This window comes from Leucoraja erinacea, chromosome 1 (assembly GCF_028641065.1).
Source record: "Leucoraja erinacea ecotype New England chromosome 1, Leri_hhj_1, whole genome shotgun sequence".
Lineage (NCBI taxonomy): Eukaryota > Metazoa > Chordata > Chondrichthyes > Rajiformes > Rajidae > Leucoraja > Leucoraja erinaceus.
Window position 1 is genome coordinate 244800 of NC_073377.1, and position 273265 is coordinate 518064.

At 45.8% G+C, this 273265-nt stretch overlaps 1 protein-coding gene and 1 pseudogene across 2 annotated transcripts; one reads left to right on the top strand and one right to left on the bottom strand.

Annotated features, from left to right (window-relative positions):
- Window positions 1-18350: 18350 nt before the first annotated feature.
- On the top strand, window positions 18351-18529 carry LOC129704732 (U2 spliceosomal RNA; annotated as a pseudogene).
- A 25321-nt stretch (window positions 18530-43850) lies between these two features.
- On the bottom strand, window positions 43851-240089 carry slc4a11 (solute carrier family 4 member 11). 2 transcript variants are annotated; one of them, XM_055642506.1, is made up of 21 exons: window positions 239969-240089; window positions 239827-239886; window positions 146023-146067; window positions 136160-136309; window positions 131060-131103; window positions 123767-124004; window positions 113717-113798; window positions 104229-104352; window positions 96367-96573; window positions 80513-80597; window positions 77300-77425; window positions 75781-75894; window positions 68430-68562; window positions 66359-66432; window positions 63407-63587; window positions 61989-62095; window positions 60776-60944; window positions 56692-56865; window positions 51107-51302; window positions 47865-48034; window positions 43851-45281 (listed from the first exon to the last, which is right to left on the bottom strand). In XM_055642506.1, the coding sequence occupies exons 2-21, from the start codon at window positions 239882-239884 to the stop codon at window positions 45218-45220; spliced, it is 2541 nt and encodes an 846-aa protein (XP_055498481.1). In that variant the 5' UTR covers window positions 239885-239886; window positions 239969-240089; the 3' UTR covers window positions 43851-45217. The 2 variants fall into 2 exon arrangements, with proteins under 2 accessions (XP_055498481.1, XP_055498557.1); XM_055642582.1 differs by lacking the exons at window positions 239827-239886; window positions 239969-240089 and adding an exon at window positions 178585-178759.
- Between the last annotated feature and the right edge of the window lie 33176 nt (window positions 240090-273265).

The window sequence follows — 273265 nt, forward strand, 5'->3', positions numbered from 1 at the left end:
TCACCCATTCCTTCGCTCCCGAGATGCTGCCTGTCCCGCCTACTTTACTCCAGCTTTTTGTGTCTAACCAGCATCTGCAGTTCCTTCTCACACATTCCATCTCTGGGCATCTTTCCCCGGGACCAGCACATTTATGCGATTACTCACAAAACTCACTAATGCCTCAATTTCCAAAGACGTTCGATGAGGTTCGGCATGTTGCCGAATACTCTAGCGAACTTCTGCATGTGTACAAGTCAAGTCAAGTCAAGTCAAGTTTATTTGTTACATGCACATACGAGATGTGCAGTGAAATGAAAGTGGCAATGCTCACGGACTTTTGTGCAAAAGACAAACAACAAAACAACCAAACAAATTATAAACCTCCTGTTGTATAGTTCCTGCAGGGGGGTGAGTGAAGTTCCCATAGTGCGTTCGGCCGAACGCACTACTCTCTGCAGAGCCTTCTTGTCCTTGGCAGAGCAATTCCCAAACCAGATGGTAATGTTCCCGGACAAGATGCTTTCCACCGCCGCTGTGTAGAAGCACTGGAGGATCCTCGGAGACACTGAATTTCCTCAATTGCCTGAGGTGGTAAAGACGCTGCCTTGCCTTACTCACGAGTGCTGAGGCGTGTGATGCCCATGTCATATCCTCAGAGATGTGGACTCCCAGATATTTAAAACAGTTCACCCTATCCACAGGATCCCCATTTATAGGGATAGGTACAGTATAGGGTGCCACGGTGGTGCAGCAGTAGAGTTGCTGCCTTACAGCGCAAGAGACCCAGGTTCCATCCTGACTACAGGTGCTGCCTCTACGGAGTTTGTACGTTCTACCTGTGACCTGCGTGGGTTTCCTACGGGATCGACGGTTTCGTCCCACACCCCAAAGACGTACAGGTTTGTAGGTGGATCGGCTTCTGCAAATTGTAAATTGACCCTAGTGTGTAGGATGTTGCTAATGATAGTGTACGGGATGATCGCTGGTCGGCATGGGCTGAAGGGCCTGTTCCCACTCTGCATGTCCAAAGTAAAAATCTAAAGCATACTGACTAGTTTGGTAATTCCAACACCTAAGGGGCTGAAGAAAGTGGTGGACATTGCCCGATCCATCATGGGTATTGATCTCCATACCATGTAGGGATCTACAGTAAGCTCTGACTCAAGAAGGTGGATAACATCACCGAAGACCCACACCTCCCTATCCAGGCTCCCATCTCACTGCTACCATCGGGAAGGATGGTGAAGCACATTGAGAACCCTTGCCCTCCAGGCTCAACAACCGTTTCTTCCCATCAACGATCAATCTCTTGAACCACACTGCACAACCCTACCAACTTAAGCAATTTGCAATTTGGCAGGAGAATGGAGTTGATAGGGAAAGATAGATCAGCCATAATATGGCGATACTGACATATGATGAAAGAATGGGGTGGGCTGGGCTTATATTTGCTGGAATTTAGAGGGATGGGAGGCGATCTTATAGAAACATAAAATTCTTCAAGGACAGGCCAGGCTCGATGCAGGACACATGTTCCCCATGTTGGTGGAGTACAGAACCTGGGGTCACAATTTAAGAATAAGGGGTAGAGTTGTGAATCTGTGGAATTCTCTGCCAATTCACTGGATGTTTTCAAGAGAGAGTTAGATTGAGCTCTTATGGCTAACGGAATTGAGGGATATGGGGAGAAAGCAGGAATGGGGGTACTGATTTTGAATGATCAGCTATGACCATATTGAATGGCGGTGCTGGCTCAAAAGGCTGAATGGCCTACTCCTGCACCTATTTTCTATTTTTCTATGTTTCTAATTGAGTGGCGGAGTAGACTAGATGGGCCGAATGGCCTAATTCTGCTCCTAGAACATATAAACACTCTGCAGCTGAAATCCTCTATTCTGGAGTAACTCAGTGGTACAGGCAGTTTCTCTAGAGAAATGGAATAGGTGACATTTCGAGTTGAGATCCTTTAGTTTAGTTTAGTTTAGTTTGGAGATAGTGCGGAAACGGACCCTTTAGCCCACTGAGTCTGCACCAACCTGAGATCCCCGCACACTAACACTATCCTACACACACTGGGGACAGTTTACATTTATACCAAGCTATAAACCTGTACTTTGGAGTGTGGGAGGAAACCAAAGATCTCAGAGAAAACCCACGCAGGTCACAAGGAGAATGTAAAAATTCCGTACAGACAGCACCTGTAGTTAGGATCTGGAGACTTTGCGCCCCACCCAAGGTTTCCGTGCGGTTCCCGGAGGTTGCAGGTGGTTTCCGAAGGTTGCAGGTAAGTGGAAGCAGGTAGGGAGACGGACAAAAACCTCCGGGAACCGCTCGGAAACCTTGGGTGGGGCGCAAAGTCTCCAGAGGATTCCGTTCAGGTTTCCTAAGTGGGACAAGGGCAGCAACTCCACCATTGCACCACCATGCCACCCAATTTTATCCCCATGGACTCTTGATGTGAGCATTTTGGTAAACCTCCTCTACACCCGTATGGAATACTTTACCTTCTATCTTAATAGACTTCTAATAGGAATCTGAGGGGTAACTTTTTCACACAGAGGGTGGTGGGTGTATGGAACGAGCTGCCAGAGGAGGTGGTTGAGGCAGGGCGATCCCAATATATAAGAAGCAGTTAGACAGGTACATGGATTGGAGGGATATGGACCAAACGCAGGCAGATGGGACTGGTGGTGGTGGGACATGTGGTGCTGGCTCCAACATAATTTCAATGTTGGCCGGTGTGAGCAAGTTGGCCCAAAGGGCCTGTTTCCACGCATTATCACTCCAAAACACTATGACTCTTAAGCTTAAGCTTTGTTCAACGCATCCACAGTGCTGGAAGCATTGACCTGAAAATCTTTGACCTCTCATTATCCGTTGGATAACGAGTACAAAACAAAAAGCCAGCTCTCTCAAAAGTCAAACTATACGACTGGAAAAACACAGGAGAATAATAATTTGTTGCTAGAAGTTCATCCAGAACATTTTATACCTGGAGGAAATGTTATGATTTTAAAAAAACATAGTTCACATAGAAAATAGGAGCAGGAGTAGGCCAATCGGCGCTTTGATACAGCACCCCTGTACTTGGTTCTTGGTTCTTTGTCCTCCAAAAATATTCCAAATGGAATTTAAACTTCAATATGATCGTGGCTGATCATCCTAAATCAACACCCCGTTCCTGCTTTCTCCCCATATCCCTTTATTCTGTTAGCCCTAAGAGCTAAATCTAAACTCTCTCCTGAAAACATCCACTGCCTTCAGTGGCAGATAATTCCACAGATTCACAACTCAAATGCCTTTCTTCCTTGGTTTTTTTCTCTGACTGGTGACTCAGATTAATCTGCATAAAAAACAGTCTGTACACAGCTTTGCATTCTTCCCGATGGTTTCCTCTGTTGTTCAAGTGTATTATGCAAAGTGTCAGCTGTCACCTAATGGCAAAAACCAAATCTGCTCGACTCGGCATTTAAACAGACCTCCGTCCTCCGGAAATTATGATTCACTGCCCTTCACAAGATGAAAGTAAAAGTTTCAATGGAAGTGGCGCAGCGGCAAAGTCATAGAAACATAGAAAATAGGTGCAGGAGTAGGCCATTCGGCCCTTTGAGCCTGCACCGCCATACAATATGATCATGGCTGATCATCCAACTCAGTATCCTGTACCTGCCTTCTCTCCATACCCCCTGATCCCTTTAGCCACAAGGGCCACATCTAACTCCCTCTTAAATATAGCCAATGAACTGGCCTCAACTACCTTCTGTGGCAGAGAATTCCAGAGATTCACCACTCTCTGTGTGAAAAATGTTTTGCTCATCTCGGTCCTAAAAGATTTCCCCCTTATCCTTAAACTGTGACCCCTTGTTCTGGACTTCCCCAACATCGGGAACAATCTTCCTGCATCTAGCCTGTCCATACCCTTAAGAATTTTGTAAGTTTCTATAAGATCCCCCCTCAATCTTCTAAATTCTAGCGAGTACAAGCCGAGTCTATCCAGTCTTTCTTCATTTGAAAGTCCTGCCATCCCAGGAATCAGTCTGGTGAACCTTCTCTGTACTCCCTCTATGGCAAGAATTTCCTTCCTCAGATTAGGTCGCTGCCTTGCAGTCATCGTCATTAAATACGGGCGGGGTGCTGGAAGACTGGAGGGTGGCAAATGTTGTGCGTCTATTCAAGAAGGGCTGCAGGGAAAAATGCTGGGAAGTGCAGGGCGGCACGGTGGCGCAGCGGTAGAGTTGCTGCCTTAAAGTGCTCGCAGCGCCGGATATCCAGGTTCGATCCCGACTATACAACCACCATTAAACCATTGAACCACAATGCCACTAATATTGCGCCAGTTACAGGCCTCCTACACTCACATCAAAGCCAATAATGTACACCACAAACAGTACCATTCCTTATGGTACACCAGTGAGATGCACGGGTGTGCAGAGGTAGAGCTACTGCTTTACAGCACCAGAAACCCGGGTTCGATCTTGACTACGGGTGCTTTCTGTGTGGAGTTTGTAAGTTCTCCCCGTTACTATAATGTTGCCTGGGTTTCAGCAACTAAGTTACAGAGAAAGGTTGAACAAACCATATAACAATTACAGCACGGAAACAGGCCATCTCGGCCCTACAAGTCCGTGCCGAACAAATTTTTTTTTCCCCTTAGTCCCACCTGCACTCATACCATAACCCTCCATTCCCTTCTCATCCATATGTTAATCCAATTTATTTTTAAATGATACCAATGAACCTGCCTCCACCACTTCCACTGGAAGTTCATTCCACACCGCTACCACTCTCTGAGTAAAGAAGTTCCCCCTCATATTACCCATAAACGTCTGTCCCTTAATTCTGAAGTCATTCAGATTCAGATTCAGATTCAATTTTAATTGTCATTGTCAGTGTACAGTACAGAGACAATGAAATGCATTTAGCATCTCCCTTGAAGAGCGACGTAGCAAACGATTTGAATAAAAAAAATAATAAGTGTCCGGGGGGGGTGGTGATTGGCAGGCACCGAGGTACGTTGTTGAGTCATGTCCTCTTTAGGTCTTTATTCTTTGGTGCGCAAAAGGTTAAGGGGTGACTTGATAGAGGTCTTTAAAATGATGAGAGGGATAGACAGAGTTGACGTGGATAAGCTTTCTCCACTGAGAGTAGGGAAAATTCAAACAAGAGGACAGAATTTGAGAATTAAGGGACAGAAGTTTAGCGGTAACATGAGGGGGAACTTCTTTAATCAGAGAGTGGTAGCTGTGTGGAATGAGCTTCCAGTGGAAGTGGTGGAGGCAGGTTCGATTTTATAATTTAAAAATAAATTGGATAGGTATATGGACGGGAAAGGAATGGAGAGTTATGGTCTGAGTGCAGGTAGATGGGACTAGGGGAGAATATGTGTTCGGCACGGACTTGAAGGGCCAAGATGGCCTGTTTCCATGCTGTAATTGTTATATGGTTATATGATTATAAGGACCATGTGGGTTTTCCCTGGGATCTGCGTTTTCTTCCCACACTCCAAAATAGTACAAGTTTGTAGGTTAATTGGCTTGGTAAATGTAAAAATTGTTCTTAGTGTGTGTAGGATAGTGTCAATGTGCGGGATCGCTGGTCGGAGCTGACCCAGTGGGCCGAAAGGCCTACTTTCACGCTGTATCTCTAAAACTCTCAGTCAGTGAATTTAACATCTGTGGCTGGAAAATTGCTAGTGAGTATTCTGGGGGATAAGATATACAAGCATTTGGACGGGCAAGGACTGATTAGGGATAGTCAGCACGGTTTAGTATGTGGGACGGCATGTCTCACTAATCTGATTGAGTTTTGTGAAGATGGAACCAAAAATGTTGATGAGGACAGAGCTGTAGATATTGTACATTCGGATTTCAGTAAAGCATTCGACAAGGTTCCGCATGGTAGGCTGCTCTGGAAGATTAGATTGCATGGGATCCAAGGATAGCTGAATAGATAGAAAATTGGCTTCATGGAAGCAGAGGGTGATGGTGGAAGGTTGCTTCTCAGACTGGAGGCTTGTGATTAGCGGTCAGTGCTAGGCCCGTTACTGTTTGTTATCTATATCAATGATTTGGATGAGAAAATACATGGCAAGATTAGCGAATTTGCAGAAGTTACAAAATTGGTTGGATTGTAAATAGTGAAAATTGCAGCAGGATTTTGAGGTTGGCCAGGTGGGCTGAGCAATGGTTGATGGAATTTAATACTTTGTAACTTTGTCAATAGACAATAGACAATAGGTGCAGGAGTAGGCCATTTGGCCCATCAAGTCAGCACCGCTATTCAATGTGATTATGGCACAATCAGTACCCCGTTCCTGCCTTCTCCCCATATCCCCTGACTCCGCTTTCATTAAGAGCCCTATCTAGCTCTCTCTTGAAAGTATCCAGAGAATCGGCCTCCACTGCCCTCTGAGGCAGAGAATTCCACGATCACAACACTGTGTGAAAAAGTGTTTCCTCGTCTCCGTTCTACGTGGTCAGTACCCTCTACGTGGGCATGCAAGCAAGGAATTTCACTGTGACAATAAAGTATTCATTCATTCATTTATCCATTCATTCATACAGAGAAATGTGAGGTGTTGCATTTTAGGTAGTCTAACATGGGCAAGACCTGCACAGTGAAAGGTTGGGCTCTGGGGAGTGTTGTAGAGCAGAGGGGCCTAGGCGCGCAGGAACGCAGTTCTTTGAAAGTGGCGTCATAGATTAAAAAGGTTTTTGACACATCAGTCAGAGTATTGAGTATAGAAGTTGGAAGGTCATGCTGCAGTTATATATGATGTTAATGAGGCCACATTGAGAGTATTATGCTCAGTTCTGGACTCCATGTTATAGGAAAGATGTTGTCTGGAAAGGGTGCGGAATAGATTTACACAGGAATCGAGGGTCTGAGCTATAGGAAGAGGTTGAGCAGGCTAGGACTTATTCCTTGAAGTGCAGGAGGATGAGTGGTGATCTTGAACACGTGTGCAAAATCATGAGATGAATAGATCGGGTAGGCGCACAGTTGCCCAGAGATGGGGAATCAGAACCAGGGGACATAGTTTTAAAGTGAGGGGGGAAATAATTCATTGGAACCTGAGGAGCAACCTTTAGACTCTAAGAGTGGTGGATGTAAGGAATGAGCTGCCAGAGGAGGTGGATGAGGCATTATAACAACATTTAAGACATTTACAGCGCTTGCAGAGCCAGAGACCCGGGTTCGATCCCGACTATGGGTGTTGTCTGTACGGAGTTTGTACGCTCTCCCCGTTCTTTTCCGGATGCTCCGGATTTCTCCCACACTCCAAAGACATACATGTATGTAGTTTAATTGGCTTGGTCTATATGTAGATTGTCTCTAGTGTGTGTAGGATAGGGTTAATTTGCGGGGATCGCTGGTCGGCATGGACTCGGTGGGCCAATGGGCCTGTTTCCGTGCTGTATCTCGAAACTAACCTGAACTAAACATTTAGGGCAGGTACATGGATAGGGTAAGTTTAGAGGAATTGGGCCAAATGCGGGCAGGTGGGACTGATGTAGATGGGGCAACTTGGTCAGCATGGGTAAGTTGAGCTGAAAGGTCAGCTTTTGTGTGGTATGACTCTATGACTAACTTCAGGAGACAAGAAATGATCTTATTTTATTTTCATATATACTAAAAACGAACAATGAAATGAGTTGCAGCAGCACCCCAGTTCATAGATCCTACAGCGTGGAAACAGATCCTTCAGCCCAACTTGCTCACACTGGCCAACATGTCCCATCTACATTAGTCCCACCTGCTAGCATTTGGCCCATATCCCTCTAAACCTGTCCTGTCCATGTAGCTGGCCAATTGTTTCTTAAACATTGCGATACCCCCTGCCTCAACTACCTCCTCCAGCAGCTCGTTCCATACTGTTTTGGCACATTGGCCTTCATGTCAGAGTTTTGCATATAGAAGTTGGGAGGTCATGTTACAGTTGTATAAGATGTTGGTGAGGCTGCAATTAGAGTATGACCCAGCAGGGGCGCTGTGACAGCTGAGGCCGGAGTCCGTGCGAGTTAGAGGTTGGAGATTGGAGGTTAGTAGGTTAATTGGCTTTGTAAAATTTCAAAGTGTTAATGTGCAGCGTTCGTTGGTCGGCGTGGACATGATGGGCTGAAAGGCCCGTTTCTGCGCTGTATCTCTAAATTAAACGAAGCTAAACTAAATACTCGACACAGGCTTCCTTCGAACACTGCCTCCTATCAACAAGCCAATTTTGATCCAATTATTAGCCTTGGCTCCCAAGTGGCTTTATCTTCTGAACCAGCCCAACATGTGGGACTTTAACAAAACCCTCTGATCTATCCAGTTACTTTCTCAAACTGTCTGTCTCCATCCAGCCAAATAATTGTTTTTCATACTTGAACTCTCCTATGCCTTTCGCTCCTTTTACTTCCACCCCTCAGGGTGCAAGATATCTACAGCTTAAATATATAGAAAGACTCAGCAAGTCTTGGGGCCTCAACGGGCCTTGGCACGGCAATGAAGCCTCACTGTTCGACCCGCGGTCGGCGGGTCGATTGGATTTACAAGCATGATCACAGGACTGATTGTGTTAAAATATGTTGAGCGTTTGAAGGCAAGTCTATGGATATTTGGAGGCCAAGTCAATGGATATTTTTGAGGCGGAGATTGATAGATTCTTGATTAGTACGGGCGCCAGCATTATGGGGAGGCAGGAGAATGGGGTTAGGAGGGAGAGATAGATCAGTCATGATTGAATGGCAGGGTAGACTTGATGGGGTGAATGGCCTAATTCTACTCCTATCACTTTTGGACTTTATGATGTGCGGGGAATCCACTGTGAGGGGGGGGGGGGGGGGGGGGGGGGGGGGGGTAATAATGGTGGATCTGGCAGTGGTATTTTGCAACATTGTCAGCACCCTTTATGGTGACTATTGCATACTATACCCTGGCTATGCAGGCAACGAATTTCACTGTACCTCGTCACAGGTGACAATATAGCAATCCTTTCCATACCAAGACAGTTTTAGAACACGGTGGCGCAGCAGTAGAGTTGCTGCCTTACAATGTTTAACGCGTCAAAGGTTCAATCCTGACTGTGGGTGCAGCCTGTACGGAGTTTGTACATTCTCCCCATGACCTGCGTGGGTTTTCTCCAGATCACCGGTTTCCTCCCACACTCCAAAGACGTACAGGTTTGTAGGTTAATTGGCTTGGTATAAAAGTATAATAAAAATTGTCCCTAGTGTGCAGGATAGTGTTAGTGTGTGGGAATCGTTGATCGGCGCGGACTCGGTGGGCCGAAGGGCCTGTTTCCGTGTTGTTTTTCTAAACTAAACTAAACTAAAGTCAAGAGAGAGAACTCCAGCGTTTTGTGTCTATCTTCAGGATTGTAGGTTAATTGGCCTCTGTAAATCGCCCTGAAGCTGGGCAGAGAGAAGCATAACATAGAACCAGAACTAGTGTGAATGAGTGATTGATGGTGGGTGTGGAATTGGTGGCCTGAAGAGTCTGTTTCCATGCTGTATCTCTAAACTAAACTAAACTAAATTAAAACAAATGCAGATGACGGAAATAAAAATAAAACTATAATGTAAGTGTCAATTGTGTTTAATTGTTATTTGTACTGACTACAGGTGCTCTCTGTATGGAGTTTGCACGTTCTCCCTGTGACTGCGTGGGTTTTCCCCTGGTTGCTCCGGTTTCCCCCCACAATCCAAAGACGTACAGGTTTATAGGTGAATTGGCTTTGTTAAAAATGGTAAATTGTCCCTAGTGTGTGGCATAGTGTTAGTGTGCGGGGTGGTCGCTGGTCAGCGCGGACTCGATGGGCCGAAGGGTCTGTTTCTAAACTATACCTCTGAAGTCTAAAGTCTAAAGGTCACACCTTGGGATGACAAACATTTACGATGCTTTCTCCCAGAGTAAACATATCAAATGACTGGAAGACAGTTATAAGGTCAGAGGGGGGACGTTTAAAGGAGATGTGCAGTTTTATATATGGAGGGTGGTGGGTGCCTGGAAGGTAGCTGAGGAATGATGTGCTGGTGCTGGAGAGAGTCCAGAGGAGGTTTATGAAAATGATCCCAGGAATGAGAGGGTTAACAAATGATGAGCGTTTGACGGCACTGGGTCTCAACTCTCTGGAGTATAGAAGGATGAGGGGAAAACCTCATTAAAAACTTACCGAATAGTGAAAGGCCTGGATAGAGTGGATGTGGAGAGGATGTTTTCACTAGTGGGAGAGTCCAGGACCAGAGGCCAGCACCTCAGAATTAAAGGACGTTCTTTTAGGAAGGAGATGAGGAGGAATTTCTTTAGTCAGAGTGTGGTGAGTCTGTGGAATTCATTGCCACAGAAGGTTGTGAAGACCAAGTCAAAGGTTATTATTAAGGCAGAGATAGATAAATTCTGGAGTAGTACGGGTGTCAGGGGTTATGGAGAGAAGGCAGGAGAATGGGGTTGAGAGGGAAAGATAGATCAGCCATTATTGAATGGTGGAATAGGCTTGATGGGCCGAATGTCCTAATTCTCCTGCTAGAATTCATGAACGTCTGGCCAAAGTTGATAATTGAAGCGGATATGATAGTTGTGTTCATGAGGCATTTAGATAGGCACATGGATTTGTGGGAATAGAGGGATATGGAGCATATGGATTTTGTAGGAATGAAGGGATATGGAGCACATGGATTTGTGGGAATGGAGGGATATGGAGCATATGCGGGTATTAGTCCATCTTAATTCAATTTTGGTATGAACATTGAATTCTCTAAATTTTAGGTAACTAATCTACAAACAACCCCCTCCCCCCCACCCACACCGACTTCCCCCAAATGGCCTAAATCTGTTCTGAATATAATCTGCTCTTGAACTTATGAATTTGGGGGAAATCATAGGACCTCTGACTTTTCCCTTTAAATGGACAGGTACATGGTCAGGACAGGTTTGGAGGGTATGGGCCAAATGCTGGCAGGTGGGACTAGTATATATGGGGCATGTTGGTCGGTGTGGGCGGTGTGGGCCGAAGGGCCTCTTTCCACGCTGCATGACTCAATATCTCTATGATATCAACACCGGACAACTTTGCAAACTATTAGGAATGGTGAAAGTGGAACATTTTTGATGGGTTCAGAATCAATGTGAACCTGTGGCCAGTGAAATATGATTAACACTCCAGGTTAATAACGTGTCTGCCGCTTTGAGGATGAGTAATGTGAAAGTGACTAAGTGATCTATTGTTGCAATACGTACGCCAATGCTGCAACTTGTCATTTGTGGCTCATTTGTGACATTCATCTACTCTCATAGTAGCGCAGCGGGTAGAGCAGCTGCCTCACAGCACCAGGGACCTGGGTGCGATCTTGACCTTAGCTGTCATCTGTGTGGTGTTTGCACGTTCTCCCTGTGACCGCGTGGGTGTGTAGGGAGTGAATGCGAAAGTGGGATAGCATATATCTAGTGGGAACTGGTGCCTGATGGTGGTTGGTGCAGACTCATAAGATCATAAGTAATGGAAGCAGGATTAGGCCATTCGCTCCTTCAAGTCTACTCTGCCAATCCGTCAATCATGGCTGATCTATCTTTCCCTCTCAACCCCATTCTCCTGCCTTCTCCTCACAACCCCTGGCCCCTATACTAACCAAGAATCTGTCAATCACAGCCTTAAAAATATCCTCCACAGCCGTCTGTGGCAATGAATTCTACAGATTCACAACCTTCCGACTAAAGAAATTCCCCCTTGTCTTCTTTCTAAAGGAGATGTGCAGTTTTATACATAGGTGGGTGCCTGGAACGTTTATTATGAGGCCATGGCATGATTGACAGAGAAGACTCGATGGGCCGAATGGCCTCATTCTGCTCGTATGACATGCGATTATGAAACTGTCGGGAGAGCTAGCAGTCAGAGTGTACAAATGCGGCATGGTGGCACAGCAGTAGTATTGCTGCATTACAGCGCTTGCAGCGCCAGACATCCGGGTTCGATCCTGACTACGGGTGCAGTCTATACGGAATTTGTACGTTGTCCCTGTGACCGTGTGGGTTTTCTCCGAGATCTCTGGTTACTTCCCACGCTCCAAAGACGTACGGGTTTGTACGTTAATTGGCTTGGTTGTAATGTAAAAATAGTCGACAGTGCAGGATCGTGTTAGTGTGCGGGGATCGCTGGTCGGTGCGGACTCGTCGGGCCGAAGGGCCTGTTTCTGTGCTGTATCTCTAAAACCAAACTAAACTAAACTAATGGGAAATAAAAGCAGGGGAATGGAGAGAATACCTAATGCAGCAAATTGTTTTGATCTTGAATACATTGGACCTCAGGCAATAAAGTATTTATATGGACACGAGGAGCTGAACAACCTCCTCCTTGTGCTGCAGGTTTCTGTGATCCATCTGGACCTTTTAGAGGTTCAATTAGAAGTGACCCTTTGTCACAGCGAGTTTGACAATGCTACTGCAATTGACCTTGGGACATGAAAGTTGTTGTATAATACAAAGCATCTCGGACCTGATCATTTCCAGCTTTTTATGTTTTTATTTCAATTTCCAGCAGCCGCTGTTTTTTTGATTTTCACTTATGTCCATAAGTCCATGCGATAGGAGCTGAATCAGGCCATTCGGCCCATCAAGTCTACTCCCTCATTCAATCATGGATGATCTATCTTCTCTCCAAACCCCATTCTCCTGCCTTCTCCCCATAACGTATGACACAATATGATCATATTGCAGGCTCGAAGGGCCAACTGGCCTTCTCCTGCACTTATTTTCTATGTTTCTATGGGACCCAGTCTGAAGAAGGTTCCTGACCCAAACCATCATCCTTACTTTCTCTCCAGAGATGCTGCCTGACCTCAGGAATTGCTCCAGCACAGTGTCTATCTTTAATATTTGAATCACCTTTGTGTCATAGTGGACATTGGACATGGTATATCCATGTGCCTATATGAAAAGCCTATTAAACACCACAAATGCATGTGCCTTCACCACTACCCCTGGTAGCATGTTCCACACACCCACCACCCTCTTTGTAAAATAAATTGCCTCGCTCGTCTCCTTCAGACTGTGCTCCTTTCACTTCAACATTATGCCCCCTAGTGTAGTTCAGTCTAGAGATACAGTGGGGAAACAGGCCCTTTGGCCCACCAAATCCACACTCACCAGCAATCCTAGCACATTAACACTACCCTACACAAACTAGGGACAATTTTACATTTTACACCAAGCCAATTAGCCTACAAACCTGCACATCTTTGGAGTGTGGGAGGAACCGGATTTGATAAAGGAACTTGAGGTTAAGTAAGTAAGTTTATTGGCCAAGTATTCACATACAAGGAATTTGCCTTGGTGCTCCCCCCACAAGTAACAACATGACATACAGTGACAGTTAGGTATGACTCAGAAAACACTAAACATTAATAATAATAAAACATTAATGATAAAACACCATTGATCAAGCATGTGAACCAACAAAATACCAGATCAAAGGGAGGCTACAGATTTTTGGCTGTTGAGTAGAGCAACTACTCGTGGATAAAAACTGTTTTTATGTCTGGCTGTGGCAGCTTTGACAATCCGGAGTCGCCTTCCAGAGGGAAGTGATTCAAAGAGTTTGTGCCCAGGGTGAGAGGGGTCAGGGATGATCTTGCCGGCTCACTTCCTGGCCCTTGCAGTGTACAGTTCATCAATGGAGGGAAGGCTGCAGCCAATAACCTTCTCTGCTGATCGGACGATTCGCTGCAGCCTCCAGGTGTCGTGCTTGGTGGCTGAGCCAAACCAGACCATGATGGAGAAGGTGAGAACAGACTCTACGATGGCCATGTAGAATTGGACCATCATTGCCTGTGGTAGATTGTGCTTCCTCAGCTGCCACAGGAAGTACATCCTCTGTTGTGCCTTTTTGACTGTGGAGTCGATGGTGGCCCCCCACTTAATGTCCTTGGAGATGATGGTTCCCAGAAACTTAAAAGACTCCCCAGATGTGACTGTGGTGTTATTGTTGCTGAGTGGGGTGGGGGGAGGGGGGGCTCTCCTAAAGTCTACAATCAATTCCACTGTCTTAAGAGCATTGAGCTCCAGGTTGTTGCTACGGCACCAGGACGCCAGCTGTGACACTTCCTGTCTGTAGGCAGATTCCTCCCCATCCTGGGTCAGTCAATCAGGGTTGTATCGTGCGCAAACTTGAGAAGCTTGACAGAGGTGTCTGTGGAGGTGCAGTCGTTGATGTAGAGAGAGTAGAGGAGAGGGGAGAGTACGCATCTTGTGCTGCTCCTATGCTGAGTGTTTGCGGGTCCGAGATGTACTTTCCCAGCCTCACATGCTGCTTCCTGTCTGTCAGGAAGTTGGTGATCCACTGACAGAGGGGTTCAGGCACAGTCAACTCAGAAAGTTTGGAGTGTAGTAGCTCTGGCACAATGGTGTTGAATGCAGAGCTAAAATCAACAAACAGGATCCTTGCATAGGTCCCCTGGCGGTCTAGGTGCTGTAGGATGAAGTGCAGGCCCAGGTTGACTGCATCATCCACAGATCTATTGGCCCGATATGCAAACTGCAGAGGGTCCAGCAGGGAGTTTGTGATATTTTTCAGCTTGGCCAGCACAAGCCTTTCGAGTGTCTTCATGACTACAGTGGTCAGCGCGACAGGCATGCAGTCATTAAGACAAGTAATCCTTGCCTTAAGGAGCCATTAGGAGGCAGTGACCTCCTAATTAATTAATCTACTATTGTATTAATCTACAATTGGAGAGGGAGAATGGTAGATCGGAGGTGTCAGTGTTACATTTGAATAAAGGGGGCAATGGCGCCATGAGGGAGGAGCTGGCCAAAGTAGACTGGCAAAATACCATAGCAGGGATGACAGTGGAACAACAATGGCAGGTATTTCTAGGACTAATACAGAAGGTGCAGGATCAGTTCATTCCAAATAGAAAGAAGAAAGATTCCAAGAGGATTAAGAGGTGACCGTGGCTGACAAAGGATGTCAGGGACAGTATAAAAATAAAAGAGAAGAAATACAACGTAGCAAAGATGAGCGGGAAGCAAGATGATTGGATAATGTTTCAAGAACAACAGAAGATAACTAAAAATGCAATACGGGGAGAAAAGATGAGGTACGAAGGTAAGCTAGCCAAGAATATAAAGGAAGATGGTAAAAGCTTCTTTAGGTATGTGAACAGGAAAAAATTAGTTAAGACCAAAATTGGACCCTTGAAGACAGACAAGGGTGAATTTATTATGGGGAACAAGGAAATGGCAGATGAGTTGAACAGGTACTTTGGATCTGTCTTCACTAAGGAGGACACAAACAATCTTCCTGATATAGTGGTGGCCAGAGGATCTGGGATGACGGAGGAAACTGAAGGAAATCCTTCAGACATTAGGCAGGAAATGGTGTTGGATAGACTGATGGGACTGAAGGCGGATAAATCCCCAGGGCCTGATGGTCTGCATCCCAGGGTACTTAAGGAAGTGGCTCTAGAAATCGTGGATGCATTGGTGATAATTTTCCAATGTTCTATGGTTTCAGGATTAGTTCCTGTGGATTGGAGGGTAGCTAATGTTATCCCACTTTTTAAGAAAGGCGGGTGAGAGAAAACAGGGAATTTTACTTCGGAGTCACGTGAGTGGCTACGTGAAGAGCCCGCTCAGCACGCATGCGCGACATTGCGTTCACGCAGGCAACAGCGACGCAGCGGGAGTTAGGCGCTCCCGCTACAAGCCTGAAGGAAAAGGACCGTTAGGTAAGTACTTACCTTCAGTTTAAACTAGCGACTCTGCGTTTGTTTTTGCTCCAGGGGGAGCAAAGCAGCAGAGGGAAGCGGCCCCCGTTCGACTCCAGGGAAGGAGCCGACATTGGAGGGGGGAGAGGCGGCACTGGGACCGCACACGCTGCGGTCACCGACACGGGTGCTGCGCTGATGCCTCAGTCCACTAAACAGCTGTCTGACCAACAGCAGCGGACTGGAGGGAAATTTAAAAACCGGCCGGCACCCCTGCACTCCCGACAAGGAAACTCGCCGCCCGAGAACCGCTGAAATGCCGCCTGAAAACGGCAGACAGCCTCTAACAGCAAGGTCAGGACCAACCTCAGGCTGGCGACAGACACGGAAGATGGGATCAGCACTTCAAACAAGAAACAAGAGTGTCTGTTTCTCCAAGCCAGAGGAAGGTCATGGAGCTAAAAACTCCAGCGAGACTGCCTCAGGAGCAGGGGCAAGTCCGACAAGGGAGCTAACACTCCCACTACAGTGCCTAACAGCACTGGCCATCTCCCTTGTCGAGGGATTGATGGGAACCAGACGGGACCACACCTGGAGTATTGCATACAGTTTGGTCTCCAAATCTGAGGAAGGACATTATTGCCATAGAGGGAGTGCAGAGGCGGTTCACCAGACTGCTTCCTGGGATGTCAGGACTGTCTTATGAAGAAAGACTGGATAGACTTGGTTTATACTCTCTAGAATTTAGGAGATTGAGAGGGGATCTTATAGAAACTTACCAAAATTCTTAAGGGGTTGGACAGGCTAGATGCAGGAAGATTGCTCCCGATGTTGGGGAAGTCCAGGACAAGGGGTCACAGCTTAAGGATAAGGGGGAAATCCTTTAAAACCGAGATGAGGAGAACTTTTTCCACACAGAGAGTGGTGAATCTCTGGAACTCTCTGCCACAGAGGGTAGTCGAGGCCAGTTCATTGGCTATATTTAAGAGGGAGTTAGATGTGGCCCTTGTGGCTAAGTGGATCAGAGGGTATGGAGAGAAGGCAGGTATGGGATACTGAGTTGGATGATCAGCCATGATCATATTGAATGGCGGTGCAGGCTCGAAAGGCCGAATGGCCTACTCCTGCACCTAATTTCTATGTTTCTATGGACTGGTCAAGAAGAGGGGATCACTGGCTGAAGTTTATCGGGAGTATGCTTGAGGTACAGGATCAGGAAGAGCTGCTGGGTGTGGCCGCTATGTGGCTCCACCACTAGCGAGATGGCTTTTCAGTCTCAACTGATGGCCAGCTTACTACCTGTTCTTTTCAAAAAACCTCTCCAAGCCAGGTAGTCATGAGGTGTTGGATTCATCACACCTCCCCTAAATTGCATTTACTCAAAGTGCCCACCGTTATTGGGGGGTACATTGAGCATAGCTTTAAAACCCAAATATCTTTAAATGCGTTTGATATCCCTGACGTCGGTTATCATTTCGCATGCTCATTTCAGAGGGACAGGGTAGTATGGCAAAACACCTGACCCTACTGCTTGCAGTGCTCCGCAACTTCTTAGGAAGTTATAAAACCTGCCCTCAACTTAAAAAATTACAGGACTGTGAGAATGCCGACCTCTCAACCACAGATCCTGCTAGCTGGCTAAGTTATCAAACCAAGCCTAAAAAACTGGAGAAGTATCCAACATTCGACATCTAGAGGGCAGGGTCTGGAATGAGCACCACACGAAACCAGCAGCAGTGCCTCTACGCATCCACCAGTAGGCGTCCACCTAATAGTACTGGTGTAAGCTCGGGGCCCGCATGCCAAATCCCAGTTAGCCCTATTTTTTCAGGCCAGGGTCCAGAGCGGGCCCCCCGGAAAAATGTGCCAACAACACCATCCCTACGGACAAGGAACCGGAAACCGAAGAGATGAACACACCACGGAACAACAGTGAAATAAGATAAGTAATGGTTCCTGCCATCACACAAATGATGAAGGGTTTGTACTAACAAAGTATTCAAGGATAAAATTAAATTAGATCCCATCCTGCTCGGCCTTTTGGCTAAGATTAGTAGTAACTGCCTTATCAGTTTATATCTGATATGTCCCTTCCCAGGGACCATACAATACCAGTACAGCATGCACCCTAGGGGTCTACCCTCCCACTAATAAGAACATGAGAGACTAGCAACTGGGGGGGTAATAATTACACAGGGGTCATATAGAAGTCTATATGAACCTTTGGTACCAACTAACCAAGATGGTAATGTTGCCATCATTGATATCAAGGGGTCATAATAAACCCAGTATGAACTTTGGCTCTAAAAATCCCAACATGGTATATGTCGCACCGTCATTGACTTGCCACTTGAGCATCACGTCAGGCCATGCTTGGAATATTGAAACTGCCAACCTTTCATTCCAAGCATACTTAATGGTAGACATCAACTTAAAAGATGCATACTATTCAGTACCCATTCAAAAAACGTGGAGATAAATTGGCAGTATTAATTATCGACTATGGCTATTACAGCCAAACTGGTTCCAGATATTCTAACCAGCCCTGGCTATATTAAGGAACTATCGTCATGGCATGTTCCAATGATATTAACGATGACTAATCCATGGGTATAGCTATCACAGCTTTAGCTATTATTCTTTTAACCGAGCTTGTCATGCAATCCAGATAGATCTACGATTGAAACCATTGCTCTCAGCCTTGACTAAGATCAAGCGGAGTATCTGTTGTTGTTAGTTCTATTTTGACTCGTCCCTTATCAAGGGACCATATATCAATTGATTTGGAACAGGGAGATGGGGAGGGGCTTGCTCCGTCCACTCCACGCATCAACCAGTATTGCAGTACCTTGAAATATAAATCCTCTACTGATGACTATTTGGTATTCAACACTCTACCCACTTATCTTTAACTTGGCATAGGAGAGTCAGTATGACACAACCTGTAACAATTAATGGTATCTACCTACCATTCAACAGTGGCAAGAGTATTGGGATTTAGTAGCAGCTGTTCCAGCTACTTAACTGGAACCTTCCATTAAGGCTAGATGCTAATGTTTAAACTACCCTCACCCAAAACATGGTGGCATATGGACTAATCTGGAGTCGTCATCACTATAGACGCTAGGCGTAAAACCTAGTTTGGGAATTTTGAGTACGCTCTATTGGCAAAGCATATTATCCTGCAGTGCACCATTTTGCATGTTCGTTTATAATTAACAACATCACAGTAGTGACATACACAAACCACTTGGGCAGAATAAATCGATATCATGTGACATTTATTTAACAATTGGAAACTACAGGCTGTCAAACATATTTGACCATCAGCAAACTTACCTACTAGGCGAGCTAAATACTGTAAACAGACATATTAAACCCAAGTATTGCTGGAATTACAAAGCAATATGGAACACCCGATATCGATTTTACTGTATTCAATTGAATTCTCCACGTGCTGATGTATGTCGCAAGAAACCAAATTTGAGGCAGGGGCAATGAATTCATTCCCACTGAATTAGGAAGCGTGAGGGGGGAATCGAATCTATGTTTTTTCCCCTTTTTTCCTACCTCATCAGGTACTACGGCCTCATCAGTCGGGTACTACGCACATGCCACGATAAATTAAACTACTGGATTGCAGATTTGAAAAGACCATCACTGGGCCTGGATTGCAGAATTGGGAAGACCTCTGCTGGGCCTGGATTGTCAATAGCGCTATCAACACAAGGATAGCATCCCATCGCATATCCACTAGGGAACATACTTGGCAAACATCAAGAAGTGGGAAGATACCATTCAAATACAGGAACTACATATTCAACTACAACAAACCTGTACTGAAGTTCTGGCAGGTCTTCACCACAATGAAGGATTCAGCCAGAAGTGCTCTGCCAGCCTACTTAACTCGGGCACCAGGACCACAGGCCATAGGGCACCTCCCGCTGGTGATCAAATTTAGGAGAGGTTAATTCCCCAGACCCAGGTACACCCAAATCTGGGACGTCAGTGTGGTCCTGACGTACCTTAGGGGATGGTCACCAGCCAGGTCCCTCACGCTGGAACAGCCCACCCTGAAGACGGTCATGCTGATGGCACTTATCTCAGCACAAAGAGTCCAGTCCCTCCATCTACTATGATTGGACAATATGGTTATAACACTAGACCGTGTTACATTTACCATTCAGGGGCTGGTCAAACAGAGCAGACCAGGAACATAAGGTCTAGTCATGGAATTCCGGGCATACCCACCTGAACCACAGTTATGTGTCATGACCCACTTATTGAACTACATCGACACAATAAGTAATCCTCCAGGGAGAGAAAAGGCCTTATGGGTCAGCCACAAGAAACGTTATGGTCAGGTGACGAGCCAAACTATCTCAAGTGGCTCAAGCAGGTACTGGGAGTTGCTGGAGTACATACTAACGTGTATAAATCTTACTCCACCAGGACAGCATCCACATCAGTGACTAAGAGGATGGACGAGCCTATGGACCACATCCTGGCTACAGCGGGGTGGTCTAGGGAGTATACGTTCCAAACTTTTATAACAAACCACTGACAGAACCTGTATCATTTGCAGAAAAAGAATCTGCAAAAAATATATAATTTAAGCCCGGGGGAGCATTTGGTTTTGTTGTTGTTAATAACACCATTATTGTTTTTACAAACAGATTCATGGTTGATTACGATAACATACATCCTCCCTCGAAAGACTTCGGCAGCGAGTGAAGTATGAACTGTTACACGGTTTGAAATCACAGAGCTTTAAAATCATCGTGACTCCAAAGTAAAATAGTAAGATTAAACGAGAACTTACCAGTTTGAAGTTTGATCTGTATTTTATGAGGAGTTACGATGAGGGATTACGTGCCCTCCGCTCCCACCCTCAATAATATGGGTCAAACTGATAAACTGATGTCTCCTTTTCTTTACTATGTTTATTTCAATAACTGTGTCTGTCTGTGATTCCACACCGCTGCTTTGAAGTATGTCGCGCATGCGTGCTGAGCGGGCTCTTCACGTAATCCCTCATCGTAACTCCTCATAAAATACAGATCAAACTTCAAATTGGTAAGTTCTCATTTAATCTTACTGTTACAGACCAGTTAGCCTGACATCGGTGGTGGGGAGGATGATGGAGTCAATTATAAAAGATGAAATAGCGGCAAATTTGGATAGCAGTAACAGGATCGGTCTGAGTCAGCATGGATTTTCGAAGGGGATGTAACTAGGACAATGGACAAGGGAGAGCCAGTGGATGTAGTGTACCTGGACTTTCAAAAAGCATTTGATGAGGAACCACATTGGAGATTAGTGGGCACAATTAGGGCGCATGGTATTGGGCGTAGAGTGCTGACATGGATAGAAAATTGGTTGGCAGGCAGGAAACAAAGAGTAGGGATTAACGGGTCCCTTTCAGAATGGCAGGCAGTGACGAGTGGCGTGCCGCAAGGCTCGGTGCTGGAACCGCAGCCATTTACAATATACATCAATGATTTGGATGAAGAGATTTTAAGTAGCATTAGCAAATTTGCAGATGACACAAAGCTAGGTGGCTGTGTGAACTGTGAGGAGGATGCTATGAGAATGCAGGGTGACTTGGACAAGTTGGGGGAGTGGGCAGATGCATGGCAGATGAAGTTTAATGTGGATAAATGTGAGCTTCTTGCCCAGAGTAGGGGAGTCGAGGACCAGAGGACATAGGTTCAAGGTGAAGAGGAAAAGATTTAATAGGAATCCGAGGGGTAACGTTTTCACACAAAGGGTGGTGGGTGAGAAGCTGCTAGAGAAGGTAGTTGAGGCTGGCACTCTCCCATCATTTAAGAAACAGTTAGACAGGTACATTGGTAGGACAGGTTTGGAGGGATAAAGACCAAGCGCGGGCAAGTGGGACGTGTGGAGCTGGGACATGTTGGCCAGTGTGGGCAAGTTGGGCCGATGGGCCTGTTCCCACACTCTATGACTCTAATATCTAGCAGTCAGCTCAGGAATCCTAGAGCATTTCTTCCTGAACTATTGCTTTTAAAATGTAACAGATACTGAACCAATCAATCTCAAATATCAATCTCCGAGTACATCAGTCACCGAAAGTAAGCATGCAGGTACAGCAGGCAGTAAAGAAAGCGAATGTTGGCCTTTATAACAAGAGGAGCCGAGTATAGGAGCAAAGACGTCCTTCTGCAGTTGTACAGGCCCACACCTGGAGTATTGTGTACAGTTTTGGTCCCCTAATTTGAGGAAGGACATTCCTGCTATTGAGGGAGTGCAGCGTACAGTTTACAAGATTAATTCCCGGGATGGTGGGACTGTCATATGCTGAGAGAATGGAGCAGCTGGGCTTGTACACTCTGGAGTTTAGAAGGTTCAGAGAGGATCTAATTGAAACATATAAGATTGTTAAAGGTTTGGACACGTTAGAGGCAGGAAACTTGTTCCCAATGTTGGGGGAGTCCAGAACCAGGGGCCACAGTTTAAGAATAAGGGGTAACCCATTTAGAACGGAGACGAGGAAATACTATTTCTCACAGAGAGTTGTGAGTCTGGGGAATTCTCTGCCTCAGAGGGCGGTGGAGGCCAGTTCTCTGGATACTTTCAAGAGTGAGCTAGATAGGGCTCTTAAAAATAGCGGAGTCAGGGGATATGGGGAGAAGGCAGGAACGGGGTACTGATTGTGGATGATCATCCATGATCACATTGAATGGCGGTGCTGGCTCAAAGGGCCGAATGGCCTCCTCCTTCACCTATTGTCTATTGAAACAGAAGATCTCGGAGAAACATAGAAACATAGAAAATAGGGGAAGGAGAGGCGATTTGTCCTTTCGAGCCAGCACCGCCATTCATTGTGATCATGGCTGATTTCTCTCTATATTCTTTGATTCCACTGGCCCCTGTGGCCCCTGGTTCTGGACTCCCCCAACATTGGGAACATTTTTCCTGCATCTAGCTTGCCCAGTCCTTTTATAGTTTTATATATTTTTTTATAAGATAACCTCTCATCCTAAATTCCAGTGAATATTAGCCCAGTCTTTCCAATCTTTCCTCATATGACAGTCCCGCCACCCCGGGGATTAACCTCGTGAACCTACGCTGTACTACCTCAATAGCAAGGGTGTCCTTCCTCAAATTAATAGTAATAATAATAATAATAATAATTTTATTTATAGAGCACTTTAAAAACAAACATAGCTGCAACAAAGTGCTGTACATCACTAATCATTGACAAAAAAGTTAATACACACCAAAAATAACAATCAAAAGAAATAGTAGGAAAAGACATGTAAAATAAAGAAACATCAAAAACACCAAAAACAGAAGCAAAGTCTCAGGCATGGTCAAAAGCCAGGGAGTACAAATGTGTTTTAACACTGGATTTGAAGATGGACAGTGAGGGAGCCTGTCTGATGTGCAACGGCAGGGTGTTCCAGAGGGCCGGAGCAGCAACAGAGAAGGCTCTATCCCCTCTAAATTAAGAGAGACAAACCTGCACACAATACTCCAGATGTGGTCTCAACAGGGCCCTGTACAATTGCAGAAAGACCTCTTTACTCAACTCCTCTCATTATGAAGGCCAACATGCCATTAGCTTTCTTCATTACAATCCAAAGAGTCCAACCTCTCCCTGGAACTCCCTCCAGGCATTATTCTAGTAAACCTCCTCTGCAAGCTCTCTTATTAGTTTTAATTTAGATTAGTTTTGTTTAATGTCCCGTGTCTTTTTTGTGAGGTACAGTGAAAGCTTTTTTTGCGTGCCCACCAGTCAGCAGAAAGACAACACATGAATACAATCGAACCATTTACAATGTATGGGTACAGGACAAAGGGAATAATTTTTAGTGCAAGATAAAGTCCAATAAAGTTTGATTAAAGATAGTTTGAGAGTCTCTAATGAGGCAGATGGTAGCTTAGGAATGCTCTCTAGTTGGTGATAGGACAATAGACAATAGACAAGTAGGCCATTCGGCCCTTCGAGCCAGCACCGCCATTCAATGTGATCATGGCTGATCATCCCCAATCAGTACCGCGTTCCTGCCTTCCCCCCAGATCCACTGACTCCGCTCTTTAAGAGCCCCATCTAGCTCTCTCTTGAAAGCAGCCAGAGAACCTGCCTCCACCGCCCTCTGAGGCAGAGAATTCCACACTCCCCACTCTCTGTGAGAAAAAGTGTTTCCTCGTCTCCGTTCCAAATGGCCTACTCCTTATTCTCAAACTGTGGCCCCTGGTTCTGGACTCCCCCAACATCGGGAACTTGTTTCCTGCCTCTAGTGTGCCCAAGGACGGTTCAGTTGCCTAACAACAGCTGAGAAGAAACTGTCCCTGAATCTGGAGGTGTGCGTTTTCACACTTCTGTACCTCTTTTCTGATGGGAGAGGGGAGAAGAGGGAGTGACCAGGGTGAGACTGGTCCTTGATTATGCTGCTGGCCTTGCTGAGGCAGCGTGAAGTGTAGATGGAGTCAATGGTGGGACGTCAGGTCCTTGTGATGGTCTGGGCAGCGTCCACAATTCTCTGCAATTTCTTGCTGGCTTGGATGGAGCTGTGTGTGCAGGAGGGAACTAGCATATGGGCTGACCCTTAGTCGGCATGGACAGGTCTAAAGGGCCTGTTTCCATGCTGTATCTCAAAGCTAAAGAAAGTGCAGCAGTCACCAAATTGAATAGGCACAAAATGCTGGACAAGCAGCATCTCTGGAGAGAAGGAATGGGTGACGTTTCGGTCGAGACCCTTCTTCAGACTGAAACATCACCCATTCCTTCTCTCCAGAGATGCCACCTGTCCCGCTGAGTTACTCCAGCATTTTGTGTCTACCTTCGATTTAAACCAGCATCTACAGTCCTTTCCTAACAAATTGAATACATTGGTGCGACCGCGTTTAGAATATTGTGTTCAGTTCTAGGCACCATGTTATAGGAAAGATATTGTCAAGCATGAAAGGGTTCAGAAACGATTTACGAGGATGTTGCCAGGACTAGAAGGTGTGAGCTATAGGGAGAGGTTGAGTAGGCTGGGTCTCTATTCCTTGGAATGCAGGAAGATGAGGGATGATCTTATAGAGGTGTACAAAATCATGAGAGAAATAGATCGGGTTGATGCACAGAGTCTTTTGCCCACAGTAGGGGATCGAGGACCGGAGGACATAGGTTCAAGGTGAAGAGGAAAAGATTTAATAGGAATCCGAGGGGTAACTTTTTCACACAAAGGGTGGTGGGTATATGGAACAAGCTGCCGGAGAAGGTAGTTGAGGCTGGGACTATCACATCATTTAAGAAACAGTTAGACAGGTACATGGATAGGACAGGTTTGGAGGGATATAGACCAAGCGCGGGTAAGTGGGACGTGTGGAGCTGGGATATGTTGGCCGGTGTGGGTATGTTGGGCCGAAGGGCCATTTTCCACACTGTATCACTCTATGACTCGAATATGCAGCAGTCAGCTCAGGAATCCTAGTGCATTTCTTCTTCCTGAACTATTGCATTTAAAAAGTAACAGATACTGAAGCAATCATTCTCAAATAAAACTATTTCATATTTAGCTGGGGCAGCTTAAAGCCCATTGATATGAAAATTGATTCTCTAACTTTAAGTAACCCTTGCAACCCCTCTCTCTCCGTCTCTCCCCATCCAAGTCGTTGTACCAGCTTCAAAGTCATCTGGCTGAGTCTCATTGTCTGTAACTCAGTTTCACCTAGGCCACAGCTAACAATGGCCTGTTTCTTTTATCATTGAACCTCATTGAAACATACAGAATAGTGAAAGGCCTGGATAGAGTGGATGTGGAGAGGATGTTTACACTAGCGTGAGAGTCCAGGACTAGAGGTCATAGCCTCAGAATTAAAGGACGGCGATGAGGAGGAATTTCTTTATTCAGGGGGTGGTGAATCTGTGGAATTCATTGCCATAGAAGGCTGTGGAGGCTGTTAGTGGATATTTTGAAGGCAGAGATAGATAGATTCTTGATTAGTTCAGGTGTCAGAGGTTATGGGGAGAAGGTAGAATGGGGTTAGGAGGGAGTGATAGAGAGGGAGAGCCACGATTGAATGGCAGAGTAGGCTTGATGGCATAATTCTGCTCCTATCACTCATAGAAACATAGAAAATAGGTGCAGGAGTAGGCCATTCGGCCCTTCGAGCCTGCACCACCATTCAATATGATCATGGCTGATCATCCAACTCAGTATCCTGTACCTACCTTCTCTCCATAACCCCTGATCCCTTTAGCCACAAGGGCCACATCTAACTCCCTCTTAAATATAGCCAATGAACTGGCCTCAACTACCTTCTCCGGGAGAGAATTCCAGAGATTCACCACTCTCTGTGTGAAAAAAGTTTTCCTCATCTCGGTCCTAAAAGATTTCCCTCTTATCCTTAAACAATGAAACCTTGTTCTGGACTTCCCCAACATCGGGAACAATCTTCCTGCATCTAGCCTGTCCAACCCCTTAAGAATTTTGTAAGTTTCTATAAGATCCCCCCTCAATCTTCTAAATTCTAGCGAGTACAAACCGAGTCTATCCAGTCTTTCTTCATATGAAAGTCCTGACATCCCAGGAATCAGTCTGGTGAACCTTTTCTGTACTCCCTCTATGGCAAGAATGTCTTTCCTCAGATTAGGAGACCAAAACTGTATGCAATACTCCAGGTGTGGTCTCACCAAGACCCTGTACAACTGCAGTAGAACCTCCCTGCTCCTATACTCAAATCCTTTTGCTATGAATGCTAACATACCATTCGCCTTCTTCACTGCCTGCTGCACCTGCACCTGCATGATCTTATGAACATGATCATCGTTAGTTTTTTTGCATATCTGCCATTTGTTCTATATCTCCCTACGTCAGTGTCTATATCTCTCGTATCCCTCACCGCTGAAGAAGGGTCTCGAAACAGGCGTCACCTATTCCTTTTCTACAGAGATGCTGTCTGACCCGTTGAGTAACTCAAGCCTTTTATGTCTATCAACAAAATAATTCCTCCCACAGCCTGCCAAAATATATCTTTGAAATCGAGTGCCTTTGTTGACTGAAGTGTCCCAGGGGTGGCTGCACAACAGGAAACAAATCCCATTTTCAAACATTATATATCCATTATGTTAAAGGCAGAGAGCTGAATGCTGAATCGTCTACTCCTCCCTAGTGACTTGCCAACTTATTGTGATCACAGATAGCAAAATATCCAATAAGCAAATAATTTGCCTGTCACAAATGCATCACCTCTCCAAGGTTAAGTATTGAAATTCTCCTGCGGCTTAATTGGTGAAGTGATTCCTACTGAATGCAATTATTTCTAACGGCACTCAGTTATTTATTTGCTGCCGCTGATGTCTTGGGTGTACTCATACAGGGATGGGGGTGGTACATTTCACAACACGGTGGCACAGAGATAGAGTTGCTGCCTTACAGCGCTCACTGCACCAGAGACCCGGGTTCGATCCTGACTGCGGGTGCTGTCTGTACTGAATTTGTACATTATCCCCGTGACCTGAGTGGGTTTTCTCTGAGAACTTCAGTTTCCTCCCACACTCCAAAGACATGGAAACATAGACACATAGAAAATAGGTGCAGGAGTAGGCCTTTCGGCACTTCGAGCCTGCACCGCCATCAATATGATCATGGCTGATCATCCAACTCAGTATCCTGTATCTGCCTTCTCTCCGTACCCCCTGATACCTTTAGCCACAAGAGCCACATCTAACTCCCTCTTAAATATAGCCAATGAACTGGCCTCAACTACCTTCTGTGGCAGAGAGTTCCAGAGATTCACCACAGGTTTGTAGGTTAATTGGCTTAATATAAATGTAAAAAGTGAAGGATAGTGTTAGTCTGCAGGCGATCACTGGTCAGTACGGACTCGGTGGGCTGAAGGGTCTGTTTCCGCGCTGTATCTCTAAACTAAACAAAACTAAAAATACAGTCAGAATTTTAACCAAATGGCATAGCTGGTCGAGCTGCTGCCTCATAGCGCCAAAGACCCAGGTTCAATCCTGACCTCCGATGCTGTCTGTGTGGGGTTTGCAATCCCACGCTATCTTAATCGGACTTTTATCTTGCTCTAAACGTTATTCCCTTTGTCATGTATCTGTAAACTTACAAAATTCTAAAGGGGTTGGGCAGGCTAGATGCAGGAAGATTGTTCCCGATGTTGGGGAAGTCCAGAACAAGGGGTCACAGTTTAAGGATAAGGAAGAAGTCTTTTAGGACCGAGATGAGAAAAACATTTTTCACACAGAGAGTGGTGAATCTGTGGAATTCTCTGCCACACAAGGTAGTTGAGGGCAGTTCATTGGCTATATTTAAGAGGGAGTTAGATGTGGCTCTTGTGGCTAAAGGTATTAGGGGGTACGGAGAGAAGGCCTACTCCTGCACCTATTTTCTATGTTTCTGTGCCTCTATGTAATCATTTTCACCCAGCCCACAACTAACAATGGCCTCTTTCCTTTATCATTGTTACTTTGGTACATATCTTTCATTCAGTTGTTCTATATCTCTCTACATCACTGCCTATATCTCTCATTCCCCTCTCACTGAAGAAGAGTCTCAACCCAAAATGTCACCTATTCCTTTTCTCCAGAAACGCTGTCTGACCCACTGAGTTACTCCACCTTTTTGTGTGTATCCGGTTTAGACTAGCATCTGCAGTTCAGTTCCTTAATACAGGTTTGTAGGTTATTTGACATGGTAAAATTGTAAGTTGTCCTGAGTGTGTGTAGGATAATGTTAGCGTGTGGTGATCGCAGGTTGGCGTGGACTCGGTGGGCTGAAGGGCCTGTTTCAACACTGTAGCACTAAACTAAATTAAACTAAAGCAGAGCATCTGGAGAAAACCCACACAGGTCACGAGGACAATGTACAAACACCGTACAGACAGCATCCTTAGTCAGGATCGAACCTGGGACTCTGGCGCTGCAAGGCAGCAATTCTGCCGCTGCATCACTGTGCAATTTACAGCAGTCAATTGACCTAATGACCTGCGCATCTTTGGGACACAGGAGGATATTTGTAATATTGGGGGCTGTTTTGGGCCCCCATATCAGAGGAAGGATGTACTGGAGAAGGTCTAGAGGTTTACGAGAACAATCCCAGGAATGATTGGGTATGATGAGCGTTTTTAAGGGACTGGGCCTGTACTCGCTGGAGTTGAGAAGAATGAGAGGGGGGACCTCATTGAAACGTACAGAATAGTGAAAGGCATGGATAGAGTGGATGTGGAGAGGATGTTTCCACTAGTGGGAGAGAGTCTTGGACCAGAGATCATAGCCTCAGAATGAAAGGGGACATACATTTAGGAGGAGAGGAGGAATTTTTTTTTTTCCCTTGCCACAGATTCATTGGCACAGATGGCTGTGGATGCTCTACTGGACTGTTAGTAAGAAAATAATCTCACTGTGCGTTTGCCCATCACACATATGAGATTAAAAGCACTATCAAAATAAACCTAAAAGGTACGGTGGCGTAGCATTAGAGTTGTTGCCTCACAGCGCCAAAGACCCGGGTTCGATCCTGACTACAGGTCCTGTCTGTTTGTACGTGCTCCCTGCAATTAAGTGGATTTTCTCCGGGTGCTCCGATTTCAAAGGATATGGGGATGGAGGAAAAGCCGTAACGGGGTAATGATCCAGGTATGATCATATTGAATGGCGGTGCTGGTGATGAAGCCGAGTTTTAGTTAAAAATATAAGAAGATATTAAATTGGTTTCTGGGCTAGCTTACAGCTTATATTTAGTGTCAAATTAGGCTTGCCTTAGGTTGCGGTGTGTGTGAGATAATAAATCCTATAACATTGTCTCCCAAATGACAGGCAGAGAAGCTAGGGAGCTAGTCAAATCTTTGAAGTGAGATGCCATAAAGCAAATGACCAATGTTTATGGGGGGAGGAGGCAATAAAGGAAGAGAGAAATAGCCAGTCACATCTTTGTAAACAAATGACCTATGTTTATGAGGGACCAAATGACAGAGGAAGCAGCGAAAAGAGCTAGGGTGGTCTATTTGGAGATAAGGCAAATGGCCAATGTTTTTAGTATATCTTGTACCATGTAAACAAAAGGTTTGATGTGATGCATTCTGTGGAAACCTTTTCCAGTACCTCTGACCATGACTAATGTCTGTGGAATGTGCTAAGGGGACAAAAAAACCCTATTTAAGGCAATGTAATTCTGTTGTTCAGAGAAGAGGACCGAGGACAGTTGAGTGTCTACATTGGTCACTTAGCTGGAATTCTAGCTCCCTTCCATCGGCCGATGTTAAGTAAAGTTTTGAACTGGTTTACCAAACAGTTTGTGTGGTGTCTGTTTATTAAGAAGCGAACCTGGTTTAGTAGTTAAGATAAGTAGCTTTTTCACTGGCACGAAGGGCCGAATGGCCTACTCCTTCACCTACTTTCTCTGTTTCTATGTTTCCTCCCGCACTCCAAAGACATACTGTTTAGGTTTGTAGGTTAATTGGCTTCGATAAACCCTAGCGTGCGTGGGATAGTGCTAGCGTAAGGGGTGATCGCTGGTCGGCACGGACTAGGTGGACCGAAGGGCCTGGTGCTGCGCTGCATCTCCAAAGCCTAAACCTAAACTAAACAATGAAACAGAAATGTTTGATCAACGTGGAAGCTTGCGGGGGCTTTGAGCATCATGAACCAATGCTAACGTCATCAGGAACGGTTGCAAAACTGGGTCCTGATATGTTTATCCTTCCTGTCTGACAAACAGTTATTTCTGATGCTTCCTGCAACCATTCATGCGTACCTCCAATGCTCAGTCTGCACATCCTCTTCCCCCCACTGAGACCATCACTTATCCACAACCATCGTTCAAGGGCAATTAGGGAGGGCTGTTAATTGCTGCCCTTGCCAGCACTGCCCACCTCCTGTGTGTGAATAACAAAGGATTCTTCATCTCACCAGTGGTCCCATTGACACATGAGACCAATTACATGCGGTATTTACGGGCGGCACGGCGGCGTCGCAGTAGAGCTGCTGCCTTACAGTGCCAGAGACCCCGGTTCGATCCCAACTACGGGTGCTGTCCGTACAGAGTTTGCCCGTTCCTCCCGCGTCCTGCGTAGGTTTTCTCCGAGATCTGCGATTTCCTCCCACCCTCCAATGATGTACAGATTTGTAGGTTAATAGTATAAGTGTAAATTGTCCCTGGTGTGTGTAGGGTAGTGTTTATGTGCGGGGATCGCTGGTCAGTGCGGACTCGATGGGCTGAAGAGCCTGTTTCCATGTTGTATTGCTAAAATGAACTAAACATTTCCCAGCATTTAGCAGTAAATACGTTCTCAGTGTGGTCACTACTGTAGTGCAGGAAACAAAACATAGAAACATAGAAAATAGGTGCAAGTGTAGGCCATTCGGCCCTTCGAGCCTGCACCGCCATTCAATATGATCATGGCTGATCATCCAACTCAGTATCCCGTACCTGCCTTCTCTCTTGGACTTGTTTTCACATGGGAACCATCCATAAAATCAATGGGCGGACAATTTAGTTGACACAGATGGTACTGTAGTCAATGCACAGGTGACCCGGATTCAACCCTGATCTTTGGAGCTATCTGTGTGGTGTATTCTTGTCACCGTGTGGGCCTTCTCCAAGTGCCCCCGGTACCATAAGTTATAGGAGCAGAATTAGGCCATTCGTCCCATCAAGTCTACTCCGCCATTCAATCATGTCTGATCTATCTTTCCCTCTCAACCCCATTCTCCTGCCTTCTCCCCATAACCCCTGACATCCGTACTAATCAAGAATCTATCAATCTCCGCCTTAAAAATATCCCTTGACTTGGCCTCCACAGCCCTATGTTGCAAAGAATTCACAGATTCACCACCATCTGACTAAAGAAATTCCTCCCCATCTCCTCTCTTTTCTGAGGCTATGACGTCTGGTCCTAGACTCTCCCACGTGGAAACATCCTCTCCACATCCACTCTATCCAGGCCTTTCACTATTCTGTACTTTTCAATGAGGTTTACCCCTCATCCTTCTAAACTCCAGCAAGTCTAGGCTCAGCGCTGTCAAACGTTCATCATATGTCGCTCACCAAACAGTTCACTTATCCTTTCTCCAGGGGATGCTGTCTGACCCGCTGAGTTACTCCAGCACTTTGTGTCTTATTTTGTACAGCAGGATGGAGGGAGGCTTAATCTTTCTTCCTCTTTGGAATTAAATGATCCTGCATCTTCTGTATTATTCCCAGAAATACCTGCCATTGTTGTTCCACTGTCATCCCTGCTAGCGTCCCATTTCAGTCAACTTTGGCCAGCTCCTCCCTCATGGCCCCATAGTCCCCTTTGTTCAACTGTAATACTGACACTTCTGATTTGACCTTCTCCATCTCAAATTGCAGATTAAAACTTATCGCAATATGGTCACTACCTCCTAATGGTTCCTTTACCTTGAGTTCCCTTATTAAAAATCCGGTTCATTACACCACACTAAATCCAGAATGGCCTCTCCCTGGTAGGCTCCAGTACAAGCTGCTCCATCTCGGAGGCACTCTACAAACTCCCTTTCTTCGGATATAATGTCACATAGAAACATAGAAACTAGGAGCAGGAGTAGGCCATTCGGCCCTTCGAGCCAGCACCGCCATTCAATATGATCATGGCTGATCGACCAAAATCAGTACCCCATTTTCCCCATATCCCTTGATTCCCTTAGCCCTAACTCCCTCTTGAAAACCACGGCAAACATGAAGAGGCCAATCTCTATCTGATCGAGCGACAACTTTATAAATAATGCATTAAGAATCAGAGGCGACAAGGAATTGTTTACCTTTAAGATTAAGGCATAGCTTTCGTTTCTTTCAGACAGAAGTCATTTAAAAGTAAATAGAGATACAGAAGCTGGATAAACATGACGGTTTCAGCAGTAGTTTAGAATAGAGAAATGGAGATCACATTTCAGGCCTTTCAGAAGGATTGGACAATGTCTTAAGTTCATAAGTGGTAGGAGCAGAATTAGGACATTTGGCCCATCGAGTCTACTCCGCCATTCACTCATGGCTGATCTATCACTCCCTCTCAACCCCATTCTCCTGCCTTCTCCCCATAACCCCTGACACCCGTACTAATCCAGAATATGTCAAAGTAGTGAGTGGGAGGGTAGAGAAGAGAACTCAGTGATTGGGGAAGTTAACAACTATTTAAGTTAAAGAGTGTAAGAGTCAAAAAAGTCACAATGCAACTTAATAGGACTTTGGTTAGATCACATGTGGAGTATCGAGTGCAGTTCTGGTCGCCCCATTACAGGAAGGATGTGGAGACTTTGGTGCAGAAGAGGTTTACTAGAATGCTGAAGATAGACACAAAATGCTGAAGTAACTCCACGGGTCAGGCAGTATTTCTGGAGAAAACGAATAGGTGAAGTTTCGTGATCACGTGCGTTTGCTCCGGTTTTCCCCAACATTCCAAAAAACAAGTAGGTTAATTGTCTTTGGTAAAATTGTAAATTGTCCCTAGTGTGTGTAGTCTAGTGCTGGTGTACGTGGACCGCTGGTTGGCGCGGACTCGGTGGATCAAAGGGCCTATTTCCACTCTGTATCTCTAAAGTCTAAAGTAGAGGATGCACGATTAATGTGGAGAAAAGGAGTAGGCGATGTTTCAGTTTGAGACCCTTGGGGTCTGAAGAAGGGTCCCGATTCGAAATGTCACCTATTCCTTCTCTCCAGAGATGCTGCCTGTCCCACTGGGTTACCCCAGCATTTTGTGTCTATCTTCGGTTTAAACCAGCATCTGCAGTTCCTTCTTAAACATGCACAATTAATATGTTCTCTCTGCTATTTGGAAAGGATGGTAATGAGGTTGCGGCTAATTGTTATTTGCAGCAGAGCGCCTGGTATGTTATCTGTCCTCAGATGCTCTGCATCCTCTGAAATGCACGGTAGGAATCAGAGCCATGAATAACGGCTTCTATTTCTAGATGAGCGAGGCTACATTACTTAAGACTGTGCGTGGAAGGCCAGGCTCAGGGGGAGTGGTTCCTGCGGTGCGGGTGTCAGACGTACCGGTGAGGGATGTCGAATCAGCAGCATCAGCGACTACGATCATTTAAGGGGCTGCTCTTTGCCTTCTGGCTGCACTTCACACACACCATCCTCATCTTTGGCCACCCTGTGCCTAGGGGAGGGGGTATGGGCCAAAGATGTCCTGGTTGGGTTGCTCCCAGACCTGACCAAGCTGGCCATCCACTCGCTACGGCACCAGGGGGGAAGAGGGCTCTGCCCGAGCCGGCTGCCTGCCCCTTTTCCAGGCTTACGTCCGCGCCCGGGACTACACGCAGTCCATGGCGGGACTACGCGCAGTCCACGGGCACCCTGGGGGATTTCCGGGACCGCTGCGCACCGCGGGAAGTGGAAAGTGTCCTTAATAAGGATGGGGAAATAATTGTTTAAGAGTATATTGTAGCGCACGCAGATATCGAACCCGGCGTTCGGAAGCCGTGGTCACGGGACCCGGGAGGGGCTGCTGGTTTTGCGCGGTTTTTCCCTTTGCGCGCATTAGTTCAGCGCTGACCACCATTGTGGGCAGACATGTCTGAAAAGCCTGTATGCTGGATATTGAACTCTCGAATAAAGATCTGTTGAAAACTCCATAGTCGTTTCTGAGATCACTAAAATATTTGATATTGAAGAATATTTGTTTGACTTATTATGGTGGTGGGTTTTGTTTTGAATGATTTCGTATTGGATATATTATTGTAAATCATCAAATAAATAATTTTTGGTTATATATAAGCTGACACATCCATTACGGATACACTTTCTGGCCTTCATCACACGGGCATCACACGGGCATCACACGCCTCAGCACTCGTGAGTAAGGCAAGGCAGCGTCTTTACCACCTCAGGCAATTGAGGAAATTCAGAGTGTCTCCGAGGATCCTCCAGTGCTTCTGCGCAGCGGCGGTGGAAAGCATCTTGGCCGGGAACATTACCATCTGGTTTGGGAATTGCTCTGCCAAGGCCAAGAAGGCTCTGCAGAGAGTAGTGCATTCGGCTGAACGCACTATGGGAACTTCACTCACCCCCCTGCAGGAACTATACAACAGGAGGTGCAACTCCAGAGCAAATAAAATCATGGGGGACCCCTTCCACCCCTGCAACGGACTGTTCCAGCTGCTACGGTCAGGCAAACGCCTCCATTGCCATGCGGTGAGAACGGAGAGGTTGAGAAGGAGTTTCTTCCCAGAGGAAATTCGGACTGTAAACGCCTATCTCACCAGGGACTAACTCTACAGAACGTTTTTCCTTCCATTATTTATTATGTAAAAGAATATGTGTGTTATGATTGTGTTTATAATTTGTTTGGTTGTTTTGTTGTTTGTCTTTTGCACAAAAGTCCGTGAGCATTGCCACTTTCATTTCACTGCACATCTCGTATGTGTATGTGACAAATAAACTTGACTTGACTTGACTTGACTTGACTTGACTCATTAGCTCCACACTACTCATTCTCTCACATCTTCATCGGTCTTTTTGCAAACACAGAAGAGGCAGCACATGCTGGAATCTGGAACAAAACAACACAGAGTCATAGAGTCAACAGCGTGGAAACCTTCGGCCCAACTTGCCCACGCCGGCCAACATTAGTCCCACTTGCCAGCATTTGGTCCATATCCCTCCACACCTGTCCTATCCATGTACCTGACTCACTGTTTTATTAAATGTTGGGATAGCCCCTGCCTCAACTATTTCCTCCTCTGCCTGATACACGGGTTCGATCCTGACTACTGGTGCTGTCTGTTTGGAGTTTGTTCGTTCTCTCCGTGACCTGCGTGGGTTTTTGCCAGGAGCTCTGGTTTCCTCCCACACTCCAAAGATGTACAGGTTTGTAATCCGATTGGCTTCGGTAAAATTGTAAATTGTCCCTAGTGTTTGTTGGATAGTGTTAATGTGCGGGGATCGCTGGCCGGCGCTGACTCAGCGGGACGAAGGGCCTGTTTCCGCGCTGTATCTCTAAACTAAACTAAATTAAACAATTGAAGTGTCCATGGTACATGGTCCATAAAGAACATGGATTGGTGACGTATCAGGTCAGGACCCTTCTCCAGACCCTGCTTTAACCACTCTCTCTGACAGTGTAAGCTGGGTACTCACCACTCTCTGGATGAGAAGAAGTCCTTTCAGATCCCATCCAGGTATTTAGAGCCACAGCATGGAGGCAGGCCCTTCGGCCCACCAAGCCCGCCCCGACCACTGGATGGCGCCGTCAGCGATGGCAGCCTCGACAACGGTCTGTCTTTCTTTTCGTCTTTTTTGTGTTATTTTTAATGTGTTTTAAAAGTTTGTGTTAATAGACAATAGGTGCAGGAGTCGGCCATTCAGCCCTTCGAACCAGCACTGCCATTCAATGTGATCATGGCTGATCATCCCCAATCAGTACCCCGTTCCTGCCTTCTCCCCTGCCTCCGCTATCTTTAAGAGCCCTATCTAGCTCTCTCTTGAAAGCATCCAGAGAACTGCCTCCACTGCCCTCTGAGGCAGAGAATTCCACAGACTCACCACTCTCTGTGAGTGTTCTCTGGTTTGTTTTATGTGGGGGGTGAGGGAGGGGGAAACTTTTTGTCAATTTCTTACCTTGCAGGAGATGCGATTGTTTTCCAGATCATATCTCCGGTTGCTCTGCAGCCTAACATCATGGAGTGGGGCGGCCTTGCTCAAGACTGACTTTGAGCCCCAACGCCAGGTTGTGGATTCGCCATCAGAACCTGCGATCCCTGGCCTGGGATCGACGCTCCAGCCTGTGGTTTTCACCATCGAGGAGCTCGCAGTCTAGGGTAGAGGCTGATGTCAGGAAGCTCCAGTCGCAGAAGGTTTTGACCAGCCCCAACCCAGGGTAGATCACCCTGTGCGGGGGAGCTGAGATTCCCCCCGCCCCCCGTCCCCGCCACCCGTGATGCAGGAGCTTGATCGCCCTGACATGGAGGGCCTGCCGCCGGCTACGGGAGGCAAGATCGCCTCGTCAACGGAAAGCCCGAGGCCCCCCCGACAGCGGAAGAACAAACAAGGGAGAGATTGAAATTTTGTTTTGCCTTCCATCACAGTGAGGAATGTGGAGGGGTCACTGTGATGGATGTTTATGTTAAAATGTATTTTGTGTGTTTTGTTGCTTTTTATGGTATGGCTGTATGGCAAATCAAATTCCTCGTACGTTGCAAAACCTACTTGGCTAATAAAGTAATTCTGATTAATATGATCACCTGTGCACCTGTCCTACACACTAGGCACAATTTACAGCAGCTAATTATACTTACAAACCCGCACATCTTTTGAATGTGGGAGGAAGCTGGAACACCCGGAGTGTGAAATCCACACAGTCACAGGGTGAACGTACAAGTTGCCACAGAAGGCTGTGGAGACCAAGTCAATGGATATTTTTAAGGCGGAGATTAACAGATTCTTGATTAGTACGTGTGTCTGGGGTTATGGGGAGAAGGCAGGAGAATGGGGTTGAGTGGGAAAGATAGGTCAGCCATGAATGAATGGCGGGGTAGACTTGATGGGTCGAATGGCCTAATACTGCTCTGACAACTTATGAACTCCACAGAGCCAGCACATCCTTCCACAGACATTCCAAGTTTGCTCTCAGTACTCCAAATGTGGCCTGACCAGTGCCTTGTAGAGCTTTGTGCATTGTGATCCAACAGACCCGTTCTATCCTAACTATGGAGTGAATGGACAGGCAACGTTTTGGGTTGGGACCCTTCTTCAGATTGGGACACTTCCAGCTTTCCAACCATTCTCCCCCCCCCCCCCCCCCCCCCCCCCCCCCCCCCCGACTAGAATCAGTCTGAAGAAGGGTCCTGACCCAAAACGTTATGTATCCATTCCTTCCACAGATGCTGCCTGACCTGCTGAGTCACTCCAGCACTTTATGTTTTGCTCCAGAAAATTTGATTCTGAAACCTGTTCAAATGTTTGTTTAAATCTTATGACATTTATAGAGGTGTCAGGTTATGGGAAGAAGGTCATAAAGTCATAAAGTGATAGAAGCAGAATTAGGAAATCCGGCCCATCAAGTCTACTCCGCCATTCAATCATGGCTGATCTATCTCTCCATCCTCTCCTGCCCTTCCCCCATAACCCCGGACACCCGTTCTAATCAAAAATCTATCTATCTCAGCATTAAATATATCCACTGACTTGGCCTCCAGCTTTCTTTTGAAAAGAATTCCACAGATTTACCACTCTCTGACGAAAGAAATTCCTCCTCATCTCCTTCCTAAAAGAACGTCCTTTAATTCGGAGGCTACGACCTCTAGTCCTAGACTCTCCCACTAGTGGAAACTTCCTCTCCACATCCACTCTATCCAAGCCTGTCACTATTCTGCATGTTTCAATAGACAATAGACAATAGGTGCAGGAGTAGACCATTCGGCCCTTCAAGCCAGCACCAACCAACATTCAATGTGATCATGGCTGATCATCCACAATCTGTACCCCGTACTTGCCTTCTCCCGATATCCCTTGACTCCGCTATCTTTAAGAGCTCTATCTAACTCTCTCTTAAAAGCATCCAGAGAATTGGCCTCAACTGCCTTGAGGCAGAGAATTCCACAGATTCACAACTCTCTGGGTGAAAACGCTTTTCCTCATCTCTGTTCTACAGGGCACAATAGCAAAAGACAACTGCATCTAAATGCCCTGTCCCTTATTCTTAAACTGTTGCCCCTGGTTCTGGACTCCCCCAACAGTGGGAACATGTTTCCTGTCTCTAGCGTGTCCAAACCCTTAATAATCTTACATGTTTCAATAAGATTCCCTCTTATCTAAATTTCAGTGTATACAAGTCGCTCCATTCTATCAACATATGACAGGCCTATGATCCCGGGAATTAACGTTGTGAACCAACGCTGCACCCCCTCAATAGCAAGAATGTCCTTCCTAAAATTTGGAACCAGAACCAGGGGCCACAGTTTACGAATAAGGAGTACGCCATTTAGAACGGAGGCGAGGAAACATTTTTTCTCACAGAGTGTGGAATTCTCTGCCTCAGAGGGCGGTGGAGGCAGGTTCTCTGGATGCTTTCAAGAGAGAGCTAGATAGGGCTCTTAAAAATAGCAGAGTCAGGGGATATGGGGAGAAGGCAGGAACGGGGTACTGATTGGGGATGATCAGCCATGATCGCATTGAATGGTGGTGCTGGATCGAAGGGCAGGTTGGCTTACTCCTGCACCTATTGTCTATTTGAGACCAAAACTGCACACAATACTCCAAGTGTGGTCTCACTAGGGCCCTGTACAACTGCAGAAGGAGCTGTTTGCTCCTCTTGTTATGAAGACCACCTCCTCTTGTTATGAAGGCCAACATGCCATTTGCTTTCTTTACCGCCTGCTGTACCTGCATGCTTACGTTCAGTAACTGATGAACAAGGACCCCCCAGATCTCGTTGTACTTCCCCTTTTCCCCAAACTTGACACCATTCAGATAATAATCTGCCTTCCTGTGTTTGCCACCAAAGTGGATAACCTCACATTTATCCACGTTAAACTACATCTGCCATGCATCTGCCCACTCACCCAACCTGTTTAAGTCACCCTGCATCAATGAGGTCCTGTTTCAATGAGGTCCCCCCCTCATTCTTCTAAACACCAGCAAGTAGAGGTTCGGTGCCATCAAACGCTCATCATATATTAACCCACTCATTCCTGGGATCATTCTTGTAAACCTCCTCTCAATCCCTCTCCAGAGCCAGCACATCCTTCCTCAGATATGGTGCCCAAAATTGCTCACAATACTCCAAATGCTGCCTGACCAGCGCCTCAGCATAACATACCTGTTTTTGTGTTCCTGCCCCCTTGAAATAAATATAATTTCCATATATTCAGAAGGTAGGAGAATGGGGTTGAGAGGGATAGATAGAACAACCATGATGGGATGGCGGAGTAGACTCGATGGGCCTAATGGCCTAATTCTGTTCCTAGAACTTCTGAACTTATGGAACTAGTCTTAAAGTGGAAGCAGTACCACTGGTTGCCAGATGATGGCGATGCTGAGAAGGCCACAGGGCACAATACCAAAAGACAAACTACTGGAGGATTTGTGGCAGATTCCAGCATCTGCAGTCTTTTGTGTCTTCAGTATCTAACAGCTCATGAGCGACACTCTCAGGGCATTTGTTGAAAAGTACCTTGTGTCCATTCTAGAAAGATGCAGAGAAGTTGTTGCCAAGACTTGAGGGCCTGAGCTATCGGGAGGTTGAGCAGGATAGACCTTTATTCCTTGGAGCGTAGGAGGATGAAGGGTGATCTCACTTCCTTATCTCTGTGTCTCCACCTCCCCTCCCTCTCAGTCTGAAAAAGGGTCTCAACCCGAAACGTCACCCATTCCTTCTCTCCGGAGATACTGCCTGTCCCGCTGAGGTACTCCAGCATTCTGTGTCTATATGGTCATATAGACCATATAATATAACCATATAACAATTACAGCATGGAAACAGGCCATCTCGGCCCTTCTAGTCCGTGCCGAACACGTATTTTCCCCTAGTCCCATCTACCTGCACTCATACCAAAACCCTCCATTCTTTTCCCGTCCATATACCTATCTAATTTATTTTGAAATGATAAAATTCGAACCTGCCTCCACTTCCACTGGAAGCTCATTCCACACAGCTACCACTCTCTGAGTAAAGAAGTTCCCCCTCATGTTACCCCTAAACTTCAGTCCCTTAATTCTCAAATCATGTCCTCTTGTTTGAATGTTCCCTACTCTCAATGGGAAAAGCTTATCCACGTCAACTCTGTCTATCCCTCTCATCATTTTAAAGACCTCTATCAAGTTCCCCCCTTAACCTTCTGCGCTCCAAAGAATAAAGACCTAACTTGTTCAACCTTTCTCTGTAACTTAGTTGCTGAAACCCAGGCAACATTCTAGTAAATCACCTCTGTACTCTCTCTATTTTGTTGACATCCTTCCTATAATTGGGCGACCAAAATTGTACACCATACTCCAGAATTGGCCTCACCAATGCCTTGTACAATTTTAACATTACATCCCAACTTCTATACTCAGTTTCTATACTCAGTTCTATACTCTTCGGTTTAAACCAGCATCTGTCGTTCCTTTTTACACACCTCTTTTAAACTTTGCCCCTCTCACCTTAAAGCCATGCTTTCTAGAATTTGATTTTTCAATCCAAGTTGGAAGACTGTAAACATTCTTATTAAATCTTTTCACTCACATCTTAAACTTATGTCCCCTGGTTCTTGATTCCCCTCCCTGGGAAAATAACAGAAAAAAGGAACTGCAGATGTTGGTTTGCCAAGGAAAGACACAAAATGCTGGAGTAACACAGCGGGTCAGGCAGCGTCCCTGGTGAAGGTGGACAGGTGATCTTTTGGGTCGGGGTACTGCTTCAGGCCGATTGCAGTGGTCACAATCAATCTGAAGAATTGTCTTCAAATCCAGTGTTAAAACACATTTGTACTCCCTGGCTTTTGACCGTGCCTGAGAATTTGCTTCTGTTTTTGGTGTTTTTGATGTTTCTTTACTTTACATGTCTTTTCCTACTATTTCTTTTGATTGTTATTTTTGGTGTGTATTAACTTTTTTTTGTCAATGATTAGTGATGTACAGCACTTTGTTGCAACTATGTTTGTTTTTAAAGTGCTCTATAAATAAAATTATTATTATTATTATTATTTATTATAAAAAGGTCACGGGGCTTCCTCTCTTGCATCATAGATGAGGCCCTCACACATGTCTCCTCGGTACCCCACAGCTCCACCCGTTTTCCCATAACCCTGAGACCTTACCATTCATCCCATCAGTCATCGCATACAGCACATAATCCTCCAACATTTTCGCCTCCTCCAACAGGGTTAGTGCATGTGACTATAAATGTAACTTGAACACTAGTTACATCTTCCCATCTCCACCCCTTTCCTCTTTCCGCAGAGACTGTTCCCTCCGCAACTCCCTGGTTTCCCTCCGCAACTCCCTGGTTAACACATCCCTCCCACGAAAACCACCCCCTCCCCAGGTACATTTCCCTGCAACCGCAGAAGACGCAACACATGTCCCTATACCTCCTCCCGCGACTGTCCAGGGACCTCGACAGTCCTTTCAGGTGAGGCAGAGGCTCACTAGCACCTCCTACAGCTCATACATCGGCGAGACCAAACGTAGACTGGTCGATCATTTCGTGGAACACCTTCGCTCAGTCCACCTGAACCAACCAGATCTCCCGGTCGCTAAACACTTTAATTCTCCTTCCCATTCCCACACAGACCTTTCTGTCCTAGGCCTCCTCCAATGCCAGAGTGAGGCTAAACACAAATTGGAGGAACAGCAACTCATATTTTGCATGGGCAGCTTACAGCCCAGTGGTATGAATATAGATTTTTTTTAACTTCAACATTCAGCATTCCCTCTCTCTCTCCATTCCTCCCCCACCCAAGCCGCACCAGCTTTCGTTCTCGCCCAACAAACAGCTACCAATGGCCTGTTTCCTTTATCATTGTTACTTTTTTGCATATCTTTCATTCATTGTTCTTTATCTCTCCAAATCATCATTTATATCTCGTTTCCCTTTCCCGTGAGTTTCAGTCTGAAGAAGGGTCTCGACCCGAAAAGTCACCCATTCCTTCCTTCCAGAGATGCTGCCTGACCCGCTGAGTTACTCCAGCTTCTTGTGTCTTTCAATGTTCATACAACTGGGTTGTAAGCTTTTTGTATCTACCTTTCCATATTCCACTGAGTTACTAAGCCTTTTGGATCTTTTCGGGGGAAAAGCTCTGTGCATTCACCTATAGTTTATAAGTTTTTGGAGCAGAATTAGGCTCATCAAGTCTACTCCGCCATTCAATCACGGTTGATCTATATTTCCCCCTTAACACCATTCCCCTGCCTTCTCCCCATAACCCATGACACCCGCACTAATCAAGAATCTATCAATCTCTGGCTAAAGAAATTCCTTTTCAAAGGTATAAGAACTGCAGTTGTTGGAAACATCAGAGGTAGACAAAAATGCTGGAGAAGCCTTTTTGCCTACCTTTTCAAAAGTTCTGAGGCTATGGCCTTTGACTAAAGAAATTCCTTTCTTCTGCAGTTGTATAAGGTTCTGGTAAGACCACATCTGGAGTATTGTGTAAAGTTTTGGTCTCCTAATTTGAGGAAGGACATGCTTGGGATTGAGGCAGTGCAGCGTAGGTTCACGAGATTGATTCCAGGGATGGCGAGACTGTCATATGAGGAAGGATTGAAAATATTAGGCTTGTATTCACTGGAGTTTAGAAGGATAAGGGGGATTATAGAAACATATAAAATTATAAAAGGACTAGACAAGCTAGATGCGGGAAAAATGTTCCCAATGTTGGACGAGTCCAGAACCAGGGGCCACAGTCTTAGAATAAAGGGGAGGTCATTTAGGACTGAGGTGAGATAAAAACGTTTCTACCCAGAGAGTTGTGAATTTGTGGAATTCCCTGCCACAGAGGGCAGTGGAGGCCAAGTCACTGGATGGATTTAAGGGAGAGTTATGCCCCTGTCCCACTTGGGAAACCTGAACGGAAACTTCTGGAGACTTTGTGCCCCACCCAAGGTTTCCGTGCGGTTCCTGGAGGTTGCAGGTGGTTGCCAGAGGTTGCAGGTAGTGGAAGCAGGTAGGGAGACTGACAAAAACCTCGGAGAACCGCACGGAAATGTTGGGTGGGGCGCAAAGTCTCCAGAGGTTTCCGTTCAGGTTTCCTAAGTGGGACAGGTCATTAGATAGAGCTCTAGGGGCCAGTGGAATAAAGGGATATGGGGAGAAGGCAGGCACGGGTTATTGATTTGGGACGATCAGCCATGATCACAATGAATGACGGTGCTGGCACGAAGGGCCGAATGGCCTCCTCCTGCATCTATTTTCTATGTTTCTAAAGGTATGTACTTTTATTCTGAGGCTATGTTCTCTGGTCCTGGACTCTCCCACAAGTGGAAATATCCTTTCCACTCATGATTTGATACTCCTCTGTAAGATCAGCCCTCAGCCTCCTGCGCTCCAAGGAATAAAGTCCTGGACTGGTCAACCTCCCCCTAGAGCTCATGCCCTGGGGTCCAAGCACCATCCTCGTTAATGTTCTCTGCACGCCTTCCGTCTTAATGACATCCTTCCTATAGCCGGGTGACCAAAACTGAACACAGTACACCAAATAAACTCTTCAACACAAACTCCCCTTGTGTTACCCCATTCCAATTGGAGGGAATAAAAAAAAACCAAAATGAATACTTTAGAAAACACATCCAGGATTTTAATTTCTCCGTTTCACCAATGCCAATATCAATCAGACATTAAACAAGAAACCAATGATCAATATAATTGCGATATATTACAGTTATCAGATTGGCTTTGGATTCTGGCACTGTGGTAGAAATAAACTGTTGACATTTACAGACGCAAGGAACTGCAGATGCTGGTTAATCCAAAGAAGACACAAAGTGCTGGAGTAACTCAGCAGGTCAGGCCGCGTCTCTGGAGAACGTGGATAGGTGACGTTTTGGATGCTGTATGTTCTGAATGTCTCATGTTCACTAGAGTTGCTGCCTGACCCACGGAGTTACTCCAGCAGTTAGATGCCTTTCTTCATTTACAACCTGTTTACAACTTGATTGTAATGGAGGACGTGTATACAGTATAAATGTGCTGGTGCGACGGGCAGTGGAGAGTGGGGTCAGCATCTTCATGGTCTGGTTTGCATCTTCCATCAGAACCTGGGCAAGGAAGCTTCCTCGTCGATGCCTTCATCTGGGATGAATCAATAGACCTGGCTACCGTCTTGGCTACCAAGTACTCCCCGAAAAACCATCACAACCAATGCATTCAGCGTCACAATTCATTCACAACCATGGAAGTGAAGGCCCGCACATTGGCTGCCCTCATTGGGCAGTGAGGTGCCAGTAGAGGTAACAAAGTCTGCAGAGGGGCAAAATCTCAGATAGACACAACAAGCTGGAGTAACTCAGTGCATCTGACAGCATCTCTGGGGAGAAGGAATAGGTGGCGTTTCAGGTCGAGACCCTTGCCCGTTAAGTCGCTGGTGGTGAAGTTGAGGAGAGACCAATGCCACTATAAGGGACCTGAGTAGCGTACGTATCCATTACTCTGCCGATAGGGGGGTGGGGACACTCGTTATACACCATCTCAGAAACCCCCCTCCCTGTCTGAAGGTTACAAATGGAATCAAAGCAAATCAAATCAATCAGTCCTATATCTCCTGTGGACGGGTGCGAAGGGATGGTAAGGTGGAAGTGGGGGAGTGAAGGGGAGGGGTTTAATCAGGAAAACTTTGGCAAAGTGCTCAACGGTACTTCCGCAAACAATCAGCCCCCTTCTCTCCGTTGTGCCACCTCCTCGGAAGAGATGCATAAAATAAAATGCAGCGCGCAAATAATGAAAAGTGAAGGACTTAGGGGTGTGAGCTTTCCTTCAGTAACAGGTGGGTGGCAATCCAGGGCCAGTCACTTTCTTCATTCAATGCCCAAACACTTCAAGCTGGTCGTTCAACATAAGCAGCAAACATACAAAGACACTTCCTCCAGGCACATCCCATTATCCCAAGCACCCGGGCACAGCGCCCCGACCACCGCTGTCCTTTAATGCTCTGCGTCCATCGCGTCCAAATACTTGGCTTCGATGATCCTGGGTAGAAGGAGGCACCTGTGCAGAGGGAGAGGGCGGAAAGGTGAGGCTTCCCTGCACAGTTACGCTTAGTCAACCTTCTATTGAGGACCCCCAAGTGTACAGAGTATTGGGTTCAGCTCACAATGGGGAGCGTGGATGAGGACAGGAAGCTGGATAGAGTGTAATGGGAGTGGACGGGTCTACTAGTGGGAGAGTCTAGGACCAAAGGCCACAGCCTCAGAATGAAAGGATGCACCTTTAGAAAGGTGATGAAGAGAAATTTCTTGAGTCAAAGGGTGGTGAATCTGTGGAATTCATTGCAACAGAAGGATGTGGAGGCCAAGTCATTTTAGGTATGTTACAAAACCTTCAGCGATGCTGCAGTTTTTTCTCGGGCTGCTAGCTAATGCTGAAGAATTGTTCGGACTGCCGTTCTGTGAATTTTTTTTTTAATCGCTGGACAATTTCAGCGCTGGAGTAAAATAAAAATCCGCTTCTAATCCCGTCTACGCCGATAACCGGGACGGATTTAACGTACGGGACAGCTAAAGGTAAGCCGTTTATTTTACATATAAAAGTGCTTCTTAGGATTACCTTAATCCAAAATTTCACGTTGCAAAAAGGTGATTTAGACCCCATACGAACCTGCAGTGTTTTTCCTGCCGATATGGGGTTTAAATTCACCGCAACCGCAACGTTCGAATCGATCGTGTTCCACAAAATCCCACTCGCAAGATGATTAAAATGGCCATTAATTTACGGGAATTAAACACTAAATCCCTTCCATTTGGCCTATAAATTCATGACAATCAGATTTAAAAATCATGTTATATTGTGAATTCTTGTGTGAATGTTATTTGGACGCTATTTAAAAATGTTAATTTTTTCTTAAGAAATGGATAGATGTTTAGATCTAGTAATTGAATTTTGTAATTAAAAATACTTTCAGTTCTCTTAATTTTTAACAAAGTTATGGTTTTTTGACTGTCCTCGAGCACAGTTTTTGTGTTAAGTCAATGGAAAATCAATAGGGAACAAGATGCTAATTTCCAAGTATGAAAATGGCCACAACTTTTGTAATACTGAAGATATGAAAGTGAATTAGGTGTCAAATTAAACCTCTTTTTATGCTTTATCTGATGGGATAAATTGCAGGCTTTATTTTTAAAATCTCAAAAATTTTGTAACATTCCTAGTCATTTGATATTTTTAAGGTGGAGATTGCTGGATTCTTGATTTGTAAGGGTGTCAGGGGTTATGGGGAGAAGGCAGGAGAATGGGGTTGAAAGGGATAGATAGATCACCCATGATTGAACAGTGTAGTGGACTTGATGGACCGAATGGCCTCATTCTGCTCCTATGACTTATGAATTTATGAAACTGTGAAACAATAGAACTGCAGATGCTGGTTTATACCATAGACATGAAGTGTTGGAATAACTCAGCAGGTCAGGCAGCATCTCAGGATAAAAATGACGTTTCAGGTCGGGACGCTTCATCAGACTGAAAGTAGGGGGTGAGGGAGGTGAAGAGCTGGAGGCGAAAAAAGACCTGGACTAATCAGGGCCAGCCACAAATGACCTCAGGCTGTACTTGGTAGGTCCATTGTTGGCTCGGGAAGGTGTGATCTCAAGAGAAACAATGTGGGGAACTGTAGAACTAGTAAAACGATTCAGGAGGAGGAAGGGGGCAAGGAGGGTGGAAGGGAGGAGAGCATGAGATGAAGTTACTTAAAATTAGAGAATCCAATATTCATACAATGGATGATCAGCCATGATCATATTGAATGGCAGTGCAGGCTCGAAGGGCCGAATGGCCTACTCCTGCACCTAATTTCTATTTCTATGTTTCATACCACTGGGGTGTAAATTTCCCAAGCGAAATAGGAGGTTCTTTTCCTCCAATTTGCGCTGGGTCTCTGGTTCTGGACTCTCCCAACATCGGGAACATATATCCTGCCTCTAGCGTGTCCAAGCCCTTAACAATCTTATATTTCAATGAGATGCCCTCTCATCCTTCTAAACTCCAGAGTGTACAAGTCCAGCTGCTCTATTCTCTCAGCATATGACAGTCCCGCCATCCCGGGATTTAACCTTGTAAACCTACGCTGCACTCCCTCAATAGCAAGAATGTCCTTCCTCAAATTAGGGGACCAAAACTGCACACAATACGCCGTGTGGTCTCACTAGGGCTCCGTACAACTGCAGAATGACCTCTATGCTCATATATTTCATTCCTCTTGTTATAAAGGCCAACATGCCATTCGCTTTCTTCACTGACTGCTGTACCTGCATGCTTACTTTCATAGACAGATGAACAAGGACCCCAAGATCCCGTTGTACTTCCACTTTTCCAAACTTGATGTTATTTTGATAGTAATCTGCCTTCCTGTTTTTGCTACCAAAGTGGATAATCTCACATTTATCCGCATTAAACTTCATCTGCCAAGCATCTGCCCACTCCCCCAACCTGTCCAAGTCACCCTGCATTCTCATAGCCCTGTCTCTGAGTCCCTGCCTCAATTACCTCCTCTGGCAGCTCGTTTCATACATTCACCACAAGTTTGTCCCCTCAGGTTCACATTAAACCTTTTCCCCTGCATCTTATGAAAACACTAACCTGATGGGGACCATCGCCAGCATTATGGGTGGGAAGACCATCTTAAAGTACGGAAGTGGGGCCATTCCAAAGCCGCAGAGGATGGCGACCTCGACCAACTGGAGTCCAGTGAAGTAATGGATCTTCCTCTGTGGGACCCTCCTGATGTAGTGCGTGGGAGGATAGGAGGTCTAGACCAGAATGCAAACAAATAAAACAATCAGACCACCATTCAGAAATTGAAGACCAGTAGTTACGCAGGATCTCTAAACTAAACTAAAGGGCGGCACGGTGACGCAGTGGTAGAGTTGCTGCCTTGCAGCACCGGAGATCCGGGTTCGATCCCGACTACAGACGCTGTCTGTACACCATTTGCATGTTCTCCCCATGACCTGCGTAGGTTTTCTCCGGGATTTTCAGTTTCCTCCAACACTCCAAAGACGTTTGTACGATAATTAGTTTGGTATAAAGATAAATTGTCCCTGGTGTGTGTAGCATAGTGTTAGTGTGTGGGAATCGCTGGTCGGTGCGGACTCGGTGGGATGAAGGGCCTGCTTCCGTGCTGTGTCTTTAAACTAAACTAAACTAAAATAGACAAAATGCTGGAGAAACGCAGCAGGTCAGGCAAAGTGTGTGGTGGAAATGGAAAGACAACGTTTTGGGACGACGATTCAAGCTGATTAAATGTCTTCACCATAAAACATTGAGGCTTTCTCCCTCCATGGATGCTGCCTGACCTGATGAATAACCCCCAGAATTTGTGCCTCTCATTTCACATTTCAGCATTCAGTAGAGTCATCGGGTCAGAGTGATGCAGTGTGGAAACAGGCCCTTCGGCCCAACTTGCCCACACCAGTCAACAAGTCCCAGCTACACTGGTCCCACCTGCCCGCCTTTGGTCCATATCCCTCCAAACCTGTCCAATCCATGTACCTGTCTAACTGTTTCTTAAACGTTGGGATAGTCCCAGCCTCAACTACCTCCTCTGGCAGCTCGTTCCATACACCCACCACCCTTTCTGTGAAAACGTTATCCTTCAGATTCCTGATAAATCTTTTCCCCTTCACTTTAAACCTATGTCCTCTGGTCCTCGATTTCCCTACTCTGGGCAAGAGACTGTGCATCTACCCGATCTATTCCACTCATCATTTTTTACACCTCTATAAAATGACCCCTGGCTGCAAGAAATAGTGACCCAGTCTACTCAACCTGTCCCTATAGCTCAGACCCTATAGTCCTGGCAACATGCTGGTAAATCTTATCTGTACCCTTTCCAGCTTGCGCACTTTTTGCTTTTTGATGAGTGAACTGAATTGGTTTTAACAACAATCCAATAGCATCTTGATTGCTAAGTATTGATCCTAGCTTTTTATTCCAGATTCACTCAATTAACTGAGTTTAAAATGACTCTGCTGGGAATTGAATACAGGATAATTTGTCAAGGATGTTTCGTGTAGTTCAGTTTAGAGATACAGCGAGGAAATAGGCCCTGTGGCCCACCAGTGCCGCCGACCAGCGATCCCCGTACACTAGCGCTATCCTACACACTAGGGACAATTTACGATTATTTTTTTTTTTTAAACCAAAGCCAATTAACCTGCAAACCTGTACATATTTTGAGTGTGGGAGAAAACCGGAGCACCCGGGGAAAACTACGCGGTCACGGGGAGAATGTACAAACAGCGTACAGCCAGCACACATAGTCAAGATTAGTCGTTAGTTAATTGTCACGTGTATCGAGGTACTATGAAAACCTTTTTTTGCACGCTAATCAGTCAACGAAAAGACAAAACATGATTACAATCAAGACTTCCGCAGTGTGCAGATACATGATAAAGGGATTGACATGACATTTTTATGCTGTTGGAGTAGAGAATAAAAAGAGTGGAGCGATTACGATGCGTAATTGTCGATCCACTTCTGTGACGCCTGGGTTGGGCGCCATCTTGGATCCGATCATCAAACCAGGGTCTGTGGCATTGAAAGGCAGCAACATTACTGCTGCACCACCATGTTATGATGACTATTGCTGCTACGTAACCACGATGTTGCCAGGCGCATTAATGTTGAGAGCCATTTGCACCAGGACCTGCTTCAAACCTTCATAGTGGACAACAAACTGCAGATGCTGATACTGCGACCAAAAAATAAAAAGCTGCAGGAACTCTGCAGGTCAGGCCGCATCTGTGGTGCAGCGGTAGAGTTGCTACCTTACAGTGCCAGAGACCCGGGTTCGATCCTGGCAACGGGTGCTGTCTGTAATGAGTTTGTTCGTTCTCCCCGTGACCGTATGGGTTTTCTCCGGGTGCTCAGGTTTCCTCCCACACAAGACGTACGGGTTTGTAGATGAATTGGCTTCTTCAGTAATTGCCCCTAGTGTGTAGGATAATGCTAGTGTGCAGGGATCTGTGAGGAGGGAGCTATTTTATGTGGGGGGGTGGAGAGCTTTTTCTAACCTCTTACCTCGACGGAGATGCGATTTTTTTTCCGTATCGTATCTCCGTTTGCACTGCAGCCTAACATCGAGGAGTTGGCGGCCTTTGCTGGAGACCGATTTTGAGAGCTCCACCATGGGTGCTTGCGGACTTAACATCACGGAGCTCGCGGTCTCTGGTCAGAGACCGACTTCGGGAACTCCAAGCTGCGTGAGTTTTAATTGCCCCGACGCGGGGGCTTCGACCACCGGCTGTGGGAGCTTCGATCGCCCTAACGGATGGACTTTTTTGCCTTCCATCACAGTGAGGAACATGGGGAATCAGCTGTGGTGGATGTTTATGTTAACCTTTATGTAGTTGTGTGCCTTGTTGCTTTTTTTCCCTTATGGCTGTTTTGTAATTCGCATATCAATGTATCTTAATTGGTACATGTGACAATAAAAGACCTTTGAAACCTTGGGTGGGAGAGAGGGAAAAAAAGTTGCCTTCTCCCCATAACCCCTGACACCCGTACTAAACAAGAATCCATCAATCTCTGCCTTAAAAATATACTTGGCCTCCACAGCCATCTGTGGCAATGAACTGCACAGATTCACCACTGTCTGAGTAAAGAAATTCCTCCATATCTTTCTAAGGGTACGTCCTTTTATACTGAGGCTGTGGCCTCTGGTCCTAGATTCTCACCCATGAGTGAACACACCCACTCCATATCCACCCTATCCATGCCCCCATCCTGAGCTTCGGATCAGCATGAAGGGGACATCAATAACCAGGGAAGAGGGAGTGGCTGGGGTGAGACCGGCCCTTGATCACGCCGAGGGCCTTTACCTGTTCTGTGAAGAGAAGAGCCAGTCTTTCAAAGAACTGGCACCCATCGATGGATGTGACGGAGACGTAGAGGAAGAGGCCGTACAAGACGGGTTTTGGAATCCACTGAAGGGGGACGGGTAGCATGAGAAGCGAGATGCCCACCAGTATGTGGGCCACGAGGGCCGACACCCGCGTCTCCCTCACTCGCACTATCCTGAGTTGCAAAAGGAGGAAAGCACACAAGAGGTTAACAAGCACCTTTCAATTCATGAGATCGAAAAAGATAGGAGCGGAATTAGGCCATTCGGCCCATCACGTCTACTCCGACCATTCAATCATGGCTGATCTACCTCTCCCTCCTAAAGGGCCTGTCCCACTTTCATGACCTTTTTTACTCATGGACATTTTCCATCATGTTGAAAAAAACTCCCTGACCTACTCGATGCCACGAGTACCTACGACTAGCATCACGACCTACCTATGATCTCCTACGACCTCGTGACGACCATGCTGCGAGTACGAATCAAGGGCAAACTCGGCAAAGGTCGTGAATTAGGTTGTGAAAATGGGACAGGCCCTTAACCCTATTCTCCTGCCCCCGCCCCATAACCCTCCCCCCACCCCATAAACCATTCAGAGAAAGTCAAATGATTTTGGATAAAGAAAACTTTCTACCGTTGTTTTTATTTAGTTTAGTTCATAGTGTTAGTAGTAGTGTGTGTAGTGTAGCATTGTTTGGTGAAGGCAGCAACTCTACCTACTGCTGCGCCACCATTATTATTATTGTGACACACCACAATGTAAAGCTTTTTGGTGAGTGCTGTATAATCACCTATACATGTATAGCCGCTATATTCAAGAAGGAATTGCTACATTTAAGAGGGAGTTAGATGTGGCCCTTGTGGCTAAAGAGGTCAGGGGGCATGGAGAGAAGGCAGGCACAGGATACTGAGTTGGATGATCAGCCATAGAAACATAGAAAATAGGTGCAGGAGTAGGCCATTCAGCCCTTCGAGCCTGCACCGCCATTCAATATGATCATGGCTGATCATCCAACTCAGTATCCTGTACCTGCCTTCTCTCCATACCCCCTGATCCCTTTAGCCACAAGGGCCACATCTAACTCTCTCTTAAATATAGCCAATGAACTGGCATCAACTACCTTCTGTGGCAGAGAATTCCAGAGATTCACCACTCTCTGTGTGAAAAAATGTGTTTTTCTCATCTCGGTCCTAAAAGATTTCCCCCCTTATCCTTAAACTGTGACCCTTGTTCTGGACTTCTGTATTCTCTTCCCACTGACTGGATAGCACGCAACAAAACACTGTACCTCTGTCCATGTGACAATAAATCATGCGAAGAATCTCTTCGTAGATAAAGGGAAAGAAAAAAGGCATTTGACAAATCAATATAAGACACTGTGCTGGAGTAACTCAGTATCTCTGGGGAACATGGATAGGTGACGCTCCGGGTCGAGACCCCTACTCATAAATCATTACGGCTGCACTGGTTGTCCAAATTCCCTATCCTTCTCCTGGAATCCTACAAAGTTTCCTTCAAATGTATCGAGTTCCATTTATCAATCTCTGCTGCCACCTCCTGTTCAGGAAGTGCAATAGTCCAGACACAAACCTCTGCAAGAAATATTCACCAGGATGTTTTCCTGGGCTTATTGGCTTGAGTTTTAGTGTGGTATTGGATAGGATGGGAATTGTGTTCTTTGGCACGTAGAAGGTGTAAAGGAGTGACTGGTTGAGATGCACTCACACTCGCAGTCTTTCTCTCCAAGGTGGGAGAATTCTAAAATTATAGGGCATAGACGGCAAGGCGAGAGGGAAGTTTTAAGAGTGGCCTCAATGACAATTTTTTCACTTGGAGGGCAGTCTGTTTCTGTGAAGAGTTGCCAGAGGAGGCTGCAGAGGCAAATACAACTACGATTTTCAAAAGACATTTGGACAGATACGTGGATAGGAAGTATTTAGAGAGCTGTGGGCTAAATGCAGGCAGGTCGGACTATGTCAGAATGCCAACACGGTATGGGCAAAACTGGGATGAAGGGTCTGTTTCCGTACTGGACACCTCTCTGCCACGATCTGCGACCAGGGTTTCTGCCTCCATCCAGACTTCCACACCCCAACAAATAATTGGGTGCAAACAAACAACAGCGGAGACTCGCTGGGGTCCAGCTAAAAACTAAGCGGACACAAGTTGTGTGCTTGAGACGTGTTTTAATCGGTAAGATACAGCTCCCTACTCCTCAAATGGGCACGGGCAATGCCCGACCTTACATACCCCAAAGGGTGAACTCATGACCAGCACCTCCCACACCGAGACACCCGACTCCTCCCTCCAGAGCCGAGGGTTCGCTCTGCCAGTGGCCGACCACCAGGTGGCGCCACATTTTCATAATTTCATTTCATTTCACCAAGCTGCCCCAGCCAGACAAAATACAGCTTTTTTCCCCATGAGCAGTAGCTCTACTCAATAACCAAAAATATGTAGCCTCCTTTTCCTCTGGATATTGTTCAATTCACATGTTTAATCAATAATGTTTTATTATTAATGTTTAATGTTTTATTTGTCATTCCTAACTGTCATTGTATGTTTTGTTGGCACTTGCTGGCAGAGCACCAAGGCAAATTCCTTGTATGTGAATACTTGGCCAATAAACTCATTCATTTATAAACTTCATAAACAAGTAACCGGTGGCCGAGCGGTAGAGTTGGTGCCTTACAGCGCCAGCGATATGGGTTTGATCCATATGTGCTGTCTATATAACCATATAACAATTACAGCACGGAAACAGGCCATCTCGGCCCTTCTAGTCTGCGCCGAAGATTCTCTCACCTAGTTCCATCCACCTGCACTCAGACCATAACCCTCCATTCCTTTCCCATCCATATACCTATCCAATTTATTTTTAAATGATAAAACCGAACCTGCCTCCACCACTTCCACTGGAAGCTCATTCCACACAGCTACCACTCTCTGAGTAAAAATGTTCCCTCTCATGCTACCCCTAAACTTTTGTCCCTTAAATAACCATATAATAACCATATAACAATTACAGCATGGACACAGGCCATCTCGGCCCTACAAGTCCGTGCCGAACAACTTTTTTCCCTTAGTCCCACCTGCCTGCACTCATACCATAACCCTCCATTCTCTTCTCATCCATATGCCTATCCAATTTATTTTTAAATGATACCAATGAACCTGCCGCCACCACCTCCACTGGAAGCTCATTCCACACCGCTACCACTCTCTGAGTAAAGAAGTTCCCCCTCATGTTACCCCTAAACTTCTGTCCCTTAATTCTGAAGTCATGTCCTCTTGTTTGAATCTTCCCTACTCTCAAGTGGGAAAAGCTTGTCCACATCAACTCTGTCTATCCCTCTCATCATTTTAAAGACCTCTATCAAGACCTAACTTATTCAACCTTTCTCTGTAACTTAGTTGTTGAAACCCAGGCAACATTCTAGTAAATCTCCTCTGTACTCTCTCTATTTTGTTGACATCCTTCCTATAATTGGGCGACCAAAATTGTACACCATACTCCAGATTTGGTCTCACCAATGCATTGTACAATTTTAACATTACATCCCAGCTTCTATATTCAATTCTCAAGTCATGTCAAGTCATGTCCTCTTGTTTGAATCTTTCTTATCTCATTGGAAAAAGCTTATCCAGGTCAACTCTGTCTATCCCCCTCATAATTTTAAAGACCTCTATCAAGTCCCCCCTTAACCGTCTGCGCTCCAGAGAATAAAGACCTATCTCGTTCAACCTTTCTCTGTAACTTAGTTGCTCAAACCCAGGCCAGTGGTGTTGAAACCCAATTTGTAGTTTCTCCCCGTGACCTGCGTGGGTTTTGTCTGGAATCTCCGGATACCTCCCAAACTCCAAAGACGTACGGGTTTCTAGGATAATTGGCTTGCTATAACTGTAAAATTGTCCCTAGTGTGTGTAGGATAATGTTAGTGTGCGGGGATTGCTGGTCGGTGCGGACTCAGTGGGCCGAAGGTCCTGTCTCCGCCCTGTATCACTAAACTAAACTAGCCCAAATAACATTTATTCATGCCCCCCAGTTATTGAGCAACAAAACAAAGTGCTGGAGTAACTCGGTGGGTCAGGAAGCACCTGCGGTTACAATGGATAAGCGATGTTTCGGGTCGGGACCCTTCTTCAAAATTATCCCAGCACTTTGTATTTTGCTGCATTTGCAGTTTGGAGGTTGAGGGTTGACGATGTAGCTACATAACAAAATATGAGGCATAGATTATGGGCCATAAGCAGGCAGGTGGGGCCAGTCACAGAGTCATAGACTAGTGTAGATGGGGCATGTTGGGCGGCATGGCCAAGTTGGGCCGAAGGGCCTGTTTTTGCGCTGTATGACTCTATGACTATGCATAGATAGGATAGGATGGACAGTCAGAAACTTTTTCCCAGGGTGGAAACGTCCAACACTAGAGGACATAGCTATAAGGTGAGAGGGGGAAGGTTAATGGAGATGTGCGGAGTAATGGAGATGGGCACTTTTTTTTGTACACAGATGGTGGAGGCCTGGAACAAATTGACAGGGGTGGTGGTGGAGGCTGATACGGTAGAGGTCTTTAGGAGGCTTTTGCACAGGCACATGGAAGTGCAGGGAATAGAGTGAAATGGATCATGTGATATGGTCACAGCCTCAGAATTAAAGGACATTCCTTTAGGAAGGAGATGAGTTGGAAATACTTTAGTCAGAGGGTGGTGAATCTGTGGAATTATTTGCCAATGAAGGCTGTGGAGGCCAAGTCAGTGGATATTTTAAAGGCAGAGATAGATAGTAAGGCAGTCAGGGGTTATGGAGAGAAGGCAGGAGAATGGGATTTGGAGGGAGAGATGGACCAGCCATGATTGAATGGCAGAGTAGACGATGAGCCGAATGGCCTAATTCTGCTCCCATCATTTATGAATGTGAAGGCAGATGAGATCAGTTTAACTTGGCATCATGCTGGGCACAAACATGTGGGCCGAATAACCATATAACAATTACAGCACGGAAACAGGCCATCTCGGCCCTACAAGTCCGTGCCGAACAACTTTTTTCCCTTAGTCCCACCTGCCTGCACTCATACCATAACCCTCCATTCCCTTCTCATCCATATGCCTATCCAATTTATTTTTAAATGATACCAACGAACCTGCCTCCACCACTTCCACTGGAAGCTCATTCCACACCGCTACCACTCTCTGAGTAAAGAAGTTCCCCCTCATGTTACCCCTAAACTTCTGTCCCTTAATTCTGAAGTCATGTCCTCTTGTTTGAATCTTGCCTATTCTCAAAGGGAAAAGCTGGTCCACATCAACTCTGTCTATCCCTCTCATCATTTTAAAGACCTCTATCAAGTCCCCCCTTAACCTTCTGCGCTCCAGAGAATAAAGACCTAACTTATTCAACCTTTCTCTGTAACTTAGTTGTTTAATCCCAGGCAACATTCTATTAAAGCCCGTTCCTATGCTGTACTCTTCTATGTTCTACGTTAAGGCAGCCTTGAAAGCTAAATAATAATTTAAAAAGCAGCAACTCAGACACAGCACAAATGGATTGGTTGTCAACTTACGTCTCGTGGAGATGACCATTCTCCACCCTCTGCTCCACGAAGGCCAGGGCTCGGACGTGCAAGGGAGAATGGGGGAATGCCGAATGCACCCACGGCAGGCCAAAGATGGACAGCACGATGTTGATGAGGCCCACAAGGAAGATGTCCCAGTGATAGCCTGTGCCTTTCCTTAGTCTGCAAGGAAATCATTCGAGGAAGTGGTTAGTGGTTAGAGTGGTTAGTTGACTTCCAATTTAAAGGTAGCAAAGAGGCGTAAACTCTTTAATTCATGTCCATTAGTTCTAGGAGCAGAATTAGGTCATTCGGCCCATCAAGCCTTCTCTACAATTCAATCATGGCTGATCTATCTTTTCCTCTAAACCTCTTTCTTCTGCCTTCACCTCATAACCCCAGACACCTTTACTAAATAAGAATCTGTCAATCAGCGACTTAAAAATATCCATTGACTTGGTCTCCGCAGATGTCCGTGGCAAAGAATTCCACAGATTCACCACCCACTAATAAAGAACGTCCTCTTCATCTTTTGTTCTTTTAGGAAGGACATTAGGAGACATTTCTTTAGTCAGAGGGTGGTGAATCTGTGGAATTCATTGTCACAGGAGGCTGTGGAGGTCGTCAGTGGATATTTTTAAGGCAGAGATGGATAGATTCCTGATTAGTACGGGTTTCAGAGGTTATGGGGAGAAGGCAGGAGAATGGGGTTAGGAGGAAGAGATAGATCAGCCATGATTGAATGACGGATGGGCCGAATGGCCTAATTCTACTCCTTTCACATGATCTTATTTATGATCTTTCTAAAGGTACATCCTTTTATTCTGAGGCTATGACCTCTCGTCCTAGACTCTCCCACTAGTGGAAACATCCTCTCCACTTCCATTCTATCCATGCCTCCCTCCTCATAACCACAACTACATCTTCTCAGTATCATCTTTCTAAATCTCCTTGGTATCATCTTCAAAAGTCTTAACCCTCTTGCTGAAGTAAGCTGCTTTGTATCCAGTGGTCAAGATGGAACCAAAGATTAGTGAAATGCATGAAGGCAAAACGTTAACTAAATAAAACAAACAGATCGCCACCAAATCTTCAACCAAGAAATAGACTTGCACTAAATGATACACCCTTTATCCTGTATCTGTACACTGTGGACGGCTTGGTTGTAATCATGAACAGTATTTTCATTGTATTTTGGGACATGTAGTCTTTTGGTACATTGGCCCTCATCATTTGAGGTATTGGGTATAGAAGTTGGGAGGTAAAGCTACAGTTGTACAAGATATTGGTGAGGCCGCATCTGGAGCACTGCCTTCAGTTTTGGTCACGCTATTATAGGAAGGATGTCATTAGGAAGGATGGGTGAGTGGGCAAATGCATGGCAGATGCAGTATGATGTGGATAAATGTGAGGTTATCCACTTTGGTGGCAAAAATAGGAAAGTAGACTATTATGTGAATGGTGGCAGATTAGGAAAAGGGGAGATGCAACGAGACCTGGGTGTCATGGTACACCAGTCATTGAAAGTAGGCATGCAGGTGCAGCAGGCAGTGAATAAAGCGAATGGTATGTTAGCATTCATAGCAAAAGGATTTGAGTATAGGAGCAGGGAGGTTCTACTGCAGTTGTACAGGGTCTTGGTGAGACCACACCTGGAGTATTGGTCTCCTAATCTGAGGAAAGACATTCTTGCCATAGAGGGAGTGCAGAGAAGGTTCACCAGACTGATTCCTGAGATGTCAGGACTTTCATATGAAGAAAGACTGAATAGACTTGGCTTGTACTCGCTAGAATTTAGAGGATTGAGGGGGGATCTTATAGAAACGTACAAAATTCTTAAGGGGTTGGACAGGCTAGATGCAGGAAGATTGTTCCCGATGTTGGGGAAGTCCAGAACAAGGGGTCACAGTTTAAGGATAAGGGGGAAGTCTTTTAGGACCAAGATGAGAAAAACATTTTTCACACAGAGAGTGGTGAATCTGTGGAATTCTCTGCCACAGAAGGTAGTTGAGGTCAGTTAATTGGCTATATTTAAGAGGGAGTTAGATGTGGCCCTTGTGGCTAAAGGGATCAGGGGGTATGGAGAGAAGGCAGGTACAGGATACTGAATTGGATGATCAGCCATGATCATATTGAATGGCGGTGCAGGCTCAAAGGGCCGAATGGCCTACTACTGCACCTATTTCTATGTTTCTATGTTTCTCTTAAGCTGGGAAGAGTACAGATATTTACAAGGATGTTGCTAGGACACAAAGACCTGAACTATAGGGAGAGGTTGGGCAGGCTGGGACCTTCTGACCTAGAGCGCATGAGATTGAGGGGTGATCTTAGGTAGACACAAAATGCTGGAGTAACTCAGCGGATGAGGCAGAATCTCTGGAGAGAAGGAATGGGCAACGTTTTGGGTCGAGACCCTTCTTCAGCCTAATGTCAGAGGAAGGGGGGAGGGGGGTGAAAAACGATAGAATGTAAGTAGTGGGAGAACTGGGAAGGGGATGGAGAGAGAAAGCAAGGGCTATCTGAAGTTAGAGAAGTCAATGTTCATATCGCTGGGGCGTAAACTACCTAAGCGAAAGAGGGGTGATCTTCAAGTCAAGAGAGTTTATTGTCATGTGTCCGAGATAGGACAATTACATTCTTGTAGTGCTGCAGCACAACAGGATATAAATACAGATCAGATCAGTGTGTCCATATACCATATGATATATATATATACACACATCAGTAAACAGATAAAGTGCAATAGGTTGTTATAGTTCATAGTTTGTTTGAAGTTGTATTTAATAGCTTGATGGCTGTGGGGAAGAAGCTGTTCCTGAATCTGGATGTTGCAGATTTCAGTCTCCTATACCTTCTACCCGAAGGCAGCGGGGAGATGAGTGTGTGGCCAGGATGGTGTGGGTCCTTGATGCTGCTGGCAGCCTTGTTACAGGTACAGGAAGATACAGGTATATATAACAAGTATATGAGACTATATGAGGTATATATACAGGAGATAGATAGATAGATAGATAGATAGATAGATAGATAGATAGATAGATAGATAGATAGATAGATATACACACACACACACACACATACATACATACAGGTATATATATAAAATCATGGGGAATAGATGGGGCAAATGCTCAGAGACTTTTACCCAGGTTAGGGAGATTAATAACCTGAGGACACAGATTTAAGGTGCGAGGGGCAAGGTTTATAAAAACCCTAGGGGCAAATTGTTCACTCAGAGTGTGGTGGGCATATGGAACGAATGGCAGAGGAGGTAGTCGAGGAAGGTACTATAACGGCATTTAGACATTTGGACGGGCATATGGATAGGAACAGTTTAACTGGGTATGGGCCAAGTATTTGGCAGCATTGGGCCTGTACTCGCTGGAATTTAGGATGAGGGGAGAGCTCATTGAACATACCGAATAGTGAAAGGCCTGGATAGAGTGGATGTGGAGAGAATATTGTCATTAGTGGGAGAGTCTAGGACCAGAGGCCACAGCCTCAGAATAAAAGGACATAGTTTTAGAAAGATGAGAAGGAATTGATTTACCCAGAAGGTGGTGATCTGTGTAATTCTTTGCCACAGAAGGCTGTGGAGGCCAAGTCAATGGATATTTTTAAGGCAGAGATTGACAGATTCTTGATTAGTACGAGTGTCAGGGATTATGGGTCTAAAGCAGGAGAATGGGCTTGAGAGGGAAAGATAAATCAGCCATGATTGAATGGTGGAGTAGACTAGATGGGCTGAAAGGCCTAATTCTGCATCCAGAACCAATGAACACAGACAATAGGAATAGTGTAGATAGGGCATCTTGGTCGGCATGATGTGTGGGGCCGAAGGGCCTGTTTCCTCGCTGTATGGCTCCATGAGATCAAACCATTCATCTGCTTGCCTACACAGATTCAATTTTAAGATTCAGATTCAATTTTAATTGTCATTGTCCGTGTACAGTACAGAGACAACGAAATGCATTTAGCATCTCCCTGGAAGAGCGACATAGCAAACGAGGTCTTACGTAAGTTGTCCTTCAGGAACGAGACACAAACATCACTGCAGATTTACGATGAAGTTTGGCAATTTTTAACACCTCACCTGTGCTGAGGGGCATTTGTTAAGGACATGACAATGTTCTGTTCCAAATAGAAGAGCATGGAGAGAAGGAAGCCCAGGCCCATGCCGCCAAATATCGCCCCGATGGAGAGCACATGAAACGGAGCCAGATTGAACAGCCTCTGATTCGGATTATAACTAAATGGGGCAACTGAAAGAAAGAAATAACACCAACAGAAAGAGTTAGGAGTGGAACACAACCCAGCATCAACACAGTTAAATAAGCAACTTTGCCGTCTGCGAGCAACATGTTTGACGATTCTTTACCGTTTAAGAGTTCTGTAGATCCGCCAAGGAATACTGGGGGGGTGGGGAGTCAACAATGTGGCAGCGTAGGCGTGGAGTTAACGGGAAAGAGAATGCAGGAAAGGTCCCGGAATTCTCCAGAAATAACAGGACAGAAAGTTTATAAAGGGAGAAGAAAGTTAGGTCGGGTAAAATCGCGATGGTTGTGGAGGAGGGGTGGTCAACACCGAAGGTATTATATTTGAATGCGCATAACATAATGCCCCTGTCCCACTTAGGAAACCTGAACGGAAACCTCTGGAGACTTTGCGCCCCACCCAAGGTTTCCGTGCGGTTCCCGGAGGTCTTTGCCAGTCTCCCTACCTGCTTCCACTACCTGCAACCTCCGGCAACCACCTGCAACCTCTGGGAACCGCACGGAAACCTTGGTTGGGGCACAATGTCTCCAGAGGTTTCCGTTCAGGTTTGCTAAGTGGGACAGGGGCATACGAAACAAAGTGGATGAACTTGTAGCACAGTTGGTATGATGTTGTAGGCATTATGGAGATGTGGCTGCAAGTGGATTGGTGCTGGGAGCTGAATGTTCACGGTTATACGTCATATCGGAAAGACAGAAAGGTGGGCAGAGGGGGTGGGGTAGCTCTTTTGGTTCCACCACCCTCTGAGGCCGAGAATTCCACAGACTCACAACTCTCTGTGTGAAAAGGTGTTTCCTCATCTCCGTTCTAAATGGCTTACCACTTATTCTTAAGTACGGGTGTCAGAGGTTCTGGGGAGAAGAATGGGGTTAGGAAGGAGAGATAGATCAGCCATGATAGAATGGCGGAGTAGACTTGATGGGCCGAATGGCCTAATTCTGCCTCCTATCCACTTATGACCTTATGATAAACCCCACAGCAAAGCGAAAAACAACACAGAAAATTTGAGGAAGTAAAATGAACAAACGTACTCTTGATATCTCTAAAAAGGTATGATCCTACAAATGAAAAGAACAACACCGATATTGGCAAGGCACAATCAGACAGGGTTTCACGGACCCGGGCATGTAGAAAGGGGCTGTAAGGGAAACAAAACATTAAGAAAAGCATCTCTCAATGAAATTAAATAAACAGATATTCCTACTTTCCTAAAAAAAAAAAAAATCAAGAAATCTTCGGCACGGTGGTGCTGTGCTAGAGTTGCTGCCTTACAGCACCAGAGACCCGGGTTCGATCCTGACTACGGGCGCTGTCTGTACGGGGTTTGTACGTTCTCCCTGTGACCTGCGTGGGTTTTCTCCGAGAACTTTGGTTTCTAGCTTGTACGTCTTTGTACGTCAAAGCTTGTACGTCTTTGAATGTGGGAAGAAACCAAGGATCTTGGAGAAAACCCACGTAGGTCAGGGGAGAACAAACAAACGCCATACATTCAGCACCCGTAGTCAGGATTGCTGACGGGTCGTTGTAAGGCAGCAGCTCTACCACTGCACCACCCTGTGCAGTACTGTTCTATGGTCTATGGACAGTGTGGATGTGGAGAGGATGTTTTCATTAGCGGGTGAATCTAGGACCAGAGAGCTCAGAATAAAAGGATGTTCCTTTAGGAAGGAGATGAGGAGGAATTTCTTTAGTCAGACTGTGGCAAATCTGTGGAAATTATTGCTACAGAAGGTTGTGGAGGCTAAGGCTTGGATTATTTTAAGGCAGAGGCTGATAGGTTTTTGAATAGTACGGGTGTCAGAGGTTATGAGGAGAAGGCAGGAGAATGGGGTTGAGAGGGAGAGATAGATCAGCCATGGATGGAATGCTATTTATTGTCATTCAAACCTTGGTTTGAATGAAATTTCATTTCTACAGTTTTTTACATTACAAACAAACCCCTAGACCCACACTGAACACAGTTTACATAAACATCCATCACAGTGAATCGCCAACACCTCCTCACTGTGATGGAAGGCAAAGTCTTTTTCTTCCCTTTGTTCTTCTCCCGCGGGCCGATGGGCCTAATTTTTAGTTTAATTTTAGTTTAGAGATACAGCGCGGAAACAGGCCCTTTGGCCAACCAGGTCCGTGCCGACCAGCGATCCCTGCACATTAACACTATCCTACACCCACTGGGGACAATTTTTGCATCTACCAAGCCAGTTAACCTGTCTTTGGAGTGTGGGAGGAAACCGAAGATCTCGGAGAAAACCCAGGCAGGTCACGGGGAGAACGAACAAACTCCGTACAGACAGCACCCGCAGTCGGGATCGAACCGGGTCCCCGGCGCTGCATTCGCTGTAAGGCAGCAACTTTACCGCTGCCCCACCGTGACTGCTCCTATCACTTAGGACCCGCTGAGTTCCTCCCGCAGTTTGCAATTCGTCATTTTCCCGATAGTGTTTACCTTTTTTTGAACTGGAACAAGGTGTATCCCAGCCACAGAGTACCAAGCATCAAGACAAGGCTGAGGACAGCACTGTCGCGACCACACGGGTGAGCACCATCCTCTGTAGCATTGATTGAATGGCTGGTGTTAAACTCGCCACCCCCTGGGATTATGGGGCAGAAGTAATAATCCTGAAAAACTGAGGAACAAAAAGATAAAAACAATACCATAAGTTTCACTCTAAAGATTCAACAACTCCGCACATGCACATAGAAAATATAGACATAGAAAATAGGTGCAGGAGTAGGCCATTCGGCCCTTCGAGCCTGCACCGCCATTCAATATGATCATGGCTGATCATCCAACTCAGTATCCCATCCCTGCCTTTTCTCCATACCCTCTGATCCCTTTAGCCACAAGGGCCACATCTAACTCCCTCTTAAATATAGCCAATGAACTGGCCTCAACTACATTCTGTGGCAGAGAATTCCAGAAATTCACCACTCTCTGTGTAAAAAATGTTTTTCTCATCACGGTCCTAAAAGATTTACCCCTTTATCCTTAAGCTGTGACCCCTTGTTCTGGACTTCCCCAACATCGGGAACAATCTTCCTGCATCTGGCCTGTCCAACCCCTTAAGAATTTTGTAAGTTTCTATAAGATACCCCCTCAATCTTCTAAATTCTAGCGAGTACAAGCCGAGTCTGTCCAGTCTTTCTTCATATGAAAGTCCTGACATCCCAGGAACCAGTGCGACACGATGGCGCAGCGGTAGAGTTGCTGCCTTACAGCGTTTGCAATGGCAGGGACCCGGGTTCAATCCTGACAATGGGTGTTATCGGTACGGAGTTTATACGTTCTCCCCGTGACCTGTGTGGGTTTTCTCCGAGAAATTTGGTTTCTTCCCACACTCCAAAGACGTACAGGTTTGTAGGTTAATTGGCTTGGCATTAATGCAAATTGTCCCTAATGTGTGTAGGATAGTGTTAGTGTGCAGGGATCGCAGGTCGACGTGGACTCGGTGGGCCTGTTTCCGTGCTGTATCTCTAAACTAAACTTCAGCCCAGAGGATCACACTAACCAACCTCCCTTCCACTGACTCCATGTAAACTTCACGCTGCCTCGGCAAGGCCAGCAGCATATTCAAAGACCAGTCTCACCCTGGCCACTCCCTCTTCTCCTCTCTCCTATCGGGCACAAGGTATAGAAGTGTGAAAACGCACACCTCCAGATTCAGGGACAGTTTCTTCCCGGCCGTTATCAGGCAACTGAACCGTCCTACCACCAACGAGAGAGCAATCCTGAACTGCAGCTGAAAAGGTGATCTTAGACTCCATGTCACTGGATCCTGACCCAGATCTGTCCCAGGTGGCTGTCTGTGCACCAGTCTCCCCGCGTTAAACAAAGTCACGCACAGGCGTCCTCCATGCGAGGACCGTCATACTCGTTTCAAGTGACCGCCGATGATGATGAATTGGGAGCCGATATTAGAGAGACGCCAGTCGGGGGGGGTTTAAGCTTTAAGTGAAACAGCGAGTACCAAAGGTAGGGGGTAACAATATTCTGCAGATGTTGGTTGGCTGGCAATTCACTGCCTGGCATTAACATTACATCGGGCAGCACAGTGGAGCGGTGGAAGAATGCTGCCTCACAGTGCTAGAGACCTGGGTTCGATCCTGACTACGGGTGCTGTCTGTACGGAGTTTGTACGTCTCCCTGTGACCTGCGTGGGTTTTCTCCGATTTTCTCCCAAACTCCATAGACGTGTAGGTTTGTAGGTCAACTGGCTTCTGTAAATTACAAATTATCCCTAGTGTGCAGGATAAAGCTAATGTATGAGGTGCTCGCTGGTCGGCACAGACTTAGTGCTTAAAGGGCATGTTTCTGCACTGTATCTCTAAAGTCTAAATTAACATTATATTGGATGGCACAGTGGTGCAGCAGTAGAGTTGCTACCTTACAGCACCAGAGACCCGGGTTCAATCTTGACTATGGGGTGCTGTCTGTACGGAGTTTGTATGTTCTCCCCGTGACCCGTGGGATTTCTCCGGTTTCCTCCCTCACTCCAAAGACGTACAGGTTTGTAGATTAATTGGCTTCTGTAAATTAGAGTAATGCAGGATAGAGTGAAAGGGTGATCTCTGGTCGATGGTGCAGGGGAGGGGATTCAGGCAACTGAATCATCCTACCTCAACCAAAGAGGAGTGCTGAACTATCCTGGAGCTGCGGTTTGCGGAGCTCCCAACGCGGGCGGTGCTGATGGACAGCGCGGGGTCCTGTGACTCTGCCCGGCTCGGCCTGTGGATTCGGGAGCTGCAGACTCCGGCAGCGGGAGGCGGCTGATCAGGAGGTCCGGGCCGCTGAGGAGGAGGATGCTCACCGTCAGGGTTCGGCGTCGGCGTTCCACCAGCCCGGCGTGGGGGCCTGAACATCGGGCCACCCGGGGCGGCGACTGCGGGTGCTCAGAAGGCCCCGACCACGGATGAACACAGAGGGGAGGCTGGCTGGACTATGGTGCCTTCCTCACCTTGGTGCCATTTATGTTATGTTGTGTCGTGGACTTTCTGTGTTTGTGCTTTTTTTTAATTCACCTCAATTTTATTTTTAATATGTTTTATTATTTATTTATTTATTTTAATGATTTTTTTAATGATACTGCCTGTAAGGGAAATTAATTTTGTTGTCTCAAATTGAGACAATGACAATAAATTTGAATACAATACAACTACTGTACCTCTTTGGTGACCCTTTGGACTATCCTTGATTGGACTTTGCTAGTTTTACTTTGCACTAAATGTTATTCCCTTATCAATGGCTCGATTGTAATGGTGGATTGTCTTTCTGCTGACTGGATAGCACGCAACAAAAAAGCTTTTCACTGTACCTCAGTGCACGTGACAATAAACTAAACTGAACTGGGAAGGAAGGAAAATAAATAAGTAACACTTGCGCCACCAGTTTCACACTCACTTTTGGCCAAACCTTTACATGCGTCCACCACAAATGCGACGGATATGAAGACGGCGAGAATCTCGTCCGTTGACCTGCAGAGGGGATTGAATAACAAGTTAGTAAAAGTTGAAAGACTTGAAGCAGCCACACATACACACACACACACTAAGCATTTTCAAAGAGAAAGATCGAAGGATGATGATAAAAATTGTATTTGTACCCTCCTTAAAATAGCAATGAGGTGATGATATTACATCGATGGTATTTCAGCCAACAGACCAGGATATGGTATTAAACAACAGTTTTGCTTAGTTTCGTTTCGTTTGGAGATAGGGCATGGAAACAGGCCCTTCGGCCCACCGAGTCGATGCCAACCACTGATCACCCATTCACATTAAAGGACACAAAGTGCTTGAGTAACTCAGCGGGTCAGGCAGCATCTCTGGAGAACATGGATAGGTGACGTCTCGAGTCGGGACACTTCTTCACACTCTGAGAGTCTGAGGCTGAAGAATGGTCCCAACCCGAATCACGACCTATCCATGTTATCCAGGGATGCTGCCTGACCCGCTGAGTTACTCCAGCACTTTTTTTTGGTAAGCCAGCATCTGCAGTTCCTCATTTTGATACCCATATATACCCTAGTTGTATATTATCCCAATCCACTACCTACACATACGCGGCAATTTACAGAGGCCAATTAATCTACAAACCCGCCGCATTTGGGATGTGGGAGTAAACTGGATCACCCAGAGGACTGGATGCGCCCACGCATCACAGGGAGAACGTGCAAACTCCGCACAGATAGCCAACAAGGTCAGGATTGAGTGTGTGGGAAGAAACCGCAGATGCTGGTTTAGACCGAAGATAAGACACAAAATGCTGGAGTAACTCAGCAGGAGAGGCAGCATCTCTGGAGAGAAGGAATGGTTGACATTTCAGGTTGAGGCCCATCTTCAGACTGAGAATTCAAGGTTGTTGATCCAAAACCTCACCCATTCTTTCTCTCCAGAGATGCTGCCTGTCCCGCTGAGGTCAGGATTGAACCCATTTCTCTGACGGTGTGAGGCAGAGGCTCCACCAGCTGTGCCACTGTGATACGTAGGAAGGGTAACAGCAGATCAGAAGGGCAAACACTGCAGGTGGGCCAGTGAACTGTTTAAATAAAAGCAGAGGACAATACACTTCTGCAGTTGAACTGAGAGGCAGTAAACTAAATAAACATTTTTAATTTTTTTAAGTGAGCAAGGGTGGACAACTCCCTTTGAAGGTGGCAAGACATCAACCCGTCCCTATCCGGTTGGCATAACCGGGAGGAAGCTGGAGACATCGGGATGTGAGGAGTGAGGGCCAGTAGGATGGTGAACCGGGGTGATGCCTCCAGCTCCTTCAAGGTGGGCTACAGGAGGCGCCCCCCCGAGACACAAAGATGGCCGGGCGAGGAGAGGAGAGGAGAAGTCGGTGGGAAATGCTCAAGTACATCGAGCGCGCGGGCTGGCCGGACTTTGAATAATGGCGGCAAAACATGGCGGCGCCCGTATGTGTAACATGCGCAACAGGAATTTCACTGCAGTTACACATGTGACAAATAAAGCAACATGGAATCACTTGCCCTGGTCTACCAAGAAGCAATATATTTTATATAGTTTATTGTAAAATATAGTTTATTTTAGTTTAAGGATACAGCGTGGGAACAGGCCCTTTGGCCCACCGTATCCATGCCGACCAGCGATCCCCATGCACTAACACTATCCTACACACACTGGGGACAATTTACAATTATAACAAGCCAATCATTCTACAAACCTGCACATCTTTGGAGTGTGGGAGGAAACCAGAGATCACGGAGAAAACCCCAAGCAGGTCGTGGAGAGAACGTACAAACTCCATACAGACAGCACCCGTAGTCAGGATCGAACCTGGGTCTCTGGCGCTGTAAGGCAGCAACTCTACCACGGCGTCTCCATGCCGCACCTACCGATATCTTACCCTACCGATATCGATATTAACAAGGGGGGGGGGGGGGGGGGGGGGGGGGGGGGGGGGGATTAGATGAATAATTAATGAACACTTGCGGACTGCCACTTACCTTTTGAAAAACTTCTTCAATGAGCTTATGTTACCAACACCATAGAGGACGCAAAAGAAACTATTCCACAAGCCAACGCACCCATAAAAAGCAAAGAAATTCAGGTTGTAGTCATCACAGATGCCCTGGATCACTGGAAAGAGAAACAAAATGTCACAGAATGTTGAAAGCGAGAGAAACAATTGGAATGTCAATTCCCAGTTCAGTTCAGTTTAGTTTATTGTCACGTGTACCGAGGTACAGTGAAAAGCATTTGCTGCGCGCTATCCAGTCAGCGGAAAGACAATACATGATTACAATCGAGCCTCGAGCCGTCCACAGTGTATAGATGATAAATAATAAAGGAATAATGTTTAGTGCAATGTAAAGCCAGCAAAGTCCGATCAAAGATAGTCCGAGGGTCTCCAATGAGGTAGATAGGAGTTCAGGACTGCCCTGTGGTTGGAGGTAGGATGATTCAGTTATCTGATAATCTGAGGTTATCCCTGAAACTGAAGGTGTGCGTTTTCACACACATATTTTCCCTGATGGGAGAGGGGAGAAGAGGGAGTGCGACTGGTCCTTGATTATGCTGCTGGCCTTGCCGAGGCAGCACGAGGTGTAAATGGAGTCCATAGAAAGGAGGTTGGTTTGTGTGATGGTCTGGTCTGCGTCCACAATTAACTGAAATTTCTTGCGGTCTTGGATGGACCTATTTCCAAACCAAGCTGCGATGCATCCTGATAAAATGCTTTCTACGGCGCATCTGTAGAAGTTGGTGAGAGTTGCAGGGGACATGCCGAACTTCCTAAGCCTTCTAAGGAAGAAGAGTCATTGGTGTGCTTTCTTAGTCATTCTAGTTTGGCAGGTGACCAAGAAGATTGTTGAAGGCAGGGCGGTAGGTGTTGTTAAAATGGAAAAAAAACACAAAGTAATGGAGTAACTTTGCCGTCAGACAGCCTCTAAGGAAGACATAGATGGGTAACGTTTCGGGTCGGGACCCTTCTTCAATCTGTCCTCCAGAGATGCTGCCTGACCCATTGAGTGATTCTGTGTTGTATTTTTGTAAACTAGAAACTGCAGTTCCTCTTTTCTCGATGTGGACTTTAGTAAGGGTCCTGGCACAAGAGTCAAGAGTCAAGAGTCAAGAGTCAATTTCAAGAGAGTCAAGAGTCAATTTAATTGTCATTTGGACCCCTGGAGGTCCAAACGAAATGCCGTTTCTGCAGCCATACATTACACACAAATAGACCCCAGACACAACATAATTACATTTTACATAAACATCCATCACATAGCTGTGATGGAAGGCCAAAAAAACTTATCTCTCCACTGCACTCTCCCCCCCCCCGATGTCAGAGTCAAAGTCAAAGACCCGGCTGGCGATGGCGATTGTCCCGCGGCCATTGAAGCCACGCCGGGTGGTGCGAGGTCGCACACCGGGTCTTGGTGTTAGAGACCCCGGCGTGCGCTCGCAAAGTCCCGCGGCCATTCCAGCCGCGCGGGGCAGTGGTGTCAGGCCCCACTCCAGGAGCTCTTCAACCCCGCAACACGGGCGGGAGAATTCGCCGTTGCAGGAGCCCCGAAAAGCGGTCTCCCTCCAGGGATCCGCGGGCTCCCGGTGCCGCCGTCCGCAGACCCGCAGTAGCAGCCTTCGCATCGGCAGCAGCAGCAGCAGCAGCAGCAGCGGCAGCAGCAGCGGCAGCGCTCCTCCACTGCTCCACCCGCTCCGGTCTCGGCCAGCTCCGCGACGGCAACGGTGAGTCGGCACCAGAGTCCCCGGCTTCTTCCCGTTGGAGGCCGCTCCTCGTTGCGGCCTCAACGACACCTGAGACCCGACGAGAAAAGGTCGGGTCTCCAGTGCAGGGAGAGATTCAAAAGTTTCCCCCCCCCTCCCACCCCACCCCCATCCCCCCACACACACACCCCAACATAAAATAACAAAAACTACATAAAAAACACAGACAAAAAAATAATAAAACGCGGACAGGCTGCAGAGGCCACTGCTGACCAGAGCCGGCAAAATGTCATTGGCCCATCCCTTTCCAAGATGCTGCCTGACTTGCTGAGTTCCTCAAACAGTTTATGACTTTTCACTTGAGTAAGGCATGTGAAAAGGTCGGACATGATGGACTGGTCCAGCAGGCTAAACAGCACAGCATCCAAGGCAGGTTGGCTATTTGGATCTAAAGCAAGATTGGTGATAAGAGCCAAAATGTAGAGGTGGAACAATGCCTTGGAAGCCTGAGGCCTGTAGTGTACTGGTTCTTGGCCTGTTCCACAGTCAGAGTGAGGCCCAACACAAATTGGAAGAACAGCACCTCACATTTCACTTGGGCAGCTTACATCCCAGCAGTATGAGTTTTGATTTCTCTAACTTCAAGTAAACCTTGCTTTCGCTCTCTCTCCATCCCTCTCCAATCCTAGTTCCCCCACCAGTTCCTCCTGATTAAATATTACTGATTGTGTGCCTCGTTGTCACCTTCCCCTCAGCTAACAATGAACCATTCTACATTTCCTTGATCATCGTTCCCTTTGATCTGTGTTTTCACACCTTACCCTTCCATGTCTCTGTATCTCACTCTCCCCTGATTCTCCGTCTGAAGAAGGGTCTCGACGTCACCCACTCCTTCTCTCAGATTCAGATTCAGATTCAGATTCAAATTTAATTGTCATTGTCAGTGTACAGTACAGAGACAACGAAATGCATTTAGCATCTCCCTTGAAGAGCGACATAGCAAACGATTTGAATTTAAAAAAAAAATAATAATAAGTGTCCGTGGGGGGGGGGGGGTGGTGATTGGCAGTCACCGAGGTACGTTGTTGAGTAGAGTGACAGCCGCCGGAAAGAAGCTGTTCCTCGACCTGCTGGTTCGGCAACGGAGAGACCTGTAGCGCCTCCCGGATGGTAGGAGGGTAAACAGTCCATGGTTGGGGTGAGAGCAGTCCTTGGCGATGCTGAGCGCCCTCCGCAGACAGCGCTTGCTTTGGACAGACTCAATGGAGGGGAGCGTGGAACCGGTGATGCGTTGGGCAATTTTCACCACCCTCTGCAATGCCTTCCGGTCGGAGACAGAGCAGTTGCCATACCATACTGTGATGCAGTTGGTAAGGATGCTCTCGATGGTGCAGCGGTAGAAGTTCACCAGGATCTGAGGAGACAGATGGACCTTCTTCAGTCTCCTCAGGAAGAAGAGATGCTGATGAGCCTTCTTGATCAGAGTAGAGGTATTGTGGGTCCAAGAGAGGTCATCGGAGATGTTGACTCCCAGGAACCTGAAGCTAGAAACACGTTCCACCTCCGTCCCGTTAATGTGGATGGGGGTGTGCGTGCCGCCTCTGGACTTCCTGAAGTCTACAATGAGCTCCTTGGTCTTCTTGGAGTTAAGGGCCAGGTTGTTGTCAGCGCACCATGCTGCTAAGTGCTGGACCTCCTCCCTGTAGGCCAGCTCATTGTTGTTGCTGATGAGGCCAATCGCCGTTGTATCATCTGCATACTTGATGATGGTGTTAGTACCATGTACAGGTGTGCAGTCATAGGTGAAGAGGGAGTAGAGGAGGGGGCTCAGCACACAGCCCTGTGGAACGGTTCAGGGTGAGGGTTGAAGAGGTGTGCTTGTCTAACCTCACAGACTGGGGTCTGTTGGTTAGAAAGTCCAGTATCCAGTTGCAGAGGGAGGGGTCGATGCCCAGGTTACCGAGTTTGGTGATCAGTTTTGATGGAATAATGGTGTTGAATGCTGAGCTGTAATCGATGAACAGCATTCTTACATAAGTGTCTCTGTTGTCAAGGTGGGAGAGGGCGGAGTGAAGTGCCGTTGAGATGGCATCCTCCGTACTCCTGTTCTTGCGGTAGGCAAACTGATAGGGATCCAGTGTGGGGGGTAGGCAGCTTTTGAGGTGTGCCAGGACCAGCCTCTCGAAGCACTTGGTGATGATGGGGGTAAGTGCAACTGGGCGGAAGTCATTGAGGCTTGCCGCAATGGAGTGTTTTGGCACTGGCACGATGGAGGTGGCTTTAAGGCAAGTGGGGACAACTGCTTGGGCAAGTGACAGGTTGAAGATGTCAGTCCAGACGTCTGTCAGCTGCGCAGCACAGGCACTGAGCACGCGCCCGGGGATGCCGTCAGGGCCAGCAGCCTTACGTGCATTAGTCCTACTACTCAGTGCCACGTACACGTCGTAGGGGGTGAGTGTGAGGGGTTGGTGATCGGCAGGTAGCACAGCCTTGATGGCTGTCTCTAGATTGTCCCTGTCGAAGCGGCCATAGAAGTGATTAAGCTCCTCAAGGAAGGAGGCGTCGCTGGATGTGGGGGTGATGTTGGAGGGTCTGTAGTCCGTGATGGCCTGGATGCCTTGCCACATGCGTCGGGGGTCGGAGTTGTTGTTGAAGTGCTCCTCAATCCTGAGCTTATGGCAGTGCTTGGCCTTCCTGATGCCCCTCTTCAGGTTAGCCCTGGATGAACTGTAGGCTCGAGCATCGCCTGACCTGAAAGCGGTGTCCCGAGCTTTCAGCAGTAGCCTGACCTCGCTGTTCATCCATGGCTTCTGATTCGGGTATATGGTCACCTGTTTGAGGGAGGTGACACTATTGATGGTGGAGTTTATAAAGTCCAGAACAGAGGATGTATAGGAATCAATGTCCGTGTGAGAGTCAAGGGTGGCCTGGGCTGCAAACGCCTTCCAGTCAGTGTTTCCAAAACACTGCTGAAGTGTGAAGTCCGCTTCCTCTGACCAGACTTTAACTGTCCTTACAGTTGGTTTAACCCGTCTGATGAGTGGGTAGTACTTAGGTAGCAGGAACAATGAGACGTGATCAGACTGACCAAGGTGGGGGAGGGGGATGGCTTTGTAAGCGTCAGCCATATTGGTGTAGACTTTGTCCAGTGTCTTGTCTACTCTAGTGGGGAAGGATACATGTTGGTGGAATTTGGGCAGTACAGTCTTCAGGTTGGAGTGATTGAAGTCACCCGCAACAATGAAGGCTGCCTCGGGGTTGTGCGTCTGTTGTTTGCTAATGGCAGTATGCAGCTCTTTCATTGCAAGCTTGGCATTAGCATCAGGAGGGATATAGGCTGCAGTCACAACAGTGGAGGTGAACTCTCTGGGCAGATAGAACGGTCTGCATCTAACCAAGAGGAATTCAAGGTTAGCTGAGCAGTGACTCTCGATGATGGTGGAGTCCGTGCACCATGCTTTGTTTACATAAATGCACAGACCCCCCCCTCTGGTCTTACCAGAGTCTGATGTCCTGTCCGCTCGGAGTAAATGACGCCCGATAGCTGGATGGCGCTGTAACGAGGAGCGGCCTCCAACAGGAAGACCGGGGGCTCTGGTGCCGACGACTCACCTCACCGTCGCGGAGCTGGCCGAGTCCAGAGCGGGTGGAGCGGTGGTGGAGCGCTGCTGCGGCCCGACCTCCGGAGATTCGGAGGCTGCAACTGCGGGTCTGGCGGACGGCGACACCGGGAGCCCGCGGGTCCCTGGAGGGAGACCGCTTTTCAGGGCTTCCGCAACGGCGACTTCTCCTGCCCGAGTTGCGGGGTCGATGAGCTCCTGGAGCGGGGCCTTACAGCAATGCCCCGCGCGGCTTGGAATGGCCGCGGGACTCTGCGAGCGCACGCCGGGGGCTCTAATATCAAGAACCCGGTGTGCGACCTTGCATCACCCGGCGTGGCTTTAATGGCCGCGGGACAATCGCCATCGCCAGCCGGGGGCTTTGAGTTTGACTCTGACATCGGGGGGGGGAGTGCAGTGGAGAGATAAGTTTTTTTGGCTTTCCATCACAGCGATGTGATGGATGTTTATGTAAATTATGTTGTGTCTTGGGTCTATTTGTTTGTAATGTATGGCTGCAGAAACGTCATTTCGTTTGGACCTCAAGGGGTCCAAATGACAAATAAATTGTATCTTGTACCTCCCCAGGCTAGGGCGGCACGGTGTGGCAGCTGGTCCCAGGTACGATTCTGACCTCGGGTGTTGGCGGCGTGGAGTTTGCACGTTCTCCCTGTGACCGCGTGGGTTCCCTCTGGATGCTCCGGTTGCCTCCCACATTCCAAAGACATGCAGGTTTATGGGTTAATTGTTTTTTTTTTTTTGTTTTTTTTTTAATTTATTAGAAGTACAGTAAGTTACAGTAGTACAAGCCACATATATCTTATTACATTTATTGTACCCCTTCATTTTTTAAGCTTTAAGGAGAGATAGAAATAAAGAAAGTAAATAAAGCAAGAGAGAGTCGTGTTAGTGTGAAAGAGTGATCAAAAAGAAAAAACCCATTAAGCAAAGAATTAGGGGAAAAAAGTTAAGAAATAGGCCATAGAAAAGAAAGAAAAAAAATGAAACACAAGCTCTATTATGAAAACCATGCAAAAAGGGATATACCAACTTCGTATTTTTCATCCCCCCTTACCAGATCCTGACACCATTTCTTTTTTAAAGTACTGTTGTACCTTATACTTGTAGTAGGTCGATAAATGCAGACCACGTCTTTTGGAAGTGGTCTGGTTTGCCTGCAAGGAGGAGTCTCATATCTTCCAGGTGTAATGTTTATGGGTTAATTTTTAAATTGCCCCTAGTGTGTAGGGAAGTGGATGCAAATGTGGGGTGACACAGAGCGAGTGTGAAGGGGTGATCAATGGTTGGCGTGATCTCGCTGGGACGAAGGGCCTGTTTCCAAGCTGCATGTCTAAAACTAAAACGTGTTCCCTTGGCAGTCTCAGAGGCATTTGGACAGGACATGCAGAGGCTGCAACAAAGCCCGTCACTGTAGTCAAAGTCTGAGAAGTCTTCAGAGGGAGACATAATTAAACTTGTTTGGTTTTAGTTTTGTTTATTGTCACGTGTACCGAGGGACAATGTCAAGTTTTTATGTTGTGTGCTAACCAGTCAGCGGAAAGACTATACATGATTACAATCAAGCTGTCCACTGTGTACAGATACAGGATAAAGGGAATAAAGTTTTGTGCAAGATAAAGTCCAGTAAAGTCCGATGAAGGATGGTTCGAGGGTCTCCAATCAGGTAGATGGTGGGTCAGGACCGCTCTCTTGTTGATAGGATGGTTCAGTTGCCTGATAACAGCTGGGAAGAAACTATCCCTGAATCTGGAGGTGTACTTTTCACACTTTTGCACCTCTAGCCTGATGGGAGAGGGGAGAAGAGGGAGTGACCAGGGGTGAGACTGGTCCTTGGTTATGCTGCTGGCCTTACCGAGGAAGTGCAAAGTATAATGGAATCAACGGAAGGGAGGTTGGATTGCGCGATGGTCTGGGCTGCGAACACAACTGTCTGTAATATCTTGTGGTCTTGGAAGGAGCTGTTCGCCAACCACGCTGTGATGCAGCCTGATAAAAGTGAGAGGATACAACGTACCATGTATGTACAATGCCAGGGGGGCCGTTGTTAAAACTATACCCATCGGCTGCCCGGCAAAGACTGCGTAGGCCACTCCACCAATGCACTGGGCAAGAATGGTTTTCTGCACATCTGCAAAACAGAAAACGCTCTGGTATTTTATTTCATTCACATTTTTAAACGATAATGTTTTATTACTAATGTTTAATGTTTTATGTGTCATTCCAAACTGTCACTGTATGTCGTATTGTCACTTGTGGGCGGAGCACCAAAGCAAATTCCTTGTATGTGAATACTTGGCCAATGAACCATTCATTCAAAGTCAGTTTGTTTAACATTTATCTACAACAGTTTGTTGGTATCTGACTAATGCAAGAGGTGGAACAAGAAACTGCAGGTGCTGGAACTCCTCCCTCATCTTAGAAACATATAAACATAGAAAATAGGTGCAGGAGTAGGCCATTCAGCCCTTCGAGAATTGATACTCTCTCTCCTACATAATGTAGATTGTTGCAGCAACCATCCACAAACTCCACAACAATGCCAATGCTGTCTCTTGGATCATATGATAGAGGTGTACAGCAAGAAACAAGCCCGTCAGCTCAGCTTATCCATGCGACCAAGGTGGCATATTGGGCTAGTCCCGTTTACCTGCATTTGCTAGCCCTCTACACCAAATCATAGAAACATAGAAACATAGAAAATAGGTGCAGGAGTAGGCCATTCGACCCTTCGAGCCTGCACCGCCATTCGATATGATCATGGCTGATCATCCAACTCAGTATCCCATCCCTGCCTTCTCTCCATACCCCCTGATCCCTTTAGCCATAAGGGCCACATCTAACTCCCTCTTAAATATAGCCAATGAACTGGCCTCAACTACCTTCCGTGGCAGAGAATTCCACAGACTAATAACTCTCTGTGTGAAAAAGTTTTTCCTCATCCCAGTTCTAAATGGCTTACCCGTTATTCTTAAACTGTACCCCCTGGTACTGGACTCCCCCAGCATCGGGAACATGTTTCCTGCATTTCGCGTATCCAATCCCTTAATGATTTTATATGTTTCTATAAGATCCCCACTCATCCTTCTAAATTCCAGTGAATACAAGCCCAGTCGCTCCATTCTTTCATCATATGACAGTCCCGCCAATTAACCACATGAACCTACGCTGCACTCCCTCAATAGCAAGAATGCCCTTCCTCAAATTAGACCAAAACGACACACAATACTCCAGGTGAGGTCTCAGCGGGGCCCTGTACAACTGCAGAAGGACCTCTGTGCTTCTATACTCAACTACTCTCGATATGAAGACCAACATGTCATTAGCTTTCTTCACTGCCTGCTGTACCTGCATGCTTACTTTCAGTGACTGATGTACTCGGACACCCAGGTCTCGTTGTCATTCCCCTTTTCCTAACCTGACACCATTCAGCTAATAATCAGCCTTCCTCTTCCTGCCACCAAAATAAATAATGTAACCTCAAACTCTAACTTTAACTCTAAGCACAATTAGCAGCGGTGGGACTAAGAACTTACCGATCGACCCTCTCGTGTGCTCATCATTCAACGAACCAAAAGCTATCGTTGGCAGTAGGCAAATGCAGTAGAGGAACAAGATGGTGGTGATGTACTTCCTGATGGACTTGTTACTTCCTAATATACCTGCAGTTAAACCAGAGGGCAAAGTTCAACGCAGATCACATCCGCACAACAACGTTAAAAAGACTTAGAACAAGATAGACACAAGAGTAACTCAGCGGGACAGGCAGCATCTCTGGAGAGAAGGAATGGGTGACGTTTCTTCAGACTGAAGAAAGGTCAACCCTAAACGTCACCCATTCCTTCTCTCCAGAGATGCTGCCTGTCCTGCTGAGTTACTCCAGCTTTTTGTGTCTATCTTCGGTTCAAAAACGTGCATCTGTAGTTCCTTCCTACACAAGACTCAGAACAAGTCAGTTTAGAGTTCAATCAAAACTCCAATTGAACAGTTGGATGTTGCGAGCTGAAACCAGCAGCAGTGGAATCAGAAATATTTCACACCGTAACTAAATGCTCACATTTCACCAACTCAATTATATTTCAAAGTCTAACATGGGCAGGACCTACACAGTGAACGGTAGGGCTATGGAAAGTGTAGTCGAGCTCTGCCTGGACGTGGCCCATATCCCTCCATTTCCTGCATCCCCATGTGCCCATCTAAAAGCCACTTAAATGCAAAACGGTAGAATTTACTAGCATAGGAGACGGCTTTTTGACCCATTATACCTAGGTCAGATTTTGAGTTCCTCAATCTGCTTTATTATGAATAACATTTTTGTTGTGTCTTGTTATTTTCTCAGGGTCCTATGTAATTATGTCGATTTTTACAAGGCCCCACCTTCTCATCTTATTGCTCATCATCATTGCTAGTTAGGATGTGGTAGAGATTTTTGTTTCTTGCCTTATTCATTGATTTCTTTTTTAAAAAGCATGCGAGGAAACGCATTAGGTTTTCCTGCCTTTTTTACACAGCAGCCGTAAAAAGGCCTTATTAAAGTAGAACTATTTTCTTTTTTCTCGAGTGCCTTCTAGTGTGTAAATGTGCCAAGCAACTCCCTGGCACGATGGGTCAGTCGCTGTATTGTGTCCTGCCGTTTGCTAATGTTTGGGCAGAGAAATATGTGGCTTTGGAAAACAACTTGGTCGGTCCAGAATTGAATATAAAACTGAATTTTGCTTCTGGCAATGTTGTTCTAGCTTGTTGTTTGAGCCATTTGTTGGGCAGAAGCCCGGAATCTGGGCTGAACCTTTTAATGGAGGGGTGAGGGGATGCTGCATTTATAAGTTCTAGGACAAGAATTATGCCATACGGCCCATCAAGTCTACTCCGCCATTCAATCATGGTTGATCCATCTCTCCCTCCTAACCCCATTCTGCCTTCTCCTCATAACCTCTGACACACGTACTCATCAAGAATCCGTCAATCTCCACCTTAAAGATATCCATTGACGTGGCCTCCACAGCCGTCTGTGGCAGTGATATCCACAGATTCACCACCCTCTGACTAAAGAAATTCCTCCTTCTAAAGATGTACCTGCCTAAATGTTTCTTAAACACTGTGATAGTCCCTGCCTCAACTACCTCCTCCGCCAGCTCGTACCGTACACCTACAAGCCTTTGTGTAAAAATAAGTACAGGTGCACAACCTTTTATCCGGAGTTCCGGAAACCGAAAAACTCGGAAAACCGGCCCATTTTTCCAGGATGTCGTCTGCACACCAAAGCTCGCGTTTGGCGCCAAACTTGACCCGAAACGACCCACGGTCAACCCAGGTCTGTACTACTGTAGCGGCTGCCTCCTCCCCGGAGACCGGGGAGACACTTAAACATCTGTAAATCATTGCTTAAATGTTAGTCAGTTAGTTTGGAGGGCTTTTTAATGTGAAGGGGGGGTGAAGGGGTAAACTTTAATTCTTAGTCCCCTACCTGGTCGGAGAGGCGGGGAGCAGTCAATGCCTTACCGGGTCGCCGTGCAGTAAGCTCCGCAGCGCTGGGGCTGCGGGCGTCCGGCCGCGGGCGGCGCCAGGTTGTAGCTCCGACCCCGGCAACTCTACCCCTGGCTGCGAGGCGCTCCAAATCCCACCGCCGCCCGCGGCCGGACGCCCGCAGCCCCAGCTCCGCGAATGTTGGGAGTCGGCGGCGTCGCAGCGCTGGGATACCAGCGGGGAGTGGGCAATGCCTTACCGGGTCGCTGTTCGGTAAGCTCCGGAGCGCTGTGGCCGCCGACTCCCAACATTCGCGGAGCTGGGGCTGCGGGCGTTCCGGCCGCGGGCGGCGCTGGATTTGGAGCGCCGCGCAGCCAGGGGCAGAGTTGCCGGTGTCGGAGCTCCAACCGGCGCCGCCCGCGGCCGGACGGAGCCCCCAGCTCCGCGATGTTGGGAGTCGCCGACCAGGTAGGGGACTAAGAATCAAAGTTTCCCCCCCCCCACATAAAATCCCTCCAAACTAACTGACTAACATTTATGCAATGATTTACAATGATTCCCCGGTCTCCGGGGAGGAGGCAGCCGCTCCAGACTTTTCAAGCCGCCCGCGCTACCTTCCTAATCTACGCTAAAAATCTTCCATTCGGAAATCCGAAAATGTCTGAAATCCGACAAGTGTCTGGTCCCAAGGCTTTCAGATAAAAGGTTGTGCACCTGTAGTCATATTGTGAGTCAAAAGGCCAGTTTCTATGCTCCTCTCTGTTCAGTGTTCTCTGTTCTAACTGTGGAAAAGGGGCTGTAAAATAACCACATATCACCAGCAAAGCAAAGATTCCATCACACTCCAAAGGCGTACAGGTTTGTAGGTTAATTTGCTTCAGTAAAATTGTCCCTAGTGTATAGGATAGGGCTAGTGTACGTGACTGGTCGGCACGCAATCAGTGGGCCAAAGGGCCTGTTTCTGCACTGTATCCCTAATCGAAATGAAATTAAACTGCTCGAATGCTGCCTGGATTAGAGGGTATTAGCTATCAGGAGAGTTTGGACAGATTGGATTGTTTTCTCTGGCCCGTCGGAAGCTGAGTGGAGTCCTGATCAGAGGATTATATGGAGTAGATAACCAGAACCTTTTTTTCCCGCACCAACCCTCACCCACACCCCTCACCTCCCCCTCCGGCAGAAATAAGTGAGGATTCCTTGTGACATTTCTATTTTTTCCAGGGAAGCAGCGATTGCCACAGTCACAATGCTCGCCGGTCTATAATAAGAAGGCTCCATTTACTCACCATCAGTATAATCCGAGAGATAGAGAGGCAACCTGCGCCTTAGGTCACTCATCATCCCCCTACCGAAACGGAGGATGTTACGAGCCTGCTCAAAAAAAAGAAAACTTGTGTTTAGTTTAATTGTCTAGTTTAGAGACACAGCACCGAAACAGGCCCTTCGGCCCAATGAGCGCATGTCAACCAGCGATCCCCGTGCACTAACTCTATCCTATACACACTAGTGACAATTTAGTTTTTACCAAAGCCAATTAACCTACAAAAACCTGTAGCCTTTGGAGTGTGGGAGGAAAATGGAGCTCCTGGGAGAAAACCCATGCATGGTCATGGAGAGAACGTATAAGCTCCGTACAGACAGCACCCTTATGCCCCTGTCCCACTTAGGAAACCTGAACGGAAACATCTGGAGACGTTGCGCCCCACCCAAGGTTTCCGTGTGGTTCCCGGAGGTTTTTGTCAGTCTCCCTAACCTGCTTCCACTACCTGTAAGCTCCGGCAAACACCTGCACCCTCCGGAAACGCACGGAAAACTTGGGTGGGGCGCAACGTCTCCAGATGTTTCCGTTCAGGTTTCCTAAGTGGGACAGGGGCATAAGTCGGGTTGGAACCTGAGCCTCTGGAGCTGTAAGGCAGCAATTGCACCACCGTGCCGTGCCGCCCCTTGTTATTATAACAGCCAACTAACAAATCCATGAGCCGGATGTCAACTCTTCCAGATTTCTACTCCTGCTTGTACTCCTCATCTCAGACTGAAATCCCATTTGGGAAACAAGCAACTGCAGATACTGCTTTAGGAAAAATAAACGCATAGTACTGGAGCAACTCAGCAGGTCAGGCAGCATCTGTGGAGAACATGGATATGTGACGTTTCAGGTGGGGGCCCTTCTTTAGACTGATTAGAGCCAAAAGGGTCATATGGCATGGAAACAAGCCCTTCGGCCCAACTTTCCCATTCCGACCAACATGCCCCATCTACACTATTCCTGCCTGCCTACGTTTGGCCCATATCCCTCTACACCTATGCTATCCATGTACCTGTCTAAATGTTTTTTAAACGTTGTGATAGTACCTGTCTCAGCTACCTCCTCTGGCAGCTTGTTCCATATACCCAACACTTGGTTAGTTTAGTTTAGAGATACAACGCAGAAACCACCAAGTCCACTCCGACCAGTGACATTAAAACTACCCTACACACACTAGGGACAATTTACATTCACACCAAGCCAATTTACCTACTTACCTGTACGTCTTTGGAGTGTAGGAGGAAACTGAAGATCTCGGAGAGAACGTACAAATTCCATACAGACAAGACAGCACCCGTAGTCACGATTGAACTCAGGTCTGTAGCACTGCAAGCGCTGGAAGGCAGCAACTCTACCGCTGCACCACCATGCCACCCTAAATGGTGTGTATAAAAGTTGCCCCTCAGGTTCCAATTAAATCTTTCCTCTCAAAGGAGATGACAAGGAATTTATTTAGTCAGAGGGTGGTGAATCTGTGGAATTCATTGCCCCAGATGGCTGTGGATGCCAAGTCCATGGATATTTTTAAGGCAGAGATTGATATATTCTTGATTATTACAGGTGTCAGGGGTTATGGGGAGAAGGCAGGAGAATGGGGTTGAGAGGGAAAGATATATCAGACATGTTTGAATGGCGGAGTAGACATGATGGGCCAAATAGCCTAATTCTGCTCCTATAACTTAAGATAGACTCAAAAATCTGAAATCGGCAGTTCAGACACCATTTCTGGAGAAAAGGAACAGGTGACTTTTCGGGTCGAGATCCTTCTTCAGAATGAGTTTGAGAAAGGAAAATGAGAGATACAAATGGTGATGTAGAGAGATATAGAACAAATGAATGAAAGATATAGAAAAAAGTAACAATGATAAAGGAAACATTCCATTGTTATCTGTGTGTTAGGTGAAAACATGTTAGAGACCAGTTAGTCTAACGTCATTAGTGGGGAAACTGCTATAGTCAGTTATTAAAGATGGGATAGCAGCACATTTGGAAAGTGGTGAAATCATTGGACAAAGTCAGCATGGATTTATGAAAGGTAAATCATGTCTGACGAATCTTATAGAATTTTTCGAGGATGTAACTAGTAGAGTGGATAAGGGAGAACCAGTGGATGTGTTATATCTGGACTTTCAGAAGGCTTTTGACAAGGTCCCACATAAGAGATTAGTATACAAACTTAAAGCACACGGTATTGGGGGTTCAGTATTGATGTGGATAGAGAACTGGCTGGCAGACAGGAAGCAAAGAGTAGGAGTAAACGGGTCCTTTTCAGAATGGCAGGCAGTGACCAGTGGGGTACCGCAAGGCTCAGTGCTGGGACCCCAGCTATTTACAATATATATTAATGATTTTGACGAGGGAATTTAAGGCAATATCTCCAAGTTTGCGGATGACACGAAGCTGGGGGACAGTGTTAGCTGTGAGGAGGATGCTAGGAGGCTGCAAGGTCTTGGATAGGCTGGGTGAGTGGGCAAATGCATGGCAGATGCAGTATAATGTGGATAAATGTGAGGTTATCCACTTTGGTTACAAAAACAGGAAAGTAGACTATTATCTGAATGGTGCCCGATTAGGAAAAGGGGAGATGCAACGAGACCTGTGTGTCATGGTACACCAGTCATTGAAAGTAGGCATGCAGGTGCAGCAGGCAGTGAAGAAAGCGAATGGTATGTTAGCATTCATAGCAAAAGGATTTGAGTATAGGAGCAGGGAGGTTCTACTGCAGTTGTACAGGGTCTTGGTGAGACCACACCTGGAGTATTGCGTACAGTTTTAGTCTCCTAATCTGAGGAAAGACATTCTTGCCATAGAGGGAGTACAGAGAAGGTTCACCAGACTGATTCCTGGGATGTCAGGACTTTCATATGAAGAAAGACTGGATAGACTCGGCTTGTACTGACTAGAATTTAGAAGATTGAGGGGGGATCTTATAGAAACTTACAAAATTCTTAAGGGGTTGGACAGGCTAGATGCAGGAAGATTGTTCCTGATGTTGGGGAAGTCCAGAACAAGGGGTCACAGTTTAAGGATAAAGGGGAAATCTTTTAGGACCGAGATGAGAAAAACATTTTTCACACAGAGAGTGGTGAATCTGTGGAATTCTCTGCCACAGAGGGTAGTTGAGGCCAGTTCATTGGCTATATTTAAGAGGGAGTTAGATGTGGCCCTTGTGGCTAAAGGGATCAGGGGGTATGGAGACAAGGCAGGTACAGGATACTGAGTTGGATGATCAGCCATGATCATATTGAATGGCGGTGCAGGCTCGAAGGGCCGAATGGCCAACTCCTGCACCTATTTTATATGTTTCTATGATTCTACAATGAGACTCAACAAGACAACTTCGAAGCCAGTAGGACTTGGGAGAGGTGGAGAGAGGGGATGCAAGGGTTATTGAAGTTGGAGAAGTCAATGTTCATACCGCTGGGGTGTAAGCTGCCCAAGCGAAATACAAGACGCTGTTCCTCCAATTTGTGTGTGGCCTCACTCTGACAATGGAGGAGGCCCAGGACAGAAAGGTCAGTGTGGGAATGGGAAGGGGAATTAAAGTGTTTGGCAACCGGGAGATCAGGTAGGTCCAGGTGGACTGAGCGAAGGTGTTCAGTGAAATGATCGCTTAGTCTACGTTTGGTCAGCGTGGACTTGGTGGGCTGAAGGGCCTGTTTCCACGCTCTGTCTCTAAACTAAAATAAACTAAGCTATCAGATCATAAGGAATAGCAGAATTAGGCCATTCAGCCCATCAAGTCTACTCGCCATTCAATCACGGCTGATCTACAGTATTTCTCCTTCCTTACCCCATTCTCCTGCCTTCTCCCCATAACCTCTGACACCCGTACTAACCTAGAATCTATCCATCTCTGCCTTGAAAATATGCACTGACTTGGCCTCCGCAGCCTTCTATGGCAAAGAATTCCACAGATTAACCCCCCCTTCCCCCCCCGACGAAAGAAATTTCTCCTCATCTCTTTCCGAAAAGATGTCCTTTAATTCTGAAGTCTAAAATCGTCATAAATTCCCGAGCGGTTTTAATAAATTCATTCTTCAAAGGTAGCCTGCATCGGATTCCTGTTCACCAACACTAATCTCAAACGAGATGATTAAAATGGTGACACCTGCCACCTTCTATAGTCAAGGAGGAATAATTCATTTAGACTGTCTACTCCACTGCCAGAGGCGGTTTTCTTTCTAAGTATTTATTTTGATCTTTTGTTTTGAATCATATCATGGAATTTGTTCTATCATAGCAGAACATAAATCACTGCTGTATAATTACCAATAAAAGTTTAGTTTAGTTTAGAGACACAGTGCGGAAATCGGCCCTTCGGCCCACTGAGTCCGCACCACCTAGCGATCCCCGCACATTAACACTATCCTACACACGGTAGGGACAATTTTCTTACATTCACACCAAGCCAATTGACCTACAAACCTGTACGTCTTTGGAGTGTGGGAGGAAATGGAAGATCTCGGAGAAAACCCACGCAGGTCACGGGGAGAACATACAAACTCCGTACACACAGCGCCCGTAGTCAGGATCGATCACGGGTCTGGCATTGTAAGGCTGTAGCTCTACCTTTGCTCCACCATGCCGCCCCAAATACGTTATCTGCCTTGATCCAACCCTTTATATCTGATTCCCAGATGCACTTAAAGGTACACAAAAATGCTGGAGAAACTCAGCGGGTGCAGCAGCATCTATGGAGCGAAAGAAATAGGCGACGTTTTGGGCTGAAATCCTTCTTAAAGGTTTCTGCTTCTGTTTTTAGTTTAGTTTATTATTGTCCCGTGTACAGAGGTACAGTGAAAAGCTTTTTGTCTAGTGCTAGACAGTCAGCTAAAAGATCATACTTGATTACAATCAAGAAATTTGCTGAGAGCTTTCAAACTTCTGTGCCTTCTGAAGTAGAAGAAGGACTGACCTGGGAAGGACGTCTTTGATTATGTTGGCTGCTTTTCTGAGCCAGCCTAAATGGAGATAGAGTCAATGGGAGAGGAGACTGGTCTGTGTGATGGACTGGGACACATTCATAGCTTACTGCAATTTCTTGCAGTCTTGGGCAGAGCTATTGCCAAACCAAGCGGTGATGCAACTCGACAGTATGCTTCTCAGATTAGTTTAGTTTATTGTCACGTGTACCGAGGTACAGTGAAAGGCTTTTGTTGCGTGCTAAGCAGTCAGCAGAGAGACTATACTTGATTGCAATCGAGCCGTCCACATTGTACAGATACAGGATAACGGGAATACCGTTTAATGCAAAATAAAGTCCAGTGAAGTCTGATTAAAGATAGTCCGAGGATCTCCAATGAGGTAGATGGGAGGTCAGAACCGATCTCTAGTTGGTGATAGGATGATTCAGTTGCCTGATAACAGCAGAAGAAACTGTCCCTTAATCTGGAGCAGTTTGTTTTCATACTTCTGTACCTCTTGCCTGATGGGAGATAAGATCTTGACTGGGGATGAGACTCGTCCTTGATGATGTTGGTGGCTTTGCTTGTATGCATCTGTGCACGTTTAATACGTTCATGTTCATAAGTGATAGGAGCAGAATTAGGCCATTCTCACTGACCTCCTCTCCCCCTACCAACCCTCATGGTCCCTCAGATCCACATCAGCCGGTCTCCTCTCCTTCCACAAGTCCAACCTCCGCAGTTTTGGGGACAGAGCCTTCTCCAGGGCAGCTCCCAGGCTCTGGAACTCCCTCCCCCAACTGATCCGCAATTCCGTGTCCCTCACCATTTTCCAGTTCCACCTCAAGATCCATCTATTCACCTCTGCCTATCCTTAGCCCCACGTGCTGTCCCTTTTCATCTGTGCATTAATTGCCTCATATTGTGTTTTGTATTGAATTCTGTATTTACTTTGTGTACTAGTCAGGTCTCTACTATTTATTTCATTCCCCTTACATGTTTTTCCTCTACCTGCTAAATTTTTGTACGGTGTCCTTGAGACACTTGAAAGGCGCCCATAAATAAAATGTATTATTATTATTATTACGTCTACTCCACATTTCAACCATGGCTGATCGATCCTTCCCTCGCAACCCCATTCTCCTGCCTTCTCCACATAACCCCTGACACCTGTACCAATCAAGAATCTATTTATCGAAGATATGAGATTCATTCTAGCAGGAAAATCAGAACAATTCTTAAAGATATGGTCTCCTTTCATCGATTTATTACAAGTATAATATGGTGCAATATAACTCTGGTAATTAACCGTTTCAGAACGAGGTGTGGGGTGTGGAAAGACATGAAGTAGGTTTATCCCTTTTCTCTTCTTTTCTCGCCTTTTTTTTACCTTTATATATTTCTTTTTTTTGCTCTTCCATTCCGGGCTTCTCTTTTTTTCTACACCTCTACGGGCTCTTTCTCTCTATCTATCCATCCATAATTTACCTATTGTTAACTTTTGGAGCCTACACATCACTACTTTCCTTAATCTCTTCTTCTTTCTTCTTTTTGTGTATCTATTCGTTTTATATTGTTAAATTTAAAACAAGAAGTTGTACACAAAATGTATTAGGTTATATTCCATGGTTTATACGATTGTACATTGCTTCTAATTTTTTTTTTTAATTAAAAAAAGAAACTATTTATCTCTGCTGTAAAAATATCCACCGACTTGGCCTCCACAGCCTTCTGTAGCAATTAATTCCACAGATTCACCACCCTCTGAGTGAAGAAATTCCTCCTCATCTTCTTCCTAAAGGAACATCCTTTAGTTCTAAGACTATGACCTTGTTTGTAAGAGACATTGGAGTCATGTCAAATTTCATTCTTGATTTCTTGATTAGTACAGGTTAGTATGGGGAGAAGGCAGGAGAATGGGGTTAGGAGGGAGAGAAAGATCAGCCACGATTGAATTGTGGAGTAGACGTGACGGGCCAAATGGCCTAATTCTGCTCCTATTCCTTATGATCATATTCTCCTAAGTAGAGTCAATGGTGAGTCTTCTTGGCTGTCACTTCAGATAATGGGGCTCATTGCACCACGATCTGTAACCATGTCTGGCCAGTTCTTTTTGATCAGGTGCTGACGGGCTGTGGAAACTCGTATCCATTTGCCCTGTTCCTTGCCCATGTTATAGTTTGAGACCATGTATGCAGTAGGAGCTATTTGATGCCACTGTTCTCCCAGATGCCAATGACCTTCAAACAAACAAACTATCTGTAATGCCCATCATAACCATCCCATCACAACTAGAGAGCGAGGATTGAAACAAAATGCTGGAGTAACTCAGCGGGATTGGCAGCATCTCTGGAGCGAAGGAATGGGTGACGTTTTGGGTCAAGACCCTTCACTCCAGAGATGCTGCCTGTCCCACTGAGTTACTCCAGCATTGTGTGCCAACCTTCGGTTTAAACCAGCATCTGTAGTTCCTTCCTACACAACTAGAGCGGTCCTGACCTCCCATCCACCTCATTGGAAACCCTCGGACTATCTTTAATTGGGCTCTACTGGAGTTTATCTTGCACTAAACATTATTCCCTTCATTTTGCTTCTGTAAACTGTGGACGGCTTGATTTTCATCAAGTATAGTCTTTTGGCTGACTGGATAACACGCAACAAAAAAAGGTTTTCACTGCAACTCGGCTCATATGACAATAATAAACTAAAGGGCCTGTCCCACTATAAGAGCTAATTCAAGAGTTCTTCCAAATTTCCCCCGATTCAAACTCGACGATTTACAGTAATAGCCGCTCGTAGGTACTCGGGGCTCTCGTGGACATTTTTCAACATGTTGAAAAATCTTCACGAGTCTTCCCGAGCTTACCACGTTTCCCGAGTACCCGCCGTTAGTGTTACGAGCCTCTGAGAGACGTCCCGAGCTCCGACGTACCCGCTCCATACATTCTACGTGCTTACCACGAGTTTGATTTTATTTTTTAACTCACGATAGCTCTTGAATTAGCTCGCACAGTGGGACAGCCTCTTAAGTCTGAAGAAGGGTCTCGAACCAAAATGTCACCTATTCCTTTACTCCACAGATGCATGGGAGGTGGTCTTGGGGAGGAGGATGCTCCTCAAACTGCGGAGCATCCTAAACAATACAGCTCACCCTGTCCATGACACACTGGTCAACCTGAGGAGCACCTTCAGCACCAGACTGGTTCCACCAAGATACAGCACAGAATGGCACAGGAGATCCTTCTTCCCTGCAGCTATCAAACTGTACAATTCCTCCCCCTTCTGTTGTGGGGTAGACTCCCTTCCCCTCCCCCTTCCCCAATCTTTGCACATCCCCAATCCTTTCCACGAGTCACTTTAATTTCATGTTTCATGTATCTTGTGTTTTATGACTATTGGCAGATCAATTTCCATCCTGCTATAAATAAAGTTCTATCGTATTGTATCGTAAGTTGCCTGACCCGCTGAGTTACTCCAGCTTTATAAATCTATCTTCTGTTTAAACCAGCATCTGCAGTTCCTTCGTACACTAACCAGTTTTAAACTCCCTTATCCTGGGTAAAACACTGCAACCACTCGCTGTATGTACATCCCTCATGACTTTATAAACCTCTATAAGGTTACTCGAGCCTTGTATGCTCCAGGGAAACCAGTCCTAGTCCTTCACTCGGTACGACGTGACAATAATAAGAACCTAAAATAACCACGGAGTGTTCCAAAGAACTGTACACCTCAGAAAGTGAACTTTGAAATGTTGCTGCGGCAATGTTCAAAGCATGACGGACCATTTGTGCACGGCAAGTTCTTTCAACAATTACTTGGCTTTCTGGTAGATGCAACACCCATGCTCTTCCAAGATCCAGTTCCATCCAAGCGGGCAAGAAACTGCAGCAAATTGTGGACACAGGCAGACCATCACACAAACCAACCTCCCATCTCAACCCTAACCGTTACCCTTTCCTTCTCTTCAGAGAAGCATCCTGTCCCATTGAGTTACTCCAACATGTTGTGTCTATATCTTGTTCTGAGTATTTTTTTTTAATGTTATTGTTGTGCAGAAATGATCTGTCTTGAACTTAAACCAGCATCTGCAGTTCCCTCCAACATAGATAGAGGGTTTAGACTCTGTTGAGAGCCTCAACCAAAAGACAATGCAGCTCCCCCTCAGTTTCATCTTGGGGAGTGGGGAAGTCAAGAAGGGAGTGCAAAACCTACACATAAGCTTCACACCAAAATCTTAAAATGGACAAAACGCAAGGTCCCACATAAGAGATTAGTATACAAACTTAAAGCACACGGTATTGGGGGTTTAGTATTGATGTGGATAGAGAACTGGCTGGCAAACAGGAAGCAAAGAGTAGGAGTAAACGGGTCCTTTTCACAATGGCAGGCAGTGACTAGTGGGGTACCGCAAGGCTCAGTGCTGGGACCCCAGTTATTTACAATATATATTAATGATTTGGACGAGGGAATTGAATGCAACATCTCCAAGTTTGCAGATGACACGAAGCTGGGGGGCAGTGTTAGCTGTGAGGAGGATGTTAAGAGGCTGCAAGATGACTTGGATAGGCTGGGTGAGTGGGCAAATGCATGGCAGATGCAGTATAATGTGGATAAATGTGAGGTTATGAAGAAAGACTGGATAGACTCGGCCTGTACTCGCTAGAATTTAGGAGATTGAGGGGGGATCTTATAGAAACGTACAACATTCTTAAGGGGTTGGACAGGCTAGATGCAGGAAGATCGTTCCCGATGTTGGGGAAGTCCAGGACAAGGGGTCACAGTTTAAGGATAAAGGGGAAATCCTTTAGGACCGAGATGAGAAAAACATTTTTCACACAGAGAGTGGTGAATCTCTGGAACTCTCTGCCACAGAAGGTAGTTGAGGCCAGTTTATTGGCTATATTTAAGAGGGAGTTAGGTGTGGCCCTTGTGGTTAAAGGGATCAGGGGGTATGGAGAGAAGGCAGGTACAGGACACTGAGTTGGATGATCAGCCATGATCATATTGAATGGCAGGTGCAGGCTCGAAGGGCCGAATGACCTACTCCTGCACCTATTTTCTATGTTTCTCTGTTTCTATTCCATTTATCCTGTACCTGCACACTGTGAATGGCTCAATTGTATCATGTGTAGTCTTTCTGCTGACTGGTTAGCACGCATCAGTATACGTGACAATAAATGAAACCAAACAATGAACACTTCTACGGAAGGTTTAGACACAAAATGCTGCAGTAACTCAACGGGACAGGCAGCATCACTGGAGAGGAGGAATGGGTGACGTTTTGGGTGGAGACCCTTCTTCAGAATCGACCCAACCCGAAACGTCACCCATTCCTTCTCTCCAGAGAAGCGGCCTGTCCCGTTGAGTTACTCCAGCATTTTGTGTCCATCTTCAGTGTAAACCAGCAACTGCAGTTTCCTCCAACAAATATAGACTCTGTTGAGAGCCTGAACTCCCTCAGTTTCATCTTGGGGAGTGGGGAACTCAAGAAAGGAGTACAAAATCTACACAGAAGCTTCACAACAAAATCTTAAAATGGACAAAACGCAAGGTAAAAAATTAACACAACTTCTTGAAGAGCAGAACAGAGCACTGTTCAGTCTTTGGGCCAAAAAAAGGAAGCAATGTGGTTATAGACAAGGACTGTGTGGCCATATCCTGTACCAATCCCCACCAGCATCCCAGCGAAGCTGGCATGCAACTAGGCACATGGCACCTGCTACCGATTAACACCGGCTTACGGCCACGGGTTTTCCAAGCTGTTGGGGAACCCAATTTATTTTATGTTCTGTATGTCTCCTTTTGTCTGACTCGCACAACGCACTCCAGTTAGAAAATAAACTATGGAGCGCTCTGTTCCACTGAACAAACGTCGCTCTTTGTATTGCACTTGGCTCTCCTTGCAACATTTGTACAGCACCTTTCGCCAAAGCAATCACTTCAAGATGCACTCGCACAATGTCTGAATGCTTTGCCAGGGTTTGTTTTCTTCTCCTCTTTAATGTCAATAAGGATGCAATCATCTTCAGAAACACATCTGCGACCCAGCACAGGGAAACGAGCGGGTGGTGCAGAAAGCGGAGGGAGCATTTAGTTTTAGAGATACAGAGCCGAAACAGGCCCTTCGGCCCACCGAGTCCGTGCCGACCAGGGATCGCCGCACATTAACACTGCCCCACACACAGTAGGGACAATTTTGCATGTACACTGAGCCAATTGGCCTACAAACCTGTGCAACTTTGGAGTGTGGGAGGAAACCGAAGATCTCGGGAGAAAAACTCACGCAGGTCACGGGGGGAACGTACAAACTCCATACAGACGAGCACCCATCAATAGGATCGAACCCGGGTCTGTGGCGCTGTAAGGCAGTAGCTCTACCGTTGCACCAACAAGTATTTCTTTCTTTAATTTATCTTCTCATTTCACAAAGTTGCTGCTGCTCTACATGGATTGAAGACTCCAAGTTGGGATCCTGAGAGAGATACAGTGCAGAAACAGAGGTTTGGGCCCATCCAGTATATTTATTAGGTAGAGATTGATAGATTCTTGATTACATAGAAAATAGGTACAGGTGTAGTCCATTTAGCCCTTCGAGCCAGCACCGCCATTCAATGTGATCATGGCTGATCATCCCCAATCAGTACCCCGTTCCTGCTTTCTCCCTGTATTGCTTGATTCCTATTCTAAGAGCTATCTCTCTCTCTTGTATACATTAGTAAATGTGTCAGGGGTTATGGGGAGAAGGCAGGAGAATGGGGTTGAGAGGGAAAGATTGGACTGCCATGATCGAATGGCGGAGTAGACGATGGGCCGAATGGCGTAATTCTGCTACTAGAACTTATGAACTTAAGTCAGGATAAAGTTACAACTATCAGGTATTCAACACGAGGGTGCCATTCAGCCCTTTTACTGAGGCTAGCTCATCTGAAACTTTCCAAGGTGAAGAGCAGAGAACAATTTGTTATAGTCTATTATTCGCACGTATACCGAGGTACAGTGAAAAGCTTTTCTGTTGCATGCCATCCTGTCAGCAAAAAGACAACACATGATTACAATCAAACCATCCACAGATACAAGATAAGTGGTGTAACATTTAGTGCAAGATAAAGTCCAGCAAGTCCAATTAAAGATAGTCCATGGGTCTCCAATGAGGTAGATTGGAGCTCAGGGCTGCTCTCTAGATGTTGGTAGGATGGTTCAGTTGCCTGATAACAGCTGGGAAGAAACTGTCCCTGAATCCGGAGGTGTGCGTTTTCACATTTCTACGCCATTGGGAGAGGAGAGAAGAGGGAGTGGCCAGGGTGTGCCTCATCCTAGATTATTCTGGTGTCCTTGCTTGGGTTCATCTGTACATATTTGTCAGAGTCATTGAGGAAGTAGAGTCAATTATGTGTTTTCTTGGCTGTGACTTCAGATAATGGGGCTCATTCCTCCACAGATCTGTAACCATGTCTGGCCAGTTTTGAAACTCTTAAAGTCATAGAATGATACTCATAGAATGATACTCATAGAATGCAATATAGGTCTTGGGGCTAGTGGAGTCAAGGGATATGGGGAGACGGCATGCACGGGTTATTGATAGAGGATGATCAGCCATGATCACAATGAATAGCGGTGCTGGCTGGAAGGGCTGAATGGCCTCCTCCTGCACCTATTTTCTATGTTTCTATGTTTCTATGATACAGTGTGGAAACTTGCCCTTCGGCCCAACTGGCCAACATGTCCCAGCTACACTAGTCCCACCTGCCTGCATTTGGTCCATATCCCTCCAAAATTGTCCTATCCATGTACCTGTCTAACTGTTTCTTAAATGTTGGGATAGTCCCAGCCTCATCTACCTCCTCTGGCAGCTTGTTCCATGCACCCACCACCCTTGGTGTGAATATGTTACACCTCAGATTCCAAATAAATATTTTCCCCTTCACATTGAACCTATGTCCTCTAGTCCTCGATTCCCCTGGGCAAGAGTATCTGTGCATCGACCCGACCTATTCCTCTCATGATTTTGTACACCTCTATAAGATCACCCCTGATGCTGCTTGACCTGCTGAGCATTACCAACATTAATGGTTTTATTGTCTTGAATATTCTATTCATGTGAATGTTGCTGGCCTATTTATTCTCCATTCAGAATTCAGTTTCAATTTGAGATGCTGAACTGCTAACTACCTCATTGTTGACCCCCAAACTATCTTTGATCGGACTTTACTGGCTTTATCTTGCACTATACATTATTTCCTTATCATGTAATTGACAATAAACTAAACTGATACTTAACTGAGCTAAAGACAACCATTGGAACGAAGATAGACAGAAAAAGCTGGAGCAACTCAGCGGGACAGGCAGCGTCTCTGGCGAGAAGGAATGGGTGATGTTGAGAACCTCTTCAGTCTGAAGGAGGGTCTCAAACCGAAACATCACCCATTCCTTCTCTCCAGAGACACTGCCTGTCCCGCTGAGTTGCTCCAGCTTTTTGTGTCTATCTTCGGTTTCGACCAGTGTCTGCAGTTCCTTCCTGCACGTTGGAAGTAAGAAGGTCATTTGGAGTCAGCTGCACCACTTAGGTTTGATCTGGTCCAAGACATTCAAAGAAGTATATAAAAACCTGTTTCGTGTTAGTGACTCTTTGAAAGAGCTTCACAAGGGGAAATAAAAGGACGCAATCATGGTTTGATCAATGGGAAAATGTAGCAATGATTTTAACCACTCTACCATCAGTAATGCCGATGGAGTCATAACCTCATCCATGGGGACAACAAGTCATTCCAACTTCCCTCCACAAGAATGTTTCTTCTCCTGCCACCAGTTTGAAGAAGATTCCCAACCCGAAACATCACATATCCATGTTCTCCAGCGATGCTGCCTGACCTGCTGAGTTACTCCAGCAAAACGAGTCTTCGCTCCGCGGATGCTGCCTGACCCGCTGAGTTACTCCAGCACTTTGTGTTTATTTTCTTTTTACTGCATCTGCGGTTCTTTGTGCCTGCATTCATTCCAACTAGAGGGGAGTCTGTGGAGTTCATTGCCACAGATGGCGGTGGAGGCCAAGCCTTTGGGTATTTTTAAAGCAGAGACTGGATTAGTAAACGTGTCCAAGGTTATCAGGAGAAGGTAGGAGAACGTGGTTGAGAAAGAAAGGTTTGGCTTTGGCTAACATCCCAGTACTAACAAAAATTCATAAGTTCGTAAGTTCTAGGAACAGAATTAGGCCATTCAAGTCTATTCCACTGATCTATCTTTCCCTCTCAACCCCATCCTCCTTTCCTTCTCCACACAACCCCTGACACCCGTACTAATCAAGAAACTGTCCATCTTCTCCTTAAAAAATATCCATCGACTTGGCTGCCACAGCTTTCTGTGGCAAAGTATTCTACAAATTCGCCACTAAGGCAATTCCTCCTCATCTCCTTTTTAAACATACGTCCTTTTATTCTAAGACTATGGCCTCTGGTCCTAGACTCTCCCACAGGTAGAAACATCCTCTCCACATCCACTCTATGCAGCACTTTCACTATCCAATAGATATGACATGATTGAATGGCAGGGTGAACCCGATGGGCAGAATGTTCCAATGCCGCCTGACCCAGCCAAATTACTCCAGCAAGATTCGAGCATCTTTAGTTCTTCGTCTCCCCAGCTCTAAGGGCCGAGTGGAGTACTTCTGCTCCTCTGATTTATGTACTTAACTTAGGAGGTTATGGGGGGAATGGCAGGAGAATGTGGATGAGATGGAAGGTAGGTCAACCATGATTGAATGGCAGAGTAGATTTGATGGGCCGAATGGCCTAATTCTACTCGTATGACTCATAGCTCACAGTGGCGCAGCGGTAGAGTTGCTGCCTTACATCGAATGCAGCACCAGGACACCCGGGTTCGATCCCGACTACGGGTGCTGTCTGTACGGAGTTTGTACGTTCTCCCCGTGATCTGCACGGGTTTTCTCCGAGATCTTCGGTTTCCTCCCACACTCCAAAGACGTGCAGGTTTGTAGGTTAATTGGCTTGGTAAATGTAAAAATTGTCCCTAGTGGGTGTAGGGTAGTGTTAATGTGCGGGGATCGCTGGTCGGCGCAGACATGGTGGGCCGAAGGGCCTGTTTCCGCGCTGTATCTCCCAACTAATATCAAGATACTTCACAATGCATGCAAATTGAAGGTGGTGTCGCTGGTAGATAGGGTGGTGAAAAAACCTCAGAGTATTGCATATAGATGTTGGGAGGTCATGTTGCAGTTATATATGTTGGCAAGGCCGGATTTAGAGTATTGTATTCAGTTCTGACTACCATGTTATTGGAATGATGTTGTCATGCTGGAAAGGGTGCAGTGAAGATTTACGAGGATGTTGCCAGGCTGTGTTACTGTGCAGTCTAATGAGCCATAAGTTGTTAAGGTGCATAGAAAGAAGAGGGGGAATGGGTTTTATAGGACTACCTCCCTAGCTTGGAGCTAGCATGGATCCAATGGGCCGAATGGCCACCTCCTCTAGTAGTTTTACAGGTACTTGAGGGCCTGAGCTCTAGGGAACAGGCTGGGACTCTATCCCTTGGAACGCAGGAGATGAGGGGTGATCTTAGAGAGGTGAACAAAATCATGGGCGGAATAGATCAGTAGATGCACAGAGTCTCTTGCTCAGAATGGTTGAATCGAGGAAGAGAGGACATGGGTTTAAGGTGATGGGGAAAAGATTTAATAGAAATCTGAGGGGTAACTTTTTCCACACAAGGCATGGTGGGTGTATGAAACAAGCTGCCAGAGGAGATACTTGAGGCGTCGACTATCGCAACGTTTTGGAGACAGTTAGGCAGTTATACAGGTTTGGAGGGATATGGACCAAATGCAGGCAGGTGGGACCAGTGTAATTGGAACAGGTTGGATGGAGTGGGCAAGTTGAGCTGAAGGGCCTGTTTCCACGCTGTATTCTGGTACCTTAGAACATTTATCTTGCTCCTTTTCCTTCGACTCTTCTTTCTTGCTGGGTTCCTTGTGGATCACCGTTAGAAGGTGCCGCTGAAGAAGTAGAGTCTCTTTGAACTCCTCCTTTGTCTTGGCTTCCGAGAGCTTCTGGCGGAAGTTCATGTCGGCAAACATGGTGGCAAAGGTCCTGCCGACTTCGATGGCGGTCTTCGTGCTCTTCTGTCGTGGGGAACGGAGAGAGAAAAATCATAATCAATGAGAATGATCAATTAGAATGATCAAGAGCCATCTGAAAAAAACTGCAAGGAGGGCATTCCTAGCAGTGGAATCATTCACCTACTCAATGGAATAATAGAATTTATGAGAGGCATAGACATGGTAGACATCCTGTGTCCAGATTAAGCAAAGACTTTCACTGTGACTTGCCACATGTGACAATAAAGTATTCATTCAATCGTTCATTCATTCATTCATTCATTCAATCATTCATTCATTCATTCAAACATTCATTCATTCATTCACCCATTCATTCATTCATTCATTCATTCATTCATTCATCATTCATTCATTCATTCAGAACCTTTTTCCCCAGGAAGAAAATGTAAAAAGTTCAAAGTTTATATGTCTGCCTCGCCTATACAATACAACTTTATTCATCCCAGGAGGGAAATTATTCTGCCAACAGTCATAAAACACAACAAGATACATTAAATTAAAGTGACAAGTGGTAAGGATTGGGGATGTGCAAAGATTGGTCGGGGGGGGAAGAGAAGTCACTCCAGCCCACGACAGAAGGGGGAGGAGTTGTAGTGTTTGATAGCCACATGGAAGTAGGATCTCCTGTGACGTTGTGCGCTGCATCTCGGTGGGACCAGTCTGTTGCTGAAGGTGCTCCTCAGGCTGACCAGTGTGTCATGGAGTGGGTGAGCTGTATTGTTCAGGATGCTCCGCTGTTTGAGGAGCATCCTCCCCTCCAAGACCAACCTCCCATGCATCTCTGAACAACGATCATAGTTAAAGTGAGAAGTGTGGCTGCCGGAGTAGAGATTTGAAAGAGTGGAGCGATTGTAATGCGTGATTGCAGATCCACTTCTGTGGCCGGCACGCAGAGTCGCCAGGGTTGGGCGCCATCTTGAAGTTAACAAAAATAATAGATGACGTAGGTTTAAGGTGAGAGGGGCAGAGCTAAAAAAGAGATGTTTAGTTTAATTTAATAATACAGTGTGAAAACCAGCCCTTCGATCCGCGCCAACCAGCGATCACCCCGTAAACTAGTTATTTTCTACACACTAGGAAAAATTTACAATTTTTACCCGCTGCAGTTCACCTACCGCCACAACAGGTCCACGGATAATGCCATCGCCCTGGCCCCACACTCATCCCTAGAGCACCTGGAGACACGTACGTCAGACTCCTATTCATAGACTACAGCGCTGCCTTTAATACAATTACACCATCCAAGCTTATCACCAAACTCGCAGGACTTGGTGTGGGCACTCATCTCTGCAACTGGATCCTCGACTTCCTGACCAACAGACCCCAATCAGTGAGGATAGGGGACAAATCATCCTCTACGATAACCCTCAACATTGGTGCTCCTCAAGGCTGTGTTTTCATCCCCCTTCTTTACTCCTTGTTCACCCACGACTACGCAGCCATGTACAAATCTAATTCACTTTACACTTCTCCGAGACCACCCATATTGAAGCAATGACCAGGGAAGCACACCAAGGCAAGGCTGAGGAAGTTCGGCATGCCCCACCATACCTTTCTATGGTGCATTTCACCAACTTCTACAGATGCACCATAGAAAGCATTTTATCGGGATGTATCGCAGCTTGGTTTGGGAACAGCTGCATCCAAGTCCGCAAGAAATTGCAGGGAATTGCACAGACCATCGCACAAACCAAACTCCGGTCTATTGACTTCATTTATATGTCACGCTGCCTCGGCAATGCCAGCAGCATAATCAAGGATCAGTCGCACCCTGACCACACCCTCTTCTCTCAGCAAAAGGTATAGAAGTGTGAAAACGCACACCTCCAGATTTGGTGAGTTTCTTCCCAGCTGTTATCAGGCAACTGAATCGTAAGCAGAGAGCAGTGCTGAACGACTATCTATCTCATTGGTGACCCCTGCACTATCCTTGTTCGGAATTTGCTGGCTTTACCTTACACTAAACGTTATTCCCTTATCATGTATCTATACACTGTGAATGGATCGATTGTAATCATGTATTGTCTTTCTGCTGACTGGATAGCACGCAACAAACGCTTCTCACGGTACCTCGGTACACGTGACAATAAACTAAACTGAAACTGAGGACTGAGGATTGTCCCCCCTGACCACGTGGGTTTTCATCCCACACTCCAAAGATGTACAGGTTTGTAGGTTAACTTGGCTTCTATAATTGTAAATTGTCGCTAGTATGTAGGATAGTGTTGGCATGTGGGTGATCACTGGTTGGTGGGGACACGGTGGGCCGAAGGGCCTGTTTCCACGCGGTATCGCTAAAGTCTAAACTCAGTCAGAAAACGAATTATTGTGCGAAATCGCTGCAAGTTCACTCGCAGCAGGCAGTGAAGAAAGCGAATGGTATGTTAGCATTCATAGCAAAAGGATTTGAGTATAGGAGCAGGGAGGTTCTACTGCATTTGTACAGGGTCCTGGTGAGACCACACCTCGAGTATTGGGTGCAGTTTTGGTCTCCTAATCTGAGGAAAGACATTCTTGCCATAGAGGGAGTACAGAGAAGGTTCACCAGACTGATTCCTGGGATGTCAGGACTTTCATATGAAGAAAGACTGGATAGACTCGGCTTGTACTCGCTAGAATTTAGAAGATTGAGGGGGGGATCTTATAGAAACTTACAAAATTCTTAAGGGGTTGGACAGGCTAGATGCAGGAAGATTGTTCCCGATGTTGGGGAAGTCCAGGACAAGGGGTCACAGTTTAAGGATAAAGGGGAAATCCTTTAGGACCAAGATGAGAAAAACATTTTTCACACAGAGAGTGGTGAATCTCTGGAACTCTCTGCCACAGAAGGTAGTTGAGGCCAGTTCATTGGCTATATTTAAGAGGGAGTTAGATGTGGCCCTTGTGGCTAAAGGGATCTGGGGGTATGGAGAGAAGGCAGGTACGGGATACTGAGTTGGATGATCAGCCATGATCATATTGAATGGCGGTGCAGGCTCGAAGGGCCGAATGACCTACTCCTGCACCTATTTTCTATGTTTCTAGTTCACTCCCGTCTTAATAGAAACCTCCCATCCTTATGCAATCTGGACAAAATGCAGCAGAAATTCCACCAACATGATAGATTGTTAATGGATAGAGGCTGGAGGTGGTTAGGGAGGGGCAACAAATGCCAGCAATGTGAATACCCTGGAAGCAAATGAATGAAATGGATTGAAATAAAAAACTTAATGAGCAACTTCCTGCTATTAAAAGTAAGCTCTAGACACATTGTGCTAGTTAGCAAAACCAATGGTGAGTAATGTTGGCAGGGATTACGACTGGCAAATGAACTGGAACAGATAGTTTCGCTGCCCAATAAATAAGGTTAAAAATATTCATTTTAATGTTTGGAGGCAATGGCCAGAATTGGTAGAAATCAAGAGCAGACACTGAAGAGAGTTTGAATCAGCAGTGGAACAGCATTCATTTACTTTTCTTGTAAGGTCTCTTGTAAGACATAGGAGCAGAATTAGGCCATTCAGCCCATCGAGTCTACTCCGCCATTTCACTATGGAACCTATTTTTCCCTCTCAACCCCATTCTCCTGGCTTCTCCCCATAACCTTGGGTTTACATACAACGAGCGTTTGTCGGCACTGGGCCTGTACTCGCTGGAGTTTAAAAGGTATGAAGGGGGGCCTCAGAGAAACATGGAAAGACCTGGATACAGTAGATGTGGAGAGGATATTTCCACTTGTGGGAGAATCTAGGACCAGGGGCCATAGATTCAGAATAAAAGGACGTATCTTTAGAAAGGAGATGAGGCAGAATTTCTTTAGTCAGAAGGTGGTGAATCTGTGGAATTCATTGCCACAGAAGGCTGTGGAGGCCAAGTCAATAGATATATTTTTAAGGGGGGATTATTGGTTCTTGGTTTGTTGGTCCTCCAAAATATTCCAAATGGAATTTAAACTGGAGGTGGTGGAGGGAGGACTTAAGCCAGAGAGGGTTATTGGGAAGAAAGAGCTACTTTAAATTTAGTTGCATCTGGTTGGGTAACTATAATATTGATTGTTACGGGTATCAGGGATTTTGGATTTACTTCAACGCTCTGTGTCTTTGTCTGGTGGGATTGAACCCGTGATGCATTACACACTTTGGACAACAGAGGTGTCAAGGAAACAATAAGCAATGTGGCAGGGTGTTGATGTATCCACCCACAAAAGGGATTAGAAGGCCTTAGCTATAAGGAGAGGTTGGGTAAACTTGGATTGTATTCTGTGGAGCGTCTGAGGCTCAAGGGGAGCCCTGATAGAAATATTTTAAATTATGAGGCATAGATTGGGTAGACAGTCAGGACCTTTTATTTTTCAGGGTTTAAATGTCAAAGACTAGAGGGTATGGCTTTAAAGTGAAAGATGCAAAGTTTAAAGTAGATTTACACACAGAGTGACGAGTGCCTGAATCGCACTGCAAGTGGGCATTATAAAAACAGATATGATGGTGATGTTGAAGAGGCTTTTGATTGGTACATGAATGCTGAGGGCAGCCTGGTGGCACAGCAGTAGAGTTGCTGCCTCACATCGCCAGAGACCCGGGTTTGATCCTGATCACAGATGCAGTCTGTAGGGAGTTTGTGCAGTCTCCCCATGACCTGTGTGGGTTTTCTCCGGTTTCCTCCCACGCTCCAAAGACTAACAAGTTTGAAGCCTAGGTTACACAAAAAAGCTGGAGAAACTCAGCGGGTGCAGCAGCATCTATGGAGCGAAGGAAATAGGCAATGTTTCGGGCCGAAACCCTTCTTCAGACTGATCGGGGGCGGGGGTGGGTGGGGACAAGAAAGGGAAAAGGAGGAGTAGCCAGAAGGCTGGGGGGTGGGAGGAGACAGCAGGGGGGCTGAGGAAGGGGAGGAGACAGCAAGGACTAACAAAATTGGGAGAATTCGATGTTCATGCCCCCGGGGTGCAGACTCCCCAAACGGAATATGAGGTGCTGTTCCTCCAATTTCCGGTGCTGCTCGCTGTGGCCATGGAGGAGACCCAGGACAGAGAGGTCGGAGACGGAGTGGGAGGGGGAGTTGAAGTGCTGAGCCACCGGGAGGTCAGCTTGGTTATTGCGGACCGAGCGGAGGTGTTCGGCGAAACGATCGCCCAACCTCCGCTTGGTCTCACCGATATAGATCTGCTGACTTTGAAGCCTAATTGGCCTGGTAAAATTGTAAATGGCCCTAGTGTGTGTTGGATGGTGCTAGTGTGCGGGGATCACTGATCGCCACGTACTCGGTGAGCAGAGGGGCCTGTTTCTGCACAGTTGCTCTCAACTACACTAAACTCTGTAACGTCCCCTTTGCTCTACCTAATGCATTTGAGTTTGCCATGATTGTATTTATGTAAAATATTATGTGATCTGACTCGATATCACGCAAAACAAAGCTTTTCACTGCACCTCAGCACAGGTGACAATAATAAATAAAAACCCAATTCTAAACATGGATATTCAGGGACTGTTGAATCAATCTGAAGAAGGGTGCTGACCCAAAACATCGTTTGGCCATTTCCTCCACAGACGTGTAGGAAGGAACTGCACGTGCTGGTTTACACTGAAGATGAACATAAAATGCTAGAGTAACTCAGCGGGACAGGCAGCAGCATCTCTGGAGAACAGGAATGAATGGGTGACGTTTAGGGTCGAGACCCTTCTTCACACTCCACAAATTAATTCCTCCAGGATTTGTGTTTTGCTCAGGATTCTAGCATCTGCAGTTCCTTGCTTCCCTTCTTTAGATGATATGCTGTTATCTTATTAGAAAGAATGGAATACCCCACTATTGAACAACCCCGCATTCAAACCTTCTCTCATCAACAACACATATCAACAATGGGATAGACTGGGGATTAGGAAAGTAGGGGATATGTATGAAGTGGGCAAACTGTTATCATTTCAACAATTAAAATTTAAATTTAAATTGAAGGATAATCAATATTTTAAATATATACAGGTATGTGACTTTATGAAGAAATATACACATAGATTTCAAACTATATTTTTAGACCCTTTAGAAAAAGCAATGAATATAAAAGGCTGATTCACAAAAATTAATATCATACTTTTATAATAATATATTAAATAGAGAATCACCCTCAACAGAAGCACTAAGGGAAGATTGGGAACATGAGCTAATGATAAAGATCTCGAAGGATAGATGGGAAAAGTATTTGATGAATACACATAACTGTTCTATTAATGCAAGACATAATTTAATTCAATTCAAATTATTACATAGACTATATTATTCAAAAACGAGGTTGAATAAATTTTATCCAAACATCTCTCCCAGGTGCGATAAATGTTCGTTTCAAAATGCTAATATAACACATTCATTTGCAGGATGTACAAAGTTGAATAAATTTTGGAGTGATATTTGATATATTTACAAAGCTTTTCAAGTCAAGAATAGAACCCAAAACGGAATGGATTATATTTGGAATAATAGGAGAAGATACCAATTTAAATAAAGACCAAAATGTTTTTTTTAATTATGGGTTAATAATTGGAAAGAAATTGATACTTACATTTTGGAAAAATACAACCATACCAACTGTTAAAATGTGGATTAGGAATATGATGGACATAGCACGCCTTGAAGAAATGAGACTCCGACTAATAGATAAATATGACCAATTCTTAAGGAGTTGGTCTCCTTTCATCAACTTTTTGGAATCATGTGATGCAGCGGTACCGTAAAGATTGCTGATTTCAGTTCATGGCGTGGATAGATCTACATCTCCGAATACAGATTTGAAAAATTCTCTTTTAAGGGGCCTTCTCTTCTATTTCAACTTTCCACTTTCTCTTCCTTTTTTATTTTTTATATACACACTTTACGTTTTTCTACTCTCTACCATCTATTTTTCCACTTTTTCCTCTTTCTATTGTTTTCTTTTTCTTGTCCTGCTTACTTCCTTCTCATAACATAAAACTAAAGGTTGTACATAGAATGGATTACGGTATTACATAGTTGGCACCTAAAATTAGGTTCCACTGTACTGTTTTGTACTGTATTAACTTCTAATAAAATAAACAAAAAAACAAAAAAAAAAGAAAGAATGGAATAGTGCATTCAAACACAAGAGGGGGTAATAGCTGGAACAGGGCATTACCTGCAACCAGACACGTTAATGCTAAACACCTTTGTTCAGTCCGCCTGGACCTACCTGATATCCCGGTTGCTAAACACTTTAATTCCCCTTCCCATTCCCACACTGACCTTGCTGTTCTATGCCTCCTCCATTGTCAGAGTTAGGCTAAACGCAAATTGGACGAACAGCATCTCATATATCGCTTGGGCAGCTTACAACACAGTGGTATAAATCGTAATTTCTCCAACTTCAAGTAACCCCGGCATTCCCCCTCTCTCCATCGCTCCCCCACCCAAGTCGTGCAAGCTTCCCGTTCTCACCGAGCTACAGCTAACAATGGCCTGTATGACTTTTCCACGAGTGGGAGAGAGTCTAGGATATAAGCCATACCTCAGAATTAAAGGACGTATCTTTAGAAATGCGATGAGAAGGAATTTATGTCGTCAAGAGTGGTGAATCTGTGTGATTCATTGTTACTGAAGGCTGTGGAGGCCAAGTCAATGATTATTTTTATGGTGGAGTGTGCCAGATTCTTGATTAAGTTGTTTTAAGTTATTACCATTTTGGCCGGCACCAGGATCAGGATGACGTAGCGAACTTCACAGCAATTCTCACCCCAGTTCTGAGGCCTGTCGAGTCGACATATACACACGTGCCGTTCCTGGAGTGTTACAGTGGTGCACCTAGAGTGGGAAGTAAAACAACAACATTTTAATTGCGAAAATATATAGGTGACCGATTTTGTCAGGAACGGTTATTCATGACAAAATGGTCCAAAGATACTTCATCTTATTAAATACTCCAAAGACGTACAGGTTTGTAGGTTAACTGGCACGGTAGAAATGTAAACATTGCCCCTAGTGTGTGTAGGGTTGTTTTAGAGTGTGTCGGTCACTGGTCGGCACGGACTCGGTGGGCCGAAGGGCCTGTTCCTCTAAACTATAACAAACTAAACTAAATTGCCACTGTGCCACCCAATTGATTCCTCAACCCTGGGTAAAAGACATTGTGCACTTACCCCATCTATTCCATTAATCGTCAACTAAGGTAGCTCTTGTTAATCCCTTGTGATTAAGGCCAGCTAAGGAAGTTTGCTTACCTCTGCATAACTCAGGTTGGGGGTTTAGTTTAGTTTAGTTTAGGGATACAGCAGGGAATCACACACTGGGGACAATTTACACTTTTACCAAGCCAATTAGCCTACGGACCTGTACGTCTTTGGAGCGTGGAAGGAAACCGGAGATCCCGGAAAAAATGTATAATCTTTACCGAAGCCAATTAACCTAAAAACTGTAGGTCATTGGAGTGTGGGGGGGGGGGGGGGGGGGGGGAAACGGGAGCACCCGGAGAAAACCCATGCGGTCATGGGAAGAACATACAAACTCCGTACAGACAGCATCCGTAGTCAGGATTGAACCCGGATCTCCGACAACAACTCTACCGCTGCGCCACCGTGCCACCCTTGCTGGGACCAGTGAATGGGGCATTTTGATGCGTGTGGCCTGTTTACGTGCTGTAAAACTCAATGACTCTAACCCGAGGGGCAACTTTGTTCACACAGAGAGTGGTGGGTGTATGGAACGAGCTGCCAGAGGAGGTAGCTAAGGCAGGTACAATAACAACACTTAAATGACACTTGGACATATGCATGGAAAGGTTCAGAGGGATATGGGACTAGGATAGAGATGGGGCATCTTGGCCGGCATGGACAAGTTGGGCTGAAGGGCCTGTTTCCATGCTGTACGACTCTAAGACAAAAAAGCTAAAAACATTTCTGGTCTTATTTTGGGGAGTGGGGTTAGGAACTGTGTTTTTTTAACCAAAGCAGACTTTGAGGTTTCGTTAAGAAAAGAGAGAATATGCCAAACAGATGGTTGTGCTTAATGCCTACATTGTTCCTGAAAAACAAAATCTAAATGTAAAAAATATTTACCTAATAAGTGTATCCATATGTGAAGCAACAGCACTAGAATAGCACTGGAATAGCCACCAAAGCCTTGGGCAGATACAAGAAACTGCACCTCAGGGTACACATTACCACAGAGCTAATAATCAGAGCTGGATGAGCAAGACCAAGTTAGGAATCTTGAGTTGTCTCATGATGTTAAATGAAACACTCAATCAGCCTAAGCATATCATCTGCAAATTGCAGAGAAAAAAAGCGCAAAGTGGTAATTCAGCCAGTCAGGTAGCATCTCTTGAGGATATGTTCTCCTGAGATGCTGACTGACCCCGAGTTACTCCAGCGCTTTGGGTTTTCATTTTGCAAACTGGATTCTGCAGTTCCTCAAGTCTAGAATTTACAGGGCTGTGGATGTAGCCCAGTCCATTACATAGACCAGACTCCCGAACATCAGTTCCATCTATGTAGACTTTAGGGACACAGCGTGGAAACAGGCCTGTCAACCTGCTGAGTCCGACTGACCAGCGATCACCCCTTACACTAGCACTATGATACACACCAAAGACAATTTACAATTTCACTAAAGCCAATTAATCTACAAACCTGTATGTGTTTGGAGTATATGATAGGAGGTGCCCCTTTGGGCACTGCTAACTCCTAGGAACTAACTCCTATAGCTGATCAGTCAAAAGTGAAGATGGTTGTGAACGATTGCAGCAGGATCTGGATCGATTGGCCAGGTGGGCGGAGTAATAGTTGATGGAATTTAATACAGAGAAGTGTGAGATGTTGCATTTCGCGACGTCGAACAAGGGCAGGACCTACACAGTAAATGGTAGGCCTCTGGGTAGTGTTGTAGAGCAGAGGGATCCAGGAGTGCAGGTATTCAAAATTCAAAGTAGTCAAAGGTTTTTATTATTCACATTCACATACACCGAGGTGTAATGAAGTTAAATGCTTTTTGCCATTTTGCAGCACACAAAAAAAGAATACAGACATAACACCAATGAGAGTCTTAAACACATAGAACATCCCCCCCACAATGGCTACCACCATGAGGGAAGGCACAAAGTCCAGTCTCCAACCCCAGTTCACCCATAGTCGGGCCTATTGAGGCCTCCACAGTTGCCTCTACGGAGGCACGATGTTCCTGGCCGTTCTCGCCGGGTGGTGGTGCTCCGGCGTCGGGAGAGTCCTCACAGCGGCATGGGAACCCTGGAACAGCCGCCTCCGTACTGGAGGCCGCGGCTTCCGAAGCCGACAAGGCCGCGCTGGATGAAGTTCCACAACTGGCGATCTCGTCGCGAGATCCCAGGCTCCCGGTGTAAAGTTCAGCGCCGCCGCCCGCAGCTGGCCGCTCCACAGTCCCGCAGCTCCGCGATGTTGTTCCCGGCGGTCTCAGCTCACCGGAGCTCCAGCGCGGCGACCCGGGCAAGGCATCGCCTGCTCCACGATAGCGCTCCAGCGCTGTGCCGCCGCCGAAGCCGAGGTTCTGGGCGGTCCGCGACAGGAAACGCCGCTCCAGGCCCGCTGGTAGGCCGCGAGGACGGGTCGAAGCTGCAGCCCGGAGAAAAGCTGCCTCTCCGACCAGGTAGGGACCCTGAAAGGCAGTTTCCCCCTTTCCCCCCCCCACATAAAAAAGTCTAGACCTCCAAACAAAACACTTTAACTAACTAAAAATAAAAATAAAACGGTGAAAAGACAGACAACTGCTGGCAGGGCAGCCGTGCACAGGACAGCGCCCCCTTCATGTTTCCTTGAAGGTCAAGCCACAGGTAGATAAGGTGGTCAAAAAGGCTTTTGACACTTTGGCCTTCATCGGTCAGTGTATTGAGTATAGAAGTTGGGAGGTCATGCTGCAGTTGTATAAGACATTGGTGAGACTGCATTTAGAATATTGTGTTCAGTTCTGGGCACCACGTTATAGGAAGGATATTGTCAAGCTTGAAAGGGTTCAGAAAAGACTCACGAAGATGTTGCCAGGACTAGAGGTTGTGAACTATAGGGAGAGGTTGAGTAGGCTGGGTTAAATTCCAAGGAGCGCAGGAGGATGAGGGAAGATCTTATAGAGGTATACAAAATCATGAGAGGAATAGATCGGGTAGACACACAGAGTCTCTTGCCCAGAGTTGGGGAATCGAGGACCAGACGACATAGGTTTAAGGTGAAGGGAAAAAGATTTAATAGGAATCTAAGGGGTAACTTTTTCCACACAAAGGATGGTGAGTGTATGGAACAAGCTGCCAGAGGAGGTAGTTGAGGTGGGGACAATCGCAACATGTAAGAAACAGTTACATGGGTACATGGATCAGCCATGATCATATTGAATGGTGGTGCAAGCTCGAAGGGCCGAATGGCCTGCAATTAATTTCTATGTTTCTATGTCTATGTTTCTATAGGACAGGTTTGGAGGGATATGGGCCAAACGCAGGCAGGTGGGAAGAGTGTAGCTGGGACATGTTGGCTATTGTGGGCAAGTTGGGCTGTAGAGACAGGAAGAGACAATGCAAAGCATCTGTTGAATTGAATGAAGAATCTGCTTTGAATAATGGCCATGGACGCTGCCTATACATCCCAGGAGTATTCCGTCAACAATGAAATAAATCAGTGTCGTACCAGTACAGTTGCTGCCTTACAGCACCAGAGCCCCGGGTTCGATCCTGACTACGGGTGCTGTCTGCAAGGAGTTTGTATGTTCTCCCCGTGACTCGCGTGGGTTTTCTCCGGGATCTTCAGTTTTCTCCCACACTCCAAAAACGTGCAGGTCTGTAGGTTAACTGGCTTGGTGTAAGTGTAAATTGTATGGGATTGTGCAGGGATCTCTGGTCAGTGATACGGTGGGCCAAAGGGCCTGTTTCCGGGCCGTGTCTCTAAACTAATCTAAAACATGATAGGAAACCAGTGGTCAAACACAAGGGAGATCTGAGAGCGGGTTTTCCCCGCCTAGGTTCCAAACAACTGATGTCTCTGATTCCACTCTGATTTAATAGGTCAGAATCAATAACCTAACCTGCTCCAGATGAAGTGGTCAAACTCCACAACTCTATTGGAGCCAGCCTCTTCTTCTTCTTCTATATAGTGTTTTTTGGTGGTTGGCAAACAACTTTTTTGGTGCATTACCGCCTCCAACTGGCATGGAGTGTGGATCAAACAACAACATTACATATACTAATAACCTATATCCTTCCGAACAAATTGGTTACCCTAAGAAAAAGCAACAGGATTTGATAGCACTTATATGAACTCCCTTGCAAAATAGCTACCAAATCAAATTGTACTCTTTCTTTTCTGAACTGCTCACTCATCCGTCCTCTCTCCTCCTCATACCTCTCACAATGTACAATGACATGCTCTATTGTCTCTTCTTGCCCACAGTATTCACATCTGCCTGTATTATGCTTGCCTATTATAAAAAGTGTACTGTTCAGACCAGTGTGTCCAAATCTAATTCTTGAAATCACTGTCTCCTCTTTTCTGTTTTTTCCTGCACATCTCATTTCTCCCACTTTCCTCTGGACTCTGTAGAACCACCGTCCTTTCCGCTCTTCCTCCCATTGCTTTTGCCATCTTTCCTTCAGTCTTTGCTTAATAATGTCTTTGATTTCAGTTTTACCTATGTTAAGGTGCACAACCTTTTATCCGACGATCCAAATAACGAAAACCTCCGAATAGCGACATTTTTTCGGTCCTTGAAGAAAGGTCCTTGAAAACGTTCACCGAGGGCGGCCCGCAGAGGTGACAGCGGAACCTCCGGTCGGTCCTCGAAGAAAGGGGAACTAAATCCCCATTCATAAAAGAGAAGGTGAGGGTATATTGCGCGGGAGGGTTAATAATTGACAATCTGCTGCTACCCGAGTTAAAAAGTTCCCACGGTAGACTCACGATACACAGTGTATCGTGAGTCTTGCGTGGGAACTTTTTAACAGCGTGCAGGCAGCAGTAGATTGCCGCTCCCTTCAGTTTCACCCCACCTACACCTCTCTGCTTCCCGGCCATGTGTGTGACCCCTTCCCTCCCCTCTCCAGCTCCCCGCTCATTGCACCGGCGCGGGGGCTTTGTACTGTCTTCACGTCGCGATGCTAGCAGCACAGTGCCAGTCACCGGAGACGTCAGGACCAATGGAACACCGACCCCCAGGCCCACTGCAAGCACGGAGATCCCAGATCAGCAACTCCAGCCCAGCCCCGTTCCAACTCCAGAAGAACACGCTCCCCGTATGGGCAGAAGCTGATGGTGTGCAAGAATAACGTCTTGTTCTTGGGGTGGCGCAGCTCGGGCTGTGGGCGAATTGCCACTTGTCGCCATAGCGGCCCATCGGGGAGCGGATTCCTCTGGAGTTGGAGGGGGAGGGGGGTATTGTGCTGTTTGATCGCCCCCTGCTATCCCAGGGACAGGGAGACACAGCGGCTTTTTAGACTGATGGGCAATCACTTCCAAAGTTCTGCCCACACAGTCAGTACACCTCTCCTACACTGCATTTCATACAAACATTTATTCTGCAAGAAAAAACGACATTGAAGACTCAAACTCGCGACCTTGCGGATATGAGCCGAACACTCTACCACTGAGCCAGCCATTAAAGTCTACGCTAAAAAATTTCCATTCCCAAGACCGACAAATTCTGAAATACGAAAAGTGTCTGGTCCCAAGGCTTTCGGATAAAAGGTTGTGCACCTGTACTTAAATCAATCTTACTTCTTTTTGTTACCTCTTTTGCTACCTTATCTGCCATTTTGTTTCCTCTAATGCCAATGTGTGCTGGTACCCATAAAAATATGACTGTAAGCCCCATCATTTGAATTCTGAATAGTGTTTGTTGTATTTCAATCAAAATGTCTGGTCTACTGTCTGAATGGCTGTGCTGTAAACTCTTTATTGCTAAACTTGAATCTGAACAAATAACTGTCCTTAAAGGCCTAGTATCCTCGACCCACTGTACTGCTAACAATATTGCAATCATTTCACCTGTGTATACTGAAACCTCATTATTGATCCTCTTCCCTACTTTGATGTGAAATTCTGGTATAATAAATGCTACTCCTACTTTATCTACTGAATCTTTTGATGCATCTGTATAAATTTGGACAAAACTGTAGTATCTATCAATGTATTCCTGTATGATGACTGAATTATACATATGTTGTTTATCCTTGTTTTTCTGTTCTAATATTGTAAAGTCTACTGTTGCATCTGCAAGTATCCAAGGTGGAATTGAAGGTAATGGAACCGTTGGAACCACATTTAATTGTGCTATGCTAATTTATAATGCTCTCTGGGTCACTGTCCATCCAAAACCTTTTGTTTCCCTTCTCTCCTTTTCCCAGCATGGTTTGACAGTAACTTGTGCTGGGTGTTCTTGACTGTGGCCCTGTAGGTTAATCCAGTAATTCAATGAAAGCTGTATCCTTCTCATCTCTAGAGGCATCTCCCCCATTTCAACCTGTAATGCTGCTGTTGGAGTTGTTTTTATTGCACCTGTACATATTCTCAATGCCTGATATTGAATGTTGTCTATTTTCTTAAGAGAAGTACTTGATGCGGACCCATACACCACACAACCATAATCTAACACAGATCTAATTAACCCAGTGTATATAGCCTTCAAAGCTGTTCTATCTGCCCCCCCAACCACATCCAACTAAACATCTCATTACATTAAGTATCTTCTTACATTTGTCCACTACTTTCTGAATATGAACCATCCATGTAATCCTCTCATCAAACCATAAACCTAAAAATGTATAGTATTTTACTCTCTCCAATTCCTGGTTATATAATTTTAGTTTTACCTCACTACCAATTTTCTTCCTAGTAAAAAACATTATCTTTGTCTTTTCCACAGAAAATTTGAATCCCCATTTATATGGCCACTCTTGTACCTTTATTATAGCCCTCTGTAGTTTCTGCACAATAAACTTCACATTTCTCCCCCTTTTCCAGATTGCCCCATCATCCGCAAACAGTGAAACTCCCATTTCATTTACAATTTCTTCATATACATCATTTATCATTACTAAAAATAGTAAAGGACTTATTATGCTCCCTTGAGGTGTTCCATTTTCAATATCTAATGTTCCTGAGTATTGATTTCCAACTCGTACTTGTATTGACCTCCCAAATAAAAAATCCTTAATCCATTTAAATATATGACCTTTAATCCCCAATTTACCTAGTTTCACTAATAACCCTTCTCCCCACATCATATCTGGAGCCAGGCTCATTCAGGAAAGACATTTAAAAAGAAACATCTTTCCCAGGCTTATCACTGCCTAATGGGTAGAACATTGAACTTTACAAGGCACCGAGTCCTGCAGTAACTCATCGGGTCAGGCAGCATCTATGGAGAACATGGATAGGTGACGTTTCGGGTCGGGACCCTCCAAAGACGTACAGGTTCGCAGGTCAATTGACATCTTTAGTTTGATTTAGTTTAGTTTAGAGATACAGGGTGGAAACTGGCCCTTCAGCCCACGAGTCCATGCTGACCAGTGAGCCCCCCACATTAACATTATCCTATACACACTAGGGACAATTTACAACTTTACCAAGCCAATTAGTCTACACACCTGTAAGTCATTGGAGTGTGGGAGGAAATTGGAACACATGGAGATCTGTAAATTATAAATTGTCCCTAGTGTGTAGGATAATGTGACCAGATGGCTGGTTCTTGTCCTCGGTCCTCGAAAATATTCCAAATGGAATTTAAACTGGAGGTGGTGGAGGGAGGAACTCTCTGCCACAGAGGGTAGTCGAGGCCAGTTCATTGGCTATATTTAAGAGGGAGTTAGAGATGTGGCCCTTGTGGCTAAGGGGATCAGGGGGTATGGAGAGAAGGCAGGTACGGGATACTGAGTTGGATGATCAGCCATGATCATATTGAATGGCGGTGCAGGCTCGAAGGGCCGAATGGCCTACTCCTGCACCTAATTTCTATGTTTCTATGTTTCTATGACAAGCCAGAAAGGGTTTTTGGGAAGAAAGAGCTACCTTAAATTTAGTTGCATCTGGTTGGATAACTATAGTAGGGTGGAGACTATTATAACCATATAATATAACCATATAACAATATATAACAAATATAACCATATACAAACTATTCCATGCTTTAATTGTACGGGAGGAAAAACGAATTGCTGTACACATCTGTCTTGGTAGCTGGAATCTCAAATTGGATAGAATGCCCTCGTCTGCTCCTAATTGGTTTGGGTTTGGTGTAATTTATGTCGAGCTGACCATTTAACATTTTGTAAAAACAGGTCAAACGGTGAACTTCACGTCTGTCTTGGAGAGGGTGAATTCAGAAGTTTGGTGACACTCGCTTCTCACTCATAGGTGTTAGTAACTGGTCAGCATGGACTCAGTGAGCCGAAGGGCCTGTTTCCTTGCTGTATCTCTAAAGTCTAAAGTAAAGTCTAAAGTTACTGCCTGACCTGCTGAGTTACTCCAGCACTACATATTTGGTACATCATGCATCGGCAGTTCCTCGTGCCTGCATTGAACTTTAATCTTGATTCTCCTTCTGACCCAAGCAACCACGGTGGGCATCTGATCCCAGGGTGGCACAGCGGTAGAGTTGCTGCATGACAGCCCTTACTGAGCCAGAGACCCAGGTTCGATCCCGACCACGGGCACTGTCTGTACGCAGTTTGTACGTTCTCCCCGTGACCTGCGAGGGTTTTCACCGCGATATTTGGTTTCCTCGCACACTCTAAAGACGTACAGATCTGTGGGTTAATTGGCTTGGTGTAAATGTAAAATTGTCCCTAGTGTGCTAGTTTCAGCACTATCGTTGCGAGGATAGTGTTAATGTGCGGGGAGCGCAGGTCGGCGCGGACTCAGTGGGCCGAAGGGCCTGTTTCCACGCTGTACCTCTAAACTAAACTAAACCAAACGAAAGAAGTCAAATGACCTGCGAACCTGTACATCTTTGGAGTGTGGGAGGAAACCGAAGCACCTGGAGAAGCCAACACGGTCACAGGGAGAACGTACAAAAACTCCATACAGACAATCTGCAGGGATCGCTGGGCGGCACGGACTCGGTGGGCCGAAGGGCCTGTTTCCGTGCTGTATCTCTAAAGTAAAACTAAATTTAAAAAAAAAACAATGGTGACAACCAATGCACCAAACTCTCCAGGGACACTTACAGAAGACAGAGCCAGGATTGCTGATACTGAACGCCAGTGGTCGTAGCAGAAACTCCTTGAATAGTATTTGACAGGAGGTGCACTGGAAGGGAAAAAAAACAAAATTGAAATTATTTTCATAGCACAACACATCATAAAGCTTCACAGATCTGGCAGTTTCCCCTGCATATCCTGTTATATCATTGAGTCATATAACCTGGGAACAAACAGGCCCTTCAGCCCAACACGTCCATGCTGACCAAGATGCCCCACCTTCCTGTGTTTGGCCCACATCTCTCTAAACCTTTCCTATCCTTGGAGCTAGAGTCAGAGTCAGCATGGAGACAGGCCCTTTGGTCCAACTTGCCCATGGTGACCCAGATGCCCCATTTGCACTTGTCATACCTGCCTGGGCTTGGCCCATCTCCTTCTAAACCTTGTGTAGGAAGGAACTGCAGAAGCTGGTTTAAACCTGAAGATAGACACAAAATTCTGGAGTAACTTAGCGGGGCAGGCAGCGTCTCTGGAGAGAAGGAGTGGGTGACGTTTCGGGTAGAGACCCTTCTTCAGACTGAGTAATCTGAATCCGATCAGTCTGAAGAAGGGTCTCTCGATCCAAAAGGTCACCCATTTCTTCTCTCCAGAGATGCTGCCTGTCCCGCTGAGTCTGCCTTCTACACCTTTACTAGCTGTGTAATGTACCTATCAAAATGTTCTTTAAATGTTGCCATAGTTCCTGCCTAAACTACCTCCTTGGCAGCTCGTTCCATATACCAACTACGCTCTCAAAAAAGTTGCCCCTTGGGTTCCTATAAAATCTTTCACTCATCTTAAATCTTTTCCCCTGGTTCTTCATTCCCCTACTCTGGGTAAAAGACTGTGCATTCACCCCATCTATTCCCTTCATGATCTTGTGCACCTTTGTGATCACCCCTCAGCTTCAAGCGCTCCAATGAATAAAGTCTTAAGGGCCTGTCCCACTTGGCGACTGCCGGCATCATCGACTGACGTATCAGGTCACCGAAAAAGTCGTGGCGTGACGCAACGTGATGACGTATGACGCGCGGCACTTTTTCAAGTGTCGCAACATTTTTTTTGTTGCCGCCGGATTTTGAAATGTTCAAAATCTTTTGGCGACCCTGATATGACGCCGGCAGTGGCCAAAAAAATTGCCGTGGGACAGGCCCTTTAGCCTACCCCACTTCTCTCCATAGTTCAGCCCCTCGAGTCCTGGAAACTTTCCCATGAAACTTCTCTGCACTCTTTCCAGCTTGATGGCATCCTTGTATCTTCAGTACCGTGAACTGTTAGCACTGGCCAGATCTCACGATGTAGAATGTCGATCCCCAAAGCAGCTTGACCTCGCGCCCTTCACACCCAGTTAAAAAAATTGTCCTTTGATGTTTCGAGGAAACGAGGAAACAATCTGCAACAGAATGAACTGACAATCCAATAAAAAGCTTTTCATCAATCAACAAGTAATGTTTAGTTTAGTTCAGAGATGCTGCGTAGAAACAAGCCTTTCGGCCCCCCGGGTCCGTCGACCAGCGATCCCCGTACATTAACACTGTTCTACAGCCACTAGGGACATTTTTAACATTTACACCCAGCCAATTAACCTACAAACCCGTATGTCTGGAGTGTGGGAGAAAACCGAAGATTTCGGAGAAATCCCACGCAGGTCACGGGGAGCACGTACAAACTCCGTACAGTCAGCACCCGTAGTCGGGATCGAACCCGGGTCTCCGGCGTTGCATTCGCTGTGAGGCAGCAACTCTATCACTGCACCACCGTGACTGCCCTCCAAATGGCATTTGGAGAAGGGGAACAGCGGGCAGGAAAGAAACCGCAGATGATGGTTTAAACCGAAGATAGACACAAAAAGCTGGAGTAACTCAGCGGGACGAGCAGCATCTGTGCTAAAAAAGGAAAGGTGATGTTTCGGGTCGAGACCCTTCTTCAGACTGAGAGTCAGGGGAAAGGGAAACAAGAGATATAGATGACAATATGGTGGGAAAAGATGGGGCTGGCTGTTTCGCTTCCTAGGAGTTTAGGGCGGTCACGATGGCACAGCGCTAGAGTTGCTGCCTGACAGCGCTTGCAGCACCAGAGACCCGAGTTCGATCACGACTACTGGTGCTGTTTGTACAGAGTTTGTTCGTTCTCCCCTTGACCTCATGGGTTTTCTCCGAGATCTTCGGTTTCCTCCCACACTCCACAAAGACGTACAGGAATGTAGGTTAATTGGCTTGGTATAAGTGGAAAAGCTTTTCCCACTGAGAGTAGGGAAGATTCAAACAAGGGGACATGACATGAGAATTAAGGGACTGAAGTTTAGGGGTAACATGAGGGGGAACTTCTTTACTCAGAGAGTGGTAGCTGTGTGGAATGAGCTTCCAGTGAAGGTGGTGGAGGCAGGTTCGTTTTTATCATTTAAAAGTAAATTGGATAGTTATATGGATGGGAAGGGAATGGAGGGTTATGGTCTGAGCGCAGGTATATGGGACTAGGGGAGATTATGTGTTCGGCACGGACTAGAAGGGTCGAGATGGCCTGTTTCCATGCTGTAATTGTTATATGGTTATATGGTTATAAGTGTAAATTGTCCCTGGTGTGTGTAGCACGGTGTTGATGTGCGGGGATCGCTGGTCAGTACAGACTCGGTGGGCCGAAGGGCCTGTTTCCGCACTATATCTCTAAACTAAACTAAAAACTAAACTAAAGTTAGCGGTGCCCAAATTGACTTCCATATTTCCTAGTCCGTAGAAGAGTCTGCAGAAGGATCACGTCCTGAAACGTCACCTAGTCCTTTTACTCCAGAGATGCTGCCTGCCCCGCTGAGGTACTCCAGCACTTTGTGTCTATCTTTCATGTTTCCTACATTTGGCACTCGGGAAGTATTTCATCAGCTGAAAAATAAATAAGCAAGCTTAGAAATCACCTCACACACCTCCTGATTCAGGGACAATTCCTTACCCAGCTGTAATCAGGCAACTGAACCGTCTTCTCACTAACTGGAGAGTGGCCCTGACCTCCAATCTACCGACCACTGGAGACCTACGAACTGCCTTTAAATTGGACTTTACCTTGCACTAAACATTATTCCCTTCATCCTGTATCTGTACACTGTAGGCGGCTTGATTGAAATCACGTATTGTCTTTTCGCTAACTGGAAAACACGCCACAAAAAAGTTTTTCACTGGACCTCGGTATACATGACAATAAACTACGTGGAGCTGGCGCAAAATTAGATGCTGTTCAGCTGGAAAGAGTGTAGAGACGATTTACAAGGACGTTGCCAGGACACGAGGGCCTGAGCTATCGGGCGAGGTTAGGCAGGCTAGGACTTTATTCCTTGGAATGGCAGGAGACTGAGGGGTGATCTTATAGAGATATATACGATCATGAAGGGAATAGATCGCGTGATGCAAAGTGTCTTTTACCCAGAGTTGGGGGAATCGAGAATCAGAGGACATGGGTTTAAGATGGAAGGGGAAAGATTTAATAGGAACTCAAGAGGAATTGTGTTTCCACACCGTGGGGGGCGGGTGTTTGGAATGAGCTGCCTGAAAAAGTAGTTGAGGCCGGTACTATAACATTTGAAAGACACTTGGACAGGTACATGGACGGGAAAGATTTAGAGGGATATGGGCCAAACGTGGGCAAATAGGCCAGCATAGATGGGCCTATTGGTTGGCATAGGCAAGTTGGGCCAAAGGGCCTGTTTCCCTGCTGTATAACTCTATAACAGTAAACCCCACAGCCCTTAGGAGGCAAGGAATTCCAACTATACACAATCCTCAAAATAAATTCCTCTTCAGTTTAATCTTAAACCGGTAACCCTTGATATGAATGTATACCTCCTAGTTCTAAATTCCACATGTCAAACCCCCTTGGAATCTCAAAGAGTCATACAGTGATACAGTGTGGAAACAGGCCCTTCGGCCCAACTTGCCCAACATGTCCCAGCTACACTAGTCCCACCTGCCTGCATTTGGCCCATATCCCCCTAAACTTGTCCTATCCACCTACCTGAGGCCAGTTCATTGGCTATATTTAAGAGGGAGTTAGTTGTGGCCCTTGTGGCTAAAGGGATCAGGGGGTATGGAGAGATGGCAGGTACAGGATACTGAGTTGGATGATCAGCCATGATCATATTGAATGGCGGTGCAGGCTCGAAGGACCGAATGGCCTACTCCAGCACCTATTTTCTATGTTTCTATGTTTTACCTGTCTAAATGTTTCGTAAACATTGCAAAAGTACCTGCCTCAACTACCTCTTCTGGCAGCTCGTGGTTCCTGTTAAATCTTTCCCCCTCATCTTAAACTGAATCATCCTACCATAACCAGAGAGCAGTGCTGAACTCCTATCTACCTCTTTGATGTTCCTCGGACTATCCTTAATCGGATTTTGCTAGCTTCACCTAGCACTAAATGTTATTCCCTTATCATGTATCTATACACTGAAAATGGCTCGATTGTATCATTTAGTGTCCTTCTCCTCACTGGTTGGCACGCAACAAAAGCTTTTCACAGTACCTCGGTACTCGGGACAATAAACTAAACTAAACAGAAAACCTTTGCCCACTGGTTCTCGATTCCCCTACTCTTGGCTTAAGTAGTTCAATTTCCTTTCTTGTTCTTCTAAACTCCAAGGAGCACAGACCCAATCTTTCATCTAAAGTTACCACCATCACCACAAGTATCAACCTTGCCAATGTGCTCTTAACTGTGCCAACTCAAATATTTTGTTCCTTCAATAAGGAGACTAAAACTGCTGACTTCAGATGTAGTCTCAATGCCCTCCAGCAACATGTCCTTACTTGTACTCTGTCCAATTTGTTCATAACTTCATAAGTGATAGGAGCAGAATTAGGCCATTCGGCCCATCTAGTCTACTCTGCCATTCAATCATGGCTGATATATCTTTCCCTCTCAACCCCATTCTCCTGCCTTCTAGCCATAACCTCTTACACCCTGATACTAATCAAGAATCTATCTGCCTTAAAAATATAGAAACGTAGAAAAATAGGTGCAGGAGGAGGTCATTCGGCCCTTCGAGCCTGCACCGCCATTCAATATGATCATGGCTGATCATCTAACTCAGTATCCTGTACCTGCCTTCTCTCCATACTCCCTGATCCCTTTAGTCACAAGGGCCACATCTAACTCCCTCTTAAATATAGCCAATGAACTGATCTCAACTACCTTCTGTGGCAGAGAATTCCACAGATTCACCACTCTCTGTGTAAAAAATGTTTTTTCTCATCTCAGTCCTAAAAGATTTCCCCCTTATCCTTAAACTGTGACCCATTGTTCTGGACTTCCCCAACATTGGGAACAATCTTCCTGCATCTGGCCTGTCCAACCCCTTAAGAATTTTGTACGTTTCTATATGATCCCCCCTCAATCTTCTAAATTCTAGCGAGTACAAGCCGAGTCTGTCCATCTTTCTTTATATGAAAGTCCTGACATCCCAGGAATCAGTCTGGTGAACCTTCTCTGTACTCCCTCTATGGCAGGAATATCCACTAACTCAGCCTCCACAGCCTTTTGTGGCTATGAATTCCACAGGTTCACCAGCATCTGACTGAAGAAATTCCTCCTCATCTCCTTCCTAAAGGAACAATCTTTATTTCTCAGACTCTGGCCGCTGGTCCGAAATTAGTGGAAGCATCTTCTCCACATCCAAAGAAGACTGACGTCCCATTCTGCTTCCTCACTGCTCACTGTCCTACAGAGCGACCCATTTCATTTACAATAAGATAGACACAAAACGCTGGAGTATCTCGGCGGTACAGGCAGCAGCTCTGGAGAGAAAGAATGGGTAACGTTTCGGGTCGTGACCCTTCTTCGGACTGACCGCAAGGTCACCCATTCCTTTTCTCCAGAGATGCTACCTGTCCCACTGAGTTACCACAACTTTCTGTGTCTATCTCCGGTTTAAACCAGCATCTGCAGTCCCTTCTTACACATTTCATTCACAATAACATTCTGTCCATGAAGAAGAGGTAAGACTCATAAAGTTGCCTATCCCTGCTCTCCATCATTCAGTCCCGGACTTCCCACCATTAAATTCATCACACTTCACGCTGCCTCTGAACAGCAGCCAACATAGTGAAAGACTCAAGGGTGGCATAGTGGCGCAGCAGGTAGAGCTGCTGTCTCACAGCGCCAGAGATCAGAGTTGGATCCTGATTATGGGTGCTGTCTGTGTGGAGTTTGACCGTTCTCCCTGTGACCACGTGGGTTTTCTCTAGGTGCTCCACATTCTAAAGGCATGCACGATTTGTAGGATGATTGGTTTCTGTTAATTGTCCCTCGTGTGTAGAAGACAAAAGTGGGATGACCTCAAACTCATGCACAGGTGATCGATGGTGAAAGCAGACTCGGTGGGCCAAAGGGCCCATTTCCACACTGCATCTCTCAACGTACCACCCTGGTCATTCCTCCTTCTCCCTGTTCCCATTGGGCAAAAGTTACAGAGGCTTGAAATCGCGCACGACCAGACTCAGGAACAGATTCTTCCCCTCCGTTATCAGTCCTCCATATGCTAGGGCCTTGTCCAATTCACTTCTACCCCTTTGCAAGTATGGACTTTGTCAATGGAACTGTTTTGCTACAATGCTGATAATTCTGCACTCTTTTACCCTTGGAATGGAGGTGAGGAGAAATGCCTTTGGTCCGAATGGTGAATGTATGGAATTCATGCTATGGAGACATGGATGTGGATATTTTTAAGGTGGAGATGGACAGATTTTTGATTAGTACAGATGTCAGGGGTTATGGGGAGAAGGCAGGAGAAAGGGGTTGATTAAAAATCAATAGATCAGCCATTATTAAATGGTGAAGTAGACCCTGATGGGCCAAATGGCCTAATTCTGCTCCGAGAATTATGAGAATATTGTTCCCTGAATTGTACAGCATCAGTCGTATAGATAAAGACCAATGTCCGCAGTGGAGTAGAGATAGAAACATAGAAACATAGAAATTAGTGATAGGAGCAGAATTAGGCCATTCGGCCCATCTAGTCTACTCTGCCATTCAATCATGGCTGATATATATTTCCCTCTCAACCCCATTCTCCTGCCTTCTAGCCATAATCCCTTACACCCTGATACTAATCAAGAATCTATCTGCCTTAAAAATTTAGAAACATAGAAACATAGAAAAATAGGTGCAGGAGGAGGTCATTCGGCCCTTCGAGCCTGCACCGCCATTCAATATGATCATGTCTGATCATCCAACTCAGTATCCTGTACCTGCCTTCTCTCCATACCCCCTGATCCCTTTAGTCACAAGGGCCACATCTAACTCCCTCTTAAATATAGCCAATGAACTGGCCTCAACTACATTCTGTGGCAGAGAATTCCACTGATTCGCCACTCTCTGTGTAAAAAATGTTTTTCTCATCTCAGTCCTAAAAGATTTCCCTTTATCCTTAAACTGTGACCCCTTGTTCTGGACTTCACCAACATTGGGAACAATCTTCCTGCATCTGGCCTGTCCAACCCCTTAAGAATTTTGTAAGTTTCTATAAGATCCCCCCTCAATCTTCTAAATTCTAGCGAGTACAAGCCGAGTCTGTCCAGTCTTTCTTTATATGAAAGTCCTGACATCCCAGGAATCAGTCTGGTGAACCTTCTCTGTACTCCCTCTATGGCAGGAATATCCACTGACTCAGCCTCCACAGCCTTTTGTGGCTATGAATTCCACAGGTTCACCAGCATCTGACTGAAGAAATTCCTCCTCATCTCCTTCCTAAAGGAACAATCTTTATTTCTCAGACTCTGGCCGCTGGTCCGAAATTAGTGGAAGCATCTTCTCCACATCCAAAGAAGACTGACATCCCATTCTGCTTCCTAACTGCTCACTGTCCTACAGAGTGACCCATTTCATTTACAATAAGATAGACACAAAACGCTGGAGTATCTCGGCAGTACAGGCAGCAGCTCTGGAGAGAAAGAATGGGTGACGTTTCGGGTCGTGACCCTTCTTCGGACTGACCGCAAGGTCACCCATTCCTTTTCTCCAGAGATGCTGCCTGTCCCGCTGAGTTACCACAGCTTTTTGTGTCTATCTCCGGTTTAAACCAGCATCTGCAGTCCCTTCTTACACATTTCATTCACAATAACATTCTGTCCATGAAGAAGAGGTACGACTCATAAAGTTGCCTATCCATGCTCTCCACCATTCAGTCCCGGACTTCCCACCATTAAATTCATCACACTTCACGCTGCCTCTGAACAGCAGCCAACATAGTGAAAGACTCAAGGGTGGCATAGTGGCGCAGCAGGTAGAGCTGCTGCCTCACAGCGCCAGAGATCAGATTTGGATCCTGACTATGGGTGCTGTCTGTGTGGAGTTTGACCGTTCTCCCTGTGACCACGTGGGTTTTCTCTAGGTGCTCCAATAACCTCCCACATTCTAAAGGCATGCACGATTTGTAGGATGATTGGTTTCTGTTAATTGTCCCTCGTCCCACACATGCACTGACTACACCGCCCAACACGGACTTCCATCTGTATATATGTATATATGTATGTAGCGCCGCAGAATTTGTGCACCTATTTCCCCCCCCCCCCCCCATCTCCCATCTCCCTTCTGTTTTTTTGTTTTTTCTGTTTCTTGTTTTTTGTGCTAAATTGTATGTATGCACTGAGTACGAGCAGCTTTCAGTTTCACTGTACATGTATAGTGACAATAAATGGCATATCTATCTATATCTATGTGTGTAGAAGACAAAAGTGGGATGACCTCAAACTCTTGCACAGGTGATCGATGGTGAAAGCAGACTCGGTGGGCCAAAGGGCCCATTTCCACGCTGCGTCTCTCAACGTACCACCCTGGTCATTCCTCCTTCTCCCTGTTCCCGTTGGGCAAAAATTACAGAGGCTTGAAATCGCGCACGACCAGACTCAGGAACAGATTCTTCCCCTCCGTTATCAGTCCTCCATAAGCTAGGGCCTTGTCCAATTCACTTCTACCCCTTTGCAAGTATGGACTTTGCAAATGGAACTGTTTTGCTACAATGCTGATAATTCTGCACTCTTTTACCCTTGGAATGGAGGTGAGGAGAAATGCCTTTGGTCCGAATGGTGAATGTATGGAATTCATGCTATGGAGACATGGATGTGGATATTTTTAAGGTGGAGATGGACAGATTTTTGATTAGTACAGATGTCAGGGGTTATGGGGAGAAGGCAGGAGAAAGGGGTTGATTAAAAATCAATAGATCAGCCATTATTGAATGGTGAAGTAGACCCTGATGGGCCAAATGGCCTAATTCTGCTCCGAGAATTATGAGAATATTGTTCCCTGAATTGTACAGTATCAGTCGTATAGATAAAGACCAATGTCCGCAGTGGAGTAGAGATGAATCGGACAGTACCCTAACTAGTGGAAGAAGCATGATTAAAGAGGTGAAGGTGCTGTTTCTGTGTCTGGTGGATGTGAGCAGGGAGAAAGGGGAATGACCAAGGTTGGACAAGCCTTTAATTATGTTTGTTGCTTTTGTGGGGCATATTAGATATTCGAGCGTTCCACTCTATGATCTTTGGTGTGAACTTAGACGGAGTCACAGGTCTGAGGTCCAGTCTTTTGTGAGGAAGTGTGAAATTTAGTTTAGCTTCGACATACAGCGTGGAAAAAGGCCCTTTAGCCCACCCTGAGTGCACAGCAACCAGCGATCCCTGAACACTAACACTATCCCACACACACTAGGGACAATTTTACCAAAGCCATTTGGCCTAGAAACCTGTACGTCTTTGGAGTGCAGGAAGAAACCTACGCAACGAGAAGCAATTTACATGACCGATAAACTTGCAAACCTACAAGTGTTTGGGATGCGGACGGAAACTGGAGCACCCGGGGAAAACCCACGCGGTCACAGGGAGGAGGTGCAAACTCCACACAAGCAGCACCCGAGATCAGAATCGAACCCGGGTCTCTGGCGCTGTGAGGCATCAACTCGGCCAATGTGTCCCTGGGCCACCTTAGATAGAGTAAGGGTTGCAACAAGAGTCTTTGTTGAGAGGCAATGCTTCACACAGTGCAAGCAAGCACAATTACCATTGCCACTGCCCTCCCGAAACGTGCTGCAATCAGTGAATAAGCTGCCCATGACCTCGTCCAAGTTGGAAATGGGCTCCGTGTTCTCGGACTCCTTCGCGATGTGCTTGACCATCTCCCGCAGAACGTCATCCAGGGACAGGGCCGACACGTCCAGCAGGATTCCCGCCCCAGCCAGGAATCTGTCCAGGTCCCTGTGCGCGCGCACCTCTTCCTCAAAGTTCTTCAACTTCAGGTACTGCGAGAATAAAAACAGAACATGGACACTCAGACGAAAAGCCGTCGAAAAGCCGTAAGCCATTTAGAACGGAGATGAGGAAACACTTTCTCACCCAGAGAGTTGTGGAATTCTCTGCCTCAGAGGGCGGCAGAGGCCGGTTCTCTGGATACTTTCAAGAGAGAGCTAGATAGGGCTCTTAAAGATAGCGAGGTCAGGGGATATGGGGAGAAGGCAGGAACGGGGTACTGATTGTGGCCCTATTTACATAGAATGGCAGTGCTGGCTCGAAGGGCTGAATGGCCTACTCCAGCATCTATTGTATACCATCTATTGAATCTGCGTTAGAACATAGAATAGTATGGCGCCACAGTAGTAGAGTTGCTGCCTCACAGCGCCAGAGATCCAGGTTCGATCGCGACTACGGGTGCTGTCTGTATGGAGTTTGTACCCTGCACACTAACACTATCCTCCACACTGGGGACGATTTATAATCTTCCCCGAAGCCAATTAACCTACAAATCTGTAGGTCATTAGAGTGTGGGGGAGGGGGGGGGAAACAGGGGCACCCGGAGAAAGCCCACGCAGGTCACGGGGAGAACGTGCAAACTCCGTACACACAGCAGCCGTAGTCAGAATTGAACCCGGGTCTTTGGGGCTGTGAGGCAGCAACTCCACCGCCCATTTTCTTTACATCTTCTGATCCTTCAGTTTGCCAAATTTAGCTCCGGTTTAGTATCTTAATAATCGTTACCATAATCTCTGATGCAATCGTTATATATATCGAAGGCCACCGCAGGGCGGCACAGTGGTAGAGTTGCTGTCTTACAGCGCCAGAGACCCGAGTTCAATCCTGACTACGGCTGCTGTCTGTACAGAGTTTGTACGTTCTCCCCGTGACCTGCGTGGGCTTTCTCCGAGATCTTCGGTTTCCTCCCACACTCCAAATACGTATGTACAGGTTTGTAGGTTAATTGGCTTGGTATAAATGTAAATTGTCCCAAGTGATGAGTCGGATAGTGTTAATGTGCGGGGATCACTGGTCAGTGCGGACTCAGTGGGCCAAACGGGCCTGTTTCCACGCTATATCTCTTAAAAACACACTCCGGCAGCTGTGCGCAAGATGCTATCTTCCCCCCTGTCGCAGAGCCACCAGCAATGGTTCTGGACGTTTATCCCAGCATGGAGCAGAGGATCTGGGCTTCGAGTTCAAAAGAATGTCACACGCCTGTCCAAACCTCAAACACTAACTGTGCCAACAGCTAGGGGTTCAGGAATCAGGGGAGAGGACATTGCTTGAGGACAATTGGCAAAGAGAAGGGGATGGATGGGGGTGTTGGGGAAGAAGAAAACAGGGTGATTGCTTCCATGCAGTGTGCGAGGGTTAGTTTAGTTTACTATTGTCACTTGAACGGAAGTACAGTGAAAAGCTTTTATGTTGCACGCTATCCCGTCTGTGGAAAGACAATACATGATTACAATCAAGACATCCACAGTGTATGGACACAGTATAAAAGGTATAACATGATAAGGGGATAGCGTTTAGTGCATGATAAAGGCCAGTAAAGTCTGATCAAAGATAGTCCGAGGATCTCCAATGACATAGAAACATAGAAAATAGGTGCAGGAGTAGGCCATTTGGCCCTTCGAGCCTGCACCGCCATTCAATATGATCATGGCTGATCATCCAACTCAGTATCCTGTACCTGCCTTCTCTCCATACCCCCTGATCCCTTAAGCCACAAGGGTCATATTTAACTCCCTCTTAAATATAGCCAATTAACTGGCCTCAACTACATTCTGTGGCAGAGAATTCCAGAGATTCACCACTCTCTGTGTAAAAAATGTTTTTTCTCATCTCAGTCCTAAAAGATTTACCCTTTATCCTTAAACTGTGACCCCTTCTTCTGGACTTCCACAACATCAGGAACAATCTTCCTGCATCTAGCCTGTCCAACCCCTTAAGAATTTTGTAAGTTTCAAAAAGATCCCCCCTTAATCTTCTAAATTCTAGCGAGTACAAGCCAAGTCTATCCAGTCTTTCTTCATATGAAAGTCCTGCCATCCCAGGAATCAGTCTGGTGAACCTTCTCTGTACTTCCTCTATGGCAAGAATATCTTTCCTCAGATTAGGAGACCAAAACTGTACGCAATACTCCAGGTGTGGTCTCACCAAGACCCTGTACAACTGCAGTAGAACCTCCCTGCTCCTATACTCACATCCTTTTGCTATGAATGCTAACATACCATTCGCTTTCTTCACTGCCTGCTGCACCTGCATGCCTGCTTTTAATGACTGGTGTACCATGACACCCAGGTCTCGTTGCATCTCCCCTTTTCCTAATCGGCCACCATTCAGATAATAGTCTGCTTTCCTGTTTTTGCCACCAAAGTGGATAACCTCACATTTATCCACATTATACTGCATCTGCCATGCATTTGCCCACTCACCCAGCCTATCCAAGTCACGTTGCAGCCTCCTAGCATCCTCCTCACAGCTAACACTGCCCCCCAGCTTAGTGTCATCCGCAAACTTGGAGATGTTGCATTCAATTCCCTCGTCCAAATTATTAATATATATTGTAAATAACTGGGGTCCCAGCACTGAGCCTTGCGGTACCCCACTAGTCACTGCCTGCCATTGTGAAAAGGACCCGTTTACTCCTACTCTTTGCTTCCTGTCTGCCAGCCAGTTCTCTATCCACATCAATACTGAACCCCCAATACCGTGTGCTTTACGTTTATATACTAATCTCTTATGTGGGACCTTGTCAAAAGCCTTCTGGAAGTCCAGATACACCACATCCACTGGTTCTCCCTTATCCACTCTACTAGTTACATCCTCGAAAAATTCTATAAGATTCGTCAGACATGATTTACCTTTCATAAATCCATGCTGACTCTGTCCAATGATTTCACCACTTTCCAAATGTGCTGCTATCCCATCTATAATAACTGATTCTAGCAGTTTCCCCACTACCTAGTTAGACCAGTACTTCCCCGTTTTCTCTCCCTCTCCCTCCCTTTTTAAAAACTGGGGTTACATTAGCTACCCTCCAATCCTCAGGAACTACTCCAGAATCTAAAGAGTTTTGAAAAATTATCACTAATGCATACACTATTTTTGGGGCTACTTCCTTAAGTACTCTGGGATGCAGCCTATCCGGCCCTGGGGATGACTGCTCCCTGGTAGCGGTAGGATGGTTCAGTTGCCTGATAACAGCTGGGAAGAAGCTGGTAGTGTGTATTTCCACACTTCTATACCTTTTGCCCGATAGGAGAGGGGAGAAGAGGGAGTGGCCAGGATGCGACTCGTCATGTGGTTATGCTGGTGGCCTTACTGAGGCAGCATGAAGTATAAATGGAGTCAATGGAACGGAGATGGACACTAAGTGCTGGAGAAACTCAGCGGGACAGGCAGCATTTCTGGAGAGAAGGAATGGTGACCTTTCGGGTCGAGACCCTACTTCCTAAATGGAATGGAGGTTGGTTTGTGTGATGGTCTGGTTTGCATCCACAATTCTCTGCAATTTCTTACGGCCTTGAATGGAGCGGTTCCCAAACCATAGAGTCATAGAATGATACAGTGTGGAAACAGGCCCTTCGGCCCAACTTGCCTAAACTGCCCAACATGTGCCATCTACCTGCCTTAGGCCCACATTCGGCCCTCAGGCTCGAAGGGCCGAATGGCCTACTCCTGCACCTAATTTCTATATCCCTCCAAACCTGTCCTAACAAACATGTACCTGTCTAATTGTTTAATAAATTTTGCGATATTCCCTGCTTCACTACCTCCTCTGGCAGCATGTTCCATACACCCACCAGCCTTTGTATGAAAAAGTTACCCCTCAGATTCCCATAATATCTTTCCCCCTTCACCTTAACCCTATGCCCTTTGGTTCTCGATTTCCTCACTCTGCGCAAGAGATACTGGACGTCTACCCCTCGTGATTTTATACACCTCATCCTCCCGCGTCCAGGGAATAGAGTCTCAGTCTGCTCAACCTCTCCCTGTCGCTCCAGACCCTCAAGTCCTGGCAACATCCTCGTAAATCTTTCTACACCCTTTCATCTATTATTGTCACTTGTAATGAGGTACAGTGAAAAGCTTTTTTGTTGTGTGCCATCCAGTCAGCGGAAAGACTATACATGATTACAATTGCGCCATCCACAGTGTACAGATACAGGTTAAAGGGTATAATGTTTCAGCAAGATGAAGTCCAGTAAATTCCGATTAAAGATAGTCTGAGGGTCTACTATGAGGTTGATGTGGTCAAGACTGCTCTCCAGTTTGTGGTAAGATGGTTCAGTTGCCTGATAACTGCTGGGAAGAAACTGCCCCTGAATCTGGAGGTGTGCGTTTTCACACTTCTGCGCCTCTTGCCTGATACGAGAGGGGAGAAGCCTCTACTTCCTGCACCCCTTCAAGCAGGAGAGAACACGGCATGTACATGAAACGGAAACAGACTGTGGATCCATGGAGAAAGAACAGGATGAATTAAACTGTTTCTACTAATGGCTGGCACGTGAATAATGGGCCAAAATCATCAACCCCAATCGGCCCGGCATAGTTGGTGCAGCGGTAGAGTTGCTGCCTTACAGCACCCCAGGGACCCAGATTCGATCCTGACTACGGGTGCTGTTTGTATGATGGAGTTTGTATGTTCTCCCCGTGACAGCATGGGTTTCCTCCAGGTGCTTCGGATTCCTCCCACACTCCAAAGACGTGCAGTTTTACAAGCCAATTGGCTTGGTACAATTGGACATTGTCCCAAGTGTGTGTTGGACAGTGTAAGGGTGCAGGGGTCGCTGGTTGGAGCGGACCCGGCGGGCCAAAGGGCCTGTTTCCGCGCTGGATTTCTAAACTAAACTCCAAAGACGTACAAGTTTATAGTTTAATTGGCCTCTGCTTATTGTCCCTTGTGTGTGGATTGGAATGGAACAAACACTAGGTTCCCCAGTGACCTCTCTATCCTCCATTTGAGGTCAACAGAGTGGTGCAGGCAGTAAAACTGCTGCCTCACAGTGCTAGAGACCGGTGTTGAGTCCTGATGGGGGACCTCATTGAAACGTACAGAATAGTGAAAGGCTCGGATAGAGTGGATGTGGAGAGGATGTTTCTACCTGTGGGAGAGTCTTGAACTGGAGGTCAAAGCCTCAGAATTAAAAGACAGTCATTTAAGTAGATGAGGAGAAATTTCTTTAGTCAGAGGGTGGTGAATCTGTGGAATTCTTTGCCACATAAGGCCGTAGAGGCTAGGTCAGTGGATATTATTAAGGCAGAGGTAGATAGATTCTTGTTTAGTGCAGGTGTTAGAGGTTATGGGAAGAAGGCAGGAGAATGGGGTTGGGAGGGAGAGATAGATCAGCCATGATTGAATGGCGGAGTAGACTTGATGGGCCAAATGGCCTAATTCTGCTCCTATTACGTATGAACTTGTGACATTGTTAAATCATTCTGAAAGGCCTGAAATGTGATCTCCATTTCTCTATCCAAAACTACTGCTGAAACCATTGTGTTTATCCAGCTTCTGTATCTCTATTTACTTTTTAATGACTTCTGTCTGAGAGAAACGAAAGCTATGCCTTAATCTTAAAGGTAAACAATTCCTTGTCGCCTCTGATTCTTAATACATTATTCATAAAGTTGTTACTCGATCAGATAGAGGTTGGCCTCTTCATATTTGCTGTGACATTATATCTACATCTCTCCCACTGGGAGTATTATGGTGAGGGATGTCTATAATTGAAATGGTGCCATGGATTTATTGTGGATGACTTGCTGTCCTAATCTTACCTTCCTGTGGAGCCCAGTGTGTACAACAGTCCCTGTGGTTTGGATTCACAGAGTGACAAAGTTCACTGCACCCAAACAGGCCATTTGGCCCAATAGTTCATCAATTGTGGGTGCAGAATTAGGCCATTTGGCCTATCAAGTCCAGGCTTGCCTTTTAGTTTCCTTTCAGAAATTTGGAAAGCATTTCACAGCCTTTAAGTACATTCAAAGTGTAGTCACTTCTGTTACTGCAGGAAAACAGACTTGTTTTCACAGATGAACCATATACATAATCAATGGGCAGATAATTTATTTGTCACAGATGGTACTGTAGTCAATGCACCAATGACCCAAATTCAATCCTGATCTTTGGAGCTGTCTGTGCGGTGTCTCTACCGCTGCACCACTGTGCTAAACTAAAACAAATGTCTACCCAAGTCTAAAGGGCCTGTCTCACGAGCATGTGACCTGCATGCGGCAAGCGCGACCAAACCGGAAGCGGGGGCCGCGCGGAGGTCGAGTGAGTGACGTGAAGTTTGAGCGAAGTCCGCGTATGCCCGTCGAGGTGGTGCGTACGGCGTCGAGGCGGCTGTGGGCCGGCTGGCCGTTGCCAGGCGGGATTTGTGAACACGGTCAGTTTTCGGAGCACCGTGCAATGTCGGGACCAGCTCCGCACAAGTCCATATGGCTCCGGCGATCGAAGTGGAACCGGCCCCGAGAGGCCGTACGGCTCAAGCGACCACGTTAGGTCGCGCTTGCCGCATGGAGTCGCATGCTCCTGGGACAGGCCCTTAAGGAAGGATCCCAACTAGCAGCGTGGTGCAGTGGTGGACTGGGTCTAAAAATATTGGTTGCCAGGAGACAAAGGGGGCCCAATTCATCAGGGGTCCACTTGCCATCGGGCAAGCTGACACCCTGGCCAGTCCGCCACTAGCGTGGTCTATCCACGTTCTCCTGAGATGCTGCCTGACCCGCTGAGTTACTCCAACACTCCTGTTCTTTGAAAAGACAGGTCTAACCCAGATCCATCAATGGCAAATCCAAAACAAGAAAAATCGCATCACATCAAGTGAAAGAGGTGAATCTGTGGAATTCTTTGCCACAGAAGGCCGTGGAGGCCAAGTCAGCGGATATTTTTAAGGCAGAGATAGATAGATTCTTGATTAGTACGGGTGTCAGATGTTATGAGAAGGCAGGAGAATGGGGTTAGGAGGGAGAGTTAGATCATCCATGATAGAATGGCGGAGTAGACTTGGTGGACCAAATGGCCTAATTCTACTCCTATCACTTATGATCTTACCTTTCTGGATGTATGCAGCAAGACACATCCAGTATTGTCATTCTCTGTGGAAAACAAAGAAGAAACAATGGGTTTAAACGTTGGCAAAATATCTACATTGTCCAACAGGGTGGCACTGTGGTGCAGCGGTAGAGTAGCTACTTTACACCACCAGAGACCTGACTACCCATGCTGTCTGTATAGCATTTGTACACTGCCCTCCATAATGTTTGGGACAAAGACCCATCATTTATTTGAAAGAAGGGTTTCAGCCCGAAACGTCGCCTATTTCCTTCGCTCCATAGATGCTGCTGCACCCGCTTAGTTTCTCCAGCAATTTTGTGTACCTTCGATCTTCCAGCATCTGCAGTTCCTTCTTGAACCCATCATTTATTTATTTGTTTCTGTACTCCACAATTTGAGGTTTGTAATAGAAAAAAATCACTTGTGGTTAAAGTGCACATTGTCAGATTTTATTAAAGGTCATTTTTATACATTTTGGTTTCAACTTGTCCCAGCTGCACTAATCCCACCTGCCTGTGTTTAGTCCATATCCCTCCAAACCCGTCCTATCCATGTACCTGTCTAACTATGTTTTAAACGTTGGGATAGTCCCAGCCTCAACTACCTCCTCCAGCAGCTTGTTCCATGCACCCACCACCCTTTGTGTGAAAAAGGTACCCCTCAGATTCTGATTAAATCTTTTCCCCTTCACCTTAAACAGGTTTCCTCTGGTTCTCGATTCCCCAACTCTGGGCAAGAGACTCCGTGCATCTACCCGATCTATTCCTCTCACGATTTTATACACCTACACAACATCACCCCTCATCCTGCACTCCAGAGAATAGTCCCAGCCTAGTCAACCCCTGCTGAGAGTTCAGACCCTCTAGTCCTGGCAACATCCTCATAAATCTTCTCTGTACCCTTCCTTCATTCCAGGTTATAGGCCAAGAGACCATTGGAAGTTGAATGGTAGAATCTAGAAACATAGAAACATAGAAATTAGGTGCAGGAGTAGGCCATTCGGCCCTTCGAGCCTGCACCGCCATTCAATATGATCATGGCTAATCATCCAACTCAGTATCCCGTACCTGCCTTCTCTCCATATCCCCTGATCCCCTTAGCCACAAGGGCCACATCTAACTCCCTCTTAAATATAGCCAATGAACTGGCCTCAACTACCCTCTGTGGCAGAGAGTTCCAGAGATTCACCACTCTCTGTGTGAAAAATCTGGAGGGAAGTCGGTGGGAATACAGAGACAATAAAATGGGATGAACACAACATTAGTGTAGAACAGAAAGTGCTGGAAAAACCTCGAGGGTCAGGCTGCATCTGTGGAGGGAACGGACAGACTATGTTTCATGTCAGAACCCGTCTTCAGACTGATTGCATGAGTGCAAATGGATACTAAGTGTTCGGCACTGACTCAGTGGGCTGAAGAGCCAGTTTCAAATGACGTTAGACACGAACAGCTGGAGTAACTCAGCGGGTCAGGCAGCATATCTGAAGAAAAGGAATAGGTGAGGTTTCGGGTCGAGACCCTTCTTGAGACTGAGGCCTGATTCCATACTGCATGCCTATGGCCAAGGTGGTATATTTCACAATGGAGGCATGATTGCTTACTCTTGCCCCTTCTCAAGCCTTGCCTCGTCAATTAGATACACACCAGATGTTAGAGTTGTTTGTAGTTTTAGAGATACAGCATGGAAACAGGCACTTCGGCCCACTGGCCATCGATCTCCTGTTCTCACTAGTTCTATGTTATCCCACTTTCTCCCACTCCTGACACACTAGGGGCAATTTATACAGGCCAATGAACCCACAAACCCACATGTCTTACGAATGTGGGAGGAAACTGAAGCACCTGGATGAAATTTACGCGGTCACAGGGAGAATGTGCAAACTCCACATAGATAGCACCAGAGGTCAGGATCGAACCCGGGTCTCTGGCACTGCGAGGCTGCAACTACCAGTTCCCCCATTCCTTTAACTGTTCCTCGTCAGTCATAACACTGACCTTCAAAATATGGCTTCAGCAACAATCTGTGCATTTAAGTTGGACTTTCCTTCACCATCAAACCAAAGTAACGATATATAAAAAAAACACAAAGTGCTTGAATAACTCACCAGGTCAGGCAGCATCTCTGGAGAACATGGATAGGTCATAAGGTCATAAGTGATAGGAGTAGAGTAAATGGCCTGTCCCATTGTACGAGGTAATTCAAGAGTTCTCCCGAGTTTCCCCTAATTCGAACTCGGAGATTTACGGTCATAGCCGCTCGTAGGTACTCGGGGCTCTCGTGGACATTTTGCAACATGTTGAAAAATCTTCATGAGTCTTCACGAGCTTACCACGTTTTCCGAGTACCTGCCGTTAGCGTTATGAGCCGCTAAGAAACGTCCCGAGCTCCGATGTACCCGCTACGTACATTGTACGTGCTTACCACGAGTTTGATTTTTTTTTTAAACTCGGGAGGGGAGAGCTCTTGAATTACCTCGTACAGTGGGACAGGCCCTTTAGGCAATTTGTTCCATCAAGTCTACTCTGCCATTCAATCGTGGCTGATCTATCTCTCCCTCCTAACTGCATTCTCCTGCCTTCACCCCATAACCTCTGACACCTCTACTAATCAAGAAGCCATCTATCTCTGCCTTATCCTATATCCACTGATATAGGTGATTTTTCGGGTCGGGACCTTTCTTCAGGCTGACCAGATACGTCAGCTACCAATCGTCTCCAGAGATGCTGCCTGACCCGTTCAGTTCCTGTGGCACATTGTGTCTTTTTGTTTTGGGGAAGCCAGCTGCTGCAGTTCCTCGTTCCAAGATTTAAAAAAAGTCAACATTTTTCAAACGTCTTGCCACGGATTAGAATGTCCCTTGTAAAAACAACTCGCTCGACAAAGACATTTTTTCAGAGGGGGGGGGGGAATGTGTGTCTCACAATCCAGTCCCCATTGACATCAAGAAGGTCTAAAATAAGCTATCTGATGTAGACCGCAGCCCAGCATTGTGTTTGTGGACTTAAAGAGCCTTTCGAAGTCAATATCAGGAAACGTAACTCCATTGTGTACAGAATTGTCCCCATTCAGACGAGGACCATTGAATGTCAATGCACCGCTCCTCTCTCCGTGGGTACCAGACGCCACAATTAGCTGCGATCAACCACATTCCTTTCCCTTTTCAACAAACAAGATCAGCCGAAGATAGACACAAAAAGCTGGAGTAACTCAGCGGGACAGGCAGCATCTCTTTAGAAAGAGAATGGTTTTTTTTTGTTCTTCAGTCTGGTTAGGGATAAGGGAAACATGAGATATAGACGGTGATGTGGGGAGATAAAGAACAATGAATGAAAGATATGCAAATCGTTGTTCTTTAACTCTCCACATCACCATCTATATCTCGCGTTTCCCTTATCCCGAACCAGTCTGAAGCAAAGATCCTATAGCAGAGCAGGATCTTTGGTCTGAAGGAGGGTCTTGACGTCACCCATTCCTTCTCTCCAGAGATGCTGCCAGTCCCGCTGAGTTTGTCCAGCTTTTCGTGTCTATCTTTGGTTTAATCCAGCATCTGCAGTTCCTTCTTAAAACAAAAATCAGCCACTCTGTTGAATAATTCCCGGGAAGGAGAGACTGACATATGATGAAAGAATAGGGTCCACTGAGTTTGTATTCACTGGAATTTAGAAGGATGAGAGGGAATCTTATAGAAACAAATAAAATTCTTAAGGGATCAGATAAGCTAGATGCATGAAAAATGTTCCCGATGTTGGGGAGTCCAGAGCCAGGGGTCACAGCTTAAGAATAAGGGTTTGGCCATTTAGGACTGAGATTAGGAAAAACATTTTCAGCCAGAGTTGTGAATCTGTGGAATTCTTCGTCACAGAAGGCAGTGGAGGCCAATTCACTGGCTGTTTCCAAGAGAGTTAGATATAGCTCTTCGGGCTAATGGAATCAAGGGGTATGGGGAGAAAGCAGGAACGGGGTACTGATTCTGGATGATCATCCATGATCATAATGAACGGCGTTGCTGGCTCGAAGGGCTGAATGGCCTACTCCTGCAGCTATTGTCGATTGGATATTGGATATGCAGGGAATAGAGAGGTGTGGCCTACTCCTGCACCTATTTTCTATGTTTGTATTTTTCTAGGTAATGGTATTCACGATGCAGGGAGTGAGATCGCTCAGCAGGTCAGGAGCACACACAGCAACTGGCCGGGACAATTCTCGAAAGAATCACCTCCTCACCTCCTTGCCGCTCATCACGATTTACAAACGCCTACAATATAGCTTAATTTAGTTTAGATATACAGCATGGGAACAGGTCCTTCGGCCCACCAAGTCCACACCGACCAAAGATTCCCCACATACTAACACTATCCTACACACACCGGGGACAATTTTGCAATTGTACCAAAGCCAATTAGCCTACACACCTGTACGTCTTTGGAGTGTGGGAGGAGAGCAGGGCACCCGGAGAAAACCCACGCAGGTCAGGGTGTGAACGTACAAACTCCGTACAGACAGCTCCTGTGGTTAGGACTGTAAGGCAGCAACTCTACCGCTGCGCCAACGTGCCATCCACGATAATTTCCTTGCAGCGCCGTCACCAAAAGGCGGGCAGAAGTTAGAGGCACACTGCAAACCAAATGCACAGCGGCGCTGTGGTAGAGCTGTTGTCTTACAGTGCCAGGGACCCGGGATCGATCCTGACTACGGGTTCAACACAACATTGGTGTAGGGCAGAAAGTGCTGGAGGAATCTAGAGGGTCAGGCTTCATCCGTGGAAGGAACGGACATTGTCTCTACATTGTGACTGCCCTCCACTCAGGGTGGCCACGGTGGCGCAGCGCGAGACCCGGGTTCGATCCCAACTACGGGTGCTGTCTGTACGGAGTTTGTACGTTCTCCCCATGGGTTTTCTCCAAAATCTTTTGTTTCCGCCCACACTCCAAAAACGTGCAGGTCTGTAGGTTTATTTGCTTGGTGCAAATGGAAAAGTGTCCCTAGTGTGCATAGGATAGTGTCAATGTGCGTGGATCGCTGGTTGGTGCAGACTCGGTGGGCCGAAGGGCCTGTTTCCGCGCTGTATCTCTAAACCGAACATAAACATATACTCACCATCTGCATTTGGCTCAAGCTCTACATTCATGTTGACGTAGAACCGGATGCTGTCATCGGAGATAGTCGATGCATTTACAGTTTCGTAGGTTTCATCCGCACCATTTCCTCGCCCCTCACTGACATCTTCACACCCGGGAGTCATGTCGTCTGAAGGTGTCAAAAAAAAATTTGAGTTTAGTAACTAATTATCTTGCACTAAATGTTATTCACATTATTCCCTTTATCATGTATCACATACACTGTGGATGGCTCGATTGTCATCATGTATTGTCTTTCCGCTGACTGGATAGCACGCAACAAAAGCTTTTCACTGTACCTCGGCACACGTGACAATAAACTAAACTGAAACACAATCGTTTTGGGTCCTTCTAAATTGCAAAAAAAATGGCCCAATTCTTTCATTAAACCATTTACCAATGATGCGCGGGTGTAGGAAGGAACTGCAGATGCTAGTTTAAACCGAAGATAGACACAGAAAATGCTGGAGTAACTCAGCGGGACAGGCAGCATCTCTGGAGAGAAGGAATGGGTAATGTTTCGGGTCGAGGCTGAAGAAGGGTCTCGACCCGAAACGTCACCCATTCCTTATCTCCAGACAAGTTGCCCGTCTCGCTGAGTTACTCCAGTATTTTGTGTCTACCAACTATCCACAATAGCTCTGGCAACTCCGACCCATGTGACGCATTGGTGACAAATACGTCTGCGAACTTTAAAACGCTCACTTTAATTAAGTCGATTTTCAGTGGCCTTTTCCACCAGACTTTCAGAAGACAACCCAATCGAAAATTCTGTCCGATTAAATACATTTATGTTAATTTGGTTAATGGAGACAGAGTGTACATTTTTTTTGTTAAGTTCAAGGAGAGATGATGGCCAGAGACATCAAAACCTTTTTTAAAAGAGTGTTGTGGGACTAAAAAAAAGCACATTCATACATTAAGTATTTCACACGAAGCAAAATTCCCGTCTGTTGCAGAAGGTTTGGAGAAACAAAGAACTACAGTTGCCGGTTTATACCGAAGATAAAGGGTGGTGGGTGTATGGATCAAGCTGCCAGAGGAGGTAGTTGAGGCTGACAGTACATGGAAAGGAGAGGTTTGGAAAGATATGGACCAAACGCGGGCAAGTGGGACTAGTGTAGCTGGGACATGTTGGAGGTGTGGGCAGGTTGGGCCAAAGGGCCTGTTTCCACACTGTATCTCTCTATGACTATAGGCACAAAATGCTGGAGTAACTCAGCAGGTCAGGCAGCATGTTGTTAAAGACAACGGTAGATTAACAACAGAGTTGCTGCCTTACAGCACCAGTGGCATGGGGTTAGGAGGGAAAGATAGATCAATGGCAAAGATATGATTGAATGGCAGAGTAGATGTGATGGGCTGAATTGCCTAATTCTGCTCCTATCAGGTCAGGCAACATCTCTGGAGAAAAAGGATAGGTGACGTTTCGGGTCGGGACCCTTCTTCAGACCTGAAGCATTTTATGTCCATCAGGCGTCAGAGTGCCCATATTGTGGCACAGTGGCGCAGCGGTAGAGTTGCCACCTTACAGCACCAGTGACCCAAAGGTACCACCCGTACAACATCCTGACTACAGGTGCTGTCTGTACAGAGTTTGTACGTTTCCATCGTCTCCGGAGCGTTGGGCCGCTGCTCCAACATCGAGGAGCTCTGGTGCGGAGAGCTTCCAACGCGGGCGGCGCTGACCGCCATCGTGGAGTCATGGGGCACCTTGTAGAGGGCCTACAGCGGCAGTCTCCACCCGGCGCGGCCTACGGACATTGGAAGCCGCCGACTCCGGTAGGAGGGGGCCGACTCTGGTGCCCACGCCGCTGAGGAAGTCCCCGCATTACCCCTAAACGACGTCCCTTACTGGTAAGTCATGTCCTCTTGTTTGAATCTTCCCTGGACATCGGGAAAAGCTTGTCCACCGTAGCTGCTAACATTGCGGAGGGCTTGGGGTCCCCCCTGACTTCTGCGGGGAACATAAAGAGAGACTTATTGACCTATCTTGTAACTTAGCCTTCCCACACAGTGGGAAACTCCTTGACTCTCTCTGCTGTGTTGGGATTCCGATAATTGCGACCAAAATTCTACTAGTGTGTTGATGCCTTGTACAATTGTTTACATTTTTATTGTATGGCTCTGTATAAAGGGAATTCAAAATTTCACTATGCCATCTGGCACCTTCATGTGACTAATTAAATCTATCTTGAATCTTGAATCTTGAATCCACGTGGGTTTTCCCCGGTTTCGTCCCACATTCCAAAGACGTGCAGGTTTGTGGCTTATTTGACTTCTGTAAATTATCCCTATGTAAATTTTGCAGGATAGAACTAGTGTAGGGTGATTATTGGTTGGCATGGACTCGGTGGGCTGAAGGGCCTGTTTCCACACTGTATCTCTAAACTAAACTACAGAAAGTTTGGAGCCTTGCCACTAGATGTCACTAATGAGCTGCCATCTTTCTAAATTACCAATAAGCCCTCCAACCAAAGATCTAGAGCGGCCTCCATCTCTGCGGGAAGATCAAGGGACTATGGAAGTGTAGTTGTTAGATTCCACAGAATTACTTTCCCCCAAGATATCCCTGTGGCTTTCTGGCTTTATAGTTTAATTAGCACTTTTCACATGGAAGCAGAGAAAACATTCTAAAAGATATTAGTTTAGTTTATTGTCATGTGTAACGAGCTACAGTGAAAAGCTTTTTTAATGTGTGCTATCCAGTCAGCGGAAAGACTACACATGATTACAATCGAGCCATCCACTGTGTACAGATACAGGATAAAGGGAATAACGTTTAGTGCAAGGTAAAGTACGATTAATGATAGTCCAAGGGTCTCCATTGAGGTAGATGGTAGGTCAGGGTGCCTCTCCAAGTCATATTCCATCGTAGAGTCATAACTTCAGTCATACAGCTCGGAAACAGGTGCATTATCCATGCCACCCAAGATGCCCATTTACCTACAGTTGGCCCATATCCCGATCAACCTTTCCGATCCATGTGCTGTCCAAAATGTCTTCATTGGTGTTAATACAATTATTGTTAAAGACAGGTGGAGTAACTCAGCGGGACAGGCAACATGTTGTTAAAGACAACGGTAGGTTAAAAATAGAGTTGCTGCCTTACAGCGCCATGACATGGGGTTAGGAGGGAAAGATAGATCAATTGCAAAGATAGATCAATTCAAACAAGAAGACATGACTTCAGAATTAAGGGACAGAAGTTTAGGGGTAACATGAGGGGGAACTTCTTTACTCAGAGAGTGGTAGCGGTGTGGAATGAGCTTCCAGTGGAAGTGGTGGAGGCAGGTTTGATTTTATCATTTAAAAATAAATTGGATAGGTATATGGATGGGAAAGGAATGGAGGGTTAAGGTCTGAGTGCAGGTAGATGGAACTAGGGGAAAATAATTGTTCGGCACGGACTTGTAGGGCCGAGATGGCCTGTTTCCGTGCTGTAATTGTTATATGGTTATATGATTGAATGGCGGAGTAGACGTGATGGGCTGAATGGCCTCATTCTGCTCCTATCACATGAGACCCGGGTTCGGCCCTGACTACGGGTGCTGTCTGTACGGAGTTAGTATGTTCTCCCTGTGACCGCGTGGGTTTTCTCCGGGTGCTCTGGTTTCCTTCCACATTCCAACGACGTACAGGTTTGTAATTTAATTGGCTCTGTAAAATCATAAATTGTCCCAAGTGTGTGTTGGATAGTGTTAATGTGTGGTGATCGCTGATCAGCAAGAACTGGGCGGGCTAAAAGGCTTGTTTCCGCGCAGTATCTCTAAAATAAACTAACACTAAAGAAACTAAAGACACTCGTCTTCGCTAAAGCCGTCAGAAGCTGCTGCATTGCAAATAAATTAAAACAAATCTATGCGTCTGCCACATCAAAATTAAATTTTAATTGTGCCATTGAGGATTGAATCGATTTGAACTATCATGGTTCTTGCATTGTGGAATAAAACAGTATTGAAGCCAATTGGCAGCTGAGGTTCAGCTAGCTATTGTGAGCAGGGCTTGCTCTGGCCCATGGTGAAAGACAGACTCCAAAGTTTGGATCCAGATTTAACTTCAGTGGGTGCACAATGCCAAATATGTAAAAGGTAATTTCATTTTGTACTTCAGTGGAGAGTGCAGTTGGCAATCTCCTCTCAAGGTTTCAGGGAGTGATGTAGAGAACAAAAGATCTCGAGGTGAAAGTGCTCCACCTCTGCTGGTTTAGTTTAGTTTAGTTTAGAGACAGTGATCCCCGCACATTAACACAATCCCTCACACACCAGGGACAATGTCTACATGTATAGTACCAAGCCAATTAACCTACGAACCCGTCCGTCTTTAGAGTGTGGGAGGAAACCGAAGGTCTCGGAGAAAACCCACGCAGGTCACGGGGAGAATGTGCAAACTCCGTACAGACAGCGCCATTAGTCGGGATCGAACCCGGGTGTCCGGCGCTGTAAGCGTTGCAAGGCGGCGACTTTACCATGGCGTCACCGTGGAATAAATGGAATCTCATGCACAACTTTTTTTTATTAGTTTAGTTTATTGTCACATGTACTGAGGTGCAACAAAAAGCTTTGTGTATCGTGCTGGCCAGTCAGTTGAAAGACCAGACACTATAGACTATAAACAAAACTGTAAATTAACAGAAAGTGCTGGCGCAACTCAGCGCCCCTGGCAGTGACACTGAAGAACATGAAAAGGCAACATTTCAGTTCGAGACCTTTTTGCTTTGGGTTTTCATTTTGTAAACCAGCATCTGTAATTCATGGAGTCCAGAAATTACAGGGATGTTGATGCAGCCCAGCCAATCACGTACACCAGACTCCCCACCATCGGATCCATCTATGGACTTTAGAGACACAGCGCGGAAACAGGCCCGCCGGCCCAACGAGTCCGACTGACCAGAGATCACCCCTGACACTAGCACTATGTTACGCACAAGGGACAATTTACAATTTTACCAAAGCCAATTAATCTACAAACCTGTACGTCTTTGGAGTGTAGGAGGAAACCGGAGCACCCGGCGAAAGCCCACGCAGGTCACGGGGAGAACGTACAAACTGCTTACAGACAGCGCCTCTAGTCAGGATCGAACCCGGGTCTCTGGCGCTGCAAGACAGCAACTCTGTCACTGCGCCACCGTGCCGCCCATTTAGGGGGTGAATATAAAAGACAAGATTCCATGTATACACTACCAAGTGTCACAGAAGAACTCTCTGCCATGTTTGCCTTGGTAAACACCTCACGCACAATCTGTGGTGCACTATAACCATATAACAATTACAGCACGGAAACAGGCCATCTCGGCCCTACAAGTCCGTGCCGACACTATACTGAGACCGCTACAGAATTGGTTGGTCTATATCCTGGAGCAGGCAGATAGGGTGAGAAGGAGCTGGTCCAGAGGAGAGCGGTCACAGCTTCATGGCAGGTCAACCCGTTGTTCGAATAAACAGGCACCACATAATCCGACAAGGATATGCTTCTGTGTGAATGCAGGGCTAGCAACTCGCTGCACAAGAGGTTTAACACCCAACGAGAATGTGGTGATCCTCGGTGAAGTTAATGACATGGCAACTCAGGGATCGAAAGAGACTGCATTGTTGGGTCTGCCTACTCCAGTTACACTTGGAAAAGCTCCCTTTCAATCAGGAAAGGAAACATTCGTGGGCGGCACGGTGGCGCAGCGGTAGAGTTGCTGCCTCACAGCGCCAGAGACCTGGGTGCGATCCCGACTACGAGTGCTGTCTGTACATTCTCTCCATGACCTGCGTGGGTTTTCTCCGGGCGCTCCGGTTTCTTTCCACACTCCAAAGACATACAGGTTTGTATGCTAATTGGCTTGGTGTAAAATGTAAATAGTCCCTAGCATGTGTGTGTGTGTGTGTGTGTGTGTGTGTGTGTGTGTGTGTGTGTGTGTGTGTGTGTGTGTGTGTGTGTGTGTGTGTGTGTGTGTGTGTGTGTGTGTGTGTGTGTGTGTGTGTGTGTGTGTGTGTGTGTTAGTGTTAGTGTGCGGGGATCGCTGGTCGGTGCGGACTCGGTGGGCGAAGGGCCTGTTTCCGCGATGTATCTCGAAATTAAACATTCTAATTCTAACTGCAGCACTTTGGGATTAATTTGGTGCGACAAGTTTCAGATAATTGACCCATATTCTTCACTGCCAAAATTTCATCCCAAGATGAATTTTTTTCTTAAATACTTAAATATTTGAGCCTTGGGCAACAGATGAGAAGGAATTTGAGACAAACCAAAAACTCAGTGGGTACTCACCAATAATGACTTATTCCAGCTTAATCAAAGACACATCTCAGCCCAATCACTCCCTCTTCACCCCTCTCCCATCAGGCAAGCGGTTCAGAAGTGTGTAAACGCACAGCTCCAGATTCAGAGACAGTTTCTTCCCAGCTGTTATCAGACAACTGAATCATCCTGTCATCAACTAGAAGGTGGTACTGAGCTACTATCTACCTCATTGGAGACATTTGGACTATCTTAATTCGGACTTTACTGGATTTTATCTTGCACTAAACGTTATTTCCACTATCATGTATCTGTACACTGTGGACGGCTTGATTGTAATCATGTATAGTCTTTCCGCTGACTGGATAGCACGCAACAAAAAAGCTTTATGCTGTACCTCGGCACACGTGACAACGAACTAAATGAAATTCATGTTGGCAGATGAGACACTAACCATTTAGCCTAGCTCAGGAGGAGCTTACAAATACAATGCCCAAAGGAGAAGGTGGATCCGGCTCCATTCTCAGATTTAAAACCTCGCATTTTGATGGCGTGCTTCTCCATTGTTTGGGTGAAACAAAGAGAAGGTTATTTATTATATTCAACTGGGCGAGGTGCTGAGAGCAGAAGGAAACTCTTTGACTACATTTCTTCCACAAATTGGAAAGGATGCAAAGAAGATTGGAGAATTTTGGCAGGTCTTCAGCGCCTGAGCTAAATTTCAGTTTCAATTAGTTTAGAGAAATAGCGTGGTAACAGCCCTTCGGCCCATGCCGACCAGCAATCCCCGTACCCAAGTTATGTCCTACACACTAGGGTAAAGTAAAGTAAAGTAAAGTAAAGTAGCCTTTATTGTCATTCAGATACTTTCGGTCTGAACTAAATTTTGTTGCCTTGCAGTCATAGCTATAATAAAAATGACAAAAACACACAATAAACACAAATTTAACATCCACCACAGTGAGTTCACCAGGCACTTCCTCACTGTGATGGAAGGAAAAAATCTTAAAGTCCTTATCTCTTCCCTCCTTGTTCTCCCTCCGCTCCGAGGAGACCTGCGAGCTCTCGACGCTGTCGTCCACCGGGCCCGTGGCCGATCCTCCGATGTCGGGTCGCTGCTGCCACCGGAACGCCACAGCTCCGATGTCAGGTCACCGCTGCCGCTGCCGCAAAACACCACAGCTCCGATGTCAGGTCGCCACTGCCATCGGAACGCCACAGCTCCGATGTCAGGTCATCACTGCCACCGGAACGCCACAGCTCCGATGTCGGGTCGCCACTGCCGCTAAACGCCACAGCTCCGAGGTCGGGTCACCGCTGCCGCCAGAACGCCACAGCTCCGATGTCAGGTCACCACTGCCGCTGGAACGCTGCCCCAGCTCCAAGGCCACCAGCTCCGCTATTAGGTCTCGGCGCAGATGGAGACGGACACGGGGGATACGACAAGAGAAGTCGCATCCCCCGAAGGAAGAGACCAAAAACCTGTTTCTCCCCCCCACACACACACATACACAACATAATAAAATAAAACCAAAAATTAACTAAAACAGGACAAAAGAACAAACAAAAAAAGAAAAATCAAACAGACTGCAGGCGAGGCGCAGCTGCTAAGGCAGCGCCGCCATCTTGGATGTCATGTTACAGAAGCCAATTAACCTGTGAACCTGCATGTCTTTGGAATGTGGGAGGATTATCTGAATGGTGGCCGATTAGGAAAAGGGGAGATGCAATGAGACTTGGATGTCATGGTACACCAGTCATTGAAAGTAGGCATGCAGGTGCTGCAGGCAGTGAAGAAAGCAAATGGTATGTTAGCATTCATAGCAAAAGGATTTGATTGTATAGGAGCAGGAAGGTTCTACTGCAGTTGTACAGGGTCTTGGTCAGACCACACCTGGAGAATTGCATACAGTTTTGGTCCCCTAATCTGAGGAAAGACATTCTTGCCATAGAGGGAGTACAGAGAAGGTTCACCAGACTGATTCCTGGGATGTCAGGACTTTCATATGAAGAAAGACTGGATAGACTCGGCTGGTACTCGCTAGAATTTAGAAGATTGAGAGGGGATCTTATAGAAACTTACAAAATTCTTACGGGGTTGGACAGGCTAGATGCAGGAAGATTGTTCCTGATGTTGGGGAAGTCCAGGACAAGGGGTCACAGTTTAAGGATAAAGGGGAAATCTTTTAGGACAGATGAGAAAAATATTTTTCCCACAGAGAGTGGTGAATCTCTGGAACTCTCTGCCACAGAAGGTAGTTGAGGCCAGTTCATTGGCTATATTTAAGAGGGAGTTAGATGTGGCCCTTGTGGCCAAAGGGATCAAGGGGTATGGAGAGAAGGCAGGTACAGGATACTGAGTTGGATGATCAGCCATCATCATATTGAATGGCGGTGCAGGCTCGAAGGGCCCATGTCAACCAAGAGGTCCCATCTACTCCAGTCCAACCAGCCTGCGTTTGGCCCATATCCCGCTAAACCTTTCCTATCTACGTACCTGTCCAAATGTATTTTAAATTTCGTCATCCATATACGCACTACAATGTCCAAGAAGGTTGCCCCTCAGGATCTTTCTCTTCTCACCTTATACTCATGTCTGTTATTGCTCCTTTATTATAATGTTTAATGTTTGATGTGTCATTCCGAACTGTCATTGTATGTCATGTTGTCACTTGCGGGTGGAGCATCAAGGCAAATTCCTTGTATGTGAATACTTGGCCAATAAACATATTCATTCACTTATTCATTCATTCTGGTTCTGGATTTACCCTATTCTGGGTAAAATGCTGTGCATGCACTGTGTCTATTCCCCTTATGATTTTGCACACCTCTATAAGATCAACCTTCATCCTCCTGCACACCGAAGGAATCGAGTCCTAGCCTGCTCAACCACTCCCTATAGTCGGCCCTCAAGACTTGCCAAAATCCTCGTAAATCTTCTTCGCATTCTTTCCAACTTAACAACATCCTCCCGACAGTAGGGTGATTAAACCCAAACGCAATTCTCCAAATGTGGCCGCATCAACATCTTGTACAACTGCAACGTGACTTCCCATCTTCTATACTCAATAACTGATGAAGGTCCGGTCATTGGGTATTATTGGCAGAGAATGACCGATTCTTGATTAGTAAGGGTGTCAGAGTTATGGGGAGATTCGTTGTCTCTGTGAAGCATTTCGTTGTCTCTGTACAAGGGAATGTGGTTGAGAAGGCAAGGGAATGTGGTTGAGAGGGAAAGTCCTGGCCTGCCCAACCTCTCCCTGGAACTCAGGCCCCTTGAGTCATGTCAACATCCTCATAAATCTTCTCTGCATTCTTTCTAGCTTAACACGTTCATTCATCCATGTCATGGGAGCAGAAGTGGGCCATTCGGCCCATCGAGTCTACTCTGCCGACATCCACCCTGTGGCAGGGCGACTAATACTGAACGCAATACTCCAAATGCGGCCTCACCAAAGTTTTGTACACCAGCCCGCTGGCAGGTTAGCACGCAACAAAACCTTTCCACTGTACCTCAACACACGTGACAATAAACTAAACTCAACAACGGTCCCAAGTGCCACCTGATGACCAATGCACCTTCATTTTGTAAATGGGAAATAAAAATCTACTCACCACTTTCCTGAAGGTGGTATCCGTTCACAGTTGGTGTTTGAGTATCTGGAATGAAGGCAAAAGAGAGTTGATGCCGGGTGGTGTCAGCAATGACTGCCTCGCCAACAGTCTGTCTCTCCCTTTCTTCCTCGTTGTTTTTTAGTATGTGTTAAATGTACGTTTTTAGTGTTCTTTGGCTTATTTTATGTGGGGAGGGGGGGAGTTGGGGGAAACTTTCTCTAATCTCTTACCTCGACGGAGATGCTATTTTTTTCCGTATCGTATCTCCGTACGCAGTGCGGCCTAAGATCGAGGAGTTGCCGGGTTGCTGGAGACCGACTTCGAGAGCTCCACCGCGGGAGCCTACGGGACTAACATTGTGGAGCCCGTGATCCCTTTGCCAGGGATCTACCTCTGAGCTCTACCGCGGACTTTCACATCGCAGAGCTCGCGGTCTCTGGTTAGAGACCGACTTCAGGAGCTCCAAGCCACAGGAGGTTCGACGGCCCCGACACGGGAGCTTCGATCACCCCAACGGATAGTTCAACTGCCCCGACTACGGAAGAAAAATGAGGGAAGAAGATGAGCCTTTATTGCCTTCCATCACAGTGAAGAATATGGGGAATCTGCTGTGGTGGATGTTTATATTAACTTTTATGTTGTTGCGTGTCTTGTTGCTTTTTTGGTATGGCTGTATGGTAATTTGCATATTACTGTACCTTAATTGGTAAGACCTTTGAAACCTTTGAGCATTAATACAGTAGTGTCATATTGCTTCTAAGATGGCACCCAACCAGGCCGATTATTTGCGTGCCAGCTACAGAAGCATCCATAAGTGTTCCTGGTGTTGGGGGAGTCCAGAACCAGGAGTCACAGTTTAAGAATTCTCTGCCAAGGGGTAGGTCATGTTTTCAAGAGAGAGTTAGATTTAGCTTGTGAGCTAAAGGAATCAAGGGATATGGGGAAAAAGCAGGAGAGGGGCACTGATTTAAGATGATCAGCCACGATCATATTGAATGGCGGTGCTGGCTCGAAGGGCTGAATGGCCTACTCCTGCACCTATTTTTCTATGTTTCTCAGCAGATCTACAATCACATATTACAATCACTACACACTCTTAAATCTCCACTCCTGCAGCAACATTTCTTACTTTAACTATGATCACAACATGTTATTCCCTTATCATGTATCTATACGTTGTAATGGCTCGATTATAATCACGTATTGTCTGTCCGCTGGCAGGTTAGCACGCAACAAAAGCTTTTCACTGTACTCCGGTACATGCGACAATAAACTAAACTGAACTTTCTTTTTCATTTTAAAGCAGTTCCTTGAGTCTCCATTTGTACATTTTGTTTACCCTCAGAAAGGTTTACAAAGTTCTCACTTGCTTCAGAAAACAAGGTAGTAAAGGAGCTTCCTCAGCACATCGCAGGTGGACCTATACCCTATGACCATGGTTGAGGTGTAGACATTGATGTTGGAAGGTGGCATCTATCTATCATCAAGGATCCCACCACATAGACCATGCCTTCTTCTCATTGCTACCACTGGGCAGGAGGTGCAGAAGCCTGAAGTCACACACTGCCAGGTACTTCCCTGCAACTATCAGGCGAGAGTCATGGAAACGGGCCCTTCTGCCCAACTTGTTAATGCTGACCAACAGGTCAAATCTACCCTAGCCCTACCTGCCCACTTTAGACCAGATACAGCCTGGAAACAGGCCTGTCAGCCCACGGCGAACTTTGATCAGCCCATACACTAGCATTATTCTACTAGGAACAAGGATATGGTGGACCAATTGAATAACTACTTTGGTTCCGTCTTCACTAAGGAAGACATAAATAATCTGCCGGAAATAGCAGGGGACCGCGGGTCAAAGGAGTTGGAGGAATTGAGTGAAATCCAGGAAGTGGTGTTGGGTAAATTGAATGGATTAAAGGCCGATAAATCCCCAGGGCCAGATAGGCTGCATCCCAGGGTACTTAAGGAAGTAGCTCCAGAAATAGTGGATGCATTAGTAATAATCTTTCAAAACTCTTTAGATTCTGGAGTAGTTCCTGAGGATTGGCGGGTAGCAAACGTAACCCGACTTTTTAAGAAGGGAGGGAGAGAAAAAACGGGGAATTACAGACCAGTTAGTCTAACATCGGTAGTGGGGAAACTGCTAGAGTCAGTTATTAAAGATGGGATAGCAGCACATTTGGAAAGTGGTGAAATCATTGGACAAAGTCAGCATGGATTTACAAAAGGTAAATCAGGTCTGACGAATCTTGTAGAATTTTTCAAGGATGTAACTAGTAGCGTGGATAGGGGAGAACCAGTGGATTTGGTGTATCTGGACTTCCAGAAGGCTTTCGACAAGGCCCCACATAAGAGATTAGTATACAAACTTAGTTACTGCAGTTGTACGGGGTCTTGGTGAGACCACACCTGGAGTATTGCGTACAGTTTTGGTCTCCAAATCTGAGGAAGGACATTATTGCCATAGAGGGAGGGCAGAGAAGGTTCACCAGTGATTCCTGGGATGTCAGGACTGTCTTATGAAGAAAGACTGGATAGTCTTGGTTTATACTCTCTAGAATTTAGGAGATTGAGAGGGGATCTTATAGAAACTTACACAATTCTTAAGGGGTTGGACAGGCTAGATGCAGGAAGATTGTTCCCGGTGTTGGGGAAGTCCAGGACAAGGGATCACAGCTTAAGGATAAGGGGGAAATCCTTTAAAACCGAGATGAGAAGAACTTTTTTCACACAGAGAGTGGTGAATCTCTGGAACTCTCTGCCACAGAGGGTAGATGAGGCCAGTTCATTGGCTATATTTAAGAGGGAGTTAGATGTGGCCCTTGTGGCCAAAGGGATCAGGCGATATGGAGAGAAGGCAGGTACTGAGTTGGATGGTCAGCCATGATCATACAGGCTCGAAGGGCCGAATGGCCTACTCCTGCACCTATTGTCTATGTCCCTGACAACTCTCACCAGCTTCTACAGACGCACCATTTGAAAGCATTTTATCCGGTTGCATCACAGCTTGGCTTGGGAACAGCTCCATCCAAGACCACAAGAAATTGCAGCAAATTGTAGACAGGCTGCATACCATCACACAAACCAACCTTCCTTCCATCTACTCCATCTACACCTCACGCTGCCTCGGCAAGGCCAGCAGTATAATCAAGGGCAACTCGCACCCTGGCCACTCCGTCTTCTCTCCTCTCCCATCAGGCAAAAGGTATAGAAGTGTGAAAACACACACATCCAGATTCAGGGGCAGTTTCTTCTCAGCAGTTATCAGGCAACTGAATCATCCTACCACAACCAGAGAGCCGTGCTGAATTACTATCTACCTCTTTGGTGACCCTCGGACTATCTTTGATCAGACTTTGCTGGCTTTACCTTGCACTAAACGTTATTCCCTTTTTACCACGTATTTACACACTGCAAATGGATCGATTGTAATCAATGTATTGTCTTTCCGCTGACTATATAGCATGCAATAAAAGCTTTTCACTGTACCTCGGTACACGTGACAATAAACTGAATGGAACTGAACTTGGAGTAACTCAGCTGGTCAGGCAGTATCTCTGGAGAAAATGGCTGGGTGACCTTTTGGGTTGGGGCCCTTCTTCAGATTCACTAATATTTCACTAAAATTAATCTTACTTATCTTATTTAAAATAAATCTCTACATTTAAAGGACAATTGGACAAGTACATGGTCAAGAAAGATTTAGGTGAGGGGTTCCCAACCTTTTTTGTCCCGTTTACCCCTGGCAACTTTAATAGCATATAACAATGTTATTTCACTTATTTATGAACTAATGATGAACAGATACTGGTATACCAGAAACAAACACAGTCAGTCAATGATTAAAAATATGTACAAATCCAGAATTTACAAATCTTCCCCCTGGGGTAAATTTACCCCAGTTTGGGGACCCTTGATTTAGAGGGATATGGATCAAATGCAGGCTAAAGGTTTTAGATGGTGCATCTTAGTCACCATGAAGGAATTAGGCCAAAGGGCCTATTTCTATGCTGTATCTCTATGACAATAAACTCAATTCCTCTTCGATCCTTCAATTTTCTTTGCATAAACAACCACCTGGATGTTGAGTCTCATAGTCTATACTAGTTTTCACCGAGCCCACAGCTAACAAAGGCCTGTTTCCTTTATCATTGTTATTTTTTTGGCACAACTTTCATTCATTTGTTCTTTATCCCTCTTTATCACTGGCTATATCTGTTGTTTCCCTTTCCCCTGACTCTCAGTCTGACGAAGGGTCTCGAATCGATACGTCAACTATTCCTTTTCTCCAGAGATGCATTTCTTTTCTCCAGAGATTTAACCATATAACCATATAACAATTACAGCACGGAAACAGGCCATCTCGACCCTTCTAGTCCGTGCCGAACACGTATTCTCCCCTAGTCCCATATACCTGTGCTCAGACCATAACCCTCCATTCCCTTCCCATCCATATAACTATCCAATTTATTTTTAAATGATAAAAACGAACCTGCCTCCATCACCTTCACTGGAAGCTCATTCCACACAGCTACCACTCTCTGAGTAAAGAAGTTCCCCCTCATGTTACCCCTAAACTTCAGTCCCTTAATTCTCATGTCATGTCCCCTTGTTTGAATCTTCCCTACTCTCAGTGGGAAAAGCTTTTCCACATCAACTCTGTCTATCCCTCTCATCATTTTAAAAACCTCTATCAAGTCCCCCTTAACCTTCTGCGCTCCAAAGAATAAAGCCCTAACTTGTTCAACCTTTCTCTGTAACTTAGTTGCTGAAACCCAGGCAACATTCTAGTAAATTTCTCCAGAGTCTGATCCGCTGAGTTACTCCAGCGTTTTGTGTCTCTCTTCGGTTTGAACCACCAGCATCTGCAGTTCCTTCCTACACCTCGATGAAAGCCTGGATAAGCCTAGTGTGCTTTAATGTTTACTTTTAATCTGATTTATGGTTCTGCAAAGAACCTTCAGGGTAGGGAGAGGATTGCCAATGCTAAAATGAGCTGCAGAGTTCTAGGTCACTTTATTATTGAACTGTAGTCGATTCAACTTTAAAACCAACGATTCAACTTCACTCCAAAAAAATCTTGAAGCACAAAAAGATATTTAGCCCACCTGGTCTGTTTCTACTCTTTGAAAACACACTTTAGACTTTGGAGATGTTACGTGGAAACAGGCCCTTCAGCCCACCGAGAAATATGTTTTTCACAACTGAAGCATATTCTGTCTGAGAGGCGGCATAATTTAACACCAGATAATTTGAATAAATTGCTTGTAATTATGCGCAACCAGGCAACTTTGGTCATTTAATGTAGAATACCTTTATGTTATCATGTTCAACCATATTTTGGGGATGGAAACCTTTTTATGCCTTTTTTTGTCAATGTGCCTTTTCATGCCTTTTTTGCAATTTTATCATGCCTTTTTGCCAGCCCACCGAGTCCGCACCGACCAGTGATCACCCCGTACACCAGCACTATCCCACGCACCAAGGGACAATTTACAATAGGCAATTATCCTACAAACCTGTACGTCTTTGGAATGAGAGTGGAAACCAGAACACCGGGAGATAACACAAGCGGTCACAAGGAGAAGGTACAGACTCTGAATAGATAGCACATGCAGTCAGGATTAAATCATAATGGGGGTGGATAAGATTAAGAGCCACAGTTTTTTCCCCCTGGAAAGTGGAGTCTAAAAGTTGAGGCCATGGATTTAAGGTGAAAGGGGAAAGATTTAAAAGGGACCCCAAGGACAATTGTTTTTTGGATATATTATTGAGCTGCCGGAGGAAGTGATAGTAGGTAGAATTACAATGTATAACTAGACTAAGTGGGACCCATTGGGTCCCATGTTCACACGGGAGGGCTGGTCCCTCAACGCAATATTCCACCTCTCCACCAATTCCAATATTGGTGGCCAGTGGGGGGGGGGGGCTTTCTGGAGCGCTGGTATGGGTTCTTAGTGTGGCAGCTCAGTCCCTCAAGCCTGATCTGCTGGCAGCTAACTCACGGCTGGTGGGCTGGCAGTTGACTCATGACTATTCCTTGAAATTCCATTTCAATCAGGGTGCAAGAACACCAAATTCAAATCCATGTTCCTACCATTTCAAGCAGGGTGCAAGGCCACCAAATTCAAGTGCAGTTTCTTACTACTATGAGCAGGGTGCAAGGCCACCAAATTCAAGTGCAGTTTCATACCACTTCAAGCTGGAACCAAGGCCACCAAATACAAGTGCAGTTTCATACCACTTTCAGCAGGGTGCAAGGCCACCAAATTCACTGCAGTTTTATTCCACTTCAAGCAGGGTCCAAGGCCACCAAATTCAAATGCAGCTTCATACCATTTCATGCAGGGTGAAACCACCATAAAACCACACAAAACACCAAACTCACAGTTCAGTAGATATTCAGTGTGTTCAGTTGATTCACAGCTCAGACAGAGTCATGACCTCTCCCTCCCCCATCATGCAGAAACTGAGCCACACCCACACTTCCGGGTTTTATAACCCCTTCCCCTCCCACTGGAAAAGGTGTGGCTTTCAGGGCGTGATTGACAGGAGAGAGATTCTCAACATTTTTTAAACACTAATAACACTTTTATTTTTCATTGATAAGTAGAATTCTCTGCACCTGCTGAGCGGAGGTGGGACTGAGAAAGATGGCCAAAAATCACTACCGTAAGTGTAGCGTTTTATCTAAAATCAATATAAAGTGCAAACAGGAAGTAAGTGCATTTGCAGTAGTGCCTTTCAACTTCAAACCAAAGCACCCAAGCCACCATTCGCAGTAATTAGTGGCTTTCAACCTCAAGCCAAAGCATCCAAGCCACCATTTTCAGTTAGTGCCTTTCAACTTCATGCCACTATTTGAAGTAAGTGCCTTTCAACTTCAAGCAAAGCACCCAAGCCACGATTTGCAGTGTAGTGCCTTTCAACTGCAAACCAAAGCACCCAAGCCACCATTTGCAGTAAGTAGTGCCTTTCAACTTCAAGCCAAAGCACTCAAGCCACCATTTACAGTAAGTAGCGCCTTTCAACTCCATGCCACCATTTGCAGTAAGAAGTGCCTTTCAACTTCAAGCCAAATCACCCGCCACCATTTGTAGTAAGTAGTGCCTTTCAACTTCAAGCCAAAGCACCCAAGCCACCATGTGCAGTAAGTAGCGCCTTTCAACTTCAAGCAAAACACCCAAGCCACCATTTGCAGTAAGTAGTGCCTTTCAATTTCAAGCAAAGCACCCAAGCCACCATTTTCAGTAAGTAGTGCCTTTCAACTTTAAACCAAAGCTCCCAAGCCACCATTTGCAGTAAGTAGTGGCTTTCAATTTCAAGCAATGAACCCTAGGCACCATTTGCAGTAAGTAATGCCTTTCAACTTCAAGCCAAAGCACCCAAACAACCATTCGCAGGCAGTGTCTTTTTACTTCAAACAAACCATATTTTCATTTTTAAACAACATTAAGGGTACTGACAGTTGTGTATACATTTGTTCAGTGTTATTCAGAGCTCAGAGAGACATGACCATTAGCTTCATCCATCTTGCAGAGACTTAGTGAGGCATACCACTTCCTGGTTTTATAGTCCCTCCCCCTAGCAGGGGCAGCATGGGCAGCAGAGAGAATGGTGATTTTTTTTCAACTTCAAGCCAAAGCTCCCAAGCCACCATTTGCAGTAAGTAGTGCCTTTCAACTTCATGCCACCATTTGCAGTAAGTAGTGCCTTTCAACTTCAAGCCAAAGCATCCAAACAACCATTTGCACACAGTGCCTTTTTACTTCAAACAAACCATATATTAATTTTCAAACCACATTAAGGGTACTCACAGTTGTGTAGAAATTTGTTCAGTGTTATTCAGAGCTCAGCGAGACGTGACCCGTGGCTTCATCCATCTTGCAGAGCGTGAGTGAGGCACACCACTTCATGGTTTTATAGTCCCTCCCCCTCCCTCCAGCAGGGGCAGCAGCGAGAATGGTGATTTTAAAAAAAACATTAATATACCTCTGATTTGTCATCGATGGGAAAAATCCTCTGCACCCTAAGGCGGAGGGGGGCTCTGAACGAGGCGGCCAAAAATGACAGCCGTAGGTGGCGGCGTTCTGTCAGCAATCGCAGCACAGTGGGCCAAAAGCGGTCAAGATCAGAGATTTAGTAATATAGATAGGCTTTTAAACAGATACATGGATATAAAAACTTGGGGGATATGGGCCTGAATTATAGGGAGAGGGTGGGAAAGCTAGTACTTTGTTCGTTGGGGTGATCTTATAGAAGTGTATAAGTTCATGAGGGGAATAGGTAAACCTTATCTCTGTATCGCCCTTTTTTTCTTCCCCCCCCCCCCCCCCCCCCCCCCCCGGTCATGGCAAATCATGGGTGTTTCCAGGGTGCTATTCCCTATATGAAGGACGCCTGAGCATGACTTTGTTTAGCGTGTGGAGACTGGTGCACAGACAGCCACCCCACGGTCCTTGACAGATCTGGGTCAGGATCCAGTGGCATGGAGTCCAAGACGACCGGAGACCCTTTTCTGCTGCAGCCTTCATCCGCCTTCCCAGCCGTTGTGATGCTCCACTAAAGTCACCCATCGCCCTCCGCCTGTTCCACCGTTGAGGTCTCGGTTGGATTGCTCTTTGTCAGAGACCTCCCCCTCGACCTTACCGCCATGGGTGGCCCTACCAGGAGCACATCTCCAGACGGCTTCACTCTCAGGATCCCAGGTCCACACAAGCTTCTCCACCACGACAAGGTGAATATCCATGGAGTAACGCCCACTCTCCTGACATCAGTCTGAAGAAGGGTCCCAATCCGAAATGTCACCCATTCCTTCTCTCCAGAGTTGCTGCCTGTCCCACTGAGTTACTCTAGCATTCTGTGCCTTTAGGGGAATAGATGGGGTAGATTTACAGAGTCTCTTACCTAGAGTCGGGGAATCAAGAACCGTAGGTTTAAGGTGAAAAGGGAAAGATTTAAAAGGGACCTAATGGACATTTTTTTCCCCCCACACAAAGGGCAGCGGGTGTATGGAACGATCTGCCTGAGGAGGTTGTTGGGGCAGGTACAATAACAACTTTTAAAAGACATTTGGACATGGATAGGAAATGTTTAGAGGGTTATGGTCCAAGAGCAGTCACCCCTCGCAACACTTTGCAAACAAAGAAACATCACTACAGCTTAGTATAGAGATACAGCACTGAAACAGGCCACTCGGCCCACCAAGTCCGCACCGACCAGCAATCCCCCGCACATTAACACTATCCTACACACACAAGGGACAATTTAACAAAGCCAATTAACCTACAAACCTGTACGTCTTTTGAGTGCGGGGGGGAAAGAAGAGATCCTGGAGAAAAGCAGAGATCCTGGATCTTCCTAGCCTGAGGTGATCTGTTGCCATTAGGGATGCCAACAGTCCCATAATAGCCAGGACATCCCGCATATTGGGCTAAATTGGTTTGTCCCATACGGGACTGCCTTTGTCCCGTATTTGACTGCTACTACTCGGGTCGAGTGGACTGTCGAGTCGGGGCATCGCGTCCGGCCCCACCTCACCCGTCCCGACGCAGTTTATGCAGCCCATGGGGGGCAGCAGCGCCCTCGCCCGTGGCCCTGTTGGTCGGCAGCCCGGCCAGATGTCCGCCCTTCGCTTACCGCCGACACCATGGCTGATCATCGGTTCATGACTTGGATGGGGTGCCGGATTTTGCGCATGACTTAGCCAGGGACAAAACTCCTCAGCTGGCCCGCCGGCTGGGCTTTGTGATAAGGTCCAGTACCCGGGCCAACTCATCATTTACCCAGCCACGGCTGAGTCGGTCAACCATATAACCATATAACAATTACAGCACGGAAACAGGCCAGCCCGGCCCTTCTAGTCAACGAATTGCCATCGGGAATTTGTCACTTATTTTGACCTTTTATCCCTTATTTGGGAGTGAGAAAGTTGCCATCTAGTTGGCATCCCAGGACCTGTCCAATTCCCCCCCCCCCCCCCCCCCCCCCCCCCCCCCCCCCCCATCCCCCCGCACCCCCCCCACACAATCAGTCCAAACATAGAAACATAGAAAATAGGTGTAGGAGTAGGCTATTCGTCCCTTCGAGCCTGCACCTCCATTCAATATGATTATGGCTGGTCATCCAACTCAGTATCCTGTACCTGCCTTCTCTCCATACCCCCTGATCCCTTTAGCCACAAGGGCCACATCTAACTCCCTCTTAAATATAGCCAATGAACTGGCCTCAACTACCTTCTGTGGCAGAGAATTCCAGAGATTCACCACTCTCTGTGTGAAAAATGTTTTCCTCAGCTCGGTCCTAAAAGATTTCCCCCCTTATCCTTAAACTGTGACCCCTTGTTCTGGACTTCACCAATGCCGGGAACAATCTTCCTGCATCTAGCCTGTCCAACCTCTTAAGAATTTTGTAAGTCTCAATAAGATCCCCCCTCAATTTTCTAAATTCTATCGAGTACAAGCCGAGTCTATCCAGTCTTTCTTCATGTGAAAGTCCTGACATCCCACAAAGAAGGGTCCCGACCCGAAACGTCACCTATCCATTTTCCCCAGAGATGCTGCCAGACCCGCTGAGTTACTCTAGCATTCTGTGTCGATCCATCTTTAGTATGATTAGCCGAATGATATTCATGGCCAAGACTGCAGGGGATAAAAAGTATCTTCGCTCTTTGTAAGTGTGCCAATTGCATCTCATCTTAACATCTCATCCGAAAGATAAACAATGCTAGCACACATACATAGCTGGAAAAGAACTTTAAAGGGTGTGTAATTTTACTAACCGAGAGACATAATTTACAGTGTAAAGACAAAGAGCCAATGTCGTTTATTCTAAGGATCTTCCACAATCCAATCTGAAGATAGACACAAAAAGCTGGAGTAACTCAGCAGGACAGGCAGCATCTCTGGATAGAAGGAATGGGGGACTTTTCGGGTCGAGAAGAAGGGTCTGGACCCGAAACATCTGACGAAGGGTCTCGACCTAAAATGTCACCCCTTCCTTCTCTCCACGGATGGAGACAAAGTGTTGGAGTAACTCAATGGGTCCGGCAACATCTCTGGAGGACATAGATAGATGATGTTTCAGGTTGGGACCTGAAATGTCACCCATCCTTTTTCAATAGAAGAAAGATTCTGACCCGAAACATCACCTATTCCTTTTCTCCAGAAATGCTGCTTGTCCTGCTTAGTTACTCCAGCATTTTGTGTCTATCTTCAGTATAAACCAGCATCTGCAGTTCCTTCTGACACACAACCAACAAAGATACTTTAGTCGAAAAGTGGCAAACAGCATTAACTCCTTGATATATCACTGACAAATGTTTAGAAAAGTGATGGATTGATCGAAAAATACAACATGGAAACTGGCTCTTCGGCCCATCAGATCCATGCCAACTATTGATCACCTATTTACACTAGTTATCCCACATTCACTTCCAATCCCTACACACTCGGTACAATTTACTTTTAGGTTTATTATTCACAAGTTCACAAGTTATAGTAGAATTAGGCCATTCGGCCCATCAAGTCTACTCCGCCATTCAATCATGGTTGATCTCTGCCTCCTAATCCCATTCTCCTGCCTTCTCCCCATAACCCTTGACACCCGTTCTCATCAAGAATGTGTCTATCTCTGCCTAAAAAATATCCGCTGACTTGGCCTCCTCAGCTCTCAATGGCAATGAGTTCCACAGATTAACTACCATCTGACTAAAGATCTTCTTCCTCGCCTCCTTTCTATAAGAGCGCCCTTTAATTCTGAGGCTATGACCTCTGGTCCAAGACTCTCCCACCAGTGGAAACCTCCTTCATTATTATTATCACGTGACAATTAAGGCACAGTAAAAGGCTTTGCTTTGCATGGTATCCAAACCAATCAAATATACTATATATTGATATAATCAGTTCAAACTCAAGAACCTGCTCCAGTGCTGTACCTTAACGCGTTCTGTGTTCGCATAAGTTCATAATCATAGAAGCAGTATTAGGCCATTCAGCCCATCATGTCCACTCCCCCTAAACAGTCATGGCTGATCTATCCGATGCAATAGTGGCATTTAAGAGACCTTTGATTAGGCAAATGGATATGCAGAGAATAGATGGATATGGATTACGTTGAGGCAGATAAGAGATAGTTTTGGCATCATGCTTGCACAGACATTGTGGGCTGAAGGGCCTGTTCTTGTGCTACATTATTCTTTGGCCATTAACAAAGATTATATCGCCACATCAAAACAAAATATTCAGATTCAATTACTGGATTCTCTATCCTCTCAATGACTAGAGAGCAGTCCTGAGCGACTGTCTACCTCACTGGAGACCCCTGGACTATCTGTAATCGGACTTTATCTTGCACTAAATGTAATTCCTACATCATGTGTTCTGTGCATTGTGGACGACTCGACTGAAATCATATATAGTCTTGAAAATAAACTAAACATCCTCCAACATCACAATCAACAATTTGTTTGTTCCATAATGAGTCATCTTAAAAGTGATCATTAGACCAACATAAATGCAGATGACCTTAAATCACCAACTAATACATTTCTGAACACCTCTAGCCTTTGTCACTTACTCCACCCATCTGCCAATCAATCCCTCCTCTTTCACTTGGATCCACCTATCACTTGCCAGACTTTGTCCCACCCCCACCTCTCTATTTTATCTTTGAACCCCCTCCCACCCCAATCCATCTTAAGTAGGGTCCTGACCCAAAACAGGTTCATAAATAATAGGAGCAGACTTAGGCTATTTGGTCCATCAAGTCTACTCTGCTGTTCAATCATGGCTGATCTATTTTTCCCTCTCAACCCCATTCCCCTGCCTTCTCCTCTTAATCCGACTCCTGTACTAATATGCCTTACACATATCCATTTTTAAAAATATATACATACTTTTACATATACAATATACATTTGCCTTATGTGGCAATGAATTCTACAGATTCACCATCCTAGCCTAAAGTCCCCCAAGTCTCCTTTCTAAAGGTATATCCATTTAAACTAGGCCCTGGTCAGACCCCACAAGTCCATGCTCCAATCATCTATCTCCCTTTCACATTCCAGTTCTGTGCTTTATCTCACTCCCTACAGCTTGGTATAATTGTAAATTGGCCCTTGTGTGTGTAGGATAGTGTTAGTGTGCGGGGATCGCTGGTTAGTGCAGACTCGGTGGTCCGAAGGGCCTGTTTCCGCGCTGTACATCTAAACTATACTGAAAAAAAAATAACTGCGATTTCATGGTGGCAAATCTGCTTTAGTTGCCAATGCTGTCCGATGATTCAGAAGCTTGGGGGCAAGTTTCTCACCAGAAATGAGAGCAAAGACATGGTCTGACATTCCAAATGATGGTTGAGGGGGAAATGTTGGGTGGGAGGTGTTGGCCCGTGGATGAGGTATTAATCCGAGCTTCCATCTGTTCTCTCAATGTGATAAAAGAATGTGTTTGCTGGCAGCATTTTCAAAATCACAAGTTCAGAGTGATAGGAGCAGGATTAGGCCATTCGGCCCATCGTCTACTCCATTCAATCATGGCTGATCCATCTCTCCCTCCTAACTCGGTTCTCCTGCCTTCTCCCCATAACCTCTAACACCCGTACTAATCAAGAATCTATCTATCTCTGCCTTAAAAATATCCACTAACTTGGCCTCCACAGCCTTCTGTGGCAATGAACTCCATAGATTCACCACCCCCTGACTAAAGAAATTCCTCCTCATCTTCCTAAAGGAACGCCCTTTAATTCTAAGGCTAAAGATTCCTCACAGATAACCCTTCAATTGTGGAATAGTCAGTGACTGCAGAGCTTAGAAAAGTTATAGTCAATTTTTGAAACATTTTATAGGTCAGCCACCAAAATGGAATTGGGAAAATAAAGATGTGAACTTACTGCCATTTGTAGTAGTGTGTACTATCTCCAAATCGGTTGGTGTGTTGACATTATAACAGTGACAGCACATGTACTTTATTGGCCTTGATATTTAGTTTATTTTATTTTAGAGATACTGCGCTGAAACAGGCTCTTCGGCCCACCAAGTCCACGCCAACCAGCGATCCCCGCACACTAACACGATCCTACACTCTTGAGACAATTTTACCAAGCCAATTAGACTGTACATTTTTGGAGTGTTATTTTGAGCAAAGTAATCAAATAGCCTTTGGACGAAACGTTTTCTTCAGAGAGAGGAGGAGAACTTCTTCAAAGTAGACATACCTTGAGGAGATTTCGCAGTGGAGCAGACAAAATGTCGACCTCACCTTTCGGATGATATCAGTTTAGGGTCAAATCACAGTGTGATCGTATCACGGCCTGGTTCAGCAACGCGAACACCCAGGAACAACTTGAGGAAAAACTTTTTCACTCAGAGAATTGTGAATCTGTGGAATTCTCTGCCACAGAAGGCAGTGGAGGCCAATTCACTGGAATGTTTTCAAGAGAGAGTTAGATTTAGCTCTTAGGGCTAACAGAATCAAGGGATATGGGGAAAAAGTAGGAACGGGGCACTGATTTTGGATGATCAGCCATGATCATATTGAATGGTGCTGGCTCAAAGGTCAGAATGGTCTACTCCTGCACCTATTTTCTATGTTTCTATGAACAAAGGTGATATAGAGTGGTAGAAACTGCCCAGCCAGATTCTTACCTCCCCACTATCGAAGGGATTAAGATGAGGCATCGTCTCAAAAAGGCAGTAGATGAAGTGGACGTGGAGAGGATGTTTCCACTAGTGGGAGAGTCTAGGACCAGAGAGCACAGCCTTAGAATAAATGAGGCATACCTTTAGAAAGTTGCTGAGGAGGAATTTCTCTAGTCGGAGGGTGACGAATCTGTGGAATTCATTGCCACAGACGGCTGTGGAGACCAAGTCAATGGATATTTCTAGGGTGGAGATTGGCAGATTCTGGATTAGTACGGGTGTCAGGGGTTATGGGGAGAAGTCAGGGGAATGGGGTTGAGAGGGAGAGATAGATCAGCCATGATTAAACAACATAGTAGGCTTGATGGGTCAAATGGCTTAATTCTTCTCCTACAACTTATGAATTAAACTCAGCAGCTGTCAACTTTGTTTATTTGTTGCATTAGTATTACGGTTATTCATTTATTGAATTTTTTAATTATTATATTTAATTGCCTGTATCGTGTTCATGGGCTTGTTAAGATGCTGCCAGTAAGAATGTCAGTGTTTAGTTCTCTGTACACATTACAATTGAACACTCTGGACTATTGGATCTTGGCCAGTATAATTCTTCTTTTTGTTTAAAATGTTAAAAAAAATTAACACTGCAGCACTTCCCTAAAGGTTTAGAGAGATATGGGCAGGTGGGAGGAGGTTTAGAGGAGCCATTTTGGTCAGCATGGGCAAGTTGGGCTGAATGGCCTGTGTCTGTGCTGTGTGACTATGACTGTCATACAAGTGGTAGCCTCAGCAACACACGAGGTAGGGCTTGAAATCACAACCCTACTCATAGACACAAAGTGCTACCAAGGTTCAAAATCTATCACCATCCAATCTACTCATTAATCAGGGTTCATTTACAGGAAACTTGACCTGAGGGGTAACTTTTTCACACAAAAGGTGCTGGGTGTATGAAACAAGTTGCTAGAGGAGGTAGTTGAGGCTGGGACTATCCCAATGTTTAAGAAACAGGTACATGGATAGGATAGTTTTTCGGGGATTTGAGCCAAATGCAGGCAGGTGGGAGAGTGTAGATGGGACACGTTGGTCGGCGTGGGCAAGATGGGCAGAAGGGCAGAAGTTTCCATGCTGTAAACATAGAAAATAGGTGCAGGAGTAGGCCATTCGGCCCCTCGAGCCTGCACCGCCATTCAATATGATCATGGCTGATCATCCAACTCAGTATCCTGTACCTGCCTTCTCTCCATACCCCCTGATCCCTTTAGCCACAAGGGCCACATCTAACTCCCTCTTAAATATAGCCAATGAACTGGCCTCAACTACCTTCTGTGGCAGAGAATTCCAGAGATTCACCACTCTCTGTGTGAAAAATGTTTTTCTCATATGACTTTTCTCTCATGTTTTTCTCGGTATGACTCTATAAGATGTTCCTGGGTCTGGTGGTGCGCGCTTTCAAGCTTCTCTATTCTCTGCTGGACTGGAGCAGGTAGGAGAATGAATGACCTGGGTGCGGCATGTCTTTCATTATGTTGGCCGCTTTTCCAAGGCAGTGTGTGGTGCCACCCCCTCTCTCCACCTTTCCTCCCCCTCTCCGTATCTGTTTTGTACCTATCACCCACTGTGTCCCAACACCTGGCTCCTCCTCACTTGCTTCCGCCCATCACCAGCCTGCCCCCGGATCATTCCACTCCCCCACCACTTTACACCAGTCCTCGATCATCTCCACTCTCAGAGAGACACAAAATGTTGGAGTAACAATCAAGAAGTGACTCAGCGGGGACAGGCAGCATCTCTGGAGAGAAGGAATGGGTAACGTTTCGGGTCAAGACCTTTCTTCAGACTGATGACAAGTTCACCCATTCCTTCTCTCCGGAGATGCTGCCTGTCCCGCTGAGTTACTCCAGCATTTTGTGTCTATCTTCGATTTAAACCAGCACCCGCAGTTCTTTCCTACACATTTTGTCTTCTACACTCTCAGTCCTGCTGCAAGATTACAACCCATGAACAGTACAGCACAGGAGAGGGCCCTTCGGCCCACAATGCCTGTGCCGAACATGATACCAAGTTCAACTGATTTCATCTGCTCGTACACGATCCACATCCACCTATTCCTTGCACTTTCATGAGCCTATCCGACAGCATCTTAGACACCACTATCATGCCATCATCACCCCCGGCAATGCTTTCCAGAACTCACCACTTGCCCTGCACATCTCCATTAAACCTTCCACCTCTCATCTTAGAGAGAATGCAGAGGAGATTTACTAGAATGTTGCCTGGGTTTCAACAACTAAGTTACAGAAAAAGGTTGAATAAGTTAGCTCTTTATTCTCTGGAGCACAGAATGTTAAGGGGGGACCTGATAGAGGTCTTTAAAATGATGAGAGGGATAGACAGAGTTGACGTGGATCAGCTTTTCCCTTTGAGAATAGGGAAGATTCAAACAAGAGGACATGACTTCATAATTAAGGGACAGAGGTTTAGGGGTAACATGAGGGGGAACTTCTTTACTCAGAGAGTGGTAGCGGTGTGGAATGAGCTTCCAGTGGAAGAGGTGTCGGCAGGTTCATTGGTATCATTTAAAAATAAATTGGATAGGCATATGGATGAGAAGGGAATGGAGGGTTATGGTATGAGTGCAGGCAGGTGGGACTAAGGGAAAATAATTGTTCGGCACGGACTTGTAGGGCCGAGATGGCCTGTTTCCATGCTGTAATTGTTATATGGTTATATGTTATGCTGTCTACTGTTTAGCTTAGTTTAGTTTAGAGGTACAGTGCGGAAAAACGCCCTTCGGCCCACCGCCGACCAGCATTCCCCGCACACTAACACCATCCTACACCCACTAGGAACAATTTTTACATTTACCAAGCCAATTAACCTACAAACCTGTACGTCTTTGGAGTGTGGGAGGAAACCGAAGATCTCGGAGAAAACCCACGCTGGTCACGGGAGGAACGCACAAACTCCGTACAGACAGCACAGTCGGGATCGAACCCTGGTCTCCGATGCGGCATTCGCTGTAAGGGAGTAACTCTACCCCTGTGCCACCGTGACCGTTGTAGTGTTGGATAGTTTCATCCTAGGTAAAGGGTTCATAGGTTTTAAGCGCAGAATTAGGCCATTCGGCCCATCAAGCCTATTGTCTATTGTCTACTCCGTCACTCAATAATGGCTGGTCTATCTTTCCCTCTGAACTCCTGTCTTCTCTCCCTAACACCCTTACTAATCAAGAATCTGTCAAACGTCACCTTAAAAATATCCACTGACTTGGTCACCACAGCCGTCTACGGCAATGAGTTCCACATATTCACCACCCTCTCACTAAAGAAATTCCTCCTCATCTTTCTAAAGGTACGTCCTCTTATTCTGAGGCTATGACCTCTGGTCCTACTCTCCCACTAGTGGAAACATCCTCTCCACATCCACTCCAAGTTAGATACAGCTCTTAAAGATAACAGGGATTGGGGATATGGTGAGAAGGCAGGAACGGGGTTATTAACCCTCGAGTAATGTGGAGCCAGGGCAAGGAAGACGCAAGTTCGGCCGTCAAACACACTTTTGCCCGTCTTTCACATGAGTTCTGCAACTTATTTCACTTCTGCTTCCCAGAGTCAATCGCTAAAATTTGTACAATTTTAACATTACATCCCAACTTCTATACTAAATCAGAGCATTGAGTATATAAGTTGGGATGTAATGGGAAAATTGTACAAGGCATTGGTGAGGCCAATTCTGGAGTATGGTGTACAATTTTGGTCGCCTAATTATAGGTTAGGATGCTGTCAACAAAATAGAGAGAGTACAGAGGAGATTTACTAGAATGTCGCCTGGGTTTCAGCAACTAAGTTACAGAGAAAGGTTGAACAAGTTAGGGCTTTATTCTTTGGTGAGCAGAAGGTTAAGGGGGGACTTGATAGAGGAACGCACAAAATGATGAGAGGATAGACAGAGGTCTTGACGTGGAAAAGCTTTTCCCACTGAGTAGTAGGGAAGATTCAAACCAAGGGACAAGATTTTAGAACTAAGGGACAAAAGTTTAAGGGGTAATATGAGGGGGAACCTTTCTTTACTCAGTGGTAGCTGTGTGGAATGAGCTTCCCGTGGGAGTGGTGGGGGCAGGTTCGATTTTATCATTTAAAAATAAATTCCATAGTTATATGGATGGGAAGGGAATGGAGGGTTATGGTCTGAGCGCAGGTATATGGGACTAGGGGAGTATTATGGAGTTTGGCAACGGACTAGAAGGGTCGAGATGGCCTGTTTCACGTGCTGTAATTGTTATATTCCAGAGTCAATCGCTAAAAATCTTCCACTGCCCAGGATCAGCATTTTCCCCCCCAAATTGCTCAATCGCCCCACCGCTGATCAAAATTAAATCAATTTTCCGAAAGCCTGTGTAAAAAGAACTCAAGGGTAAAAATTAGGAATGTTTTTACGCAACAGGTCTCTGTGGTTTTGAACGCACAGCTTGAGATTGGGTCAAGGGCAACTAATTAGGTAACTTGCCAAAAAGTGGAAAACTATTTAAAGAGGAGATTTAAAGAGAAACGCATTCTTTAGTCAGTGTGGTGAATCTGTGGCTTTTATTTTGTCACAGAAGGCTGTGGAGGCCAAGTCAGTGGATATATTTAAGGCAAGAGATAGATAGATTCTTGATTGGTACGAGAGTCAGGGTCTCTGGGGAGAATGGGGTTAGCAGAGAGAGATAGATGGATCAGCCATGATTGAATGGCGAAGTAGACTTGATGGGCTGAATGGACTAATTGTACTCTTTTTACTTATGAATTTATGAAAATACTGGATTAACTTAACAGTAGGTGCATGGGATGAGCTGCCAGAGGAGGCAGTTGAGGGAAATACTATCACAACATTTAGACAGATACATGGATGGGAAAGTTTAGAAAAGTATATGGGCCAAATTCAGATGGGTGGGATTAATGTACATGGGGCATGTTGGTTGGCATGGGCAAGGTGGGCCGAAGGGCCTACTTCCATGCTGTTTGACCCTATGACTTCGAGCAGAGAGGGAGATACAGAGGGCAAAATATTAATCTCAGCATTGTAGCGCATCAGTTCCAGGGACAAACTTGTGAAACAGGTGAATCGACTCAAGAACCAGACAGCATGGGACAAATTTCAAACCCTATTCCAAGAGGCGCTGTGGACAAAAGTGGGCAGAACTGGGTCCTCCTTTAGTGAAGTTTAGAGATACAGCATGGAAACAGGCCCTTCAGCCCACCGAGTACTAGCCAACCAGCGATCCCCGTGTACTAATTCTATCTTGCACGCTTTACAGAAGCCAATTGACCTACAAGCCTGCAGGTCTTTGGAGTGTGGGAGGAAACCGGAGGTCCCAGAGAAATGCACGCAGTCACGGGGAGAACGTACAAACTCTGCACGGACAGTACCCATAGTCAGGATCGAACCCGGGTCTCTGGCGCTGCAGGCAGCAACTCTACCGCTGCGCAAAATAATAAAACCAACGCACAATAAACGACAATACAACAAATTAACCGTCAATTCATTGTCTGCACTTGGGAGTGGGAACTTGCAGTGAACTTTGCATCGTTTTCCTCTGCAGTTTAGATCAGCAGCTTGTCTGCTTTCTATCTATCTCCTCAGCTGATAGTTGATTAAATGCCGCAACAGCTTCTTTATCAAAAACACCACATCCGCTCACTCCCACCTCTGCCAAACCCCACTGCTGACTGACTGACTGTGCCAATCTTATCAAGCCCTCACACAAGCCAGTCATGTGGAGACCTTACTCCAGCAACACAAGCCCTCTCCCACCTCGACTTATAGATACATAGATACATAGAAAATAGGTGCAGGAGTAGGCCATTCGGCCCTTCGAGCCTGCACCGCCATTCAATATGATCATGGCTGATCATCCAGCTCAGTATCCCGTACCTGCCTTCTCTCCATACCCCCTGATCCCTTTAGCCACAAGGGCCACATCTAACTCACTCTTAAATATAGCCAATGAACTGGCCTCAACTACCCTCTGTGGCCCCCAGTACAACTATTTTCTTCTCCAGAACACAAAGTGCCAGAGCGGTAGAGTTGCTGCCCTAGAGCGTTTACAACGCCAGAGATCCGGGTTCGATCCTGACGACGGGTGCATGTCTGTACGGAGTTTGCACGTTCTCCCCGTGACCTGTGTGGGTTTTCTCTTGGATATTCGGTTTCCTCCCACACTCTAAAGAGGTACAGGTTTGTAGGTTCATTGTCTTGGTAAATGTAAATATTGACCTTAGTGTGTGTAGAGTCGTGTTAACGTGTGGGGATCGCTGGTCGGTGCAGACTCAGTGGGCCAAAGAGCCTGTTTCCGCACTGTATCTCTAAACTAAACAAAATTCAGTGGGTCACGCAGCATCTGTGGAGGAGCGGACAACTGATGATTTGGGTCAGGACCAATCTTCAGGCTGCTTGTGGCGGGGGGGGGGTGAGGGAGCGGAAGGGATAGCTGGTAAAGAGGGGAGACAAAAATGCTGGAGAAACTCAGCGGGTGAGGCAGTATCTATGGAGCGAAGAAAATAGGCAACGTTTCGGGTCGAAACCCTTCGAGGGTGGTGAGGGGCGGGAAGAAGAAAGGTGGAGCCAGTGTGCTGAGGGACAGCTGAGATGGGGAGGAGAAAGTAGGGACTACCTGAAATTAGAGAAGTCAATGTTCATACTGCTGGGGTGCAAAGGTGGTAAAGAGAATGGGGGAAGGACAAAGTCCAGCAAATGATTATGGGTGAATTAGGTGGGGGTGAGGGGGGGTTGATTAGTAGATGGGGTGGAGTAAGTGACAATGGCTCGAGATGAAGGAAACAATAGGGTGTCAGATGAGGAAGAAGAGGAGTGAAATGTAGAGCTGGAGGGAGGGATGCAGGTGAAAGTGGATGGTAGGACGAGAAAGAGGAGCGGGATAGAGTCATGGAGTGATACAGTGTGGAAACAGGCCTTTCAGCCCAACTTGCCCACACCTGCCAACGTCTCAGCTATACTTGCCTGCATTTGGCCCATATCTCTCTAAACATCCTATCCAAGTACCTGTTCAAATGATTTTTAAAGATTGTGCCTTTTTTAAACGTTCATAAGTTACAGGAACTGAATTAGGCCATTCGGCCCATCAATATTGCATTGTGTTAATGCCTTATGTATGAATTTCATTGTTCCCTATCTAGTGCATCTGAGAATAAAACACTCTTGACTCTTAGTTCAGAGATACAGCGTGGACTGGCCTTTCAGCCCGCCGTGTCCGCGCCGACCAGCGATCACCCGTCCACCAACACAATCCTGTACAGTAGGGACAATTTACAATCAACCTACAACCTTGTACGTTCTGGGGATAATACAGAAGGTGCAGGATCAGTTCATTCCAAAGAGGAAGAAAGATTCCAAGGGGAGTAAGGGGCAACCGTGGATGACAAGGGACAGTATAAAAATAAAAGAGAAGTACAACGTAGCAAAGATGAGCGGGAAGCAAGAGGATTGGGTGATGTTTAAAGATCAACAGAAGATAACTAAAAAGACAATACGGGGAGAAAAGATAAGGTACGAAGGTAAGCTAGCCAAGAATATAAAGCAGGATAGTAAAAGCTTCTTTAGGTATGTGAAGAGGAAAAAATTAGTTAAGACCAAAGTTGGACCCTTGAAGACAGAAAAAGGTGAATTTATTATGGGGATCAAGGAAATGGCAGATGAGTTGAACAGGTACTTTGGCTCCGTCTTCACTAAGGAGGACACAAACAATCTTCCTGATGTATTAGTGGCCAGAGGATCTGGGATGATGGAGAAACTGAAGAAAATCCACATTAGGCAGAAAATGGTGTTGGGTAGATAGCTAGCTGATAAATCCCCAGGGCCTGATGGTCTGCATCCCATGGTACTTAAGGAAGTGGCTCTAGAAATCGTGGATGCATTAGTGATAATTTTCCAATGTTCTATAGACTTAGGATCAGTTCCCGTGGATTGGAGGGTAGCTAATGTTATCCCACTTTTTAAGAAAGGCGGGGGACAGAAAACAGGGAACTATAGACAAGTTAGCCTGACATCGGTGGTAGGGAAGATGCTGGAGTCAATTATAAGAAGATGAAATAGCCGCACATTTGGATAGCAGTAACAGAATCGGTCCGAGTCAGCATGGATTTACAAAGGGGAAATCATGCTCGACTACTCTGGAATTTTTCGAGGATGTAACTAGGAAAATGGACAAGGGAGAGTCAGTGGATGTAGTGTACCTGGACTTTCAGAGAGTATTTGATAAGGTCCCACATAGGAGATTAGCGGGCAAAATTAGGGCCCCATGGTATTGGGGGTAGAGTGCTGACATGAATAGAAAATCGGTTGGCAGACAGGAAGCAAAGGAAGGGATTAACGGGTCCCTTTGAGAATGGCAGGCAGTGACTATTGGGGTACCGCAAGGCTCAGTGCTGGGGCCGCAGCTATTTACAATCTACATCAACGATTTGGATGAAGGGATTCAAAGTAACACTAGCAAATTTGCAGATGACACAAAGCTGGGTGGCAGCGCGAACTGTGAGGAGGATGCTATGAGAATGCAGGGTGACTTGGACAGGTTGGGGGAGTGGGCAGATGCATGACAGATGAAGTTTAATGTGGATAAATGTGAGGTTATCCACTTTGGTATCAAAAACAGGAAGTCAGATTACTATCTAAATGGTGTCAAATTGGGAAAAGGGGGAAGTACAACAGGAACTGGGGAACCTTGTTCATCAGTCAATGAAAGTAAGCATGCAGGTACAGCAGGCAATGAAGAAAGTGAATGGCACGTTGGCCTTTATTACAAGAGGAGTCGAGCATAGGAGCAAAGAGGTCCTTCTGCAGTTGTACAGGGCCCCTAGTGAGACCACACCTGGAGTATTGTGTACAGTTTTGGTCCCCTAATTTGAGGAAGGACATTCTTGCTATTGAGGGAGTGAAGCGTAGGTTTACAAGGTTAATTCCCGGGATGGTGGGACTGTCATATGCTGAGTGAATGGAGCAGCTGGGTTTGTACACTCTGGAGTTTAGAAGGATGAGAGGGTATCTCATTAAAACATGTAAGATTGTTAAGGGCTTGGACACGCTAGAGGCAGGAAACATGTTCCCGATGTTGGGGGAATCCAGGGAGCCACAGTTTAAGAATAAGGGGTAAGCCATTTAGAATGGAGGCACTTTTTCTCACAGAGAGTTGTGAGTCTGTGGAATTCTCTGCCTCAGAGGGTTGTGGAGGCCGGTTCTCTGGATACTTTCAAGAGAGAGCTTGATAATGCTCTTAAAGATAGTGGAGTCAGGGGATATGGGTAGAAGGCAGTAATGGGGTACTGATTGGGGATGATCAGCCATGATCACATTGAATGGCGGTTCTAGCTCGAAGGGCCGAATGGCCTACTCCTGCACCTATTGTTTATTGGAGTGTAGGAGGAAACTGAAGCACCCAGAGAATCCCCGTGTGGTCGTTGCACGAGTTAGTGGGATAAATGGGTGTGTATTGGGGTGGGGGGGGGGACACAAATTGTGAGAGGGAATGAGGGAACGTTATTTAAAATTGGAGATTTCAACATTCATACCTATTATCATTAGGAGAAAAAAAAGTAATTCCCACTACCAAACAACTCATTCCAACCCTGCTATTTGTCAACACATTCGAGCCTATTCATCCCTTTGCAATTCACCTCACCTTTCTTAGTTAAGCCACTTATTTAGTTCATTCCACTGTGAAATCTCCACAAGGTATGTCTACTCACCAGTTCTCCTCCTCTCTCAACGTTGCCTATACCTTCTCTCATATTGAATGGCGGTGCAGGCTGAGAAGGGCCAGCATTTTCGTCCTGCTTCGATTTTTCCAGCATCTGCAGTTCTTTAATGGTCTCAACCCAAAAGCATCACCACCTAGTCTAAGTGATGCTGCCCGAAATGCTTTATGTTTAATTACAAGCACCCAGGGGGATGTGTATTTTTAGAACTTTGGAGATACATGGTTTAAACTGACGAAGATAGGCCTTGCAAGCCCATCGAGCGAGATCTGCTCATCTATGGACTAAAGATATCCCACACACTTTGGGCAATTTTCCATTTACAAAAGCCAATAGAAACGGTACAAACTCCAGAATTTATAGGATTGAGGGGAAATCTTATAGAAACTTACAAAATTCTTAAGGGGTTGGACAGGCTAGATGCAGCACAGACAGTTCCCGTAGTTGGGGAAGTCCAACCTGGGTCTCTCACAGTTTAAGGATAAGGGGGAAATCCTTTGGGACTGAGATGAGAAAATTTTTTTTTCATACAGGAGTGGTGAAGGAAAATAATACTACAGAAGGTAGTTGCAGTCTATTTCATTGGCTATATTTGAGAGGGAGTTAGATGTGGCCCTTGTGGCTAAAGGGATCAGGGGGTATGGAGAGAAGGCAGGTACAGGATACTGAGTTGGAAGATCAGCCATGATCATATTGAATGGTGGTGCAGGCTCGAAGGGTCGAATTGCCCACTCCTGCACCTATTTTCTATGTTTCTATGTTTAATAGTGTGGGGGTCCCAACCCAAAAATCACCTATTCCTTTTCTCCAGGCAGGCCCACCTGGTGACTTATGCCAGCATTGTTGTACGGACAGCACCCGTTTATTTTCAGACTTTCGAGATTGTGGGGGCCTTTCAGCCCATCTGCGAGGCAGCTCGTATACTGCTTCTATCCCACACTTCTAGGGGTTGTTTTTCCATTTACAGAAGCCAATTAAACTACGAACCCACACGTCTTTATAGTGTGGGAGAAAGCCGGAGCACCAGGAGGAAACCCAGGAAGTCACGAGGAGAACGTACAAACTCCGCACAGACAGCACCCGTAGTCGGAATCGAACCCGGGTCTCTGGAGCTGTGAGGCAGCAACTCCACCACTGCGCCACTGTGGCACTTCTAACATTTTTTTTTAAATGAGGAAATTTAGGAAAATAATACAACAGTTCAAATGCAGCCTATTTAGTTTAGTTTAGTTTAGAGATACAGCACGGAAACAGATCCTTCAGCCCACCGAGTCCATGCCGACCAGCGATCCCCGAACACTAACACAATCTACAATAAGGGACAATTAACATTTATACCAAGCCAAATAACCCACAAACCTGTATGTCTTTGGAGTGTGGGAGGAACCCAAAGAGCTCAGAGAAAACCCATGCAAGTCACGGGGAGAACATACAAAATTTGTACGGACAGCACCCGTAGTCAGAATCGAACCCGGGTCTCTGCCGCTGTGAGGCAGCAACTATACTGCTGCGCCACTTCTAAAGTTGTTTTTAATTAGGAAAATAAAACAACACTTCATAAGCAGCCTATTAAAATAAATGTTATATGGTTATTAGATGCTATTAAAATCTATGTGCAAAATATAAAAATTGGTTTGGCACACAGCTTGCTATTTTATATTAGAGGCAAAGCAACAATTTAACAGATTGGGGAGAAGGCAGTAGAATAGGGCGAGGACAGAGAGAGAGATAGATCAGCCATGACTGAATGGCATGGTAGACTTGATGGGCCAAATGGCCTAATTCTGCTCCTATCCCATGAACTTATGAATTTATTTGCAACCTTTGTGCTACACAAAAGCCTCCTCTCTCTTTACCCCAACTGGCCCAATCAACATATCCTTTCACTCCTCTCCTTATCCGACACCTTTTTGTCCTTCACACTTGGAGATTTTGGCACCTATTTCACCCATCGTTTAATCACCACCCTCTCCTCCTCAGCCGTAACCACCCATCACTTGCCAGACCTAACCAAAGTGCTGGAAAAACTCAGCGCGTCAGGCAACATCTCTGGAGATCACAGATAGATGACATTTCGGCTCCTTTAGACTGCTTGAAAGAGTGTCCCTACCCGAAATGTCACCAAGCCTTTTCCTCCAGAGATCTTGCCTGACTCCGCTGAGTTACTCCAGCACTTTGTGTCTATCTTTTCTTGTAACCAGCACCTGTAGTTCCTTGTTTTGACATTTTACCTCTCTTTTCCAGCTTTCTCCCCTGACTCCATCAGTCTGAAGAAGAGTCCCGATCCAAAATGTCATCTGCCTGTTTTCCTTCACATGCTGCTGCCTGACCCACTGAGAACCTCCGGCAATGTGCCTTATGCTCACGATTCCTGCATCTGCACTCTCTCGTGTCTCCCTGTCCTTCCTCATTGGTTTACCCAGCTACTCCTAGGGGGTTTAACTACAATTCCCAGTTGAGGCCTGAACAGCTTTCCAGGTAAAGGAGCTTAGTCATAGTCATACTGCATAAAAACAGGCCCGTCCACCCAGCCTGCCCAGGCCTACCAAGATGCCCCATCTACACTAGTCCCACCTGTATTTTAGTTTAGCTTATCGTCACGTTGACCATGGCGCAATGAAAAGCTTTTTTGTTGCGTGCAGAAAGACTATAGTTTAGTATTGAGACACATAGAAACATAGAAAATAGGTGCAGGAGGAGGCCATTCGACCCTTCGAGCCAGCACCGGCATTCATTGTGATCATGGCTGATCATCCCCTATATAGATTGGTAGAAAATTAATATTAATTATGTGAAAATTAAAATTAATAAATGAAATTACATTAACCATATAACCATATAACAATTACAGCACGGAAACAGGCCATCTCGACCCTTCTAGTCCGTGCCGAACACATAATCTCCCCTAGTCCCATATACCTGCGCTCAGACCATAACCCTCCATTCCCTTCCCATCCATATAACTGTCCAATTTATTTTTAAATGATAAAAACGAACCTGCCTCCACCACCTTCACTGGAAGCTCATTCCACACAGCTACCACTCTCAATTAACAGTTGCCACAAAACCCACATACAGCACGGAAACAGGCCCTTCGGCCCACCAAGTCCGTGCCGTCCACAGTGTACAGATACAGGGTAAAGGGAATAACATTTAGTGCAAGATAAAGTCCAGTAAAGTCCGACTAAAGATGGTCTGAGGGTCTCCAATGAGGTAGAAGGTAGGTCAGGACCGCTCTCTAGTTGGAGACAGGTTGCATCAGTTGCCTGATTACAGCCGGGAAGAAACTGCCCCTGAATCTTGAGGTGTGCGTTTCCGCACTTCTGTACCTCTTGCCTGATGGGAGAGGGGATAAAGGGAATGACTGGGGTGACCTGCCCCCATCTCTCCCAAATTCCTTGTTGGTGTCATAGAGTGATACAGCGTGTAAACATAGATACATAGACAATAGGTGCACAATAGGCCATTCGGCCCTTCGAGCCAGCACCGCCATTCAATCTGATCATGGCTGATCATCCACAATCAGTACCCCGTTCCTGCCTTCTCCCCATACCCCTTGATTCCACTAGCTCTAAGAGCTCTATCAAACTCTCTTTTGAATGCATCCAGTGAATTGGCCTCCACTGCCTTCAGAAGCAGAGAATTCCACAGATTCACAACTCTCTGTGTGGAAAGGTTTTTCCTCATCTCTGTTCTAAATGGCCTATCCCTGATTCTTAAACTGTGGCCCCTGGTTCTGGACTCCCCCAACATCGGGAACAGGTCTCCTGCATCTAACATGTTCAATCCCTTAATCATTTTATATTTTTCTATAAGATACCCACTCATCCTTCGGCTCAACTTGCCCACACCTACCAACACGTCCCATCTACACCAGACCTACTTGCTAGCATTTGGCCCATATCCCTCTAAACCTTTCCACTCATGTACCTGTCTAATTGGTTTCTTAAATCCATAGTCCCTTCCTCAACTACCTCCTCCAGCAGCTCAACCAAATCCTTCTATCCAGAGATGCTGCCTGTTCCGCTTGAGTTACTCCAGAATTTTGTATCTATCTTAGCTGGTACCATACACCCACCACCCACTGTCTGTGTGACCCGTCTCCTAATGGATTACATATGAGGAGATACAATTCTGAGCCACAAACACACTATTTTAGCTGGTCTTTAGGATTGGGAGTAGGACTATTTAGTCTGGACTTTAGGATTATCTTTAGGACTGAGATGAGGAAAACCTTTTCACCCAGGGAGTTGTGAATTTGTAGAATTCCCTGTCACAGAAGGCAGTGGAGGCCAATTCACTGGATGCTTTCAAGAGAGGGTTAGATTTAGCTCTTCGGGTTAAAGGAATCAAGGGATATTGTTCCCGATGTTGGGGAAGTCCAGGACAAGGAGTCACAGCTTAAGGATAAGGGGGAAATCCTTTAAAACCGAGATGAGGAGAACTTTTTTCACACAGAGAGTGGTGAATCTCTGGAACTCCCTGCCACAGAGGGTAGTTGAGGCCAGTTCATTGGCTATATTTAAGAGGGAGTTAGATGTGGCCCTTGTGGCTAAGGGGATCAGAGGGTATGGAGAGAAGGCAGGTACGGGATACTGTTGGATGATCAGTCATGATCATATTGAATGGCGGTGCAGGCTCGAAGGGCCGAATGGCCCACTCCTGCACCTAATTTCTATGTTTCTATGTTTCTACGATATGAGGAAAAAGAGGGAATGGGGTACTGATTTTTGGATGATCAGCCATGATTATATTGAATGGGGGTGCTGGCTCGAAGGGACAAATGGCCTGCTCCTGCACCTATTTTTCAAAGTTTCCATGTTTCTATCCCATCTGGGAGACGGGTCACAAATGGAAAACCCTCCTCTCTCGACCCATTGCCCATCCAATGAACCCAGACCGCCGTCCCTTCCAACAGCACGAAATTTCGTTCAGACCGTAAGGTCTGAATGACAATAAAGGAAATTCAATTCAATTCAATAGTAATCGCCACTGCTGGAACCGTACCACTGCTACACAGTAACAACAGCCCCCTGACTGAATCAAAGAGCTTGCAATATTTTTTTTAAATCACCAAAACGCTTCCCAATTAAAATTTTGTATCACCAGAGGAGAAAGATGCCTAGCGAGTTGTAGCATGCAGACAAGTATTTTTTTTTTTAAATAATAACATAAACACTATCTATGAGCTGAGAATATGCTCTGCTCCCGTTTGGGCTTGCACCTTTCATTCAAGTCTCATGAATTGCATTACATTGGCATTGATAAACACCAGTTACAGTACCCTCCATAATGTTTGGGACAAAGACCCATCATTATAACCATATAACCATATAACAATTACAGCACGGAAACAGGCCATCTCGACCCTTCTAGTCCGTGCCAAACACATAATCTCCCCTAGTCCCATATACCTGCCCCCAGACCATAACCCTCCATTCCCTTCCCATCCATATAACTATCCAATTTATTTTTAATTTGCCACTGTAATTCTTTTGTATTCTTTAATTTGCCACTGTACTCCACAATTTGAGATTTATAATAGAAAAAAAATCACATGTGGTTAAAGTGCACATTGTCAGATTTTATTAAAGGGTATTTTTATACATTTTGGTTTCACCATGTAGAAATTACAGTTGTGTTTATACATAGTCCCCCCATTTCAGGGCACCATTATGTTTGGGTCACAAGGCATCACAGCTGTAAATATCCAGGTGTGCTTAAATGCCTCCTTAATGCAGGTATAAGAGAGCTCGCAGCATCTAGTCTTTCCTCCAGTCTTTCAATCACCTTTGGAAACTTTTATTGCTGTTTATCAACATGAGGACCAAAGTTGTGCCAATGAAAGTCATTATGAGACTGAGAAACAAGAATAAAACTGTTAGAGACATCAGCCAAACCTTAGGCTTACCAAAATCAACTGTTTGGAACATCTTGAAGAAGAAAGAGAGCACTGGTGAGCTTACTAATCGCAAAGCGACTGGCAGGCCAAGGAAGACCTCCACAGCTGATGACAGAAGAATTATCTCTATAATAAAGAAAAATCCCCAAACACCTGTCCGACAGATCAGAAACACTCTTCAGGAGTCGGGTGTGGATTTGTCAATGACCACAGTCCCCAGAAGACTTTATGAACAGAAATAGAGAGGCTACACTGCAAGATGCAAAAATAGGATGGCTAGGTTACAGTTTGCAAAAATGTACTTAAAAAAGCAACGACAGTTCTGGAAAAAGGTCTTGTGGACAGATTAGATGAAGATTAATTTATATTAGAGTGATTAGATTAGATAGCCTTTATTGTCATTCAGACTGAAGTCTGAACGAAATTGCAGCAGTCATACATACAATACAATAAAAACAACAATAAACACATATTAACATCCACCACAGTGAGTCCACCCAGCATCTCCTCACTGTGATGGAGGCAAAAGTCTTAGGTCTGCAGTCTCTTCCCTCCTCTTCTCCCTCTGCGCTGAGGCGATACCCCCGGGCGATGTTATAAATCAGTCCCGCGGCTCAAACACCGCGGGCCGGGGTGGTTGAAGCTGCCGCCCACCAAGAACAAAGTATGGAGGAGAGAAGGAACTGCCCAAGATCCAAAGCATACCACCTCATCTGTGAAACACAGTGGTGGGGGTGTTATGGCCTGGGCATGTATGGCTGCTGAAGGTACTGGCTCACTTACCTTCATTGATGACACAAATTGTGATGGTAGTAGCATAATGAATTCTGAAGTGTTTGGGCACATCCTATCTGCTCAAGTTCAAACACATGCCTCAAAACTAATTGGCCGGCAGTTCATTCTACAGCAATAATTCTACAGCAATAATACCAAGCATCTTGAACATTGAATTCTCCCAATTTTGTTAGCCCTTGCTGACTCCTCCCATCCCCCAGCCCTCGGGCTCCTCCTCCTCCTCCTTTTTCCTTCCTTCGCCCCGCCACCCCCTATCAGTCTGAAGAAAGGTTTCGGCTTCGAAACGTTGCCTATTTTCTTCGCACCATAGATGCTGCTGCACCCGCTGAGTTTCTCCAGCTTTTTTGTGTACCTAATAATCCCAAACATACTGCTAAAGCAACAAAGCAGTTTGAAAAAGCTAAAAAATAGTCAATTTTTGAGTGGCCAAGTCAATCACCCGATCTGAACCCAATTGAGCATCCCTTTGTTATACTGAAGAGAAAAGTGAAGTGGACTAGTCCCCAAAACAAGCATAAGCTAAAGATGGCTGCAATACAGGCCTGGCAGAGCATCACCAGAGAAGGCACCCAGCAACTGGTGATGTCCATGAATCGCAGACTTCAAGCAGTCATTGCATGCAAAGGATTTGCAACAAAATACTCAACATGACTACTTTCATTTACATGACATAATGACATAGCTGTGTCCCAAACATCATGGTGCCCTGAAATAGGGGGAATATGCATAAACACTGCTGTAATTTATACATGGTGAAACCAAAATGTATAAAAAATGGCCTTTATTAAAATCTGACAGTGTGCACTTTCACCACGTGTGATTTTTTTCTATTACAAATCTCAAATTATAGAGTACAGAGGCAAATAAATAAATGATGAGTCTTTGTCCCAATCATTATGGAACGCACTGAAAATGTATCATCTTACTTATTTTCTCGCCGTTCCGGTGTGTTGTGTGTGTCTGTCTCCGTGTGTGTGTGTCTATCTGCACACGTGTGTGTGTGTGTGTGTGTTTGTGTGGGGCTGTGGCTCTTTCTGTCCCTCTCTCTGTACATTGCGTGTATGTGAGTCTCTCCATCTGTGTGTGTGTCTTTATGTCTTTCTCCCTGTGTGCGGGTGTGTGTGTATATATCTGTCTCTCTGCCTCCTTTCTCTCCCTCTGTCTCTCTCTCCTTCTGTCTCTCCCTACCTCCGTCTCTCTCCCCTCCGTCTCTCTCTCTGTAACTATGCGAGTATGTGCGTCTCTCCATCTGTGTGTGTGTGTGTGTGTCTCTCTCTCTCTGTATGCGTCTGTGTGTGTATGTGTCTGTCTCTCTCCATCCCTCTCCTTGTCTCTCTCCCTGTCTCTCTCCCCTCGCTTTTTCTCTCTCCTTCTCTCTCCCTCTCTCTATCTGAATCTCCCACTCTCTTTCTCTGTCTTTATGCGTGCGTGTAAATTGTTTTTTGCGGGGTAAATGGTGGAATGATATATCCTACCACAAAGCTGTAGATGGAAAACCCTCGTGGAGTCCATGCCGGCCGGGCGCGCTGTGCCGCTGAGTTCCGCAAAGACTATGTGTGTGTGTCTCTCTCTCGCTGTTAATCCCTTTCCCTGCCTCCCCGGCACTCTTTAAATGCAGCGCCCCAGTGCAAGCGACCTCCTGTCCGCAGCGGAGAGTCCAAGCAACGCCCAGATATCTAACCCCCACCCACTGCCGCCTCTAACACTGCCCCCACCTAAAAAATAGACCCCCAACACAAAAACATAATAATTAGCCAGGTTAACATTTGAAATAGACGGACGGGGGGGGATCGAACACACTGAACTGAAAGTAGGTGACACACGTGTCGGCTTCTTGTATGAAATAAACGATTGAAAGACAAGGACGGGATATTTAAAGTTTAAGATTTAAAAAAATATTAAACCCTTCGCAAAGATCTGAGAAAATAAAACTATAATTGGTATTGGGTTTTAAAACAAAAGTAACTGTCCACTATAACGGGTTAATAAAAAGGTCGATTTTAAGCCCGCCCCTTTAAAAAAAAATGCTTTCTTCCCTTCATTACAATCATTAAGATCATGTGAGGAGCAGAATTAGGCCATTCGGCCCATCAAGTCAACTGCTCCATTCAATCATGGCTGATCTATCTCTCCCTCCTAACCCCATTCTCCTGCCTTCTCCCCATAACCTCTGACACACGTACTAATCAAGAATCTATCTATCTCTGCCTTAAATATATCCATTGACTTGGCCTCCACAGCCTTCCACGGCAAATAATTCCACAGATTCACCACCCTCTGACTAAAGAAATTCCTCCTCATCTCCTTCCTAAAAGAAAGTCCTTTAATTCTGAGGCTATGACCTCTAGTCCTAGACTCTCCCACTAGTGGAAACATCCTCTCCACATGCACTCTATCCAAGCATTTCACAGTCTGAAGAAGTGTCCTGACCCAAAACGTCACCTGTCCATTCCCTGCCCTGGATGCTGACTGACCTGCTGCGTTCCTCCAGCACTTGTGTGTTTGTGTTGTGTGTGTGTGTGTGTGTGTGTGTGTGTTTGTGTGTGTGGTGTGTGTGTGTGTGTTCTGTGTGTTTCGTGTGTGTGTGTGTGGTGTCACTCAGTGTGTGTGTGTGTGTGGTGAAAAGGAATAGGTGACGTTTGGGTTTGTGTTCTTTAGACTGAGAGGGTTAAACAGAAACCAGGATTCTGTAAGACAACTTTCGAGAGACATAGGAAAAGCTGGAGTCACTCAGAGGGTCAGACAGCGTCTCTGGAGAAAAGGAATAGGTGACGTTTCGGGTTGAGACCCTTCTTCAGACTGAGAGTCAGGGCAGAGGGAAACGAGAGATATAGACAGTGTTACAGAGAGATATAGGACAAATGAATGAAAGGCGAGAACGAGGTACAAACAATGAGCCTCAACATGACGACTTTGAAGCTGGTACGACTTGGGTAGGAGGGACGGGAAGGGATGGAGAGGAGGGATGGAGAGAGAGGGGATACAAGGGTTACTTCAAAATAGAAAAATCAATATTCATACCGCTGGGTTGTAAACTGCCCAAATTTTATTTGGAGGATTGAGACCCGGTTCTTCAATAGACAATAGACAATAGGTGCAGGAGTAGGCCGTTCGGCCCTTCGAGCCAACACCGCCATTCAATATGATCATGGCTGATCATCCACAATCAGTGCCCCGTTCCTGCCTTTCCCCATATCCCCCGACTCTGCTATCTTTAAGAGCTCTATCTAAATCTCTTGAAAGTATCCAGAGAACCGGCCTCCACTGCCTTCTGAGACAGAGAATTCCACACTCACAACTCTCTGTGTGAGAAAGACTTTCCTCATCTCCAATCTAAAAGGCTTACCCCTTATTCTTAAACAGTGACCCCTGGTTCTGGACTCCCCCAACATCAGGAATATGTTTCCTGCCTCTAGCGTGTCCAAACCCTTAATAATCTTATATGTTTCAATAAGATACCCTCTCATCCTTCTAAATTCCAGAGTGTACAAGCCCAGCTGCTCCATTTCTGTGCTGTAATTGTTATATGGTTATATGGTTATATGGTTATTCTATCACCATATGAAAGTCCCGCCATCCCGAGAATTAACCTGGTGAACCTACGCTGCACTCCCTCAATAGCAAGATTGCCCTTCCTCAAATTTGGAGACCAAAACTGCACACAATATTCCAGGTGTGGTCTCACTTGGGCCCTGTACAACTGCAGAAGGACCTCTTTGCTGCTATACAAAACTCCTCTTGTTATGAAAGCCAACATGCCATTCGCTTTCTTCACTGCCTGCTGAACCTGCATACTTACATTCAGTGACTGATGAACAAGGACCCCCAGATCTCGTTGTACTTCCCATTTGCCCAACTTGACACCATTTAGATAATAATCTGCCTTCCTGTTTTTGCTACCAAAGTGGATAACCTCACATTTATCCACTTTAAACTCTATCTGCCATGCATCTGCCCACTCACACAACCTGTCCAAGTCACCCTGCATCCTCACATCATCCTCTTCACAGTTCACACTGCCACCCAGCTTTGTGTCATCAGCAACTTTGCTAATGTTACTTTGAATCCCTTCATCTAGATCATCAATGTATATTGTAAACAGCTGCGATCCCAGCACCAAGCCTTGAGGTACCCCACTAGTCATTGCCTGCCATTCTGAAAGGGACCCGTTAATCCCTACTCTTTGTTTCCTGTCTGCCAACCATTTTTTTATCCATGTCAGCACTCTACCCCCAATACCATGTGCTCTAATTTTGCCCACTAATCTCCTATGTGGGACCATATCAAATGTGAATTGTGTAGAAACTGAATGGCATTTGAAGGTGAAATTCTCTGTAATAAACCTGCCATTGATGGAAATCCTCATCCTCGCACCCTGACTTTTGTCGTTCATATACCCCACATTAATGTGGAATTCATGACCACGGACGGCTGTGGAGGTCAAAGTCATTGGATATTTTCTTTCTGGAAATTGACAGGGTCCTGATTTGTAAGAGCATCAAAGGCTACTGGGAGAAGGCAGGAGAATGGGGTTGAGAGGGAAAGATTGTCCAGCTGTGACCAAATCGCAGAGCAGACTTGAATGGGCTGAATGGCCTAATTCTGCTCCTATGTCAAACTGCACTCAACCTTTGGGAGCTTAAATAAAGAAAAACATATTCTGGAGACACGAGATAGCAGTCTCAGGTTTATAGAGTCATAGAGTGATACAGCCTGGAACAGGCCCAACTTGCCTACAACGGCCAACATGTCCCAGCTACACTAGTCCCACCTGCTTGTGTTCAGAAACATGGAAACATAGAAAACAGGTGCAGGAGTAGGCCATTCGGCCCTTCGAGCCTGCACCGCCATTCAATATGATCTGATCATCCAAATCAATATCCCATACCTGCCATACCTCCATACCCCCTGATCCCTTTAGCCACAAGGGCCGCATCTAACTCCCTCTTAAATCTAGCCAATGAACTGGCCTCAACTACCTTCTGTGGCAGAGAATTCCACAGATTCACCACTCTCTGTGTAAAAAATGATTTTCTCATCTCGGTCTTAAAAGAATTCCCTCTTATCCTTAAACTGTGACCCCTTGTTCTGGATTTCCCCAACATTGGGAATAATCTTCCTGCATCTAGCCTGTCCAACCCCATAAGAATTTTGTAAGTTTCTATATAAATGCCCCCTTAATCTTCACCAGTCTTTCTTCATATGAAAGTCCTGCCATCCCAGGAATCAGTCTGGTGAACTTTCTCTGTACTCCCTCTATGGCAAGAATGTCTTCCTCAGATTAGGAGACCAAAACTGTACGCAATACTCCAGGTGTGGTCTCACCAAGACCCTGTAAACTGCAGTAGAACCTCCCTGCTCTTATACTCAAATCCTTTTGCTATGAATGTTTTTAACATACCATTCGCTTTCTTCACTGCCTGCTGCACCTGCATGCCTACCTTCAATGACTGGTGTACCATGACACCCAGGTCTCGTTGCATCTCCCCTTTTCCTTTGGTCCATATCCCTCCAAACCTGTCCTATCCATTTTCCTGTCTAAATGCTTCTTAAACATTGGGATAGTCCCAACCTCAACTACCTACTCTGGCAGCTTGTTCCATTCGTGAGAAATGTTACTCCTCAGATTCCTATTAAATCTTTTCCCCTTCACCTTAAACCTATGTCCTCTGGTCCTTGATTCACTCATTCTGAACAAGAGACTACCCGATCTATTCATTTCATGATTTTATACATCTCTATAAGATCACCCCTCATCCTCCTGCACTCCAGGGCATGGAGTCTCAGCCTACTCAACCTCTCCCTATAGCTCAGACCCACTACTCCTGGCAATATCCTCGTAAATCTTCTCTGAACCCTTTCCAGCTTGACAACATCTTTCCCATAACATGGTGCCCAGAACTGAACACAATACTCTAAATGCGGTCTCACCAATGTCTTACTCAAATGCAACATGACCTCCCAACTTCTATACTTCCAACTTAAAGGGGAGAAAAGGATATGTGTGCAATATATTTCCACAAACACACCCTTAACATCTACAATGAGGATCGACACAAATGCGAGAGTAACTCAGCGGGTCAGGCGACATCTCTGGCGAAAAGGAATAGGCGACGTTTCGGGTCAAGACCGTCAGACTAAGAGTCAGGGAGGGGGACACTGGAGGTATAAGATCTACTGTTGTTCCTCTTTTCCTGGCATGGTCTATCTAGATAGAACATACATAGAACAGTACAGCACAGAAACGGGCCCTTCAGCCCACAATTTAGTGCCTAGCCGAGCTGATCTCATCTGCCTCCAAGTGATCTATGTCCCCTTATTCCCTGCCAACACAGAACGATACAGTAGAACTTTATTTATCCCAGGAGGGAAATTGGTCTAACAACAATCATGGAGCCATGGAGTGATACAATGTGGAAAAAGGCCCTTCGACCCAACTAGCCCACACCAGCCAACATGTCCCACTTGCCTGTGCTTGGTCCATACACCTCCAAACCTATCCTATCTATGTACCTATCTATTTCTTAAATGATGGCATAGTCCCAGCCTCAACTACCTCCTCTGGCAGCTCGCTCCATCCACCCACCACCCTTTGTGTGAAAAGGTTACCCCTCAGATTCCTATTAAATCTTTTCCCCTTCACCCTGAACCTATGTCCTCGGGTCCTCGATTTCCCTACTCTGGGCAAGAGACTCTGTGCGATCTATTCCTCTCATGATTTTATATACTTCTATAAGATCTCCTCTCATCTTCCTGCACTCCAAGGAACAGGGACCCAGCCTACTCAACCTCTCCCTATAGCTCACACCCTCTAGTCCTAGTTTCTTAAATGTTGGGATAGTCCCAGCCTCAACTACCTCCTCTGGCAGCTCGTTCCATACACCCACCACCCTCTGTGTGAAAGGGTCAGCCAAGGGATGAGGGAGGTGTGTGCGGAGGGGAGAGGGACACAAAAGGCAGAGAGAGAAAAAGAGGAAGAATGAGCGGAAATTGCAATGATTGTTTCGGGTCTGGAACAACAAACAAAACTTGCAGATGAGTGGCCACAGTAGACAGATAGAGAGATGGAAGTATTTAAAATGATGAGGGGCACAGATAGGGTAGACCGTCAGAACCTTTTCCCCGGGTTGGAAATGCCAACACTAGAAGGCATAGCTCAGGTGAATGTTGAAAAGTTTAATGGAGATGTGTGAGGCAGGTTTTTGACACACATTAGTTTGTTAGTTTAGTTTATTGCCACATGTACCGAGGTACAGTGAAAAGCTATTGTTGCGTGGTATCAGCGGAAAGACAACACATGATTTCAATCGAGCCATTTACAGTGTACTATACATAATAAAGGGAATAACATTTAGTACAAGATAAAATCCAGTAAACTCGGATTAAATATAGTCCGAGGGTCACCAATGAGGTAGATAGTAGCTCAGGACTGCTCTCCAGTTGTTGGTAGGATGATTCAGTTCCCTGATAACAGCTGGGAAGAAACTGTCCCAGAATCTGGAGGTGTGCGTTTTCATATTTCTATACACCTTGCTTGATGGCAGAGGGGAGAAGAGACTAGGCTTGTATACACTGGAGTTTAGAAGGATGAGAGGGCTCTTATAGAGTCATATAAAATTATAAAAGGACTGGACAAGCTAGATGCAGGAAAAATGTTCCCAATGTTCGGCGAGTCCAGAACCAGGGCCCACAGTCTTAGAATAAAGGGGAGGTCATTTAAGACCGAGGTGAGAAAAAAAAAATTCACCCAGGGAGTTGTGAATTTATGGAATTCCCTGCCACAGAGGGCAGTGGAGGACAAATCACTGGAAGGATTTAAGAGAGAGTTAGGTAGAACTCTAGGGGCTAGTGGTGTCAAGGGATATGGGGAGAAGGCAGGCACGGGTTATTGATAGAGAACGATCAGCCATGATCACAATGAATGGCGGTGCTGGCTCGAAGGGCCAAATGGCCTCCTCCTGCACCTATTTTCTATGTTTCTAGGGAGTAAGACTCATCCTTGATTATGCTGCTGGCCTTTAAGAAGATGATAGTGACATAGAAGAAGCTTTTTGATAGACACATGGATATGCAGGGATACGGAGGGTGTCAATCATGTGCAGTCAGCGCAGGTTAGTTTAACTTATTTAGTTTGGAGATACAGCATGGAAACAGGCAGTTTGGCCAACCAAGCCCATGCTGACCATTGATCACCCCATCACACAAGTTCTATGTTATCCCACTTTCACATCCAGGAGTAATTTAGAGACCAGCCAACCCACAAACCCACATGTCTTTGGGATGTGACAGGAAACCAGTGGGTGGTTTGGGTGGGAAGGGCAGATTGACCAGGGAGTTGCGAAGGAAACGGGTCTCTGTGGAAGGCGGAAAATGATGGAGATGGGAAGATGTGGCCAGTGGAGGGATCCTGTTGGAGGTGGCGAAAATGTCGGAGGATTATGTGTTGTATGCGACGGCTGATGGGGTAAAAGGTGATTTATGTGAACAGAGAAAGGGGCTGGCTTTGGATTTATAAAGCAATCAGAACATCACAAAGATTTTTGCAACCAGTGCCTGGAGCCGTGATGAGATTAGTTGACAGGCACAGATTAGATCATTTTGCCCGTAATCTGATAACTGGGATGCATCAAAGCTAGTAAACTTGTTAACGATGAGAAAAAGGACACACATATGATATATATTAGCGCAAACCCAAACGTCACAATGTATTTAACAGCCTAGGGAGTACGTGTGTTGTTGAACCCCAGCCAATTTGTGCTTAGAAAGCTCTGCAAGAAATTGCAGACGCAGCCCAGACCATCACACAAACCAACCTCCCTTCCATTGCTCCATTTATACCTCATGCTGCCTCGACAAGACCAGCAGCATAATCAAGGGCGAGTCGCACCTCCTCTCCCCTCTCCCATCAGGCAAAATGTATAGAAGTGTGAAAACGCACACCTCCAGATTCAGGGACAGTTTCTACCCAGCTGTTACCAGGCAACTGAATCATCCTACCACAACCAGGGAGCAGTGCTGATCTATTCTCTACCTCATTGGTGTGACTATCCTTGATTGGACTTTGCTGGCTTTACCTTGCACTAAACGTTATTCCCTTATCATATTTCTATACACTGTAAATGATTCGATTGCATTCAGGTATTTTCTTTCCGCTGAACGGCTAGCACGCAACAAAGTATTTTCACAGTACCTCGGTACATGTGACAATAATAAACTAAACTAAACTAAACCACCAGTAATCACAATCAGATAGCAGAGCAGATAATCTGATGTCCATGATATCAGCTGGGCAATAAATATAGAAAAATAGAACTGCAGATGCTGGTTAATACACAAAAAAAATCCAAAGTGCTGGAGTAGCTCTAAAAAAACTGAAGCTGAAAACAATCAGCGAACTGTCAAAGTTGGAATCCCCTGATACCATCTAATTGGACATGCAGTGAGTAGGAAATTAATGAATGACGGACTATGGTGTTTTTGAGTGTTCAGAGTTGGTCTATTTCCAAATATAATATTGTGGCCTGCATTTGTCACAGCTTATCAATCTCAACACAAGTCCTAAACATGTCCCAAACTGTTCCTTGGGAACTGCTCCATCCAGGACTGCAAGAAATTGCAGTGAATTGTGGACGCAGCCCAGACCACCACACAAACCAACCTCCCTTCCATTGACTCCATTTATACTTCATGCTGCCTCAGCAAGGCAAGCAGCGTAATCAACGATGTCGCACTCTGGCCACTCTTTCTTCTCCCCTCACCTATCGGGAGAGAAGTGTGAAAACGCACGCCTCCAGGTTCTGGGGCAGTTTCTTCCCAGCTGTTATCAGGCAACTGAAATCCTATCACAACCGGAGAGAGGGTTCTGAACTACTATCTGCCTCTTTGGTGACCCTCTATGACCCTCCTTGATCGAACTTTGCTGGCTTGCACTCAACCTTATTCCCTTGTCATGTATCTGTACACTGTAAATGCATTGTTTTATTATTAACGTTTAATGTTTTATGTGTCATTCCTATGTCATGTTGTCACTTGCATGCAGAGCACCAAGGTAAATTCCTTGTATGTGAGTACCTGGCCATTAAACATTCATTCAGTCATTCATTCATTCATTCATTCCTTTATTTCAGTCAATCATTCATTCATTCATTCAGTCAATCATTTATTCATACATTCATTCATTCATTCAATCATTATAATCATGTATGGTCTTTCTGCTGGCTGGTTAACAAAAGCTTTTCACTGTACCCCGGCACGCATGACAATAAAATAAACTGAACTGAACTGAACTACTTCTGAGAGTGTATCCTTTAGCTCTGGCCTATTGTGTTGTAAATTGCCTTGTGGAGTCTAATGTAGTTCAGAAGCTGGAACTTGCCACCCCAACCCATTCTATACCAAAGTCCATTGTGCTGAGGTCAGCCAAGGTGAACAGTCGCATAACCACATTCCAATAATATATATATATATATATATATACATATATCTTTTAAAAGGGTGTGTCCCATGGTTTCAAACCAGCGAAACTGAGTATCTGTCGAAGTTGCTATTAAAATGCATCTAGTTTAATGGGAATAGACAATAGATAATAGAACATGGACAATAGACAATAGAACATGGACAATAGAACATAGACAATAGAACATAGACAATAGAAAATAGACAATAGGCAATAGACAATAGAACATAGACAATAGACAATATAACATAGACAATATACAATAGAACATAGACAATAGACAATAGGCAATAGACAATAGACAATAGCACATAGACAATAGACAGTAGAACATAGACAATGGACAATAAACAATAGACAATAGACAATAAAACATAGACAATAGACAATATAACATAGACAATAGACAATAGAACATAGACAATAGACAATAGACAATAGAACATAGATAATAGACATTAGAACATAGACAATAGAACATAGATAATAGACAATAGAACATAGACAATAGACATTAGAACATAGACAATAGACAGAACATGGACAATAGACATTAGAACATAGACAATAGACAATAGACAATAGATAAGATATTTCTGCAGCTACTCTCTGGGGTGATTGGTGTGAATGTACAACCTAGACTGTAGATCACAGAACATTTAGCTAGAGGATGTTGATTCTGTAGTTTCATTGCCACAGACAATGGTGGAGGCCAAGTCATTGGGTATTATTAGGGCGGAGATTGCCAGCTTCTTGATTAGAACGGGGGTCAAGGGTTATGGGGAGAAGTTTAGTTGACTTTAGTTTATTGTCACGTGTATCGAGGTACAGCGAAAAGCTTTTGTTAAATAGGTAAAACTGTAAAATAGGTAAAAAAATGGTCATGACCTGGGTTTAAAAATCGCAATATCAATATGTCTTTCTTTCCATGAACTTGTCCTGTAACAGGAAGACTCATTTGCACTCTGAGATTTATTCATCTCCTGGAGTCGTAGAATCATACGGCACAGAAACAGGCCCTTTGGCCTAACAAGTCCATGCTGACACAAAATGCTGGAATAACTCAGCGGGTGAGGCAGCATCTATGGAGAGAAAGAATGGGCGATGTTTTGGGTCGAGACCCTTCTTCAGAGTCCATGCTGACCATCTACACTAGTCCCACTTACTCGTATTTGGCACACAATCCTCTAAACCTTCCCTATCCAAGCACCATCATAGATGTTGTTCATTGTATCTGCCTCAACTAGCTCATCTGGCAGCTCGTTCCATACACCCACCACCCTCTGTATGGAAAACGTTGCCTCTCAGGTTCCTATTAAATCTTTCCCTTCTCATCTTAAACCAGGATATCATGAGGTCAGGTGGCACTCAATCTAAAGTATATTAATCTGAAGCAGGGTCTCGACCCGAAACGTTGCCTATTTCCTTCGCTCCATAGATGCTGCCTCACCTGCTGAGTTTCTCCATCTTTTTGTCTACCTTATACTAATCTACCAGTTTGTACTGCAGTATTTTTGAAAAGTGCTATATAAATAAACATTATTATTATTATTATTATTACTGCAATGCGCACACAATGTTGCATGCAGAAACAATGAACTGCAGATGCTGGTTTACAATTCATTGTCACAGAAGGCTGTGGAGGCCAAGTCAACAGATATTTTTAAGGCTGAGATATATAAATTCTTGATTAGTACGGATGTCCGGGGTTATGGGGAGAAGGCAGGAGAATGGGGATAAGATAGGGAAAGATAGATCGGCCATGATTGAATGGCGAAGTAGACTTGATGGGCCGAATGGCCTATTTCTGCTCCTATCATTTATGAATCTACCTCACACTTGCTTGGATTAAACTCCATCTGCCAAATCTCCGCCCATATGTGTTACTGATCCAAGTTCCACAGTATTCATTGACAGCCTTCATCATTGTCCGCAACTCCGCCAATTTTGTGTCATCTACAAACTTATTAACGACACATCTACATTTACGTCCAAGTTGCTTCTGTGTATCATACCACACCAAAGGCATAGGAAGGAACTGCAGATGCTGGTTTAGAGCAAAGATAGACAACAAAAAAAAACACTAGTAACTCAGCAAGTCAGACAGCATCTCTGGGGGAAAATAATTTTGAGACCCTTCTTCAGGCTGAGAGTCAGGGGAAAGGGAAACGAGAGATATAGGCAGTGGTCTGGAGAGATATAGAACAAGTGAATGGAAGATTTGCCAAAAAGTAACAATGATAAAGGAAACAGGCTTTTGTTAGCTGTGGGCTATGTGAAAACGTGTTACAGACAATGAAACTCACCAGGACGACAGTGAAACTAGTACAACGACTGGGGTGGGGGAGGGATGGAGGGAGAGGGGATGCAAAGGATACTTGAAGTAAGAGAAATCAGTATTTATACTACTGGGTTGTAAGCTGCCCAACAAAGGTCCCAACACCACACTAAGGTGGCACAGTGATAAATCAAGGGTCCAGGATTCTGGCAGGCAAGTTTGCTACTGCTACACAGGTGGGTTTAAACTACATAGTGGGGTGGAGTGGACAAATTGGAAATACAAGAATGGAGTTAAAGGGGAAGAGAGTATAGGAATAGTTAAGAAAGACACCCGAATTAACGGGGCAGAAAACTCACGAAGGGATAGGAGAGTATGGCCAAGTGAAATAGGAATCGATGTGAAAGGTGAGGTGAGTAATGGATTAAAAGCATTATATAAGAAAGCTCAAAGTATAAGAAGTAAAGTAGATGAGCTTGATGCTCAGTTAGAGATTGATAGATATGACATTGTGGGGATTACAGAGATGTGGCTGCAGGAGGATCGGGACTGGGAACTGAATATTCATGGTTATAAGTCTGAAAGAAAGGACAGGCAGGTGGGCAGAGGAGGTGGGGTAGCTCTGTTGGTGAGGGATGAAATTCAGTCCCTTGCGAGGGGTGACATAGGGACTGACGATATTGAGTCACTGTGGATTGAATTGAGGAACTGTAAAGGTCAGAAGACACTAATGTAGCAATGTTACAAAATCTACCTTCAGCGGCGCTGCAGTTCTGCAACTGGCCGTGTGCGCGACTTTGGCGTCTTTGAGAGGGGGGGGGATTAAAATGCAGGTTTGTATCGCTTGTCGGAGAGGGATTACCTCGGGCTGCTAGTCGATGAAGAAAAATCGATCGGACAATTTAATTGTTGGATTAAAGTAAAACGCGACTTCGAACACCCTCAACACCTACAACGTGACGGATCGTAATATCAGGACAAAACAAAAGGTAAGTCGTTTATTTCACATATAATCTTGCCTCTTGAGGTGGCTTTAATCTACGTTGCGAAAATGTTATTTGGGCCCCATAAAAACCGGCAGTGTCTTTCCTGCTGATGTGGGGTTAAAATTCACAGAAACGGAAACGTTCCAATCGATTGCATTCCAGAAACTTCCACTCGCAAGATGATTTAAATCCTCATTATTTTTGGACAATCATGTCATAAGAGCATCTAACATTTAACATTGATAGAATGTTAAGAGGATCTGATGCGATGCTAATAGAGGTTAGGTGATTTATATTTTGACATTTTGCGATTGTCCTTTGTGTGTCTCTTTGTTTGGTCTATATGTGTATTTTGTTATGTCAATAAATGTTGAGTTAAAAAAAAATAATAATAATAAGAGCATCTAAATCGTCTATATTTTGTGGTCCATCCATAATCAATATTTTTATACTAAATATTCAGTTTTAGTCACATGTATTATGCAAAAAATAATAATTTTGATTATATTGAGAGTGGGGTTTTTTTTTAGATTAATTTATGGAAATTAAACATGAAATTCCTTCCATCTGGCATATAAGTTACTGATAGTGCGATTTAAAAATCATGTTATATTGTGAATTCTTGTGTGAATGGGATTAGTTTGTTATTTGGATACTTAGGCTATTAAAAAAATATCCTTTACTTAAGAAATGGATAAATGTTTAGATCTAGTAATTGAATTTAGATGAATTATTGATTTGATGAAACTGATGATATTTATTTTTTTGTTGGGTATTTACTATTTGTTATAGTGTTTAACTTTATAATTTCTACATTTTTTCTAAAACTGCAAATAATAACTTGTTTCTGTTAATGCTGTTCAGTGTTTTTTTTCCTTTACGTTTTAAACAGATGTCTCCGAAGAAGAAATGCAAAATTGTCAATCCAAATGCCCAGCAAAAGAGACTGATTTAGACAGCATTCGCAGAGATTATCCGAATTTGGACTACTCCTAACGTGATGTTCAACAGGACATTCGTAATGGGGGAAAGTAGTGGGCAGAAAGGCATGTCATGCGTGGTTTGAAGACCAAAAACCTGTAGTTTACAATGCTAAAATTGAAAAGTTGAGGAAAAACAAGGTGTACAGAGTTGCTTATTGGTTACAATCTGAGGAGTATGATGATGCTACTGATTATGATATGCCAATGAACCAGCTAGCAACAGACCTTCTCCATATAGACGGTCTATTGCTAGAAATTGTAATTTATTTACCTATCTGTTACACTTACAGCATTTAATACAATAATATTAAAGTTCTGATCTTGAGAATATCACATTTTTGAATTTTCAAGGCAGTTTATTACTGAGGTGTTTCAAGGTGTTTATTACTATTTCCGTCACAACGGTCAATTTTGTAATTAGCTACAATTAGGTAACTAACTAATTATATGCTTTAATTTCAGGTCATCCAAGTAAGATGTTTTATATTTGTTTCAGAATGCTTCAATCCATAATAACTGAACATTTCATTCAGTTATCTTAATTTTTATGAAAGTTATGGGCTTTTGACTGTCCTCGATCACAGCTTTTGTGTTAAGTCAATGGAAAAGCAATACGGAACAAGATGCTAATTTCCAAGTATGAAAATGGCCATAACATTTTTAATACTGAAGATATGAAAGTAAATTAAGTGTCAAATTAAAAATCGTTTTATGCTTTATCCGATGGGATAAATTGCAGAGTTGATCTCAAAAATTTGTAACATTGCTAACTAATGGGAGTTATCTTACAGGACCCCAAACAGTAGCCTGGATATCGGGTGCAAGTTGCAGCAGGAGTTAAAATTGGCATGTAACAAAGGTAATTTTGTTCGGCACGGACTAGAAGGGTAATGGCCTGTTTCCGTGCAAAGGTAATGCCTCTGTGGTTATGGGAGATTTCAATATGCAGGTAGACTCTCGATAACCAGGTTCGTACTGGAACCCAAGAAAGGGAGTTTGTAGAGTGACTCTGAGATGGATTCTTAGAGCAGCTTGTAGTGGAGCCGACCAGAGAGAAGGCAATTATGGATTTAGTGTTGTCTAATGCACAAGATTTAATAAAGGAACTCAAGGTAAAGGAACCGCCAGGAGGTAGTGATCATAATATGATTACTTTTAATCTGCAATTTGAGATGGAGAAGGTTAAATCAGAAGTGTCAGTGTTGCAGTTGAACAAAGGGGACTATGAAGGCATGAGAGAGGAGCTGGCCAAGATCGACTGGAAAACCTAGCAAGAATGACGGTGGGCATAATTTCTGGGCATAATCCAGAAGATGCAGGGTCAATTCATTCCAAAAAAGAAGAAAGATTCTAAGGGGAGTAAGAGGCAACTGTGGCTGACAAGAGAAGTTAAGGACGGTATAAAACTAAAAGAAATGGTGTATAACATAGCAAAGAGTAGCGGGAAGCCAGAGGATTGGAAACTTTCAAAGGACATCAGAATGTAACAAAAAGGGCAAGACAGGGTGAAAAGATGAAGTACGAAGGTAAGCTCACCAAGAATTGAAAGAAGGAAAGTAAAAGCATCTCTCGAATGTTAAGAGAAAAATATTAGTAAAGACAAATGTGGGTCCCTTCAGGGCAGAAACAGGTGAAATTATTATGGGGAAAAAGGAAATGGCAGAGGAGTTGAACAGGTACTTTGGTCTGTCTTCACTAAGGAAGACACAAACAATTTCCCAAATGTACTGGAGGACAGAGGATCTAGGGAGACAGAGGAACTGAAAGAAATTTCCATTAGGTGAGAAATAGTATTGGGCAGCCTGATGGGACTGAAGGCTGATAAATCCTCAGGCCTGATGTTCTGCATCCCAGGGTACTCAAGGAGGTGGCTCTAGAAATCATGGATGCATTGGTGATCATTTTCCAATTTTCTACAGATTCAGGGTCAGTTCCTGTGGATTGGAGGGGAGCTGATGTTATCCCATTTTTCAAGAAATGAGTGAGAGAGAAAACATGGAATGAGAGACCAATTAGCTTGACATCGGTGGTGGGGAAGATGCTGGAGTCAATTATAAAAGAAGTAATAACGGCGCATTTGGATAGCAGTAAAAGGATTGGTCCAAGTCAGCATGGATTTATGAAGGGGAAATCATGCTTGACTAATCTTCTGGAATTTGTTTGAGGATGTGACAAGTAAAATGGATGAAGGAGAGCCAGTGGATGTAGGGTATGTAGACTTTCAGAAAGCCTTTGATAAGGTCTCACACAGGAGATTAGTGGGCAAAATTAGAGCACATGGTATTGGGGGTGGGGTATTGACATGGATAGAGAACTGGTTGGCAGATAAGAAACAAAGAGTAGAAATATGTCCCTGTCAGAATGGCGAGTGGAGTGCCTCGTTGCTGGAGCCGCAACAATTTACAATATATATTAATGATTTAGATGATGGAATTAAAAGTAATACTAGAAAATTTGCAGATGACACAAAGCTGGGTGGCAGTGTGAACTGCGAAGAGGATGCTAGGAGGTTGCAGGGTGATTTGGACAGGTTGAGTGAGTGGGAAGATGCATGGCAGATGCAGTATAATGTGTTGGATGAGAAAGTGGGATAACATAGAACTAGTGTATGGATGATCTTTGGGAGGCACAGACCCACTGGACCGAAGGACCTGCTTTCCGTGCTGTTTCTCCAAACTAAATTCCCTGCAGAAGTTTACAGGTCACAGACCTCCAGCCAGAATATCTTCCTCCTATCACTATCCTCAGTCTTTTATGAGTAAACCAGTTCTGAATCCAAATGATCAGGTCTTTATGGATCCCATAACTTACGGATTAGCCTACCATGACGGATAGTAAAAGCTTCTTTAGGTATGTGAAGAGGAAAAAATTAGTTGGACCCTTGAAGGCCAACAAAGGTGAATTTATTATGGGGAACAAGGAAATGGCATATGAGTTGAACAGGTACTCTGGATCTGTCTTCACTAAGTAGGACACAAACAATCTTCCTGATACAGTAGTGGCCAGAGGATATGGGGTGACGAAGGAAATCCACATTAGGCAGGAAATGGTGTTGAGTAGACTGATGGGACTGAAGGCTGATAAATCCCCAGGGCCTGCTGGTCTGCATCCCAGGGTACTTAAGGAAGTGGCTTTAGAAATCGTGAATGCATTGTTGATAATTTTCCAATGTTCTATAGACTCAGGGTCAGTTCCTGTGGATTGGAGGGTAGCTAATGTTATCCCTCTTTTTTAAGAAAGGCAGGAGAGAGAAAACGGGGATTTATAGACCAGTTAGCCTGACATTGGTAGTGGGGAAGATGCTGGAGTCAATTATAAAAGATGAAATAGCGGCACATTTGGATAGCAGTGACAGGATCGGTCCGAGTCAGCACGGATTTACGAAGTTGAAATCATGCTTGACTAATCTTCTGGAATTATTTGAAGATTTAACTAGGAAAATGGACAAGGGATTAGATGTAGTGCACCTGGACTTTCAGAAAGCATTTGATAAGGTCCCACATAGGAGATTAGTGGGCAAAATTAAGGCACATGGTATTGGGGGTAGAGTGCTGACATGGATAGAAAATTGGTTGGCAGACAGGAAACAAAGAGTAGGGATTAACGGGTCCCTTTCAGAATGGCAGGCAGTGACTAGTGGGTACCGCAAGGCTCGGTGCTGGGACCGCAGCTATTCACAATATACATCAATGATTTGGATGAAGGAATTCAAAGAAACACTCGAAAATTTGCAGATGACACAAAGCTGGGTGGTAGTGTGAACTATGAGGAGGATGCTACAAGAATGCATGGTGGACAGGTTGGGGGAGTGGGCAGATGCATGGCAGATGAAGTTTAATGAAGATAAATGTGAGGTGATCCACATTGATAGCAAAAACAGGAAGGCAGATTACTATCTAAATGGTGTCAAGTTGGAAAAAGGGGAAGTACAATGGGATCTGGGGGGTCCTTGTTCATCAGTCTATGAAAGTAAGCATGCAGGTACAGCAGGCAGTGAAGAAAGTGAATGGCAAGTTTGCCTTTATAACAAGAGGAGTTGAATATAGGAGCAAAGAGGTCCTTCTGCAGTGGTACAGGGCCCTAGTGAGACCACACCTGGAGTATTGTGTGCAGTTTTTGTCCCTTAATTTGAGGAAGGACATTCTTGCTATTGAGGGAGTAAAGCGTAGGTTTACAAGGTTAATTCCCGGGATGGTGGGACTATCATATGCTGAGAGAATGGAGCAGCTGGGCTTGTACACTCTGGAGTTTAGAAGGATGAGAGGATATCTCATTGAAACATATAAGATTGTTAAGGGTTTCAACACGCTCGAGGCAGGAAACATGTTCCCGATGTTGTGGGAGTCCAGAACTAGGGGCCACAGTTTAAGAATAAGGAGTAAGCCATTTAGAACGGAGACGAGGAACTTTTTCTCACAGGGAATTGTGAGACTGTGGAATTCTCTGCCTGAGAGGGCGGTGGAGGCAGGTTCACTGGATGCTTTCAAAAGAGAGCTAGATAGGGCTCTTAAAAATAGCAGAGTCAGGGGATATGGGGAGAAGGCAGAAACAGGGTACTGATTGGGGATGATCAGCCATGATCACATTGAATGGCGGTGCTGGCTCGAAGGGCCGAATGGCCGACTCCTGCACCTATTGTCTATTGTCTATCAGATTTTAGTTTAGTTTAGTTTAGTTTAGAGATACAGTGCGGAAACAGGCCCTTCGGCCCACTGAGACCGCACTGACCGGCAATCCCCGCACATTAACACTATCCTGGGGTGGGAGGTTGCAACCTTCACATGGTCCACCCTATTTCAATGAATGCAATCAACTGGCATGCACAAACAGAAGATCAAACAAAACAAGTTGTATTACAACTTTCGGGTGTGCCCGCCATAGGCAAGATGAAGAAGATGAACACTGGACATTTTTTGCATTTATACCAAGCCAATTAACCTATAAACCTATACGTATTTGGAGTATGGGAGGAAACTGAACATCATGGAGAAAACCCACGCAGGTCACAGGGAGAAGGTACAAATTCCGTACAGACTGCAACTGTAGTTGGGATCGAACTAGCGGTGAGCACTGGCGCTGTAAGCACTGAAAGCAGTAATTATACCTCTGCGCCACCGTGCTGCCCTAAATGCCATGGACAACACAGGTCGTCCTTAGAGACAACATCCACTGTCCTACCCTCATCAATCAATTCATCGACTGATTGAGAATTTCATGACATTCTTTACTAATTCCGATAAAATTCCATGCACAATATCAAAAGAGAAGTCTTATGCGCACACAACTTGTGCTGTCTGCACCTCTTATATGCCAGACATCATTATCGCTTGCTGTGTTAACAAGGTCATCATAAAAGAAACAGGGGTTGTTTGCATTTTTTGCTTTCAGCATGGTTATGGCTGAGGTTATTCGAGTGCATTCTTCAATGGGTCAGATCAGGTGAGAGGGGAAAGATTTAACAGAAACCTGAGGGGACAACTTTTTCGCACAGAGGGTGGTGGGTACATGGAATGAGCTGCCAGAGGAGGTAGTTGAGGCAGATACTGTAACAACATTTAAACAGCTTTTAGAGTCACAGTGTGGAAACAGGCCCTTCGGCCCAAATTGTCCACACTGGCCAACAATGTCCCAGCGACACTTGTCATAGAGTGATACAGTGAGGAAACAGGCCCTTCGGCCCAACTTGTCCATACTGGCCAACTATGTCCCAGCTACACTAGTCATAGAGTGATACAGTGTGGAAACAGGCCCTTCAACCCAACTTGCCCACATTGGCCAACAATGTCCCAGCTACACTAGTCATAGAGTGATACAGTGTGAAAACAGGCCCTTCGACCCACCTTGCCCACACCGGCCAACAATGTGCCAACTACACTTGCCCCACGTGCCTGCGCTTGGTCCATATCCCTCCAAGCCTGTCCTATCCATGTACCTGTCCAACTGTTTCTTAAACGTTGGAATAGTCCCAGCCACAACTACCTCCTCTGGCAGCTTGTTCCATACACCCACCACCCAAAAATGTTACCCCTCAGATTCCTATTAAATCTTTTCCCCTTCACCTTAAACCGTTGTCCTCTGGTCCTCGATTCCCCTACTCTGGGCAAAAGACTGGGCATCGATGGTACATATTGGATATGGTACATGGATAGGAAAGGTTTAGAGGGATATGGGTCAAATGCGGGTAAGTGCAACGGGCGTATGGTGTCTGGAGTATGGTGTACAATTTTGGTCGCCTAATTATAGGAAGGATGTCAACAAAATAGAGAGAGTACAGTGGAGATTTACTAGAATGTTGCCTGGGTTTCAGCAACTAGGTTACAGAGAAAGGTTGAACAAGTTAGGTCTTTATTCTTTGTAGTGCAGAAGGTTAAGGGGGGACTTGATAGAGGTCTTTAAAATGATGAGAGGGATATACAGAGTTGACGTGGATAAGCTTTTCCCACTGAGAGTAGGGAAGATTCAAACAAGATGACATGACTTGAGAATAAAGAGACAGAAGTTTATGGGTAACATGAGGGGGAACTTCTTTACTCAGAGAGTGGTAGCTGTGTGGAATGAGCTTTCAGTGGAAGTGGTGGAGGCAGGTTTGATTTTATCATTTAAAAATAAATTGGATAGGTATATGGACGGGAAAGGAATGGAGGGTTATGGTCTGAGTGCAGGTAGATGGGACTAGGGGAAAATAAGTGTTCGGCACGAAACTGTAGGGCCGAGATGGCCTGTTTTCCGTGCTGTAATTGTTATATGGTTAAATGGTTACATGGGCAGAGGATGGGTCATTTTGGTTGACATGGACAAGTTGTGCCATAGGGCCTGTTTCTGTGCTGTTTGATTCTATGAGATGACCCTATATGCCTATGTGCCTATGTGCCTATGAGATGAGCCTATGCCATGTGCACACAACTCTGCCTGTTATAGGAAATGTTCCTGGCAAGGAAGGCGTATATAGATAGTAATCTGTAAACCCAGGTCATGATCATTCTTCATGTTTTACAGTTGACAACTAGACGGCAGTCCTGAACCACTACCTACCTTGTTCAGAACCCTCAGACTATCTTTGATCAGATGACACGCAAATTCGTGAAGCGTTCCATATTTTTTTAATGCATTTCGTTGTCTCTGTACTGTACACTGACAATGACAATTAAAATTGAATCTGAATCTGATTTCCCTGGCTTTACCTTGCACTAAACCTTATTCCCTTATCTTGTATCTGCAAACTGTGAATGGCTCGATTGTAATCATGTATTGTCTTTCCGCTGACTGGTTAGCACACAAAAAAAGCTTTTCACTGTATTTCAGTACACGTGACAATAAATTAAACTGAATTGAACTTAACTGAGAACAAAGAAGGACCCGGTTATGGGGAAGGGCCTGTTTCCATGCTGAATGAATATGACTATGACTGGAGAATGTGGATAGGTGACGTTTCGGGTTTGGACCTGAAGAAGAGTTCCGACCCGAAGCGTTCCCTATCCATGTTCTCCAGAGATGCTGCCTGGCCCGCTGAGTTACTGCAACATTTTGTGTACCTTTGGTATTATTTGCTCTGTGACGTTGAGCGTGACATTCGCGCCGCTCTAAGTGTCCAAGCGCGTGGACCGCACGCGGCCTACAGCAGTGGAGCAGTGGCGGAGAACACCATGGCTACGCTTGGCCAGGCCAATGCTGCAATAGCGCCAAGACAACAGACCTTCATGGTCGGATCAAGATCCCTGCACTTACAACAACTCGCTCCACAGTAGTGACTCCGTGTGCTATCTCAGTGTACCACTGCTACACACTTGTGCTGTATCTGAGATGCTTATCTAACATGTATCTATGTGCTTATGCAGAGTGATACTTGTACTGAGCTGTAAACAAATGAATTTCACTGTTGAAAGGAACTGCAGATCCTGGTTTAAACCAACGATAGACCCAAAATGCTGGAGTAACTCAGCAGGACAGGCAGCATCTCTGGAGGGAAGGAATGGGTGACGTTTTGGGTCGACACCATTCTGGAGACTGAAGAAGGGTCTCAACTTGAAACGTTACACATTTCCTCTCTCCAGAGATGCTGCCTGTCCCGCTGAGTTACTCCAGCATTTTGTGTCTATGGATTTCAATGTACCTCAGTAAAAGTGACAAATAAAGTCCCATACCTTCCCATACCAATTCATCGTTTTAATTGCAGGAGTGAGAGGTTGTAAAAGTAGGCATGCAGGTGCAGCAGGCAGTGAAGAAAGCGAATGGTATGTTAGCCTTCATAGCAAAAGAATTTGAGTATAGGAGCAGGGAGGTTCTACTGCAGTTGTACAGGGTCTTGGTGAGACCACACCTGGAGTATTGCATACAGTTTTGGTCTCCTAATCTGAGGAAAGACATTCTTGCCATAGAGGGAGTACAGAGAAGGTTCACCAGACTGATTCCTGGGATGTCAGGACTTTCATATGAAGAAAGACTGGATAGACTCGGTTTGTACTCGCTAGAATTTAGAAGATTGAGGGGAGACCTTATAGAAACTTACAAAATTCTTAAGGGGTTGGACAGGCTAGATGCAGGAAGATTGTTCCCGATGTTGGGGAAGTCCAGAACAAGGGGTCACAGTTTAAGGATAAGGGGGAAATCTTTTAGGACCGAGATGAGGAAAACATTTTTCACACAGAGTGTGGTGAATCTCTGGAATTCTCTGCCACAGAAGGTAGTTGAGGCCAGTTCATTGGCTATATTTAAGAGGGAGTTAGATGTGGCCCTTGTGGCTAAAGGGATCAGGGTGTGGAGAGAAGGTAGGTACGGGATACTGAGTTGGATGATCAGCCATGATCATATTGAATGGCTGTGCAGGCTCGAAGGGCCGAATGGCCTACTCCTGCACCTAATTTCTATGTTTCTATGTTTCTAGATGCTTTACACTTACATGATTTAAAATAAAGACAATCTCCTCCTTATCAGCGGGATGTAGGAAAGTATTCCATGATTTATTTAAAGAACAGGGAGTTCTCTGAATGTCCCAATTATCAACCTTTGCTTGACTAAAGCTTTCAAAAATAGCCTCCTAATCACCTTGCGGATGCTATCTCCCTATCCTTTACAGTTGATTTCATGCTCCAATTGCACTTTACCCACAAAAAATATTTGGAAATAAAGAACCAGGTCATCAATTACAGGGAGATACGAGATACTCTGCAGATACTGTAGTAGTTAAAATTAAAACAAGTTCTTTGTTGCCATTTGGTGTGTTCAGCAAATGGCAACCTTTATCACACTTTGCTTTTGACCCCATTTTAACCAGTCTACGAGCACAAAAATCCCCTGCGTCTGAAGAAGGGTCTCGACCCGAAACGTCTCCCATTCCTTCTCTCCAGAGATGCTGCCTGTCCCGCTGAGTTACACCAACATCGTGTCTATCTTCAGTGTAAACCAGCATCTGCTGTTGCTTGGCTTGACCCGAAACAAGTTCACGTTATAGGAGTAGAATTAGGCCATTCGGCCCATCAAGTCTACTCCGCCATTCAATCGTGGCTGATCTCTACCTCCCAATCCCATTTTCCTGCCTTCTCCCCTTAACCCTTTACATCCGTTTTAATCAAGAATTTGCCTCTCTCTGCCTCCAGTATTTTGTGTCTGTCTTCAGTTTCAACCAACATCTGCAGTTCCTTCCTACATAATACAGCAGTGTGGTTCAGAGTTCATCAATGTCACGGTGCACGTGTCATAAGTGATAGAAGTAAAATTTGCCATTCAATCATGGCTGATCTATCTCTCCCTCCTAACCCCATTCTCCTGCCTTCTCCCCATAACCTCTGACACCCTAATCAAGAATCTATCTATCTCTGCCTTAGAAATATCCACTGACTTGACCTCCACGGCCCTCAATGGTAATGAGTTCCACAGATTAATTACCCTCTGACTAAAGAAGTTCCTCCTCACCTCCTTTCTAAAAGAACTCCCTTTAATTCTGAGGCTATGACCTCTTGTCCTGGACTCTCCCACCAGTGGAAACATCCTCTCCACATCCAATCTATCTATACCTTTCATTATTCTGTAAGTTTCAATGAGGTCTCCCTGCAACCTTCCAAACGCCAGCGAGAAGAGGCCCAGTGTTGTCAAACGCTCATCATCTGCTAATGAAACATCACCTCTCCAGAGATGCTGCCTGTCCTGCTGAGTTACTCCATCACTTTGTGTCTCCCTGCAGTTCCTTCCGACATAAAGACTGCAGTATAACGTGGATAAATGTGAGGTTATCCATTTTGGTGGCAAAAACAGGAAAGCAGACTATTATCTAAATGGTGGCCGACTAGGAAAAGGGGAGATGCAGCGAGACCTGGGTGTCATGGTACACCCGTCATTGAAAGTAGGCATGCAGGTGCAGCAGGCAGTGAAGAAAGCGAATGGTATGTTAGTTTTCATAGCAAAAGAATTTGAGTATAGGAGCAGGGAGGTTCTACTGCAGTTGTACAGGGTCTTGGTAAGACCACACCTGGAGTATTGCGTACAGTTTTGGTCTCCAAATCTGAGGAAGGACATTATTGCCATAGAGGGAGTGCAGAGAAGGTTCACCAGACTGATTCCTGGGATGTCAGGACTGTCTTATGAAGAAAGACTGGATAGACTTGGTTTATACTCTCTAGAATTTAGGAGATTGAGAGGGGATCTTACAGAAACTTACAAAATTCTTAAGGGGTTGGACAGGCTAGATGCAGGAAGATTGTTCCCGATGTTGGGGAAGTCCAGGACAAGGGGTCACAGCTTAAGGGGGAAATCCTTTAAAACCGAGATGAGAAGAACTTTTTTCACACAGAGAGTGGTGATCTCTGGAACTCTCTGCCACAGAGGGTAGTCGAGGCCAGTTCATTGGCTATATTTAAGAGGGAGTTAGATGTGGCCCTTGTGGCTAAGGGGATCAGGGGGTATGGAGAGAAGGCAGGTACGGGATACTGAGTTGGATGATCAGCCATGATCATATTGAATGTCGGTGCAGGCTCGAAGGGCCGAAAGGCCTACTCCTACACCTAATTTCTATGTTTCTATGTTTCTATGTTTCTATCTCTAATGCCTGGTTTATATTTAGTTTTAGAGATGCAGCGAGGAAACAGGCCCTTCAACCCACCGAGTCCGCACGGACCAGAGATCACCCGCACTCTTTGATCTATCCTGCACGCTAGGGTCAATTCACAGAAACCAATTAACCAACAAACCTGCTCGCCTTTGGGGTGTGGGAGGAAACTGAGATGAGGAAAAGCTTTTTCACCCAGAGAGTTGTGAATCTGTGGAATTCTCTGCCACAGAAGGCAGTGGAGGCCAATTTACTGGATGTTTTCGAGAGAGAGTTAGATAGAGCTCTTTGGTGCTAAGGGAATCAAGGGATATGGGAAAAAAGCCAGAGCGGGGTACTGATTGTGGATGATCAGGCATGATCATGTTGAATGACGGTGCTGGCACGATGGGCCGAATGGCCTACTCCTGCACCTTTTTCCTATGTTTCGATGTTTATATGAAACCGGCTCCGCAGCTGGGGAAAGCCCACGCGGTCACGGGGAGAACATTCATAAACCGTACAGACAACACTAGTAGTCAGAATCGAAGCTGGGTCTCTGGCTGGCAACTCCACTGCTGTGACTCCAATTAACTGTGTACTTTCTGCTTATGATGTTGGGGTGGTAGAGATTTCTTGTCAGTCGATTGTCGAAGCCTGATGCTGATCACCCGTCCACTGGCACTTTGGTGGTTATTACATTCTGTGCTCATTCCCAAATGTCACTGTACGTCACGCTAGAGGCAGGAAACATGTTCCCGGTGTTGGGGTGGGTCCAGAACCAGGGGCCACAGTTTAAGAATAAGGAGTAAGCCATTTAGAACGGAGAGGAGGAAACACTTTTTCTCACAGAGAGTTGTGAGTCTGTGGAATTCTCTGCCTCAGGGGGCGGTGCAGGCCGGTTCTCTGGATGCTTTCAAGAGTGAGCTAGATAGGACTCTTAAAAATAGCGGAGTCAGGGGATATGGCGAGAAGGCAGGAATGGGGTACTGAGTGGGGATGATCAGCCATGATCTCATTGAATGGCGGTGCTGGCTCAAAGGGCCGAATGGCCTACTCCTACACCTATTGTCTATTGTCTAGTTTTTATTGTTGTCACTTGCGGGCGGAGCAATGTATGTGAATCTTTGTATGTGAATACTTGGCCATTAAACTTATTATTCATTCATTGTTCACATTTCAGATGGAGGAAACACTGCCACTTTTTTATTTCCCACTATTTTCTCTCGTTTGTTTGGACTAGGATTGGAGGTGATTGTAACGGGGTCGTCAGGCTGTGCCCTGAAGGTAGAAATACGTTTAAACTTATAAACTTACGAGAGGCATATATAGAGCAGACATTCAGAATCCTTGTGCCCAGGGTGGAAATGTCAAAGATGAGCGCGCGGAGCAAAAAGGTGAGAGGGGGGGAAATGTGAAAGAGATGTGCAGAGCCAGTTTTTATACATAGAGAGTAGCGGGTGCATGGAATACACTGCCAGGGTTGGTGGAGGAGGCAGATACAATAGAGGACATTTAGAGGCTTTTGGATAAGTATATGGATATGCCAGGAAAGGAGGAATGTGGATCAAGTGCAGCCAGGGGAGATTTAACTTGGTATCGTGTTTGGCACAGACATTATAGACCAGGGGTCCCAACCTCTTTTGTCCCGTTTACCCCTGGCAACTTTAATAGCACATAACAATGTTATTTCACTTATTTATGAATAACTAATGATGAACAGATACCGGTATACCAGAACCAAACACAGTCAGTCAATGAGAAAAAATATTTACAAATCCAGAATCAACAAATTTACCCCCTGGGTAGGCAAAATTTATCCCCTGGGGGTAAATATACCCCAGATTGGGAAATCTTGTTCTAGACATTGTTCCCATGATGTCCCATGATGTCCCATATGGTATGAGTGCAGGCAGGTGGGACTAAGGGGAAAAAACATTTGTTCAGCACGGACTTGTAGGGCCGAGATGGCCTGTTTCCGTGCTGTAATTGTTATATGGTTATATGGTTATATGGTACTGATCTATCTTCTGTGTTCTAACGTCTGAAACCTTAAGTTCATATGTTCATAAGAGATAGGAGCAGAATTAGGCCATTCGGCCCATCAAGTCTACTCCACCATTCAATCATGGCTGATCTATCTCTCCCCCTCAACCCCATTCTCCTGCCTTCTCTCCATAACCCTTGACATTCGTACTAATCAAGACTCTGCCAACCTGTGCCTTAAAAACACCCAATGACTTGGCCTCCATAGCCGTCTGAAGCCATGGCCTCTGGTCCTAGACTCTCCCACCAACTTCACCTCAACAGTATTTCTCTTTTAGACACAAAATGCTGGAGTAACTCAGCGGGACAGGCAGCATCGCTGGAGAGAAGGAAACGGCGACGTTTCGGGCTGAGACCCTTCTTCTGAATTCATGTTCTCCAGAGATACTGCCTGACCCTCTGAATTACTCCAGCACTTGGTGGCTTCTTTTGTAAACTAGCATCTGAAGTTCCTCCCTTCAAAGCCTCCTTGTGCTTTTATTTTAAATTAGCCCAATGTGCAATCACAATGGTAAAAGCTTTATATATCAAAAACATCCCAAATAAAGTTGTAGAAAAACGAAACTCCAGCTTCTCCAGTCTCACCCATTCTATGAGACCCTCATCCATTAAACCATTCTTACAAATCATCATCATTTTTTAGTTTTCTACTATTCCGTTCAGCTTCAGTTTCAGTTCAGTTTAAATTTACTGTCACGTGTACCGAGGTACAGTGAAATGCTTTTGTTGCGTGCTAACCAGCCAGTAAAAAGATAATACATATTTACAATCCTGCCATCGACAGTGTACAGATTCATGATAAAGGGAATAACGTTTACTGCAAGGTAAAGCCAGTAAGTCCGATCAAGGATACATAGAAATTAGATGCAGGAGTAGGCCATTCGGCCCTTCGATCCTGCACCGCCATTCAATATGATCATGGCTGATCATCCAAGTCAGTATCCTGTACCTGCCTTCTCTCCATACCCCCTGACCCCTTTAGCCACAAGGGCCACATCTAACTCCCTCTTAAATACAGCCAATGAACTGGCCTCATCTACCCTCTGTGGCAGAGAGTTCCAGAGATTCACCACTCTCTGTGTGAAAAATGTTTTTCTCATCTCGGTTTTAAAGGATTTCCCCCTTATCCTTAAGCTGTGACCCCTTGTCCTGGACTTCCCCAACATCGGGAACAATCTTCCTGCATCCAGCCTGTCCAACTCCTTAAGAATTTTGTAAGTTTCTATAAGATCCCCCTTCAATCTCCTAAATTCTAGCGAGTATAAGCCAAGTCTATCCAGTCTTTCTTCATATGAAAGTCCTGACATCCCAGGAATCAGTCTGGTGAACCTTCTCTGCACTCCCTCTATGGCAATAATGTCCTTCCTCAGATTTGGAGTCCAAAACTGTACGCAATACTCCAGTTGTGGTCTCACCAAGACCCTGGATAGTCCATTAGTCCCCAATGTGGTAGATAGTAGTTCGGCACTGCTCTCTGGTTGTGGTAGGATGATTCAGTTGCCTGATAATAGCTAGGAACTGTCCCTAAATCTGAAGGTGTGCATTTTCACACTTCTAAACTTTTTGCCTGATGGGAGAGGAGAGGAGAGGAGAGGGAGTGAACCTGGTGCGGCTCGTCCTTGATTATGTTGCTGGCGCAGAGCATAACAACATTTTACTGATCAGAATCCAAGGACCTCCTCGAGTCTTTGAAGCTCCTACTTTTTCTCCTTTCAAATAATCGTCATATATACAGTATCCATTCCTGAACGAAAATCAAGAGGAAGTCAAGAGAGAGTGTCATATGTCATATGTCCAAGATTGACCGATGAAATTCTTACTTGTAGCAGCACAACATAGTACAAAATGTAAACATAGTACAGTGTAAAGAATATAATAAAAGTTCAGTGTGTGTGTGTACACACATATACATATACATTTATACACACACACACATATATATAGAAAAATACACACACACACACTCACACACACATACACACACATATTTATATATATATATATACACACACACACACACACACACTATATATATATATATATATACACACAATATAGCTATTCATACACACTATATATCAACAATTTCTGTGATATTTTCAAAATACAATATATCACATGCTTGTTCACAATGCGGTTGAATTCACTGTAGGCAGAGTGGCAGTTTGTCCCTCCGGCCATTAGAGGACACTGTTACACATCTCCCTCCTTAACAATGTGTGTCAAATAATTGTTGGTATATGTTTGCATGCATTTGTATTGGTACCAGCATCATTGTTTATCCTATGAACCAAGAAATCTATCTATCTATCTATATAACCATATAACCATATAACAATTACAGCAATGAAACAGGCCATCTCGGCCCTTCTAGTCTGTGCCGAACACGTATTCTCCCCTAGTCCCATCTACCTGCACTCATACCATAACCCTCCATTCCTTTCCCGTCCATATACCTATCCAATTTATTTTTAAATGGTAAAATCGAACCTGCCTCCACCACCTTCACTGGAAGCTAATTCCACACAGCTACCACTCTCTGAGTAAAGACGTTCCCCCTCATGTTAGCCCTAAACTTCTGTCCCTTAATTCTCAAGTCATGTCCTCTTGTTTGAATCTTCCCTACTCGCAGCGGGATAAGCTTATCCAGGTCAACTCTGTCTATCCCTCTCATCATTTTAAAGACCTCTATCAAGTCCCCCCTTAACCTTCTGCACTCCAAAGAATAAAGCCCTAACTTATTCAACCTTTCTCTGTAACTTAGGCAACATTCTAGTAAATCTCCTCTGTACTCTCTCTATTTTGTTGACATCCTTCCTATAATTAGGCGACCAAAATTGTACACGATACTCCAGAATTGGCCTCACCAGTGCCTTGTGCAATTTTAACATTACATCCCAACTTCTATGCTCAATGCTCTGATTTATAAAGGCCAGCACACCAAAAGCTTTCTTTACCACCCTATCTACATGAGATTCCACCTTCAGGGAACTGTGCACAGTTATTCCCAGATCCCTCTGTTCAACTGCATTCCTCAATTCCCTACCATTTACCATGTACGCCCTATTTTGATTTGTCCTGCCAAGATGTAGCACCTCACATTTATCAGCATTAAACTCCATCTGCCATCTTTCAGCCCACTCTTCCAACTGGCCTAAATCTCTCTGTAGACTTTGAAACTCTACTTCATTATCCGCAACCCCACCTATCTTAGTATCATCTGCATACTTACTAATCCAATTTACCACACCATCATCCAGATCATTGATGTACATGACAAACAACAGTGGACCCAACACAGATCCCCGTGGCACCCCACTAGTCACTGGCCTCCAACCTGACAAACAGCCATCCACCATTACTCTCTGGCATCTCCCATTCAGCCACTGTTGGATGCATCTTGCTACTCCACCATTAATACCCAACAATTGAACTTTCTTAACAAACCTTCCATGAGGAACCTTGTCGAAGGCCTTACTGAAGTCCATATATACAACATCCACTGCTTTACCCTCATCAATTTCCCGAGTAACCTCTTCAAAAAATTCAAGAAGATTAGTCAAACATGACTTTCCAGGCACAAATCCATGTTGACTGTTCCTAATCAGACCCTGTTTATCCAGATGCTTATATATATTACCTCTAAGTATCCTTTCCATTAATTTGCCCACCACTGATGTCAAACTAATAGGTCTATAATTGTTAGGTTTGCTCTTAGAACCCTTTTTAAACAATGGAACAACATGCGCTGTACGCCAATCCTCCGGCACTATTCCCGTTTCTAATGACATTTGAAATATTTCTGTCATAGCCCCTGCTTTTTCTACACTAACTTCCCTCAATGTCCTAGGGAATATCCTGTCCGGACCTGGAGACTTATCCATTTTAATATTTTTTAAAAGTGTCAGTACTTCTTCTTGTTTGAATCTCATAGTTTCCATAGCTACATAGTAGTTTCCCTTACCTCACATAAATCAATATCCTTCTCCTTGGTGAATACCGGAGAAAAGAAATTGTTCAATATCTCCCCCATCTCTTTTGGCTCTGCAGATAGCTGTCTACTCTGACTCTCTAATGGACCAATTTTATCCCTCGATATCTTTTTGCTATTAATATAGCTGTAGAAACCCTTTGGATTTACTTTCACCTTACTTGCCAAAGCAACCTCATATCTTCTTTTAGCTTTTCTAATTTCTTTCTTAAGATTCTTTTTACATTCTTTATACGCCTCAAGCACCTCATTTACTCCATGCTGCCTATAATTATTGTAGATCTCTCTCTTTTTCCGAACCAAGTGTCCAATTTCCCTTGAAAACCATGGCTCTTTCCAATTTTTACTATTTCCTTTCAACCGAACAGGGACATAAAGATTCTGTACTTAAAATTTCACCTTTAAATGTCCTCCATTTCTCTTCCACATCTTTCCCATAAAACAAAATGTTCCAATTCACTCCTTTTAAATCCTTTCGCATCTCCTCAAAGTTAGCCTTTCTCCAATCAAAAATCTCAACCCTAGGTCCACTTCTGACCCTATCCATAATTATATTGAAACTAATGGTATCGTGATCACTGGACCCGAACTGTTCCCCAACGCATACCTCTGCCACCTGACCTGTCTCATTTCCTAACAAGAGGTCCAGCACCGCCCCTTCTCTAGTAGGTACCTCTATGTATTGCTGCAAAAAACTACCCTGCACAAATTTTACAAACTCCAAACCATCCAGCCCATTTACAGAATGTGTTTCCCAGTCTATGTGTGGAAAATTGAAATCTCCCACAATCACTACCTTGTGCTTACTACTAATATCTGCGATCCCCTTACATATTTGCTCTTTCAAATTCTCGCTCCCTATTTGGCGGTCTATAATACACCCCTATAAGTGTTGGTACCCCTTTCCCATTTCTCAGTTCCACCCAAATAGCCTCCCTAGATGAGCCCTCTAATCCATCCTGCCAAAGCACTGCTGTAATATCTTCCCTGACAAGCAATGCAACACCTCCACCTCTTGCCCCTCCAATTCTATCACACCTGAAGCAACAAAATCCTTGAATATTTAGTTTCCAATCACAGCCCTCCTGCAACCATGTTTCACTGATCGCCACAACATCATACTTCCAGGTGTCTATCCAGGCTCTAAGCTCATCCACCTTTCTTACAATGCTCCTAGCATTAAAATATACACATTTAAGAAACCCACCCCCTCTTATTCTCTTTTTATTGTCTTTTTCTTCTTTATCTCCTACATTTTGGGTCAGAGTGCGTCCCTTCTCTGCCCCCTGCTTCACACACTGACTGCTAGCTTTCCCTATTTGAGTCCCTCCCCCCAACCGTTCTAGTTTAAAGTCTCCCCAGTAGCCTTTGTAAATCTCCCCGCCATGATATTGGCTCCCCTCGAGTTCAAGTGCAACCCGTCCTTTTTGTACAGGTCACACCTTCCCCAAAAGAGGTCCCAATGATCCAGAAACTTGAATCCATACCCACAGCACCAGTGTTTTAGCCACGTATTTATCCTCCACCTCACTCCATTCCTACTCTCACTGTCACGTGGCACAGGCAGTAATCCTGAGTAATCTTCTAAACTATTACAAAACTCTCATCTTGTCCTCTACCAGTTTGTGTTGTTTATAAATTTGTGCAAAAACAGTACCGTATATTGCTAAGATTCTTTCGCCACCTCACTCACCATTCTCCTCTGCTCCAAACGCACCAAGTTTTGTTCCGATCGATGGAATATAAGCTGGGACAGGTGCTCATGGGGCCGGGCGCTGGTGGGGAACACCACCCCCGCCCACACACCCCCTCCCGCCTACAATCCCCCACCCACTCCCCCTTGCGCATCCCCCCCACGCAGCGGCAGGCCACGGCACCGGCAGCCCCCGGTAGCGCTGGCTCCCACCCCCCCAACCGGCTGCTGACTGAGGCCGTCCATCTCCTCCTCCCACCGGCCCCTGCTTGAAGCCGTCCCCCTTCCCCCTTCCATGGCTACTGAACGCTCCGCGCGCTGGCCCCCACCTGAAGCAGTCCCCCTCCCTGGCTTTAGAACACCCCACTCCCCCTCCCCCCCCCAACACGCCCCCCCCCATGATCCCCCCCCCCCAGGCAGCCCACACCTGAAACTGTCCCCCTCCCCCAGCTGCAGGTCGCTCACACACCCCTCAAAAGCTCCCGATTCGAGTACAAAGAACAGAGAACAATGAGTGATCCTAACATCATGATTGAAGAGAATCATCATGATCAGGCTCTGTTGTATATTCAAGACAAGCTGGAGAATTACGACAAAACGATGGAATGCTTTCAATTCCACGACCAAGAAATGGAAGGATGCACCTTGATGATGACAATCCAGAATTGCTGCAGGAATTACAATACAATAGAACTGAACAACAGCAATTTGTTGAGGAAAATGAGCCTCTGCTGAATAGAAACATAGAAACATAGAAATTAGGTGCAGGAGTAGGCCATTCGGCCCTTCGAGCCTGCACCGCCATTTAATATGATCATGGCTGATCATCCAACTCAGTATCCCGTACCTGCCTTCTCTCCATACCCTCTGATCCCCTTGGCCAAAAGGGCCACATCTAACTCCCTCTTAAATATAGCCAATGAACTGGCCTCAACTACCCTCTGTGGCAGAGAGTTCCAGAGATTCACCACTCTCTGTGTGAAAAAAGTTCTCCTCATCTCGGTTTTAATGGATTTCCCCCTTATCCTTAAGTCACCCCTTGTCCTGGACTTCCCCAACATCGGGAACAATCTTCCTGCATCTAGCCTGTCCAACCCCTTAAGATTTTGTAAGTTTCTATAAGATCCCCTCAATCTCCTAAATTCTAGAGAGTATAAACCAAGTCTATCCAGTCTTTCTTCATAAGACAGTCCTGACATCCCAGGAATCAGTCTGGTGAACCTTCTCTGCACCCCCTCTATGGCAATAATGTCCTTCCTCAGATTTGGAGACCAAAACTGCACGCAATACTCCAGGTGTGGTCTCACCAAGACCCTGTACAACTGCAGGAGAACCTCCCTGCTCCTATACTCAAATCCTCTTGCTATGAAAGCCAACATACCATTCGCTTTCTTTACTGAGCATAGAGCAGTGTATGACTAGGTGTGCAACTGCTTGAAAAGGAAGCTTCCTTCAGTGTTTTTCATTGATTCAGCAGGAGGAACAGGATAAACATTTATCACCAATTAGATCCTCTCCAAAGCTAGAGGTCAAGGTGATGTGGCTATTGCTGCAGCATCTTCTGAATAGCATCTAAATTAATGCCTGGTGGAAGCACTGCACATTCTTGATTCAAGTTTTGGATAAGTGTACTGTTTTACTGAAGGATGGAATATCGACCAAGAATGTTATTAAAAACGTGCTTGGTTGAATGATAACATCAAGAGGCAAGAATTATAACATCAAGAGTGAGCAGCAGAATGCAACAAGAGATACAACAAGAAAGAACTGATCTTAAAAAATCTCATCTTTAACATTTAAATTGTTGTTATATTTTATGAGTTATTCACATTTTAAGCTTTAATAAATCATTTTCCACTTGCCATGCCCGTCATGGGCGGGAACACTCATGCCCATCATGGGCGGGAAGCTTGTACTCGCTAGAATTTAGGAGATTGAAGGGGGATCTTATAGAAACTTACAAAATTCTTAAGGGGTTAGACAGGCTAGATGCAGGAAGATTGTTCCCGATGTTGGGGAAGTCCAGAACAAGGGGTCACAGCTTAAGGATAAGGGGGAAATCCTTTAAAACCGAGATGAGAAAAACATTTTTCACACAGAGAGTGGTGAATCTCTTGAACTCTCTGCCCCAGAGGGTAGTTGAGGCCATTTCATTGGCTATATTTAAGAGGGAGTTAGATGTGGCCCTTGTGGCTAAAGGGATCAGGGGGTATGGAGAGAAGGCAGGTACGGGATACTGAGTTGGATGATCAGCCATGATCATATTGAATGGCGGTGCAGGCTCGAAGGGCCGAATGGCCTACTCCTGCACCTATTTTCTATGTATCTATGTATTCTTGAATGGCTACGCTGCCGGAGAGCCGCTAAGAGTGGATGGGGGGGGGGCGGTGGAGTTGAGGGGGGATGGACTGAGAACGTAGGGGGGAGGGGAATGGCAAGCAGCGTGGGGGGGGGCGGGGGGGGGGGGGGGGGGGGGGATCAGGAGCATCACAATGGGAACCCGTCAGCCGCGCCTGCACAGTTGGGGGTTATGGGTGAGTGGTAGAATAACGCATTCGGGGGATTCTCCGACTTGGTTCCGCACAACGTTACGATGAGAAGAATCAATTCTACATGTATCAGACGCGTCCCTGGAATCAATGCTGTCACTTACGGAACTAATGCTACTCACTTCCCAACAGAATTCCTCGATTCACTCGCGCTCCCTGGATTACCACCACACAAATTGGAGTTGCAAAAGAATCTCCAATCATATTAATGAGAAACTTGGAACCCCCCAATGCTATGCAATGGAACGAGGATGATTGTGGAAGAGCTACCCAATAATCTGGTCGTCGCATGAATCAACATAGGAACATTCAAAGATGACATTGTTCTCATTCCTAGGATAACGCTCAATTTGACAGAAGGCGAAGACATTCCCCTTCAGCAGACCCAATTCCCCATTCAGTCACGTTTTGCTATGACAAGCCATCAAGCACAAGGACAAACAATGGAGAAGGTGTTGATATATCTCGACAAACCGGTATTTCAGCATGGACAACTATATGTGGCTCTTAGCCGTGGAAAGATGAAGGAAAATATCAAAGTTTTCTTGAAGGATGGAACATCGACCAAGAATGTTGTCATTAAAAGCATGCTTGGTTGAATGATGACTTCAGATGATTCTCAGATATTCTTTGTTAAAATTTGAACACTCAATGTATCTATATTAAAATTGTGTATTTTTTCATCAACAGCAAAGAGTCATCAAGAGGCAGTGAGCAGCAGAATGCAACAAAAGACACAACAAGGAAGAACTGAACTTAATAAATCTCATCTTCAACATTGACGAGGGAATTGAAGGCAATATCTCCAAGTTTGCGGATGACACGAAGCTGGGGGGCAGTGTTAGCTGTGAGGAGGATGCTAGGAGACTGCAAGTTATTGGATAGGCTGGGTGAGTGGGCAAACGCATGGCAGATGCAGTATAATGTGGATAAATGCGAGGTTATCCACTTTGGTGGCAAAAACAGGAAAGTAGACTATTATCTGAATGGTGCCCGATTAGGAAAAGGGGAGATGCAACGAGACCTGTGTGTCATGGTACACCAGTCATTGAAAGTAGGCATGCAGGTGCAGCAGGCAGTGAAGAAAGCGAATGGTATGTTAGCATTCATAGCAAAAGGATTTGAGTATACTAGAATGTTTTACTAGAATGTTGCCTGGGTTTCAGCAACTAAGTTACAGAGAAAGGTTGAACAAGTTAGGGCTTTATTCTTTGGAGCGCAGAAGGTTAAGGGGGTGACTTGATAGAGGTTTTTAAAATGATGAGAGGGATAGACAGAGTTGACGTGGAAAAGCTTTTCCCACTGAGAGTAGGGAAGATTCAAACAAGGGGACATGACATGAGAATTAAGGGACTGAAGTTTAGGGGTAACATGAGGGGGAACTTCTTTACTCAGAGAGTGGTAGCTGTGCGGAATGAGCTTCCAGTGAAGGTGGTGGAGGCAGGTTCGTTTTTATCATTTAAAAATAAATTGGATAGTTATTTGGATGGGAAGGGAATGGAGGGTTATGGTCTGAGCGCAGGTATATGGGACTAGGGGAGATTATGTGTTCGGCACGGACTAGAAGGGTCGAGATGGCCTGTTTCCGTGCTGTAATTGTTATATGGTTATATGGTTATAATGATGATACTTTATTGTCACATGTACCAGTGTGGCATGCAATCCAGTAGCATCGTACTATAGATAAGCACGATCATAGATATGTACAAAAGTGTAAAACTATCTCAGTGTGATAGTCTATCTATCTATCTATCTATCTATCTATCTATCTATCTATCTATCTATCTATCTATCTATCTATCTATCTATCTATCTATCTATCTATCTATCTATCTATCTATCTTTCTATCTATCTGTCTATCTATCTATCTATCTATCTGTCTATCCATCTATCTACCTACCTATCTATCTATCTATATAAAAGTCTCATCTTGACAACTTCCTGTTTGCGCTGTATATTAATTTTAGAAAATACACAACCCTATATTGCTATGATTTTTGGCCATCTTACTCACAGTCCTCCTCCGCTGAGGCAGCCCCGAGGATTTTTCCGATCAAAAATAAAAAAGTTATGAGTGTTTAAAAAATCTTGAGATCAGCTGATTGGTCCTCTCGCCTGTCAATCCCCATGATGAAGGTAACCCCCCATTCTGGGGAGGGGGCAGGACTATAAAACCCCGGATGCCTGGACTTGAGTCAGTCACTCTGGAAGATCGCGAGGGAGAGGCCACAACTGTGATTCAAAGCTGTGAATCAACTGAACTGTGGTTCTGCAATGTACTTGCAATAAATGATTTGTTGGCCCTTAATGAAAATGCAATGAGTTGTTTTGCCTGCCCTGTGCTTGAAACTGCAATAAAAATGGAAGTGAACTGAAAAATGAGTTGTTTTGCCTGCCCTGTGCTTGAAACTGCAATGGCAATGGAAATGGAAATGATATGAAAATAAAATTAATTGTTTGGCCTGCCTGGTGCTAGGTTTCTGAGCTGCCAGCCCACCAGGGCTAAATGACTGAGCTGCCAGTCCACTAGGCCTGAATGACGGAGCTGCCAGCCCAAGAATCCTTTTGGCCTACAATGTCCATACTAGCCCTCTGGAAACCAGTCTCTTCAGCCCACAACACCCATACTAGCACTCCAGAATGCCCCAATGGGTCCCACTTAGTCTAGTACATTAAAAGTCTGATCTTTCGCAAAATACACCATGCAGTAATGATTACATTTTTACATATTCTGATAGAAAGTTTTCCCCTCGAGGCAGAGGCCACCTTCACTGAATATTTTATGCTTTATTTCTCGACTTATTCTCGACTAGTTACTGATTAAAAGTTTTAAAAGAATCAAAAGACTTTGAATTTAAAATGACCAGCTTCAACTGATGATGTCACAATGGCTCGGCTAACAGCGATCAGCTTCATTTACTTTCGGGAACGGCTTGATTTGGAGGACCTTGCTTCCTGTGGGGGCCACGGGTAGGGAATGGGTGCGTTTGGGTCTGCACTTGGTCTAGCCTAGTCTGTCTGTCTGTCTGTCTGTCTGTCTGTCTGTCTGTCTGTCTGTCTGTCTGTCTGTCTGTCTGTCTGTCTGTCTGTCCAATTACTAAAACTCTCCTCTTGACCACTTCCGGTCTGCGTTGTTTTCAAATTTGTGCTAAAATTTGTGCTACTGTGCATCGCTAGGGTTTTTTCGCCACCTTACTCACCGTTCTCCTCTGCTGCAAGCCAAGCGCACCAAGTTTTCTTCCGATTGGTGAAAGATTACAAAAGTTATGGAGGTTTAAAAAATCGTGAGACCAGCAGATTGGTCTTCTCGCCTGTCAGTCACCATGAAGGTAACACCCCTTCCGGCACCCGCTGAAGAATAACGCCCCGGAGGCAGGGCTGAGTCCGTGAGCACGTCCAGAAGCTACCCGTCCAAAAGCCGCCCATCCAGAAGCCGCGGGAATAAAGCTGAAGCAGCGGAGTGTGGACTGTGTTCTGCAGGAGGGGGTGCGCTGTGTTCCGCGGATGTAAGGCTGCAGTAATCCACGGGCGGGGGTGGGTTGTGTTATGCGGATGGGGGTGGGCTTTGTTCACTGACGGGGCGGGCTGTGTTTGCGGGCGGGAGCAGGCTGTGTTCGGGTGGGGAATGGGTTGCGTTGGGGGACCAGGCCACATGTGTGACTGGGACCCAACGGGTCCCACAGTCTAGTACTATACTAAAACTCTCACCTTGTCCTCTTCCGGTTTGCTTTGTTTTTAAATTTGCGGAAAAACGCTACGCTATATCACTAAGATTTTTTCGCCACCTTACTCATCGTTCAACTATACAACAACTGCACCAAGTTTTGTTCCGATCGGTGGAATATTACAAAAGTTATAAAGGTTTTAAAATTGTCTTCTCTCCTGTCTGTCACCGGGACATCGACTCCCCTTCCAGCACCGGCAATCACTGGGGCAAGGAGAATAAAGCCTGGAGGCCGGGCTGAGTCCGTGAGTGAGTGAACTGTGAGTCCAGAAGCCGTGAGTGAGTGAACTGTGAGTCCAGAAGCCGTGAGTCAGTGAACTGTGAGTCCAGAAGCCGTGAGTCAGTGAACTGTGAGTCTCTCTCCCTCATAGCCCCCGCTTGAAGCCGTCCGCGTCCCCCAGCTGCAGGATGCTCTCCACCCCTGGCCCCTGACAGCCCCCGCCTGAAGCCGTCATCCTTCCCTGGCTGAAGGACGCTCGGCCTCCCACTTGACCCCGCCTGAAGCCGGTGTGGAGCGGCAGCATTAGGCCATGACAGTGATTGATTACGGCAGTGGTAGGTCGTGGCATTGGTAGACCATGGCAGCGCCCCCCCCCTCTCTCCACCCTTCCCAGCTGCAGGATGCTCGCCCACCCCCCCCCCCCCCCCCCCCCCCAACAGCCCCCCCGCCTGCCTCCCTCCGCCTAGGATGCTCCCCTCCCCCGGCTGCAGCCCCGTGGATGCTCCGCCCACCAGACCCCCCGGCCCCCGACTGTTTAAGCCCCGTCTCACATTTTAAGCTGCCCCCTCTCACAGCTGGGCAGAACGCAAACAGGAAAGAATGGACTAATGGAGTGAATCTCCTGTTTATTGCAAAGGGCAAGTGGGGGGGTTGTTATATTTTAAGAGTTTTTCACATTTTAAGCTTTGACGTCTTCGCAATTTGGGGCTTTTCCATTTGCCGTGCCTGTCCAGCTGCACCTGCGCAGTAATACCTGCGTGTTCTACGTAAAACAATGGGAACCCAGTGGGCGGGAATAAAGCTGTGCCACTGGAGAGTCACTTAGAGTGGATCCTTGCAAGGGGGGAGGGGTTGAGGGGAGGATGGAGTGACTGCGTGGGTGGGGATATTTTAGTAGGTTAGTGGGGGTGGGGCATCTTTACAGGTGATGAGGGGAGATGGGGGGATCAGGGGCATCACAACGAGAACCCGTCAGTCACGTCTGCGCAATTTGGGGCTATGCATGAGTGGTGGAATGTTGCATTGGGGGACCAGCCCTCCAGTGTGAAAATGGGACCCACAGTCTAATATCCCTCTAAAATCATGTCTGTTTTGGCACTCCCTTATCCCTAACCAGTCTAAAGCAGCGTCTTGACCGCAAACGTAACCCATTCCTTCTCTCCAGAGATGCTGCCCATCCCACTGAGTTACTTCAGAATTTTGTGTCTATCTGCCTTTTCTAAACACTGGAGTATTCAAGAATAGATTTCAGGAATAGATATGGTGAGCATGGGAACACCTCAAGGCTGTGTGCTCAGCGTCCTGCTTTACTCACTCTATACTCATGACTGCGTAGCCGGACATAGTGCGAACTCCATCATCAAGTTCGCCGACGACACCGCTGTTGTGGTGATGAGCCAGAGTATAGAAGTGAGATCAACCAATTGACCAAATGGTGCCAGCACAACAACCTGGCTCTCAACACCAGCAAAACCAAGGAACTGATTGTGGACTTTGGAAGGGGTAGGATAGGGACCCACAATCCCGCTTATATCAACGGGACGATGTTGGAAAGGGTCAAGAACTTCAAATTCCCGGGTGTGCATATTTCCAAAGATCTTTCCTGGTCCAAGCACACTGACCATATGCACACTGACCATATGCAATCATATAACCATATAACCATATAACAATTACAGCACGGAAACAGGCCATCTCGCCCTTCTAGTCCGAGCCGGACACTTATTCTCCCCTAGTCCCATCTACCTACACTCAGACCATAATCAAAAATCATAAATCATAAAGGTAAAGATAATCAGTGCTTGTACTTCCTGAGACGATTACGGAGAGTCGGTTTGTCAAGGAGGACTCTCTCGAACTTCTTCAGGTGCACAGTAGAGAGCATGCTGACCGATTCCATCGTGGCTTGGTTCGGCAACTTGAACGTCCAGGAGCAGAAAATAATGCAGAAAGTTGTGACCACTGCCCAGTCATTCATCGGCTCTGACCTCCCTACCATCGACATTTCCTGTTAGGAAATGAGATGGGTCAGGTGGCAGAGGTATGCGTTGGGGAATAGTGATCACAATACCATTAGTTTCAATATAATTATGGAGAGGGACAAAACTGGACCTAGGGTTGAGATTTTTGATTGGAGAAAGGCTAACTTTGAGGAGATGCGAAAGGATTTAAAAGGAGTAAATTGGGACAGTTTGTTTTATGGGAAAGATGTGGAAGAGAAATGGAGTACATTTAAAGGTGAAATTTTAAGAGTACAGAATCTTTATGTCCCTGTTCGGTTGAAAGGAAATCGTAAAAATTATAAAGAGCCATGGTTTTCAAGGGAAATTGGACACTTGGTTCGGAAAAAGAGGGAGATCTACAATAATTATAGGCAGCATGGAGTAAATGAGGTGCTTGAGGAGTATAAAAAATGTAAAAAGAATCTTAAGAAAGAAATTAGAAAAGCTAAAAGAAGATATGAGGTTGCTTTGGCAAGTAAGGTAAAAGTAAATCCGAAGGGTTTCTACCGCTATATTAATAGCAAAAGGATAACGAGGGATAAAATTGGTCCATTAGAGAGTCAGAGTGGACAACTATCTGCAGAGCCAAAAGAGATGGGGGAGATATTGAACAGTTTCTTTTCTTCGGTATTCACCAAGGAGAAGGATATTGAATTATGTGAGGTAAGGGAAACAAGTAGAGTAGCTATGGGAACTGTGAGGATCAAAGAAGAGGAAGTACTGACACTTTTGAGAAATATAAAAGTGGATAAGTCTCCAGGTCCGGACAGGATATTCCCTAGGACATTGAGGGAAGTTAGTGTAGAAATAGCAGGGGCTATGGCAGAAATATTTCAAATGTCATTAGAAACGGGAATAGTGCCGGAGGATTGGCGTACTGCGCATGTTGTTCCATTGTTTAAAAAGGGGTCTAAGAGTAAACCTAGCAATTATAGACCTGTTAGTTTGACGTCAGTGGTGGGCAAATTAATGGAAAGAATACTTAGAGATAATATATATAAGCATCTGGATAAACAGGGTCTGATTAGGAACAGTCAACATGGATTTGTGCCTGGAAGGTCATGTTTAACTAATCTTCTTGAATTTTTTGAAGATGTTACTCGGGAAATTGATGAGGGTAAAGCAGTGGATGTTGTGTATATGGACTTCAGTAAGGCCTTTGACAAGGTTCCTCGTGGAAGGTTGGTTAAGAAGGTTCAATGGTTGGGTATTAATGGTGGAGTAGCAAGATGGATTCAACAGTGGCTGAATGGGAGATGCCAGAGAGTAATGGTGGATGGTTGTTTGTCAGGTTGGAGGCCAGTGACGAGTGGGGTGCCACAGGGATCTGTGTTGGGTCCACTGTTGTTTGTCATGTACATCAATGATCTGGATGATGGTGTGGTAAATTGGATTAGTAAGTATGCAGATGATACTAAGATAGGTGGGGTTGCGGGTAATGAAGTAGAGTTTCAAAGTCTACAGAGAGATTTATGCCAGTTGGAAGAGTGGGCTGAAAGATGGCAGATGGAGTTTAATGCTGATAAGTGTGAGGTGCTACATCTTGGCAGGACAAATCAAAATAGGACGTACATGGTAAATGGTAGGGAATTGAAGAATGTAGGTGAACAGAAGGATCTGGGAATAACTGTGCACAGTTCCCTGAAAGTGGAATCTCATGTAGATAGGGTGGTAAAGAAAGCTTTTGGTGTGCTGGCCTTTATAAATCAGAGCATTGAGTATAGAAGTTGGGATGTAATGTTAAAATTGTACAAGGCATTAGTGAGGCCAAATCTGGAGTATGGTGTACAATTTTGGCCGCCTAATTATAGGAAGGATGTCAACAAAATAGAGAGTACAGAGGAGATTTAATAGAATGTTGCCTGGGTTTCAGCAACTAAGTTACAGAGAAAGGTTGAACAAGTTAGGGCTTTATTCTTTGGAGCGCAGAAGGTTAAGGGGGGACTTGATAGAGGTTTTTAAAATGATGAGAGGGATAGATAGAGTTGACGTGGAAAAGCTTTTCCCACTGAGAGTAGGGAAGATTCAAACAAGGGGACATGACATGAGAATTAAGGGACTGAAGTTTAGGGGTAACATGAGGGGGAACTTCTTTACTCAGACAGTGGTAGCTGTGTGGAATGAGCTTCCAGTGAAGGTGGTGGAGGCAGGTTCGTTTTTATCATTTAAAAATAAATTGGATAGTTATATGGATGGGAAGGGAATGGAGGGTTATGGTCTGAGCGCAGGTATATGGGACTAGGGGAGATTATGTGTTCAGCACGGACTAGAAGGGTCGAGATGGCCTGTTTCCGTGCTGTAATTGTTATATGGTTATATGGTTATATGGTTATCGAAGGGATCTATCGCAGTCGCTGCCTCAAAAAGGCTGCCAACATCATCAAAGACACTTACCATCCTGGCCACACACTCATATCTCTGTTGCCATCGGGAAGACGAGACTGGAGCTTGAAATCTGGAACATCCAGGTTCATGGACAGCTTCTTCCCCACAGCCATCAGGCTATTAAATATGCCATCAAACAAACTCTGAACTATAACAGCCTACTGCACTTTATCCACTTATTTATTGTGTATATATATGGTCTATAGTATACAGACACACTGAACTTCTATCTCCTGGTCCGTATTATATTTACATATTCTGTTGTGCTGCAGCAAGCAAGAATTTCATTGTCCTATCTGGGACACATGACAATAAAACCCTCTTGATCCTTGACTCTTGAATGCACCGATACTTTATCCAGAGTAAGGGAATCAGGAACTAGAGTTTAATGTGAGGGGGGAAAGGTTTAATAGGAACCTGCGTGACAACATATTACATGCTAAAGTAAAATAAAAGACAGTTAGAAAAACCTGCCCCGCAGTGGCGCAGCGGTAGAGTTGCTGCCTTACAGCGCTTGTAGCGCTGGAGATCCGGGTTCGATCCCGACTACGGGTGCTGTCTGAATGGAGTTTGGACGTTCTCCCCGTGACCGTGTGGGTTTTCTCACAGATCTTCGGTTTCCTCCCACACTCCAAAGACGTGCAGGTATGTAGGTTAATTTGCGTGGTGTATGTGTAAATTGTCCCTCGTGTGGGTGTAGGATGGTGATAATGTGCGGGGATCGCTGGGGTGTGCGGACTCGTTGGGCCGAAGGGCCTGTTTTGTTGCAGTATCTCTAAACTAAACATCTTCTTTAAACTTTGCCATTGTCTTTTTCTTTGCATTCATGCTTTTTAATTTGTTTGAACTTGTTTGATTTAACGTCTATCTTGATGCCTTCTTCTGCTTATTTACGGTTGGAATTCATAAATGATTTTGCCACAACAACATTGTTGTTTAATGTTTGTCGGCCCTTCAGGACTCTTGGCTGCTCTTCAATCAACCATATATTTTTGTTTATTTTCTGTCCAAATGACGGCATTGTTTTCGGCTAAGGGATTACCAAGGCCTGCAAAATTATCACGGCAATCAGCAACAGGCTTACACAAACAACTAACAAGAAATCTCTACCATCCCAATACCATAAGCACTTCAACTTCCCCTCCCATTCCCAATCTGACCTTTCTGTCCTTGACCTCCACCATTGTCAGAGTGAGGCCCAGCGCAAATTGGAGGAACAGCACCTCCTATTACGCTCGGGCAGCTTACACCCCAGCAGTATGAAGATTGACTTCAAATAGCCCTTGCTTTCCCTCTCTCTCCATCCCCTCCCCCTTCCCAGTTCTCCCCAGTCTTACTGTCTCCGACTACATTCTATCTCTGTCCCGCCCACTCCCCTGACATCAGTCTGAAAAAAGGGTCTCGACCCAAAGCGTCACCCATTCCTTCTCTCCCGGCTGAGTGACTCCAGCATTTTGTTTCTACCATAAGCAGAAAGTACACAGTTAATTGGAGGCATGGTAGCATAGCGTTAAGAGTTGCTGCCTTGCGGTGCCTGCAACCCAGGTTCGATCCTGGCCATGGGTGCTATCTGTACGGAGTTTGTACGTTCTCCCCATGCGGAATGGTACCATTCTGCGCCACCGTTTAGGCACCGTCGTTTCGTCTTTTCGGGGTGTTAGGGTTAGGGTTTCAGGGGGTTAGGGTTCGGGTTAGGGTTAAGGTTAGGATTAGGGTTAGGGTTCTGATGAGTACAGATATTATAAACGGAGGCGCCAAAGCGGTGGCGCCGAAACGTACCCGACCCCTCCCCGTGACCAGCGTGGGTTTTCTCCAGGTGCTCCAGTTTCCACGCACATTCCAAGGATGTACAGGTTTGTAGGTTAATTGGTTTTGGTTCAATTGTATATTGTCCCTTGTCTAGGATAGCGTTAGCATACGGGGTGATCGCTGGTCGGTGCGGGCTCAGTGGGAGAACGGTCTGTTTCCCTGCTCTCTCTCTAAAGTCAGGGACAGTTTCTTCCCAGCTGTTATCAGGCAACTGAATCATCCTACTACAACCCGAGAGCAGTCCTGAACTACTATCTACCTCATTGGTGACCCTCAGACTATCCTTGATCGGACATTGCTGGCTTTACCTTGCACTAAATGTGATCCCCTTATCATGTATCAGTACACTGTAAATGGGTCTATTTAATCTTGTATTGCCTTTCCGCTGACTGGATAGCACGCAACAAAAAGCTTTTCACTGTACCTCGGTACACATGACAATGAACTGTACTGTAAATGCAAGTACAAAGTCTAAAGTAAAGTCGAATGGCAAAACCCGTAAGAGTATTGACATACAGTGGACACTAGGGGTTCAAGTTCTTAGCTCTCTGAAAGAGACAACACAAGTAGATAGAAGATAGACACAAAATGCTGGAGCAACTCAGCGGGACAGGCAGCATCTCAGGAGAGAAGGAATGGGTGACGTTTCGGGTCAAGACCCTTCTTCAGACTGGTTAGGGATTAAGGGGCTGTTCCACTGCGGTGACCTAATTGGCGAGTTTAGAAGAGTTTGCCCTCGACTTATACTCGCAGCATGGTCGACATGAGGTCCTAGGAGGTCTTTGTAACTCTCCTTCATGCTCGAGAGTAGTCCCCGCGTACTCGAGGCCTCAGCTTGGTCGCGGCGTATTTTTCAACATGTTGAAAAATGCCCGCGAGTAAAAAAAGGTCGCCATGGAGAAAATCGATACTCGTAGGTTTAGTCGAAGTAGGTCGTAGTAGGTCGGCATGTTGGTCGTAGGTAATCGAGGGTAGTCAAAGGTAATCTAAAGTAATCGAAGGTAGTCGTAGATACTCTCTAGAATTTAGAAGATTGAGAGGTGATCTTATAGAAACTTACAAAATTCTTAAGGGGTTGGACAGGCTAGATGCAGGAAGATTGTTCCCGATGTTAGGGAAGTCCAGGACAAGGGGTCACAGCTTAAGGATAAAGGGGAAATCCTTTAAAACCGAGATGAGAAGAACCTTTTTCACACAGAGAGTGGTGAATCTCTGGAACTCTCTGCCACAGAGGGTTGTTGAGGCCAGTTCATTGGCTATATTTAAGAGGGAGTTAGATGTGGCCCTTGTGGCTAAGGGGATCAGGGGGTATGAAGAGAAGGCAGGTACGGGATACTGAGTTGGATGATCAGCCATGATCATATTGAATGGCGGTGCAGGCTCGAAGGGCCGAATGGCCTACTCCTGCACCTAATTTCTATGTTTCTATGTTTCTATGTTAGTCTTCAACATAGGCAAAGGGAGGTCGAAGGAGATCGAAGGAGGTCGTCTTCACTCTCCACTATTCGGTGTCCAATTTTCCCGTAGCTAGTCGAAGGAGATCTTCTACATAGTCGAAGGAGGTCTTCAACATGACACTTTTTCAAACTCTCCTAAAACTCTTCTAAACTCACCAATTAGGTTGCCGCAGTGGGGCAGCCCCTTATGGGAGAGATATAGGCAATGATGTAGGGTGATAAAGAACAATGAATGGAAAATATTCGAGTGAGGATGTGGCAGAACTCTCATCGGGGAGAGGAGGAGGAGGACGACTTCAACGCTGATACGCTTGGTTACTTTTGTTGGGGCAGAAAGTCATGGTGCAGCTTTTCGGACTTTGGTTAAGCCCATGTCCCACTTGGGCGACCTCAGGCGAGTTTGCCCGCGACCCAAAGTCGCACAAGATCGCCACAAGGTCGTAGGAGGTCTTCGTCACTCTCTTTCAAGGTCGAGAGTGGTCTCCGCGCAGTCGAGGCTTCAGCTAAGTCGCGACGTACTTTGCAAGATGTTAAAAATTGACCGCGCCTAAAAATAGGTCGCCGTGGGAAAAATTGATGCTTTTTTAGTCGTTTGTCTAGTCGAAGTCGGTCGTGTAGGTCGTGTTGCGAGTTGCAGGTAGTCGAAGGTGGTCGAAGGTAGTCAAAGGTAATAGCTCCGGGGTGAAAAAAAGGTCAGGGAGAAAACAAGGTCATTTAAACAGCAGAACGTCACCTCTTTCACTCCAAGGCATGTTCATTCGTAGCTGGAGAGTTTTTTGGAGAGGAGACTTGTGTTTTAGAGATGGCACCAAAAACGCAGCAGCACAGGGGGAGGGCACAACCCTAAAAAAAAACCTGCCATGCAGGTGTTGCCCACCCAGGAGGAGGAGTGGCAGGAGGTGATGCCACAAGAGGTGAGAGTGCAGGAGGGGGTAGCCCAGCATGAGAGACCCCTGGAGGAGACCAGGGTGGTAGTATATGTCCGCAACACCACCATCCCATCCTTCACTGCCTCGTTTGAAGGCAGCAAAGCAGCCCTTTCTCCTGTGTCTGACACAGCATCAGAGGCAGATATAACCATATAACCATATAACAATTACAGCACGGAAACAGGCCATCTCGGCCCTACAAGTCCGTGCCGAACAACTTTTTTTCCCTTAGTCCCACCTGCCTGCACTCATACCATAACCCTCCATTCCCTTCTTATCCATATGCCTATCCAATTTATTTTTAAATTATACCAACGAACCTGCCTCCACCACTTCCACTGGAAGCTCATTCCACACCGCTACCACTCTCTGAGTAAAGAGGTTCCCCCTCATGTTACCCCTAAACTTCTGTCCCTTAATTCTGAAGTCATGTCCTCTTGTTTGAGATGCTCCATTGGTGGTGAGGGAGGGCTAGAGGAAGGTTATGCGCTACACCTTCACCATGCAGCAGGAGGGGGACCTTGAGGAATGGTTGCAGCAGAATGCCATCCTGTACGATAAGGAAAATGAGGGGTACAGGGACAGGGACAAGAATTGCATGCTTGCCATCCACTGCCCCACATGTGTGCTTCAAGTTCCATCTTTTGTCAAAGCCCAGCTCCACTCTCTTCCAGTCGCCTGGTGTACTGGGATAGTCCATCACATCATCTCCATTCACCCATCGAGAACTCTTCTTGTGCGTCCTCTTCACCCTTGCTCTTCCCCTTCTGCCTTTCTTAAAAGGCTGCTGGAGCAAAAGGGCTGCTGCAAGCAGCAATAGTTGTGTTTTTACTAACATCCTCCAGACGAGTTCCTTCCTTGCTGGCATGGTTCAGAATGATTTTTAAAAAAACCTGGGAGGCATTTTTTAGTTAGAAAAAAAATGCAGACATGACATTATTTTATCAGGTGATCATTTGAACTGTAGACACTCGTCACTGGTCCTTGTTGGTTTTCGGTCTGGTCCTCTGAGGTGGAAGTGGGTCGTGCTCATTCACGGACCAAATTTGCCAGAGACCATCCTTGAGTAAAACGTGTATGGTCGAAGCCAGTCTTCAACATCGTCGAAGGAGGTTGAAGGAGGTCTTCAACATAGTCGTAGGAGGTCGTAAACATAGTCGAGGAAGGTCGTAGGAGGTCGCAGGTCACCGCGACCTTGATTTTTTTTTTTTTAGTCGCCAGAGGTCGCCAGAGGTCACGGTGGAGGTCTTCCAAGTGGGACGGGCCCTTTAGGCTGCGTTTGGAATATTGCGTGCAGTTCTCACCGCTCCATTACAGGAAGGATGTGGAAAGTTTGGAGAGGGTGCAGAAGATGTTTACCAGAATGCTGCCTGGATCGGAGGGTATTAGCTACAAAGAGAGGTTGGATAAACGCGGCTTGTTTTCTCTGGAGCCTCAGAGGCTGACGAGCGACCTGATGGAAGTATATCAAGTTGAAAAAGGGTCTCGACCCGAAACGTCACCCATTCCGTCCCTCCAGAGATGCTGCCTGTCCCGTTGAGTTACTTCAGCATTTTGTGTCTATCTTCAAGTTATGAGAACCATAGATAGGTTCGGCAATCAGAATCTTTTTTCCCGGGGTGAAATGTCAAAGACCAGAGGGCATAGCTTTAAGGTGAGAGCAGCAAAGGTTAAAGGAGAGGTGTTGGGCAAGTTTTTTTTACATAGAAAGTGTGGGTGCATGGATAGTGCTGCCGGGGCTGGTGGTGGAGGTAGATACAGTAATGGCATTTAAGAGGTTTCTAATGTACTAATGAGTACTAATATACGGGTGATCGCTGGTCGGAGTGTACTCGCTGGCCTGAAGCTCCTGTTTCCATGCAGTATCTCGAAGATCGAAAGAAAGTGAAATGAAATTAAGAAATGTGGGAGTCCGTAAGAAAATGGAATAAAACTGATCCATTAAATCCAGAATCTCTGACAACGTCCAAAGCAAGCGCTGTCTGCGGAGGGCACTCAGCATCGCCAAGGACTACTCTCACCCCAACCATGGACTGTTTACCCTCCTACCATCCGGGAGGCGCTACAGGTCTCTCCGTTGCCGAACCAGCAGGTCGAGGAACAGCTTCTTCCCGGCTGGCTGTCACTCTACTCAACAACGTACCTCGGTGACTGCAATCACCACCCCCCCCCCCCCCCCCCCGGACATTTATTATTATTTATTCAAATCGTTTGCTATGTCGCTCTTCCAGGGAGATGCTAAATGCATTTCATTGTCTCTGTACTGTACACTGACAATGACAATTAAAATTGAATCTGAATCTGAATCTGAATCTGATGGAGCAAGCGAGATCTCATTTGGAAGAAGGGAGAGTTTGGGGAGATTACAGCAGCGAAAATAGACACAACATTCTGGAGTAACTCAGCAGGACAGGCAGCATCTCTGGAGAGAAGGGATGGGTGACTTTTCAGATCGAGACCCATCTTCAGAAGGGTCTGAAGAAGGGCCTTGACCCGGAACGTCACCCATCCTTTCTCTCCAGACATGCTGCCAGTCCGCTGATTTACTCCAGCATTTTGTGTCTGTCTTCGGTTTTAATCAGCATCTGCAGTTCCTTCCTACCTATTACCGCACTGGGTTCACTTAGAGTGCAGCAACGTCACGGTGCACGTGTCATAAGGTCATAAGTGATAATAAATTTAGGCCATTCGGCCCATCAAGTCTACTCTGCCATTCATTCACGATCATGATCAATCTCTTCCTCCTAGCCCCATTCTTCTGCCTTCTCCCCACTGGAACTCCTGACACCCGTACTAATCAAGAATTTATCAACAGTATTTCTGCCTTAAAACTATCCACTGACTCGGCCTCCATAGCCTTCTGTGGCAAAGAATTCCACAGATTCACCACCCTCTGACTACAGAAATGTCTCATCTCCTTCCTAAAAGAACGTCCTTTAATTCTGAGGCTACGATCTCTGGTCCTAGACTCTGCCACTAGGGGAAGCGTCCTCTCCACATCATGGGTGCATGCATCACTGGCGGTCAGATGGTGCCTGTCCCGCTGATCCACTCCAGCATTTTGTATCTATCTACCAATATACCCAACGTCACCTGTATCCAGCTATCGCCCGCCAGGCTCTCTCCCCATCCACACGCTTCTTCCAGCTTCAAACGCTGCTCAAATGCCTTTCCTCCATGACTTTCAAAATCAGGGTTGCAGGAATTTGTGCAAAAAAAAAATGAGAAAGAGGGAACGGTGGTGAAATGATCGAGGCCAAAACAGCGGCTACTGTGGCGACTGGCACTTGTCCACCATTGTCACAAAGTATGGTCGTGACTCAGTCGGACCTCTGCACAATGAAAGCTTATTTCCTTATCTGGCTGTTTCAGCACACTTCAGCCAGTGCCAGACAGCTCAATAAAGAACCTTGATAAAAAACACATAAATCAATCTTCACACGCAGACAAGATTACAACAACAGGCCGGCTAAACGGTGGCACGGTGGCGCAGCGGTAGCGTTGTTGCCTCACTGCGCCAAATTCAGTTTTGTTTACCATCTCGTGCACCAAGGCAGGGGCGGAAAACCTGGGGGGGGGGACAGAGGGGACACGTCCCCCCCATGTTTTGAGAGGTGGGGGACATCCCCCCCAAGTTTTTGTGATCCCAATTTTAAAATCTCCGCTTTTAGCGCTGGATTGAGGCTCCGAAGACTCGCGTGTGTGTGTGTGAGCGTGCGCATGCGCGCATGGCCGCCACAAAATTGTATCCCCCGTCCCCTCCATGTTTTGATAGCGAGTTCCGCTCTTGCACCGAGGTACAGCGAAATGCTTCTGTTCTTGGGTTCAATCCTGACCTCGTGTGCTGTCTGTGTGTGGAGATTGCACCTTCTCCCTGTGATCTGCGTGGGTTTCCTCCGGGTGATCTGGTCTCCTGCCACATCCACAAGACGTACAGGTTTGCAGGTTAATTGGCCTCTGGAGATTGCCCCGAGTGTATAGGACTAGTGTAAACAGGTGATTGCTAGATGGCACAGACTTAGTGGGTCAAAGGGCCTGTCCAACACTGCATCTTGAAAGTCAAAAGAAAGTGAAGTGAAATAAAGAAATGTAGGTTCATTGGCTTGGTATAATTGTAAATTGTCCCTAGTGTGTGTAGGATAGTGTTAGTGTGTAAATAAAGAAATAAAGAGTCCGTGAGAAAATAGAATAAAACTGACCATTCAATCCAGAATTCCTGACAACGTCTCAGATGAAACAAGTGGGATCTCATTTGGAAGAAGAGAGAGTTTTTGGGAAGTATCCTTTCCCCAGCTCCCCCCTCCCCCTTTCACTTCACCCACACAACACAAGCCGCACAAAGCATGTTGATCTCAGGCATTCTCGTGAGATGAAAACACTCCCTCTTCTCCCCTCTCCCACAAGGCAAGAGGTATAGAAGTATGAAAACGCACACCTCCAGATTCAGGGACAGCTGTTATCAGGCAACTGAACCATCCTACCACAAGTAGACAACGGTCCTGAACTACTATCTGCCTCATTGGAGATGCTCGGACTAAGCTTGATCGGACTTTGCTGGGTTAACCTTGCACTGAGCGTTATTCAGATAATTCCCTTTTTCATGTATGTGTACACTGTAAATGGCTGGATTGTAATCATGTGTTGTCTTTCTGCTGATTGGATAGCACACAACTAAAAGCTTTTCACTGTACCTCGGTGCACGTGACAATAGTAAACCAAACTCAACTCAAACTCAATTTAACAGAAACAGGCCCTTCGGCCCACAATGTCCGTGCCGACCATGACGTCAAGATAAACTAATCTCAAAGTTAGACACAAAATGCTGGAGTAACTCAGCGGGACAGGCAGCATCTCTGGGCAGAAGGAATGGGTGACATTTCAGATCGAGACCCTTCTTCAGACCATGTGCCTGCACTTGAGCCATAACCATGTGCTTGTCTAAACACCACTGTCATATCTGCCTCCACCACCACCCCTTGGCAGCGCGTTCCAGGCACACACCACTCACTGCATTAAAAAACTTCCCCTGCACATCTCCTTTAGGCTTTGCCCATCTCACTTTAAACCTATGCCCTCTCGCCTTTGATATTTCCACCTTGTGGAGAAAGGTCTGACTGTCTACAGTATCAATGCTTCTCATAATTTTATAGACCTTATTTCAAAAACGTAATCATATATTGATTTCTCACAGTTTGCAGGTTTAAAGGACTTTGGTATGGCCACGTGTGGAGTATTGCATGCAGCTCTGGAAGAATGTGGAGGCTTTGGAAAGGGCGCTAAGGTGGTTTACAGGAATGATGTGTAGGAAGGAACTGTAGATGCTGGTTCACACCAAAGATAGACACGAAATGCTGGAGTAACTCAGCGGGTCAGGCAGCATCTCTGGAGAAAAGGAATAAGTGACAACTGGGGTCAGTTTCAACCTATTCATTTTCTCCAAAGGTGCTGCCTGACCCGCTGAGTTATGCCAGTATTTTGTGTATATTTACCAGAATAATGCCTGGATGAGGGGGTATTAGTTACTGGGAGAGGTTGGACAAACTTGGGTTGTTTTCTCTGGAGAGGCATAGATAGATAGGTTAGACGATCAGAATAATTTTCCCAGGATGGAAAAATCAAAGTTTAGAGGGTATACTTTTAAGGCGAGATCATGCGCAGTTTTCGATAGTAGTGTTTAAGAATCTTTTGAAAGGGACATTGCCATGCAGAGAATGGGGGTGATATGGATTATGGGCAGGCAGATAAGATTTAGTCTTGGCATCATGTTCGGCACAGACATTGTGGGGCATAGGCCCATGTACCTGTGCTGCGTGTGCCACTGCCCTTAAGAAGTGTCTGAAGAAGGGTCTTGACCCGAAACGTCACCCATTCCTTCTCTCCACTGCCTGTCCCGCTGAGTTACTCCAGCTTCTTGTGTCTATCCACTGTTCTTATGTTCTACGTTGTATGTTCTGCTTCTATTTGTTCTTCCCCGAACCTTCCCACAATTTGTTCTATATGGAGCTGAGTTTAAACTAGGTAATGTGACTCAATGTGCGGGGATCGTTGGTCGGAGCGGGCTCAGTGGGCCGAAGGTCCTGTTTCCGTGGGGTATCTCAGTTTAGAACCAACGTGCCCCCTCCGACCAATGATCCCCGCACGTTAATACTAACTCACACACACTAGGGACAATTTTACACTGGTACCAAACCAATTAACCTACAAACCTGTACGTGTTTGGAGTGTGGGAGGAAACCGAAGATCTCGGAGAAAACCCACGCAGGTCTCGAGGAGAACGTGCAAACTCCGTACAGACAGCACCCATAATCCGCATTTCTGGTGCAGTAACGCAACAACTATACCACTGTGCCACAATGCTGTCCCAATTTTTCTAAATGCTCGTTGGTATTAAAATGTAAACTCACATGTGTGAATCTGTAGTGAATCTGTGGAATTCTTTGCCACAGAAGGCAGTGGAGGTCAAGTCAGTGGTATTTAAGGCGATAGATAGATTCATGATTATAGCGGGTGTCAGGGGTGATGGGGAAATGGCAGGAGAATGGGGTTGGGAGGGAGGGATAGATCAGCCATGATTGAATGGCGGAGTAGACTTGATGGGTCGAATGGCCTAATTCTACTCCTATTCCCAATGACCTTATGTGAAAAATCACACATAGTCCAAGTAAATGTTTTGTCTAAAGAGGAATTGAAATGTTTATTTACTTGTCTGGGGCAGAACGGTCAAGTGTTGAGAAATGAATGCCATTGCAGACCGATACATTTCCAATGGGTTTGTTTGCTTCTTAAGTTAATCAGGGCCCATACATTCCAAACAGGAAGCGGTTATCACCAGCTAACTCAGTGCTTGTTTATGTTTTCCACCTCGGTGGAAGTAGGCAGTCTAAACGTGGTCAGCAAATTCAATTTTAGTTTAGTTTAGAGATACGGCCCTTCGGCCCACCACCAGCGATCCCCACACATTAACTCTATCCTACACACACTAGGGACAATTTTTACATTTTTATATCAAGCCAATTAACCTACAAACCTGTACGTCTTTGGAGCGTGGAAGGAAACCGAAGATCTGGGAGAAATCCCCACGCAGGTCACCGGGGGAAGGTACAAACTCCATACAGACAGCACCCGTGGTCGGGATCAAACCCAGGTCTCTGGCGCTGTAAGGCAGTAGTTCTACTGCTGCGCTACCATGCCACACACAATTGAAGGACTTTTGGCTTCCTGCAAAAGGTCTGAGTTACAAAGATAAATATTCCAGCGTCAAGCAAGGTAAAGGTATTGTGCACAAGTTCATTTAGTTTAGTTTATTGTCACGTGTCCCAAGGTACAGTGAAAAGCTGTTGTTGTGTGCTGTCCATTCAGCAGAAAGACAATACATGATGACAATCAGCCCATTTATACATGATAAGGGAATAATGTTTAGTACAAGGTAATGCCAGTAAAGTCTGATCAAGGATAGTCCGAGGGTCACCAATGAGGTAGATAGTTCAGCGCTGCTCTCTAAATGAAACTATAATAAAGAAGTCCAGGTTGGTAGAATCCGGGCAGTTGATGGGAATATGGGAAGAATTAAATTCTTGAAATAAATAAGGATGAATGGTCAGTCATTTTTCCGGAGTAGATGAATCAAGAACCAGAGGGTATAGGTTTAAGGTGAAAGGGGAATTATTTAATAAGAATCTGAGGGGTAATTGTGTCACACAATTGGTCGTGGGTATATGGTACATGCTGCCAGAGGAGGTAGTTGAGGCAGGGACTATCCCAACGTTTAAGAAACAGTTGGACAGGTACATGGATAGGACAGGTTTGGAGGAATATGGACCAAATGCAGCCAGGTGTGTTCCTGCAAAGTCCTGTTCACAACAAGATAACAATCAAAGTCTATCTTAAGTTGTTACGTATGTATTCAAGAGAGAGTTAGATTTAGCTCTTTGGGCTAAAGCAATTAAGGGATATGGGGAGAAAGCAGGATGAGGTACTGATTTTGGATGATCAGCCATGATCACAGTGAAGGCAGTGCTGGCTCGAAGGACCTACTCCTGCACCTACTGTCTATTGTCTATTGAGGCAGGTGCTGTAACACCATTTACAAGTTCACAAGTTCACAAGTTACAAGTTATAGAAATAGAATTAGGCCATTCAACCCATGTAGTTCACTCCGCCATTCAATCATGGCTGATCACTGCCTCCCAATCCCATTTCTTGCCTCCTCCCCATAACCCTTGATACCCGTTCAAATCAAGAATATGCCTACCTCTGCCTTAAAAATATCCACTGACGGTTTTTTCACAGCCCTCTGTGGCAAAGAGTTCCACAGATTAACTACCCTCTGAGATTAACTACCCTCCTCAGATATGGGGCCCAACTTTGCTCACAGTACTCCAAATGCATTTAAAAGACATTTGGACCTGTACATAGATAGGGAAAGTTCAGTGGGACTAATGCAAATGGGGCACTTTGGCCGGCCTGGGCATGTTAAGTCGAAGGACCTGTTTTGTGCTGGATGACACATTGTGAAGAGTGCAGGAGAGAGAAGGAGCAAGGGAGAGAAAGCAAGTAAAGGGATGGACCAATGGAAGGACAATGCATTCCATAGAGCATTTCACCACCTTAGGTTTCTCAAACCAATGACAACATTCAACATTTTAGAGTCATGGAGAGATACAGTGTGGAAACAGGTCCTTCGGCCCAACTTGCCCACACCAGCCAACAATGTCCCATCTGCACTAGTCCCACCTGCCTGCATTTGGCCCATATCCCTCCAAACCTGTCCTATCCATGTACCTGTCTAACTGTTTCCTAAACAATGTGATAGTCCCTTCCACAACTACCTCCTCCAACAGCTTGTTCCATACACCCACCACCCTTTGTGTGGAAGAGTTACCCCTCAGATTCCTGTTCAATCTTTTCCCTTTCACCTTAAACCTATGTCCTCTGGTCCTCGATTTCCCCGACTCTGGGCAAGAGACTGTGCGCATCTATCCGATCTATTCCTCTCATGATTTTGTACACCTCTATAAGATCACCCCTCATCCTCCTCCACTCTAGGGAATAGAGACCTAGCCTACAAAACCTCTCCCTATAGCTCACACCCTCGACTCCTGGCAACATCCTCTTACAGACGCAAGAGACTCTGTGCATCTATTTTCTCTACCGTGTTTAAGCAAAAATTAGCTTGTCAGGGGCATGTGTGACATGTCATTGTAGGTCGGAAGGACACTCTTGCTATTGAGGGAGTGCAGCTTAGGTTCACCAGGTTAATTTCCAGGATGGCGGAACTGACATATGATGAAAGAATGGGTCGACTGGGCTTATATTCACTGGAATTTAGAAGGATGAGAGAGGATCTTATCGAAACATATGAAATTCTTAAAGGGCTGGACAGGCGAGATGCAGGAAAATGTTTTCAATGTTGGGGGAGCCCAGAACCAGGAGTCGCAGCTTAAGAATAAAGGGTAGGACATTTAGGACTGAGATGAGGAAAATCTTCTTCACCCAGATAGTTGTGAATCTGTAGAATTCTCTGCCACAGAATTCACTAGATGTTTTCAAGAGAGAGTTAGATATGGTTCTTAGGGCTCATGGAATCAAGGGATTTGGGGGAAAAGCAGGAATAGGGTACTGATTTTAAATGATCAACCATGATGATATTGAATGGCGGAGCTGGCTCGAAGGGCCGAATGGCCTGTTCCTGCGCCTGTTTTTCTATGTATCTATGGTCCGTGAGACAGTTCCCTCCACATGGTTCCCACACCCATCAGCCAGTGAAACCCAACCAGCCCCTATATGCACCATGGCCCATCCCCATGTTAGCATATTTTGGCCATTGATGCCTGACATTCCATCGTGGCCAAGCTCACTGAGGAAGCACAACATCATCCAGGACAAAGCAGTCACTATACTGCACCCATCCCTTCCACCGCCAGCAAACAGTGACAGTCCTGTGTAATACCATCTATAACACGTACAACAATGACTCCATCAGCCCATCCCACATCTGTGACCTTTAGCACCTAGTTAACTCCAAGGCTGACACAGGCGGCTGTGGAGGCCAAGTCATCGGGTGTTTTTAAAGCGGAGATTCTTGATTAGTAAAGGGCCGGTCCCACTTCGAACCGCGGAGGTGTATGGAGTTGTGCGGGGCTGGTCCCGACATCGTGCGGGGCTCCGAAAATCCTGCACTGTCCGAAAATATTGTGCGCATTGAGGGCGTACGCAGCGTCTTGATGGCGTACGCCTAGCGCGTGGTGTTGCGCGATGGCGTCACCGCCCGGTGTGCCGTTGCGTGATGACGTCACCGCCCGACGCCGTGCGACGTCCAAATTCAGTCGGCCCGCCTCCTGCCCAGCTGATTGGTGAGCATGATGTCGGGACAACTCTATACGCCTCCGCGGTTCGAAGTGGGACCGGCCCCGCGAGGCCGTACGCCTCAAGCGACCACGTTTGGCCGCGCTAGACGCATGCAATCGCATGCTGGTGGGACAGGCCCTTAAGAATGTCAAAGGTTACGGGGTGAAGGCAGGAGAATGGGGTTGAGAGGGAAAGATAGATCAGCCATGAATGGCTGAGTAGACCCGATGGGCCGAATGGCCTAATTCTACCCCTATGACATGGACTTATGAAAGACAAAGAGACTTTGGGGTTTTAGTCCAAGTGTACAGGGAGAAGATGGTTAAGAGGAATATGGAATACTTGACTGGCGGAGTAGACTCGATGGGCCGAATGGCCTGATTCTGCTCCTCTGGTTTATGAACTTATTAGATTAGATAGCCTTTATTGTCATTCGGACCGAAGTCTGAACAAAATTGCAGCAGTCATACATATAATACAATAAAAACAACAATAAACACATATTAACATCCACCACAGTGAGTCCACCCAGCATCTCCTCACTGTGATGGAGGCAAAAGTCTTAGGTCTGCAGTCTCTTCCCTCCTCTTCTCCCTCTGCGCTGAGGCGATACCCCCCGGGCGATGTTATAATCAGTCCCGCGGCTCACACACCGCGGCCCGGGGTGGTCGAAGCAGCCGCCCACCAGTCCTGCAGACGCAGCCGCTGGCCCGTGGCCGAACCCCGGACTCAGGCCACCACCGCCAGAACATGAGTCAGGTCAAAAAAAGGAAAGATAGACACAAAATGCTGGAGTTACTCAGTGGGACAGGCAGCATTTCTGGGGAGGAGGAATGGGTGACATTTCCGGTCTTCAGACTTGGAGCCAAGGGAGAGGGAGACATAGAGATATGGAAGGGTAAGGTGTGAAAACGAGAGATCAAAGGAGCCGCTGTTCAAGGAAAATGTAGAATAGTTCATTGCTAGCTGAGGGGAAGGTGAGGTCGAGGTACACAATCAGTAATATTTAATCAGGAGGAGAGTGGAACTGGTCGGTGAACTAGGATGGGGGAGGGACGGAGGGAGAGGGAGAGGGAAAGCAAGGGTTACTTGAAGTTAGAGAAGTCCGGGTGCTCCGGTTTCCTCCCGCAATCCAAATGCGTACAGGTTTGTCGGTTAATTGGCTTTGGTTGTAAATTGTCCCCAATGTGTGGGCTGTGCTAGTGTACGGAGGGATCGCTGGTCGGTGCAGACTCGGTGGGCCGAAGGCCCTGTTTCCACGCTGTATCTCTAAATTAAACTAAAGATTCAGCCTACTTCAGGCTGGTTTATTATCGCTACGTACACCGAGGTATAGTGAAATGTTTTTTTGTTGCGCGCTATCCAGTCAACGTAAAGATTGACTGGATAAAGTCCACACTGTATAGATACTGGATAAAGGGATAAATAACGTTCAGTGTAAAATAAAATCCAGTAAAGTCTGATTAAATATAGTCCGCAGGTCTCCAGTGAGGTGGATGGTTGCTCAGGGCTGCTCTCAAGTCTGAAGAAGGGTCTCAACCCGAAACGTTACCAATTCCTTATCTCCATAGATGCTGCCTCACCCGCTGAGTCTCTCCAGCATTTTTTGTTTACCTTCAATTTTTCCAGCATCTGCAGTTCTTTCTTAAACAACTGTTCTCTAGTTCAATAGTCAATAGTCTCAATAGTCTATTTATTTGTCATTTGGACCCCTGGAGGTCCAAATGAAATGACGTTTCTGCAGCCATACATTACACACAAATAGACCCCAGACACAACATAATTACATTTTACATAAACATCCATCACATAGCTGTGATGGAAGGCCAAAAAAACTTATCTCTCCACTGCACTCTCCCCCCCCCCCGATGTCAGAGTCAAAGTTGTTGGGAGGATGGTTCAGTTGCCAGTGATAACAGCTGGGAGGAGAATGCCTACAGGCCACACACAATACAAATTCAGCCTCATTACCATTGATGACATAGGTTTGGGCTTTACTATCACTGACAAGTTCGGAAGAAAGGTCTCGGCCCGAAACGTCACCCATTCCTTCCCTCCAGAGATGCTGCCTGTGTTTCTCCCCGCTGAGTTTCTCCAGCGTTTTGTGTCTATCTTCGGTGTAAACCAGCATCTGCAGTTCCTTCCTGTACACTAATAATACAAATGCAGCCTAACCACCAATGATGATATTGATCGAGCAACTCTACCACTGGTGATACAGATTAAGCATATCAGCCATCTACAATACAAATTTAGCATGACATTAACAATACAGATTTAGCATAATCGCCAATAATTACTCATTGACAATATGCGTTCAACATCGCTACCATTTACAATACAGATTTAACGTAGCTAGTATTGCCAATATTGGATATTTGACAAATGGATGTTTTTAAGGCAACGATAGATTGGTTCTTGATTAGAGCAGGTGTCATGGGATTAGCAGGGAGAGATAGGAGGGAGAGATAGATGGGCATAGGCAGGAAAATTGGGTTAGGAGGGAGAGATAGATCAGCCATGATTGAATGGCGGAGTAGACTTGATGATCCGAATGGCTTAATTCTACTCCTATTCCTTATGACCTTAATACCGACAGCATAAAGGGCCTGTCCCACGAGCATGCAACTGCATGCGGCAAGTGTGACCTAACGTGGTCGCTTGAGCCGTACGATCTCGGTCCCACTTCGATCGCCGTAGCCGTATGGAGTTGTGTGGAGCTGGTCCCGACATTGCACGGGGCTCCGAAATACTGACACTGTCCAAAAATTCCTCGTGGCAACGGCCTGCCGGTCCGCAGACGCATTGAGGCCGTACGCACTGCCTCGATGGCCGTGCGCAGCATCTCAACGCTGTACGTAGCGTCTTGACGCCGTACGTCACGCGCGAACTACCCGCGGACTTCGCTCGAACTTCACGTCAACTCGTACGGGATCACACGACCTCCGCGCAGTCCCCGCTTCTGGTTTAGGTCGCACTCGCCGCGTGCAGTCACATGCTGGTGGGACCGGCCCTGTACGGGGATCACTCGACCTCCACGCGGCCCTCGCGCGGGCCCCGCTTCCGGTTTGGTCGCGCTCGCCGCATGCAGTCGCATGCTCGTGGGACAGGCCCTTAACTCTCATTGTCAATGTAGATTCAGTATAACTAACACTGCTAATTTAGCACAGCTATTATTGACAATATAGATTCAGTATAACGAATACTGCTCATACAGGCTTATCATAAGTGATAGGAGCAGTATTAGGCCATTTGCACGATCAAGTCTACTCCACCATTCAATCTAGGCTGATCTATCTATTTATGATAAAGGCATAACTACCTCATTAACAATGTCGATTCAGTATAATTAGCACTGCTAATTTTGCATAGCTACCATTGACACTACAGGTTAAGTGTAACTAACGCTGCTAGTACTGATCCAGCATAGCTACAATTGGCAATACAGTATCAGCATAAATCCCATGCCTGAGATGGATTTGGCAAGACTGCTATTGTTATGACACCTGGTTTTCAATAATGTAACATTTTAATAAACCATGGTTCTGCAAGGTTTGCATTTGAAAGAAGAAGGGTCTCGACCCGAAACGTCACCCATTCCTTCTCTCCAGAGATGCTGCCTGTCCCTCTGGAGTTGCTCCAGCTTTTTGAGTCTATCTTTGCTTTTCAAATGCTTGCTTTCCAATCACATAACTAATGTTGATAAACCAAAGTTCCACAAGAATTGCGTTTGAAAATTGGCTTTCCGAGCAACCTGCCCTCTCATTACGGAGCTCTATTCTGTCCTGGGTTGTCGTTGAGCGGGGAGAGAATTGAACTGTGATCTTTCACCATGATCCTTACCCTGTGCGTTGGTTCTCTCCACACCTCTGCTCTCGGCTCCTTCCGTGGCTGTCTTCATTCCTGAGGAGGCAGGTTGTCAATCTATCAAAACAGCAAAGTTTAAAGAAGAAAAGATGTAGCCCCTTGTAGGGTTCAGGTTTACCTCCGGTAGATGTCTGCAGGTGTTCAGATGTCAGCACAGGTGAAATGACAACAGCATTTTTCACCTTTCAGCTTAAATACAAGGGCACCTTGCCAGCCAACCTCTAGAATAATATCAACCTGTTGGCTAGCCAGAGAAATAACCGTACAAAGTCTCTCTTAACCCTGTGCAAGCTGGCTTCACATACGAGAGAATCATAGCATCAGACAACAAGGAAACAGACCCTTCAGCCCTGCATGTCTGTGCAGGCCTATGTACACCAATAATATTTTCCAGTGTTTATTTCCTGGCCTATGTTTCAACGGTAGATAGGCACAAAATGCTGGAGTAACACAGCAGGACAGGCAGCATCTCCGGATAGCGGGAATGGGTGACCTTTCGGGTCGAGACCCATCGTCAGACTGAGAGTCAGGGGATAGAGATGTGGAAGGGTATGGTGTGAAAATGTGATATAAAAGGGGCCGAAATTCAAAGGGAAATGTAAAACATATTAAAAAGTGGAGGAATAGATCGGGTAGATGCACAGTGTCTCTTGCCCAGTGTAGGTGAATCGTGAAGCAGTCGACATAGGTTTAAGGTGAGAGGGGGGAAACATTTAATAAGAATCTGAGGGATAAGTTTTTCACGCAAAGGGTGGTAGAAGTATGGAACAAGCTGCCAGAGGAGATAGTTGAGGCTGGGACTATCTCAATGTTAAAGAAACATTCGGACAGGTACATGGATAGGACAGGTTTAGAAGGATATGGGCCAAAGTGTAAATGGTGGGACTAGTGTAGATGGGACATGTTTGCCAGTGTGGGCAGGTTGGGCTGAAGGGCCTGTTTCCACATTGTATGATGATATCACTACGACAACGTTGTATCATAACCAATAAACTCTTGTACGCAATACCCTGGCAAATAAAGGCAAATATCCCATATACTTTTTTTTACAACTTGCAGGCTACACAACGTGCTGGAGTAACTCAGCAGGTTAGGCAGCATGTCTGGAGAACATGGATAGGCGACGTTTCGGGGCTGGACCTTCCTTAGACTGATTTTACATCAATTTTACCCACCTTTACTATATTCTATGGCAGTTCATTCTAGATACGCATCACCCTCCGTGTGAACAAGATCCCTTAAATCTTTCCCGTTTCACCTTAAACCTGCGCCCTCTATTTTTTAGACTCCACTACCCTGGGAAAAAGACTATGAGCATCCACTTTATTAATGCCCTTCATGATTTCATGTATCTCCATCATGTCACCTCTCAGCTACTTATGCTCCAGAGAATAATCCCCCAGGCTATGAGTTTGAGTTTTGTTTATTGTCACAGGTACAGTGAAAATCTTTTGTTGTGTGAAATCCAGTCAGCGAAAGACAATACATGATTACAATTAAGCCATTCACAGTGTACAGATACATGATAATGGGAATAACGCAAATAACATTAGTGCAAGATAAAGTCCAGTGAAGTCTAATCAAAGCTAGTCCGAGTCTCCAATGAGGTTCAGGGGTGCTTCTCTAGTTGTTGGTAGAATGGTTCATTTGTCTGATATCAGCCGGGAATATAGAGTATTACCTATAGAGAATCTGAGTATAGAAGCTGGGATGTAATGTTAAAATTGTACAAGGCATTGGTGAGACCAAATCTGGAGTATGGTGTACAATTTTGGTCGCCCAATTATAGGAAGGATGTCAACAAAATAGAGAGAGTACAGAGGAGATTTACTAGAATGTTGCCTGGGTTTCAACAACTAAGTTACAGAGATAGGTTGAATAAGTTAGGTCTTTATTCTCTGGAGCGCAGAATGTTAAGGGGGGACTTGATAGAGGTCTTTAAAATTATAAGAGGGATAGACAGAGTTGATGTGGACAAGCTTTTCCCTTTGAGAATAGGGAAGATTCAAACAAGAGGACATGACTTCCGAATTAAGGGACAGAGGTTTAGGGGTAATATGAGGGGGAACTTCTTTACTCAGAGAGTGGTAGCGGTGTGGAATGAGCTTCCAGTGGAAGTGGTGGAGGCAGGTTCGTTGGTATCATTTAAAAATAAATTGGATAGGCATATGGATGAGAAGGGAATGGAGGGTTATGGTATGAGTGCAGGCAGGTGGGACTAAGGGGAAAAAAGTTGTTCGGCACGGACTTGTAGGGCCGAGATGGCCTGTTTCCGGCTTGTAATTGTTATATGGTTATATGGGAAGAAACTGTCCCCAAATCTGGAGATGTGCATTTTGTGTCTATCTTCTATAGTTATACAAGATGTTGTTGAGGCCGCACCTGGAGCGCTGTGTTCAGTTCATTTTTACTTCTTGCTGTACGGAAGACACCATTAAGGGAAGAGCGTGGAAATGATTTACAAAGATAGTTCCTGGACTCCAGGGCCCGAGCAAGAGGGAGAGGTTGGGCAAGCTGGGACTTTACTCCTTGGAGCGCAGGGGATGAGGAGTGATCTTATTGGTGGTGTATAAAATCATGAGTGGAATAGATAGGGTAGATACACACAGTCTTTTCCACAGGGTAAGGGAATCAAAAACTTGAGGTTATCGGTTGAGAAGCGAAAGATGTAATAGGAACCTTAAATGACAACATTTTAGAAAATAGACAATAGACAATAGGTGTAGGAGTAGGCCATTAGACCCTTCGAGCCAGCACCGCCATTCAATGTGATCATGGCTGATCATCCCCAATCAGTACCCCATTCTTGCCTTTTCCCCATATCCCGTGACTCCGCTATCTTTAAGAGCTCTATCTAATTCTCTCTTGAAAGCATCCAGAGAATTGGCCTCCACCGCCCTCTGAGGCAGAGAATTCCACAGATTCACAACTCTCTGGGTGAAAAGGTTTTTCCTCGTCTCCGTTCTAAATGTCCTACCCCTTATTCTTAAACCGTGGCCCCTGGTTCTGGACTCCCCCAACATCGGGGTGATGGGTGTATGGAACGAGCTGCCAGACAAAGTAGTTGAGGCAGGTACAATTACACCATTTGAAACAAAATACAAAGTGTTTAGTGTGGAGTAATTCAACTGGTCAAAACATGGATCAGGGTAGCTGCACATCCCACCTCTCTGTGACCAGGTGGGTTTTCTCTGGGTTCCCTGGTTTCCTAACCAGACTCCAAAGGCGTGCAAGTTTGTAGGTCAATTGGCATTAGTGAATTGGAATCGGAATTGCAATACTTTATTGTTACATGTGACAAGGCATAGAGAGACTCTTTGCTTGCATTGCCAAGGTATACAAATAATTGCCACATAAACAGCACTGACAAAGTTTCAAAGTATCCACTCGGGCTCCTCCTTTGTCATCAGCCCCAACCCCCCCCCCCCCCCCCCCCCCTTCCTCACAGTGGTCCCCCCATGCTGGAACCTCCATTGGTCTTCCCACCCACCCCCCCGTCACAATTGTGCCTAGTGTATGTAGGATAAAACTAGTGTACGGGGCGATCGCTGGGTCAGCACAGTCTTGATGGGCCGAAGGGCCTGTTTCCTCGCTGTATCTCCAAAACTAAAACTAAGATTTGTAACGAGACTCTGGTTCTGACCTTTCCCCCACTTGCCCTGCTTTCCGAAAGCATGATGATTGTATGGCAGACAAAGAGGCGGATTGGAAAAGTACAGAGCACATTTTCATAGAGAGCGCGGCAAGGCTCAGTGAGTTCTCAGGAGGAAAAGAGAGGGTGAGGCCTTTGGAAAATGACCATTAACATATGACCCGACATCTCCCAAAACTGCCGCTGCTCAACTGGAGAAGAAATATCTTGCTTCTATTACATGTCCCTACGCCCATTAAAGTCTCATTAACATTTTAAACAAGTTAATCAGTGATGGAGTCTAGTAATCCGCGGTGTAGGTCAATTGTGTTTTACCATGAATGTTGAATGTGTGTAAGTTGCGGGGAGTATGGGTTTTAACTCCAGGGATGCCAAACAGTCTTACTGAAGCAGTATGGATATTCTTTGACAGTTTTATAAGTCTACTAGACTAAGTGGGGACCCGTTGGGTCCCATGTTCACACGGGAGGGCTGGTCCCCAACGCAATATTCCACCTCTCCACCAATTCCAATATTGGTGGCCAGTGGGAGTGGGGGGGGGGGCTTTCTGGAGCGCTAGTATGGGGGTTGTTGGTTGCAGGGACTACTGGTCTCCAGAGGGCTAGTATGGACATTGTGGGCCAAATGGATTCTTGGGGTGGCCGCTCAGTCCCTCAATCCTGATGTGCTGGCAGCTCACTCACGGCCGGTGAGCTGGCAGTTGACTCACTCAGGGCTGGTGGGCTGGCAATTGACTCACGGCTATTCTTTGAAATTCCATTTCAAGCAGAGTGCAAGGCCACCAAATTCAAATGCGGTTTCATACCACTTCAAGCACGGTGCAAGGCCACCAAACTCAAGTGCAGGTTCCTGCCACTTCAAGCAGGGTGCAAAGCCACCAAATTCTTGTGCACTTTCATGCCATTTCAAGCAGGCTGCAAGGCCACCAAATTCAAGTGCAGTTTCATACCATTTCATGCAGGGTGCAAGGCCGCCACATTCAAATGCATTTTCATACCATTTCAAGCACCATAAAACCACACAAAACACCACACTCGCAGTTCAGTAGACATTCAGTGTGTTCAGTTTATTTACAGCTCAGACAGAGTCGTGACCTCTCCCACCCCCATCATGCAGAGACTGAGCCACACCCACACTTCTGGGTTTTATAATCCCTTCTCCAACTGGAAGGTGCGTGGCCTTCATGGTGAGATTGACAGGAGAGAGAGTCTCAACATTTTTTTAGACTCTAGTAACTTTTCATTGATGGGAAGAATACTCTGCACCTGATGAGCAGAGGGGGAGTAAGATGGCAAAAAAATGTGGTAGCGTTTTATCTAAAATCAATATAGTGCAAACAGGAAGTGGTCATCTATAGCCAAACAACCATGTACAGGCAATGTCTTTTCACTTCAACCCACCCCCCCCAAACAACCAGTTGCAGGCAGTACCTTTTTACTTTGAACCAACCATATTTTGCATTTTCAAACCACATTAAGGGCACTCACAGTTGAGTAGACATGTGTTCAGTGTTATTCAGAGCTTAGAGAGACGTGACCCTCTGGCTTGGCATCTTGGTAAATATTTAAAAACATTAATATCGCTCTGATTTTTCATCGATGGGAAACATTCTCTGGTCCAGGAAGGCGGAGGGGGGGCTCTGAGCAAGGTGGCCAAAAATGACAGCCGTAGTTGGCGGCGTTCTCTCGGAAATCACACCACAGCGAGCCAAAAGCGGTCAAGATCAGACTTTTAATAATATAGATAATAGGAAACACTTTTTCTCACAGAGAGTGGTGAATCTGTGGAACTCTCTGCCTCAGAGGGAGGTGGAGGCAGGTTCTCTGGATGCTTTCAAGAGAGATCTAGATAGGGCTCTTAAAAATAGCGGAGTCAGGGGATATGGGGAGAAGGCAGGAACGGGGGGTGCTGATTGGGGTTGATCAGCCATGATCACATTGAATGGCGGTGCTGGCTCGAAGGGCCGAATGGCCTACTCCTGCACCTATTGTCTATTGTCTATTGTCTAGTTTTGTTTAGTTTAGTAGTTAGTTTAGTTTAGTTTAGTTTAGTTTATTGTCACGTGTACCTCGGTACAGTGAAAAGCTTTTGTCACATGCTAACCAGTCAGCAGAAAGACCGTACATGATGACAATTGAGCCGTCCACAGTGTAGAGATACATAATAAAGGGAATAACGTTTAGTGCAAGATAAAGCCAGTAAAGTACGATCAAAGATAGCCCGAGGATCCCCAACGAGGAAGATTGTCATTTAGGACTCCTCTCCAGCTGCGGTAGGATGGTTCAGTTGCCTGATAGCAACAGCTGGGAAGAAACTGTCCCTGAATCTGGAGGTGTAGGTGTGCGTTTTCACAAGTCTGTAACTTGTGCCCGATGGGAGAGGGGAGAAGAGGGAGTGGCCAGGGTGCAACATCCTTGATTATGCTGCTGGCATATAAATTGAGTCCATAGATGGGAGGTTGATTTGTGTGATGGTCTGGGTTGTGTCCACAATTTAACCATATAACCATATAACAATTACAGCACGGAGGAAACAGGCCATCTCGGCCCTTCAAGTCCGTGTCGAACACTTATTTTCCCCAAGCCCCATCTACCTGCACTCAGACCATAACCCTCCATTCCTTTCCCATCCATATACCTATCTAATTTATTTTTAAATGATAAAATTATTAGGCGGTAATTTCTTGCAGTCTTGGATGGAGCTGTTCCCAAATCGTGCAGGTTTGTACAATATATAGATTGGCTTCTGTAAATTGTCCCTAAGATGCAGGATGCAGAAGTGGGATTACTGTACGGGTGGTCATTGATCAGCATGGACTAGGTGGGTTGAAGGGCCTGTTTCCCGCCTCTATCTCTAAACTAAGTCTCTAAACCAAGTCCTCAGGTTCTTGATTCCCCTTCTCTGGGTAAAACACTCTGTGTAACTTGACGTGGCGTGGTGTGACCTGGTGGCACGGCGGCGCAACTGTAGAACTGCTGCCTTCAGCACTAGCCTGGGTTCGATCCCGACTTCGGGTGCTGTCTGTACGGAGTTTGTCCGTTCTCCCTGTGACCTGCGTGGGTTTTCTCCGAGATCTTCGGTTTCCTCCCACACTCCAAAGGCGTACAGGTCTGTAGGTTAATTGGCTTAGTAAATGTAAAAATTGTTCCAAGTGTGTGTAGGATAGTGTTAATATGTGGGGATCGCTGGTTGCTAATCTAAACTATCTAAGTTCATAAGTTACAGGAGCAGAGTTAGGCCGTTCGGCCCATCAGGTCTATTCCGCCTTTCAATCATGGCTGACATATCTTTCTTCCTTAACCCATTCTCCTGTCTTCTCCCCATAACCCCTGACACCCGTACTAATGAATAATCTATCGCTGCCTTAAAAATATCCATTGACTTTGCCTCTATGGCCTTCTATGACAATGAATTCCACAGATTCACCACTCTCTGACAAAATAAATTCCTCATCATCTCCTTCCTAAAGGTACGTCCTTTAATTCTGAGACTATGGTCCTAGACTCTCCCACTAGTGGAAATGTCCACTCCACATCCACTCTATCCAGGACTTTCACTAGCCGGTACGTTTCAATGAGGTGTCCCCTCATCCTGCTAAACTCCAGCGAGTACTGGCCCAGTGCTGTCATACGCTCATCACATGTTAACCCACTCATTGCTGGGATCATTCTTGTAAACCTCCTCTGGACCCTCTCCAGCGCCAGCACATCCTTCCTCAGAAATGGAGCCCAGAATTGCTCACAATACTCCAAATGCAGTCAGACCAATGCCTTGAGAAAGCCTCCGCATCACATCCCTGTTCCTTCCTACACACCAGCAAGATGAATAAGCAGCGTGATTTTATTCTCAGCGGACTTGACCTGCACTGATTAATCCAATCTGGACAAGTCGTGTCCATTTACAATGTAGCCTTGAGAAATACATAAAATGAACGTGTAACCATTTAAGCTCAAAGCAAAGACACAGCGGGAAGGCGATATTGCCCACTTTTTGCAAGGGTTTGGTGGTGTTGTGGATAAAAGAGTTCACTGGTTCCAAGTTAGTAAACCTTGAGCAAGCCTGGGAATTATTACACCTCTCTGTCAAGTAACACCTACAAACAGAGAGATCCTTCACGACGTGTCAATTGGCTCAGTCTGAAATAAAATCCTACAGAGAAATAACATTGCATCTTCTCTAAGGAGCAGAAAATTATTGGGATGTGGTGTTTGTCTTATGTTTAGAATTTTAGAGATACAGTGCGGATAGACTTGGGCCCACTCTCTAGAATTTAGGAGATTGAGAGGGGATCTTATCCTACACAACTAGTACACAATTCTTACAGGGGTTGGACAGGCTAGATGCAGGCAGATTGTTCCCGATGTTAGGGAAGTCTGGTACAAGGGGTCACAGCTTAAGGATAAGGGGGAAATCCTTTAAAACCGAGATGAGAATAACTTTTTTCACACAGAGAGTGGTGAATCTCTGAAACTCTCTGCCACTTAGGGTAGTCGAGGCCAGTTCATTGGCTATATTTAAGAGGGAGTTAGATGTCTTTCTGGCCCTTGTGGCTATAAGGGGATCAGAGGGTATGGAGAGAAGGCAGGCCTGGGATACTGACACTGGATGATCAGCCATGATCACCTATTGAATGGCGGTGCACGGCTCGGAGTAAATGTTAATAGCCTACTCCTGCCCCTAATTCTGAAGTCATGTTTCTGAATTTTTCTCTGAAAGAAAAGCAGATACGCGTTACTAAACAATGTATGGTGTTTGGTTTTAGTTTAGTCCCCCCTTAACCTGCGGAAACAGGCCCTTTGTTCCACCCTTTCTCTCGAACAGTTGCGACCCCCACACACTAATGCTCCTCCTACTCTCACTAGTGACAATTCTATAATTTGGCGACCGTCAACTGCACCTACTCCAGCATCACCAAACAAACATATGAAAATAGGTGCAGGATTAGGCCATTCAGCCCTTCGAGCCAATATGATCATGATCAAAATCAATACCCCGTTCTGGCTTTACCCCCATATCATATAACCATATAACAATTACAGCACGGAAACAGGCCTCACACTTATTTCCATCCCGGTCCGGGAACTATGTACATATTCATCCCCTGTTCTAGTCCGTGCCTCACACTTATTACCATTCCCCTAGTCCCTCTACCAGGTACACTCAGACCATAACCCTCCTCCTCCATCCCCTCCATCTAACTATCCAATTTATTTTTAAACGATAACAACCACCCTGCCTCCACCACCTTCACTGGAAGCTCATTCCACACAGCTACCACTCTCTGAGTAAAGAAGTTCCCCCTCATGTTACCCCTAAACTTCTGTCCCTTAATTCTGAAGGCATGTCCTCTTGTTTGAATCTTCCCTACTCTATTCAATGGAAAATTTATGAGAGGTCAACTCTGTCATATCCCTCTCATCATTTGGAAAGACCTCTATCAAGTCCCCCCTTAGTCCTTCTGCGCTCCAAAGAATAAAGACCTAACGTGTAACCTTTCTCTGTAATGAGGAACATTTTTTACACCCAGAGAGTTGTGAATCTGTGGAATTCTAAGCCACAGAAGGCAGTGAAGACCAATTCACTGGATGTTTTCAAGAGAGAGCTAGATAAAGCTCTTAGGGCTCACGGAATCAAGGGATATGGGGAAAAAGCAGGAACGGGGCACTTAATTTGGATGATCAGCCATGATTATATTGAATGGCAGTGTGCTGGTTCGAAGGGCCGAATGGCCTACTCCTGCACCTATTTTCTATGATTCTGTTTATTTTCCAACACAAGGTCCCATATGTTCCCTCTTTGGTTGGAATATCCACATACTGTTTCAAGAATACACCTCTTGGATACACCTCGCAAATTCTGCCCCGCCTAAGCCTTTGGAGGTGGAGAAGTCCCTGTCACTGAAGATAGACACAAAAAACTGGAGGAACCCAAAGGCTCAGGCAGCATCTCTGGGGGGAAAATTAATAAGTGATGTTTCGGGTTTTCTTCAGACAATACTGGAGAATATCAGTCCCAGCCAATACTGGGGAAGTTAAAGTCATCCACTAAGACAAACACTTTAACTCCCTCTCCCATTCCACACTGACATTTCTGTCCTGGGCCTCCTCCATTGTCAGAGTGAGGCCAAATTGGAGGAACAACATCTCATATTTTGCTTGGGCAGCTTACAACCCAGTGGGATGAATATTGAAAGACACAAAAAGCTGGAGTAACTCAGCGGGTCAGGCAGCATCTCTGGAGAGAAGGAATGGGTGATGTTTTTGGTCGAGACCCTTCTTCAGGCTGACGTCAGGGGAGAGGAAATACATGGATAAGGAAGTGTAAGGTGTGAATACATGGCAAGGGGTACAGAGATCAATGAACATGTAGAATAGATCATTGTTAGTTGGGACGAGGACACAACAAAGCAAACCGAGATAAAATGTAGTCAGAGACAGTAAGACTGGTCGGAGAACTGAGAAGGGGGGGGGGGGGGGGGGGGGGGGGGGGGGGGGGAAAGCAAGGGATACTTGAAGTTAAAGAATACTGATTATTGACTTCTCTAACTTCAATTAACCCTTGCATCCTCCTCTCTCTCCATCCCTCCCCCACCCAAGTCGAACCAGCTTCAAAGTCATCTTGCTGAGTCTCATTGTCTACAACTCATTTTCACCGAGCCCACAGCTAACAATGGCCTATTTCCTTCATCATCATTACATTGTTGCATATCTTTCATTAATTTGTTCTATATCTCTCTACATCACCGTCTCTATATCTCTTGTTTCCATTTCCCCTGCCTCTCAGTCTGAACAAGGGTCACAACCCAAAATGTCATCTATTCCTTTTCTTCCGAGATGCTGCCTGTCCCGCTGAGTTACTTCCGAGACAATCTGTCACTTTGGTATCTTCTGTAATTTGTCAATGTGAAAGGCTTGGATAGAGTGGTTGTGGAGAGGATGTTTCCACTAGTGGGTGAGTCTAGGACAAGAGGTCAGAGCCTCAGAATTAAAGGACGTTCCTTTACACAGATGAGGAGGAATTTATTTCATCAGAGGGTGGTGAATCTGTGGAATTCTTTGCCACAGAGTGCTGTGGAGTCCGTCAATTAATATTTTTAAGGCAGAGATAAATAGTTTCTTGGTGTTAAAGGTTATGGGGAGGATGTACAGGGTGATTGCTGGTGGGCTGAAGGGCCTGTTTCCCATTGCAGTACAGTTTATTGTCACATGTACAGTGAAACAGCTTTTGTTGCATGCTATCCAGTCAGCAGAAGGATGATACAAGACTACATGTCCTGGGCCTCCTCCTTTGTCAGAGGGAGGTTCAGTGTAAATTGGAGGAACAGCACCTCATATTTTGCTTGGGTAGCTTGCACCCCAGCGGTATGAACATTAACCTCAAGTAGCCCCTTGCTTTCCCTCTCTCTCCATCCCCTCCCCCTTCCCAGTTCTCCCACCAGTCTTACTGTCTCCGACTACATTCTATCTCTGTCCCGCCCACTCCCCTGACATCAGTCTGAAGAAGGGTCTCGTCCCGAAACATCACCCATTCCTTCTCTCCAGAGATGCTGCCTGTCCCGCTGAGTTACTCCAGCAATTTGCATATACCTTCGATTTGCCGTGATCACATTGAATGGCAGTGCTGGCTCGAAGGGCCGATTGGCCTACTCCTGCACATATTGTCTATTGTCTATTATCTATTGAATTAGCACCTGCAGTTCTTTCCTATTACAAGATTACAATTGAGCGATTTACAGTGTATAGATACACGATAAGGGAATAACGTTTAGTGCAAGGTAAGGCCAGCAAAGTCCGATCACTGATAGTCCGAGGGTCGCCAATGAGGGAGATAGTTCCAGACTGCTCCCTGGTTGTGGTAGGATGATTCAGTTGCCTGATAACAGCTGGGAAGGAACTGTCCCTGAATCTGGAGGTGCGTGTTTTCACACTTCTGTACTATTTTGCCTGATGTGACAGGGGAGAAGAGGGGAGAGGCCAGGGCGTAACTCCAAAACTAAAAGTAAACCTACAGGCTATATATGTTTGTTAACCAATACGACCAAGGAGGTGCATATCAGAAAATCTGCAATTGTCTTATCTACTCCTAAAATTAGGCATTTCCAGCAAAAACAAACAGGCAACCACTGTGAGACTGGGACCAAAGGCAAAAAACTGGTTTATTTCCATGCTAGTCACCCTACAGCTGTAGTGAACACAAACCTGGACAAGCACTACATCACCTTCCGAACCTCAAGGACCTTGAGGCTACTCCCTTGCTAACTGAGGATCAGCAATGTACTGACTGCCCTTCGGAAGCCATGCCTTGTGCGGCCAAATGCAAACACGGTGAGCATTGACGTTAGTGTCTCCACTGCAGGCGTATCACACTCAAAAGACGTACGGGTTTGTAGTTTAATCGGCTTCTGTAACATTGTCCCTGGTGTTATGCTTGGATTAGTGTACATGTGATCGCTGGTCAGTGTGGTTTCGGTGGGACAAAGGGCCTGTCTCCATACTGTGTCTATAATTAACTACGCTACAAGAACATATAAGAGAGAGTACAGAGGAGATTTACTAGAATGTTGCCTGGGTTTCAGCAACTAAGTTACAGAGATAGGTTGAACAAGTTAGGGCTTTATTCTTTGGAGTGCAGAAGGTTAAGGGGGGACTTGATAGAGGTCTTTAAAATGATGAGAGGGATAGACAGAGTTGATGTGGATAAGCTTTTCCCACTGAGAGTAGGGAAGATGCAAACAAGGGGACATGACTTGAGAATTAAGGGACTGAAGTTTAGGGGTAACATGAGGGGGAACTTTTTTACTCAGAGAGTGGTAGCTGTGTGGAATGAGCTTCCAGTGAAGGTGGTGGAGGCAGGTTCGTTTTTATCATTTAAAATAAATTGGATAGTTATATGGATGGGAAGGGAATGGAGGGTTATGGTCTGAGCGCAGGTATGTGGGACTAGGGGAGATTATGTGTTCGGCACGGACTAGAAGGGCGGAGATGGCCTGTTTCCGTGCTGTAATTGTTATATGGTTATATGGTTATAACAGTGACTTTCCTACAACCATAAGGTTCTTGAAACCTACTCACCCTGCATCACCCTAATCCCATCTCAACAACACATGGCTGTGGCCCACCTATTGCACAGCAATGAACTTGTTTTCTATATGTGCATTTTTTGCACTGATTTTTCTCCTTTTTGCACAGTCTTTTTTCTTATCACCTTGTGGAATTGATGTGAAATGCGTGTATAATTTGTGTGAGTCGATGTGCCTTGCTGCTGCAAGTAAGATTGTCATGCCACCTGTACCTCACCGTACCTGTCCCTCTGACAAGAAACTTGACTTGACTTGGGGCAGAGATATTCGCCGCATTCAAACAGCACTATAAATAGAGCAACAGACCTGGATCCTACCACAAACATGGTGGCGCAGCGGTAGAGTTGCTGCCTTACAGCGCTTGCAGCGCCGGAGGCACGAGATCGATCCTGACCACGGGTGCTGTCTGTACGGAGTTTGTACCTTCTCCCCGTGACCTGCGTGGGTTTTCTCCGAAATCTTCGGTTTTCTCCCACACTCCAAAGACGTACAGGTTTGTAGGTTAATTGGCTTGAGTTTATATACTTGGTATGAGTGTAAATTGTCCCTAGTGTATGTTGACTGGTACACACTGTATCCCTAAACTAAATTAAACCAGAGAACAATGCAGAACTAACACCTACCTTTTTGGTGACCCTCGGACTATCCTCGATCAGATTTTGCTGGCTTTACCTTGCACTAAACTTCATCCCCTTATCTTGTATCTATACAATGGTTCGATTGTAGTAATGTTTTGTTTTTCCGCTGACTGGATAGCACTCAACAAAAACTTTTCACTGTACCTCGGTACATGTGACAATAATCTAAATTGAACTAACATTGGGGAATTTAGGCTATGCGGCTTTTTTTATGGCCAGCAGAGACAGAGTGGGCTGAGTGGCCCTTCTCTGTTGTAAGTTTTCCTCAAGTTGTGTGTAAACAAAGAAAAGAAAGGCTGATTAGTATAAATGGATGTGGTTTTTAGTGGGTCTTGTATAAATTGTGGTCATGATAAAACTTGGACTCAATGGACTTAAGGGCAATTCATATAGCTTCAAACTAAAGGGCCTGTCCCACTTACGTGTCCTTGGCACGCAAATTACACGACCTCGTGGTCGCGTTGAGGCGCACGGGCATCGTATGGCCACGTGGGGCCGGTCCCACTTAGAAGCGTTAAGGGGTATGTAGTTAAGCGTGACATCGCGCGGGGCTCCGAAATTTTTGTAGTGAATGAAATCTTCGCGCGCCAACAACCTGTTGCGGAACTGACGGCCAGAATGGGACAGACCCAAGACCCTTGCACGACGCAACGTCTCACCTTCAACAGCAGCAGAAACAGGCAAACGATCGCCCAGCTTGGCCTGGGGCTCACGGCCGTTGCGGTCCGGATCCGCCCCCACTTCTACTTCCAGAGCGGGGCCAAGAATATTGAAGATAGACACAAATACAGGAGTAACTCAGCGGGACCGGCAGCATCTCTGGAGAGAAGGAATGGGTGACGTTTCGGGTCAACACCCTTCTTTTCAGACACAAAACGTCACCCATTGCTTCTCTCCAGAGATGCTGCCGGTCCCGCTGACTTACTCCAGCTTTGTGTCCATCTTCAAATGACATCACGTGCTCCAAACGGCTGTGCGTACACGTGTAATCGCGCCCGACATTCGCGGGACCATCACGGCTCAACGCGACCACGAGGTTGCGTAATTTGCGTGCCAAGTACACGTAAGTGGGACAGACCCTTAACACTTCTGGGTTCCAACCCAAAACATCACCTATCGATGTTCTCTGGAGATGCTGCCTGGCCTGCTGAGTTACTCCAGCACTTTGTGTCTTTTTTAAAATATAAGCCAGCATTTGCAGTTCCTTCTGCCTACATGAACATTGGAGAAAGGTCCCGACCGGAAACGTCACCTATCCATGTTCTCCAGAACAAGGGGTCACAGTTTAAGGATAAAGGGGAAATCTTTTAGGACCGAGATGAGGAAAACTTTTTTCACACAGAGAGTGGTGAATCTCTGGAATTCTCTGCCGCAGAATGTAGTTGAGGCCAGTTCATTGGCTATATTTAAGAGGGAGTTAGATATGGCCCTTGTGGCTAAAGGGATCAGGGGGTATGGAGAGAAGGGAGGTACAGGATACCGAGTTGGATGATCAGCCATGATCATATTGAATGGCGGTGCAGGCTCGAAGGGCCGAATGGCCTACTCCTGCACCTATTTTCTATGTATCTATGTTTCTATGTTTCTAGAGATGCTGCCTGACTCGCAGAATTACTCCAGCACTTTGTGCCTTTTTGTGAACCAGCATCTGAAGCTCCATGTGTCTACATGAACATTGGAGAAGAGTCCCAAACCCCAAAACGTCCCCCATCCATGTTCTCTGGAGATGCTGCCTGACCTGCTGAGTTACTCCAGCACTTTGTGGCTCTCCTTGGTCAACCAGCACCTGCAGTTCCTTGTTTTCTACCTCTACAAAGTTTGTTAGATACTGCGGAGCAATAAAACCAAAAGTGGTGTTGGCACAGAGATGTTGCCTGCAGCCTCATTAAACAGCACTTAAGTGACTTGTTGCATAGTGGTTTGTAATAACTTTCTCACCTTTGAGGTCAACGTAATTGATCTGCTGTTTCCGGGGCCCTGCTACTGGCCTTGGTCTTCAGTTATTTTCCAGTAATCACACTCCCCTCTTATGTTAATGAACTGCAGAATTCCTCAAGCAGAGTGAGTACTTCGAGCCCTCATTTCCTAAAGTATTCTTGGATGCATTCCATGTGGATCTGACAGATTGTAACTCTTCAAGGGCTGTTGACTATTTGACTGTTGATTTCCAATTTCCCTGATCGTCCACTGTACTCCGCTGGGCTAATTCCTTGCTTTAGTTTAGTTTAGTTTAGAGATACATCGCGGTATCTTTCAGCCCTCCAAGTCCGCGCCGACCAGCGATCCCCGCAAATTAACACTATCCTACACACACCAGGGGCAATTTTACATTTTGTAGCAAGGCACTTGACCTACAAACCTGTACGTCTTTGGAAGGTGGAAGGAAACCGAAGATCTCAGAGAAACCCATGCAGGTCACGGGGAAAACGTACAGACTTTGTCTAGACAGCACCCGTAGTCAGGGATTGAACCCGGGTCTCTGGCGCTGTTGGGCAGCAACTCTTCCGCTACGCCATCATGCCAGCCTTAAATTGGCAGAGAGGATTGCAGAAATATGTGGCTAAAGAAAGTATAAAATCAAGAAACATAGAAGCATAGAAACATAGAAACATAGAAATTAGGTGCAGGAGTAGGCCATTCTGCCCTTCGAGCCTGCACCGCCATTTGATATGGTCATGGCTGATCATCCAACTCAGTATCCCATCCCTGCCTGCTCTCCATAACCCCCTGATCCCCTTAGCCACAAGGGCCACATCTAACTCCCTCTTAAATATAACCAATGAACTGGCCTCAACTACCCTCTGTGGCAGAGAGTTCCAGAGATTCACCACTCTCTGTGTGAAAAAAGTTCTTCTCATCTCGGTTTTAAAGGATTTCCCCCTTATCCTTAAGCTGTGACCCCTTGTCCTGGACTTCCCTAACATCGGGAGCAATCTTCTTCTTCCCCGCTGTTATCACAATTCCCATAAACTACCGATCACCCAGTGCCTCGGTGCATCCTTTGCGCATTCTAATGTCTGTAAATGTGGAGCGGCATAGTGGTGCAGTGGTAGAGTTGCTGCCTTACAGCGTCAGAGACCTGGGTTCAATCCTGACCATGGGTGCTGTCTGTACGGAGTTTTGTACATTCTCCCTGTGACCGCATGGGTTTCTCCGGGTGCTGCAGTTTTCCCCCCACACTCCAGACGTACAGGTGTGTAGGTTAATTGGCTTTGGTAAAAATGGTAAATTGTCCCTGGTGTGTAGGATAGTCAAGAGAAGCTAGTGTTATGGGGTGATTACTCGTCAGTGCAGACTCGGTGGGCCGAAGGACCTGTTTCCATGCTGTACTCTAAAGTCTCTACTCTAAAGTCTGTAGCAGTATAATGCCGTATTCTGCACCTCCACTATTTTCTCTTTGTACTACCTGTTGTACATGGGTGTAGAACATAAAACGGTTCAACACAAGAACTACAGCCCACAATGTCTGTGCCAAACATGATGCTGAGACCATCACGTCTACCTGCACATAACCCATATGTTTCCATTCCCCGCATATTCATAAACCTCCAAAAGACTCTAATGCTAATAATGTATCTGTTTCAACCACCAACCCGAGCAGCGCGTTCCAGGCATTCACCATCCTCTGCGTTAAAAAAATGTACCCAGCACATTTTCTTTAAACGTTGCTCATCTCACCGAGTGGCGCCAGCAATGGCTGCCTCGCCAACAGTCTGCCTGTTCCTTTGTCGTTTGTTTGTATGTGTTAAATGCATGTTTTTAGTGTTCTTTAGCTTGTTTCGGAAGCTCCAAGCCGCAGTAGTTCCGGGGCTTCAAATGCCGGCAGCGGGAGGTTCGATCGCCACGACACCGGATGGTTCAATAACCCCGGCCACGGGAGAATAAAAGAGGGAGAAGTTTGAACTTTATTGCCTTCCATCACTGTGAAGAACGTGGGGAATCTGCTGTGGCGGACGTTTATGTTAACTTTTGTGTGGTTATGTGTCTTGTTGCTTTTTTTGAGTATGGCTGCACGGTAATTCGAGTTTCACTGTACCTTAATTGGGACACGTGACAATAAGCTGACCTTGAAACTTGAAACCCTTGAAACCTTAAAGCTAGGGTCGGATGTAGATGAAGGGAGGCCCTAAGCTATTTCACTTGTGAGCCCCCCCTCCCAATCCCCCACCCCCATGACTAGAGGACCGTGACTATCCGACAGTAACAGTGTGACACTTTTAGATCCTACTGTATGTTGTCATTAAACAGTTGGTTTTAAAATACATATTGAATTCACAGCGGAGAGGGAGATGCCTTACCTGGATCGCCGTTTGAAGCTCTGGAGTGTTGGGCCTGCTGTTTCAACATCAGAGCTGTGGTTTGCGGAGCTCCCAGCCTCAGGCCGCGCTGATTTCAACATCGTGGAGCCTTGGGATCCCTTTGCCGAGGGCCGCCAGCGTGAATCTCCACCCGGCTCAGCCTGTGGACTTCGGTAGGAAGTGGCCGATTCGTAAGCCCAAGCCGCTGAGAATGTTCTCCCGTTACCGACGTCGGATGGTGACCACAAATTTTCATTGTACCAATTGGTGCAATAAGTGTGACAATAAGTGTCTCTTGAATTGAATGTGGAATATTAAGAAAGAAAGAAACACCAAATACACTAGGAGAATAACAAAAATTTTTTTTTTTTCTCGCCTTCTTCATAGCAAAATCATCCAGAAGTTCACCCAAGATCTGTTTGTCTAAGTTTTGTTACTCTCAATGCACAAAATGCTCAGTGCAGACAACCTCTCTTGAGACATTGTGGACCTTAATTCATTTTAAATTCTTTTGAGTCTTGAAAGATATCTCTCTCCCGCGCCGTTGGTGACCATTAAGCTAAGAAACAGCCGCCAGATTGCTTCCACATTAGGGAAGGCCATCTGAATAGATAACGGTCTGTATGAGACGGAGAGTGCTCTTCTGTATGCCTATGGCTTTGCCTCACGTACGAGTGAAAGTGCAAAAATTAATCAGTAAGTTTCAGGTCAACATTTTCTGGGTATGCTTCCATCAACAGTGCAACACCTTCCTGCATTTCTCGCTTAGATGCGGTCAGATTAGCAAGAAAGGGAAACTGTTGTGCAACTTCACTAAACACAGTACCTCTTCTTGTTACATTGGTTTCAAGTGCATCTAGTATAGGAATAAAGGATTTTATCCTAAACTGAAGAGAGTTTATCTAAAGCATCAGGACCAGGTGCACTTCCATCATCACTTCCATCATTTTTTTTTTTTTTTTCACACAGAGAGTGGTGAATCTCTGGAACTCTCTGCCACAGAGGGTAGTTGACGGCCAGTTCATTGGCTATATTTAAGAGGGAGTTAGATGTGGCCCTTGTGGCTAAGGGGATCAGGGGGTATGGAGAGAAGGCAGGTACGGGATACTGACTTGGATGATCAGCCATGATCATATTGAATGGCGGTGCAGGCTCGAAGGGCCGAATGACCTACTCCGGCACCTAATTTCTATGTTTCTATGTTTCTATCTATTTCCTTACTCTTTGTCTCCCTGTGACAGTTCGTGGTTAGTTAACATCTGACAACGGGGCCTTTGCTTGTGGCTCAAGCTCATCAAAATCCTCTCAAATTTTGCTTACAACATCCTGAAGTGAACTGTACAAACTTGCACAAGTACTCAATATAACAGTTTCGATTTCTGAATGGCTTTGTTGACCTTGTGGAATGACCGAGCAGACGGGTTCAAAAATGCAGCATAAACAACAAATTCCAGTTCTTCCATTTTCTGCAAAAGATTGTTAGCTTGAAGCCTGGTATCACCCTTCACATTAACATCAGAGTACAAATGACTGAGGCGATCAGTGATAGGACTGATTAACTTTCCAAAATAGCTTCTGTGGCTTTTTGCATGTGCCTCCCACCTAGTGTCTGACAACTATTTAGGCATTTTTTGACTGAGGTTGCAAAAATGATTTTAGAACTGCCCAATCACTTTGTGGAGGATGAAAAGAAGGTATAAAAATTTCATTGATAATTCCAAAACAGTTCACTTTCATCAAGGCAGCAATCAGCAGCCGAAACGGCCCCCCACATTTAATGAGTGAGCAGCGCATGGAATAAATCTTGCAAATTTGTTTTTTTCAAGGTTTTTTTGCTGAATACCCTTGTACCTACCAGCCATGTTGGCAGCATTGTCACAAGACTCCCTCGGAAGAAGTGCTCCAACCTCATTGAGGTGGGGGGACAGAGGGGGACAAAGGTGAGGCCTCTGCTGCGGGGCAGACCGTTTGGTATCTGAGAGGGGGGAGGTCAGGGGGGGGATGGTGCAACAACACACGACCGGGATGGGGGTTGGGGCCAGAGGAAGGCAGGTGAGTGGACTGAGGCCGAGGCGATGTCTGGTGGGGGGCTGGTGGGTGGTCAGGGGGTACGGGGGGGTATGAGGACTGTAGTGTGGATGGGGAAGAGCTGGGGCCACATTGGTTTGAGGGGAATGGGGAAGACCCAGTGGAACAGCCACTCAGGTTACCAGGGTTCGGGGGGACTGGCACTAGGACCCAGCGTAGTCCAAACTCAGGGAGTTGGAGTCTGCAGCATGGAAACTTCAGGCCCGGTGCTGAGTCCAGGCTGCAGGTAAGGCGACGGCTGCTGGAGGGCGGTGGAGTGGCGAAGGTCAGCGGGCAAAGTGTGGGAGGTCTCGGTGGGCGGGAAACCAGCCCCATCTTAGACTGTGAGCAGGGTTACACTATAGAAAGGACCATTTTTCCGCCCTATCGTAGCGGGTGGCTGCTCGTTTCCCACACCACACCTTTACCCCCACACGGAGCCTTATCTCTTCTCCCCTGAAGCAGGCAGGTCGGGGCACAGTCGGAGCTGGTTCTGACATTGTTAAACTTTGCTGCCGCACACGGACTCGAACACTCTTTGACTGTTGAAAGGACAAGGCTCCAGAAAATTCGAATATGTCACCCCCCCCCCAAAGTTTTTACATCTTGGTGGAGCGGGCCGAGGCCCCTGCTAGATCTCGAGGCCCTAAGCTTAAGCTTGTCTAGCGTATACGTAAATCTGGCCCTGCTTAAAGCTTTGCCTCTAGTATTTGATTTTTTTTTATCCTGGAAAATGATTCTGATTGTCCACCTTATCAATGCCCCTCATCATTTTATATAGTTCAGTTTAGTTTAGAGATACAGCGCAGAAAAAGGCGCTTTGGCCCACCGGGTCCGCGCCGACCAGCGATCACCACACACTAACATTATCCAACACACACTAGGGACAACCTTTTTACATTTTAAAAAGCCGATTAATCTACATACCTGTTCGTCTTTTGGAGTGTGGGAGAAAAACCAAAGATCTCTGAGAAAACCCACGCAGGTCACGGGGAGAACGTACAAACTCCGTACAGACAGCACCTGTAGTTCTCCAGCGCTGCAACCGGGCAGACAACTCTACCACTGTCAGATTTCCTCGCAAAGAATTACTGATACTGGTTTACAAAAGAATTAGAAAACTATTTGAAAAAAATTTGACAAAATTAGGATTAGTTTACTTTTGAATTTTAGTGACATTGCATGGTGATTAGCCCTTCGGCCCACTGAATCCGGGACGTCTTTTGATCACCCATTCCACTTTCTCACCCACTCCTTACACACGAAGGGCAAAATTGTCCGAGGCCAATTAACCTACAAACCTGCATGTCTTTGGGATGTGAGGGGAGGACACTGGAGTAAGCCCACATGGCAACAGGGGAGAACGTGCCAAAACTCCGCACAGCCAGCATCCGAGGTCAGGATTGAACCCGTGTCAATCCGGTTGCTGTGAGGCAGCAACTCTACCTCCATGCTGGAGTGGGGCCCATATTGGAGTTTAGAAGAATGAAGGTGCTCTTGTTGAACTATGTGCAACCCTTCGGGGGCATGTCAATGGTTTTCATCCATTGATATTTATCTCTCTACATCATTGTCTATATCTGTCATTTCCCTTTTCTCTAACTAGTCTGAAGAAGGGTCTCGGCCCGAAACGTCACCCATTCCTTCTCTCCAGGGATGCTGCTTGTCCCGCTGAGTTACTCCAGCATTTTGTAGCTTTCTTTGGTTTAACCCAGCATCTGCAGTTCCTTCCTACACAATGGTGATCTTCAGTTGGTTTCACTAGTGTGTGTGAATCTCAACCAAAGAGACATGGTTACCAAGAACCTAGCATGTAGAACATAGAAAGGAACAATACATCAACAGATACTGTGGCTCACAATGTCCATGTCGAACATGATGCCAAAGTAATCTAATCTCACCTGCCTACACATGATCCGCACCTCTCTATTCCCTGTATATCCATTACACAATAGACAATAGACAATAGGTGCAGGAGTAGGCCATTCGGCCCTTCGAGCCAACACCGCCATTCAATGTGATCATGGTATAGAATTCTATAGTTGAGTATAGAAGTTGGGATGTAATGTTAAAATTGTACAACGGGGGGGCATTGGTGAGACCAAATCTGGAGTATGGTGTACAATTTTGGTCGCCCAATTATAGGAAGGATTGTCAACAAAATAGAGAGAGTACAGAGGAGATTTACTAGAACGTTGCCTGGGTTTCAACAACTAAGTTACAGAGATAGGTTGAATAAGTTAGGTCTTTATTCTCTGGCGCGCAGAAGGTTAAGGGGGGGACCTGATAGAGGTCTTTAAAATGATGAGAGGGATAGACAGAGTTGATGTGGACAAGCTTTTCCATTTGAGAATAGGGAAGATTCAAACAAGAGGACATGACTTCAGAATTAAGGGACAGAAGTTTAGGGGTAATATGAGGGGGATCTTCTTTACGCAGAGAGTGGTAGCGTTGTGGAATGAGCTCCCAGTGGAAGTGGTGGAGGCAGGTTCATTGGTATCATTTTAAAATAAATTGGATAGGCATATGGATGAGAAGGGAATGGAGGGTTATGGTATGAGTGCAGGCAGGTGGGACTAAGGGGAAAAAAAATTTGTTCGGCATGGACTTGTAGGGCCGAGATGGCCTGTTTCCGTGCTGTAATTGTTATATGGTTATATGGTTATATGGCCTCCACAATCAGTACCCCATTGCTGCCTTCTCCCCATATCCCTTGACTCTGCTATCTTTAAGAGCTCTATCTAGCCTTCTCTTACAAGCATCCAGAGAGCCAGCCTCCCACCGCCCTCTGACGCAGAGAATTCCACAGACTCACAACTTTCTGTGTGAAAAAGTTTTCCTCATCTCCGTTCTAAATGGCTAAGTCCATATTCTTAAACTGTGGCCCCTGGTTCTGGACTCCCCCAACACGTTTCCTGCCTCTAGCGTATCCTATCCATGTGCCTATCTACTGTAAACACCTCTTAAACGCCATTATTTCATCAGCCTCCACCACCACCATGCTGACAAAAGAAACTGCAGACCTGTGTTGCTAAAGATGACACCAAGATAAACTAATCTGCCTGCATTAGATTGGGAAGTTGAACACAACCTTCATGAATCAGATAAATGTGCCAAATTACTAAAAAAACACACAGATATGCTGGAGGACTCGGTGAATCGGGCAGCATCTGTGGAGAGAAATAGGCAGTTGATGTTTTAAGTCAGGACCCCCCACTGAGTTCCTCCAGCACCTGGAGTATTGTGTGCAGTTTTGGTCCCCTAATTTGAGGAAGGACATTCTTGCTATTGAGAGAGTGCAGCGTAGGTTTACAAGGTTAATTCCCGGGATGGCGGGACTGTCATATGTTGAGAGAATGGAGCGGCTGGGCTTGTACACGCTGGAATTTAGAAGGATGAGAGGAAATCTTATTGAAACATATAAGATTATTTGGATTATTAAGGATTTGGACACGCTAGAGGCAGGAAACATGTTCCCGATGTTGGGGGAGTCCAGAATCAGGTGGTCTCTGTTTAAGAAAAGGGGCAAGCCATTTAGAACGGAGATGAGGAAACACTTTTTCACACAGAGAGTTTTGAGTCTGTGGAGTTCTCTGCCTCAGAGGGTGGTGGAGGTCGGTTCTCTGGATAATTTCAAGGGAGAGCTAGATAGGGCTCTTAAAAGATAACAGAGTCAGGGGATATGGGAGAAGGCATGGGGGATGATCATCAGCCGTGGATCATATTGAATGGCAGTGCTGGCTCGACGGGCCAAATGGCCTACTCCTGCACCTATTGTCTATTGACTATTGTCACTTTGATTTTTGATCAATATTCCAGCATCTCCAGTTCCTCTGTGTCAAACTACCCTTGTGTCAGATAGACACTGAGTGACATTGTGGGTCAGAACCCTTCTTCAGAAGGCCCACAATGTGAAAACCCTCAACAGGTCAGGCAACTGGAAGAGAGATAACTTTTTTACACAGAGGGTGGTGGGTGTACGGAACGAGCTGTCGGAAGAGATAGTTGAAGCAGGTACCATCGCAACATTTAATACTGTAAATATTTAGACAGGTACATGGATAGGACAGGTTTAGAGGGATATGGGCCAAATGCAGGTAGGTGGGTCTAGTGTAAATGGGGTATGTTGGTCAGTGTGGGCAAGTTGAACTGAAGGGCCTGTTTCCACGCTGTATGACTAATACTCTCTATGCCTCTAAGAGTCTGAAGGAGGGTCCTGACCCGAATTGTCACCTACAGCTTAAAGAAGAGTCCCGACCCAAAGCGTCGCCTATCCTCATTCTCCAGAGATACCTCCTGACCCATTGAGTTGAGTTTAATTTAGTTTAGATATACAGCATGGAAACAGGCCCTTCAATCCAACAAGTCTGCACTGACTTGGTGGGCTGAAGGGCCACCCCTACACTAGCTCTCTCCTACACATCAGGGACAATTTACAGGTCAATTAACCTACAAACCTGCACATCTTTGGAACGTGGGAGGAAGCCGGAGCACCCGGAGAAGACCCACTTGGTCACAGGGAGAACGTACAAACTCCATACAGTCGGCACCCGTAGTCAGGATCGAACCCAGGTCTCTGGCGATGTGGTGCTGTAAGGCAGCAATTCTTTGTGTCTATCCTTGGTGCAAACCAGCATCTGCAGTTCTTTGTTCCCACCCTTGTAAGCATTTGTCTCTTGTAACTTATAATTTGGATCAAACCAAAATATATTTCAAACACTTTAATTGAAACATAAACACAATTTTATCCAAGTCGACTCCAGATATAAATTACGCCCGCTAAGGGAAAGAAATTACTGGTTTAGTTTCAAGCTTGTTAATTTTATAGTTTCACCTGCTAGCTCGATAATTACAGTCAAAGTTTGAACAGCTTTGTACACATCTGGGTTAACTATGCCTCTCAGTAATTCCCGCATTTTAATAGAAATCAAAAACGCTACAGATGTGGTGCGTCTGATGCAAATCCAGGAAATGTGTTAGCACTTAGCAGGGCAGACAACATTGTGGAAAGAGGAACAGCTAATGTTTCAAAAACCTTTCATCAGGGCGGCACGGTGGCGCAGCTGGGAGAGCCACTGCCTCACAGCGCCAGGGACTGGGTTCGATGCTGGCTCCTGCTGCTGTCTGTATAGAGTTTGTACATTCTCCCTGTAACCGGGTGGGTTTTCCCCAGGTGCTCTGGTTTCCACCCACACTGCAGGTTTGGAGCTTAATTGGCCTCTGCAAACTGTGCCGTGTGTAGAATCTAGGGGGAGTACCCTAGCCAAGCTCCATCCAAGACGGCAGTGGCGGCGCTGGGTGAACGGCTGCGGCTCGCCTGCAGTCCGTTTGTCTTTACTTTTTTGTGCTGTTTTTTTTTCGTTTTGTCTAGTTATGTTTTTGGTTTTTAGGTTGTGTTTGTGTGTGGGGGGGTGGGGGGTTGTAACGGGGCTTGCTGTCTCTCCCTTCGGGGGAATGCAACTTTTTTGTCGTATCCCCCTTCTCTGCCTCCGTCTGCGCTGAGGCCTAATGGCGGAGCTGGCGACCTTGAGTCTCCGGAGGCAGCCTGACAGGACTCACCCTGGGCTCGCTCCCGTGAGGGCGGCCCAGCTCGGGGCTGGAACGGCGCTCCCGTGAGGAGCTGTGACACTCCCGTGAGGGCGGCCTGGCGAGGGGCTGAGACTCTCCCGTGAGGGGCTGTGGTGTTCCCGTTGTAGCGGCCCAGCCCGAGGTGGAACGGCACTCCCGTCGGAGCGGCCCAGCTCGAGGGAGGTACGGCGCTCCCGTTGGGGCGGCCCAGCTCGAGGGAGGAACGGCACTCACGTGAGGGCGATCCGGCTCGGGGCTGGAACGGTGCTCCGGTGGCTGGGACGGCGTTTTGGCGGCGGTGACCTGAGTCCGGGGTTCAGCCGCGGGCCAGCGGCTGTGGACCGCTGGACTGGAGGGCGGCAGCTTCGACCCACCCCGGGCCGCGGTGTTTGAGCCGGCCCGTTTGCGGGGTTCAGTGAGCCGCGGGACTGTTTGTGCCATCGCCCGGTGGGGAATCGCCTCAGCGCAGAGGGAGAAGAGGAGGGAAGAGGCTGCAGCCCTAAGATTTTTGCCTCCACCACAGTGAGGAGGTGCTTGGAGGACTCACTGTGGTGGATGTTAATTTGTGTTTAGTGTTGTTTATTATTGTATGATTGTATGTATGACTGCAGGCACAAAATTTCGTTCAGACCAAAAGGTCTGAATGATAATAAAGGAAATTCAATTCAAATTCAATTCAATTCAATTCAATTCAATTCAATTAGAAATTGGTAGTGAATTGTGGACGGAGCCCAGACCATTACACAAACCAATCTCCCTTCTATTGACTCCATTTATACCTCACGCTGTCTCGGCAAGGCCAGCAGCATAATCAAGGACGAGTCGCACCCTGGCCACTCCCTCTTCTCCCCTCTTCCCATCAGGCAATAGGTATAGAAGTGTGAAACCCCACACCTCAAGATGAAGTGACAGTTTCTTCCCAGCTGTTATCAGGCAACTGAACCGTCCTACCACAACCAGAGAGCAGTGCTGAACTACTAACTTATTCATCAGTCTTTGCTGGGTTTATCTTGCACTAAATGTTATTCCTTCATCATGTATCTGTACACTGTGAATGGCTCGATTGGAATCATGTATTGTCTTTCTGCTAACTGGTTAGCATGCAACAAAAGCTTTTCACTGTACCTCGGTGCACGTGACAATAAACAAAACTGAACTGAATTGAAAACAGCATGGACAGAACGATATGAGAATGCTCGTTATCACGTATACCATACCCGACGGTGGCCCCACATTTTCTTGATTATCGTTGTTTTTTGAATATATCTTCCATTCATTTTTCCTAAGTACCGTTTAATATCTCTCGTTCACCTCTCCCCTGACTCTTAGTCTGAAGAAGGGTCTCAATCTGAAAACCTATTCCTTTTCTCCACAGATGCTCTCTGACCGGCTGCGAGTTACTCCAGCCAATTTTTGTGTCTTCAGTTTTAATCAGCATCTGCAGATCCTCACTCACCATGGAGAGAATAAAGTTGGGATAGATTTAGTGTAGGATTAGTGGAAATGTGATGGCCAGCGGGGACTTGGTGGGCCAAAGGACCTGTTTTCCATGCTGTATTCTTCTATCTATTTTGGGCAGATGTGTGGATAGTAAGGAAGACACAAAGTGCTGTTCTCTGGAGACCATGGATAAGTCACATTTCGGGTTGATGCCCTTCTTCAGACTGAAGAGGGGTTCAGACCTGAAACGTTACCAATCCATGTTCTCCAGAGATACTGCCTGACCCACTGACTTACTCCAGCACTTTGTGTCCTCAGCCCGAAGACTCGCAATGTCACCCATCCATGTTCTTGGGAGATGCTGTCTGACCCGCTGAGTTACTTCAGCACTTTGTCTCTTATTCGGTAAACAAGCATCTGCAGTTCCGTGTTTCTCTAGAGGAATTAGTGTCTTGTGGGACAAATGCAGGCAAACAGGACTAGCACAATATGCCAACTTAGTCGGCATGGACAAGGTGGGCCAAAGGGCCTGAGGTCAGGTTAGAACTTGAGAGTCTGGCACTGTGAGCTTGCAGCTTTACAAGGTGTAGGAAGGAACTGCAGATGCTGCATTACACCGAAGTTAGACACAAAATGCCGGAGTAACTCAGTGGGACAGGGAACATCACTGGAGAGAATGAATGAATGGGTGATATTTTTGGGTCGAGACCCTTCTTCAGACTTCAGACTTCTTCAGAACCTTCAGCAGGTTCCGTGCTGTACACTGCTGTTACTCTGTGACTTTAGTTCTGATGATGGATTATGAAACTGAAGCATTTTTCTTTCCGCAGATGCTGCCCAACCTGTTGAATGTTTCCACGTTTTTTATTTTGTTCTTGATTGTACTGACTTGTACCAGTTCACTTTTCAAATTTTGTCTTTGCAGAGAGCACTCTCAAAATTCAGTTAGTTTTTCATGGTAGGTAATGTAAGCTTCACTGATCAGAACAGTAATTATAGACCTTGTCAAGATTAGCGTCCTCGAGTTCATAGAGCGTACTGCGTGGAAACTGGCCCTTCGCCCAAACGCCCCACAACCGCCCAACATGTCCCATCTATAATAGTCCCAACCTGCCTGCATTCAAACCCTATCCGTGGTGAATCTCTGGAATTCTCTGCCACAGGTGGTAGTTGAGGCCAGTTCATTGGCTATATTTAAGAGGGAGTTAGATGTGGCCCTTGTGGCTAAAGGGATCAGGGGGTATGGAGAGAAGGCAGGGATAGGATACTGAGTTGGATGATCAGACATGAAAGCTCGAAGGGCCGAATGGCCTACTCCTGCACCTATTTTCTTTGTTTCTATCTTTCTATCCCTCTAAACCTGTCCTATCCATGTACTTGCCTAAATGTCTTTAAAATGTAGTGAGAGTACGGGCCTCAACTACCTCCTCTGTCAGCTCATTCCATACACCCACCGCCCTTTGTGTAAAATCGTTGGCCCTCAGGTTCCTATTAAATCTTTCCCTCTCACCTTAAATCTACAGTATGACCTTGGGTTCTCGATTCCCCTACTGGGTAAAAGACTATGTGCATTTACCCTGTCTTCTTCTTGCGTATGGCGTGCACAGCCTAAAGTTGTAGGACAACTTGTTCTATTTGATCTTATTTGATTGTGCACTTATTTGGTTGATTGCATTCGTTGAAACCGGGCGGACCAGGTAAAGGTTGTAATCTCCCACCCCTTTACCCGATCTATTCCTCTCATGATCTTATAAACCTCTATAAGATCACCCCTCAGCCTCCTGGTCTTCCAGGAATAAAGTCATGAGATCATAAGTGATAGGATCAGAATTACACCATTTGTCCCATCAAGTCTACTCTGCCATTCAATCATGGCTGATCTATCTCTCCCTCTTAACCCCATTCTCCCACCATGTCCTTATAACCCCTGACACCTGCACTAATCAAGCATCTATCTATCTCTGCCTTAAAAATATATCAATTGATGGCCTTCTGTGGCAAAGAATTCTGCAGATTCACAGCCCTCTGACTAAAGAAATTCCTCACCTCCTTCCTGAAGGAACGTCCTTCAATTCTGAGGTCCTCTAAGTCCCAGCCTGCCAACCTCGCCCTGTGCTCTGGCCCTATAGCTCAGTGGGTTGCGGTTTGCCCTTTCAGCCCCGGGGCTGTTAGGGTTCAAACACAACCTTGTGGTTCTCAAGTCACACTTTGTCCAAACAGGTTAAGGATAGCAGTTTCCATCATTGAAGGTGGTGGCAGGGTGGGGCATGGCAGTAGAGTTGCTGCCTCACAGTGCCAGAGACCTAGGTTCAATCCTGACTACGGGTGCTGTCTGTATGGAGTAACTCCACATTCAAGATGGCGGCGCTGGCTTTAACAGCTGCGGCCCCCTGCATGTCCGTCCTGTTTTTTTTTCTTTCGTTTTGTTCTTTTGCCATGTTTTAGTTAATTTTGTTTTATTAAGTTGTGTGTATGTGTGGGTGGGTGGGGAGAAGGGAGAAACATGCTTTGGGCCCCTCTTCCTTCGGGGGATGCGACTTTTTCTTCGGTCGTATTCCCCATCCCTGTCTCCGTCTGCGCCGAGGCCTAATGGCGGAGTGGCTATGGCGGCAACGGAGCTGTAGCGGCCCGGCAGCAGCGGCGGAGACCGGACTCGGCCCCGAGGCTGGTGGCGGAGGCAGCGCCACCCCCTGAGGGAACACACCCGAGAGTTTGAACCGTCGCCTCGGCGGCAGAGGGAGAACAAAAGAGGGGGAAGAGCCAGAGAATTTACACGATTTTTGCCTTGCACCACAGTGAGGAGGTGTGTTTGGTGAACTCACTGTGGTGGATGTTAAATTTGTGTTGATTATGTGTTTTTGTCATTTTTTAATTATATATATGACTGTAGGGAAACAACATTTCGTTCAGACTGAAAGGTCTGAATGACAATAAACGAATCTAATCTAATCTAATCTAAAAACCTTCCGCACAGGGACAGCACGGGAGGTCAGTGATCAAAACCAGGGTCTCTGGCGCTGTGATGCAGCGGCTCTATACTAGTCGCGCCAACGTTGCTGACCGCTGCTGAGGAGAAGACTTCGATTCCATGTCTTTTAGTTTAGAGATGCATTGCAGAAACAGGCCTTCGGGGCCCACCGAGTCCGCGCCGACCACCTATTCTTATACACTCCAGGGACAATTTTACAATGTTACCGAAGCAAATTAACTTACAAACCTGTACGTCTTTGGAGTGAGGGAGGAAACCGGAGATCCCAAAGACAACCCGTGCAGGTTTTGTGGAGGAGAACATACAAACACCAGTAACATACAGCATCCGTAGTCAGAATCGAAACCCAGGTCCTCTGGCGCTGTAAAGGCAGCAACTCTACCGCTTGCTCAATGTCTGGTTTTAGAAAACAAATACGAAACATAGCCAATAACAGACGGCTCCTGTAGTCATTCAAAGTTTTATTTTATTGTTACTAATTTAAGAAATTAATGTTGTGGGTCTTTATTTTAGGTGATAATAAACTCTGAGAATTTCTTCTAGCAGAAAACACATAGATCGTGCTTGATCTGACAACTGGCTAACATTCTGGTCCCAGCCCCACCATTGCACTGAGCTACCATCTACCTCATTGGAGAACTCTCCGGACTATCTCTTGGTCCGACGTTACTGGACTTTATCTTGCCACTGCACGAAACGTTTTATGCCTTTTACTCATGTATCTGTACATTGTGGACTGTTAGATTGTTAATCATGTATTGTCTTTTCTGCTGGACTGGTTTAGCACGCAACAAGAAAGCTTGTTCACTGTAACCTCCTCGGTTCACGTGGACAATAAACTAAAACTCAACTAAACAAAACTAAAACTAGACTGACTAAGTAAACTAAACTGCTGGCAGCAGCCACTTAACGATGCAGCAGTGTACAAGAGCCCCTACCTCTCTTCAGAAACCATGATACGCAAGACTTGATCTACAAGGACGGAGGATGGGACAGACTTGGATTTGTTTTCTTTTGTAAATGTCGGAGGTTGAACGGGATAGTTTTGAGAATCAATAGGTGGTAGACAGTAAGAACCTTTTTCCCCCAGGGTGCATATGTCCAAGGCCAAGAGGGCGTAGATCTAAGGTGAGTAGGGGGAATGGTATTACATGGAGAGAAGTGCAAAAGCAAGTTTTTACACTGTGGGTCCGGGGAACATGCTACAAGGGGCAGTCCGGTCGAACGGCAGATACTGTTTTGTAGTGTTTAGAAAGCTATTGCGATACGGGCACATAGTTCATTGCAGGGAATAGGGTGATGTGGATCGGGGTAAAGGTGGAATGGTGGATGCTGACGGAGTGGGAAAACCGTCATGGATATCCCCAAACCATGTGTAATGAAAGGCTTGAGCCATCTCAACATCATGGTAACATTTTTTGGCACTTTGCCTTCATCAGTCAGGAGTATTGAGTATAGAAAATTGTGGAGGTCAGTTGCAGTCATATAAACCTTGTGGGTGAGGGCTGCATTTAGAGTATTGTGTTCCGTTCGTTGGGCATCGTGTTATAGGAAAGATGATTTTGTCCAAGTGGAAAAGGTCAACAGTCCGCCCTCCCCACCTGGCCTCATTCTCATTTCAATTCACCTCCCAGGTACTTTTCCACCGGTCCCTCCTTCTACCCTCGCCTGCCCACCCTGCCACGCCCCTCTCATCAGGCCCAAACTCTCCTCACCTGTTTGCACTCAGTTGCCTCTGATCACCTATTAACCCCGGGTATATTAGGGACTCCCTCCTCCCATTCACTACGGTGCCATATTGTTCTCAGCAGTCATGCAAGACGCTTCTCCCACGATTTCCGACTGACTGACTACACGAATTCGAACTTGGCTGCCCCTACCATTTCCGTCCTGTCGTCTTCCCGGATAATCACCTCACCTTCTATGCCCCGACCCACGGCCTTCGTCCCGTACCTTCTGGGTTTCTGTCTGCGCTCTCTCATGGGGCTGTTTGGTGTATCCCCTGCATGCGGCTCCCCTCGACACTCCTGCCTGGGCTTCGACTCTCCCCTTCGTCTGTTTCCCTCAGACTGGTTTTGTTTTGCTCGTGTGTTTGGATCTCCTGGTTACCGAGACCTTCGCTACCCGACTGACACGTCTCCTGCCTGTCCCTTCCGGAACCCTCGCTCAATCACTGAGCTCTGTTGTGAGTACGGTTGTTCCCCATTCCCCGTGTTAACTACTCTGTGTTACAGTAATCGTAATAAAGTTCATGACCAATTATACCTGCCCTGAATTTCTGTGCTGCTATTGGGTCCAAGGCTATACCCGTTACAGAATGGGTTGCAGAGAAAAATTCACAATCCCAATAATAACTTTATTAGCCAGTAGTTTTACAACATACAAGGAATTTAATTTGCAAGTCAGTCTTAACAAATAAAAAGCAACGGAACACACAAAATACTTTAGCATCAATAAATATCCACCACAAGACTCCTCCCATTTCCTCCCTGTGATGGAAAGTGAAAGAAACTTCAATCCCTTTCCCTTCTTTGCTCTCCCGCGGGTCGTCGTTGGCCACTAGTTTAGATTTTTGATGGAACGATCTTGCTCCCGTAGCCGGCGGCCGTTTTGGGCCCCTCCGCATCAGGGCGATCAGTGTTCCTGCATCGGGGGGGGGGGGATTTTCAGGGCTCCCCCCCCGCCGGTCGATTGGACCACGTGTTCGAGGCTTGGTCCGCTGGAGCGTCTAAATTTCAGCCTCCTCCTCTAGACTGCCAAAGCCCTCCTTGGTGGCAAGTCTTCAGGCCGCGGATTGGAATGATCCCAGGGCGAGGAATCTTCTCCGACGTTCAGTCCACGCCCCCGCGCTACCTGCTCAAGTCCAGTCTGAGGAGGCATCCATCTCCATCGATGGTAGGCCGCAGATGTGACCGCAGATACGACCCGTAAACAATCGCATCCTTCCGGCAAACCAAGAAACTGAAAGCAAAAGAAGGCCAAAGACAAGTAGGTGGGACCATTGTAGAATGGAATGGACTGGAATACACTTTTGGTCACTCGACAGAGCCACAGTGAAATTCGTTTGCTTGCTGCCCAAGGAATGTCAATGTCCCCCACCTGCTGCGTTTGACAAAGTCACACAGTACGTCCTCCTTTGTTCTCTCCCCCTCCCCCATGTCCGTTCCCACATTGTTCTTTTCCCTGCCCCCCTCAACGGCAAGTCCTGCTCATCGACCGCCGACCACGGGTCGACCTGCGAGTAACCAGGTGGGACATATGGAGATGTGTGCCAGTTGGGCCGTGGTCCCGAATCTCTATGCTGTATGACTCTATGACTCCATTTGGGCGGAGTCACAATGTGGGAGTGGTGGGTTTCATTGAATCCCAAGCGCCTTTTTTCCCTTGAAGCCCAAATGAAGTCAAAGCCCCTGCAAAAGTATCTTATCGTAACGATCGCCTCCTGACATGCATGTGGTTGTGTATTCATAAAATCAGAGTGCAATGTTTTAGCCCCTCGAGCTAACTTCAAGAAGGAATGCTAAACTAACTTAATCTACAAAAAAACTCCATCAAGGTCGTTGCTTTCCTTGTAGTGTAACCGTGTCAATATTTCCCACTTTTCCCCTCCAACCAATGTAAAGCACGAAAGGGCACAGCATTAATGGTGAGAGGGGCAATTCAAAGCTGAACGTGCAGAGGGCA

Coding starts and splice junctions, on each gene's coding strand:
- slc4a11 (XM_055642506.1), bottom strand. CDS start 239,884: ATGAAGACAGCCACGGAAGGAGCCGAGAGCAGAGGTGTGGAGAGAACC. Junction 75,895..77,299: donor GCACACGAGAGGGTCGATCG/GTAAGTTCTTAG, acceptor TCTGTTTTGCAG/ATGTGCAGAAAACCATTCTT. Junction 56,866..60,775: donor ACAAATGCCCCTCAGCACAG/GTGAGGTGTTAA, acceptor ATTTCCTTGCAG/ACTAAGGAAAGGCACAGGCT.